This window comes from Delphinapterus leucas, chromosome 10 (genome assembly GCF_059928025.1).
Source record: "Delphinapterus leucas isolate spDelLeu-1000000601 "Yukka" chromosome 10, BTC_Dleu_Yukka2, whole genome shotgun sequence".
NCBI lineage: Eukaryota > Metazoa > Chordata > Mammalia > Artiodactyla > Monodontidae > Delphinapterus > Delphinapterus leucas.
The window spans coordinates 62,086,464-62,300,586 of NC_143138.1; the positions used below are offsets into that span (position 1 = coordinate 62,086,464).

The window sequence follows — 214,123 nt, forward strand, 5'->3', positions numbered from 1 at the left end:
TGGGCCGCTTTCTGTGGCGGGGCGCCCCCGGGTCAGCGCGGGGTTGTGCGCCCCAGCGGGTGCCCAGGGCTTCACCCTCAGAATGGGCGGAGCGCCACGTGCGGAGCCCCGGGCGCGTTGCTCTGGGGCGGAGCCAGCCCGGGGCCCCAAGCCCCAGGCCGAGCCCAGGCGGGGCCCGCCCCCGACCCCGCCCCCAGCACGAGCCCGCACCGCCCGCGGAGCCCAGGCGCCCGAGCCCAGCCGCGGAGCCGAGACGACGGCGGCGGCGCCCGTGGGATGCGGGGATCGCGCCCCCGGGGCCGCTGAGCCTGCGCCCAGTGCCCTGAGCCCCGCGCCGAGCCGAGTCCGCGCCGAGCCTCAGCCGCCCATTCCGGGGCCCCGGCCGGGGGACCAGCAGGTGAGCGAGTACACACGCGCTCGGCAGCCCCGGCCCGGCCGGAACCCCCTCTGCCTGCCGCCGCCCAACTTTCCTCCCCGAGGGTTAGAGCTTCCAACCGCTGCGCGCCCCCTCCCCTGCCCCGGGTCCGCAGGCAGGCTCCCTCCCCCATCTCTGCCCCCGAGGGTGGGAAGGGGAGAAGAAGGGGCGCAGAGCAGCCTGGCTGGAGGGGATCCCCGGGAGCGGGGGGCGTCTGCTAATCGGTGCACGCCCCCTCCCCTTCCCTTTCCTTCCGGGTTTCCCAATGCGCTGTCGAGGGCCGGGGGAGGGGAGCTGCGGCTCCGGCTTCCCGGCCGATCCTGGCGCAAGCTCGGGGAGGGTCTGGGATTGGCACCCGGCTTCCGGAGGCCAGAGACCCCAAGGTCAGAACAGCGACTAGGCGCGTAGAGAGTGGGGGAACTGACCGAGAAGGGCTGGGAATGGAGGAAGGGGCTATGCCCCCCCCTTTCTCTGGGCCCCGCGGAGCAGTCCGCTGGGGGTGTCCTCTCTGGGGTGAGATCTCTGCCGGTCCTGACCGGGGACAGATCTATGTGCACCCTGACGGGGGAGAGATCTATGTTGTGTGTTCTATCTCTGCGCGTTCCGACCGTAAAGAGATCTCTGTGCCCTCTTGACGCCCTAATGGGGACACATCTGGTCTCTGTGAGCCCTGAAGTGGAGAGATCTCCGTGTGCTCTCAACGGGGGAGATATCTGTGCTCTGGGATGGGGAGAGTTCTTTGCCCTCCTAGCTCTGACCCGGGAGGCCGGAGGCCAGGCCGTTTTCTACTTGTTTTTTGATCGTCTTTGTTGGTGCCCTGGAAGGAAGTAGAGGTGCCTAGCCTTGTGGGGGATGGAGGTGTGGAGAGTGCTGGTGGTGGGGGGGTGCTGGGCACAAGGCCCTGGCCTTAGGCCCGCCTTGCAAACACCTGTTGGAGGCCAGTGCACAGCCCCGAATCAGGAGGCCATGGCTGAGGTTGTGGCAGGAGTCGATCTTCTCTCCTTAGTGCTTTGAGACCAGTGTGGGTGACGGGATCAGTTTCCTCTTGGGGTTCTGGGCTGCCATTCCATTTCCCCACCACTCTCCTCCCATCCTGCTGGGAACGCAGGCACCTCCACTGGGAGGCTAGACTGCCCGGTAGAGACAGGCACTCCACATGACCCCACCGTGCTTGCCACAGCACATCTGCTCTCTCCCCTGTTCCCTTCAGGATCCAGAGGGGCCCTGAGCGGCAGAGGCCCAGGTCATCAGGAGGCCAGGCCCCTGCTGCTGCCCTCAGCCTCTCACAGTTAGAATTGGGCAGGTGCATGTGAGTGGGTGGTAATGGAGCTGGAAGGTGGAATGAGGCTGGCACGGGCTGATAGCTCAAGCCCTGCTGCAGTCACAGGAGCGAGGGGAGGAGAGGGTCAGGGAACAGCCAGAGTGCGGAACACAGATTTTACACTAGAGTGTTCAGCCCCATGCTGAAATGAGCCTCAGTAACCCTATCATCACCACCACATCGTGCGGGGGCAGGGGGGAAACTGAGGCTGAGAGTGGGTCAAGGACTAAACCAAGGTCACCTAGAGAGTCAGTGGATTGGGGGCCCCACTCAGGGTGAAGATGCCTTGAGATCTACTTTCTGAGAGCCAAATTGACCTAGGACTGATGACAGAGAATCTGAGCAGAAAGGGATGTGGTCCTGAGGTGCCAAGAACTAGCATTCAGCCCAGTGTGGCATGGGCAGCTGCTATGCCTTTGGGGTGCTTGGTCCCGACTCAGTGGTGATTGAAGCCCCTCTGGAAAATTTCCAGGATTGACTCACTCAACGTGAAGATGGAGTTCGGAGGAGTGGTAGGAAGTACCAGAGACAACTGGGAGTTGGGGAGAACAAGAGGCTGGTGCTCAGGGATTCCAAGGAGAAGGGAGTCCTGGGGGCAGCCTGGGACAGTGGTAAATGGCAGTCTCTGTTCTGTTCATAGGAGGCTGGTTCCTGCTGACCCTTCGGAAGCTTATTGGAAAAGTGTACAACGATAGAAGTGTGTGCCCACAAACCACTCAAAAGAGGAGTGATTGCCTTTGGCCAGGAGAGTCAAGGGTATCTATCTAACAAAAATAACTTTCCAGCTGGATTTTGAAGGATGAATAGGAGTTTTCTAGATAGAGAAGGTGCAGTCTAGCCATCAAGACTATCACGTACAAAAGCACAGAGATGTGAAACAGTACAATCGTTCAGTGACCCGTTGGGTCCTGCGGTGTGAGGAAGAGAAGAGCAAAAGCTAAAGCCAAGGTCACAGTCACGGGGACCCTTGGAGCTCCTCTCAGGAATTGGGAATTTATCCTCAGTAATGGTACTAAAAATAGCTAACATTCACTGAGTGCTTTCTGCCAGCCAGGCACGGCACTAAGCACTTTATAAGACTCATCTCGCTGAATCCTTGAATCAACCCTGGAGGCAGACACCATAATAATGACCAATTTGCAGGTGGTGAAACTGAAGACCCAGAAAGGTTAAGTAACTTGCTCACTGTCACACATCTACTAAGTAGCGGGACTTCAGTTTGAGCCCAGGTGTCAGTATATCTGCTTTGCGCTGTGCTACCTCTCCAGGGCAGACCATGGATGCCGTCCAAAGTTTTTCAGTTGAAGGAGAGGGACAGGCAGGTGACCACAGGTGATACAACCTGTGATATTCCAACTTCCTTCCCTGTTAAGGGATATGGCATTCTCCCATCCCCAACATCGGTTGCTCACTAAGTGAGATTCGCCGCTGCTGTATCACACAGTGGGGAGTGGGGTGGATGGGCAAGTGGAGTTTGGGTTGGCAAGGTTGATGTAGAACAGAGAAGGTGATGGATGTTTCAGGGCCCTGATCTGAACGTGTAGTGCTTCCAGGGAGATGCCGATATCTAGCAGTCAGTTGGAGGGAAGGGTCCAGGGTCCAGGAAGGAGATCTGGGCTGGAGGTAGGAACTTGGAATCATCCGCAGAGGCTGGTTGTTGGAGCCATGGCAGTGAATTAGATTTTCCAGTGAGAATGCAGACCAGTGGTTCTCAACCCTGGCGATATTAGCATCACTTGGAAAGCTTTTTTTTTTTTTAAATTAATTAATTAATTAACTTTATTTATTTTTGGCTGTGCTGGGTCCTTGTTGCTGCGTGCGGGCTTTCTCTAGTTGCGGAGAGCAGGGGCCACTCTTTGTTGCGGTGCTTGGGCTTCTCATTGCGGTGGCTTCTCTTGTTGCAGAGCACAGGCTGCAGGCGCACAGGGAAAGCTTTTTAAACAAAACCAACCTATGCCCAGACTCCACCCCCAGAAATTCTAATTCATTTGACTCTGAGGTGAGGCCCAGGCATCAGTAGTCTTGAAAGCACCCAGGTGATCCTAATGTGGAGAAGAGGGTGGGAGAGAAGAGAGTTCAGTCTGGAGCCCGGAGGCACTCCAACACTTGAGGCTGGAGAAGTCTGCAACGGAGGCTGGGAAGGAGCAGTCAGAGAGGTAGGAGGACAGCCAGCAGTGGGAGGTGTCACAGAAAGCACGGAGGGCGCGCGTCCCGAGAGTCTCCTGTTTGTGCTGGGAGAGTTAAGAAGATACGTTTTGAGAAGTTCATGGGAAGATGAAAAAGAATGCATAATTTAAAAATGAGTGTCCATTAGACTGAGCGACCATGAGGGTGCTGGTGACCTTAACAACAGAAATTTTCCTCTTGGCACCCACAGAATGTGGTGCTGGGTAGAGATGGATTTTGATGAATGAATGAATGAATGAATTGGTGAGAATGGAATCCAGTTTGGAGTGGGTTGAGGAGTGAGCAGAAGGTGAGGATGTGGAGAGAGCATGTGTAGACAGCTTTTCCAAAGAGTTTGATGGTTTAAGAGCGAAGAGAGAGATAGAGGGGAGCTGGGGGGAGGGTGGGGTCGAGGGAGGGCTGTAGGAAGAGCCTGGAGTGGACACTGCAGGCGTGTGCGTCCGTGCAGTGCGTCCATGAGCGTGAGATTGTGGGGAAGATGCTTTCCCTCACAGGGAGGGCCAGAGATCTGTGAGTTGAAAGTGTGCCCGTGGGGTCTCAGTTGCTCTGGTTTGTCCAGTGGGCTGGTCAGGAAGGCCTGGGGTGAAATGACTCTTCCTATGAAGCTCTGAGAGGGTGATTTTGATGGCAGGAGCTGTGACTCCTGCTGGGGGCAGGGAGTAGGAAGGAGAGGGAGATTTGCTCTGAGGAGAGAAAAGTGTTCCAGAAAGCCAGTGTCTGAGGATAAGATGAGGTCGTCTAGAGCAGGTTTCCAGGAGTAGAGGGCCTGGGCTAAAAGTCCTGTGGCTAAATCCACAAAGGAGACAGAGAAGAGAAGGTGAATCCAGGGGCAGCCTGTGGAGAGAGGCTGGACGATGCAGGGAGGGGTCACAGGGGTGGTGAGGCTTTGAAGTGAGCCCAGGATTTGATGCCCACTGCCCTCTGCCAGCCCAGATTAACCTGCAGCAGAGGTCTGAGGCTGAGTTCAGCCTCAGGTGGTCGGAGAGAGCCTGGACAGGGCATCCAGCACCTAATCTCTGTCATGGAACATTCTAGAAGCTGTACAATTCAGATACAATAACTGCTCTCATGAAGTTTACATACTGTTGGGAAAGACAGGCTGGGTACCACGAAACAATTAAATACAGAAGATAATTTTAGATTGTGACCGGTGCTATGAAGGAAATAAAACAGGATGATGTGATGGAGAGATGGGAGTGACGCTAGACTGGCTGGTCATGGAAGGCATCTTGAAGGAGGAGACTAAACTGAGACCTGAATAACAAGAAAGAAGCAATCCTGAGGAGATCTGGGGCAAGAATGTCTTGTAAAGAGGGGAATGCCAGTACAAAGGCCCTGAGGCAGGGCCAAGCTCCTGAACAGGGTTGGCTGCTGTGCTGGAGCAGAGGGAGTGGGGTGGAGATAGAGAGGTCCCTTGCCTCCATTCCACCTCCCCCCCTCAGTCGTTAGCCCCTTCAGACTGCCCCTTTGCTTATGCACAGCTCACACCACTCACCTCGGGCTGCCAGCGGTTCCTGAGGGTGACACTATATTTAGACACTTCTCTCTGTGGTCCTGGAACATCCTGTGTATTTTTAAGATGATCAATATGGGATGGGTGCTATTTATAGAGACCCCAAGTGAATTCCTGGGACCTGGGGCCCTCAGATAGTGGAGGAAATCCAGGACCGGGCTTTTCGGGGGCAGCCACTGCATCTGGCAGAGCATTGGAGACATCTGATTCACGGACTCCGAAACTCGTATCACCTCCCTTGCCAGGCCTGCTTCATCCTATCCCTGCAGAGTTACCACAGCCGTGGGCTGGGGAGCTTGGATGCCCATAGTCCACCCATCTCCAGCTCTGTTTCCTGGAGGGGTATCCAGTGTGCCCCAAGCCCAACAGAAAATTTCATTGTGATTGTTGAAACCAGAGTCTGATGGGACAGTTTGTCAATCTCTTGTTCATTCCTCGCTCTGTTTACTGGCAGAAGAGGACTCTCAGAGCCTCCCAGGTTTACCCCACTGGCCAGAAAGAGGTCTGCCCAGGAGTAAATGTGAGGTTGGCATTGGAAGCTTAGCCTTCCCGGTGGGAGGTCAGTGTGGCCCAGAGCAGCCAGGGAAGGCTGCCTGGAGGAGGTGGGATTGGAGCCCAGCCATGGAAGATGCACAGCATTTGGAGAGGTGAAAGGGATCAGATCAAGTTTTCAGGCCTGTTTTCGGAAGAATGTTTATGTTCCAAGGCTGGAGTTCTTTCTCTTTCTCTCCCCTTCAGTTTTTCTTCTGATTAAATCTCCCAGGGAGACAGTGGAAAGTCACGTCCCCACAGAGGTATTAGCTGAGTGGAAGGACGAAGCTGCTCTCACGGAGTCTGTGTGGGCCCGAGAAGATGCCTCACCCCCTTGGAGATCCCGCTGTTGTCATCTGCAAGGGCTTTCACTCCCCTCCTTACAGCCCTGAGAGGCCAAGGGCTGGTACTGGTCACCCCATAGGCTCAAGGTCACACAGGCATGCAAGTGGCACTAAGCCCAGAGCCAGTGACTCCCTGCCCCACCCAGGCCTTGCCCAGGTATTCCCAGTGCTTTCTGGGAATGGATCTTGAACAGTAGAAAGGCTCTTCGTGGCATCAGGAGGGTGGTAAACACCTTTCTGGCGGGTATTGATTCCTTGAAGGCCTGTGTGAAGGAAGGACCTGGCTCAAGAGGCAGTTCTCAGAGAGACAGCAGAGCAGGAAGGGTAATCTGGCTTGAAGTACCAACTCAGTTCTCAGGCTACCTTAGCATCCCTCCATCCGGGCTGGCCTGGGAGGTGCCCCGGGAGGATCTAAGATGAGGGGCAGGGGGAGATCAGACCATGGGAGGGACCAGCCCAGCCCAATCAATACCTCCTGCCTGGCCATCAAAGTCCCAGCCTCATCGACCTGGACCGATAGCCCGGAAGTGGTCCAAAGAGCCCCTCAGAGCCCAGGTGCCCTCCCTCTGCTGCCTGCCTCTGGGGCTTTTCCTCGGAAGAATACCAGCCCTGGGTCCATTCCCTGCTGGGCCCAGGGCCCCACCCAAGGGACACCCTACTGGTGTGTGGGTGCAGGGAGGCTGAGCGACAGAGGCCTGCCCACCACGGTGGAGCAGAAGACACAGGAGCTCAACCGGCCGTTTGCGGCGCCGACCCTGCCACCTTGCTGGGTCACAAGCAGCACAGACTGCCAGTGAAATAAAGCGACAGCTAGTTGATAACAAAACTGGAAACGTAGGGAAAGCCCCCACTCACTTGCTGGGCCTGGGTGCTTATTAGGTGTGTAATTGCTGGGCTTCCATTTCAGGAAATGTCTGAGGGAAGGAGAGAAAAAAACTCCCTAAGGATCCCCTGGGGCCGCCTGTCCCCGGAGACTGCTGGACTTCGGGTCCCTTCCAGCCCTCGAGTTTTATGATTGAATCAAGGACTTGTCCCCAGATGGTTCACTTGTCTTCCCAGTGTATTGCACAAGTAACTTAAATGGCACTCACCGACAAATAAAAAATAAAATTCTCAAAAGCATTATGTTAAGTAAGGACAGCTGACACACAAGAGCCCATACGGTGTGATTCCATGTATAAGAAGTTCCAGAACAGGCAAAACTAATCTATGGTGATAGAAGTCAGAAAAGTTGACTGGAAAGGGACAGTGGGGAACCGTCTTAATTGGCGTAGTAGTTACACAGGCGTATACATTTATTAAAACTCATCCAGCTGTACACCTAAAATCTGCATTTTCTTGTATATGTATTATACCTCAATTTAAAAGAGTATCAAGGCACAAGGGTTGCACATTTGGCTACACTGTGTCATGACACTTCTGCCGTGTGGACTTTGTGGATTAGTGGATTGGCTTATCCCTCTGGGGGTAAATGACCCCGTAGCATAGGGTTCCTAGGTTTCTCTGGGCGCATTTCTGTCTCCTTCAGTGCATGCAGTAGGTGGCCCCAAAAATGCCTAGATTGCCGTGGCGTCTCTGCAGTTCCACTGCGGAACCTTTTTTCAGCCCAGATGGAGAAAGTGAGTTGGAAGGAACTGGGCTGGAGAGAGACGGGATGCTGATTGCTGTCTCAGAGGCACCTCTGTTCTAGGAGGGTGTTTCCTGGGCCACAAGTGGACACCTTTCTGGCTCGATTGTATGTATTGTGTGGGTGTAGCTCTACAGGGTCTGGGGCAGAAGTGCCCCAGGCTGACTGAGCCAGCTCTTCAACTTCTGGGCTCTGTGGTCTCCGAATAGTAGATCATCCAGGTCTCCACCCAGGAGACCCAGGGCCCCAGCAGCTCTGACAGCTCAGAGCTGCTCAGCACATTATACCTCCCTTAGTCATGGAGCGGTACAGGGTGTTTGGAGGAAGACTTGGGCTTGGGGGAAGTGGGTGCTGTGTGCCCGGTGGAAGGGGCCCTACATGACCTGGGGAGTTGGTGTTTCCCCTGGCCTGGCACCAAAACACCACTGAACACTCAGATGAGATAATGGGATGAACTGGCACTTCCCAGCCCCCAGGTCCCCATCCTTAAATGGGGAAGGGGGATGAAAAGGCAGGAAGGAGGCTTGGGCTGAGTTCAGGGCTCAGGTCAAAAGTGCCCCTCCCTCCATACAGCTCTTCCATCAGCTCCCAGTCCAGAAGGGGGCCTGGTCTCAGGGACCCACTTTTCATCCCTGCCTGGAGAATCACTTCAGCAGAGCAAGAGGGGGAGGTTTTACTGTCAGCTGAATTAGCCTCGGCTTCAGCCTGACTGTTGGAATAAATGAGATGCAAATGCATGTAAATGAGGGCATCCCCGGCTTCTGGGGTGGGTGTGTTCACCTCTGGGAGGGATGGGGATGATTCTGCAGGACTTCCCGAGACTGCTGGGGGCTGGGATGGCAGCTAGAGAAGGAAAGCCCCTTCACGATGCCTCGCCCCCTTCCCGAGGACTGGGGTCCAGACTGGACAGGGTTAATGCCTGTGCAGCCTCAAAGGAGAGGAGCCTGCAGGGAGCCGGTTAGCTGAGGCCCTGCCCGCACAGGGATGTGCCAGTGTGCCTTTGATCTGGGAGCAGGGACCTGAATGCACAGGCCACGGGCACCAGCTGGTACCCCCGCTGAGCCTTTGTCCAAGCGGTTACCCCGGGAGAGCCAGGACTGTGCATATAATTGCCTGGGCAGGAGGGATGGCCTGAAACACACTGTCGACTCCTCCCCTTCCCCCCACCCCCTACCATCCCAACCTGTGGGATCCCCGCCCTCCAACCCTCCTTCCACCCATCCCCACCTTCCAGCCCTCCTCCCCTCCGTTTTCTGCTCCCTCCCCTCCCCCACCCCCAGGCTAGCCTGAGGCCCAGCCCCAAAGCAGGTGGAGTTCTGTAAGGGTTTAGGGCCCCGTGGCTGGAACTCTACGACAGTGCCATCCAATAGAGATATAATTTGAGTTACAAATGCAAGTCACATATGCAATTTAAAATTTTCTACTAGCCGCATTTTAAAAACTAAAAAGAAACAGGAGAAATTAATTTTAATATATTTTATTTCACCCAGTACATATATCCAAAATATGACCAGTTTAAATTTTAATCGATATTTAAAAGTTAATCATGAAATAGGTGACATTCTTGATCATGCTAAGCCTTCCAAACCAGTGTGGATGTAACAACAGCACATCTGGATGGGCACTAGCCGCCTGCCAGGTGCTCGCTAGCCACAGGTGCAGAGTGGCTTTCCTATGGGACTGGGCAGCTCTATCTGGTGTGGAGAGCTGGAGAGACAAGGGCAGAAACTGGCCAGGTCTCCCTGGGACCATCTGGCCACACAGGCTGCGAAGAGGGAGGACCAGCCTCAGAGGAGGCTGTTGGGCCGGCTCTTAGCTTTGGAGCGAAGATCACAGACATACTCAGCCCAGGTAGGCAGGCCACAGATAGCCCTGACCCTTCCTCCCTGCTCTCCATGTCCTCAGAGGTGGGAGGCAATGTCGTGCAGTGGTTAGGCTTAAGGCCTGGCTTCAGACAGACTGAAGCATCAGATTTCCCATGTGTACAATGGGGATAATAACGTCCCCTCTTCCTAGGATTGTGATAAGGATGGAATAAGCGCAGTCCCAGGCACATAACGAGCAAGTGATGCTGCTGGGATGACCCACCCCAGCTCATGGTTGAGGAAACTGAGGTCCAGAAAGGGGGGAGGGAGAGTGGTAAGTGTGACCTTGTCCCAAGGTCACAGTGTGGGTTAGTGGCTGGGCAGTAGGAAGGTTAATCTGGCACTCATTCATTCATGCGTTCATTCCTTCATTCACCAGGCCCTTATAGGCACCTCTTTGAGGCCAGACTGTGCTTTGGGAGCTCAGGACACAGCCAGAGGGAGAGGCAGATGTGGAAGCAAATTACTCTACCCTGTGATGAAGCCAGTATAGGAACGCAGTGTGCCAGGAACGCAGAGAAGGGAAGGGCCAGCCAGGCGGGGAGGACTGGTGTGGGCAGCGACAAGGTTTTTCAGAGAAGAGTCTTCTGAGCTGGATTTCTTAGGAGAAAAAGAATGGCAACAATAGCCACAATGATTATAGCAAGTGACACTCATTGAACACTTTCTGTGTGCTGAGCATGTGCAAGTATTAATACACGTATGCCTGAGAACAGCCCTGTGAAATAGGTACTGTTATTAACCCCATTTTACCTATGGGAAAACTGAGGTAGAGAACCATCAGTTAACTTGCCCAAGAACATACAAGTGGCCAGGACCCAGGTTCACACAGGCAGTCTTGCTTCCAAGCCATAGCCCTAACCATGCCCCTATCCCGCATAGGACTAGGAAGTCTTCCAGAGATAAGAGGGGTGAGCAGACCCGGTCACAGGGCTGGGTTCTCTGGCCCAGGGCATTTCCTCATTGCCAATCTCAACAAGACCGAGTAGAAATTTCCTTAAAAGCTACCATACTCTCCTTGCTGATGACTTTTCCCCCTTTCTTGTCATCACACCTGTTGATTTGGGACCCATCACTTAGGGAAGAAAAGTATTCTAAGAAGTCATTTGTAGGGCCATGCACACAGCGGGTGCTGATTAAAGTTCACTGAGTCATCAAAATGAGTCTATGGGTTGAGGTGTTGATTAGTTTCAACGGGTTCTCCTCAAGGGAGAAATGAAGTGGCTCCTGATACTCCTCACACCTGTGGGGAGTGAGCCCCTGCTTCAGGGCCACCCACGCCCTCTCCCTGAGCCCTCAGGACTGAGGGGCAGTGGAAGGGCACAGGTGGAACTAGTGCCCAGGGTGGTGGGTGCTCCAGCCCGAGGTCACCTGGACTGCAGGGCGGGAAGGAGGCGCCCAGAGCAGAGGAAGCCAGCAGAGATTTTCTAGGAAGCCAGGGAATCACTTCCACAGAGCTCTTTGAATAAATTTACATGGCAAAGAATATTCTTTGCCTGTTGTGTTCCAGAGGCTCCGATTCCAAGGCGAGCAGAAGTGACTCAGGAACTGCCTTCAGGAGCTGGGAGGGGAGTGAGCAGGAAGGGGCTCCGAGGAGGGGTTAGGCTGGAGTCTGGTCCCTCCTCACCCCAGGGACGGCCAACTGGCCTGGTTTGTCCAGGACTGAAGGGCATCTGGGATGCAGGAATTTTAGTGCTAAAACCAGGGAAGTCCTGCGCATCCCTCCTCCACCCCAGCACTGCACGGCTGCACTGCAGGCTGCCGGGCTGTCTTGTCCCTTGTCACGGCATTGTAACCACCATTGACTGAGCACCAGCTGTGTGCCCTGTGCATTCAGGAAGGAGACAAGAAGATGAGACAGTCTGGGGCGGTCCAGTTTCTGGTGTGAACAGTCCATATTCTCCCCCCACAGCATCTCCGCCCTGATGTGAATTCCCACACCTACAGGCCAGTGACTCAGAGGAGGGGAGACCCAGCCTTGCCCTAAGATGAGGTTTCCAAGATGTTTGGGGAGACCAGACCCACGCTAACAAGTGTCAGAGAGCAGCCGAGGCCAGGAAGAGATCCAGGGCTGGATGTGGGGCTCAGCCTCCTGACCCAAAGGAGAGAGGTCAGTGTGGGTGGGCAATCAGAGAGGGCATCCTGGAGGAGGTGGCGTAGTGAGGGGAGCATGAGGTGGCTCTGCCGTTGCACAGGGCATGGACAGTGTTTGGCAATGTCTGAACTAGGGAGTGGTGGGAGCTGCACATGGTGGGTGGAGGGAAAGAGGGAGGAGGCCGGTGGCAATGGGATCAGACTGGTCCCAGCTGGGGCCAGGAGGCGCATCCCACGGCCGTGGCCTTGGGGATGGAGGCCTGATGTTTGGTGGAGCTAGGGAATTGTGGCCAGTGTCAGAGGAAACGGTGTCAGGAGGAGCCAGTTTGAAAAGGAGGGTTCACAGTTTGCTCCCAGCGACTCTCAGGAGCCAGCAGAACTGAGGGAGAGATGCACCCAGTAACAGAAGCTGATGAACTTGAGACAAGATGGAGTAGGGGGTCCTTAGAGCTCAGGGGACACCGATAGGACAGGGGAAACTGGCCCAAGAAGAGGGATCATCTGGAAGAAGATGTCCCAGCCTGGGGAGCAGGTGTAGGGCTGGTACAGATGGAGAAACTGGTGAAGGTGAAGTTGGTGCCAGTGGAGAAGCTGCTACAGGTGGAGAGACTGTTGCAGGTGGAGAAGCTGGTGCAGGTGGAAAAGCTGGTACAGATGGAGATGCTGGTACAGATGGAAAGACTGTTGCTGGTGGAGAAGCTGGTACAGGTGGAGAGGCTGTCCTGCGTGAGGGTGAGAGTCATGGGGTGCCGGCATCTAGAAGAGTATGATCTTTGTGTGATCTTTGAATCAAATCTCGTCCAGGCTCCCCTACATGATGGAGCTGTGTGAGATAGAGGCACCTTGCACTTCCCCAGCCAGAAGTGGGTCCTCCCTGCAAAGCTGGGGGCCTGCCCTCCCAGGCCTGAGGGGTATGGCTGGGCCTGAGCCTGGAGTGTCCTCAGATCTACCCCGATCTCTCCTTACCCTGGCATCACCGGAAAGCTTGCAGCCAGGGCTCAGCCAGTCTCAGCCTCAACAGGGCGTGGGCCCTGAGCTGCTGAAGGAAGGGCAGGGCCAGAGCCAGGTGCAGGCAGTGGGAGAACAAGGGAGAAAACGGATCCCACCCACTCACAGTGAGCCACCTGTGGGGACCCAGAGACAAAGGACGCTCTTGGCAGGTTTACCTTGGAACCTGAAGCTGCCTGGCTGCTGGGGAGCAGGGAACTTCATCTGGAATCTGGTTTCACAAACTGCTGAGTCCCAGGGGTTCTGGTGCCCTGCTGGAGGCGAGCTGGGGCAAGACCCTTCCGAGGACCCAGGGCCCTGTCATTGGGGCTTCGTTATTACTATATTAAATAATAATATCTAATAAGTGTTGTAATTTTGAAGTAGCCATGGCATTAATGCTAAATGAGATACTGCAGCCCCTGTAATGGAACAGAGAAATAGCTGCATTTCTGTTGGTCACAGCACTTCCATCTTGCTGCCTACATTCATAATGGAAGGAAATGTTAAATTTCAGATAGAGGTTAATGAGAATGAGATGCAATTCCCCCCAGATTTTTTCCACATCACTCCAAGAGGTCTGTTAGGTTCCTCTGAGCTGCAGAGGCAAACAAAGCTAGTCTCCTGACTGTTAGCAGTCGGGAGAGTGGTTATCCAGTTGCTGACTAGAGGGGAACCCCAGTCAGAGGGACTGGAAATTATCCATTTCTTGACCTGAGCGCTAGTGACTGGGTGAGTTCAGTTTGTGGAAATTCATCCACCTGTGTGTACACTTAGGATTTGGGCACCAATCTTTATGAAGAGTTGACTTCAATACAAATTTTAAAAGCACCTTTACCAGAACAGATGTATATGCAGGTGCAAGCTTGCGTGCACACGCACACACACACGCACGCACGCACACCACGCACATACACACACCACCACCACACACACACACACACACACACACGCCGCTATGTACCAGGGGCCCTAGGTCCATGGGTGTCCACGTGTCTCCAGAACGCTCGCAGGCATGTGGACACAGATGGATACAGTGAGACAGAGAACACTATTTTTAGGAAATAAGTCCAAGTAAACGAGGAGACTTCCTGATTTACAGGACTAGTGATTGCTCGCAGTGGAGAGGATTGCCCTGCAAGGAAGGGGCTGCTGTCATCCAGGCTGCCTTGTTTTTTGTTTTTTAATAAAAAGAATAATGACTTTATTGTTTTTGAAAAAATAATACAAGATCATCATAAATAATTCAAAACTGAAGAAAAGCACGAAGAAGAAAGTTTAAAATTACCTAAACTTCCACCAGCCGAGGAAAAAACGTCACCATTCATGTTTGGTGGCGAGTATTACAGACGCCTCTCTTTGTTCACGCAAAGATGGAGTTAGACAGGGACAGCTTTTATTAAGTAGGGACCTACTCCTTCACCTGCTGTTTTCAACAAAGATGTTCCTTTAACTTTATTGGAGTGAACCAGAAGAACAAGAGGCTGAAGGATGGGGTGGTTCTGACAGTGTCTGTCCCGGGACCTCTCTCCTCTGGCTTCCCTTCACACATTCCGTGCTGCATCTCCCTGCGGACCAGAGGCGGCCTTTTGAGACCTGGCTGTGTTGTGTTTGCTCACTGTTTACCTGTTACCTGTCCAGGTGCCTACTTCACCGTGATTGGAGCCTGGGCCCTTGGCGGGGTGTGTGCAGGGGTCGGGGTGTCAGCCACTCATTGGGGTCATTGGTGACATGTGTCCCAGGAGTCAGATCAAGGCAGAGCTTGTCTTTGACGGAAAGGGATTCTGTCTTGGCAGAGAGCTCCAACAGGTGCCATGCCCTGCCCAGGTTTGATGTGGTAATTAGTGACACGGCCTCCCCCTCCTAGTGGCAGTGGCGTCCCAGTCAGGAGCTACGCCGACCACATCCTGTTTTGGTGGGGCAGTCGGGTACACATTCTCCGGCCTCCGTGTCAGAGTCAGAGCCTGTTCACACCAGGTCCTGGATCATCTGAGGCCACCGGGGGCCACATTCTCCCTGTTTGGCGTCACATGCAGCTGCTGGCTGGCCGTCCTAGCGGAAGTGCGGTCACCATGTTCTGGTTCTGCTATTACTCGAGATGGGCCCTGGTTTGTTCAGACTCAGGAGGAGGGGAGTGAGGAGTCTGGGATGCTCCGTCAGCGTTTTCCATCTCTGGAAGGATGCCTCACTCTGGGGATTTCTTTGAGATCCTCTCAGGGGGCTCTGTGGCAGCTGTGTACACAGCTCTGCGGTGCCAACATCTGGATGGCAGCTGCCAAGTTGTTACCCAGCTGTTTCCAAAAACCTGCAGGACTTGCCTGGGCCTCGGTGAGCAGATCCAGATACCCCCTCAGTGGCCACATGTTGGAACCTCCGTGCCCCAGGTGAAGTCTGGGCACCCTCCCCCACGCAGGTGCGTGGTGCTATGGGAAGACCAGACAGACTGTCCCCAACCCTCTGGTCCCACCACTCAGGCCGAGGATCTGCCTGAAAAAGAAGCCCAGGGTTGGGACGTTGGCCCAGGAGGGCTCTGATCACCCTCCTAGGGTCCCAGGGTTTCCTGTAGAGGAGACAAGCTGAGAGGAAGGGCAGCAGTGGGTACCTTCTAACACCCTTGCCCCTCATCTACGTATTCGTCATTCATTCCATCCTTCATTTGTTCAGGACCAGCCTGGCCAGAGATCTGAAATAAAAAGGTGACAGGCCCCCTCCCTGCCCCATGGAGTGTCCCCCTCAACCCAGGGTGTGTCGGGATCAGTTGGGAGAAGTGTCTCAGAGTGGGCTTGGTTAAGGAACCAACAGGTGTGAGTGTGCCCTTTTGTATTGAGTGGGGTAGAATGAAGGGTCCCCGATGACCCAGTCACTCGTGCCTACTTGCATTCAAACGTGCTCATTGGGATGGGAAAGGGAGGAGCGACCCTCCTGCAGGTCCGCATGCATTCCCTGGAGCCTGGAGGGCTCTGGGTTTGCCCAGGCCGGCATCCGCCAAGTGTGCCTGTGGAGAGGTGGGGAGCATCTTTGCCAAGATGCTGGTCCTTCCCTCCACCAGCCCAGCCACTCCCCCCAGGTCTGGCCACCCTGCCCCCTGGCCATGGGCGCAGCATCAGCCCCATGTCTGTGTCTTTCAGCTTCCCTGCAGGCAGCGTGAGGACAGCCTGTGCCCCAGAAGCAGGATGAGAAGATGGCAGACTTCCTGTTACCTCGGGTCACCAGCAGCTTCCGCAGGTTCACCCGGGAGTCTCTGGCGGCCATCGAGAAGCGCATGGCAGAGAAGCAGGCCCGAGGTTCGGCCGCCTCGCAGGAGAGCCGAGACGGACTGCCCGAGGAGGAGGCTCCCCAGCCCCAGCTGGACCTGCAGGCCTCCAAAAAGCTGCCGGATCTCTATGGCAACCCACCCCAAGAGCTCATTGGGGAGCCCCTGGAGGACCTGGACCCCTTCTATAGCACCCAAAAGGTGACTGCTGCCCACCCCACCCCACCTCCCTGCAGCATCCCTGTCAACACAGCAGACAGCGAGAGGGCCTCACCTTCATACGGGGGCTCTGTTTGGGGTTGGCTTCCCTGGGCCTTGGGAGAGTGAGTCATTAGTGATCTATATTCCCATCACCTTAATGTTAGAGTTCCGGAATAAAAGGCCAGAATTATGCAGCCTGAGATGGTTTGGTGCTATGAAAGAAAGAGCAGGCAGCCACACTTGAAATCTTGCCTCCCTGTGGAGTATCTACTTTGGGAATCATCTGTGGTTAGATTATTCTCACCCCTGGAGGACTCCTCCCGGTCCCGTGGTATGTGTGAATTGGAGTCGGGCCCTGAGTCCAATTTGGGCCCCAGAGCACAGCATGTGATCCCTCTCCTAACCAGAGACAGCATGTAGCCCCCATCCCCCACCCCACGGAATTTGCTAGGCACTGGCTGTGTAATGACAGCTCAGGCTGGGGGCCACGGCAGCAGCATCCTGGGCCTTGTGGGCTGGTGGTGGGACCATGATGGCCAGTGGGAAATCTGAGAGGGGTAGGGAGGGGTGGTTCTGCCATTGTCCCTCCTGAGTGTAGGGAGAGGAAGGGGCTTTTGTCCACTAGGGCAGGGTAACCCAGGCTTCCTCAGGCGTGGATTTCTATCCAGGAGGTCAATTCCCCCGTCTGGGTCCCCTGCCCTGGCCTCACCTCTCAGGACCGTGTGCTCAGCCCTGCACCCAGCCAGACCACGGGCATGCAGGGCTCCTGCAGAGGCCTGGTACCCACCCCAGCTGCCCACACTTCGGGCCTCACTGCCGGAAGAAGGTGGGTTTGAATTTGGGGGAGGCCTTTCCCCAGAAGGCTGGGTGCCGAGGGGGATGGTTCCTACCCACATCACTGCAGTTGGTCCAGGGCTGAGGAAGCGCTGAGGAAGTGAATGTGAGCACCTGGCGGGTATGAGTGTTGCGTGTCAGTGTCACCGGGCGTCTGAGTTGTGTGTCACTGTGCAATGAGACTGCATTCAGGAGACCAGGAGTCTGAGGGTGGGAGAGGTGCCAATTGTCTCCGTGTGTGCAGGCACACGTGAGTGGGTAGGTGGAAGGAAAGCCCACCCAGGCTATATGCACAGGCGGGAGAAGAGACCTTGAACCTGGCCTCGATTCCCCCCAGAGTTCGAGTGACTCAGGCTGGGTTAAGGTGGGGGCCTGGGGCCATGGTTGGGGTCAGAGTTAGACTAGATATTGGGATTAGTCAGGTTGGGTGGGCCTAGGTCCTGGTTGGTCAGAGCTGGAAGTGAGAATTAGGGTCAGGTTAAGGCCACAGCTGGGGACGAGTCAAGGTTTGAGTGGTGCATCAAAGTGGCGATGGGGTTGAAGTTAGCTGGGACAGGCAGGAGTCATGGCACAGGGACCCAGCTGAGAGTAGGCCAGGGCTGGGCTGGGCTTTGGGGGGCTGGTGGCAGTTGAGCCTGGGAGGAGTCAGGGATGCTCTCCTGTCCCTGTGATCGGGGACACTTGAGTGGTGGCCCCAGGTAGGATTCTGGTCTGTAACCTCCCGTCTCTCCTTGCTGACCCCCCGGTCATACTGCCTGCAGCCCCACCGGGTGATGCAGGCACCACAGCAGAACTTTCAGTCCTCATCTATCTGGTCAACTTGTCTCCCCTGCCCCGAGTAAAAAGAACCTTATCTCAACAGCTCAGCCCTTGGAGAAGCACAGCCCCAGGCTATGCCACCTCAGCTGTGCCCGCTGAGCCAGGGCAGGGGGAATGGACTGCTGTCCTCAAGGGCGGCATCTGGCTCAAATGCCCACTCGATGTGCTCGTGGCTCAGCCTCTAGCACCCATTGTCCACTCCCATGCCCCGTTGAGCTGTGTAGATAGAATCTTCTGGAAGCACAGGGAGTGGGTTTACCCTGGGCTGCACATGATCCCCCGAGGAAGACACTAGGTTGTGTCCTCTGGGGTCAGGTGGGGCTGCCATCTGTCTGGACTCCAGGAGACACGGTCCCCAGGAAAGCTTCGCTCTCCTGGGCTGGGCTCTGCATTTTCCTCATCCCTACTCTCACCCATTAGTCCTCCCTGCTGACCCAGCTCCCTTATCAGACCCTCACTCCTCAGTGGGCCTCGTGGGGAAGCACAGAGGGGTCAGAAGGGAGAGGGGAAGGGAGGGGGCATCAGCTGGGTCCTGGCCTCCGCTATGATAACAGCTCGGCTAGGATCATGAAAGGCCCCTTCTGGCTGGGACTGTAATTTTCAAACGAAGCTAAATCCACCCAACCTGACAATCCCTTAAACTTGATCTCATCCCACCCCAGCCGTGGGTGACCCAGCAAGGGTCCACTCACCTGCCAAATGTGCCGACTGCCCCTACCCCCCACCTCTCCCTCAGGCCCTCTCCTCTTCCTCTCACCCTACCCTTTCTCCAGAGTTCTAGGGCTCTGAGCCAACAGCTGCCCCCCAAAAGCCTCTCTCCTCCATAAGGGCCTAAGGGCTGCCACCCGACCTAAAGCAGCTCTCCGTCCACAGACCTTCATCGTCCTGAACAAAGGCAAGACCATCTTCCGGTTCAGTGCCACCAACGCCTTGTATGTCCTCAGCCCCTTCCACCCCATCCGGAGAGCGGCCGTGAAGATCCTCGTTCATTCATATCCTTGGCAGTCCGTCCCCGCTGTGTGGGCCCCAAACAGGGCGGGAGAGGGGGGCGGGTGGTGGATGGGGCATTTAGGGCTGAGGGTGGTGCTGATTCCCGGTCAGTCCTCAGACGAGCACACAGTTGTCACCTGGGAGCGGTTGGACATCAGTCTCTCGGACCCCACCCCAAATCTGCGTCTGCATTTTAACGAGATCCCAGGGGATCGTGGACACATGAAAGTTTGGGAGATTCGGCTCTGATCCTTCAGGAGAGAAATGTCCTAGAAGCTCAGCTACTGAGGATCCCAGAAGAAATGAGGCCGATCAGTGTCCCCTGGTTCTGGTCTTGGCTCCACATGTCCCCTCCCACTGCACCCCTGGGCCTGCACCTCCCCGCCTACCGGCTGGGACCTCAAGCAGGTCACCGGGGCTCAGCCAAGGAAAAAACGCTTCCCAGTAAAGAGGCCTCTGGTTTATTCACATGTGGGCCTCTTTCAAGGGAGGCATCGCTTGCTTTTTGATTAGGTGTTGACAAAATGTTTGCAGTTTCCGAGTATCTCAAAGAACTCTGGTTAGTGTTAAGTTACATAAACCACAACCTAAAAAATCTTCAGGCTGCGGAGGAGAGCTATGGGACGGCTGCAGTACGGTAAGGGTCGGGTACTGGTCTTTGGGCCCTAGGAGGACCCCATTCGGGCTGAGCATGGGACAGGGAAACGGCTGTTCTCTGGACTTCAGAAAAGGTGCCCTATACATGGAGCCTCTCGGGGCAGGGGGGCAGGTGTCTGGCTGTGGAGTCAGAGGCATCTGTGTTTCACTGTGAGGGCCTGGGCAGCTTTACTTTAGCTGCAGCTGACTTGCCTGTTAATTGAATCAATGATGCTGGGCTCAGTGGTGTGATTAGCTGTTAGGTTGGTGGCTTGGCCCGAGAGCTCCCCAAGGTCCCCCCTCAGTTCCCCCCTCCGGATGGACCTCTTCTGAGGCGAAGGCGAAGGTCTCACCCATTAACCTCTGGTCAGGGCAGGAGGCTTCAGGAAAACAGCTGCTCAGTGGGGGACTGAGTAACAGAGACAGATGCTGACTGCTCGGGGGACATTTCCTGTCCAGGCAGGGATGAGGGATGCTCCTTCCTGGCTCCACTGTCTGCCCACCTGTGCCCCGGTGCCGGATCCCAAACCCAGGGACCAGTCAGAGGGCCCCAGGGACCCGTTTGTTTTCTGCTTGCAGACGCTCTCCAGCCCCCTCCAACTGGCTCCTGCCTTTCTCATGGAGATGCTGAGACACATGTATGTCCAGGGACCACCCCCTGCTCCCAGCCCATGCAGGCCATGGCTGTGGCATCAGTAGGGTGGGCAGACACTGTGGGGAGAGACTATATTCAGGGGCAGCCTACCATTCACAGCTGCATCCTACTTTATTAGGCAAGGGTGGTCCTGGATTTAATTTTGAGCCATTCTGCAACTGTTCCTAAGCTCCCTGTAGGAGCCAGGCACTTTGCCCGGCACCCTGGGGGTGTCAAGCTGAATAAGACACTGTCCTTGCCCCCTTGGGAATTTTACAGTCCCCTCAGCGTGATTAGACAACCACATGAGGAGTTGTCATTTCTGCCGACACGTGGGCATAGCCTGGTGAGAGCAGTGCAGCAGGAGGAAAGGCCAGCCTTCTTCTTGCTCTGAGCCTGTCTCCGGCCTCACTCCAAGGGCGTGGCGTCCCTGAAAGCATGCTCCGGCTCCCACCTGGGGCTTCTCCTCCAGGTATCTAACCAACTTTTTAGGCAACTTCCCAAAAGTTTGGCAGCCACTGCAGCCCCTAGGGATGCAGCTGCAGCCCCAGGGCTCCTGCAAAGCTGGGCCATGGGGCAGCTGAGGCCAGGGAGGTGGTAGGGGCAATGCAGTCCCCAGCCTGGCCAGAGGGTCCACCGAGCGGTGGCACTGAGGCTGTGAGGGGCTGGTTCCGCCCGGCAGGACGGGCCCTGAGATCACTGAGATGGACCTTGTCTCCCAGGGCAGCTGCCCCAGGGAAGTGGCTCAGCATCTGGAAGGCCCTGTGCTGGGCTCTGAGCAGCTGCCTTGACGCTCCACTGGCTGGGGATGGGAGCGCACTGCTGGCCTCCAATAGCGCCCCTTAGCGGGCTTGGGGGGCACTGAGGGAGAAGAGGGGCCTGGATTGTGGGGTTTGGGAACAGCCCCTCTGTGTCCTTGAGTCTTGCCATCAAAGTGTGGTACAACAACCAGCAGCAGCAGTATCACAAGGATCTTAAAGGAATTGCTGGACTTGGGCCCAGAACCCGCATTTTAGGAAGGTCTCCATGATTTCTGCACACACTGCTCTAAGGCAGTCGTTTCCAAATGTCGGTCTGCCAGTGGCACCTGGGAAGTTTGTTAGAAATGCAGATTCCTAGCGCCTTCCAGACCAGAATCACCAGTGTGAGGCCTAGAAATCTATAAGCTCTTCATGCATTTCTCTTTTTTTTAATCAAGATACAGTTCGCACACCATAAAATTTACCATTTAAAGTGTACCATTCAGTGGACTTCAGTATATTCATAAGGTTGTGCAATCATCACCACTTTCTAATTCCAAAACATTTTTATCACCCCCAGAAGAAACCGCATGCCCACTGGCAGTCACCGTGCATTTCTAATGCCCACAGATTCCAGGTTTTGAATTAGGAGCTTTCTCTCCATTTACATTTTTTTTATTGTGGTAGAAAACATGTAACATAAAATTGACCGTCCTAACCATTTTTACGTGTCCAGTGTAGTCATATTAACTATAGGCACATTGTGCCATAGGCCTCTAGAATTTCTTCATGTTGCAAAACCGAAGCTGATTGTTGGCTTACATTTCTATAGCCATTCAAACATCTCAGTCCCCAGTGTGCAAAGTTCTGTGCCAGGCCCTTTGGACAGGGCAGTAGGGGCAAAGACTAACTTACGAGGGGGCAGGCATGCAGTCCCTGCTCTCCAGAAAGAAATCCTGCTCACTTGCGACAGTCCAGGCGTTCCCAGTGACATGCTGGTGATCGTGCGATACCTCAGTTCAGCTTTGCTCTGGGCTCCACGCTTGCAGCGTGTCCCTGGGAAGTTGCCTAAAAAGTAAATATGGGCATGTAGAATTTTTTTTTCTGAAGTATTTTTGTTATAATCCTGCAGAATGTGTTCCTGCCAGGATTAAATAAAAGAAACCAACAGAACACCAAATTCCACTGCAGTCACATTCAGAGAGGCCGCACATTCATGGCAAGCAGCATTTTGCTTGCCTTCCTGGGTGCATAGGATCTGTTCACAAAATCCTCCCACATTCCCCTGGAAGATTCAAATGGGCAATCAAACCACATGTTTGTGTGTGTGTGTGTGTGTGTGTGTGTGTGTGTGTGTGTGTTAATTTAATAGCACAAATATATGAAAATACCCTGACCATTAATTCCCTTCTCTTTGGGAGTTTTTTGATTCCTTAGGATCTGAAGACAGGCAGCCCCAGTTTCAGACTTTCCCCACAACCCAGGCTGGCCTTCCTTGCTGGCATTTTAATTATGAGGCTGGGAGTGGGTGTTTGGGGACAATGACATGGCAGGATTGAAGATGTTCAGCTGAACTCAGCCCCGAGAGCTGGCCTTTGCCTCTGCCCACACGTGAAACCAGCTCAATCATAGGCCTGAAACCACCAGGCAGTGCAAACAGGTGTGCCCTGGCCAGGAGTACACTTGACTTATCTCTCTGGTATTGGCTGTGTGCGTGGCTCCATGGGGGACCTAGGGATGCTTGGGCGGAGTCACATGGACTAAAGGCTCAGTCTAGGTAGGAAAAGATCACATACACAGGAAAGACTGAGAATAATGGAAGGGCTGTCCTCAAGGATAGGAGAGCCAGGCAGGGTTTTGAGCAGTCAAGTGGCAGAGACCAGAGTCTGTGCACCTCACCCTCCATTGCTGTGTCTGCAAAAGCCAAAATTCATTCAGGGAGCACTTGTCTTTTCCCACCGTGTGACCCAGGCCCTGGCTAGCAGGGCTCAGCAGGGCTGTCTACTCTGGTTCTTCCCTAAGTCTTGATGCTAGACCTTGATTCACCTCTGTCTGCGTCCTGCCAAGTCCTCTGGTCCAAGGCGGCCTGTCCGCACTGCTGCTGTCTGCCAAGTGACCTTTTCTCCACTCAAATGAGAGCTATGAGTGGTGTGTGCACTGAGAGAGGGCTTGGGAGAGGCTTGGCTCCCCAGACAGGGGTCTCCCCAGTTCTGAGCCTCACCAGGACTGACGGCTGGAGGAACCCTAACCAACCTTCAGTGCCTGTCTAAATGCCTCCTCCAGGAAGCCTTCCTGCCCAGCCCAGCCAGAGGCGGGTCTGGTTTCTCATAATACCCTATCTTGGAGCAGTTCAATGGCTAAGAGGCCTCCCTATCTCCCGCACAGAGCCACGCACATGTGCTCTCATGAGGTTTGTTCTTAAAAATGACAAATAATTCTGTTCCTCTTCCTGGGTGGCCGTCTGCTCACACTTTACAGAGCCCTTCACCCTGTGGTTTGTACCCACAGTCGTTCTCTGTGACTGCCGTAACAAACTACCACAAACTTTGCCACTTGAAACAACACAGACTTACCACCTTATAGTTCTGGGGGTCAGAAGCCCAAAAAAGTTCTCACTGGGCTAAAAGCAAGGTATCGGCAGGGCTGCAATCATTTCTGGAGGCTCTAGGGGAGAGTCTGTTTTCTAGGTTTTTCTGTTTTCTGGGGGCTACGGGAAATCCTCGGCTCTGGCCCTCTTCCATTTCCAAAGTCAACAGCAGCTGGTGGAGTCTTGCTCTTAGCATCATTACTTTCATATTTCAGGAATCATCTGATCCTCAGTTGGTTTAGCAATGGATCTGTGGGGATGAATAAAGTCTGGTTGAGGGGCTTGTTAACTGCCTGCCCAGTGAGGAACGCCTTGGCGGGGAGCCGGGGTGTGAGGAACGGGAATGTGTGTGCGCACACGCGCACGTGTGTAGGGGAGAAGGGCTGCCGAGTTGGGTATCTGATCCTACCCTTGAAAGCTGGAGAGGAACTAGGCCTGGCCATGGACACCCTCCCCCAGGCAGAGGGATGCACAGATACCAAGCTGAGGGAGGGACCTCAGTGTCTGGAGAGACACCCTCTGGCTGGGGAGGAATCAAGGTTCCCTGAGGCCCTGGGCGCTGAGCTGAGCAACTCTGGTTTGAGTATCCAAACCCTGGGGTGGGTGTCCCAGAACCTGACCCCTCTCATCTCAGATGAGAAATTGGAGAATTCGTTATATACTGGGGGCCAGGTCTGACATGCCATTGCCTGATACCCTGGATTCCCTAGAAGGAGTGCTGGAGGTGTGGAGGGCATTCACCTAGATTCCTTGTGATATCCCACCTCTCTCTCCAGCTGGGCCAGCCCCCCACCAAAGTCAGTACCCCAGCTCAGCCCCATCTCCAGTCTGACTGCATTGGGCTCCCCATCGGGCCCGAGGCTGGGCCAAGCCATGGGAAAGGGTGGAACTGTGATGGGGAGGGAAGAGGCAGGCCCCCGGAGCTTAATTACTGCGGCTCCCGGGCTTCCGGTGGGAATCGCCTGGCTGGCAGCTGCTGCCCGCAGGGCTGAGGCCGGGACAAGGTGGTGAGCCTGGGGGCAGCTGCAGGGAAGGGAGGCCCAGTTCCCTCTCTTGGGCTGGGGAGAGGATTTGTGGGGTAGCAGAGTGTCCCCGTTCTGGGCTGGGCCTCTCGGGGGTGCCCCTACCCACAAGAGGCCCAGGGTCTGGCCCTTGTTCCTCTGCAGGTCCAGTAGAGGTAAGGGAGGCCATGGCGGTCAGTCAGAGCTTTGTTCAGCCTGAAGCAGTGTCTGGGACTTGGAGTCAAAGAGTCAGGGATCATGGTGGCACAGTGGTTAAGAATCCGCCTGCCAATGCAGGGGACACGGGTTTGAGCCCTGGTCTGGGAAGATCCCATATGCGGCGGAGCAGCTAAGCCCGTGTGCCACAACTACTGAGCCTGCACTCTAGAGCCCACGAGCCACAACTCCTGAGCCCATGAGCCACAACTACCGAAGCCCGTGCACCTAGAGCCTGTGCTGCACAAGAAAAGCCACCGCAATGAGAAGCTCGCGCACTGCAACGAAGAGTAGCCCCCGCTCGCTGGAAATAGAGAAAGCCCACATGCAGCAACAAAGACCCAACACAGCCAAAAATAAATAAATATATTAAAAAAAAAAAAAAAAGACTCAGGGATCAGACAAGGCCTGGAGCAGTTCAGCGTGAGGCTAAGGGCCCAGAGGATGCCCGAGACGCAATCCCAGCATTTGAAGAGCTCCCCTTCTGGTGGGGACAGATGGGCACTGCCATTCAGGGAGCCAGACATGCTGAAAGAGGGATGCCTGGTGCCGTGGGGGTGCAGCAAGCAAGAAGTCAGGGCAGGTTGCTCGGAGGAGGCACTCGTTGAAGGAGGGAAGCAGTGTACTAGGCGGAGAAGAGGCCACGAGTGAAGAGCATGTGCAAAGGAGGAAGCAGCCAGAGATGTGGTCCCCTGCCTCCCCCCGGGTCACTGTGTCCGGACAAGGCATGAACGTTTTGGCAGAAGTCCTAGTTCAAAGGTCAGCCTGGGCTGCTCCCATAGAAGTGGAGGAGGGAACTCGGGGCCCTGCCACCGTGGCTTTCCTCTCCCTGAAACAGTGGCCCCTGAGAAGCTGTTTATAAACACCCATCTCCCTCTAATGTGGCCAAGGACAGGGCTCCCACTAGGCCATGGGTAAAAACCTCTGAGGTCTGGGGGCTGGCCCCTCCTCCCTTCTCTCCAGGATGGGCCCTACAAGGGACTCTGCTGTTTGCATTCAGGTGTCTGGTCCCTGTTGGGGGCTGTGGAACAGGGCAGGTGTCCAGCCTCAGTGGGGAGGGGTTGGCAAGGACTGGGCAGAGCCCCGGTGTGTCTCCTGGGAGCCCCTGTCTCGTTGATCTGGCAGCCCTGGCCTGGCGGTGCCGACACCTGGGGCGGGACCCCCTGGCGGTGGCAGCCCGTCCGGCCCCCTGCAGGCAGCTTTCCTTGACCCTGCGCCATGCTCTTCAGCATGCTCATCATGTGTACCATCCTGACCAACTGCGTGTTCATGGCCCAGCGCGACCCTCCACCCTGGACCAAGTATGTCGAGTGAGTATCTTCAGGGCCTCTCCAGCCAGCCCCTCCCGCCCTGCCTTTTCCGTTCCAGACTCTTGGCCTCAAAGTTACCCCAGCAGAGGCCCAGGCACTCACCCACCTGGTGGGGGGGGGCGGTGCTCCTTGCCCTAGCCCTTCCCTCTTTCGCTGCTTCCAGTCCTGCCAAATTCATGCTTTGAGTTATGTCCTCAGGAGAGGAAGCTCTCCAGGTTGGCAAAGTGAGGGTTTCCCCCTGACCCACCCTAAAGAGGACTGATGGTATTGGAGAAGGCTCTGAGACAATACTACTAATAATTGATTGAGCACTTAGTGCATGCCAGCCACTATCCTGGAGCAATAAGCATCATGTAACCCTCATGACAACCCCATAGGGCAGGTACAGACACTATGCCCATTTGACAGATGAGAGACAGAACTGGAGAAGTAACCACCCCAGACCTTGCAGCTAGGGGGCGTGGCGGCCGGGAAAAGGCCCAGGACTATTCCGACCTCAACACCACACTGCTGCCTCTTGTCCCTAAGTCCTGCTTCCTATAACCATTTGCACAGTTTTAGAAAACTGTGCCTGGTTCTTTCTTCCCACATGAACGTTCCTGACCCATAGGTTCTAAGTGGAACCCAACAGGCTCTGTTTTTAGGGGACCAACGAAATGTTGGGGACAGCCTCTCTTACCTAAGTGGCTTGCCTGGTGGTGCTCCTTGTTCACACAGGACCCAGCAGCACGGCCGGTGCTGGGGTCTGCATCCAGCTGCTAAGACCTGGAGACAAGCATGGCTGTGGCCCCGTGGGCCGCAGTCCCAGCATCCGAACATTTGGGATTGCTCAGCTGACCCCGGACACAGAGAACAGCAACCTCCCAGCCTCAAGTGTTAGAACATCAACCCCCTTTCCGAGCCCAAGGTAGACAGCTGTACCCACCTACCTGTAGATGGTTGAGGATGAGAATCCTCCCATCACTGGGGATCCACAAACAAGAGTGAGGGGCCAGGACTCTGAGTGTCCTAACTGTCCCACAGTGGCCACCGTATGCCTGTGTACCTGGACCCCCAGGGCTGGGGTGAGGAGATACGTGGAGGGTCTTCTTACATCAAGACAACCGAGAGACAGAAGATGGAGGGTTCACATGGGCATGCACAACGCTGAGTAAACGGGAAGATGCATAAGTTGACCAGGTGTTTGGAACGAAGCTCCGGCCCCCAACTCCAGCTCTGCCATGGGGGCTTTGCAGGGAGCCTGGTCTGAGAGCCCTCGAGAGGGAAGCTGCATAGGGCTCCTGCCAACCTGGCCTGCGGGCTTCACCCTCCCTGAGAAAGCCCACCGGTCTCTCCTCCCCAGGTACACCTTCACTGCCATCTACACCTTTGAGTGTCTGGTCAAAATTCTGGCTCGAGGCTTCTGCCTGCATGCGTTCACCTTCCTTCGGGACCCGTGGAACTGGCTGGACTTCAGTGTGATCGTCATGGCGTAAGTACCTCACCCCTGTGCTGTGCGGGGTGCGGCCACACTGACAGGCGTGGGTGCCACTCCTGGCCCCAGGCTGCCCAGCCCTCTCTGCCTCCCTGCAGAGGCAACATCAGCTCTGCAGGAGGAAGATGGCGTGGAGGCCCTCGGCTCACCCTGGTGGGGAGAGACGGGTTCAGAGTAGCTCACGCGGCCATGCTGGTTAGGCCCCCTGGCTCATCTGTGGCTCCGTGGCAGCCCTTTGCTCAAGGAACTTCATTAAGATTCTGGTTTAGTATCCTCTGCTGTTTCTGTCAAGGGAAACCAATGTTTCTGTCAAGGGAAAACAACCTGAAATCTCTGGACCACTATGAACAGTGACCTGGATTCCAAGGTGATTTAAACTGCAGGAAAGAGAGCAAAGGAGCTGGAGAAGTGGCTGGGCATCCCCAGGAGCTTATGCCAGGTGCGCCAGCATGGCTGCAGTCTCCACTCAGAGAGTCAATGTCTGGCACATTGTGAGACGCCTGGTCACTGACATGATCCAGTGGGTCCTCACACCAGCCAGAGAGGTCACCTGGATGGGGGTTCCTTACTCCCATTTTACAGATGAGAAAACTGATGCCAGGGACACAGTAAGCAAATGTGACCCCAGGCCTGCTGCCATGCCAGCCGAGGCCCCACTTCCTTGCCAGGGAAGGGACCCTTGCTTAGGGGTTGGGTTGAGGCATGCCACTCTGGATGTCTCAGGCAACGGATGCTGGTTTCTGGTGGGGATGAACGATTAGGGCAGGCCTCCCATGCAGGAGTCATGGTCAGGGGCTCAGCCGTCAAACCCTTTATGAAAGCCTGATGTGTGTGGAAAACCCAGTGTGTGCAGGGCTGGGTGCCGTACCTTGGCAAGAGCAGAGCTGATGAGGGTTATACTCCCTACCCTTATAGAGCCTCAGTTTCCCCACTGGTGAAAGGTCGGTGTTGAGCTGGGTGGTGTCAGAGGTTCAGTTCAACTGCCACTTTCTAGGATTCTCAGATTCACTGAACCCACCTGTTCATGACAAAGTCTTTATTTACCCTTGGATGTGAGCGGCTCTGAGCTCATCCATGCAGTGGAGAGAGGAGAAGAGGGAAACGACCCTGCTGATGGGGTGCTCTCTGCCCGCTGGTCAGAACATGCATCAGAACCCCTGTTTCTAGGCACACTGCTTGTGAGCTGACTCCAGCCTGCCGCTTTACAGGTGGGGAAACTGAGGCTCAGAGAGAGGCTACCGCTTGCCATGAAGCCAGTGTAGATTTAGGCCTGGGCAGAGCTAAGTGAACAAGGGAAAGAGTAGTATGGGGGACAGATTGTACAGCCTTACAGGCCATGATAAAAGCCAAGTGTGATGGGAGCCTGTGGGGGTTAAAAGCAGGGAGGGACGTGCTCTGATTTACATTCTAGGAAGATCACCCTGGCTGCTCTGTGGACAGGACTCTGTGGAGGGATAAGGGCGGAAGTGATGGAGCAGCTCAGAGGCTATTTTCGTAGCCAGGAGAGAGAGGATTGTGTCTGGGACCAGGGTCCCAGTGGAGAAGGTGAGAGACATGGTCAGATTCTAAGTATATTTGAAGGTAGGCCTGACAGGAGACCTCAGGGTGGCTATTGGCTTGAGCAGCTGGGTGGCTGGTGCGACCATTCGTTGGCCTGGAAAACAGAGGGAGGAGAAGAATCAAACATCCGATCTGGAATGTATTAGGTATGAAAGCATCCAGGGTAAGATATCGAGTCGGCAACTGGATCTTCCAACCTGGAGTTCAGGAAAGAGGTCCACTCAGAGGTATAAATTTAGAAGCTGTCGGGATACAGATGGTATTTAAAGCCAGGAGACCGGATGAGATCATCTGGGAGTGTCGCCAGGGAAGGGAAGCCGCCTGGGGACTGTACCCTGGGACGCTCTAACATCCTGAAGTCCCGAAAAAGGAGGATGGAGCGAAGAAACTGGAGGGAACCTCCAGGGAGGGCTGAGGAAAACCAGGAGAGAGCAGTATCCTGAAAACCAGCGGGGGAGTGTGACTCGATTTGAAAGAAACCACAAGGAGGCTGAGGAAGGTGAGAACCAAGATGGACCGTTGAAGTCAACAACATAAAAATGGTTGACGATTTTGACCTTGACGAGATGGCTTCCAGGGGAGTGGGGGACACGTGGCTGATGAGAGAAGGCTTGAGGGAGGGTGGGAAGAGGGCGGGGCGGGGGGGAGGCAAATGTACCCATCTGCTTTGTGGGGTTTGCTCTAAAATAGGACCCAAAGTAGGGTGGTGGCCAGAGGGGAGGATGGGTGAAGGGAGGACCTTTAAAGAAGGGAGGCATCGTTGCAAGTTGATGGGAACAATCCACGAGAGAGGGGAAGTTGGTGATGGAGGAAAGGGGGCAGTTGCAGGAGCAAAGCCCTTGAGCTGGCCCGAGGGGTAGGAATCCAGGGACTGGGTGGAGTGTTGGCCGTAAGAGCAGGGAAGGCAGAATTTCAAGTGGCAGTGGAGGTAGATTGATAGAGACGATAGTGAGAGAAGGAATTTCTCTTCTGATTGCTTGTTTTCTCAGTGGCAAGAAGCAGGATCATCATCTGAGAACAGAGTTGGGAGGCAGGTCTGATGGGTGAGGACGGGGGGGAGCATTCTCTGTCAGAGCCAGGGGCTTGCACTCATGGGAATGGAGTAGGATGGCTAAGGCGGGCCCAGGCTCCAAGGTGCCCTACGGCGGGGGTGGGGTGGGGGTGGGGTGGGCAGTGATCCATGGGCCCCTGAGGGCCCGAAGTCACAGGAAGGGGCTTCAAGAGGATAGAGCATCTGCCTGAGCCTTTTCTACCTTCCCATCCCGGAGCCTCAGCAGCACTGTGTCATGGCAGCAACGCTCCCAGAACCCGGGTCCCTTGTCTGATGGCAGGAGCCAGGCTTTGGCTTGTCATCAGCCCACGACTCTGGGAGATGCTCTGAGTCCTCCCCATCCAGCCCTTAGCCAGTCCTCCTGTCCTGTCTCATGCCGCTCAATCCCCGTGGAATCCCGCAGAAAACCTCTCCCTCCACTGGGAATCGCAGAGCAGGAGTCCCTTCCTCACCAAGCCCTCCTGCCTTCACTTTGGACCAGAACCAGGGGAGAAAAAGCAGAACGGGGCCTCAGAGGCCACGAGACTATTTCCAAGTTTCCGAGTGTCTCACAGAAATGGACCACTGACTTCCCCTGGGGCTGCCTGGGCCCATTGGCACGCCAGGTTTGTGCTCTGGGCTGGACTGGCCTGGCACTTTGATGGACAGTGCTCCTGCCTTATGAAAACAATGAATTACTGCCGTGGTAATGCTGTGAAAAGTGTTCTGCTATAGCCAAAATGATTCAATAATGAGGGGCTCTTAGAATCATCAGAGGAGCCTTAAGTGGCAACAAAGTTCTATTCAATGAAACTCCCCATCCCACCTTCCGTTTTACAGATGGAGAAACTGAGGCTCAAAGAGAGCCTACCACTTGCCTAAAATTGTAGAATGAATCAGCAGCAATGCTGGGGCTCAAACCAAGTCTCCTAACTCGTAACCTTGAGAGGCACCCCTATTCTGATGTTTCTGGCTAGGCCTCCACCTGATCCCCAACCCCACCCACTTTAGAATTGTGGAGGGTTGGAGGGGGTGCCAGGAAGCCTGCCAGGCTCCACTTGCAATCCCGCAGCCAGAGCTCTTCCTGTCGCCCCCTTTGAGCTGGGCATTACCTGCTAGTTAGCGCAGCCTCCCACCTTCTGGGGTTGTTATGGCAACCAAACATGGAGGGGAAGGGAGGGAGGGCAGAGAGGAGAGGGTGGCAATCACCGCAGTAGCTAACGTGCTGTGCTGTCTGTACCTCTGCCTGGCAGCCCAGGAGGGGCCGTCTGCATGGAATGGGAGGGCTGCACAGCAAGATAGGGGCAGAGCAGGAAGAAGGCCAGGGTGTCTGCCTTCCTCATGGTTCCTCAGCCTCCAAAAGGCCCCCTCCTGCGCTGGGGCTGGTGTGATGGGGTAGAACTCTCACCCACCACCGGCTGCTTTTTCTGTGTCAGGGCCCACGATCCACCCCCGCAGCTGTCTGCCCCTGCCCAGCCGCTTGGCCACAGCAGAAAGAGTAGAAGGACTTGGAGGAGCGTTTTGCCAGCTTGGCAGGAGCAGAGCTCCACCCTGACCTGGGCCACTGCTGAAGCTGGCCCTTTGCTAAATACAGGGTCTCTCCTGCCTTGCCATTCTCCGGGGCCCCAAGAGAGGCTTTGGTGGGGGTCTAGGGCCCCCAAACGGGAAGTAGCCAGGCACTAGGTTCTGGGTCAAGTAAAAGAGGCAGCAGCCCCCGTGTCACAGACACGGTCACAGACACACCTTGTCCTCACCCTGCTCTGTGCCCCGCCGTCAAGTCTTCTTCCTCCTCAGTATCGCTCTCCCACGTGTGACCTGACTTCACCCACACTCAACCACTGGCCCCACCCTGTTCTCAGCCACACAGCTGGCCTTGAAGGCTGCCGGAAGCACATACCCTGGGGTCTCAGCTTTCCTATGCCCAGCAGGTATTGAGCAAAGGGCAAGCACTGTCAGCGCTGGGGGCCCTGAGGGGGTGGGGAAGGCAGGGTCTACACTGGGACAGGCGAAGACAGGCTAAATCCAAGCAGGAGATGGGCAGGGCTTCACTGGAGACACGAGGGGACAGGCAGGGTCTGGAAGGGACAAGAGGCTGAAGCAGGGACGGTTGGTTCCCTCTCCATTTGGCACAGTGCTCTGCCCATTCCCTGTAACCAGAAGAGACAGCCTTGAAGCCAGTGTCCTGAACAAGAAAACTTTGTCCCAGGCCACACCCATTGGAGTAGCAGCAGAAAATGGATCCAGAGCCATCCACAGGCTGAAACTGTGGCTTCCATGTAACAGCGACATCGGCAGTGGTCCAGGTTCAGCCTGGCAGTCCCATGGCCACACCATGTCTGGACAGAGAGTCCGAGCCTGAGAGGAGAGTGTGGGACAGAGGTCTGAGGGTCAGAGCCCTCACAGAAAGTAGAATAGCCATCAAAAGTTGAGAGGGAGCTTCGACTAAATCAGTAGATGTATATGGGCCAGAACAAGGGAGGTGACTTCTACGCCCCCCCGGAACACAGGGCTGCATCTGACTGTCGCGCCCAAGAAAGATTTGCAAGCTGCAGTGAGCCCAGCAGAAGGAGTGGAGACCACACCATGGAAAGGATCTGGTGTAGACAGAAGGAAAGCTCTGGTGAGAATGAGCCTGCTGACTTCCCAGCGCTGAAGGCTGTGGAGAGTAAGGAGGGAGCAGGCCTCGTCCACGGGGCCCCGTAAAGACGGAATCGCCCCATGAGTGGATGGAGAGGAAGCTGGTGTCAGCCCAGAGTCAGAGCTGGACCCGGCTGACCCGAGGACGTTGAGTCCCTTGTCACAGCCTGCCAAGTCCCTCCCTGCAGACCCCAGAGCTTGAAGGCAGATTCAGAGACTGAGCCGAGTGGAAGGGCCTGGAGGTCCACCGTGATAGGCAGAGTGAGTCTGTCAGCACTGTCAGCCCACCGTCAACACTCACCCAGTGTCCCTGGACTGACGTCACTCAGACACCGGGTCGGACACAGTTGGTTAAACATCAGACATCCTGAGTCTGCTGTTCTTTGTCAAACATCAGACACCTTTGGTTAAATCTCAGACACCCTGGATATGAAACCTTTGGTTAAATATCACAAATCACTTGCCACTGTCCCAACAGCCCTGGTCACACACTATCCATCCATCTCTCAGACATCCTGGTCATGTGACCCATCCACGCGTGTCTTCACGCTCTGCTTGGGCGGGTCCCTGCCAGCCAGAGACCGACTCCTTCCTCCTGTGATTGTGGAAGCTATGGATGGACGATTGTCCAAGTTGCAGGTGGGAGCCCCACGGCCACTCAACCCTGCTGAGCACCACTCGGGCCCAAGCAGGACACACACCGAGGAGGGCTGCTTGCCTCCCGAGGTCACTACTCCTGTGGACACCCAGGGCCATCGTGAGGAGACACCAAGACTGGGGTGGACTCATGGGAGAGGGGCTGGCACATCCCTAGGACCCCTCAGCCTGCTTTTTTCTTTTCTTGTGTTGGCCGTTGCCCGTGAGTAGTTAAGAGCTAAGTATTTGGGCAACCTCCCATCTCATCTTCCAAAGCATCATTTTGGGAACTCTTCTCTCTTTGAGTACTCAAGTCACCTCCACCTCCTGACTTCAGGGACTCCTGAGCCACGCCTTGCACAGAGAATTGTGATTGGAAGGAGGGAGTGGGATGCCCTCAGACACCCAGCCTTGGCTCCACAGCGGTCTCAGCTAGACTTCAGGGTCCCACGGATCAGAGCTGCCCGGCACGAGCTGGTGACACTGCAGAAGACATAGAGCAAAACCAGGACCAGAAACCCGCTTGCTTCCTATATCACCTGGCCTGAGCCTCCTGGAAAATGGAGTTTCCCTCTTTGCTGTGTCCCCAGTCTCAGACGCTCCCCCATGTGGCTTCGTGTCATAGTCTGCAAGTGGCATGGAGAACGTGGCAGAGTCGTTGCCTCGTGGCGCTGGTTATTCACAGGACCATCACCGAGAGAGCCGCCTGGGAGCTTGCTCTGTGGACATCCTTAAGGCACCCTCACTGAGGTTCCCCGTGGCAGGAGGGATGAGATCAAGAAGGAAACCTAGGGGAGGCCCCGGGTCATGCACAGCCCTCCCCGTGGGAGGGGGAGAAGGGAGAGGGCTGGTCGGGGAGGGCGGGCTGAGGTGCCGCTTTGTAATTCCCAATAACTGTGATTTGATTCTACAGGTATGTATCAGAAAATATAAAACTAGGCAATTTGTCGGCTCTTCGAACTTTCAGAGTCCTGAGAGCTCTAAAAACTATTTCAGTTATCCCAGGTAAGATGCCCAGGTTTGCCTCCCAGATCTCAGCTACAAGTGACTCTCTCTCCGTCTCCCCCACCCCCCTCCTCTGACTGTGTGTCCTACTGGCGTGTTGTCACTGTCTTGTGTGTGAATTTCCCTTGTTACAGATACACCACTGAATTTGTGGACCTGGGCAATGTCTCAGCTTTACGTACCTTCCGAGTCCTCCGGGCCCTGAAAACTATATCAGTCATTTCAGGTGAAAATCAGGTTAACGCCAAGGCTGGAGGGACACGCTTGGGCCTTTCCAGCTACCTGGGAGCCAAGGCGACCCTCGGGAAGGCCCCTTCAAATGCGCCTGTCCCCAGAATACCTTTCCCAGAGCTTGGGTATGGGGGCTGTCTTCAGTGGACACGGCTGTCCCCTCCATGCCTCAGAATGGGCTTCGGACTGTCCACCCCAGCAAAGCCCACCACCATAGACCCCCGGGGGCACAGAGCACTCCATGGCAGGTCCTGGATTGAACCCAAATTCTTCCCAAGGTAGTGATTTATTTCCCAAACTGAACTCAACTATTGGAATAGCTGAAAGCTTGTATGTGAGTTGCTTCAGCCTGAAGCATCATGCTCCGATAAGGAAACTAAAAGTACTGTTTGTGAGGGAAACCACACCCAGAGTAAAAAAGGACAGCTCAGGCATGGCCTTTCATGGCTGAGTGCCCGTTCCCTGCCTTGAGCCCCCTTTGGTGATACACACACAGCCGACACCGCAACCCATTCTGTGAAACGGAGAGTACTCTGTGGACAGGTGTCACCGGGCCTTGGCGTCTAACAGCCCTTGCTGCATGTGCGGTAGAGGTTTAGCAAACCGTGCATGGTAGCCTCGGGAAGAAATTCTCCTTGACGCATGTTGGCAATTGTCCCGGGAAACCTTCTGAGGCCCAGACGGCCTCTCTAGAAAGCCAGTCTACCCCATCCATCTAGGAAAGCTCTCAAAGACTATAATGATTTCAGAGCCTAGAGGCCCCTTCCAGAAACTTTTCTGAGTGCATCCCCACTCAGAGCTGGAGAAGGCATTTCTTTTAAGAAGGCAGCTGGAAACAGGTTGCATGTCACCGATCTGGAGAGATGTCAGAGCTGGGGAGCCAGATGGTTGTATCCACTCCTGACTTGGAAAGCCCGGGCGTCCTGGGCCCTTGGCCTGCATTTGCTATTGCTGCCCCCAGGGAGGCAGGGGCCCTGCTGTGAGCTCCCAGAAGGAGTTCAGACTCCCCCGGTGGGGCTAATTATCGAATAAGAGGAGCCCCCACTTATGCTGATTTCACACTGAGCCTCAATACTCCTTCTGGCTCTGAACCCACCATGGGGTGAGCACAGGAGCCACTTGCCCGCACACTCCCCGCACGTGGCCCAGGCCTCTGCTAAGAGCCCGTAGCGAGTGGGGCACTCTGTTCCCATCCCCATGGAGCCCCCCCCAGTGTTGTGACAGGCATCATCGGCCAGGGTCTGTCCTCTAGGGGACTTCACAGCACACACCTGGCAAGGATAGGTAAGCACACTGACCACAACAATTAAGAAAAATCATCTTCCGGTTTGTTTTATTAAAAAAAAAATAAGGCTGACAAAGGAAAATATTTCTCAGTCCGGGGCTAAGGGAGGGAGCCAGCCAACCCCAACCGAGTCCCACTGGATCTCTTCAAAGCTGCCAGCAGCCCAGTGAGGCAGCACACAGCAGCTGCGGAAAGCGGCCGTTAGGAAAACGCTGTGGTCACAGCATTACCGACGTCTCCCTTGAGGAGGCGTTCCCTGAGCTGAGGCTTAAGAGCCGTGACCCTCTCCAGACCTCAGTCTCCTTTCCTTTAAAATGGGAACGAATCGGAATGGTTAGTTTCCAAGGGCTCTTCGCCCAGCCTGTTAGAACTTCAGTGGAGGGAGAATTTCCCACTTGATCCCCCAGCACCCATCTCTTCCTGGGTCTTCTCAGAAAGAATCCCTTTACTTGGTTGGAATCATTCTTGCCAGAAGTGGACTCTCATCAATGTGAGAAATGGTTAAAGGAATGGGTCACCAACTGATTGTCCCCAAGGACACTATCTCCACAGACCAGGAGGTGCTTTTCAGAGCCTTGGACTGAGTGATTCAGGCCACAGATACTTTGGAGGCAGAGTTTAATTTGGGTATGTGAGCTGCTGCCCACGGCCCCTCACTTTGCCCCCACCATGCCCCACACTAGGGGTGGGTCTCCAAGCGTGGTGAGGAGAACCAGATGCCCACCGAGGGTCCTAGAAGCTCTGCTAGAGATGAAGCGTAGTTCTGGACTACAGAGGGCTCATGAACCGCCACCACCATCACCACCTCCACCACTCTGGGCCCAGACCCCTGCAAGGTCCACCCAGTGCCCAGGCAGTTGCCAACATCTGCCAGGATGATTTCACAGAGAACGCTGAGTGCCTCCCAGCCCTGGGCAGGCAGCAGCATTGGCGGCACTGTGGGAAGGACTTCCTCTCCCCTCTCCCACGTTTGCCCATCGCTGCCTCCTTGTCTCTGAGTCATGGGCACAGCAGCTGCGGACACAGCCGCACAGGTGCTCCTAACACATTAACCGGCTGGATGATGGATGGATGGAGCTTAATCTGAGATCTGGCTGCTTTGATGGGGGGGAGGGGTGGGGAGGAGGGATGGGAGGTGAGTCCCTGCCGCTGGCAGAGAAGCCCCCTCGCTCCCAATGCTCTGCTCGAACTTGTGAACTTGCTGTAGGACCGCAGCCAAGTGTCAGACCAAAGGCGTCTACACGTGCTTTTCTGTGCGGCGCTGGCTTCTGCAGGGAGCTGGGCCGTGCAACTAACAGATCACGGCCTCTTAGCTTTGGGGGGTGGGATGGACGGGGGTGGGTCCCAGGGGGACAGGGCAGAGGAGGAAAATACAAAACAGGTACCCCTGTGCCTTTCCCGAAAGTGGGCCCTGAGCCAGAGCAGGCCCCTTAGGACATCACCCACCATGGCCTTAGCCAGACCCACCTACCCCCCCGCACCGCCCCGTCAACCTCCCCAGTGCACACACCACATTCCCCTACCGAGAATGGCTGTGTCTCTCCCCATCTCAGGATCAAGGCCAAGGCTGTCCATTGCCCTGGAGGGGGCCTGGCCCTCTGTCTCCTTTCCAGGAACTACATTTAAAGGGACAGGCCTGGCATAACTTGGGACTAACTGGGGGGGATAGGCTTTGAGTGTTTTCTCCTGCAAGGAAACAGCATTTTCCATACTTATTTCATTTATTTGGCTATGGAGAGCAAAGAGAACTAGGCCCCTCTGAAAATACACAGCCAGACTGGACTCCTGCCCCAGGGGGATCAGGACAGACTCTCAGCAGCAGAGGAAAGGGAGGTTTTGGTCTGAAAAGCCCAGGAGAGGCCTCCTTCCCCTGCCCCCCCCCATGATGGCTCCCCCAGCCCGGCACCCCTCAGGCCTGGCCCCTGTCCACTGGAGCGGGGAGCACGGGTGCCGTGGGTGACTCCGAGCTCCTCCTCGTCTCCCCCAGGCCTGAAGACCATCGTGGGGGCCCTGATCCAGTCTGTGAAGAAGCTGGCCGATGTGATGGTCCTCACGGTTTTCTGCCTCAGCGTCTTTGCCCTCATCGGCCTGCAGCTCTTCATGGGCAACCTGAGGCACAAGTGCGTTCGCAACTTCACAGTGCTCAGCGGCACCAACGGCTCCGTGGAAGCCGACGGCCTGGTCTGGGAATCGCTGGACCTCTACCTCAACAACCCAGGTGCTGACTGGCTCCGTGGCCCAGGCAGGGCTTTGTGGGGCCACCAGGGCCGAGCATCTCCCACACAGGCCTCCTTCTGAGGATATCCAAGCCCTACCTGCTCCCCCAGAGACCCAGCTGCGTGTCAGAGATCCCAGCCCCTGCCCTTTGGGGCTCTGGGAGAGAGGACAGGAGAGGAGCAGACTCAGCACCTATCCTCCTGAGTTCTCAGGCTAGATGGAGAGATAACACTTGAAGAATGGGAAGGATGGAGAGGTAGATAGGAGAACGGCAGCTACAACATTTGAAGGGTCAGGAATGGTGAGGAGACCAGCCTGCCAGCAGGGAGAGGGGTTTCGCTTGGGAAAGGGTGGGGGGACGGAGCTGGGGTAGTTTGTGAGGCTTCAGAGTAGAGGCCCCATTTGCTTGGCATGGGCTTTTTCACTTGACTTCAGTGATCCTTGTCAGGATGTTAAGTCCATACCCATGCACCCCAGGACAAGCTCGGTGATTGTACAAAGCCATGTGAGCCCCTCGAGTTGTTTCACTGCCCCATGGCTTACACTTCCATCCTCCGGGCTGATGACCAGCACCTCTCTTGACTAGAGCCATCAGTCTAGGCCAAAGGTAGATGCTGGTACAAGGCCAGATTCCAGGCCACAAGGACCCCGAGGGCCATTCTGAAGTTAAGGCCTCTAACATACACCAGCAGTCCACCGTAGAAAAAAGAAATAGATGGAAACTCAATGAGTAAATTTGCTTGTGATTCAGTGTGGCCACGTAGCAGCTGTTCTAAAACGTATGTGTACACCAAAGTCACCTGGAAGGCTCTGGAAAACACAGACTGCTGGGCCCCACCCCACGAGATTCTGAGTCAGTAGCTCTGGGAAGTTACCTTTCTAACCAGTTCCCAGTTGATGCTTGATGCTGCTGGTCTGGGGACCACACTTGGAGAACTGACACCTAAGACTAAGGCAGGTAGTGGGGAGTGATGGGGACTGATGGATGGTCACAGAGTGGAGGCGACAGGACTGATGTCCTACGTCTCATCTGGTCCAGCCCCAGCCATGTCTGAACAAACCCCTGCCTCTTGTTCAGGGCCTCTCTTGACCCCGGGTGGCCCCCTGAGTGATTGGGGCAGGGTCCGGAAGCTCCCCGTGGGGATTTCCTGAGTGCACCTGGGGACACTGGCAGCTGAACGTCGGAGGAGGAGCCAGAGGAAGCCCAGGGAATCAGCCAGAGTTGCCTCAGACCTGGTCAGGCAGAGGGCAGAGGTCAGGCAGAGGGCAGAGGAGTGGATGGAAGACCCCCAGCAGTGTCTACCTCCCCAAAGCCCAGGGTGCAGTCTGGAACCCCCAGGAGTCTGGGCCACACGTGCCTCTCACCATTGGATGCTTCTCTTCCAGAAAACTACTTGCTCAAGAATGGCACCTCTGATGTGTTACTGTGTGGGAATAGCTCTGACGCTGGGTACGTAGCACCCACCCCCCCAGGGCCACCTCACCCAGCTGGGGGAGTCTCCTTCCAGTGCTTTATCAGCTGACTATGCTTTCAGTTTATGCCCTTGACCCCAGGGACAGCAAGACCTTTCCCTGCCTCCCTTCCCTGCCAGGCCCGTGGCAGCTGCCCTCCCACCTCCACAGGGAGGCAGCTGGGAAGGGGTGAAGACAGAGATGGGGGTTTGGCTTTTCAGGGAAGGCAAACAGAGCCTTGAAGATGGGACTGGACTTGGGGGGCAGCCCAGGAAACCCTGCAGGGCCCCACAGTAGCCCAACCCTGGCTCCATTCCCTTCCCAAAGCCCCCCAGGGCGGCACCCACCCCCTCCTGTCTTCACTTCCTCCCTCCTCATCTGTCCATTAGGTCAAAAGTGAGTATGGCCTCCCCTGGCAGCCTAGACTCTCCTCCAGGGCAAGCAGGGCCTGGACCTGCAGCCTGGGTGTGGTACCCAGAGATGCCCAGTAGCCATGTGCAGCTTCCAGGGCCCTGTGCACACCGGCACCTGGGTCAGTGTGACTGTGTCATAGGTTGCTATGGGGAGGGTCACACAGGCTCACCTAAGGGAGGTGCTCTTCGGGGCTGTAGTCCCGCATATCTGAATATGTAGATCTTCCCTGCAGACCTCAGGGTCTGGGGGAGCAGGGCTGTGCCAGGGGTTCAAATGGCCGCAGAGCCCTTCCTATCTCTAAAGAAAAAGTCTTAATTTAGGACATTAGCAAGACACAGAGGCCCCTTGGCTGCATCCTCCTACTTGCCAAGTTTCCCTTGCCCCCATCCTCTCTCTCACACACTCACTCCACTCGTGACTCCAGACCAGCGCTCCCTCTTTGGGAGAGAGGCTGTGCCCTCCAGACATGGCCGGACCCCAGCCCATCCACCCTAGAATCATCCCACAGCCCCATGGCCGCCTGACCTTTGCCTTGGGCTCCATCCTGTTCACCTCAGCCTCATGCTCCCCCTGTGTGTCTGCACTGTGCCCAGCTCCCCTGGGGTAGGCAGGCAGGGAAGAAATCTGAGCCAGGCCCTTGGCACTTCCTCTGGGAGGGGAGAGGCAATGCAGACAGCAGCTGGGATGGTGTGTCACGTGGGCAGAGGGAGCTGGATTTAGGCCTAGCAGCATACAGATGGGTAGAGAAAAGAGGAAGACGGTGTCCCGGGTGGGAGGCACAGCATGAAAAGTCACGGCAGCAGGACCCCGCAGTGTGGCAGTAGGTTTGTGGAGCTAGCGTCTCAGGGGCAGAGGGCCCCTCACAGCATGGGATAAAGTCCGTGTGTCCGGCCGTAGGACATGTCCCGAGGGCTATAGGTGCCTGAAGGCAGGCGAGAACCCTGACCACGGCTACACCAGCTTCGACTCCTTTGCCTGGGCCTTTCTTGCACTCTTCCGACTGATGACACAGGACTACTGGGAGCGCCTCTACCAGCAGGTACGTGGGTGCATGGGGCCAGCAGAGAGCTCCAGGAATGGGCTCAGTGTCTAGCACCAGGGCCCAGGCTGCACAAATGACTAGTCACAAGCGCCCCAGCAGCTTCCCCACTAGTCAGAAGAGAGGAGGCACAGGGACGTTTGAGGGATGGGGACTCAGCAAGCAAAGAAACTTTCCTTTAGCTGGTGACCAAGTACCCAGCCCTCTATATAGGATACTCCATGCTCTGTCAGTGGAACACTGGTCCAACTGGTCCACCCTATGTGACACTTCCTGTGTCAACTGAAATGTTCTGCCTCCTTCCATGGGTGGGGTACTGCCCCCTGTGTGCAGGTCACTCTCTTCAGTAGGTTAGGACACTTCCCTCTATAGGTGGGACATGCTCTACCCGTTCTCCAGGCTGTGGCCATTTGAACCCCTGGCACAGCCAGGCTGGGCAACTTGGGATTTATGACCTTGACCCGGGAGGGGCCCCAGTGAAGATGACCTCCGCCCCCTTGCTCCCCCAGACCCTGAGGTCTGCAGGGAAGATCTACATGATCTTCTTCATGCTTGTCATCTTCCTGGGCTCCTTCTACCTGGTGAACTTGATCCTGGCTGTGGTTGCCATGGCCTACGAGGAGCAAAACCAAGCCACCATTGCTGAGACAGAGGAGAAGGAAAAGCGATTCCAGGAAGCCATGGAGATGCTCAAGAAAGAGCATGAGGTGGGTGAGCAGTGTGGCCAAGGAGCCTCCAGAACAAGCCTTCACCCGATTGTGGATGCCTATAAGTGTGGCGCCTGCTGGGTAAAAGCTGGTGGCTGTAAGTGATGCATGCTGGGTAAAGCTGGCACCTGCTGGGTAAAGCAAGTGTCTGGTGGGTGTAGGTATTTCGTGTGAATGTGGTGTCTGCTGGGTAAAAATTTGTTACCTACTGGGTAAAGACAAGAGCCTGTTCATGGGGAGGTGCCTGCTAGGTAAAAGTGGTGCCTGCTGAGTAAAGGTGGGTCCTGTGAGTATGGTGCCTGTTGAGGAATGCTCTTCCCTGTGACCGTGGTGTCTTCTGGGTGATGGTGGTGCCAGGTGGGTAAAGGCGGTAGCTCCTGGCTAAAGGTGGTCGCCGTGAGCCTAGTGCATGCTGGGTAGAAGAGAACCATGTGTCCATAGACATAGTTTATCCTAGTCAACGGATGCCTTCTGATGGGGTAGTGAGGAAGATCCAAGGTCGGAGGCCTGAACAGGCTCAGCAAATGAGCACTGGTGATGCTGCCATGGCTGTCCCCACAGTTCCACACGTGGTGGGTGCCGGAGGCTAACTGCAGAGCAAACTTTTTAGAAGCTAGGCCAAGGACATCCACTTCCTTCTCACTGCTCCATGCCACATCCTGCAGCAGCCATTTTGACCAGCTGAACCTTCTCGACCTGCCCTCTAGTTCTGTCACTACCTCGGCTCATCAACACCCCCTCTCCCACCTGCCCCAACACTCCACTCTTGCAAGACTGCCCACTTAAGCCACTACTCTCTTCATCCCTGGATCTGGATCTTTCTCAAAACATCCTGGGTCGTCTGAGCTCACCTATCCATGATGTTGTACTCGTTTGGGGGGGGTATGGGCAGGTCCACTTAACTGTTGGGGAAAACAGAGGTGCTGAGAGTTGCCTGGCCTACCTTGGCCTGAGGTTGCATCATGTCTCAATGACCAAGACATCCCTTCTTCCACCGTTTTTCAGGCCCTTACCATCAGGAGTGTGGACACCGTGTCCCGCAGCTCCTTGGAGATGTCCCCTTTGGCCGCAGTAATCTCCCACGAGGGAAGGAGCAAGCAGAGAAAACAAATGTCTTCAGGGTCGGAGGAGTGTGGGGATGACAGGTTCCCCAAGTCCGACTCGGAGGATGGTCCCCAAGCAGTGGTAATCTCCGGCCGTGGCTCTGGCCCTTTCAGGGTGGATCCGGCATCAAAAGGCCATCGTGCTAGTCCCCTGGTGCTGTCACAGCCCCCACGGTTGCTCCCCAAGGAGAATATTCCTTGAGCCCCCTCCCAGCCCCTCCAGTTTCCCATGGCCACTCTTAGAGTGGAGGAGCCCTGGGCAGAGGGATAGGGTAGGTTTGGGTGTTAGGATATCCCCAACCTCAGCTAAGTCACCAGCATTGGGGCTGGGACTGAGGGTCTCCCCATGGTGTGGATTGGTAGGAGCTCAAGGACGTGCCCAAATAAGTGAGGGACATGACTGATTGCCCCAGGCCCTGCTCGGGCCAGGCCTGTTTGCAGGGGCCTTCCTGCCCCCTTCTCCCCCAGATAAGCTTCAATCTCAAAGCCCCAGAGGCACAGGTTTCACGTGAGCAGAGATCCCAGAAGATGCAGGATTGCCTCTAACGCTGCACCCCTCCTCTGAGCACCCCCGGCTCAGCCCGTCCAGCTCCTATGTAGCCGACAAAAGCCCTCAGTGCTCCAAGTTGAGCTGGGGCCAAAGCCACAGGTGATAAGCTGGGAGCACGGGAAGAGCTGTCTTCGTCATGTCCCCTCTCTGTGTGCCCTCAGAATCATCTCAGCATCACCCACGGCCTCAGCAGGACCTCCTTGAAGCCACGCTCCAGCCACGGAAGCGTTGTCGCCTTCCGCCGACGGGACGTGGGTTCTGAGACAGACTTTGCAGATGATGAAAACAGCACAGCCGGGGACGGCGAGAGCCACCGCACATCACTGCTGGCGCCTTGGCCCCTGCGCCGGCCTAGTGCCCAGGGACAGCCCAGTCCCGGAACCTCAACTCCAAGCCACGTCCTCAATGGCAAAAGGAACAGCACTGTGGACTGCAACGGGGTGGTCTCCTTGCTGGGGGCAGGCGACCCTGAGGCCACTTCCCCAGGGAGCCGCCTCCTCCGCCCTATGATGCTGGAGCGCCCCCTGGACACGGTGAGTCCGCCCCGCCATGCAGTGCCAGGCGGGTCCCATCTCCCAGACTGGTCACCAGAGCCAGGTCTAAAAGTATTTACTTTTAGAGTAAAGTACTTTTAGAGTAAAGTCAAGTATTTACCAAGTATTTACTGAGCGCCTATTGTGTACTGAGCTCTGGGGGTGAATAAGCCTACCAAAAAATCTCTGCTTCCTAGAGCTTCCAGACAGACAAAACTTAAAGAAAGAAGAAAAATGTGTATGTATGCATATATGGTATGTAATGATGATAAACAGGGATGACAGTTAAATATTTAGCAGCTAGTAAGGCATGGGCACTGAGACACTGTGGTGACACAGGACCAGTGCCCTAGAGGTCTTGTGTGTGCCAGGTGTGAGCCCTGGAGAGTTGCGGATCATGAACAATCTGGAGAAGGGCCAGAGTGGCAAGGGAACACTTCTGAGCTTCTGGGCGACAGTTATTCATCAAATTCAAAATATTTTGGCACTTTACAAACTGATACATGTCAAGTAATATTAGCCCAAGCTCTAAGTACTGTGCGAGGACAAAAGTGGGAAAGAGGGAAAGGGAAACCCCCTTATTACAAGGCATTTAAACAATGACCTGAAGGAGGCAAGGAGCGGGGAACCAGGTGAGGGGTGGTATAGCAGAGGGGTTAGCACCCAGATTCTGGAGACAGATGGGGTTTGCTTACCAGCTGGATGGCTGTGAGCAAGTTATTTTATTTCTCTGTGCGTCAGGTCTCTTGTCTGTAAAATGGATTTAAAATACCCACCTCAGGGACTTCCCTGGTGGTCCTGTGGTTAAGACTCCACACCGCCACTGCAGGGGGCGCAGGTTTGATCCCTGCTAAGGGAACTAAGATCCCGCATGCCACGCGGTGTAGCCAAAAAATAAAATAAAATAGTAAAATAAAATACCCACCTCAGGATCGAAGCCAGGATGAACGCGTAAAGCAATCAGGACACGCACGAGTACGTTGATGTGGTGATAATGTTGTAGTAACATACTGTCATTGCATCATCTGTGGGAAACATGTTCCAGGCCTAAGGAACAGCAAGTGCAAAGGCCCTGAGACAGAAGCATATCTAGTGTATTGGAGGAAATGCCACGAGGGCAGTGTGGCTGGAAACCAGGGAGTAAACGGGAGGGGAGTTGGAGCAATTGTCAGAAAAGTGACAGGAAGGGAGGGCCAGATCATGAGAGGCCAGTCAGAGCTTTGATCACTCAGTCAGCCTATCCCATGACAGGCTGATGTCTGCCCAACCACTCACCGAGTGCCCTTGCTGACCCCTGCCCCCAGCACAGGGCTCAGAGCAGCCCACCCAGGAAAAGGGCAAATGTAGGTCTCAGACCCTGAGGCCTGCAGGAGGTGGAGGAGGGCAGACCTTATGAGGAAGCAGGACAAGACAGGGAAACCTGATCAGGAAGGTGGAGGCAGGTTGAAGAGGGTGCTCACAGCCAGATGGCCTGTTTTGCTCCAGCTCAGACACTTGCTCTAGCCGTGGGACTTTGCACAGGCAATTAATCTCTCTCTGCCTCAATTTCGTCATCTGTTAAGTGGAAATAAAAATAATATCCACATCAGAAGGTAGTGGTGAGGACTAAAAGTGTTAATACCAGTCTGGTGCTTAGACCAGTACTTGCCTCATGTTCAATAATAATTATCATTATCTATGATTGTTATTATTGAGCAGGACGGAAGGAGTGAAGACTTGGGGCCCTCGTGCTCCTCTGGAGCAGGGAGTCAAGGAGAGGGTCCTGGGAACGCACTGGGGGCAGACCATAGCTTCTGGGTGGGTCTGGGGACCCACCTGGCCATTACCTGGAGGGTGGGGGTCTGGCTTCCCAAGAACACAGATTCCCAGTTGCTGCAGGTCCAGCCCTGGAGCCTCAGCCTTGTGGAATCAGGTCAACAGCTGGAGCGCTAATAGAATTCCCTAATCTCATTAGGGAGAAAATCATCTCATTGTACTGCACATGTCCGGAGGAATCCAAGTTCAAACACTTCATTACCGGGAACTCTGACTTCACCCATTCTCACTTCTGTGGGGCCCATTTATAACCTTAAAGGGATTAGCAGGCCAAGGGGGTTATCTGCAAAGTTAAAGGAATTAGTGGACCAAGATGGAGATGTTGAAAAGTTAAAGAGGTTAGCAGGCTGTAGGCCTCCGAGGATGCCTTCCCTGCTTCAACTGGGTCCCTGGTGACACCTCTGCCCAGTTCTAGTCTGAAAACAAAGCACAGTGTCGGGCACATAGTGGTTTCTTCATCAACACAGGAGGCGGCAGGCCCAACAGACAGCTCACTTTAATTTGGGGCAGAGGGTGAAGGTTTACTTTGCCTGCTGTCTGTATGCGTGCCTGGCCCCAAAGGCAGAGGGAGTTGGGGAGGCGCCTTGAACAGATTCTTCTCCCTCCTCCCCACCCCCCTCCCCGCCCCCGTCATCTTAGGGACAGAACTAGAACTTAACCCAAGCCCCTGAGTGCCAAGTATTTATCCATTTAACCCATATCTATCCAGTGCCAGCCCTCTGCGTAGAGTGCCGGTGTTTAAGGCTCCAAGGATAGAACAGTGAACAGAACAGACAAGAGCTCTGACCTCATGGAGTTGGCATCGTAGGCGGGAAGACAGAGAGTAAACTGATCAATATTTCTAGGGACCAGTAAGGGTCATGTGATAGAAAGTTGCTAGGGGGAGGGCTGGGAATGGGGGCTATTAGTTAGAATATGCAGGGAAGTCCTTTATGTGGAGGTGACGTTAAAAATTGACCAACAGGTGATTTTAGGGAGCCAGCCACGAAGATGTGGAAAAATAGTGTATTAGGCAGAAGGGACAGAAAGTGTAAAGGCACTGAAGAGGAATAAGGTCAACATGTTTAAGGGATGAGAGGGCCAGGCAGGGCCGGGTGTGGTGGAAACAGAAGGGGATATAAAATGAGTTTGGGGAGTTAGGATTTAGGCTATGCAGGGCCTTGTAAACTATAGAAAAGTTTGGATTTACTCTGAGTAAGATGGGAGGAGTTGTTGATCAGAGGATTATCACGATCTGATTTACTTTCTAAGGAAATCCCTTTCAGCTGTGTAGAGAATAGAGGGGAGAGAAGAGGCCAGTTAGGAGGCTGTTGTAGTAGTTTTGGGAAAGAGGTGATGACAGCTTGCACTAGGACAGTGTATCAGTCAGCTATTTCCACAATACTGCTGTGTACCAAACTACCCCCAAAGTCAATGGTTAACAACAAGCCTTTATTCTCACGCTCACTTCTCTGCAAGTTGACCATGGTTTGGCTGGTCTAGGTTGACCTTGGTTGGCAGCTCTGCCTCAGACTGCACATGGCCTGGCTCCATACTATAGGTTAGGCTCAGGGCTGCTCCCCTTGTCTTTGTCCCGGGCTGAAAGTGTGGCAGCTACTTGGGGAAGCTCTTTTCCTGGGGGATTACTGGAGCACAAGAGCAAGGCAAATGGCACAAGCACATTCAAAGCTTCTGTTCACATCATGTCCACTAACATTCCCTTGGCCAAAGCAGGCGTGTCACCAATAATACAGGGAATTTTGCTTCAGTCACAGTGGGAGAGGAAAAGGTAAATATTTGCTGAATGATAACCCAAACTATCACAGATGGTAAAGGAGAGAAGTTGGGAGAATTTAAGACATGCTTGTGAGTTAAGCTGGCCAGATTTGTAGTTGCATTGGACCTAGGGTACTACTGTTCCACCAGCTATCTCAGCTTTCTCAGGTGCCTCTGCTTGAATACTTCAATGACTGGGAGCTCACTCCCTCCCTAGGCAACACTTCAGGGCAGTCCTACCAATCGCAAAAGCTGACCTGAACTTGAGCCCAGATCATTTTGGTACCCACCCCGGGCCCTGGCTCTGCCACCCTGCGTTGTCTAGGCCCATCTTCCCTCTGACAGATTATGGAGCCTCGCTCTGGCACGCTGAACAGCGCAGTGCCTTTAGCAGCCCCAGCTTGGGCTCACGGACTGTGGTCATGCATGGCCATGCTGACAAGTCTTTGCGGGCCCCTCTTGGTTCTGTGGGGGGCTCTGAAGTAAGCCTAGGGAATGTCTGCTGCCACCCCCTTCATTAGATCACACCCCATCTCCATTTGTAGGCCTGGTTCTTTTACTTACAAAAATGACACAAGCATGTTGAAAACAAATCCAACAGTGCAGAAGTGAAACTCCTTGCCTTCCCACACAATCCCATTCCCCGGATATAGCCACTTTAACAATTTAGTGTGTTATCTTCCAGATCTTTTTCTTGTTTTCTCATCAAACTCTTTGTCTTGGAAGTGCTCCCATGGGAACATATGTGTAACAGCCTCGTTCTCCTTATTGTCTGCGTCAGAGTCCAGAGTTGGACTGTATCCATAACTGATTTTAATATTCTTCCTATTGATCAGTTGTTTTGTTTTTATGGTATTTGAAACAACGCTGCAGTGAACATTGTTGCATACGTATTTTTGGTGCACGTGTATAATTATTTATGAAGTTTGATTACTAGACAAGGCAATGCAGAGCCAATGTAAAATTTTCTTGGTAGATACAGCCAACCTGCCTCCACAAAAGCTCCCACCAGCTGTGTCTGAGCATTGTGCTTTATGCTTCCATTAGTGTCACCTTAGAGCATGGTGGATTTTTTTTCAGCTTTTGTTGACTCTGGGGAGCTTGGGGTCAATTAAGACTCCCAGATTGTTTTTGCATGTACTAATGTATATGTCAGCATCTGGTTAAAAGAACCTGGTACATGTCATTTCCCGTCCACACTCAGGAATCACCACTAATGAGAGATGGTGAAAAAAAAAAGAGAATGAAGGAGATAATGATTGGCGAGAGGGGAGCTGTTAGCTGGGAGGGAGTTGGGAGCAAAGAAGCCCAGCACCCAGTGTCCCATCAAGACCCCCATGTGGCCCCCTGTGACCTCCCCAACCTGAGTCTGGGGCAGCTGCCCCAGATCCAGGCAGACCCCCGTCCCCAGGCTGATGCGTATCTCCCGGTTACACACAGACCACACCGTCGGAGGAGCCAGGCAGGCCTCAGATGCTGACCCCCCAGGCTCCGTGTGTGGATGGCTTCGAGGAGCCAGGAGAGCGGCGGCGAGCCCTCAGTGCAGTCAGCGTCCTCACCAGCGTACTGGAAGGTCAGCCCTGGTGTCATCCAAACACTCCCGACTTCTAGTCTGAGCACCCTCACAGTTAGCCAGGCCTGAGCCAAGTTCACCCCAGCTGCTTTGCCTGCCTTGGACATCTGCACAGCTGTCCCAGACTTTTCAGTCTCTGTGGCCCGTCCTGGGTGTCTTTTCGTCTGTTCCAGCTTGTTTTGTCCTGGGCATCCTCAGGAGCCATGTCTGTGTTTCTTCCAAGCATCCCCACAGCTGTCCTGGCCTGTCCTAGGTGTTCATTGGTCTCATCCTGTCCTCTCCCAAGCATTCCCATGTCTGCGGGGACCATCCCATCCCAAGCATGCCTGTTCTAGCTTATCCCAGCCACCCCCATATCTAACCCAGGTTATTCCAAGCCTCCCACATCTGTCCAAGCCTGTCCTACTTTAGGCAACCTCACATCCAATCCATCCTGAACTTGGCACCCCCTGATTTGTCCTCTCCTGTCCAACATGACTTCTGTCCCAGGCATCCCCCCCGCATCTGTCCTGACATGTCCCAGATATCCACATCTGTTCCGACCTGTTGGGTCCTGGGTGTCCTTATATCTGAACTTGCCTGTCTCAGATGTTGTCTCAGCCTATACCTCCCCCGAGTGTCCGCAGATCTATGTGGGAGTGTTGTCTCAAGAGAGCCCACATTTGTCCAAATCTATCTTGTCCCAGTTTTCCCCACATCCATCCTGGTTTTCTGTCCCTGTGGCCCTCTTCTCCCGTATTCCCAGAGTAAGGAGCCAGGACATAGGCCACTCTTTCCCTTAGTCATCCCTGCCCCTCTTTCTGTCCCCCTGTCATGTAGCAGCCCTGTCATCTCCTGGGTAGGTCATACATCTTTTCTGGAATACCACGAGTTATATAAGAGTTGGTCAACAAAAACAAACCAGCTCACTGGCTCTCTGCCCCGCCCCCTCCCACCCAGAGTTGGAGTCTCACCGCAAGTATCCGCCATGCTGGAATCGCTTCGCCCAGCGCTACCTGATCTGGGAGTGTTGTCCACTGTGGATGTCCATCAAGCAGAGAGTGAAGTTCATGGTCATGGACCCATTCGCCGACCTCACCATCACCATGTGCATCGTGATTAACACACTCTTCATGGCACTGGAGCATTACAACATGACAACTGAATTTGAGGAGATGCTGCAGGTCGGAAACCTGGTAAGGGCTGCTGGCAGCTGACTCTCAAATGGGCATCGTGTTGTGAAGGGCTCTTGGCCAGCTGGCACGGCCTTCGTGGGTAAGGGAGGAGTGACTCAGAACACGAAAGGATCTTCTGAAGATAGGAGTCATTGTGGAAGACCTTGTGGGAGGAGCCTCAGGATCAGCTTTCGTGACAGATGTAATTGGGAGTGAGAGGTTAGGGATAAAGATGCCCAAAAGCTAGAAAACAAAAGTGAGTTGAATGTGAGCCTGAAATGTGTGGGGACGTGAGGTGTGGCAGTTAGTAATGGAGGAGGAGAGTGTATGCAAAAAGAGGCAGTTCTCTTAGGGAAAGGATGGATGGATGGCTGGATGGAGAGAAGGAGGAAGGGAAGGATAGAGAGATATAGATGGATGGATGGATGGATGGATGGATGGAGTGAGTAAATCAGGCAGAGCCAGATTTGAATTCTGACTCAGCTCTTACTAACTATGTGACCTCTAGCAAATTACTTAGTTTCAGTAATTGGTACAGTAAGTATTTGTTGAATTTAATAAATGTAAAATTAGTATGACAATATCAACTTCATAGGAAGCTAATGAGGATTGAATAAGATAACGTGTATAATGTGCTTGGCTCAGAGTTTGGTAAACCATAAGCACTCAAAATAAATGATAGCTGTGGTTATTATCTTTGTTGTTGCTATTAAGGAGACTGTCCCTGGAGGTCAGAATGTCTGGGTTCTAATTCTGATTTTTTTCTTCTTGACACCAAATCAAGTCCTAGCTCTTCACTCTGAAGATGGAAAACTGAGGCCAGAGAGGTGACATAGTGATGGCATAGCTGGGCATGTAGCTGTTGTCTCCTGACTCTGGGGGACAGGGTCCTACTGGCTCTGTCCAGGTAAACAAAGGGTCGACCCTTCTGCAGAAGATCCTAGAGCAAGGCTGCAGAGAGCCCACTGGCCTCTGAAAGGAGCTCCTGGGATCATCACTGAGGTTGAGTGGGGGGAGGGGGTCATTCATTCCAAGCTCTCTCCTCTTGCAGACCCAGCCGTGTCTTGGTCCCAGCTGCACAGGTGGCCCCCACAGGTAGGCACGTCTCCTACACTGTGGAGTGTGAGGGTTTTCTTCCCTTATTACTTCCCATATCCAGAACTCTAGATAGTTCTCTACAGGGTCTATTCAAATTTTTTCACAAATGTGAGTCCGTTTTGCTGTGATTCTGCTTTTCTTTTCTTCTTCTGTATACAAACAGAAGGAGAAGCTAGATATCAGTCTGTAAGAGTCCTGTGGCACAATTGTACCTGCCTTGTGTTGGGTGGTCTTCAGAGGGTGGTTACGTAGAATTTCAGTTGAATGCAGTTTTAATGGAATGTGACCGTTGGGTTGGACTGAGCAGCAGTCGAGGTGATGAAGAGCACTGGTGGCTTCCCTGGAGCATTCAGTTGTGATTGAATTGCAGTTGTGTTAAATTTGTGGTTCAGTTATTAGTAATGGGTCATGTCATTGGATTACAGCTCTATTGTGTTCTGTTTGGATAGCTTTATTGCTAGTATGTAAGGTTTTGATTGTCTTGCAGTTAATATATTCTAGATGGTTTAAATATTAAATGTAAAGAAACAAAATCACAAAAATAAGCATGGGTAAATAATCTTGGTGTGAAAAACATCCTTTCTAAGCATGTCACTAAAGACAAATTCCATAAAGGAGAAGATTGATAGATTTCACTCATGTTTAGCCCATCATATAAACAAAGGTAAAAGGCAAATGAAACGTCTGTTCCTAGCAATACTGTGGACAAGGAAACCTGAGATGTTTCCAACTATGAAACAATTAAAAATACAGCAAACATTCTTTGACATGCATGGTAAAGTTCATGAGAAAGTAACAAAAACCCCCAAGTGCCAAAAACAAAGAGGGACTTAAAAACCATAGCAGTAAACGTGTGAAATCGTTCTGTAGTTGCCCTGGGGGGTGGGAGGGGTGCTGATTTGAGTAATCTTGGGGGCTTGGATTTCTGTGAACACGCAGGGACAGGACTTATGTTTGGGACAGTGCAGGTAGGGTTTGGAACTGAGTAGCCCCATAAGAATATGACCCTATGTTCAGTTAAATGGTAAACTAAAATAAATCCACACACTGACCCTGGGAAACAATAAGGAAGGAAGGTTGTCAGTCTCAGCCAGGGCTGGAGGGGGGTGAGGGGGTGGGGAAAGTAACCTCCAGAAGCTTGTGACTATGAATTTGACCTTATACAGATTTGGAGTTCAAATTTATACCTGGGTGTTCCTGGAACCTATGTCTGAAAAATTAACACACAAAGTGATCCTGGCAATCGTAGCTAATACTTGTTGAGCACCTAATTTTTATAACAACCAGTAAGGGGGATGGTATTATTATTACCCCTATTTTACTAATAAAGTAACAGAGGCACAGAGTGGTGAAATAATTTAACCAAGGTCACACAGCCAGGAAGTGAAAGACCCAAGATTCAAATCCAAGCCATTTGTATCTAGAGTTCATCCTCTTACCTAGTGCCTTACACTGCTGTGCTGCAGCTCTAGCTTTTTTCCCGTCTCCCTGCTTCGAGTCCAAATTATACTGGAGTCCTTGTCAGTGTGGTAAGAGAAGAAAAAGAAGAATTATCTATAGAAACAATCCAAGAAAATCTACAGAAAGACAATTAGAACCAGTAAGAGAGTTCAGCAATGTTGGTAGGTACAGACGCTACATACTAAAATTAATTCTGCTCCTAGCCACCATCAGTGATCATTTGGAGAGTAATTTCTAAAAGTTAACACTTACAATAGCAATAAAAACTGTGATGAATCTAGGAATAAATGTAGCAGAAGATTGTAAATTTTATATGAAAAAAATTACAAAACCATTGAAAAATATAAGAGAATAAATTAGTGAAGAGATATGCCATTTTCATGGATAAAATTCTGAATACTGTAGAGATATCAGTTCTTACCAAATTAACCTGGATGTTTAATGTAATTCTGATCAAAATCCCAACACATTTTTACCCATGGGATTTGAAAAGGCAATCCTAAAATTAATATGGAAAAATAATGTCTATGAAACAAATTAATGAATCAGCTGGGGAGCTTACCCTACCATGTATAAGATATATTATAAAGCTATAGTAATTGAAACATTATAGTATTGGTGCAATATAGAAAAACAGACCAGAGCTACAGAATCAAGAACTCAGAAATAAGAAATGCATATTTGGAGACTTGATAAATAACAGAGATGGCATTATAAATCAATAGGAAAATGACAGACTATTCAATAAATAAGATTGGGAAGAATAGTTATCTCCTTTTTTTTTTTTTTTTTTTTGGCTGCACTGCATGGCATGCAGAATCCTAGTTCCTGGACCAGAAATCCAACCCACGCCCCCTGCAGTGGAAGCACTGGAAGCATGGAGTCTTAACCACTGGACCATCAGGGAAGTCCCCAGAATGGTTATCTCTATGGAAGAAAATAAATTAGATCCCTACCCCATACCATATTCATTAATTAGTTGCAGCGAAATGGATTCAACACCTAAAAGCAATAAAATAAAATTTTAAAGCTTTTAGAATAAAAATGTGGAAGAATATTTAAAATTTGGAGGTTGGGAAGGCTTTCTCCAACATACAAAAAGTTCATGCCATGAAAGAAAAGATTGCTAAATTTACCTATGTTAAAAAATTTGTAATATGTGTACAATAAAGGATATGGTAAACAAAGTGAAATCACTACCCCAAACTGGAAATTGATGTTATGAAAAGTATTTAACTGGAAAGACGTGGAATCCAGAATATGCATTGAATGCTTACACATCAATAAAGAGAAGAGGGACAATCCACTGGCAAAAACACAACCACAACAATGGACAGAAGAAATGACAGAAGAGGAAATTCAGATAGTTATAAACAAATGAAAAGAAACACAGAGGAATGCAAATTAAATCAACGTTGAGATACTGTTTCTCACCCATTAGAGAATCAGAAGTAAACTTCTGTGTGTTGGCAATGATATGAAACAGCGGCAACTCAGACTTTGTAAGAGTGTCAATTTGGTACAACCATTTCAGGGAACAGTTGTACAGCATCTGATAAGTCACGGATATGCATACCCTATAACTTAATTTCAGATATACATGTTCTTGAGAAAGTCCCACATGTCTGTATAAGGAGACATGTACAAGAAAGCTCTTTGCTGCATTGTTAGTCACAAGGAAAATTGGAATCAATCTAAATGTCTGTCCCTCCACTTAAAAATGGATAAATAAATTGTGGTGTTTTCATAGTGTGCACGATTAGTACACAGTATGAAACACTGTGAAATACTGCGCACAATTAGAAGGAGTATGTATACATCTTTCAATATGGATAAATCTCACAAACATGATGTCAAGAATAAAAGGCACTTGCAAAAAAGAACACATATGGTTATAGAAACCTTAAAACAATGCAAAAATGCTATGCATTAAAACTGTAAAAACATGCATGGGAATGATAAACATCAAATTCAGCATGGTGATTACCTTGGAATGAATGTAGTTCTATGGGTTTTACCTGCGATGGCAGGTGGTGATCAAGGCTATGCAGAAGAAGCCAACTGTTTAGGTTCATGTCAGGTTCCATCATGTGGGCCAGTGACTTAACTTCTCTGTATCTCAGTTTCCCTATCTGTAAAATGGGGATAACAATAATATCTCATAGAGTTATTGTGAGGATTAAGTGATTCAATATATGTAAAGCACTAGTACAGTACCTGGCATATAGTAAATGCTATTTAAGTCTTTGCTATTATTTTGAGGGAAAAATGAAACAAGATTTGCAGCAAATATGGCAAAATGTTAATATTTGGTAGAGTTTAGTAGTGGGTACAAAGGACGCATCATATTATTCTATACTTGTTTATATGCTTAAAATATTTTATAATTTTTAGAAAGTACAACGACAAAGATAAATGACAAACCAAGAAAATTGCAATGCACACAGTAGATAAAGGGATAATACCCTTAATATATAGAGGACTTTTATAAACAACACCAAAAAAGGCAAACACCCTAATAGGAAAACAAGTAAAGGATATGAACAGGCAATTTCACAAAAGGAGAAATACAAAAATCAAAGAAATATCCAACAAGGCAACAGTAAAAGATGGCTTTTGTCCTATTGGATTGGAAAGGTTAGTGGGACAGGAATTAACATTTTTATGAGGGAAACAGTTATCCCATGTGGTTCATGGAATTGGTTAAAACCGATCTCTGAGGATCTTTTAGCAGTTATGTGTCAGAATCTCTAAAAATGCTTGTTGGCTATGCAATTGCATTTCCAGAAATTTATACTAAGAAAATAATTGGGCAAGTTGTTTTAAAATATGTATGTGAAAGGATATCTATTATGGCAATGGTTTTTAAAAATTTATTTATTTTATTTATTTGGCTTCATCAGATCTTAGTTGCGGCATGTGGGGTCTTAGTTGAGGCATGCAGGATCTTTCGTTTTGGCGCGAGGGCTCTTCGTTGCAGCACGCAGGCTCAGTAGTTGTGGTGCGCGGGCTTAGTTGCCCCGAGGCATGTGGGATCTTAGTACCCCAATCAGGGATCAAACCTGCGTCCCCTGAATTGGAAGGAGGATTCTTAACCACTGGACCACCAGGGAAGTCCTGGCAATGTTTGTAATAGGGACAAAAGAATGCCCATCACAAAGAAATGGTTAAACTACTTAACGGCACATCTGTACCGTGGAATATCCCACAACTATTTTTTTTTTAAGGAAAAAGAAAATGATGCTGTAGATGATGTTTAAATGGCATGGAAGGATGTTCACAAGGTGTTACGTTTCAAAAGCCAGTTTACAGTGTGTACAGGATGATCCCATTAAAGACATTAGCCAAGGTCAGGAGAGTTAGGGGTTTCTCAAAAGTCCTCCCACTTCCTGAGAAGCCACCATTAGCACTGATGGCTCCGTGTGCCACCTGCCAGGAGTCAGGCGAGGTGGGTGGCCACACTCACAGCCTGCCTGCTAGATCCCAGTGAGCCTATAAATCATGCAGAGCCATTCGTATCTGAAGCCCCTGCCTGGGCCTGGAGTTTTCAGCAGCTATAATAAATGAGGCCAATGAGAACAACAACTGCCCTCTCTTAGGCAGTATCCACTTGACATCCATTAGCTCTAACTCTTAGAAACCATCTATGGTGTTATTATTATCCCCATTTTACATATGGGGACACTCAAGGCTCAGAGAGATGGGGAAACTGGCCCAAGGTCCCACTGTGGCAGACCCTGCTTTGGAACTCGGGTCTGGCTGCCGTTCTCTGCACATCTTAAACCATCCAGCTTTGATCTCATGTCCTTACAATGCCAGTGGTGATCCTTTGGAAGGAGTCACACCAAAATTCATGTACTTCTAAAGCAGTGGTTCTCAAGCTTAGCTGCACATTAGAATCACCTGGGAAGTTGATAAAACTCTCGCTACTTGGGTACTCCAGTCCAACTTAACTCGAATCTGTGGAAGTGGGACCCAGGCATCAATATTTTTAAAATTCCTTAGGGGGTTCAAAGCGCACCAAGTTTAAGAACCATTGCTCAAAAATAGCACTTCTCAAACTTCAAATCACCTGTGAGTCTGGTCACAATGCAGATTCAGATCAGCAGGTCTGGGACGGTCAAGATTCTGCATTTCTGAAGACCTTCCAGGTGATGCTGTCGGCTCTTCTGCTCATCACCTCCCCAAAGGCAATCCCCAAGAGCCTCCCTGTGCTGTCTTTTTCTTGCTGGCTTCCAACACCACCTTGTATCTGCTCTTTTGCTGCCAGAACAGCTGCGAACCTGGGCAAAGTGAGGTGGGGGGTCTTTCCTGAGCTCCTTTACCAAGACATGCGTATTAGCACTCGTGGGTCTTAAGCACACAGTCACTCACCCTGGCATCCTCAGGCAGTGGCCGGGGAGACCAGAGGGCTGGGGCCAAGGAAGGGCAAATCCAGGCCCCACCCTTAGGGGCTCTCAGCAAAGCCCAACGCAGGGAATGCAGCTGGGTGAGGGCCGTTGCTGAGTAGGGAAGGCCTCAGGAAGACAGGGACATGGAGCTGGGCGCTGCAGGAGGTCTAAGGCCCAACCACTTGCATGCTTATTCAGCCAATATTGATGGCCCGCCTATAGGCTGAGCACTGTTCCAGGTACAGTAAGACAGGAAAGGTCCCTCCTACTGTGGAGTTTACAGTCTAGCCAGAGGAGACTCAACATACAAACACACAGCTACCGTACAGTATGTCAGGGTGGCATATGAGGGAACAAAAAATAAAGCAAGGAAGAGGATAAGCACAGTCGTGGGCAGGGCCCCGATTTTAAGTGTTAAGAAGTTTTGTTGAGTTGATTAGGTGGCTTTTAAGCAGAGACCTGAAGGGAGTGAGTCCTGTGGATTGGGGAGGGGAGGATCCAGGGAAAGGGAGCAGCAGGTACAGAGGCCCTGAGGAGGTGACGGCAAGGAGGCAAGCGTGGCTGGAAGAGTAGTGGGAGATGGGGTCAGAGAGATGGAAAAGTTATGGGGGCAGGGAAAGCGGTGGAACCCAAGGATGCCTCTTCACATGTGAGGGCAGCCTAGGAATTTGAGCAGAGGCTGGAGGATTTCGGGAGCTCTCCCTTCCCTAAGACCCCAGCTGGTGGAAGGACAGTTCTCTCTGGGCACAAGCACTAAAGGGACCACTGAAGTCACATGGGCTGGGCTGATGGGTGGTACCCTGTATGGTAGTGCAGAGGTGCCCACCCACCTGCCATCCTAGTGCCCTCCCTGGGCCAACAGCAATCCCCTGCCCCCCAGCCCACTGCCACAGGGCCTCATTTCCGGAGAAGGGAAAGGGCTGGTGCTGGGGCCACCAACAGGTGCAGATGCCTCTCCTTCTCTCCTTTCAGCACAGAGTCTCCTCAGGGCAGGTGCCAAGGACAAGGTAACCCCCACTCCTGAGTGCTGACCTCAGTGAGATGCCTCAGCCATGCCTCCCATGCTTCTGACCTCCACAGCTACTGAGGCCCTCTGACCTCAGGCCTCCCCTGCAGAAGACCGAAGAGCCTCCTCACCACCCACAGGATAACCCCACCCCCTACCCCACCTGGCTCCAGGAAGGCCTGATACACAGGCACCAACTTCCTGCTAGCCACACCCTCAGGGGATATCCCCTCCTCCCAGAGCCATGCGCCCTCCTGTCATAGCAGTTGACACAGCTCAGAGCCGTTGGGCCTGCCTGGCCCATCACACGATGGACTCCTTAACCTTGAGTCTCTGTCTTCTGAAGCTGGGCTGCTCAGGACTCATGAGTCAGTGAACCAGGTGAAGCCCAGCCCTTGCCCACCTCAGGAACGTTTCTAGAAGGGAGAGTGGTTGCTCTAAATCTTGAAGGACTGCACTGAGTTCATCTCCTGGTTCTCAAATTTATGAGCTACTTGACCCCAGGCATGTTACTTAACCTCTAAGTGCCTCAGTTTCTGTACCTGTAAAATGGGGTTAATGATACTTTTCTCGTCGGGTTGTTGGACAGATTAAAAGAAACAATGTATGCAAAGCATTCTAGCCCAGCTCTTGGTACATAGTCAAGCCTCAAGAGATCGTGGCTGGTTGTTACCACAGTGAGAAGAGTCAGCATGTGGACAGGGAGGAAGTGGGAACAGCATGGGCAAAAGCCATGAGCCATGAAAGCGTGTTTGTGGGAATGTGTGTATTTGGCATGTGTGAAACTTCCTGTGGCCACACGGGCTGGAAGGGGTCTGGAGCTGTGGTGTCAAGGCCCACCCCAGCTTCCCCTGATCCCAGGTGCCTCCCAGAGCTGTGAGTCCCTGCAGAGCCTGCAGTGGGTCCGGCTGTTTCTGAGGCCCAGGCTGGTGGGTCATGCCTGGGAAACAGCGGAGTTGGCTGGAGGCATCAGGCTGGAGGTGTCCCCAAGGGACCGGGCCGTGGCTGAGCAGGCACCCACTGGGATTCTGGGCGCAGTCAGAGCTGGCAGCCCAGAAGGGGGACCCTACAGGAGCAAGAGTCAGGAGGCAGGGAGCCCCTGCTGCCAGAGGCTTTTTCCAGCCTAAACGTCGGGAACCCCTGATTCCCGCTGCTTCCCAGGTCTTCACAGGGATCTTCACAGCAGAGATGACCTTCAAGATCATCGCCCTGGACCCCTACTACTACTTCCAGCAGGGCTGGAACATCTTCGACAGCATCATCGTCGTCCTCAGCCTCATGGAGCTGGGCCTGTCCCGCATGGGCAACTTGTCGGTGCTTCGCTCCTTCCGCCTGGTACACGGCTGGGCCCGGCAGGGGGCGAGTGGGTGGGGGCCTGGGGTACTGAGCCACACCCCCTCCGAGGTCATCACTTAATCACCGCTACTGTGATCTTTCATGCCTTACCCAACAGCTGTTTGCTAGGTACCCCAGGGCTGGTGATGTGGGGGACACAGAGGTGGGCAAGACAGAGGGAGATAGCCCTCCCTCCAGAGGGGCAATTGGGGTGCCCATCCATCCTGACGATTTGCAAAGCCCTTTATGATTCACCATGCCCCCTTTGGTCCTCATAGGATCCCAGGAGAGGAGCTAGTATTACTACATTCCCATTCCACACTCAGAGAGATGAAACAATTTCCCAAAGCCACATGGCAAGCAACAGGTGGAGCCAAGTCTGCTGAGGCTCTACCTTCTGGTTTTGGAATCTGCATTTTTGAAACTTTAATGTGCACACAAATTGCCTGGGGATCTTGCGAAAGTGCAGATGTGGATTCGATAGGTCTCGGATGATGTCAAAGCTATGCATCTGTGGACCATGCTTTGAGTTCAAAATGTCTAAGAGGTCCAGGCATGGGGCTAGAGGTAGGTCAGGGAAGGCTTTCTGGAGGAAGTGGCTTCACTTGGGGCTAGGCAGGCAGGCTGTTGGGGGCAAAATAGAAAGCCTAGGCTGTGGGTTTTAATTCCGACTCCACTGCCAAGAGCCAAGGGACCTAGACAACATACTCCACCTCTAAGGGTTGGCTTCTTCATCTGTCAAATGAGGTAATAATAGTGCCACCCTCATGTAGTTATTTGGAGTTCTGAATGAGCTGATGCATCCTAAACATAAGGCCTGGCACAGTGAATGTTCAGTAAATGCTAAACACCAGCTCCCTTTCTCTGTGATGACTGAGAGGAGGGAAAGATGGAGGTGACTGGGCAAGTCAGGGATGGTTTGAGCTCACCCAGAAGGATACCTGATGAGGAGGGTTCTGGAAGAGGGACATTCCATGATGGGGAATCTACTGGGTGGTTCCTGGAAGTGAGACCAAGGTGGATAGGAGGCTGGTGTGGGGACAGAGAGAAGGGGTGGGTTTGGGGGAGGAGTCTGGAGCTGTTGACCTGACTCCCAGAGCAGGGCCCGATGAAGCTGCCCTCAGGCTGTGGAGAGAAGCAATAGTGTGTGCTCTTGCACAAACGAGGAGAAAGAGGTGTCGGTGACCTTTAAGGGTGCCCTGGGTTCTCAGGCAGGAGCTGTCGGGGGTGAGGGTGTCTATGGGCAGTGGGAGCCAGAGCCCCTCACAAGGACCCCTCCCTCCCCAGCTTCGGGTCTTCAAGCTGGCGAAGTCCTGGCCCACCCTGAACACACTCATCAAGATCATCGGGAACTCAGTGGGGGCACTGGGCAACCTGACGCTGGTGCTGGCCATCATCGTGTTCATCTTCGCTGTGGTGGGCATGCAGCTCTTTGGCAAGAACTACGCAGAGCTGAGGCACCGCATCAGCGACCCAGGTGTGCTGCCCCGCTGGCACATGATGGACTTCTTCCACGCCTTCCTCATCATCTTCCGCATCCTCTGTGGCGAGTGGATCGAGACCATGTGGGACTGCATGGAGGTGTCTGGGCAGTCGCTGTGCCTGCTGGTCTTCTTGCTTGTTATGGTCATTGGCAACCTCGTGGTAAGTTGGCCGGTGGCCTCACACACACTCACTCACCTACCCATCCATTCATCTGCCCAGCTACCCACCGACCCAGGCATCCATCTGTCCATTCACTTACGCTTCCTTCCATCCGTCCACTCCCTCACTCAGCCATCTACCAAACAATCCATCCACCCATCAATCTCCCATCCATCTATCGATTTACCCATCCATGCATCTACTCATTTACCCATCATTCCATCTATTTACTCACCCGTTCATTCATTCACCCATCGGTGCACCCACTTACCTGTCCATCCATGTATCATCAATCCATCTATTACTTACCCATTCACTCTTTCATCTCTCTACTCATTCATACATCTGCCTATCCAGCCATCGATCCACTCATCAATAACCCACCCACCAACTCACCTATCCACCTGTCCACCTTTTCATCGATCTGCCTACTCAGTTACCAATCTCCCTACCCATTTATGCACTCACTCACCCAGCCATTCATCCATCAACCTCCATCTACTCATTCACTTACCCAACCATTCATCTATCCATCAACCATCCATCCACCAACCCCCGTTCACACACACGTGTGCACACCTGTTCATCCATCCATTTGCCCATCTATCTACCCATCCATTCATTCACCCACCTATCCATCCATTCATTCATCCATCACCCATCTTTCCACTCACTCATCTATTCCTCTATTCATTCATCCACCTCTACATCCATCTGTCAACCCACTCATCTATTCTCTCATTCATCAGTCCCATCCATCTACTCATTTATCCATCCAGCTATCTACTCACTCACTCATTTAGCTATCCATTCATGCACGTCACTCTTCATTTGCTCATTCTTCCATTTACCCATCTATTTACCTATTTATTCATTATGTATTCATTTTATATCCATTAATTAATTATTTTCTCATCTCCTCATTGTTTTATTAGTTATTCACTCTCAGTGATTTGTCGCCTGGTTCAATTCAGCTTAACAAACATTTGTTGAGCTCCCACTGCACGCAGAATATTGTGCCAGATGCTGTTGGGCACACAGAGATGAATGTGGCTCTGACATTGCTCACCACCTTGAGAGAGTGAGGAGGTGGAGAGTTCAAACAGGCCTGAGATAACTCTCAAGCTGGTCAGAATGGTCAGAGCCATTAAGAGGGAGCCCATGGGTGCTGAGCCCCTTCAGCTGGGGAAATCAAGGAAGGCTTCCTGGTGGAGGGGGTTTCCCGCTGACCTGATTGACAGGTGATGCTGGAGAGGGAAGAAGCAAGGTAAGCAAAGCACAGGCACAGGCAGGTAGTGGTGGTCCAGGTGAGGTGGGGCCCGAGAGAACCTTGTATGTCATCCTGAATAGCTGTGGTGAGAGTCCCTGCGGTCCTGTAATGAGAAGCCCAGGTCTTTGCTCCCATGGCCTCCTGTCTGTCCCAGGGAAAGTGCATCTTGCCTTGTGTCTTTACAATGTGGGCAATTCTGGAGTTGAGAGAGATCAAAATCTAAATGCCAGAGAAGGAGCCTTTGGAAGAGGCAAGTTTGAGAGGGGTCAGTTGTTCAGGGAGAGGTCAGTGTCCACTGTGGACATGCAGCCACCTTCCTGGGTACACAGGGGGACCACACACGCTCCACCGTCACACCTGCAGTGTCTGGCTCCCACTGCCCATGGTGTGGGCAGCTCAGGCTCACAGAGGCTCATAGAGGGATTTTAGGTGATGTGAGTACTGTGGGCTGCAGATTCCAGAGCCCTTCTCCAGACCTGCCTGCTTCCTCCTCCCATGTGACTTAACCAGGCCAAGTTGGGGTCGGTCTTCCTCAGCCTCCATAGGTGGAGCCCAGAGAGGAAGCAGAGTGCACAGTGCCAGTGGAACCCAGCTCTTTGGCGGGCCCTGCAACCCCCCTCCCATCCCCTCAAACCTGCCGCCCCTCAGGGTGCCCCTCGCTCAGCCCCTGGCACAGCTCTGGGGCTGCCAGACTCTGTGTGTTCCAAGGAGGATGCGAGTACACAGAGCTTTTAGCCCAGGGCCAGGCTGAGCTGCCCTCACGCACACACAGCCTGCGACTTCCGAGCAGATCTGCCTGGGGATGAGAATGTTAGAGGCTGCTGGAGGAGGGAAGCTAACGCAGCCCACGCGGCCCCCTCCCTGGCTGCCTCAGGAATTGGGCTGCTTCGGGGCGTGGGTGGAAGCAAGATTGTCATTGAAATGGGAAGTGATCATCAGGCAGGGGCTGGGGAGCAGCAGTGTGATTGACAGGGAAAGCACTGGAAGCAGCCGAACTTCTGAAGCCGGCGGCAGGGGAGGCCCTAGCGTCTTCTGTGGGTGGGCAAGGCTGCCCAGGCACCCCCTGCCCTGCCCCCAGCCTGGCCCCAGATGCCTGGAGGTCAGGGGATGTGAACCCAGGGTGGGCTACCAGGAGCTGAGGCAGGCCAGGCCTGGGCCAGTGTGGACAGAGGCCAGGAGCCTGGCCAGAGGTCAGTGTAGACAGCAGCTCTGCATCACATCACATGCGTCACCCCTCCAGTGACGACATAAAAGAGACTGCCAGGTGTCAAAAGTGATCATCTCTCTGTGGAGATAGAACAGGAGAGCCTACTCCTTAACCTTTCCATACTGTCCACATGAATGTTAATGTTTAAAGCAAAGGCACGTTTCTGAGGCCTGGCACTCCAACCTTGCCCACTGCTTTCGCCAGAATTCTCACTCCCAGCTCGCTGACAAGCATGTCTCAGGGGCTTGTAAGAAGCCAGAGCAGGGACTCAGATAGGGTGTCCACCTTCACACACCACCCTGCTATAGAGGCCCCCATTCAACTGGACTCCCTTCTGGGAGTGGCTGCGGAGGGGAGACCCGAGCCCAAGGTGGGGAGCTTGTGTCTCTGTCCTGTTGGCCTGGTGATGCTCATGAGCCAGCCTGAACCCTGTGTGGAACGAGCCCACCACCATCTTCAACTACCCTCCCCAAGCCCAGTCCCTTGTCACTCGGTAAAAGTTCTCTTTTTTAACAAAAGCTAAAACTTCACACTTGCAGGGTGGTTTAACAACAAGCAGTAGTCCAGAACCATCCAAAGACAGAGAGATTTTTCAAACCCCCCTTAGGGATGGACATCAAGTCCATAACCCCTAATAAATAACTTAAGTAAAGACTGTGTGTTCCGGCACCTCTGAAGCCTCAGCCCCAGGTCCCTCCACTCTATCCAAGTGTCTAATCCTGCACGCAGCACCCATCCAAGCACCCCTCACTGCCTGGACACAACTCTGTCTCAGTAGCTTGACCCTACAGTTAGTCCCAGGCGCCCAAGGGCTGCTACCTGGCCTCTTTTCCTGGCATCACCCTCTTCTCTGCTCATTCTCCCATGTCCTTCACCTGGAAAGCATGGTCGGATCTGGGGAGAGTGGAGAGTGCTCCACAGCTGGAGCCCCAGATCTTTGAGTGGTGATCCAGCTTCAGTGGGGAACTCAGAGACATATCACTGCCCCTCCTTCACCAACAGATGCAGAGGCCTCTTCGCAGGAAAGCCCCAAGAGCAGATGGGTGATGGATGAATGAATGAATGGATGGGTGGGCCCTGCTGATCCCAGATTGGATCTCACTTCCCAGGGAGCAGCCCTGTGCTCACCCTGACCTCACTGCCCCCCATTACTCCCAAGACAGCAAGGCCCCATCTGCAGGCTTTGACATCAGATGAACCCATGTTTCTCCCATTGAACCTGGGCCAACACCCAAGAAACCTGGGTTTGAACGCCCTCAATTCAGACTGTATCTGAGTCCTTGGGAGGAGGGATTGATTCTGGCAGTGAAACGCTGGAAGAAGGACCTCAGTTCTTCTTTGAAGAAAGAATTCAGCAGAGACCAAGATTGTGAAAAAGATAAAAGCATTTATTAGGAGCAAAGTACATGTGGAAAAAACAAAATATCTGTGGAAGAAACAAAGTAAGTGCGGAAAAAACAAAATATCTGTGGAAGAAACAAAGTAAGTGCGGAAAAAACAAAGTATGTGTGGAAGAGCACACAGGCAAGCTCAGAGGGAGGGGCTTAGGTTGTTTAAATAGGGCCAGTTTTCCGGATTTTTTTTCTGGCCCATCCTCTTCAGATCTGGTCCTGGTGTGGGCATGCATCTCTCAGCCAAGATGGATTCCAGCTGGCATCTTCTCCCTCCTTTTGTCCTTCCCCTAGACTGAGGACCTTCTCTGAGCATGTGTCAGGCCAGGAAATCCATGAGAACGCACCCAATCAGGGCCCAATGCTCCCGCTGGTATCCCAACTGAAACATCAGCAGGAGACCAGCTGCAGCTGCTCAGCCTGGGCCTATCGCCTACCTCAGGATGAGAATTTGTCTTTCCTTTTATAGCCAAACTGTCTATATTCAGGAGTATGGGGGGTTAGGATGAGAGCCTAGGGCCCAGGGTTTAAGCCTCGAGCTGTCTGCCTCTGGCAGTGCTCATCATAGCCCCGAGGCTGAGCACGCAGGGCACGGCATTATCTCCACAGGTCCTGAACCTCTTCCTGGCTTTGCTGCTCAGCTCCTTCAGTGCAGACAACCTCACAGCCCCTGACGAGGACGGGGAGATGAACAACCTCCAGCTGGCCCTGGCCCGCATCCAGCGGGGCCTGCGCTTCATCAAGCGGACCACCTGGGACTTCTGCTGTGGGCTTCTGCAGCGGCGGGCTCAGAAGCCTGTAGCCCTCGCCACCCAGGGCCAGCTGCCCGGCTGCACCACCACCTCCAGCCCCCCACCACCCTCAGAGACAGAGAAGGCGCTGCCAGCCCGCAAGGAGACACGGTTTGAGGAAGGCCAACGGCCAGGCCAGGGCACACCCGGGGATCCGGAGCCCGTGTGTGTGCCCATCGCCGTGGCCGAGTCAGACACGGATGACCAAGAGGAGCATGAGAACAGCCTGAGCACAGAGGAGGAGTCCAGCAAGCAGGTGAGCCCCATCCCCCATCCCAGCCCCGCACCGTGTGTGCAGCACCTACTGTCCAGGGGACCCAGCCTCACTCAGAGCATCTGCCCCAGCAGGTGTGGCCTGGAGGGAGAAGACAGGCCATCCCCCAAAAACCAGCCTCATGGAGGCGTGCTGAAACCAGCTCTCAACCCTCTCTCCCCAGCCCAGCCCAGCCCAGGAGGGCATCTTGGGAGGGACTGCTGTCCATCATTCATCCCCTGGCTGGTCACGGGCAGCTAATTGTACAGAAAGGGAAACTGAAGCGCAGCAAGAGAGAGAAGAGAGAGACTTGCTAGGAGTTCCTCATGCATCTAGGACAGAGCTAGGACACCTGGCCCCCAGACCCTGCCCTGACCTTGTCACCTCCAGGACTAACAAGGTGGAATGTCTTGGTGAGGGAGGAATGTAGCCTCCAGACCTCCCCACTGCCCCTTCCCCTCCTCCCAGGCCCAGAGCTAATTCTGAGATTTAAAAATAAGCATCCCTAAGATGGCAGGTGTCAGAGACAGCACTATCTTATCTCCCAACCTGTTATTTTTAACACTTAGGACTAGAGTCTGGACAAACGGAATGGTACCCCTCACCGCCACCCCAGCTCCCTCAGTTTTCTCATGGCCTGAGCTAGGCTTAGATGGCTTCTCCCTATAGGTCTCAGGTCAAACAGAGAGGACTGGTTCTCTCTGTTTCGTTGGGCCCATCCTGGCCGCTTCCTCAGGGCCTGCACTGGGTGGGTCTGGCTGAGAAGAGCAGCTGTTCCCTTGCATGGAATTTGATCTGAGGCTCCAGGCTTGATTCCACATCCTCCTGCCTCCCTGTGGTCCCAGAGGCCAGCTTCTGCCCTTTCAGTCGGGCTGCAGGACAGCCACAGTGTCGGTTGGGGGAGGGGGAGCGTTGGCGTTGCCAGGACCACAGCTTCCAATTAGCTCCAGGACGTTCCCAGCACAGGAGTGGAATTCTGCCTGCCCCTCCTTTTCCTCCTCCTTTTCTCTTGAGCCTTTTGGCCCTGGCTCCCTGGGGCCAGTGTGTGTGTGTGTGTGTGTGTGTGTGTGTGTCTGTGTGTTTGTATGCGTGCGCACACGTGCTCACACGTGCGGGCACGCAAGCAAGCTGGGGTGCCATGGGAACTCCTGGGAAAAGTCAGCATGTCCTTCCTAAGTAGAGTTGCCAGCATCTGGGAGCTGGGCATCATAGCCCAGCTGTACCCTTCAAGGAGTGGGAGGAGAGGGAGATTTGTCTAGCCTTAGGCCCTTTGCCCGAACCTATCAGGAGCCTCCTTCAGCCTCAGGATGCCCGAGGGAGGGGTCTTCAGTGAGATGAGACCTCATGAAGAGGGCAGGAGGCAGTGCCCCGCTGCATGGGCAGGGCCTGAAGCAGAGCCAGGGTCCTAGAAATACTCCGACCTGGTAGCTCATGGGCTGGGGGGGGTCTCTTCAGCAGGAATCCCAGCCTATGTCTGGCAGCCCAGGGGCCCTCCCGGAGCCCAGGTCCTGGAGCCAGGTGTCAGAGGCCACCTCCTCTGGGGCCGAGGCCAGTGCAGCTCAGGCAGACTTGCGGCAGCAGCGGAGAACAGAGGCCCCAGCCCCAGGGTGCAGTGAGGTAATGCACACCTTTGTCCCTGAAGCCGGTGGGGCACTGCTGCTGGGACTAGAGGCCGTGAGAGGCCCTGGGCACAGGCCTGCATTTGCTGCTGGGAACCACAGCCACCGTCACAGCCAGTGTGGGAGACCCGTCTGCGGAGCGGGGCATGGGCAGCCCTGTCCTGTTAGGGGAGACACGGCTTGGGGCCCAGAGCCATGGGGAAATTCTGGAAGCAGCCCCTCAGGACCACGATGCAGAACTAACCCCAAACTTCTGCTTGTTCACCCCCTCCTCACTCGGTTCCTGTGCTTTGCTCCTGTCGGCACGTTTGTCCTGTGAATCAGCCCATCCCAGGGGGCTGTGGGAGCTCTGAGAACAAGTTCTTGGCACACAAACCACCAGCTGCTTCTCACCTGGAGAAAAGCAGAGGCAGCAAATACAAGGCCTGCCGGAGGGCTTTGGAGCACAAAAGGGTTTTAATTTGAATTTGCTACCAACATTTAAAACCCAGAAGCTTTTGTGTAAAAAAATCTGCATTTCTGGCTTCTCTTGAAAAAAAAAAGTTGCAAGAAGAGCCGCCCTGCTGGAGACGAGTGGTAACCGCCGCCTCCTTGACACCGGCTGGAGCGCTCCGGTTTGCCAGTTCCCACCTGCCTGCCCTCATTCCATCACCTACCTGGCCCTGTAAACATTTGAGTTTGCAACCCCTGAGCTAACTGGACTGTGGCACAGCTGACTACACCCCACCCCGGCTCTGCCAAGCACCAAGGAAGATGGAGGTCATATGTTCAGAGGCAGCACTCAGGGGCCCTTGAACTGCTACCTGACCTCGGTCCTCATCCCGGCAGCTGTGACTTGCTCCAACAGGATATTTCTCCTTTGCCTTGTTCCTTACGTGAGATGGGCCCATTGGAGGCTTTGTGATCATGGCCAGTTTGTAAGCACGAGGGCCTGGTGGAATCATCATCCTGACTGCACAGGTCACACTTCTCCCCCTGGAGAGTCTGACACACCAAGGCTTGTGGGAACAGGAAGACATAGGAGGAGCAGAAGGTCACGGACAGAAGAGGCTCCTGTACTAGAACGTTGACCTTTGAACGAGTTTTGTAACTTCATCACCTCTTCAAATCAGGTCACGGTGGGAACGAGGGAGAACGAGGTGGGCTGGGGCTTTCCTGGGAGAAGGACACCTCATCCCATCTGCAGCGGGATTCTGAGAACTTGTCCTCCCACGTGACAGCTCCAGTGTCTGAAAAGAAAAGCTGCATGAAGACCTCTGACTGTGCCTCTCCCAGCTCAGTGCGGCTCAACGAAGCTGGGAGAAGGACATGACCCTCAAAGCCACGGGAGACCACCCTGCACCCAGGAGCACTGTCTGCATTCTCACCAGGATCCAGCCCTTCCTTATCGCAAACCTCAAGGTTAAAGAGGACTTTGAGACAGCGGTGGAGTGAGTAGTGGAAGGAAGGGAAAAGAAGGCAACTTTGAGAGCAGAGGCTGCCCAAGAACTCAAACCAGCTCGCCCCTAAGTGGAGTGGAGCTTGAGTGGCATGAGGCTGGCCAGTTGTGCCGGGGAATGTAGATGTGATCTGAAGCAAATGAAGGCTGCCCTTCCTTTATAGAACCCCCTTCCCCACCATACTTATCATTAAGGTGGGCTCTTAGAAGCAGAGCTGGAGCCTGGCTTCCTGTGCTAATGTTTCGTTGAGGGAGTACCCTCAGGAGAGACCCATAAGGAAGTGAGAGAAGCAGGATGAGGCAAAAGAAGCAGCTCCAGATGGCATGCGGGCTGGATTCCAGCCTCAGCTTGGTGTCCTCCATATCAGTCAGTCACTAGGCGTCAGCCACCCCTGGCTTCGATGTAACCACCAAGCCATTTCCAGGGATTGCAGGTCCCTGGCTAAAGACACTTTTCTGGAGAAGGGGCTGGCTAAACAGTATTCATGGCAGCTGGAGATGGGTGCACTGGCCCAAAGAGGGGAAGTGGGCAGAACTACAACACCCCTATACACTGGCACCCCACGTGTGACACACACAGACACTCATAAGGGCACCTGCACACACCTCTCTATAATCAAGTTATGCGGGATCAGGGCAGCAGAACCCTGCACAGCTGGGCAGGAAAGCTTCCAGCACCTTCTCACTCTTGTTCCAGGCTCTGTGCATCACACCAGCACCCACATGAATTGAGTGAGAAATGTGGGCTGGGTTGCTGGCCTGTTCTTTGCATGTCTGACCTGGTACCTGTGCGTGCCCATGATCCTGGCTCTGACTCTGTTCTGGGTGTGGCATGCCTGTTTCCTCTGTGTGTGCCGAGCTGCCACTATGTGTCCGTGTCCCAGTGTGTGTCCCTGTTGCACCCCATGTCTGTTTTACTTCCACCTGGATGCCTTCCCCATTCCCAGGGTTTTCCCAGAACCCTTCCCCGACCCTCTGTACCCTGCCCTAGACACCAGTAGACCAGAATCACAAACTCAGGAGCCCTAAGGTCCAGGCTGGGTGACCTTCATGGCGGTTCCCATCCACCCAGGCTCAGATTCCCCAGGTGTGCAATGGAGGATAGTCTGGGCACCTCCACTCTGGGAGCCCCAGACTCCCCCAGACTCTGGGCCTGAGGCTGGAGGCTGCTACACAGCCTACACTCATGCCCTCATCCACCCTACCCCACGGTCCTGCCCACAGACACATGAGAACAGTTACTCTGAGGGGAGCACAGCAGACATGACCAACACTGTTGACCTCCTGGAGCAGATCCCCGACCTCGGAGAGGACGTCAAGGATCCAGAGGACTGCTTCACTAAAGGTACTGCCCTGGGTGGACCTCTGGCCCAGCCTCAGCCCTGCCCACTGGGGCAGGAGGACCTGCAGCTCCTGGGGGTAGTGGGCCATGTCGCACCCCACTCTGATCTGGGTGCCTGCCATTTTTCCCCCATTCTTCGAGACCCTGGGGGCCCCTCCACCTGCCTGTGACATGAGTCATGGCAAGTGTGCCGGTGACGTGCTGGGCTGGGCCTCTGTGGGTCGGCTGCGTGTGTGGGACGGTAGCATGACCAGGTGTCCCCACAGCGGCAAGGACTGGATCTAATTCCCCCTGTTCCCTCAGGCCCTGGCACGGCACCTGGCATATAGTAGGCCCTCTGTAAATATTCAAGGTGGGTGTGGCATGTGGCTGTGCTGGTGATTGGCATCTAGAGCTTTTATGAATCCATGGTATATTCGGAGGGCCGCTGGGGATAAAATGAGGGTTTGCCCTCCATGTGGCACATCATTTGGGGCTATCAGTGAGGAGTCTGCCCTTCCTAAGGCTCAGAAACTGCAAACATGGAGAAAGACCAGGGACACAGCACCCCAGGGGGTTCTGGTACATTCCCCCAGGGGGAGAGTTTCCTAGATGAGCACAGGGCAAGCTGGAGCTCATCCCAACCCCAGCCTTGCCCCTGCCCAGAACTGCCAGGCCCTTCCTCTACTTACTGGTTGCCTAGTCCATCCAGCTTATCCACAGGGTACCTGCTGAGTGTGGGCTCCTGAGGGCGGCACTCAAAGTCACCCCTCCCTGCCACCCACCCATGCCATGGCCCCACCCACCATGTTACCCAGTTCATTACCCATCATTGTAACCTCTTTCAGTCATTCTTTCAACCATTCAACTTTCTGCCATCAGATGTGGGCATTTGCAGGCCCTGGACTGGGTCTGACTCCTCTCCCTCCCCCAAAGGCTGTGTCCAGCGCTGTCCCTGCTGCACCGTGGACACCACGCAGGCCCCAGGGAAGGTCTGGTGGAGGCTGCGCAAGACCTGCTACCGCATTGTGGAGCACAGCTGGTTCGAGACGTTCATCATCTTCATGATCCTGCTCAGCAGTGGAGCGCTGGTACCCTCCTGGGGATTGGGCAGGGAGGTATGGAGGAGGAGGGGAGGTAGAGAAAGGAGATCTCCAGCTGGAAAACCAGGTCAGAAACTGGGGCGGAGCCTCTGTTGAAAATGCATTCCCCCAGGGCCCCAGATCAGGACCAACTCATAAACTGTCAACACCCACAGCACATATGGAGGTCAGAGCAGAAAGGGCTCACAGAGGTCATCTCTCCAGGCCTCCTTGTTCCACAAAGGGAAGTGATTTGCCCAGATCACAGTGCACAGCTGGCATAGGTCGCAGGTCACCAGTCACCTACACCCAAGCCCTGGTGATACACCCACCTGCACACAGCGTCAGACACTCCGTCAGACTGGTTCATTGCAATTAACAATGCAGGCTGATATTACACTGGTAGCTCCACTCATTCCATGTCTTCTAGGGCTAGAGGCCAAGCTATGTAGTTCACGCATTATCACATTTAATCCCCATAGAAACCCTTTGTAGAAACATTAAGTAACTCACCCGAAGCCCCACCACTTACAAGCAGCAGATGTGGCATTTGAGCCAAGAGAGTCAGATTCCGAGTCCTTTGTCTTGACTTTCCATTTGTTCAATAGGTCTTTACTAAGCTCTCCTTGTATCTACTGGTCCTGTGAGCCGTGGAGGAGCAATAGGAGGAAGAGACTCTGGCTCTGGCCTCAGGGGCTCCCAGTCTAGTTGGAGAAATCAGATTCAGCAGGTTTGAGATAGTCAGATATCAGCTCGAGAGAGAGTTGAGTAAGAATGGAGTAGATGACTCAGGGTGATGGGAGGTCAGGGGGAACTGGAGCAATCAGGAAGACTCCCTGGAGGAAGCAGATGGAACTGGACTATGGAAAATAGGGAGGTTTGGTGAGGCCGGGAGGAGCAGTGAGGCACTCCAGGGATGCCCTATCTGGTTCCCAAGTACCTTACTCATCTCTCAGAGCCCTTCTAGGAGATGGAACAGCCCTGGAGAGGGTTGTGAAAGGTGCTGGTGGGCAGAGAGAAGGGTGATCAGAACAAACAGAAACTTTCCTAGCCCAGAGGGAGCAAGCACCTGATATTGTTGAGGAGTTTAGAACCCCATGGGTGAGCAACTAACAAGGAATGCTTTGGACTATAGAGAGGGAGAGGGCCACTCTGATCCCAGGCTGTTTGCCTCCAGCACATGCTGCCTTCTGTCAGGGCAGGCCATGGGGAGACATTGCAGCTATCACTTCTAAACCTCTGGGCCTCCCATCCCACCCTGTACTGCCCTGCCCCTGTTCCAGAGTGGGCCTGGAGCCATGGCTTGCAGGCTACATGCTGTTTTACCGTCAGCAGCTAGAGCCAAATCTCTGTAGGCTTCAGAGAAGGAGGATTTGACAATATGTTAACGAGTTTTGTTTTTAAACAGCCACAAACAAGGGCAGCCAGAGCCATTTAGTCTGGGCTGTGGAGGAAAAGCTCAGCCTAGCATAAGTGAGGAGGAGTTTTGGCAAGCGAATGGTGAATCTCATCAGGGTAGAGAGCCAAGCACTGTAAAAAAAAAAAAAACACACACACATCAATGATATACAGAGAAAAAGAAGTCAGAGTGTGTTATTTAAAGTTATAAACTTGTTTAACAGAAAGCAGAGTATGTATCACTTTGAAATTGCTGAAGGGAAAAATTTTTTAAGAACACAGAGAATTTATAGCAAAAGATAGGGGGAAAAACGGTACAAGGAAGCATTAAATCAGGAAACAATATGGCAAAGGCAAGATCAAGCATGTGTTTTAATAATAAATGTAACTGGATAAAATTCATCTTTTAAAAGAAAAGGACTCTAAATGGACTGAAGAAAAAAAATCTTCAGCTATGTGTTCTCAAATGACAAATCTGAAACACTGTGACTCAGAAATAGTAAAAGGAAATAAGATATAGCAGACAAATGCAAACAATGACAACAAAAATCAGAGTGGTTTTGTTTGTTAATGTTAAACAAGGTTGAATTCAAGGTAAAAATTGAGATAAAACAAAGAGGGTCCAACCTATAATAAAAATACAACTATTATGAATATATTTGCTTGGGATTTCATAGCACTTATACAAAGCAAAATCAGAAAAAAAGTGGCAACAGTGCAGTAGTACAGTGAGATTTTACCACACTTCTATTAGTGCTTGACAAATCAAGTAGAAAGAACAAGACAATGAGATATGTAAAAAATATGTATAGTTAATAAATTTGATCTAACATAATAAAAATAATAGCTAACACTTAAATAGTACTGACTATGTGCCAGGCCCTATTGTAACATTTTACAAACATTAATACATTTAATTCTCATAATAACCCTGTGAAATAGGCACTGTTTTACAGATAAGAAGACTGCTAAGTGTAGCAGAAATAGAAAGATTAAAAACAAACCCTTAAAAATGTAAAAGTTATTCTTAAACTTCGGATCAAACAGAAAATAGTTTCATGGTGGGTTCATGGGTGTTCATTATATTAATAAGTAAGCAAATAAATAGAGACTATTCATGGACTGAAGATGACAGTGTGTCATAAATCAAAGATTACAGTTCAACCAGTTTTGTCCACATGAAATCTAGAAAAATAAGAATGGAAAAATAGAGGTATAGAAAAAACTTCGACTTGGGAGAGGGGGAAAGAAACTAGAAAATAACAATATCAGTAATACTGCATGTGGGATGCAGCCAAAGCTGTAATGAGTAAAATTAATAGACTTAACCATTTTCATTATTAAATAGAAAGAATAAATTCATTAACTCAAGAAATTAGAAATACAACAACAAATTAATCTTAAAGAAAGCAAAGGAGGGACTTCCCTGGTGGTGCAGTGGTTAAGAAACTGCCTGCCAATGCAAGGGACACGGGTTCAAGCCCTGGTCCAGGAAGATCCCACATGCCATGGAGCAACGAAGCCCGTGCACCACAACTACTGAGCCTGTGCTCTAGAACCCCCGAGCCACAACTACTGAGCCCATGTGCCACAACTACTGAAGCCCACGTGCCTAGAGCCTGTGCTCAGCAACAGAGAAGCCACCACAGTGAGAGGCCTGCGCACCACAAGAGTAGCCCCCAGCTCACCGCAACTAGAGAAAACCCCTCGTGCAGCAGTGAAGACCCAACACAGCCAAAAATAAATAAACAAATGTAAAAAAATTTTTTTTAATAAAGCAAGGGAATAATTAATAAAATAAAAACACAAATTAATGAATTAGAAAATAAATAGTAAATCTGATAAAATTTCCAAAGCTGATTCCTTCAAAAATTAAAACAATCAAATAAACCACTAGGTCTAATCTCTTACATCTCCAAGAGTGGATTCTTTCATATTTTCAAGGAAGAAAATAATTTCAATCCTATTTAAAATCTTCTAGGGTATGAAGAAAGATGGAAAATCTACAAATTCTTTTTATGAAAGCTAAATAGTGCTGATTTTTAAAACCTTAAGTATACCAGAAGTAAAACCACAGACCAGTTTTCATACTCTATACTAGTGAATAGTGATGCAAAATTCTTAAAATACATGCAAATAGGATCCAGTAAAATATTTGAAAGACTAAATGAGTCATAGCTAGGTATATCCTAAAAAGTCAGAACGATGCCCTACTAGGAAATCTATTTGTATGAGTCAGACAAAGAAAAACCATATAATTGTCTCAATGAATGCCTGATTTTTAAAACTTTGGTAAGAATAGAAATAAAATATATTAACTTAATGAAAAACTTACTTTCAAATTAACTTCTTCCATCATCATTAGTAGTAAAGCACTAGAAACATTTTTATTAAAGTCAGGAATAAGAAAAGGATGATTTAACTACCTTTTAGCTGTTTTTCATGATTTAATAATAATCTTGAAGTACTAGCCAGTGCAATTAATCAAGAAAATTAAACATACAGTATAAAAACCAGAAAAACAGAAGAATTTAAGTTAATATATTCAAGTATAAAATGAGTTTAAAATAATAGAAATATATCATTACTTGTAGATAGTGATTGCTTAGAAAAATTTTAAAACCTATTAAAAATATTATATGACCAGTTATAAAACAAATATACAAATAATTGTTGCTGTTGTTTTATACTAACAGAAACCACTTAGTCACAAGTAACATTTCTCCAGTAGTCCTTACATGCCAGGCATTGTAGCCATAAAATAAATGGGAATGAATATAACATGGAATGTGTAAGAGGTACATGAAGAAAACTATTAAACTTGCCTAAGGAGAGTGTAAAAGAAGACAAACAGATAAACATACTATAAATATACTCTGGTCTTGGGCAGAAAGACTGTATTAGTTCCTAAAGCTAATGAGTTATTAAACTCAAGGCAGTAATAAATTTCTAACATTTTAAAGGGAATTTGACAAAACATTGCTTAAGTTTGTCTTAAATATTATGAAAAATGGCCAGGAAAATTCATATGACACTAATTCAGAAATAGACCAAGACAGCAGTAGAACCACACCGAGGTTGGAAATACATTTAAGCAAATATAGAAATGTGGTAGATGATAGTGTTGACTTCTACTCTGTGGATTCTTTAATAAAGTGTTAGGACACTTGACTAGTCACTCTGAAAAAAAAATTAAAATATATATTTGTTCCAACCAAAATATATTAGATTTTAAAAATTGTAATATAAAACAATGAAATGAGAAAGGAAGGAAGGAAGGGAGGGAGGGAGGAAGGAAGGAAAGAAGGAAGGAAGGAAGGAGAAAAGGAAAAGGAAGGTCATTTTTTTTCTAGCCTTGGAATAGGCAAGGGCTTTCTTTTTGCTTTTTTCTTTTCATTTTTTTTCATATGTACCTCATTTAAAACTTTTTTGTAGTATTTTTTTATACATTAAAAATTTTTATTTATTTATTTATTCATTCATTCATTCTTTATTTTTTTCTGCACTGGATCTTAGGTGTGGCACGCAGGATCTTTGTTGTGGCATGCGGGATCTTTAGTTGCGGCATGCAGACTTCTCAGATGCGGCACATGGTCTCTTAGTTGCAACATGCAGACTCTTAGTTATGGTATGCATTCAGGATCTAGTTCCTGGACCAGGGATCCAACCCAGGCCCCCTGCATTGGGAGCACAGAGTCTTACCCACTGGACCACCAGGGAAGTCCCTATAGTCTTTTTTTAATTAAATTTTTATGCTATATTGGAGTATAGTTGATTTACAATGTTGTGTTCATTTCAGATGTACAGCAAAGTGATTCAGTTATAAATATACATATATCTATTCTTCTTCAGATTCTTTTCCCATATAGGTTATTACAGAATATTGAGTAGAGTTCCCTGTGCTATACAATAGGCCCTTGTTGATTATCTATTTTATATATAGTAGTGTGTATATATCAATCCCAAACTCCTAATTTATCCCTCCCCCCCACAACCTTTCCCCTTTGGCAACCATAAGTTTGTTTTTTCATGTCTGTGAGTCTGTTTCTATTTTGTAAATATGTTCATTTATATCATTTTTTTTAGATTCCACATATAAGTGATATCATATGATATTTATGTTTCTCTGTCTGATTTCACTCACTATGATAATCTCCAGGTCCATCCATGTTGCTGCAATGGCATTATTTCATTCTTTTTTATGGCTGAGTAATATTCCATTATATATATGTATCACATCTTCTTTATTCATTCCTCTGTCGATGGACATTTAGATTGCTTCCATGTGTTGGCTGTTGTAAATAGTGCTGCAATGAACACTGGGGTGTATGCATCCTTTTGAATTATGGTTTTCTCCAGATATATGCCCAGGAGTGGGATTGCTGGATCATATGGTAGTTCTATTTTTACTTTTTAAGGAACCTCCATACTGTTCTCCATAGTGGTTGTACCAATTTACATTCCCACCAACAATGTAGGGGGGTTCCCTTTTCTCCACACCCTGTCCAGTACTTACAGTTCGTAGACATTTTGATGATGGCCATTCTGACTGGTGTGAGGTGATACCTCATTGTAGTTTTGATTTGCATTTCCTAATATTTAGTAATGTTGAGCATCCTTTCATGTGCATTTTGCCATCTGTATGTCTTCTTTGGAAAAGTGTCTGTTTAGATCTTCTGCCCATTTTTGATTGGGGAGTTTATTTTTTTGATACTGAGCTGCATGAGCTGTTTGTGTGTTTTAGAGATTAATCCATTATTGGTCACTTTGTTTGCAAATATTTTCTCCCATTTTGTGGGTTACCTTTTTTGTTTTGTTTATGGGTTCCTTTGCTGTGCAAAAGCTTTTGAGTATAATTAGGTCCCATTTGTTTGTTTTTATTTTCATTACTCTAGAAGGTGGATCCAGAAAGATATTGTTGCAATTTATGTCAAAGAGTGTTCTGCCTATGTTTTCTTCTAAGAGTTTATAGTATCTGGTCTAACATTTAGGTCTTTAATCCACTTTGAGTTTACTTTTGTGTATGGTGTTTGTTAGAGAATGTTATAATTTCATTCTTTTACATGTAGCTGTCCAGTTTTCCCATCACCACTTATTGAAGAGACTGTCTTTTCTCCATTGTATAGTATTGCCTCCTTTGTCTTAGATTAATTGACTGCAGGTGGGCTTATTTCTGGGCTTTGTATCCTGTTCCATTGATCTATATTTTTTTGTGTGTGCCAGTACCATACTTTTTTGATTACTGTAGCTTTGTAGTATAGTCTGAAGTCAGGGGGTCTGATTCCTCCAGCTCCGTTTTTATTTCTCAAGATTGCTTTGGCTATTCAGCATCTTTTGTGTGTCTATACAAATTTTTTTTAAATTTTCTAGTTCTTCAATAAATAACATTGGTAATTTCATAAGGATTACATTAAATCTGTAGATTACCTTGGGTGGTATGGTCATTTTGACAATATTGATTTCTTCCAATCCAAGGACATGGTATATCTTTCCATCTGTTTGTGTCATCTTCGATTTCTTTCATCGGTGTCTTATAGTTTTTGGAGTACAGGTCTTTTGCCTCCTTAGGTAGGTTTATTCTTAGGTATTTTATTCTTTTTGAGACGATAGTAAAGGGGATTGTTTCCTTAATTTCTCTTTCTGATCTTTCATTGTTGGTGTATAGAAATGCAACCGATTTCTGCATATTAATTTTATATCCTGCAACTTTACCAAATTCACTGGTGAGCTCTAGTACTTTTCTGGTAGCATTTTTAGGATTTTCTATGTATAGTATCATGGCATCTGCAAACAGTAACAGTTTTACTTCTCCTTTTCCGCTTTGATTTCCTTTTATTTCTTTTTCTTTGATTGCTGTATCTAGGACTTCCAAAACTGTGTTGAATAAAAGTGGCAAGAGTGGACATCCTTGCCTTGTTCCTGATCTTAGAGGGAATGTTTCAGCTTTTCAGCACTGAGTATGATGTTAGCCGTGGGCTTGTCATATATGTACTTTATTATGTTGAGTAGGTTCCCTCTATGCCCATGTTCTGGAGAGTTTTTATCATAAATCGGTGTTGAATTTTGTCAAAAGTGTTTTCTGCATCTGTTGAGATGATCATATGGTTTTTATTCTTCAATTTGTTGATGTGGTGTATCACACTGATTGATTTGTGGATATTGAAAAACCCTTGCATCCCTGGGATAAATCCCACTTGATCATGGGGTATGATCCTTTTAATATATTGTTGAATTTGCTTTGCTAGTATTTTGTTGAGGATTTCTGTATCTATGTTCATCAGTGATACTGGCCTGTAATCTTTTTTTGTGGTATCTTTATATGTTTTTGGTATCAGGGTAATGGTGGCCTCATAGAATGAGTTGGGGAGTGTTTTATCCTCTGCAATTGTTTGAAGTAGTCTCAGCAGGATAGGTGTTAATTCTTCTCTAGATGTTTGATAGAATTCACCTGTGAAGCCATCTGGTCCTGGACTTTTGTTTGTTGGAAGTTTTTTTTTTTTTTTTGCAGTACGTGGGCCCCTCACTGCTGTGGCCTCTCCTGCTGCAGAGCACAGGCTCCGGACACGCAGGCTCAGCGGCCATGGCTCACGGGCCCAGCCGCTCCGCGGCATGTGGGATCCTCCTGGACTGGGGCACAAACCCGTGTCCCCTGCATCGGCAGGCGGACTCTCAACCACTGCACCACCAGGGAAGCCCCAATTTCATTACTTGTGATTGGTCTGTTCACATTTTCTGTTTCTTCCTGGTTCAGTCTTGGAAGATGGTACCTTTCCAAGAGTTTGTCCACTTTTTCCAGGTTGTCCATTTTATTGCCATATGGTTGCTTGTAGTAGTCTCTTATGATCCTTTGTATTTCTGTGGTGTCCACTGTAACTTCTCTCTTTTTTTCATTCCCAATTTTATTGATTTGAGTCCTCTCCCTTTTTTTCCCTTGATGAAACCTGACTAAAGGTTTATCAATTTTGTTTATCTTTTCAAAGAACCAGGTTTTAGTTTCATTGATCTTTTCTACTGTTTTCTTTGTTTCTATTTTATTTCTGTTCTGATCTTTATGATTTCTTTCCTTCCACTAACTTTGGGTTTTGTTTGTTCTTCTGTAGTTGCTTTAGGTGTAAGATTAGGTTGTTTATTTGTGATTTTTCTTGTTTCCTGAGGTAAGACTGTATTGCTATAAACTTCCCTCTTAGAACTGATTTTGCCATGTCCCATAGGTTTTGGGTTATTGTACTTTCATTTTCATTTGTCTCTAGGTATTTTTTCATGTCCTCCTTGATTTCTCCAGTGATCCTTTGCTTGTTTAATAGCATATTGTTTAGCCTCCACATGTTTGTGTTTTTTACAGTTTTTTTCTTGTAGTTGATTTCTAATCTCATAGCGTTTTGTTTGGAAAAGATGCTTGATATGATTCCAATTTTCTTAAATTTACGGAGGCTCACTTTGTAGCCCAGCATATGGTCAATCCTGGAGAATATTCCATGTACACTTGAGAAGAATGTGTATTCTGCTGCTTCTGGATGGAATGCTCTATAAATATCAGTTAAGTCTATCTGGTCTAATGTGTCATTTAAGGCCTGTGTTTCCTTATTGATCTTCTGTCTGGATGATCCGTCCATTGATGAAAGTAGGGTGTTAAAGTCCCCCACTATTGTTGTGTTACTGTTGATTTTTCCTTTTATGGCTGTTAGTATTTGCCTTATATATTGGGGTGCTCCTATTTTTTGTAAGTATATATTTTGGGTGCATATATACTTACAATTGTTATATCTTTTTCTTGGATTGATCCCTTGATCATTTTTGTGTGTCCTTCTTTGTCTCTTTTAACAGTCTTTATTTTAAAGTCTATTTTGTCTGATATGAGTATTGCTACTCCAGCTTTCTTTTGATTTCCCTTTGCATGGAATACCTTTTTCCATCCCCTCACTTTCAGTCTGTATGTGTCCCTAGATCTGAAATGGGTCTCTTGTAGGCAGCATATATACGGGTCTTGTTTTTGTATTCATTCAGGCAGTCTGTGTCTTTTAGTTGGAGTGCTTAATCTTCTTACATTTAAGGTAATTATTAATATGTATGTTCTTATTGCCATTTTGTTCATTATTTTTGTTTTGTTTTTTTTAGGTCTTTTTTCTTCCCTTCCTCTTTTATTCTCTCCTCTTATGATTTGATGACTATCTTTAGTGTTGTGTTTGGATTCCTTTTTCTTTTTCGTGTGTGTATCCCTTGTAGATTTTTGGTTTGTCGTTACCGTGAGGTTTTGCTATATCAGTCTGTATATATACAAGGTTGTTTTAAATTGCTGGTCTCTTAATTTCAAATGCATTTCCAATATCCTGCATTTGTACTCTCCTCTTCTCACAATTGCTTGTTTTGATGTCATATTTGTGTGTAGATTATTTCTTACCTTTACTGCATGTTTGCTTTTACCAGTGAGCTTTCCCATTTTAAATTTTCTTGTTTCTAGTTGTGGCCTTTTCTTTTCCACCTAGAAAAGTTCCTTTAACATTTGTTGTAAAGGTGATTTGGTGGTGCTGAATTCTCTTAGCTTTTGCTTGTCTGTGAAGCTTTTGATTTTTCCATTGAATCTGAATGAGAGCCTTGCTAGGTAGAGTATTCTTGGTTGTAGGTTTTTCCCTTTCATCACTTTAAACATATCATGCCACTCCCTTTTGGCCTGCATAGTTTCTCTTGAAAAATAAGCTGATAACCTTATGGGGATTCCCTTGTATGTTATTTGTTGCTTTTCCCTTGTTGCTCTTATATTTTTTCTTTGTCTTTAATTTTTGTCCGTTTGATTAATATGTGTCTTGCAGTGTTCCTCCTTGGGTTTATCCTGTATGGGACTCTCTGTGCTTCCTGGACATGGGTGGCTGTTTCCTTCCCCATGTTAGGGAAGTTTTCAGCTGTTATCACTCCAAATATTTTCTCAGGCCCTTTCTCTCTCTCTTCTCCTTCTGAGATCCTTGTAATGTTGGTATGTTTAATGTTGTCCCAGAGGTCTCTTAAACTGTCTTCATTTCTTTTCATTCTTTTTTCTTTATTCTGTTCCACAGCAGTGATTTCCACCATTCTGTCTTCCAGCTCACTTATTTGTTCTTCTGCCTTATTTATTCTTCAGTTGATTCCTTCTTGTGTATTTTTCATTTCCGTTATTGCATTGTTCATCTCTTTGTTCTTTAAATTTTCTAGCTCCTTGTTGAACATTTCTTGTATCTTCTCAGTCTGTGCCTCCATTCTTTTTCCAAGATCTTGGATCATCTTTACTTTCATCACTCTGAGTTCTTTTTCAGGTATATTTCCTATATCCACTTCACTTATTTGTTCTTCTGGGATTTTATCTTGTTCCTTCATCTGGAAGATATTTCTCTGCCATCTCATTTTGTCTGACTTTCTGTCTTTGTGGTCTCCATTGCTCAGGCTGCAGGATTGTAGCTCCTCTCACTTGCAGTGTTTGCCCCCTGGTGGGTGCAGTTGGTCCGGGGGCTTGTGCAGGCTTCCTGGTGGCAGGGATTGGTGCCTGCCCACTGGTGGGTGGAGCTGAGTCTTGTCCCTCTGGTGAGCAGGGGTGTGTCAAGCAGCTGTTAGCTCAGGACATCTTTAGCCAGCCTGTCTGCTGATGGGTGGGGCTCTGTTACCACCCCGTTGGTTGTTTGGCCTGAGGCATCCCAGCACTGGAGCCTGCAGGATGCTGTGTTGGGCCAGGTCTCAGTGCCAAAATGTTGACCTTTGGGAGAGCTCGTGCCAATGAACATTCCCTGGGGCCTCTGCCACCAGTGTCCTTGCCCCCACAGTGAACCACAGGCAACACTTGCCTCTTCAGGATACCTTCCAAGACCCACAGGTAGGTCTGGCCCAGGCTCCTATGGTGTCACTGCTTGGCCCTGGGTCCCAGTGCACATGAAACCTTGTGTGCACCCTCCAAGAGTGGAGTCTGTGTTTCCTCCAGTCCCGTGGAGCTTCTGTACTCAAGCCCCACTGGCCTTCAAAGCCAAATGCTCTGGGGGCTCCTCCTCCCAATGCTAGACCCCCAGGCTGGGGGAACCTGATGTGGGATTCAGAACTCTTACTCCTGTGGGAGAGCCTCTGCGATATAATTATTTTCCAGTTTGTATGTCATCCACCTGGCATGCATGGGATTTGACTGTATCGCAAAAGTGCCCCTCTTACCATCTTGTTGTGGCTTCTTCTTTGTCTTTGGATGTAGAGTGTCTTTTTTGGTAGTTTCCTATCATTTTTTGTCGATGGTTGTTCAGCAGTTAGTTGTAATTTTGGTGTTTTCATGAGAGGTGATGAGCTCAAGTCCTTCTACTCTGCCATCTTGTTCAGGGAGTCTCTGGCAAGGACTTTCTTAGCATGATGCCAAAGGTTTTACTAAATGAAAATCATAACAAATGATATAAATATATTAAATTATATAATTGAAAGTAAAGTATAGAACTTCAGTACGGTAAACAAAAGTAAACAAGATTTAAAGGCACAGAACTAGGATAAAGTATATAAAACAAAGAGTTAATGTCCCCAAATAAACCAGACCATCAAGTGAAAAAATAGGTAAAGGACATGAACAGGCAATTTATAAAGAGAACACTGCAAATATCCAAGGAAATGCTGTCAGTATCACTAGTAATAAGATAAATTAAAGTGTAACAAATACAAATTTCATTCATTAGTCTGGGAAACGTGACAAAGGAGAAACTGCACCAGTATGGGTGGTGGGGAAAGAGCCACATTCATGCACTGTGGAAAGAGTCTCAAATTGGTGTCTCTTTTTGGAGGTCCTTTTCCTAATCTGTACCAAAAGTATAACTTTGACCTGGCACCTCAATTCTAGAAATTTATCCTCAAGATAATCAGACACTGTGCTCATTGCAATGTTGTTTCTACTAGGGATAAATTGGAAACAATGGCTAAATTAACAGTAGTATATGCAAATAATGAAATATTATACAGCCTTTAAAAAGAATGATAGATCTTGTATGTATTCACATTACTTAGTAGGTAAATGTTCACAAAAGATTGTTTCATGGAAAAAGAAATTTCAAAGCAAAATATTTTAGCCTATTTATAAAATCGTGCACTCAAATATATACACACAAATAGTGAGGGCTGAAAGAATGTTAACCTAAATGTTAGCAGAGGTTACTTTAGTGTCATAAAATTGGAGATGACTTTTATTCTCTTTTTTTTAATCAATTTTTTTAATTGAAGTATAGTGATTTACAATGTTTGTTAATTTCTGCTGTGCAGCAAAGTGATTCAGTTATACATATATATACATTCTTTTTTTTATATTCTTTTCCATCATGGTTTATCATAGGATATTGAATATAATTCTCTATGCTGTACAGTAGGACCTTGTTGTTTATCCATTCTGTATATAAAAGCCTACGTCTGCTAACCCCAACCTTTTACTCCCTCCCTCTCCCAACCCATCCCCCCACCTTGGCAACCACCAGTCTGTTCTCTATGTCTGTGATTCTGTTTCTGTTTCATAGATAGGTTCATTTGTGTCATATTTCAGTTTCCACATAGAAGTGATATCATATATTTGTCTTTCTCTTTCTGACTTACTTCACTTGGTATGATAATCTCTAGCTGCATCTGTGTTGTTGCAAATGGCATGATTTCATTATTTTTTATGGCTGAGTAGTATTCCATTGTACATATGTACCACATCTTCTTTATCCATTCCTCTGTTGATGGACATTTAGGTTGTTTCCATGTCTTAGCTATTGTGAATAGTGCTGCTATGAACACAGGGGGTGCATGTGTCTTTTTGAATTATAGTTTTGTCTGGATATACACCCAGGAGTGGGATTGTTGAATCATATGGTAATTCTATTTTTAGTTTTCTGAGGAACCTCTGTATTATTTTCCACAGTGGCTGCGCCAACTTACGTTCCCACAAACAGTGTATGAGCGTTCCCTTTTCTCCACACCCTCTCCAGCATTTGTTATTTGTGGACTTTTTAACGACGGCCACTCTGACCAGTGTGAGGTGGTACCTCATTGTAGTTTTGATTTGCATTTCTCTAATAATTAGCACTGTGCATCTTTTCATGTGCCTATTGGCCATCTGTATGTATTCTTTAGAGAAATGTCTGTTTAGGTCTTCTGTCCATTTTTTGATTGGGTTGTTTGGTTTTTTTGTTGTTGTTTATTCTCTTTTTTTATAATTTCTGTATTATTTCATTTTTTATAGGACGCATACATTTTTATACTCAGAAAAAAACAGGCCTACTTTCTGTCTTGAACAACTCCCAAAGTCCATTTTGGGGCCTGAATTATCCTGTTGTCATATCTACATGGACCAGATTAGCTATGTGGTCTGCTAATCTGACTGCTGACAGCACCGGCCCCCTGGATCACTGTAGCTCACAGGGGCCCTGCAGTCAGACAGGGAGGCCCAGAGCGACAGGTGGAGGCAGCTCCCTGGGGCCCTCAGTGACGCATTCAGTTGCCTAGACTGGGAGCCTCAGAGCACATTCTGGATAGGGGAAGGTAACTCAGGAGGGGCAGGTACAGATCAGAAGCCTGGAGTTAGAAGAGGGCAGCGGGGCCATCTGAGTCTCTCTATTGGCTCGGGGATTTGGCTTGAGGCAGCAGTGAGGAGGTGGGGAAAGACCGACAACTTCTAGCATTTTAGGAATGTTGACTCCCAGATGCTGAGAATTGCAGGAGGTTTGACTTCATCTAGTCCTGTGTTTCCTAATCTTCATATCTACAAACCGCCTTTATTATCATTTCTTTAAAATTTTGCCTTAGATGAACATTCACTGTTTTTTTGTTTGTTTAAATAAGTTTATTTTAAAGGGCAACTTTGAATGATCGTTGTCATTGGAAACAAATATTGTTTCGTATGAAAAGTAGGTAATTGCCAAAGTAAATTGAGTAAAAACACAGTGGAGTAGAGGGGGTGGGGAAAGTGTATGCTGTTTCTAGCAGCAGGCCTTGAGCTGTTTTAGAGAGGTCTTAACAATGCACTAGCACTGAACTGAGACTTGCTCTTTAAAGTGAAGGAAGAAGCATTCTCACTACACATTCTGCCTTGTTGTCCACACACCACATAACATCATTTCCTAAGCCAGCAATGGTGCACACGCGGCTCAGAGGGCACACTCAGGAATCCCCTCCACGACATGGCTCCCCTCTGCCCCGCCCTCCTGGGCAGCAGATACTGTCAGAGATGAAGGCTTGTGCGGGGTGGGACTGGCTGGGTCAGGATATCATGTCTACCTTGTCTACCCTGGTCTGGAGGCCTTCGAGGACATCTACCTGGAGGAGCGGAAGACCATCAAGGTCCTGCTGGAGTATGCCGACAAGATGTTCACCTACATCTTCGTGCTGGAGATGCTGCTCAAGTGGGTGGCCTATGGCTTCAAGAAGTACTTCACCAATGCCTGGTGCTGGCTCGATTTCCTCATTGTGGATGTAAGTGAGGACCCTGAAGGGAAGAGAGGAGGGGGGCGCCCGTTGCCAGTGTGAGAAGGAGCTGAGGCCGAGGGACAGAAGGACAGAAGGATAGGGCAGCAGGAGACAGCAGGACGAAGTGGAGCATCTTGGCTGTGCCACGGGGTGGGCAAAGGGGCAGGAAGCCTGAGTCTGGGGTCACAGAGCGGATACCTGGGCTCTGCCATCAAAACCCCCGACTGGGGACACAGGGAAACCTAGGCTTCTGGGAGAAACTATACTCACCACGGGGGACAGTGAAGTGCAGTTCCCGCAGCGGTGTGAGCCAGGGCAGGAGTGGGGTCCCACCCTCTCAGGACGTCCAGAAGGGGGAGCGATGAGCCCGTATTGCAGCCCTCACCACGGCACCTTGTGAAGTGTCTGTCAGGCCCACTACACAGATGACCGGTTAAGAGCCTACATGTCCACACACAGAGGAGGTGTTGTATAGGAGATGGAATGAGCCAAAGGCCAGAGGGCACGGGATTGGGAAAAGGTGCTGGGCAGGCAGGAGATCCTCCTGGCTCAGGTAGAAGGTACCACTTGGGGAGGATGAGAGGGGTTGGAGTCACCTGTGAGGAGGAAAGCATGAATACTGGCTGAGGGGTTCCAGGTGGCTGCCCTGGGTGATCAGGCAGCTGGCAGGGCTTGCCTGACCTCCGGTGTGCCCAGGGGACCTGGGGCAGGAGGTTGGCATATCCCCTGAGCACCCAGTTGGCAGATGGAATGGGAGGCCCCTGCCCCACAGTTCCCCAGGCCCCGGGACACTTCTGGGTACCAAGCAGGGTGAGTGCAGGGTCTTGTGGGGCTCCTGAGCACAGTCAGGTGGGAGGGTAGCCATGGCGGGGTGAGAATTGAGACTCAGAATGCAGGGCAGCCTTGGATCTGTGCTCCCTAAGGGCGGAGGGAACATGGCGGAGGGCTCAGGCGAGGACTCATCATCTGGTTGTGGTGGGTCTCGCACAGCAAGATGTGGGTCAGGATCTGCAGCTGGGAAGAGCTTTCCAGAAGACACTCGTAGCTCTGCCCACCAGCAGGGGCTGTCCTTCCTATAGTTATAGATGAGCTTAGGCCTGTGCTTGGTCCCCACTTTGGGCCCACAAGCTAAAGGGAGGGGCTCAGCTGCCAGTGGGCCTGGCCAGGGTCCAGGCCTGGGTGGGAGGACAAACTTGAATGGCTCCGTGGGCTAGAGTATATGTGGAGACAGAGATCCACGTTGCTGGGCCTCCAGCCCAGGCCTCTTTCATCACCCCAAGTGGCCGATGCTAATGCTGGGGTGAGAGGTGCTGGGTTGGCAGAGACGGGGGGAGCTCAGGATGCTCTTACAGCCTGGAGCCCTCAGAGCCTCCCTGAGATGAGGGAAAGGACCCCTGAAGCCTCCTTGCCGAAGGGCCGGGGGAAGGCCTGGGATCCTGGCAGCTCTGCCCTGAGGCCCCCTCACCCAGCTGTCCCTGCAGCTTTTTGGGACTCCCCCAGGGCAGGCCAGATAGAGTTTGCAAAGACTTCTGGGGAAGCCCACCCACCTCCCACCACCCAACACCTTGGGGAACTCCACTGAGGCCAGGCCTAAGGGCCTGAAATTCTCAAGATTGGAGAATTAGCCTGTGGAGAAGGAAACTGAGGCTCACAGCAGAGAAGGGCCTGGCCCAAGGTCAAGGAGAAGGAAGTGGGTGCTGGAATCCAGCTTTCCAGACACTGGCCATGCCCCCCTATCCCCACACTTCATGGGAATGGTGGACTTCAGGCCTCAAGGTCTGGAAAAGGATGTTTCCGTGTTCAATTCATGCATTTTTTTCGATAGTATTGAGCATCTACTGTATGTGGGTGCTATTGTAGATGCTGAGGATCTTGGGGAACAAAACAGACAAAACCCCTGCCTACACGCAGGAAGGTGACTGTGAACCGGAAACATAATACATGAGCCAGCTTTACATTACGCTGGTGATGTATACACATGGAGAAAAGGAAGTAGAGAGGGAAGGGGGTTAGGAGGGCCAGGACTCAGGGAAAGGAAGACAGAGATTAGAACTTTAAACAGGCTGGCCAGAGTGGGCTCACTGTGGTGACATTTGAAGGAGGTTGGGGTTAGCCAGGCAGATGTCTGCAGAACATTCCAAACAGAGGTTGGAACAGCAGTGCAAAGGTCCTATGGTAGGAGGGTGCCTGGGATACTTGAGGAACTGCAGGGAGGCCAGAGTGGCTGGAGCAGAGGAGTGGGGAAGGGAAGTGCAGGAGATGAGGCCAGACTGCATGGGGTAGAACGGATGCAGCCTTTGAAAACCATGGGCCTTTATTTAGAATGAAATGGGGAGGCGTTGAAGGGCTTTGGACAGAAGAGCGACATCATCTGACTCATGTTATGAAAGAATCACCCTATCAGGGTGGTGGGGGAGGGGAGTGGAGGCAGGGAGAAGGTTGGGAGGTTGTGGAAGTGATCCAGGGGAGAGATGATGGCGGCCTGGCCAGGATGGTGGCAGTGGAAGCAGTGAGAAATATTTGGACTTCTGACATATTTTGAAGGCAGAGCCAACAGGAAATCCTGATGGGTTGGATGTAGGGTGTGAGAGACAGAGAGAAGGCAGGGATGATGCCAAGGCTTGTGGCCTGAGCAGCTGGAAGGATGGAGTTGCCATCAACTGACATTGGGTGGAGCAGGCAGGGTGAACTTTGGAAGCAACAGACAAGGCTGGCCTGCTGGGAGCTAGGCGGGGAGACTGGCCGGAGCTGGCTGCCCTCAGCAGCAAGTCCCTGAGAGATGCCCCTCATCCTCTCCCGGGTGGGGGCAGCACAGAAGTCCATCCTGGGAGTCTTCCTCTTCCAAACCCCTCTGCCCAGACTTCTCCCAACCTGCTGCTTCCAAGCCTGGGAGGAGGGTCCGGGAGTCAGGGCCCCGCCTGCGGCCCCTCGCCACCGTCAGGCTGCCCTCAGAGCTAGGGTGGTGGTAATGGTGATTGCCGGCGAGGTCAGGCAGGAGGCCACTTCTAACCTGTGATCACCAGCCAGCAGTGACATAAGAAGGGTTTGGATGCCCCTGGAACTTCAGAAGGATAAAATCCGCTGGGTGGAAATGCCCTGGTGAGGGCGGGGCAGAGGAAGCAGACAGCAGAGAACGGCCCTCAGGGGCTCCATCTGCGCTTCCCTTCTTTGAAGACCGCAGAATGTTGTGAGGTCCAGCTTTGGGGAAATGCCCCAGGATTGTCTTGTCTGCTCATACTCAACTCAGGACAGTCCTTCTTCCCCAGAGAGTCTACTTTGGGGCAGGGAACGGACAGGCCCAAGAATCTGACTTGAAGGAAAGCACATGGGACCTAAAGCGCAGGCTTTGTGGCCCTGCTCCTCCACACTAGCGGGTGGCTTTGGAACTCAGTTTTCTCATCTGTAGCACTGAGAGGTGCATTCCAAATCCTGGGGTGATTGCGGCTATTACAGACGTGTGAGTGTGTGTGTATGTGTGTGTGTGAAGTGCACACAGCAGGCCCTCGGTGGAGGTCTGAAAGCTGGGACATGCTTGGGCTTGCCCCCAGCCTCTTGGGCTGCGGAAAGTCTGGCCCAATGCAGGACAGCCTGTGAAGACGATCCAGCCGGGAATCAGAAAGACTGGACACAGGAAGACCTGCTGGCTCTCTCACACCCAGCCTGTTTTCGGTGGGCCAGGAGCCCTGCCACTGTCTCGAGCTGTCCCCATGGCTCCACTCCCACCCTGCCTCCCACAGGTCTCGCTGATCAGCCTGGTGGCCAATGCGCTGGGCTTTGCTGAGATGGGCCCCATCAAGTCACTGCGGACCTTGCGTGCGCTCCGACCCCTGCGAGCCCTGTCACGATTTGAGGGCATGAGGGTAAGAGGGGTGGCTCTTCCCACAGGGGCAGTGGGAGGTGGCTCCATGGAGGGGACCTGCAGGCCCACTTGCTGTCCAGGCGGCCCTGACCCGGTGGGAGCATGTGCAGGATCTCCAGGAAGCACGGCTGGGCTTGGTGGCACTCGGAGATGGAGAGCTGTGAGAACCTCCCCCCAGGCCTGCCACCCCCAGCCCTGTGGGCTCCACGAGGGCCAGAGAGCCCTGGATAATGGAGAGGAAGTGAGGCCTGGGGCACAGCCGTCTCAGCTGCAGCCAGCCCCACCGGCCCAGGGCCCCTTCGGCTTCTGCTCTCCAGCGGGGCCTCGTGTCTGTGTGTGCCCCGGCTCCATGTGTCCATCCCTGTCCCCCCTGCCTCCTGGCCATCCCAGGCTGCCTTCCCTCTGTCTGTGATAGGCAGTAGGGCAGTGCTAGGGAGGATGAAGGAAGCAAGGAAGGAGCCAGCTGTATTCTCACCATGAGAGAGCAGCTTGTATTTGCTTAGTAAACTCTTTGGCACTATTTTCTAAGTGCAGAGCCCTCTGCGCTTGTTTCAAGTCACCAAATTTTACCAAAGAATGTGCACATATAAGGCAAATTGAAAAGCCCACCAAGAAAAAACATTATCCATTTTATATAGCAAGAAAACGAACCCATGTGTTTGTGTGTGGGGTTTTTTTTGTTTCTTGTTTTTACAAAATGTTCACAGTTCTGTTGTGACTTTAGCAGACACATCTGTGTGTCTCTCACTGACCCCGCAGGCACCATTACACAGCCCCAGTTTGGTTGATGGTTTTGAACTTTGCTCACACCCCCAATCCATGGAGAAGCAAGCTGTTTATTTCTGGTGGGAAGCCATTCACAAGTGAATAATCCGACCTAAGTTAAATGTCTCTTTGGGAGCAAGGACATTTTGTTCTGGGACAAGGGGACATGGGGGAGACACTAGTTGCCAGGAATGCCTCTGCTGTGGCTGCTGTGGCCACAGAGCCAGAGAAGGGCAAACGGGAGAGTTGGTTTCCCACCCTGTTCCCAGGTTCATCATGCCTGCTGGGGGGCCACGGACCGACCCCCTTCTTTGCGTGTGTCAGCATTACCACATCCACCGCCCAGCCCCACACCAGCTCCGCTCCTAGTCTGTGTGGCAAACATGTTCCTGGCTCACAGACAGCTGAGAACTAGCTCCCTCACTGGAGTGGAATCCCCAGTTATTTTTGCCAAGGATACTTCTCCTGGGTGCTGTGAGTTTAAATGAAGAGCATGGGGCCATGGCCCCATGGGGTCAGAGAGCCTCTCCCTGGGGAGGGCAGAGGCACAGGGAGCGTGCACACCACCCACCCTGCCAGCCCTGCTCCCACCGCAGCATGGGAGGGCTGTCAGAGCACCCTCCAGACGTACCACCCGGAGGTCCCCTGGGCACACTTTACAGGAGAACACCCATCCATCCCAGTAGCAGCAACCCCAAAGGAAACCAGAAGCTTAGCTCAGAGAGTGTATCTCCAGAGGCCCTTTCTCATCAGACTTGTGGCATACTCATCCAGCACAGACCCTGCTGAAAATTAAGTCTGAAGGTCATGGATTCCGGGCAGAGCCAAGAAGGGAAAGGCAGATGTTCTGAGCTGTGTCAGACTTTAGGGTGCAAAGCAAAAGGCGTGTGTGTTCTCTCTCACTCCCCTCGCTGCCCACCAGAGCTTCCAGCCATGGGTTCCCCTTCACTGGGGACAGGAATTGTTCCCCACCCCCAAAGGGACCTATACCCATGAGGTTCAGTAGGTTGGGGCTCTTGAAAAGGGTGTGTGTTCTGGGCACCCCCAGGAACTGAGCCTCTTCTCTGCCCACTTGAGGTTGTGGTCAATGCCCTGGTGGGTGCCATCCCCTCCATCATGAACGTCCTCCTCGTCTGCCTCATCTTCTGGCTCATCTTCAGTATCATGGGCGTGAACCTCTTCGCGGGGAAGTTTGGGAGATGCATCAACCAGACTGAGGGAGACCTGCCCTTGAACTACACCATCGTGAACAACAAGAGCGACTGTGCGTCTTTCAACGTGACTGGCGAATTGTACTGGACCAAGGTGAAAGTCAACTTTGACAACGTGGGGGCCGGGTACCTGGCCCTTCTGCAGGTGGTAAGTCCTGTGGGGGTGGGGAAGGGCCTTCCTTCCTCCTACCAGCTGACCAGCAACAGGCACCTTCCCCTGTGCTGTGGGCAGGAGAGGGAGAGCAAGGCCACTCTGGATCCTCACGATAGGATCATGTTGCCCAAAAGAGACTTAGGATTCTCCAGGGAATTCTTGGCTGCTTGGGAAGGCCCCAGATTTTCCATTCTAAGGAAGATGCTACATTCTCCAAGTATGGCATGGGGCTTCAGCACTACGGCAGAACCAGCTCCCCAGACAGCAGTCAGTTTGGCAGTACGATGGCACAGATTGCAAGTGAACGACCATAGACACCCAGGGACTGAACTGTTATCAAAATTGTGACTCTGGCCACCCCTCTGTTATAAAAGGTAGTGATACCTCCTGCATTGTTAAAAGAATATATTTCCTTTCATCTCTAATGTGCAAGATGTGTGATGTTTAAACACGCATGGCCTTCCCCAGTCTTTCCGAAGTTTCCATTGATTTGTGAGGACAGTGGCTTCAGTGATTATAATGCACAGCATACAAATAACCTTGACAACAGAAATCAATCTGAACCATAACATGCAAAGCTGCAGCTTGTTCTTCTTGCTGTCCCAACCAAAAGCCCAGACACCTGTCTCTAGTCCCCAGAACAGAGGGAAGCTTGGCACATCCCCTCGCACCTCCACCCACCTCTTAAATCACAGGGATAGCTTTCTCCAGCGACTCCCCTGAAATGCCTCGTGGGGAACATGATTAGAGCCAAACTCAGAGCGCCTTCCATCCCTGTGACTTTCCCTTCTGAATGTCAGAACTTGGAAGGAAAGCCCCCTTTCTGTTGCAGACAGAACCGCACAGTGGCTGGGAAGAATTCGGCCACGGGCATCTCGTAACCTTGGGTGGTCCCCAGCAGGTCCCACAGCATCTCCAGGCCTCTCTGTACAGGTGAGGGCCCCGTGGCACAGGGAGCTGAAGCAGTTGCCTTCTCTGCGGCTGCCTTGGTTTCCCTCTGCCCTGCCTGACTCATGAAAACTCTTAGACATGGAAAGTCTGTGCAGACCAGCTTATACCCTGAAAGTAGGCTCAGGACACGATCGGATTTTGCCAAGGACACAGGTGAGGTCCGCTAGGCAATTGATCTCACCACCAAGCATGTCCCCTAGGCTCTTTCTGAATCATCATAGCATCCCAGACTTGGGCAGTCCATGCAGCCAGTGCCAGGACCTTGTCCTATTCGGCCTCCTCTTTCCTGCCTTGTGTGCCATGCCAGCGCTGGCATGTATGGACTCACAAGAGCCAATTGCTACATTTTCCAATATTTGGCAAGCCATTATTAAAAATTAGATTTTTTAAACTTGTAATTAACTCAATGATATTGAAACGAAATCAGAACTCACCATTACCACTTATTATCATCTATGCTCCTGAGGTTATTCACACCTATTATATCCATACAGTGGAAATATTACAACGCTGTGCTCCTGTGCATCTCTTCCCAACTCTGTGTTCGGTAATGACACGTTGGCAACTTAAGGATGACAATGATGGGAGTATTTACACAGAGAAGTTGGCAAACGCAACAATCAGGGCTTTTCTTTTTCTTCTGGAAAGCCATTTGTTAGCCATTTGCCAACACACCACTAGCAAAAGGACCCCCTTAAGTATGAGGGAAGGTTGGGATTCTTCAGGGACTTCCTTTGAAAAGCTATGAAGCAGAAGCAATAAGGCTCATGACAGAGGGGACCAGGTCAGCCCTGGAGTCCACCTTAAGTAAGAACTGAGAGCCCAAGAGCCACCTCTCTCTCCCTGATACCTGCTGTGCGCTTCTGTGTCATTTTAGAATCTGAAATGAATGTGGATCTGAAGGGAAGTCTCTTGACCAACATCAAGAAGTTTATTCCCCCACTGTATGACCTTCTTGGGGTGTCTGCTTGGCTGGCTTCCCCTCCTCCTCAGCCCTGAACAAGAAGGCCTTTCCCTGACCACCCAGCCATTTGGATACTGCTGAAAGGGTGGGATGGACTGCTTGCTTCTTGTAGCAGGTTATTTCCTGGCCTCATCTGCCCAGACAGGAGCCCTAAGTAGCTCCATAGATGCAGGATTAAATGATTTCCTTACTTTTGTTTTTTCCTTCCAGGCAACATTTAAAGGCTGGATGGACATCATGTATGCAGCTGTGGACTCCAGGGGGGTAGGTTGTCACACTGGCCTCTCTGCCTGAGTCAGGCATCCGAGGTTCCCAGCTTCTTGGCCACCAGGGAATCAGGGTCTACATCCCATAAGGGCCAGGTCTCTTGTGTCAACCCAGAGTTGAGCCTCTCTGGAATGCCTAGGCCTGGCCCTGGGGCAAGGTTGTGTGGTCTCCCAAGGAGTCCCCAAATTTACAAATATCTTTCAAATTAAATTCACTGTAATTTAGTTGAATCAAAGTCTTACCCCAGGAGGATGGGGTGGAACCAACAGAGACATAAATCAAGTTTCTCCTTTGTCCTTGTGCTCCACCCCCATCACACTGACAGTTGCAGGCTGAGAGATGCCCCTATATACTCAAACCTCCCAGTGGCCCAGGGGAAGGAGCCATGCAGGGACGCTGTGCCAGCCCTGAGCCCAGCATGCCTGCCCTTATCACCTGCCACCACCCACTCTTCTCAACTCCATCCCCACCCACCCATCACACACACTCAGACATACACCCTGTGTGGTGACCTTCCTCTGACACACCCAGCCAGCCCACCCCCATTCCCGCCTGTCTGACCTCCCGTCTGGTTTCTCCCCTCTAGTATGAAGAGCAGCCCCAGTGGGAATACAACCTCTACATGTACATCTACTTTGTTATTTTCATCATCTTCGGGTCTTTCTTCACCCTGAACCTTTTCATCGGTGTCATCATTGACAACTTCAACCAACAGAAGAAAAAGATACGTAGAGCGCAGGTTCCCCAGGCTGCAGGGCAAGGCTGGATGCCAGGGACTTGGGAGCCTTTTCCAGCTCCTGGCCCCATTTTTCCTTCCTGTTGGGGATGGTCCTCTTCTTGCTCCTGTTGGGATAGGGTGGGAGAGGGGTGTGTCTATGATGTGACCTGCTTAGGGCTGTAAGCCTGTAACAAGGGGCCCCACGCCTGCCGTAGTCTGAGAGATGAGGCTCCTAAGAGAACCTGGGGTGAGGGTTGTGTCTATTTACCTGGTCCGTGATCAGGGACAATGGTGGGGGCGGTGCTGCACAGAGGCCAGGGTCTTCCAGGAGCTCCATCAGAGGGGCCATGATTGGGTGGCAGGCAAACCAAGTGGGCAGAGAGAACTTCCAAGGTGGCTGAGCTGGGCAGGGGAGAGGATGGGAGTAGGGACTGGATTTGCAAGTCACAAAGTCAGAGAGAGCTCAAGGAGAATGGGGACAGGGACTCAGGAGAAGCAGGTCCGGGGGTGGGGGGAATCTCTGGTGCAGGATAGAGGCACACTTTTCTCCCCCGGGAGAGGAAGTGCGGAGGAGCGCAACCCTGGCATCCTCATCAAGGAGGCGAGATCCCTGTGCCCTCCATGCTGGGGGCTCTGAGAACTCCAAAATGAAGCTGGTGCCTGTCTCTCTGCACTTAGGGGGCCAGGACATCTTCATGACAGAGGAGCAGAAGAAGTACTACAATGCCATGAAAAAGCTGGGCTCCAAGAAGCCCCAGAAGCCCATCCCACGGCCCCTGGTGAGTCAGGCTCTCGATTTGGTGGGAGTGGGGAGGACCAGCTGAGGGGACCCTGGGAAGGCCCCATGCCACAAGACCAGCTATCAGGGCCTCTTCATAGTCTTTTGGCCCAGCCTAGGGCCCTCAGCCTGTCCAGGAAAGGAGGGACCTATAACCACACACAGGGGCCTCAGTCTCACGGAGATAGAGGGGAAGGCATGAGACAGCTATGGCAGCCCAGGGGACACTCCCCTCCCACAGGAACCTCTCAGTGAGCCCCCTTCTCCCCTGCAGGGCTGCAGGCTTTCCCCAGGGAGTGCAGGGCAGCCTGCCCCCACCGCCGTGCATAACCTCATCCTTGCAACTCCCTGAGCAGTAGAGTTCCCTGGTAGGTGGGGCCCAGAGGGGTGCTGGGTTCTCTGCTAGGCTGACTCCCTTGGCCCAGAAAAGTGTGTGTGTGTGTGTGTGTGTGTGTATTGGAGCAGGATGGGGGCAGTACTGAGGTTAATTAGGTGAATGGTACCTAAATCACTAGCTTGTAAGTGGCAGCCCCAGTTTTTGCATCTAATTCATCCATTTCATCTTATACTTTCCTGTTCTCCATGCTCGGTTCTAGGTTACTTGTGTGTGTATGTGTGTGTGTGTGTGTGTGTGTGTGTGTGTGTGTGTGTGTGCATGCGCACACATGTGTTTTCACTTATTTATAATTGTCTCTCTTCCCCAAAATAATCTTACAATTAAAGACACATATAAATACAGTCAGTAGAATCCATTGGACCACCGGGGGAGTCCCAAGTAGAATAAATAAAATAAATTCCATAAAAAGAGTGGAGAAAATTTGTTAACCTGAGGACTGAGACAATTACTAGGACTGAAATTTAAATCTGACCTTGAGCCTTCAGACAGTGGGAACAAAAAGGGAAGCATGATGAACGATGTGCTGAGGAAACTCGGGGTAAGAGAGGTCCCTTTCTGAAGAGCCATCAGAGATGGTCTCAGGGAAGAGAGAGCCTAGGACTGGGCCTGGAAGCCCAGGGAGCTTTCAGCAGGAGAGCCAGGCTGGCCAGCATCCTGACTTCTTCTTCTTCCTGTGACTGTCTGGGGGCATTGGCCCCCCCCCAGAGGATGAAGTAGGAGGGTAGGCGGCCTGGGCTGAGAGGCAGCAATGGGGGCGTGCTAGCCTGTCTGAGACCCCTGCTGAGCCCGTCCTCTGCCCCTCCTTTCAGAACAAGTACCAGGGCTTCATATTCGACATTGTGACCAAGCAGGCCTTCGATGTCACCATCATGTTTCTCATCTGCTTGAACATGGTGACCATGATGGTGGAGACAGATGACCAGAGCCCTGAGAAGGTCAACATCTTGGCCAAGATCAACCTGCTCTTCGTAGCCATCTTCACAGGCGAATGTATCATCAAGATGGCTGCCCTGCGCTACTATTACTTCACCAATAGCTGGAACATCTTTGACTTCGTGGTTGTCATCCTCTCCATCGTGGGTGGGTATGCAAGTTGGCTGGGCAGAAAAGCCCTCCCCAGGCCAGGACTTTCCCTCTACTCCAGCCCTGGATCTGTACTTCACCATAACAAGTACACCAGGCTCCTACATTCTTTTCTCTCTACATTCCTTGCCTCTACCCCCATCTCATACCTACACACACACACACACTCACACACACATCTGGGAGGGCCCAATCAGGCCAAGGGGCCAACCTGGTAGAGGACCCAGCACCCCCTCCTGGCCCCACCCTCCCTGGAACCCTGGAACACAGCTCTCTGATTGGAGAGCTTCAAGGATGAGTCTGGGAAAGGGAATGGGACCTGTGGGGGCTTTCCTGCCTTCCCAAGGGAAGCCTGCCCCTTAGGCTGAAGGAGGAAGAGGTTCCAGAGTCGGGAGGCAGGTGGCCCTCTAAAGTAGAAGTTATCCCTGGAGATGGAAAATTCTGGAGTCTAGCCACCCAGGTATGTGCCAGCTTCCTTCAGACATCACCTGCCTCATGCAGTTTACCTTATAAAGTCAGCACTGAGGCAGGGAAATCATACAACTAGGGAGAAGCAGAGACAGGATTCATACACAGTCTACTCAGGCTGCTATAACAAAATACCAGACTGGGTAACTTATAAACAACAGAAATTTACTTCTCACAGTTCTGGATGCTGGAAGTCCAAGATTAAGGCACCAGCATAATAATGTTTTCTGGTGAGGGTCCTTTTCCTGGTTCATAACCTGCACCTTCTTGCCATGTCCTCACAAAGTGGAAGGGGCTAGGGAGCTCCATGAGCCTCTTTTATAAGGGCACTAATCCCATTTATGTGGGCTCCACCCTCATGACTTAAGCACCTACCAAGGTCCCACCTTCTAATACCATCATCTTTGAGAGTTGGGATTTCAACATATGAATTTAGGGGGAGACAGAAACATTCAGACCATAGCACATGCCCATATCTGTTTAACTTCAGAGCCCAAGTTCTTTTTTTAACAACAGTTTTATTGAGATATAATTTACATAACATAAATCCACCCTTTCAAGTGTACTTCAGTACTTTTTAGTATATTCACATAGCTGTGCAACTATTATCACACTCTAATTTTAGAATATTTTCCTCATCCCCAAAAGAGACTCTGTACCCATTTAGCGATAAGTCCCCATTTTCCCTCTCCCCAGCCCCTTGGCAACCAGTAACCTAAAATTTTGAGGGGCCGCCAAACTGTTTTCCAAAGTGGCTGCACCATTTTACATTCCCATCCTCAATGTATGAGGGTTCCAATTACTCCACATCCTTACCAACACTTGTTATTTTCTGTATTTTTTAATTATAGCCACTCTAGTGGGTATGAAGTGATATCTTATTGCAGTTTTGGTTTGCATTTCCCTGATGACTAATGATGATGAACATCTTTTTATGTGTTTATTGGTCATTTTCCTTGGTATATCTCGGTATATAATAAGAGAAATGTCTTGGAGGAATGTCTTCAAATCCTTTGCTCAGTTTTTTAATTGACTTATTTATGTTTTTATTGAGTTGTAAGAATTCTTTATATATTCTGGAGGCCAGTCCCTTATCAGATATATGATTTGCAAATATTTTCTCCCATTCTGTAGGTTGTCTTTTCACTTTCTTGGTTGTTATCTCGAAGCACAAAGCTTTTATTTTTAAGTCCAATTTATCAATATTTTTTTTCTTTTGTCACTTGTGTTCAGGGCCCAGTCTTGACCCTGCCTCCACAGACCTCTGCCTTGGGGTGACTGGCTTTCATCTTTCTGCCGTGTTCAAACCCTGCCTTCAGTGACTCAGAGGCAAAAGCAGGGGCTGCTATGGCTGCAGTAATGGACAGATGGTTAGAAGCTGGAAGTTAGGTCAGGAAATGCTCCAAGAGGTCCCAGGCAGGGGTGAGGGCGAGATTGTGCCTGGTGGGACTGGAGAGAAGCTTTAGAGAATGCGGGTATCAGGAACAGGAACAGAGCCCTTGAGGCATAGTCTCAGAGATTCCAGGAGGTGCAGTCTGTCCTCAGGAACACCTAGTGATCCCAGAGCTTGTGTACCAGAGAGGCATAGTTAACATGTCGACTTGGAGCCAGAGGGTCTGAGTCAAATCGCAGCTTCTCACTGACTAGGTGGTAACTTGGGTAAGTTTCTTCTTCCAGAAAATGAGGATGATGGTATCAGCTTTCCTCCTAGGGTAAGCCCTTTCTTCTGTTGGAAGGGCTAAATGGATGGGTATGAATTGCTCAGCCCAGTGCCCTATTGACAGTGAACACTGGACATATGTCAGCCAGTGACATTATTATCATATGAGGAGTCGGGAAAGGTCACTTGGGCCAATATGAGGCAAGTGTATTCCACTCTTTCTCCTATAACTTATATCCCTGCTCCTTGAAACTCCAAATCCAGAGTAGTCAGTAGAGATGGGTGGGCAGGCCTGGCAGCTAGCAGAGTTGAGAGGGTCATAGGAGGCACCTCAGAGAGGCTGAGATGCGACAGGTGAGGTGCGGGGAGTGGGCCGACTGCCTGGCCAGTGCCTCTTGTATTTCAGTGTGCACACAAACGACCTGGGCTTGTTAAAACACAGTGGGTCTGGGGCGGAGCTGAGATTCTGCATTCCTGATAAGTGCCCAGGAGATCAGGCTTCTGGCCCTTGGACCACACTTTGAGTAGCAAGGAGCTAAAAGTTCCCGAGTTCTCGTCCAAGGTGGGCCACCAAGATGCTGAGAAAGTCCCCTGAGGCCTCAGAACCCAAGATCTGGAAGATGGGCCTGGTACGGCTCTGCATGTGTTCTCAGGAGACTCAGGAACGGAGAGCTAAGAAGGCACTTTGCAAAAGATGCAGGTACTGTAGGTCCTCCTTTTCTGGACCACAGATGCAGCAACGGAGCCTCAAAGAGGTGGGTGGAGGCAGGGTCCTTGCAGGCCCCAGGTGACCCAGGCCTCCTCTTCCTGGCTCCTCGCTGTACAGAGACCCCTCCCAGTGATGCTGGGCTGGAGGGAGGACAGCAATGCCATCAGTGGCCACAGTCTGCATTGTTTCCCACAGGCACTGTGCTCTCAGACATCATCCAGAAGTACTTCTTCTCCCCAACGCTCTTCCGAGTCATCCGCCTGGCCCGGATCGGCCGCATCCTCAGGCTGATCCGCGGGGCCAAGGGCATCCGCACGCTGCTCTTCGCGCTCATGATGTCCCTGCCCGCCCTCTTCAACATTGGGCTGCTGCTCTTCCTGGTCATGTTCATCTACTCCATCTTCGGCATGGCCAACTTCGCCTACGTCAAGTGGGAGGCTGGCATTGATGACATGTTCAACTTCCAGACCTTCGCCAACAGCATGCTGTGCCTCTTCCAGATCACCACGTCGGCAGGCTGGGACGGGCTTCTCAGCCCCATCCTCAACACGGGGCCTCCCTACTGCGACCCCACCCTGCCCAACAGCAACGGCTCCCGGGGGAACTGCGGGAGCCCCGCCGTGGGCATCCTCTTCTTCACCACCTACATCATCATCTCCTTCCTCATCGTGGTCAACATGTACATCGCCATCATCCTGGAGAACTTCAGTGTGGCCACGGAGGAGAGCACAGAGCCCCTGAGCGAGGATGACTTCGACATGTTCTATGAGATCTGGGAGAAGTTTGACCCGGAGGCCACCCAGTTCATTGAGTATTCGGCCCTGTCCGACTTTGCTGACGCCCTGTCTGAGCCACTCCGAATCGCCAAGCCCAACCAGATAAGCCTCATCAATATGGACCTGCCCATGGTGAGCGGGGACCGTATCCACTGCATGGACATCCTCTTTGCCTTCACCAAGAGGGTCCTGGGCGAGTCTGGGGAGATGGACGCCCTGAAGATCCAAATGGAGGAGAAGTTCATGGCGGCCAACCCGTCCAAGATCTCGTACGAGCCCATCACCACCACACTCCGGCGCAAGCACGAGGAGGTGTCGGCCTCGATCATCCAACGGGCCTTCCGCAGGCACCTGCTGCGGCGCTCCATGAAGCACGCCTCCTTCCTCTTCCGCCAGCAGGCGGGCGGCAGCGGCCTCTCCGAGGAGGATGCCCCCGAGCAGGAGGGCCTCATCGCCTACATGATGAACGAGAACTTCTCCCAGCGCCTTGTCCCGCTCTCCAGCTCCTCCATCTCCTCCACGTCCTTCCCACCCTCCTACGACAGCGTCACCAGGGCCACCAGCGATAACCCCCAGGCACGGGCATCTGACTACAGCCCCAGCGAGGATCTCGCGGACATCCCCCCGTCCCCAGACAGGGACCGTGAATCTGTCGTGTGAGCGTGCCCCGGTGGGCCAGCGCACAGCGTCATGGCAAACCCGAATGCAGCCCCAGACCAGCAGCCATTGGGCCATCTGTCCTTGCTTTGGGCTTCAGGAGTGAGAGATGAGCCTCAGCCCCATGGACCGACAAGGCAGAGTCCTGTGCACCATGCTGACGGCTGGAAGCATTTGGCTAAGCCAGCCATTCGGGGTGGCCTGTCCCTAGAGGCCCCAAGTGTACCAGTCCTGGTGGAAGGGTCTGGTCAGGCAACACCCCAGGGCTCTGACAAGCAACTCCATCCCAGCTGCTGAGACAAAATACAAAACTGAGACTGTATGTGTTGTGAACGGGCTTTCATAAATTTATTATATTTGATATTTTTTTACTTGAGCAAAGAACTAACTTTTTTCATGGACGGATCGGCAGCAATTCCCGCTGCCTCTTCTTAACTCTGCACAAGAGCGTCTATGGAGCTGCTGGGACTCTGTTGTCAAAGCAAAAGTGAAATCCAGTGTGGGTCCCACAGGCCTTCACTGCCCAGGGGTTGGGCTAAGGTGCCAAGAGGGCTGAACCCCTTCCCCTTCATGCGTGTGCACACTCTCATACACACAGAGGCCAGACACAGGCCACGTGTGGCCTGGGCTCCCCGAGGTGAGCACCAGGCAGCCTCTTCTGCCCTAGCCTAAGGGAGACAGGCCTTTCCTCCCGGCCCCCATGGGTGGGATTCTTGTCAGCCGGGGCTCATCCTGGCCTTCCATTGTCCCCAAGGTCCATTTTCCCCTTGTATTTTTATGCAGGCCACCCTGGGGTCAGCTCTACAGATACAACAAGCTTCCAGAAGAGAGTGTCCCGGGTCCCAGGGCTGGTCCTCGGCACTGATGTTGCCTTTCTTCCCTGGAGAGCGTGGCCTCTGTTAGTGTATTAACGTTAAACGAAGGGCCTGAGGGAGGAGCCCCACTCACTTCCTGCCACCCAGCTTGTCCTTGCTGCCCAGCCTGGCCGGCCCTGCCCCACAGGCGAGGAAGAGAAGGCTGAGCCCATGGGGTTAGGGCTGAGAAACACAACAGCCCTCAGAGCAGGGGCCCCTGGCCCATGTGGAGAAGGGAGTCTGTTGTCATCACCCAGGCTCTCTCTCCGGACCTTTCTGCCTCTGCCCAGCTGTGAGGGGATGCCCGTGTGGCCTCCAGCTCCTCTCCAGATGCAGTGGCATGGGAGTGGGGAGGGCTGTTTGGGCCCTGTGCAGAGAAGAGGCCTCAGGAGGCTCAGGCCCAGTCCCTGTGCCCTGGGAGGAGAATGGACCCCAGGCCCCCTGGGAAAGGGAGTAGTGTGACCCTGGACCAGCCCCTCCCGCTCAGCCCAGGGTCCTGGTGGCACCCGCATGCAAGGACCTTCTGGGGCAGCGGCCAGGCTGCCCATAGGTCTTGTGAGCAGGCTTTTTCAGGGAAAAATACTTTTTCTAGTCCAATTACCACCCCCAGGGCCTCTTCAGCTGCTGACAATCCTACTTAGCATATGCAAATCTTTTAATGTAGAGAACTGTCACCCTGAGAGTGACAGTGGTGGCTGGTGGAGCCTGTGCAGGCAGGGGCTCGGCTGCCCAAATCCGCTCTCCAGCAAAGCCGCCCTCCACCCGGCGGCAGCCACCTCTCAGGGCAGCCCGGGAAGCCAGAAGCTGCCTGTCCTAACCTACCTCGCCGAGCCGTCAGGGAGCTGGCCGTGGGGAGCTAAGGGGACACTGCCGGCGAGACAAGTATTATGTTTCTTCTTGTCACCTGGGTTCCCTTGGTGGCAGCCCCAGCCTCCACCCCCTTCCACCCCAGTGATTTCTCTTCTCCCATGTTCCCTTTGAGTCCAGTGCGGGATGTGGTTTTTAACTGTCCCAGCGACACTTCTCTGAGTGGAAATCTTATTTTTGTAGCTCTCTGTGCTGTGCTCTTAAGGCTTGGAGAGGTGTGTGCCCTTCCTGGCACCTGGCACCCAGAGCCTGCTGCATGGACGAGGATGAGGCTGGGAGGCCGGCCGGCCTGCAGGCCCAGCTGACCAGAAGGCAACTGGGGCTTTATGTGTGGGGACAGCCTGGGAGCCTGAGGCAGGTGCCCAGGGCCAGCCGCTGACAGACGACGCTGGCTGCACCAAGTGCCAGCCGTTGTCTGAACTACCCAAGCACTTCTCACCAAACTTCGTGCGTAAATGAGATACATATTTTTAAAACAAACCAATAAATGGCTTACATGACCTGGCCTGGACTCTGTTCTTTTTTTTTTAATTGAAGCATAGTTGATTTACAAATTTACAATATTGTGTTAGTTTCTGGTATACAGCAAAGTGATTCAGTTATATATATATATATATATATATATATATATATATTTACACATACTTTTTTTTTTTTGCAGATACCCGCAAAGCCAGTATGTAAACAAAGGTGACCCCCAGTGTCATCAAATCCAGCCTTTATTTTTGCCTCTTCCTGTCCCTTTCAGCTTCATTCAGTGGAGACAATCTTCCCTGGCCCCAGGTAAAAACCAGGCCAATGCTGGGGCTTTTCCACTCAGTCTTGGGTGAAACAGCAGCCTTCAGCCACCCTGTTGTAAATACCATCTTAGCCTCATCCTGAGAGTGTCCAGTCCTACGACAGTCGGAGATAGGGTGGCTGGACGGCTAGAGGGGACTCTCATACGGGCATCTTCTGGCTTTCTGGAGACTCCCTACTGGGCCTTCTCCCGGTAGTCTCCTCAGCCCTAGGAATGCACTCTTCCGGGTGCCCCGCGACCCTTCCTTTGCCTGTGGGCACCTGTGGGTCTACTCCCAGCCTCTTCCTGCCAAGCCCCTGGACCTTCCCGGTAGCCCTGTTGTGGAGGCTCACACAGGTCCTCTCTGCCTGCTGCCTCTGGTCCTCAGGAAGCACTAAGCACACTTGCCCCACCCACACTGGCCCGCGGCCAGGCCCCAGCAGCAATGTGCTCCAAGGCCACCACCAGAGCAACCCTCCCTCCAGGTCCCAGGGCTGGTCCACTTGAGCCCCAGCGAGGCCCAGTCCTCTGTGTCAAAGCTCTCCAAGAAGGCCCAGGAAGTCCCCCTCAGCAGGCCAGGGTTAGAAGGTGGCACCCTCCACACACAGGCCATCCCCCAGAAGAAAGCCACAGGGTCCTGGAAACAACTCATGACAGTTCTCTGCAAGAAACCCACTCGCAACAGGTTCCCTTGGACCCCTTTTTCTATCCTTGATGTGACTATGGGGTCCCCATGTCCGGCTCCATTTCCCTTGTAAGCCATCTGCATACAAGAGACACATGGTTTGGCATCCTGAAACCCTTGGTATTGGTCCCTTGGTCAAAACAGGGGCAGAGACAGTCCACTTTAACCTCCTGTGACACTTGTTTAATCGTCTCCCCAGCCAGACCAGGGCATTTCAAAGGGCAGGCCATGTCCCAGTGTAGTGGGCCATGACCAGCTTTTTTAAAAATGATATCAGAATTTAAAATAGCAGTGGATGCTATGTGCTTAGGATAAGTGTTGTTTTGTGAAGCTATTGTTTCAGATATACATAGAAAACTTGGGTGAGTGCCTGTGTGTACACTGGGTGGTGAAAGAAAATATATTTTGTATTAGAAATTGCAGCAAAAAGAGTGAAAACAACATGAGGAGAGGGGTGTGAGACAAGACAACGGAGTAGAAGGACTTCAGCTCACCATCTCGCACAAAAGCACCAAAATCACAATTAGCTGCTGAACAACCATTGACAAAAAAGACTGGAACTATCAAAAAGATACGCTACATCCAAAGACAAAGAAGAAGCCACAACGAGATGGTAGAAGAGGCGCATTCACAATACAATGAAATCCATACCCACAGGGTGGGTGGCCCACACACTGGAAAATAATTATATCTCAGTGGTTCTCACACAGGAGTGAGAGTTCTAAGCCCCATGTCAGGCCCCCAGAGCATTTGGCTTAGAAGGCCAACAGGGCTTGATTGCAGGAACTCCACAGAACCAGAGGAAACAGACACTCCACTCTTGGAGAATGTACACAAGTTCTCATGCACACTGGGACCCAAGGAAAAAAGCAGTGACTTCATAGAAGCCTGGGCCAGACCTACCTGAGGGACTTGGAGGGTCTCCTGGGGAGGCGGGAGTAGCTGTGGCTCACTCTGGGGACAAGGACACTGGTGGAGGAAGTATTGGGAGTATTCATTGGTATGAGCTCTCCCAGAGGCTGCCATTTTGTCACCAAGACCTGGCCCCACCCAACAGCCTGCAGGCTCCAGTGCTGAGACCAAACAACCAACAGGGTGGGAATACAGCCTCACCCATCAGCAGACAGGCTGCTTACAGTCTTCCTGAGCCCACAGCTGCTTGCAAAAATCCTTAACAAAACACTAGCAAACCAATCCAACAATACATTAAAAAGATCATACACCATGATCAAGTGGGATTTATCCCAGGAATGTGAGGATTTTTCAATATCCACAAATCAATCAGTGTGATACACCACATCAACAAATTGAAGAACAAAAACCATATGATCATCTCAATAGATACAGAAAATGCTTTTGACAAAATTCAACTCCCATTTATGATAAGAACTCTCCAGAAAGTGGGCCTAGAGGGAACTTACCTCAACATAATAAACACCATATGTGACAAGCCCACAGCTAACATCATACTCAACAGTGAAAAGCTGAAAGCATTTCCTCCAAGATAAGGAACAAGACAAGGATGTCCACTCTTGCCACTTTTATTCAATGTAGTTTTGGAAGTCCTAGACACAGCAATCAGAGAAGAAAAAGAAAAGGAATTCAAGTTGCAAAAGGAGAAGTAAAACTTACTGTTTGCAGATGACATGATACTGTACATAGAAAATCCTAAAGATGCTACCAGAACACTACTAGAGCTCATCAATGAATTCAGTAAAGTTGCAGGATACAAAATTAATACACAGAAATCTATTGCATTTCTATACACTACGAATGAAAGATCAGAAAGAGAAATTAGGAAACAATTCCATTTACCATCACATCAAGAAGAATAAAATACCTAGGAATAAACCTACATAAGGAGGAGAAGACCCATACTCCAAAAACTGTAAGACACTGATGAAAGAAATCGAAGATGACACAAACAGATGGAAAGATATACCATGTCCTTGGATTGGAAAACTAAATATTGTCAAAATGACTACACTACCCAAGGCAATCTACAGACTCAATGCAATTCCTAGCAAATTACCAATGGCATTTTTTTGCAGATCTAGAACAAAATATCTTAAAACTTGTATGGAAACACAAAAGGTTGCCAAAGCAATCTTGAAAAAGAAAAAACAGAGTTGGAGGGATCAGGCTCCCTGATTTCAAACTATACTACAAAGCTACAGTAATCAAAACAGGATGATACTGGCACAAAAATAGAAATATAGATCAATGGGACAGGACAGAAAGCCCAGAAATAAGCCCACACACCTGTGGTTAATTAATCTTTGACAAAGGAGGAGGAATATACAATGGAGTAAAAACAGTCTCTTCAATAAGTGCTGGGAAAACTGGACAGCTACATGTAAAAGAATAAAATTAGAACATTCTCTAACATCATACACAAAAATAAACTCAAAATGGATTAAGTACCTAAATGTAAGACTGGATATCATAAAACTCTTAGAAGAAAACATAGGCAGAACACTCACTGACATAACTTGCAGCAGTATCTTTTTGGATCCACCGCCAAGAGTAACAAAAATAAAACCAAAAATAAGCAAATGGGACCCAATTAAACTCAAAAGCTTTTGCACAGCAAAGGAAACCATAAATAAAACAAAAAGACAACCCAGAGAATGAGAGAAAATATTTGCGAATGATGCAACCAACAAGGGATTAATCTCCAAAATATACAAACAGTTTATGCAGCTCAATATCAAAAAAACAAAAAGCCAATCAAAAAACGGGCAGAAGGGCTTCCCTGGTGGTGCAGTGGTTGAGGGTCCGCCTGCCGATGCAGGGGACACGGGTTCGTGCCCCAGTCTGGGAAGCTTCCGCATGCCGCGGAGTGGCTAGGCCCATGAGCCATGGCCACTGAGCGTGCGCGTCTGGAGCCTGTGCTCCACAACAGGAGAGGCCACAACAGTGAGAGGCCCACGTACCAAAAAAAAAAAAAAAAAAAAAAAATGGGCAGAACATCTAAATAGACATTTCTCCAAAGAAGACATTCAGATAGCCAAAATGCACATGAAAAGGTGCTCAACACTGGTAATTATTAGAGAAATGCAAATCAAAACTACAATGAGGTATCACCTCACACCAGTCAGAATGGCCATCATTAAAAAGTCTAAAAAGAATAAATGCTGGAGAGGGTGTGGAGAAAAGGGAACCCCTATATACTGTTGGTGGGAATGTAAATTGGTAACAGCCACTATGGAGAACAGTATGAAGGTTCCTTAAAAAATTAAAAATAGAATTACCATATGATCCAGCAATCCTGCTCATGGGCATATATCCAGAGAAAACCATATTTCAAAAAGATACATGCACCCCAGTGTTCACAGCAGCACTGTTTACAATAGTTAACACATGGAAGCAACCTAAATGTCCATCGACAGAGGAATGGATAAAGAAGATGTGGTGTATATATACAATGGAATATTCCTCAGCCATAAAAAAGAATGAAATAAGGCCTTTTGCAGCAACATGGATGGACCTAGAGATGATCGTACTAAGTGAAGTAAGTCAGACAGAGAAAGACAAATATTATATCACTTATATGTGGAACCTGAAAATTGATACAAATGAACTTATTTACAAAACAGAAACAGATTCAGTCATAAAAAAAACAAACTTATGTTTGCCAAATGGGAAAGGTAGTGGGGGTAATAAATTAGGAGGTTGGGATTGACATATACACACTAGTATATATAAAATAGATAATCAACTAGGACTACTTTATAGCACAGGGAACTCTACTCAATACTCTGTAATAACCTATATGGGAAAAGAATCTGAAAAAGAATGGATATATGTATATGTATAACTGAATCACTTTGCTGTACACCTGAAAATGACAATAAACTAACACAACATTGTAAATCAACTATACTCCCAATATAAAATATTGGCCTGGGAGGTGTCAGGTGCATCTGGAGGGAGGCAAGAGTGGGCCTTGCGGTCACCACACCACCACAGCTGTCACCCGTCCACTCTGGGGTGAGGCTGAGGTCCAGGTTCCGTGAGGGACGGATGCCGGCTCCTGTGTCAGAAGGAAGGCATGCAGCCCAGGATCTCAGCCCTTGGCAGGGAGAGAGCTGCTCCCGGACAGACGTCAGCTCTCACCCTGGGGCCAGGGCCCTGGCTGCTCCCTGCCCCGTGCCAGCCGCTCTTCCGCCTCAGCCTTGACGGCCACGAGACTCAGTGCCGGGCGGCTGGGAGGGGCAGGGAGACAGCACAGGCACTCACTCCTACAGGCGGAAACAGAGCGGGCAGCAGCCGAGAGCTAGGAGGTGCCAAAGGCCACCGCGGATGGGCTGGGGAAGCCACAGGACTGTGTCTCCTGCACACCCCTCCAGCTCACCGTCCTGTGCGCTGCCTGAGGGCTGGGGAAGGCCAGGCTGGCCCGCTCGCACCACACTCTCTGGCCCCCGCCCCGTGCCTGGCACAGAGAGCAGCCCCAGAATGCTGGCACAAGAGACACCCCCTCAACCCAGCCGTTCACCGTCCACTGGGTTCACCTGGATCCTCTCCTCCATTTGAGTCCTTCCTGCCCTTCTGTTCTCTTAGGTCCCTGGCTCCTATTCTCACCCACAGCCCCACCTTCCACTCTTTGTTCTTCTGGAAGGACGCCACCTACATGAGATGCTCGCCTACATGGAGAGGCAGGTGCGGATTCACACACATGCACACTCAAGGCACAGCAACCAGGATCCGTGTTGGGGAGCGAGCAGGGCGTGACCATAGGGAGATGCCTAAAATCCTAAGAAGGAACCTTAGACTTCCTGTTCCAACCACCCTTGACCAGGGGCCTCAGGACATTCCCAGAGACAGAGGCAGGCAGACAGGCCTGAGGTGGGGGCCGAGGGATTTGGTTCAGAAATGACACTCAAAGCCCGGCAGCTGCCAAGCTCTGTCTCAGGGGATCCTGGGGGGATCCCAGAGGGACCCGGGGGGCCCCCACACAAGGTGCCGCTCTCCTGTGGGCGTCCCAAGTCAGCCTGAAGGGCAGGGGACGGGGACGGGCCAAGCCCAAGCCCAAGCCCAGCACGTACAATCACCACTCCGACAGGCACTTCCTCCCAGGCCAGTTCACAGGGCTGGCATCCACGGGCAGCTGCCAGGCACCTGCTGCCGGAGAGAAAAGCCCCATCACCCCAGCGTTCGTGGAGGGAGGCGCCAGCTCAGATTCCAGAAAGGCGTGCAAGTCGAAGCAGAGCCCCCCTCCCCGGATGTGGGCTGACCGGCGGTGGTAAATCCTGCCCTCCCACCCCGCTGTCCTCCGGCCCAGCCTCTGTGGGGCTGAGCTTGCCTCCTGTATTTGCTCTTGGAGCCGTGTCTCCTGGGGACCGTCTGTCTGCCACTCACCCTCTTGGGCTGCACTCCCTCTTCCTGGACAGCCAGGGACCAGGCTGCTTCTGCCTTCAAGGCAATGGGAGATGCTGCAAAGACGGAGAACGGGGAGGGCTTGACCAAGAGGAGAGGCCGGCTCGACAGAGATAATTGGGCCTCCTGTATCCTGTATCAATCCATCACATTTATGGTCTTCTCTCCAGACAGATGACAACGAGGAAATGACAAAAGCCAATAAGGCCAATAAATAAAGGGTAATGGAATAACCAGTACAGGCAGCCCATCCCCTGAGCCCCAGAGCCAGGAGCAGGGCTGAGCCCTCCCCTGTGTCTGTCTTGACTTCAGCCACACGCCCCAGGGGACAGGTAACACCGGTCAGCAGCCCCCATGGGGTTTTCAGCTGGAGCTCCAGCTGCTCAGGCCAAAAACCCTGGAATCATCCCTACCTCCTCTCTCTCACACACCCCACATCCAATCCAGCAGGAAATCCTGCCAGCTCTGCCTTCAAAATATATCCCAAGTCAGACCACTCCTCAACACCACCATCGCCACGCTGGTCTGAGCCACCAACGCCTCTTGCCTGGATTCTTACAAAGTTCTCCTGGTTGGTCCTTGGCCCAGACTGTTCTCAACATAGCAGCCAGTGGCGTCTATTAAAAGGCAAGTTGGGGCTTCCCTGGTGGCGCAGTGGTAGAGAGTCTGCCTGCCGATTCAGGGGACACGGGTTCGTGCCCTGGTCCGGGAGGACCCCACATGCCGCGGAGCAGCTGGGCCCGTGAGCCATGGCCACTGAACCTGCGCATCCGGAGCCTGTGCTCCGCAACAGGAGAGGCCACAACAGTGAGAGGCCCGCATACTGCACAAAAAAAAAAAAAGGCAAGTTGCACAGAACCCCCGAGTGGCCCGCATCACACTCAGAGAACAGCCTGAGCCCTCTGCAGCCCCCCAATGCACCCCGCTCCCCAGGGCCTGTCTGAGCCCGTCTACAACCCCGGCTCTTACTCCACGTCAGCCACACCAGGTCCTTGCTGGCTCCTGCCTAGGCCGTGCACGCCTCACCTGAGGGCTTCATCAGTGGCTGTTCCCTCTCTGTCACAGTCTTCTCCCAGAGAGTGCATGGCTCCCCTCTTTCCTCTGATGTCACTTTTGCAATGAGGCAACAATGACCATCGTACTTTCTATCCTCTCCAGCCCACTGTTTCTATACTTAAATCAGGGGGATGTGAACTCGTCTTAGTTGCAGCATGTGGGATCTAGTTCCCTGACCAGGGATCAAACCTGGGCCCCTTGCATTGAGAGCATGGAGTCTTAGCCACTGGACCATGAGGGAAGTCCCAAAATTCACCCTTTTAAAATGCACAGTGTGGTTAGTTTTGACAAATGTATAAGCAGTATAATCACCACCAAAATCAAGATATCAGATATTTCCATCACGTCCTCATGCTCCTTTATAGTCAACCCCTTCCTCCACCCCAGCCCCTGGCAACCACTGAGCTGTTTTCTGTTCCTATAGATCTACTTTTTCTGGAGAATTCATATAATGGAATAATATTGCACGTAACCTTTGTGTCTGGCTGCTGTCATTCAGCATAATGCATTTGAGCCTCATCCATGTTGCTGCCTGTGTTGGTTTGTTCCTTTTCATTGCTGAGAGAGGTATTCCATTATATGGATGTACCATGGGTGGTTTTGCATTCAGTAGTTGATAGACATTTGGGTTGTTTACAATTTTTCACCATCAGGTATGAGGCTGCTGCTATCAACATTGGGTACTGGTGTTTGTATGGCCATATGTTTTTATCTCTTGGGTAAATGCCTAGAAATTGAGTTTCAGGGGACAACTAATCCGTTTCATCTGATTAGTGTATGTTTAACTCTATAAGAAGTTGTCAAATGTTTTCCAAAATGGTTGTTCATCATCCATTCCTACCAGCAATGAGAGTTCCAGTTGCTCCATATCCATGCCAACATTTGGAATTGTCAGTCTTTTTTTTTCCTTTAATTTTAGCCAGTTGGGTGGGTATATCCTATAATTTTAATTTGCATTTCCCTGATGACTAATGATGACTAATGATGTTGAGCATCTGTTCATGTGCTTACTGGCCATTCCTATATCCTCTTTGGTGAAACGTCTGCTATTGTTTTTAAGGAGCTCTAAAGACAGACTTTATATATATATATATATATATATATATATATATATGTCACTTATATATATATATGTGACATATATATATGTCACCATTTGAAGGAGCAAAACTCCCCGTGCAGTGTGACAACATTCCACCACTCTGCATGGGCTTGCTGCACCATGTGGAGAAACTGACCTCACTGTTCTAGTCTCCATTTTCTCATCTGTAAAATGGGCATGACAATACTTACCTCCTAAGGTAGTGTGAGGATTGTGTAAACTAAGACACATAAAGAATTTACAATAATCCCTAGTACACAGTAGCACTTAATAAATATCCAGCATGATAATGATGAGCATGATTACCAGCCCCTATGTGACTTGTTCATGCCAATCCAATTTCCCTCTTCCAGAGCCCTGTGTTTTCATCTGTAAATGGTTAGGGACAATCTCTAAGCCCCTTCCACAGTAACATTCACTGATTTCCTGAACTGCTCTCTGTTTACTGACACACCCCTCACAGGTCCCTTCCTCCACCCAGGGGCACCCCCGATAGCCACCCACCTCCCGGGACACTAGTTACACACACAATGCAGCAGAAAGCTCCCTGCAGCCCGTCCTTCCTGACACGCAGAATGGCCTAGGCCCCAGCTCCTCAGTCACCAATGAGAGGGACCATGAGAAGCTGGAAGGACCAGGGGGGGACAGTGGAGACTGAGGAAGAGCTGGGAAGGGCAGATGGCGCCAGCAAGACCAAGGAAGCTGGGAAGGTAGTGTGGTCCTTCTGGGACCCCATCCCCTGCCCCGCAGTGCCCCACATGCCCTTCCCTCTCCCCACACCACCCTCTCCCTAGCTCAGCTCCACAGCTCAGGGTGGGGGGGGGACCAGGCCCTCCGTCAGCCACACCCTCCCCCCACCTGACCTCTGGGGGAAGCTGGATCCCCAAGAGAGCCCCTCCCTGGGGGTGTGGGGCAGGGAGGACAGGAGTGTTGGGAAATCAGTCCACACAGACCTGGGGCTGGTGCCAGGGCACCACAGGGAGTGGAAGGAGGTGAGAGAAGGGGGCTGGCCAGCAGGGCCCAGGCCACTGGCAGGACAGGTCAGAGGTGGCGACTGGGGAGCTGAGGGACAGGGAGGCTGGGAGAGCGGAGGGCGTCACAGGGGCTGGGGGCCTGGGGGTTCTAGAAGCCCAGAGCAGGGAGACTAGGAGGCAGTGAGGGGCTGGAGTACAGGAGGCGTGAGGAAGACCAGAGGCCAGGGGCACGGCTGGGTCGGGGTGCTGAAGCTCTGGACTTCCTACCCCCAGTCCTCCATTTCGCTTACACTAAGTGGGCTCTTTACGCCCACTGTCACCTCCTCGATTATGGGCAGCCCGCCCAGCCCTCCTAGCCATCAGCCCAGACTCTCTTGGCACCTTGGCCACAGTGCCCTTCTCTCCCCAAGGCAAGTCACCAACTCAGTGCCGCCCTCGCCACCCACCTGCTGCCAGGCCCCAGCTGCAGAGCCCCCCGTGCCAATTTCTCTGCTCCTATGCCCCGGCTGAAGACCACCTGGCCCCATGTGTCTGCTTCCTGCCAGCCCCAGCTGCTGAGTGACCACCCTCCTCCTCCTGTAGAGACTCTGGTGTTTGTTTGCAGGATAAATAAAAATGGAGCAGTGGGGCCACAGCCTGGCCTGCGGGCCTGACGGCAGCGAAACTCCCAGGTGCGAGGGACAGGAGGCCCCGGAGCCAAAGGAGTCCCCTTCCTCACTCACTCACTCCTGCTAAGTGATGTCAGCCTACACACGGGACCAGCTGGGGAAACCGAGGCATCTGTCCATTCTTCCTTTAGCAAACATGTGCTGAACATCTCCCAGATTCTGGAGAGCACAATAATGAGCACAAACAGACAAGACCCCCGCCCTCATGGAACTCAGTCATGCTGGGGAGACAGACATTAACCTCAAAATCCACAAACCAGAGCTCTTTATAATTACAAAACAGTGAGGGGGTGGGGTGGGACAAAGTACAATGAGTACAAACATCAGGGAAGACCTCCGATGAAGACATGGCATTTTTGTTGACTGAGGTGGGTGTTTCCAGGCAGAGACCAGGAAGGGCAGGTGTGAAAGTCCTGAGGTGGAAGAGTCGTGGCCTGGTCCAGAAGGGAAAGATGGCCCACGTGTCTGGCTTGGGAGTGAGGACGAGCCAGGAGCAGAGTGTGGATGTGACCCAGCGGCACACAAAGAGGTGCCTTGTTGTACATGCTTTCTATTATTTGCAGGGAGGGGCACGGTTGCCAGCTGGGTTTGTACTTTAGAAAGATCCTACCTCTTGCTCTGAGGGAAAGATCTGTGGGGCATAAGAATGGATGAGGGGAAACAGGTCAGGTGGTCTCTGTAGGGAGAGATGATGGTGGAGGGTGAGAAATTTGGGAGAAATTTGGGATGCAAAATTGGAGAACAGAGCGCCCCAAAATGGGTGAGGAGGTGCCTCTGGTCCCTGGCTAGGACAACAGGGAAGGTGCCACAAGAGGCTATCAGCCTCCTCAGGCCACCTCCTGGGCTGGCCCTCAGGCCTCTGACATCTGCCCCAAAGAGTACTTGGCAAGCAGCGTGGATGATTCACCGGGGGCCTATTCTATTTAAGAATTAATTCTCCACTATGGAGAACAGTATGGAGGTTCCTTTAAAAATTAAAAATAGAGCTACTATATGATCCAGCAATCCCATTCCTGGGCATATATCCAGAGAGAACCATATTTCAAAAAGATACATGCACCCCAAAGTTCACTGTAGCACTATTTACAATAGCCAAGACATGGAAGCAACCTAAGTGTCCATTGACAGAGGAATGGATAAAGAAGATGAGGTACACAGAGACAATGGAATACTACTCAGCCATAAAAAAGAATGAAATAAGGCCTTTTGCAGCAACATGGATGGACCTAGAGATGATCACACTAAGTGAAGTAAGTCAGAAAGAGAAAGACAAATATATGATGTCACTTATACGTGGCATCTAAAAAATGACACAAATGAACTTACTTACAAAACAGAGACAGACTCACAGACATAAAAAAAAGCAAACTTACTGTTACCAAAGGGGAAGGGGAGGAGATAAATTAGGTGTCTGGGATTAACAGATACACACTACTATATATAAAATAGATAAACAACAAGGACTTACTGTACAGCACAGGGAACTATGTTCAATATCTGGTAATAACCCATAATGGAAAAGAACCTCCTATGTCTACCACAGACAGCAGAAGCTCTACAGGATAGCAAGTTCCTGTACCCGCCTGAAGCATTGCACTATGTCGCTGCTGATAGGAAAACACTGCTTCTCTGGTTGTTGTGAATGTAGCTATATGAACTGCCCCCTGAGCACAGAGCACAAAGGCGGCCTCAGTTAGCTTTTTTTTCTTGGCTGTGTGGCTTGGGGGATCTTAGTTCCCCAACCAGGAATCAAACCTGGGCCCTCATCAGTGAGAGCTTCAGAGTCCTAACCACTGGACTGGCAGGGAATACTCTCAATCAGCTTTTAATGTTTTCTATCAACCTATCAAGAATTTACATGACACATCCAGTCCCTCTCTTGAGGGAACTTCACCTTCTGCTTGAATTGTTTACAAAACAAAACTGGGGTTGAGGTCTGACGGCACTGCCATGTCACTGTTGAGGACACTTGGACACGTCACAGGATCCAGCCCAGGCTACCAGAAGGCGGTACCATTCCTCAAAGTCACGGGGAGCCCAGGGAGGGAACCCCACTTTGATTCATCTCTAGGTGACACTCCTGTGGATAAATAACCACAGTCTCCAGTCGAGAGCACAAGTGCAGCTTAGCACCTCCCAGCAGTAGCCTGACTCCACACTGAAGCCAGCGTTCCCCCATGAAACACAAGGGAGCCCTTGCTGGGATCCTGTCACTACCCCTGACCTCTGCTTCCCCAAGATGATTTCATTTCAGGAGCCCCCGGTCCAAGGCCTTTATTGTGGTCACGCCACTCCCACACAATACACCTCCTTCCCTTCTCACCTTAGGATGTAGCAGCTGGATACTGTTTCCTCCATCCCAGAGGCTCTGGGTCCTTCTGTAAATTGATGCACTTCCTCCAGAGGCCAGCTTTCCATACCCCAGATCTCAGAGAGAGGGAGCCTTGAATATAGTCTCAAAACAGTTAACTAACTCCCAAGTGGGGGACCAGGGATATGTACTCACCCTACATTTGAATAACTAACAAAGCCAGCCAAGTGGCCTTCCCCGGACTCCAGGCAGTTTCTTTTTAAGCCGCACCTGTACCTGCTACCTGTGGACATGGCAAGTGGGCTGCACTGGGCATGTAACCATTCCTGTGTGTCCCCTGAGCTTTGCAGAGGCTTATTTGGAGAGCAGACCTCCAACGGCACCCCAGCCTTAACCTCAGCACAGGTTTGGGTCTGTGTGTTTTTCATGCCGGAAAAAGGAACATTTCCAGGTGGAAATCTTCCAAATGTGTCTTCCCCAATCACCCTGTCACCAGATTGCTCCAAGCAAAAACTTTCTTGTAAATTATCTTTGCCTTTGACTGTTCACACACAAAGGTTACATAGTTGTCTGTCTCTGATATCACACACGTAGCTGGGGAAATGGTTTCAGAGGTTCCCACAGCTGGAATCTCCAGAGGAATTCTGACCAAGAAGGGGGACATGAGGTCATGATGAAGAGGGAAAGAAGGAAAGAGAAGGAGGGGAGGACTCAGAGAGCCAGAGAGGAGAGGGGACTCTATGCAGGTCACCCTTGCTCCTTTGCCCCTCCCATCTCCAAGCTGCAGTTTCATTGGTGCTGCCCCAACCTTCGCATACAAGTGAACAGATGATAAAATGGTCAAGGAGGAACAATAATACACCAGTATCAATGAGCACATGCAGCCCCAAGTCTTGGTTTCTAAATACCATTCTCCATTCAAAGGAAATCGGACTCCTTGGTGAAATGGCTGATTCATTGCTAGAGCAGAGAAAAAATACAAGATGAGCCCCCGGGCCATCCTAGAAAGTAAGAGAATGCTTAGACTGGTATATACATGTCAAAAGACATGGGAGCCAGTTTGAATGGTCCAGTTAGTAAGTTTAGAAGGAGGGAGGGAGTAGCAAACCATCAGTGGATGAAAATTAGGATAAAAGTTTGATGAGGAACCTAGTCTCAAAGTATCTTCCCACAGCTGCTCCTTAATTTTCTTAATTTAACTGCGGGGGAATTTGACACACACCTCCTAAACCAGGTGATCGGGGACAACATCACTACCAGATGGGAAAATGGACATCGCGTGCCTCCCCAACTGATACTCCGAGAGAGATACAACATCCCCTTTGCGGTAATCTTACCAAAAATGCATAACCTGAAACAAATCATGAGGAAACAGCAACAGAACTTGAGCAACATCATTCTACAAAATAAATGGCCTAAACTCTTCAAAAATGTCAAGTTCAAGAGACACAAGGAAAGGCCAAGGAATTCTTCCAGATTAAAGGAGACTAAACGGACATGACAACTAAATGCAACAGGTGGCCCTGGACCAGGAAAAAAAAATAAATAGAAAGAAGATGTGATTGAGACAACGGATGAAATTTGAATATGGCCTGTGGATTAGATAACAAATTTTCTGATTTTGTTAACTGCATTGTGATTTTGTAAAAGAATATCCTTGTCCTCACCAATACACTCTCAAGTATTTAGGCGTAAAAAGGCATGATGTCTTCAACTTACTCTCAAGTGATTCAGAGAAAAAAATCTGTATGTGTATATACTATGTATAGTATATATACAATATAGAATATACAGTATATTATACATACATATATGTAGAGAGAGAATTATAAAATTAATGAGCAAAATATAAATAATTGGTGACTCTGCATAAAGGATATATGTGAAATTACATTAAAGTAAAATTTACACAAATAATAATAATGGCCAACAACTCCATGGTGCTTACCCTGTGGCAGGTGCTGTTCAAATACTTTATGTGTAGTAACTCATTTGATACTTGCAAGAGTCCTACAAGGAATGTGGTGCTATCGTCCACGTTGTCATCTTCCTTTTGCAGGTGGGGGAACTGAGGCACAGAGCAGTTCAGATGGCAGAGCTGAGACCTGACCCCAGGTCAATCTGCCTGGCTCCAGAGTCTGTGCTCTTAGCCAGTGGGCCTTGATGCCTCATAAGCTGTGCAGAGGCTGAGATCGGAACCCAGGGATGGGAACACACACAGAGGACACGCACATCTTTCCACCCCAATGCACATGGATGGGCTGCCCGATGCACAATGGTGGCAGACTGAAAATCAAAGCAATCTTCGGCTCTGAACACATTAGTGAGCCTCTGAGAAAGCAGAAGGAAGCTCCGAGTTGAGTGCCTTAGGCCTGGGGGCAAAGACCCTCCTTCCCCGGGGGTGTCCTGCAGCCTCTAGCCCAGCCTGTTTGCCTTTCCCTTCCCCTTCCTGAGAGCTCCAAGCTCAGTTTCTCTTCTTCTCAGACCCCTAGGCCCACAAACCCAGAAATTAGGGGTTTCTGGCCTTGGCCTGCTGGTGGTGAACACTGGCTGGGGCCTTGGAGGAAAGAATGTGGGCCCCGATGAAACAGTGGCCCCAAAGTCAGAGTTGAGGGGGGATGACTGAAAGCTGATGGCCACAGAGACTGGAGGAGACTGGGTGAGGTCAGGAGATGAGAGGACCAGCCAGGCCCCAGCCCCACGGTCACTGCAGGAGCAGCTTGGCAGGGGTGGCTGTCCTCCTCGGCTCTTTGCCAGAAAGGACTGAGGGAGTTCTGCTCCCTGCATCCCTGAGGAGGCTGAACCTCGCTGGCCGAGTGTCAGGGAGGATGGGGCTGCTTGGGCCTGTCCAGCCCAGCAGGGAAAAGGGGGTGGGGGAGGAAGGCGCTGACGTCCGGATTCAGCAGAGGCCTGGACCCCCGCCATCCCCTCCCCACTGAAGGACCTGTCACAAGGCGGCCGTGGCTCACACCCGCTTATCGGGGCTGGGGTGTGGAGAGGGTGTCGCGGATGGGAGATAGGACTGGGACAGGGCTGTCCACACTGGCCTGCTCTGCCTCTCCCTCATTCACGCCTCCTCTGAGGCCCCTCAGCCCACTATCCCCCGCACCTCCAGGCTGCCCCTGCATGTCTCCCTGCAAAGCACCCCTGCAGGCTGCATTCTGAGAAGGATTGCTCTGCCCTGGACAGTCAGAACACCGAACACAGAGGGACCCTGGAGAGTGTCCAGTCTAAAATCACGTTGCACACAGGGGACTAGGCATAAGGGGGTGCCACTTACCTGAAATCATATTGCAAGTATGCAGAGGAGCAGAGCTAGGTTCTGACCCTAGACCAGAGCTTGTAAGGCTCTGAGCCTCAGCCAGGGACCCCAGAGGAAGGGTCCCAGGGCCACAGTGAAGGAGGCGTCACAGCACACTTACCCCTGAGGAATCCCAGTCTATTCAAGTTTCAGCCTCATATGGGGAAAGAGGACACAGACACGTCACACTGTCCTGGACTCCACTGACCTTGGAGAAGATCCAAGGTCTCTGCCCGTGTCTGAATGGCAATGACAGCGAGAGGTTGAAGGCTCCCTCTGCAGTGTGGGGCAGTGCAGGGCAGAGAGGCGAGAGGGGGCACACGGCACAGAAATCAGGATGCCGGGGGAGAAGTCAGGGGCCCATCATGGGAGGTGGTGGGAACTAAAATATGTGTCCTGCCTAGTGGGCTAAGAAAGCCAGCTGGGCCCCAGATGTGCCAAGGCCTCGGAGCTGCTGGGGAGGCCTGGAAAATTCAAGGCCACTGTCTGCCACTGTCCCCAGCCTTAGAAGACATTTGGGCAGAAACGAGCCCTGGCATCACCAGGGGCATGACGGTTCATCCTGTGCCTGTCGAGGAACTGGGGCTGGGGGAGGCAGAGGAGAGAAATAATTCCAAGACCCTGGCTGGGGGCAGGAGAGAGGGTAGGGTTCCACACCTGCACACAGCTGGAAGACCTAAGTTTAACTCCGCTTCTCTCTGGGCCAAACACACAAAAGCCCTGCTCAACACACTCTGACGGGCACCTCCGTGCTCCCATCTTCCCACTGGGACGGGCGGCCTCAGGACCAGACCCTGTGGATCCTGATGAAAAGTGAGTGGGGAAAGCGCCCGGGGAACTCCAGCCGGCTGGAAGCAGTGCTCAGCACGCCGCTGGGAGTCATCCCAGGCACAGGGCCCTGATCCACGCAGCGCCTGCCCACAAGCTCACAGCCAGAATAATGCACATGGCTTCCTCCTTCCTCTGAGAAGCCATCGTCTCAGAGGCCAGTCTCTCTGTTCCCTGCAGGGGGACTGGCCCCCCAGCCAGGCCCTAGTCCTCAGCCTTCCTGGGTTCCCTCACAGGGACCATGAGCGCAGTGACACTCAAGCAGGATAAGCTCAACAGTTCCGACTTGCTGGTAACTCCATAACACGTCTTGGGCACGTGCTGTTTACAGAACCCTCTGGAGGCCCCAGAAAGGAGTCAACTCTGCAATCTGCCTGCCTGCAGGAAGTTAGCAGGCCTTGGAGGGCAAAGACAAGTAAATGATGAATGACTGAACTACAAAGCAAAGTAAAATAACGGCAACAGCCTTGTGGGTGGAGGGCAAACATTACATGTATAAGTGGGAAGATGGGCTGGGCAGTCTCCCTGCATAGCACAGGTGTCCAAAGCGCTGGCCCAGCCGTGCTGTGTGCAACCAGAGGTACAGTGGGCAATCTCCCTGTCCCAGAGTGACTCACAGGCAAATTTTCATGGAGACCTATTTCTGCATTGTACAATCAATTTAGTGGTTTTTTTTTAAAGACATAGAAGAGAATTGAATGTAAGTTCTGAAAATATCAGAGCCCATTATTATCACATGAAACTTGCTGCATGGGTAGGTGAAGCAGGTTGCCATGTAAAATGAATGTTTTACCAAAGGGACCTTCCTTGGCTCTTGTCTCCTTCAATGTTTTTAACGGACACATTGAAGGCTTGTTTTTCCAATCTGCAATCTCAAAGCTAGGAGGCATAGCTAACATGTCAGATGGCCAAATCAGGATCATCGAGAATGTGAACTCGCCTGAAGATGGGTAGGAATTATAATCAAGTGGAATCTTAATAGTTGGGCATACATAAAATGCCATATTTGTGTTCCAGAAATTGACTACTTGAGCACATGATGAGAAAGTGATTTGACAGTAGATCATGTGGAAAAGACCCGAAGCCGTTAGTTGGAGCGAGTCCCACGTGAACCAGTGGTATAGTGAGAAAAGTGGGGTGTCAATCCCCCACCTCGATTCAGCACTGCTATCACCTCACCCTGAATGCTTTGTCCAGACGTGGCCGCCACACCAGGAAGACACGTGAAATCATGGTGAAGGGTCTGAAATCCATGAATGCCTGGGCATGAAATGAGATGCCCTGATGTCATTAGGAGCACCTTATCTCTAAAGGGCTATCAGGTGAAAGTAGGTGCCAGCCAGTTCTGTGTAGCCTGGAAAGGCGGTTAGGGCCTGTCATTGATGAGCAGAAGTTACAGGGGAAGGTTTCAGCTAAATGTTCTGCAGCTCTTCTATAAAGAAAATTGGGCACCTGGGGGCCTAATGGGATAGGAGAAAGTTTTCCCTTGATAGTCACAAGGTCAAACTCAAAGACCACCTGCTTGCCAGAAGACTTCTGTCTAAGGAATGTGTGCCTTGGGGGAGGGTGGGAGCAAAGAAGGGCAAATGGTCCGGTTCCAAATCCTGGTTGCTCTTCAGGATTGCCAGTGTTGCTTGTTTAGAAAATATAGATTCCAGCTTCACATCGGATCTACTGAATCAAAATCTTCAAATGTGGGGTTGGAGAATCTACTATTCTTTTGAAGCTCACCAGACAGACTATTCTAGATTGAGAGACTAGACATAATTAACAAAATATAATATAGGAACCTTGATTGAAGCCTGGATGTTTCAAAAATGTATAAAAAACATTTGGGGAACATGCAGGCAAATTCTAATTGAGATTGTTTATTAGACGATATAGAATTCTTGATAATTTTCTTAGATGTGATAATAGTTACTTTGGAAATAGGGGAATGTCTTTTTTCTTAGGTAATTCAGGCTGAAGTATGAAAAAGTGAAGTGCTGTGCACTATTCACAATAGCCAAGACATGGAAACAACCTAAATGTCCATCGACAGATGAATGGATAAAGAAGATGTGGTAGATATAGACAATGAAATATTACTCAGCCATAAAAAAGAACGAAATAATGCCATTTGCAGCAACACGGATGGACGTAGAGATGCTCACAGTAAGTGAAGTAAGACAGACAAAGACAAACATCACATGATATCACTTATATGTGGAATCTAAAATATGATACAAATGAACTTACCTACGAAACAGACTCACAGACATAGAGAACAGACTTGTGGTTGCCAAGGGGGAGGGGGCTGGGGGAGGGATGGAGTGGGAGGTTGGGGTTAGCAGGTGTAAGCTATTATATATAGGATGGATAAATAACAAGGTCCTACTGTATAGCACAGAGAGCTGTATTCAATATCCTACGGTAAACCATAATGGAAAAGAATAATTTAAAAAAGAATGTATATATGTGTAACTGAATCACTTTGCTTACAGCAGAAATTAACTTTGTAAGTGAACTATACTTCAATTTAAAAAAATAAAGTAAAAAAACAGCAAAGGACTTCCCTGGTGGCGCAGTGGTTAAGAATCCGCCTGCCAATGCAGGGGACACAGGTTCGAGCCCTGGTCCGGGAAGGTCCCACACGCCGTGGAGCAGCTAAGCCCGTGCGCCACAACTACTGAGCCTGAGCTCTAGAGCCCGTGCTCCGCCACAAGAGAAGTCACCGCAGTGAGAAGCCTGCGCACCACAATGAATAGTAGCCCCCACTTACCACAACTAGAGAAAGCCCACATGCAGCAACAAAGACCCAATGCAGCCAAAAAGAAAAAATGGAAAAAGAAAAAAAACAAACAGAAAAAAAAAAAGAGTGAAGTGCTGTGTCTACAACTTACATTTTTTTAGACAATAAGTTACTTTTAAATGGTTCAAGACAAGAACGCAAATGAAACACAGTATGGAGGGAGAGGGCATTCGTTGCACTTTCAACTTTTCTGAAAGCTTGAAATTATTCAAAATAAAATTGGGGGGCAAAATTAAACTCTCTAGGCTTCTCTGACGTGAGCCAAACATGAGACGCACTGGAAGAGATGACCCCTCCTGTCCCATCCAGCCTGAGAGCTTGGAGCCTGCCTACTGAGGCTCTGTGTTGGGGCGAGGTCCCAGCGGTGTGGCATTAGGCCACAGTGACCCCTAGAGGTGCTGTGCACTCAGGGTGAACCAGCCCTTGGCCGAACTGTCAAGTTCAGGAACGTGGAAGAGAAGCCCATCCAAGCACCCCATCTCCCCTGCCCCAAATTATACAGAGTGCAGTGCATCCCACTCGGCCCTCTGATGACCTGAGGGTTGGTCCCTGAAGGTGAGGCTGGACTGCAAAAGCAGCACTGGATCCCCTGATAGACCATCTCCATGACGACACCCAGAAAAGCAGGCCGGGTGGAGAGGCTGGGCATGGATGTGGGCAAGAGCAGGGGTTCCATGGTCGATGTGAGGCTACCCCTGACCAGCTCCACCAGAATGAATTAGAGGCTCAAGGAGGAGAGTGAGGGCCCAGAAAGGGGAAGGGCACATAGGGTGGACGTGGTAGGGAGTTAGCAGGGAACAGAACAGCGGACCCTGGGGTCGGGGACAGGCCGCTGACGGGAAATTGGAGATTCTTCATGTTAACGCCAATGACATTTATGGACTCACGATCAAGGCAGGGAACACGGGTGACATGGTAATACTCACAGTCACTCCAAGAGCAGGGCTGCAGGCTGAGCCCAGCTCTGCAAGAAGCCATTCCCTCAAGATCAGACTCTGTATCTCCTGCTGGGCTCTATTTTAAGTTCTGAAGGAGGGACGGAGGTTTTCAGTCGTTTGAAGATGGAGGCACAAGTGCAGAAACACTAGCAGGTATTTAAGGGGCTAGCACACCCATCCTACCTTTGCCACTTGTGTAAGGTTCCCCTTTGCTGCATACGATATAGGCGAAATAGTCTCAATCCATAGACCAAAGAGCCTGAAGTCTCGAAATAAAGATGTTACTGCAGGTGGAGAGAGATTAGGGAGTGAGTCCCTCGCCCCCAGAGGGGGGTCCCAGCAGCAGAGCCTGGGTCCTTCTCTCTCGGCAGCCTCCCTCAGACCAGGGGCTCCCTGAGCATAAACAGAGTGGAAGGCAGAGTCCCAGGTGCAGCCCGAGACCGCGGCAGGACCCGGAGAGTGCCCGGCTGGATGGTGATTGGCTCAGGTCAGTAATGAGGTGCTTCTTTGACCAGAGGGACACACCTGATGCTGGGGGAGGCCTAGGGCTCTGCTGCGTCTGAATCCAAGTACTCAACAGTCCCACGGGGGAGGCGGAAGTGATCTGATCCAGAGGAAAGTCCTGAGCTCTACCCAGTGTTTACATTTCAAAGTTTGTTTTGGAGGGACTCTTAGTGGAAGTGTTGAGACAATTCAAGCATCACTTGTCGTATATCAACAAAACTTTTACGTATAAAAATGAGGACTGGGAGACTGCTTTTTTAATTGTAAGTAGTTATCTCTTCTTTTTCACAATGACCAGGTAGCATTTTTCATAGGAACTAAAAACATGTTAAGACACTTTAATTTACTGATCTAAAAATCAAGATTCTCTACCATTGAGGTGGTGACACAGGAGTGAGAACAGCATGGGAATAACCCCAAGGCTGCTGGAAATTCAGGTCAGAGGAGAACGTAGTGACAGGCTCGGGGGACAGTGGATGGGGGCTTGCCTCTTGAGATGGGCGGTAGGACCTCTCCCACAGAGCCGCCCTCGGGCTCCTGGAAAAACACCCAGACCCCACTGTCACCTCTCCAACAAGGAGAGAAAGTAACAGATTTTTTGGTCACAGTGACATTTGGGCTCTTTCTCCCTGAGAAGAAAAAGACTGGCACAAGCTAATGGGGAACAGTGTGATAAAACAGGCCGGTATTAATTGGGCTGCAGTGTTCTGACCCCCCAACTTCTTTCTTTTTTACCCAAATAAAGCAGAATAATGTCAATCATTATCATCTTACCTTTATCTTAAAGCCTTGGCATGTCTGTTAGAGACAAACACAAAGCACCATGAAAACTGTTCTAGTAACAGCACTTGGAAAGACAGCAGTGACAGGACACAGTCAGACAAGTTCCTGTGCCCTATTTTAAGACATTTTACTGCCTACACTTATGACAGCCCATGAAAGGATTCCACGTAAACCCAAATCTAGAGATCTGGCTCGGAAAACAGCCACTGTTTCCCCCAGAGGTAACAGTTTTTGGGTCTTTGGGCCAACCACCAGCCCTTTGTATGCCATCCAGGTAGGCACGCTGGCACAAAGGTGAGTGAGCCACAAGCTGGTGAATCTGTGGGCACAGACCCTTCCAAGGTTCCTCAATCTCTAGAACAAAAAGCCCATCTGGAAAGCAGGGAACACATCGATTTGGCACCAACCAGGCTCTAGAAGAATTGCATTTCTGAAGGCAAATAGGGACCCTGATAAACCCCAAAAAGCACTGACCTTTAACCTTCAAATACCTGTGACTGTTTCTTCCCAAAGAACTAAGGAGGGTTCAAGTCAGAGGACATTAAAGTCCCTCTGGCTTGATGGCAGACAAGGAACCAGACCCCTCTTACCAAGCAGGCCCCAGGATCACAGACACCCCTTCCATCACTCAGGACATATGTCTTTCTGAGTCAAAAGCCTCTGTGTCAGGGAAGATTTTAATGTACCCCATGTTGTGTGCCCATTCCTTGTGGATTACTTCTTTGGGAAGACGAACCTTGGGCAAAATACTTCAGCTCTCTAAGCCTCAATTTCCTCTTGGGTAAAATGAGGATAATGGTATTTCCCTCAGGGGGTAGTTGTAGGATAATACACGTAAAGCACTGAGCTTAGTATATAGAACATATTAAGTGAGCAGAAAATGTAGTTGACAGAAGAGGAGGAACAGCAGGCCCATGAGGGGAGGAACAAGAAACAAATATATGATACACATGGTCAGGACAACGCATAGGGGATATCCAAAAGCCATCTCTAAGACCAGCTCAAGTCCCAGGGAAAGAACACGTACAATATTGGGTTCCACGAAGGCTGAGCACATACATCAAAGACACTGTATGATGTGGAGGCAGAAAATAGAACGCCTTCACATACAATACATCCAGAGAGACACACACACAGCGTCATCCCGCAGACACAGCCCTCCTGTTAACTTGACACAAGACCAACGCGTGATCTGCAGGCGTTAACAGTTTCCTTAGTTTCCCACGTCAAATAAAATACCAACCAAAACATTTGACATCTTTGATCTCTTGGGGAGAAATTTAGTCTGAAATTTAGGAGTCCATCATTTTAAAGCAGAGCCACTAAAACATAGTATCCCAAAGAGGCTGCACCTGCTTCATTACAGACAACGTCACATTTCTGAGAGGTGAACTACGAGGACTTTCTTTCCAGGACTCCTGACTGCTCTGAGCTTTGAGTTCTTCCAGCTTCTTCTTACAGTGAGTCATGAAGTCCTCACTGGGTTCAATGCCTGCGTTCCGCAAATTTTCCATGAAAGGATTTTCCAGTCTGAGTACCGATCGGGCTCCCTGAATCTTTCTTGTGCTCAGAGTGAACTTCCTGAAATCCAGGAGCTTACAGGTGTCCACCAAGCAGATGTTCCTGATGTCACTATTTCCATCCAGATGAGGGAAAAACACCAGTCCTGACAACTTCTCCAGGTCCTGCAGGCTCACCTGGAGCTCACTTAATTGGGGCTGGAAGCCAGTGTCCTCGCTGGGCACCACGAAGCCCCTAGTGCCAGGGGCTCAGTAGACCCCGGGCTTTTGCACACCAGGATCACCTTGCAGAGGTGGGAGGGCACTGCCACATTGTCCTCGCCAATCACCTAAAAACAAAGCAGCTGTATTAGCGATGCTAATTTGCACTAGCAAGTCCCAAATTTTTCCTGAAAAGACTTTTAGATGCATTTCTGAAAATGTACTTACAAACTACCCCACCCCACCCCCAATGGATTTAAATTCAACTGCCAAAGGTAATAAAAACCAAGACACAGATTCACAGAGAAGATGAGCATTTAACAGGTAGATTCTGATTGTCTTTAAAGTAACACCACCCCAAAGAGCAGGGGTCCCATTCTCTGCTCTTTGTAGGACAATGGAATGCCAGGAGTGGGTCCTGGGTTTTTTAATGGACAAGAAAAGCTGTTGCCTTTTCCTTGTCTCATAATCAGAACTTTTGGGGCTCCTACCATTCAAAGGTCAGAACGGCCAGCTTGGGGAACTCCCAGCTCTAGAAATAAAAATATGGCCTTGGTTTATCAAATTCACTAGGGAGCTAAACAAACAACTTTCAAGAAACACCCAGACACCCCACATCAGTATTACTATCTCCAGTATCACCTAGACTGTGGCTCATTTTTTAAATTACATTAGGTAAATGTAAATGCTGTTTGCTCAGAGTTCTGCACACTCTTGGGTCTGCTATCAAACACAGAACCCCTGAATGTGTCATCAAATCAGACACTTTGGAAAGGTATCCACACAACGAAAAAGCCAGAGCCAGGGTCAGGCCTGAAAACAACTTGGCTGCCTGTGGAGGCTGGCTGTAATAATGAAATAACACTGTTATGAAACCTTTTCAAATTTCCTTCCAATTGGCTTAGAAGCCATTATCTGCTTTCTGGAAAAGAAAAAAATGAACGTCCATTTCCTTAATGGTCTCCAATAAAATGACACAATCCAGCTACAATATGCTTGTGGTACTACTGCTCCTCCTGGGCCAGCCCTTCTTTGGCAAGAGGCCTCCCTTCCAGGCCAAACCCGCTCGCTGTGGGAGGCCCCGCTGGGAGCCCAGATAAGGCAGAGGGATGAGAGCTACAGAAGATTCTTTTCTGCTTTTCCCAAGCTCCTACCCATACGGCGCACAGCCTAACAACTCCGAGGCCATCTGCTGCCTAACATGCAGGGAAGTCCCACCGCCAAGGCCAACTGCGGGGCTGCAGGGAAGACCCATCATTCCACAGGAATGATCTCTGTAACTGTCTTGGAAGTTAGTGAAAGTGGTTGGTCAGGGTGCAGTTTAGAGTAAGGTTTATGAAACTACACAGTCCCCTCCAGCAAGTCATTTATGCAGCTGGGAAAATAAACATGCCGTTCAAGACAAAAAACATACTGAACATGAATGCAATGGAGGGTCACAACTAGCCCACGGATCACCAAGAGATGTTAACTCAACACTGCAACTCAGAGGTCCTGTGCCCGGCACTGCTGGAAATACCGAAAGGAATAAGCTTTAAAGTAAATTCATTTGGCGCTGCTCTCAAGAAGCTTCCCATCCAGGGGAAGAGTCAACACCCACAGTGTGGTGAGACGCCGCCGATACAGAGCAGCAGCAGCAGCGCTGAGTGGGTGGGTGCAGGGGAAGTCAGGGACCAGAGCTGAAGGTGTGGCTGCAGCTGAGCCTTAGTTTACAAGGTTGGGGAGAAGTTTAAATGGGCTTCAGGTGGTCCAGTCACTAGCTGGGGAGCCAACAGTTAAGCAAATCCTTGGTGCCACCTGGTGGACATTTTCCATCACTGCAGCACAGATCTCAGACTCCCAACTATCTGGAGCCTTAGGAGACCAGTCACTTGATTTTATTCTCTCCTCACCGACTCCTTGTCTACAAACAAATGACAGCTCTCAAAAAACTTAATCAGCCATGCCCATGTGCTGCCAAACAGGGCTTCTAATCAGGTGCATTAAATTCCAGCCAAAAGTAAAGAAGCTTGACATTTTAAGATCCATGGATTTACCACATGGAAATCTACCATTTCTATTAGATTTTCAAAAACTCTCACATAGCTAGAGGACCTCGAATACTACCTTTGAGAAAACCTCATGAACACAGAAATTCCTACTAAGAACCACAAAGTGTGACTCTTCCACCCATGACTTACTCACAATATTTCAACAAAGAGGAGATAAAATACTAGTCCCAGAAATAAAGAGAAAAATGAAAACTTAGCCAACTCACTATCTTCTCTGATTCAGTCCACTTTGTTCTCAGGAAGGAAACATAACCTATCTAATATAGGAACCAGTCCTATTTGGAAATTCAGAAGACTCGTTTCTTCCCTGATTTTAAAACTTAAAAAATAACAAACCTGAAATATCTTAAAGCTATCTTCTCTGTAGACAACTCAACCTACATAATAAATTCTTCCCACTTTTGGGAAAACTGGAAATGTTTCTAGAAACTAGGGCACTGAAGCAGAATGGTTCAGCAGATTGAAACCCCAGAGACCTGGGGCTTTGGCATGAAGTTGCAAGTCACGACCATTGGTATCTTCTTTTTTCATTCATAAAATGAGTAATAACAATCCCCAAGCTGTCTATCTCATAGAATAGTTCCTAAGATATAAAGACAGGTTAGTTTAAAAAAAAAAGATTTTGAAATCTGCAAGGCCTATGTAAAAAGCTATTTTTGTAGCATATGTCATTCAAAAGACAGGAATGCAATTGCATTTGGTACAAAAGGTGGTTCTGCAGAGGGATAGTGGAGAAACATGGGATCAAGCAAGATTAGACCAGTTCAAGGTAGACAATAGGGTTTCAGGAGAAGAAAACAGCTTGGACACAAATGACACCCTAAACAAAGGACTCGAGGGCTTAACGTGAACCAAGTCTTTAGTATCAGTAAATCAGCAATAATCCTTTTCCTATGACATTTAGGTATAAAAATCCTTTACAAAAGGAAATCTTTGCTGCTGTTAAATTACCAGAAAGCACTGAACTCTTGTCAAGGCTGTAACAAAAGCTGGAAATCAACTGGGAATCACTAGAAAATACAACATATATAACAATCATAAAGCTGGCACTCGTGACCTGAAATTAGTTTCCGTACTTGCTGGCCTGCACTCGTTCCCTCCTATCCAAGAGACAGAGATGACAATTTGCTCCCCCTTCCCACCCCCAACTCCACACACAGAGAGCTGAGCCTTCATGCTGACTCAGTGCCAGCAGAGACTGGCCGCAAACGACACCCAGGCTAAGCCTGCCCTCTGTCATGTCATATCTGCAGCAACTGTGCCTTAAGTGAAATAGCAAGCAGCATCGTGAGGAAAAAGTATGTACCTGCAAGACTCAGATAGATAGACAGATATTTGGTTACATTCCCCTGGTAAGACAAAAAAAAGAAATTCTAAAAATAAAACTGTTGGACACCTCAAGAGATAAAGCCCTTAAAATAAAGTCATGCCAATCAAGAGAAAGAAAGAGACCATGACAGTGTGATAAATAGGGAGGAACCAGAAGTGAGGGAGTCACAGGGGTGGGGAGTCAACAGGGGTGTGGCAGCCCCGTGTGCTACCTGTAAAGCCTCTGCGGGAGCTCAAACCCTGGGAGACGGTGCTTCTCACACGGGGCACCCACCCAGCACAGAGGCGGGAGATGCCAGGCCAGTGAAATAAGCACATTTTCCCAAACTGTCAATTCCACTGGGTGATTTAGGATGGGGGTAAAGAAATATTTAACCAGTAAAAGAAGCAATTTCAATTAAAACAAATAGATATGAAAATGAAGATTGCCTAAAGATAAAAGAGGAGATTTCAAAAAAAATTCCCGATCACTTCAGCTGATGCCTCAAGATCCCTGGAGACATATTTTCGATTTCCTCCCCCTCCAGGAATTGTGGAAGTTTGGAAAATAATGCTGTAGAAGGAAAACACCGACTGTTAAGTACTTCTAACATCACCACCACCACCACTACTGAGCTGTCAAATCTGAAGCTCACTTTCTTGCCAGGTCAATTATAATGTTCAGGCCAGGATCTTCAGGTATGTTTCACTTGTCTTGATTCAGTCTTTTCTAGAAATAGGCACATGGATGACCTAAGCTATAATAAAGGGGGTGATTCTGATTAGAGCTGTCAGATGACTCACTCTGATAAAATCACTGCTACCAATCTTCCCTCAGGCTCACATTCACTCAAGTCCTATGATGCTGTGATTCCTTCCTACATATTCTAGCAGACGTTTCTGCCTGGCTATAAGGAATCTTCCTCTTGGCCCATTTTCTGTTCTTATTTTTGCAGGCTAGCAAATATCACTTGTAACTGCTCTCCATCCACATCATTTTTAACCTCCTGGCCTTAAGCTTCTATATATGAAGAGCACAGCAATCCCTTCACTGTAGACTTATGAGATCTTAAAAAACAATACTATGAATGATTGGCAATTCTCATACAAGTAGAGAGACGCACATTTGGATTTCCCCCTTGACAATTACTAGCAATGTCACTTGGATGTGACCCCTCAAAACCTCAATTTCCTTACCTATAAAAGAAGATAACCACTGCTTGTTTGTAAGAGATGTTTGTGAGGACTGACTGGGATGGCGTGAACAAAGCTACCTACATACTTGGTGGTATATATGGCCCTCGATAAATACCAGCTCATCTGCTTCACTTCCTCCGAAGTATACACATATATGCTTCATTACCTAGATAGAAAAGTAAATTAATACCTCGCTTTTATTAGGTACATTCTCCTAAAATTAGGTTCAAAGTACAGTCATAAACAAGAAGTAAATACTAAATGGCTGGATTTAAGAAAACAAAACATGAACACTTCTCATGCATTCTGAATTGCCGCACATAATTGTAAGACATTCCCTGGGAAACAGGAATTCATGATTCAAATACGTATTTATTCCTTGAGAGGAACAGACCCACCTTGAGGGCTGGGCAATGCTGTGTCCCCTTTCTCAGCATCACTAAAGGACATGGTTTTATCCACAATAATTTTATCATGAATTGCTAGAAAATAACCTGAATTTTTAGCTGGGCATTAAATGTTTCTACCACCTGGTGCAAACCTTCCCTTTTTTTTTTTTCAAAACAACTTTTTATTGAAATATAGTTGATTTATAATGTATTCGTTTCAGGTACGGCAAAGTTATTCAGTTTTATACACACACGCACATATATATTCTTTTTCAGATTCTTTTGCATTATAGCTATTACAGGATATTTAATATAGTTCCCTGTGCCATACAGTAGGTCCATGTTGTTTATCCTTTCCTTTTATGTTTGTCTCCTTCCCTATACAAGTGCTCTAATCCAACTGTCTGAGGGACTTAACTGTTTCTCGGCACACATCCTACCGTTTCCTACCCCTTCCCCTTGCCTAGCTTTGTCTCCCATGTCTATTTTCCTTAACCAAATTTGCCCAAGTTTTTATGTGTATATATTTGTATGCATACATATAATATTTTTGGCCCAACTCAATTCTTAAAATGGCAAGCTCTGAGACAATTTTTCCAATTTAATTTATTAAAGGGTCATATTTTGCTTTCATGCTAATAGACATACTAAAGATTTTTAAATTTAAAATTCCACCTGAAATCAAGTTTCATCTGAAAAATGATGCCAAATCTAACAAAAGGTATAATAGAAATTGTTAGTGAAAACCATAAATACGTATATAAAAGTAGATGTCACTTTGATATGCTCCCCAGAAAGATGAAAAACTACATACCCATCCAGAGATATAGATTCCTATCAATATCCAACTTTACATACACATACATAACACACAGGGTAATCTGCTTCCTTTATGACCGGGGTCTATAAATCTCCTTCTCAAAAAGCATAGGAATATTGAAGATGGAGAAAAAAGGCCTTCCCAACAGTACGTCACTAAAGGCAAAAGAATTCACATACTATGTTCTTTGGAACTCTCTCCACCCACTAAAAAAGTCTAAAAATAAATGTAGTAAACACACATGACAAGCCAAACAGCAGACCGAGTACTCGAGAATCAACTTGCCCAGATCTTGGTTTCTAAATACCAATCCCCATTAAAACGAACCAAGAGAAATGGCTGATTCCAGAGTTTGCCCAAGTTGACTCTGGAACATCCCGTTATACCAGAAAGTAGGAAGTGCAGAGAAACTTAGTGGAAGCCACAACAATATTGCAGGTGTTCAGAGCTTCAGCAAAATCTGAGTACAAGTTATGAAGTAAAAGAACTGATAAAAGTTGCTGACACCAAAGAAATTAAGAGAGAGAGATGACTCCCAGGATGTGAAATAGAGGAAGAAGGGAGAAAGTAATCAAGAATGTAGTTTGAAGCATGTCATTTATAATTCCATACACAATCCTCCCGCATGAGAGGTACTTAAAGATTTGCCGAATTAAAGATTTGCCAGTGTGAGCATGAATAGGTCCTATCAATTAATACAGACACGGAAAACTAATGATATAGGTTCAGAGGCCCAGAATCTGAAAGAAAAGACCAAAGGCCAATAATGCTTTAAAATAAAAACAAGACCATTACTCAAGGTATACTCTTCAGGAAGCTGATCTTGACGGCCCTCACACATTCATCATTATGACACTAGTTAGGGTAAGAAGAGTTGACAGGTCTCTTTTGAAACTCTCTTCAAGGTTACTTGAGCATGCCTGAATATCATTCACTGATAAACTATTTAGGAGAAGCAAGGTTAAGTCTTTTTAGTGGTTAGTTTTATATATTCCAGTGTAATAAGAATTCTGGTATAGAAAAGACATACTAAAAGGTATATATGTATATATTTGTTTCATTCTGAATTAATTGCAAATTTAAAATGTGTAAGGATGGCATATGGAACACCTGCACACCCTTCATCCAAGTTCATCAACTCAACATTTTGCCCAATTTATCACTCTTTTCCTCTCTCTCTCTCTATATTTTTCCCTAAACCTTTTGAAAATAAGTCATAGACACATCCTTCAGGATGTATTTCCTAAGCACAGAGACATTCACTTACATAATCACAGTCCAATGATCAAAATCAGGAAATTTAACATTGATAAAATATAATTATCTAATCTACAGACCTCAAATGTTACCAATTGTCCTAATAAAGTCTTATTTAGCAACTTTTGTTTTTCTGATCTAAGATCTGATCTAAGACAACACAATGCAATTTGTTTTCACGCATTTTAATCTTTAGTTTTTAGTCTCCATTAATCTGGAACAGTTTATTTCTCAGCCTTTATCTTTGACACTAACATTTTTGAAGAATATAAGTCAGCTATTTCATGTAATGTCCCTCAGTTGGGGTTTGCCTGATACTCCTGCATGATGAGACTCAACATTATGCATTTTGTGCAGAAATATCACAGAAGTGATACTGTATCCTTCTTAGTGCAGCACACCGGGAAGTAGAGTTTATCAGCAAGTCCCATACACACAATATTAACGTGATCACTCAGCTAAGGGGGAGTTTCTTTACTGTGAAGTTATCATTTCTTGCTTTGTTATCAATAAGTAATTTGCAGAGGGATTCTTTTAGACTATATACATGTCCTATTCCTCATAAAACTTCCACTCTCTAGTTTTAACATCCACTGATGATTGTATGAAACACTTACTACCATGATGGCTGCGAAATGATTTTTCTCTTTCATTCTTACAAACTTATTAGTTGACAGTCCATGGTACACAGAAGCTTCTCCTTACACCCATGTGTTTACTTATGTATTAAAATACGGATTCCTATTTAATAGGTCTATAATCCATTTTATTTTGATATCAAATAGTTCCAGACACGATAAGTTAGATCTCCATAAAGCTGACTCCTGTGTCCTTTTGACATGACCTCACCATTTGTTTGAGCACTTTCTTGCTTTCTGGCACAAAATGTTCCAGTTTGTACTTTCCCTTTACCAGCCCTGGAATCAGCTATTTCTGCAAGTGCTGGGTTCTTTCAGCAGGAGATGTTTTTTCTAGAAACGAAGATCTGGTCTCAAGGTACATTGCTAATAGCATATCACTGCTTCTAGGCCCTTTCAGCAGATAGATAATACAAATTATATCCAATTTAAGAAAAACAACTTTCCATGACAGCATTTGGCCAAAACACATTTAAGAGAAATATTCACACACACACACAAAAAGCTGTTTCATGAAATGTCCTTAATTACTGGTTAATTTTGCCTTCTAAACTTTGTATACATTTTTCTTTTACTACACGGTAAGCTAGTCATACAAATCTTTCAATTTTATGAAAACAGAGCACTCACAAAACTGTAATTTGATTACTTAAGGTGTAGAAGTAAAAGCTGGGAGAACCTATTTTCCAAAGGTAAGAGTAAAGGGGATTTACCAGAGCTCAAGAATAATTAGTATTTGAAAAATAAGAGAATATGGAGAGCTTTAAGCCATTTTTTCTTCTAATATTACAAAAAATACAAAAATTAGTAAGTTGATGAGAGGAGAGAGATTACTCTGCTTGGAATACTAACTCTGTTGCCACTCCTTCACTCCCACAAGAACCCCTGGAATACTCTGAGGGCGTGAGCACCTGTGTGAACACTTGGAGACTTACACGTCACTGCTCATCAGAGCCAGACGGGCTGATAATAAGCCAGTCCAGTGGGACAGAATATACCCTAAAATTGTTTTCGTTTTCCTAACTCTGTTTCTGGGATCATTCAATTTTATCACAGACCCCCTTAAGTAATCATGTAACCTAAGCAGCATTTACTAAACATCTACTTGGTGTTCCCCCCAAACACACCTCCTCTTTGACTTTCCAGGAAGTCCTTCAAGCCCTCTCTTTTTACTGACTGTGTCACCTTTCTTCCTCCTCACCCCACTTCATTCCCGACCCTCTGTAGGTCTCACAGTACATCAATTCAGCCACCCTCTTGGCAGAATCTTTCATCTTAGACATCAACAGGAGCTGTCTATAGCCCTCACAGCATTAATTACAGTCTCTTATATCTTCAATCTCCCTTTCCTTCAGTCCATAAAGTTCTCAAATATCTTGCACATAAAAAACTTCAGCTTAAAAAAAAAATCCAAGCGTCTAAAAGAAAAGTTTTCCCTCCCATTTATTCAGTTAACTGCAATCTGGACGTCTTTCTGAATTTTTCCCTCTTCCTCACCCAAAAAGTGAATTCATGGTTACTTTCTCTATCCCTCCACATGGCCTTCTGCAGTCACGTCTCAGTTCACCTCTTTGCCTCAGACCTCTCCTGCAAACACCAGCTTCCTCACCTACCACTCTACACAGTGCTACAAGAATACTCTTGACAAAACCCACGACAAATCACGTCACCCGTGCTTTAAAAACCTATGATTTCTCAGTGTCTCAAAAGTAAAATCAAAGTCTTCACAGAGTACAAAGCCCTCTATTATCCAGCCCCTGTCCTACCTATTGTGGTAGAAATCTTCAACCCCCTTCTGAGCCACCCATACATTTTTGTACCATAAGCTCCATTCTTTTTCTTCTTCTTCTTTTTTTTTTTTTTAAAATCTTTTCTCTCTCTGTCTCTCTAACCTGCTTTATGGGGAAGTGCTTCACATCTAACTTTCAGTTTACTACTTCTTTTATCCCCTATGTCTGATTTTAGGTGTACTCATCCATTGGGGATTTTATTCCAATGGAAATGTTCTGTTTCCAGAAGTTGTATTTGAATCTTTACCAAGTTGGCTTGGTTATTTGTGAGGATAAATTGTGCCTTGCTCATATATCCTATTTTCTCTTTTACAGCTTCAAATATTTAATCCTACTTCTTTTTTTTTTTTTTAACATCTTTATTGGAGTATAATTGCTTTACAATAAGCTCCATTCTTGATGAACGATACCTAAATCCCAGGACTCTGCTGTCAACCGTAAGCCCGGGCACCTGGCGTTAGGCTGGGGCACCTGACCTGAGGCCAGGCACTTGACTGTGGGCCAAGCAGCCCCGCCCCCGCTCCCGCCCCGCCCCGCCGCCCAGAACTGCGCGAGGGTCCGCAAGGACCCGGAACTCCTCGCTCCGCTTCTCTTGCCTCCACGGTCGCTGATTGTCCCAAAGCCTGAGAGGAGGGCGGCGCGACCCCCGCCCCCGCCCCAAGGGTCACTGCCACCGCGCTCAGGACAGACCCCGGCGGCCGAAACCCCGTCTGCCCTCCGGGCGGCGAGCCAGGTAAGTCGGTCCCGACCCTTCACCGCGTCCCCGGGCTGCTGCGCCAGGCGCACTGGGTTCGCTCAAAGTGGCTGCTAGTGCAGCTTTTTAGGAAGAGCTGCACACAGCGTCTTAGTCCAGGGGAACTTTGGTCCCTCCTCTCGCCGGTGCCCTCCGCCCGGCTTGCTCGGGCCTCCCGGCGTGGGGAGGGGCCCGCCTTGCGCGTCCCGATGGGAATTGGGGAGGGGAGGTGCAGAGTCCGGGCTGTAGTCGCAGCGCCCCTCCTCCTGAAGGCAGGGAAGCGAGGTGGGGGGAGGCCTGTGCGGGGTCCCAAGGCTGGACCCGCTGCGGTCGGACTCAGCCTCAGCCTCCTAACATCCCCTCCCGCTCTTACACTAGGTTCCAATAATATTTAATTGCATCTTGCGGCGTTCTGACTTAAAACTCATCTGTAAGCTAGCAGGTCCCTTAATTCAGCCAAGCCCCTCTGCGCTCCTTCCTCTCTGAGATAAAGCACCAGGCAGGAGGGGACGGGGGATTGGCTCCCCCGTCTCCCTTATCTCCCTTGTCTCCCTTATGGCAGAATCGAGGGCGACAGTTAGGAGGTGGTCCCTGCTGCCTCAAGTGAGTATTGATCACCGCTGACCCCTGAGAAGTACGGTTAAAATGATGCGTCCCTCCTTCCCCTTGAAGGACGTGGGTGGGCTTTAAGGCTCCAGTTCCCCACCCCTTCCCCTTCTTCCAGGTACGACGCTGCAACCGGTGATCTTGCAAGCCTGGCTTCCAGTCCCAGAAATTTCCAGACTCCGGGAAGAACCCAGGCTGCAGAGATGGTCGCAGGGGGCTGGAGCTTAAGAAGTGCTGCCCCATGGGTTCCGGAGGTGGAGGGAGGAAGGGTGAACGGAGTAGTGGGGTGGAGTAGGGAGGGCTGAGTGCCCTGAGATACTTTGAGAGATAAATACGCCCCTCTGTAGAGCAGTTGATTGCACTTAGAGGGAGAGGAAGAACGAAATCAGGCTGGAAGGTGCCCAAGGCTAAGCAAGCCCCTGGGCTGGGCGGTCAGGAGGAAGGGACGAGAGCTGTTGTTAGAGGGGATGGACACAAGAGGGCTCAGGAGCACCGGTGGAGCCCAACTGCTTCTCCCAGGTCAGACTTCCAGGCTCTGAGATGGGGCGGGAGGTGGGGTTGGTGGAACCCCAAGGTGGTACCCAGAGTGAAGGTGTTGGTTACTGGAAAAGTGGGTGTTGGCATCTGGAAAAGGGGGTTGGCGATCATGTCTCGGGAGCGTGTAAGAGTGCTGGTATTTTGGTGGGCGGGCTGTGGTCATTCCTGTGCCCTTTCTTTCTCTCAAGACTTCTTTCGAAACTTCCTTATTCCTTTTCCATCTGAGCATCTTCCTCCTGTCGCCACACCCCTCTAGGGCAGTGCTGACCTAAAGCCAGTTCACCTGAATTAAGGTGGAGATGATTGATTTACAGCAAGGCCTCACTAGACTTCAAGCCACCTGAATTAAAGCAGACTCAGGTGATTTCAGAGGCTGCATGATTTAAAGTAGTGGGGTGAAATATCAAGGGGTGAGTGCCCTGGGAGACTTTGAGATATATATATGCTCCTGTATAAGGCACTTCATTGAGCTTAGAGGGAGATGAGGTAGGAAATCAGGCTGGCTGGTGCCCAAGGCCAGCAGAGGCAGGAATGCGTAGCCAGTGATACCTAGCTTGACTCCTGGGCTTGCAGTTTTCCAGCTCTAGGCCTGGATGGGTGTTGGCATGTTGAAAACGAGGCTGTTGGTAGTGAATGCAGAGCTTGTAAAAGCGCTGGTATTTTGTGGGTCGGGCTCTGCTCATCCCTGTGCCCTTTCTTTCTCTTGCTAGATCTCCCGAAACTTCCTTCTCTTACCATCTGAGCCTCTTCCTCGTGTCCCCACACCCCTGTTTGTGGACCTGACTTAAAGCCAGGGCACCTGAATTGAGGGGGAGCTAATTGATTGAAAGCCAGGTCACATCAAGTCACTTTAAGGCCTAACTGGAATAAAGTAATGGGGTGTTGTAGGGAGGGATGAGTGCCCTGGGAAACTTTGCGAGACAGTAGGACCCTAAGTGGGGCACTTCACTGTCCTTAGAGGGAGGGGAGATAGGAAATCAGGAGGGCTGGTGCCCGAGGCCAGTGTAGCCCCCAGGGCAGAGGAGGGAGGCTGTTTGAAGGGCTGCGAGTTGTTGTTCCAGCGGACATCCGCCAGGCGGCGCCAGAGGACTGGTGCAACCCAGCTAAGGCTCCCTGGCTGGGCCTCAGGGCCAGGAGACGGCTTTGGAGCAACTTCAAGGTCGCGGGCAGACATGAGGGCTTGGTTACCCAGTGGCTTTGACCCTCTGGCTCAAGTTGCCTCGCCTCAAATAGGGGACAGAGGTCTACTTTCGGCATTTGATGGGGGCCCTTCCAGCCTGATCTGGTGGCCTAGTGACTGGACAGTGTGAAGGCTGTCTGTGGGCTGACTTCCCTTTATTTCTCCAGACGCAGGACTCTGGACCCTGGAATACCTGGCTTGACTCCTGGGCTTGCAGTTTTCCGGCTCTAGGCCTGGGTGGCTGTAGGTATGTTGAAAACGTAGCTGATGGCCATGAATGCAGGGCTTGTAAAAGCGCTGGTATTTTTGTGGATCAGGCTCTGCTCATCTCTGTGGCCTTTTTTTCTCTTGCAAGTTCTCCTGAAACTTCCTTCTTTGCTTTTCATCTAGTCTCTTCCTCCCGTTTCCACACCTCTGTTTGGAGACCTTACCTAAAGACAGGTTACCCGAATTAAGGCGGAGCTGAATTAAGAGGAAGCCACCTATAGGTAACTTCTATTGTATGCAAACAATTTTTTTTTTTTTTTTGGCTGTGTTGGTTCTTCGTTGCTGCACACAGGCTTTCTCTAGTTGAAGCGAGCGGGGGCTACTCTTCCTTACAGTGCATGGGCTTCATTGTGGTGGCTTCTCTTGTTGCAGAGCATGGGCTCTAGGCTTGCGGGCTTCAGTAGTTGTGGCACGCTGTCTCAGTAGTTGTGGCTCTAGAGTGAAGGCTCAGTAGTTGTGGCACACAGGCTTAGTTGTTCCGCAGCATGCGGGATCTTCCCGGACCAGGGATTGAACCCATGACCCCTGCATTGGCAGGCGGATTCTTAACCACTGCGCCACCAGGGAAGTCCTGCAAACACTTTTTTAAAAAATCAATGATAGGGAAACAGAAGAAGAGAGAGAAAGGTGAGTCCTAGTATCTATGTCCTCATGGTTATTATGAGACTCCTAGTGCCCAAATCCCAGGGTATTATGAAGATTAACTCCAATAATATCCATGAGGTTTCCAAAACCTTGTAAACACATAGTAGATGCTCAATAATCGTTGCACTAATGACTATATGCATGTTGTTTAACAAGTAGAGACTTACTCAGATGTTACAGCCTTTATTGCCTTCTGTAAACTTTAAAGTGCCAGCCAAACATGTGATCCTTCAAGATGTTGATGGTGGTCTTTCTTGGAACTGAGAAAAGGAGTATTTCCTGCCATATCAGTAAACAAAGGATGTCACAGTCATCAGCACTTGCAGCCCTCCCATGAGACCTGGTGAGCCCTGAGGGAACTCAGGAAGGAAAGAATACCTGCCATCAGCAGCCACTCCCTACCGTGAGCCCTGAGGAAACTCAGAATGTGAAAATACAGGATACTGGCCTCAGATAGCTGAGGTGCACATCAAAGGAATGATTTCAGTGAGCCCAGACTCTTGCATCCTCCCATACATAGAAAAGCGCTAAATTCCTTAACTTGGGATATCTGGTTTTCTTGAATTAACAATAATCCTTTTATGTTCCTGACTACCTGCCCTTCGTTGCAAAATGTCTATATAACCTGGCTCCCCACCTCGCCTCCTCGGAGCAATGTTCTCAGGGTTACTTGAGATGCTGCTTCCCGGGCTTGAAGCCCTAAAACTTCCCGCTGAATAAAACATAACTCTCAACTTTTAGGTTGTGAATAATTTTTTAAGTACACAGAACCAATAATAGTCACTTTGAGATAAGGTATTTGGTGGAAGGGGCTGAGGTGTGGTGTGCCTGCTTTCTCTAGTGCTACTGAAAACAGGTCTGGGGGAGCATCCTCGGTACAAGGAAGAAATTTGTTAAAGCTGCCAATTCATGGGCCCCACTCCAAACCTGCAGAATCCGTTTTTTCCATGGGTGCTTGAATGCTTTGTATGCATATTGAAGTTTGAGAGGCAAGATTTACATAAGTGCTTTGCACTCTAGGCTTACAATAAAGATGACTTGGAGAGTTTTAATTACTACTATTACCTGTGACCTCCCTCACAGATTCTGTCTACTGGCTTGGGTGAGTGTGCATTTTAAAAAAATGAAGTATAATTGACATACAATATTGTATTTGATTCAGGGTTTCAACATAGTTTCAGGTGAACATGATTTATATAGATTACAAATAAATTCGCTTTAATTACATTCCCAGGCAATTCCAGGGTGAAACCAGGGTTATGCAAGAGGGTTCTCATATTTCTGTGGTGTGAGACTTGAGTCCAGTCTTTGGTTTAAGGAAAGGTAGTAGAGTCTGGGTGGGTAGGTCAGGGCCGTGCACCCCACATACCCCACTGCTGTAGCAGCATTCCTGGCTGACTGTGAGACAGAAGGGCATATGAAAACAGGGAAGTAGAATATCCTTGGTCTCCATGTAGGAGCACATTTCTTCCTGAATCTGTCACGTGACAAAGGAGAGGGGAGCGTGGTCTTTCTGCATTTCAGGGGCCTCCTGCCTCTGAGAGTGGGGGTAGCAGGTGAAGGCGCTGTGCTGATGCCCTCAAAGATGTACAGGTGCCATGTATCTACATAATATTGCCTGAAAAAGGAACCTAGAAGTGGAGGAGGAAGAGGAAGAAATGGCAGGTTCTCAGGTAAAATTTGTGACCCAGATCAGCGGCTGTGTCCCCTTTTCTTGCTGAAATCCCATGTATTTAGAACTTGCAAATATTTACTTCTCTACCTCTGGTGGTCCTGCCTAACAAATTTGCTTTCAATGCTGTTGCCAACAAATTTTGGCTCCCTGTGCACTGATGCCGAATAGAAATACGCAGATGGAAATTTGGAGGATAAGAAATAGGCTTTCTGTTTTCTTTGCCAGGCAAAGGGAAGACACAGCAGGCTAGCACCTCAAGAACTGTGCCCCCCTCCTTGGGGAATCGGAGAAGATTTTATACGTGGGGCTCGCAGTCCAGGGCATGTGATAAGGATCAAAGTAGTGAATGTCTTGCATTCTTTTTCCTTTGCATTATTTCAAAACAGTCAAAGCTGGCTTCGCCCGGTAATTGGGGACTAGCACTCTGGTAATTGGGTCCATTTGTCTCTGGTTTATGGGCCAGCGACCTTCTTTCTGAAATGCAAAAGCTACAGAGGGTGACTTGTTACAAGGGGGCATAGGAAATGTAAGTACAGGGATGGAATAGTGTCAGGGAGTGAGGTTAGCTTTGTGAAGAACAAATCTAGTTACAGCCACTACAGATTAGTAGCAGTTAAAATAAAACTAGGAGTGATAACTGTTTCAGGCCAGGTTATGTTTCGTCTCTAGCCTGCGTGTTCACTGTTCCCTTTGTTTTCCTTGCTCTCAGGAGAAGGAAAACTTAATTTCTATTTTTACTGCAACAATACTTTTTTTCCTAATGATAGCCAAGGTTAGATCTTTAGGATATTCCTTTCTTACATCCCATTTCCTTCTCTCCATCCAGGCTCCCTTTACAGCATAAAGAATTCCTACCATAAATTACTGATGTGCAAATGTTGAAAATGATCCCTTTTTGTCCTATCAACTCAGGGATGTGTTGATACACAAGATTCCCACTGAATATGCAGTTGGGTTCTGGGATATCAGTGAAGGAGAATATGTAATATTTAGGTCCTGTGTGGATGCAGCATCAGTCTATGTAGACAAGGATAATGAAAATGCACCAGTAAAGCTGATTTGCTATATGGCCCAGAGTAACCCAAAGTTCTGATAAAGAAACAGAGCTACCAGTTGCCTCAAGGAAAGACTTACTATTTAAAATACACAAGAGTACAGGATGGGAGAGTTATATGTGACTTTAAACTTGCTTAACACTTTTCTCATGATTAGATTTTTTTTTTTCAAAACGGTATCACAGCAATGATGAGTCTTGTGTGGATAGGGCAGCTGAAACCAATTTGTCCCATTACAGCTGATGTTAATTTTGTTCACTTGATTCAGGGGCTATGAGCCAGATTCCTTGGCAGAGAAGTTAATAATTCTTCAATTACCATTAATAGGGTCTCAGAGGGATTTACTGAGAGCTGTGCATAAACCATCGCATTTCATGTGAATACTCCCCCTTTCTGCTTCATTTCCCTTTACTTGTAGATTGCTTTGGAAAATGAAGACTCTCACCTTTGTTCAGACTTTTGTTAGTAAATATTCTATAAATTTCCTTTTTTATTACACTGCCATTTCACAGTTATTCTCTTCTTTATTACTTTTGTATCTTCAGGAAAAGTAAACAAGGGTCCTATAGTATGTGTTCAAGTATCTTAAAATGCTGTAATATAATCAGCACAAATGAGAAATGAAATCATTTCATATTTCAAGGAAATAAGGGTTTGTTGATGCAAAGAAAATCTTCATGAGGTTTCATCTTGTCCTTCTCATTTCTTGAGTTGATCTACATCTTTCGCTGTAGATCAGTGATCATTCTAGATATTTAAAATGAAAGATATTGTTGCTCACATCTTAAAATCGGCTATCCATTCCTTATTTTTGATTGAGTACTACTTGGAAGTAGAGTTAAGGATCTTCAAATTAGAAATGCTTCCTAAGTATTTTAAAGGGGCTGTCAGGAAATACCATTTGGTGAAGTAATTTTCTATAAATTACAGTGTCCTCTCTTCTCTGCTGAACACAGTACTGGATTAGAAATTGTAGAATCTCCAGAATGAGTAATATGTTCCATTGTTTAATAAACAGGTGTTGCTGTCTCTAAGCTGAACCTGGTCACCTCTTTTGAGCAAAGAGCCCTGGGATGTGAAGAAAAGGAGACAACAGTCATATACCCAGGTAGGTGGGAATGAATAAAGCAGATAACACAGGAGTGATGTACAAAGGTGAAGGAGGAAGCGAGGCTTTAAAATGTTGTTTGGGAGGCTCTGCTTCAATGGAAATTATTTTGAGAAGCCCAGGTGTATGTCTCTTGCTGTCACAGAGGTACTTATCCTGCTCCACTCGTATCCTGCTCCTAAACCCTCTAAGGGTTTTCCTTTTGCTCCAATGACCTTCCACGGCAATCAGAGCGAGAGCCGAAGGCTTCCCCATGGCCTCTGAGGGTCTGCATGTTCTGGCTGCTATTCCATTGATTTTGGGGGCCTGGGAAAATCTGTGCACGTACAAAGTTCTTTTATGGAGTTTATGTGAGTTTCTCCTCCCTTGTCTTCGGAGGTACTTGTCTCCTAGAGACATGTACACATTCCACTACAGCCCTGGGAATGTGAGATACACTGAGTGTCCCCCATTCAAGTCTATGTAGACCAGGCTTCCCCATGGACCAGACCCTGTAATAGGTCATCAGAAATGAAGCTGGGAGCCTCACAGTGTTTACCCGGCCTCATGATGGAATAACCTGGGCCACTTCATTAAGATATCATTGATCGTGGGCCCTGCCAAAGACTAATGGACAGAATCTATGAGGGTGGGACACAAGGGGTGGTAGTTCTAAAATATACATAAATGATTCCAATGGGGAGTCAAGGCTGAAAATGACTTTGGGGAACATTGCTCACCAGAATTTCGTGTCTATACAAATCACTTATGCGTCCCCTTAAAAACAGATACTGGGGCCCCACACTCAGACTTTATGAGTCTCCAAGTTGGGATGAAGGTCATTAATCTGCACTTTGAGCAACCACTGAAGTCGCTTACCCGAGACCTCATTTCCAGCAGCATTAATCTAGAGAAATCAAGAACAGTGCCTGAGTGCCTATCCGAACACAAATACTGCTTGTTCCCAGTGAAGACCACTAACAACTTCTGAAAAGATGACATTCTCTGCTCACCACTTTCAAATTGAGCAGGGACTAGAGAAAGCAGTGGGGTCTGAGGAAGACTGTTATGGGGAAACATTTGTTCATTCATGAAAGGAATGTTTCATGAGGACCTACTGTATGCTCACAGGTATGTGAGGATGCACCGTGTTCAAGACACTGTGCTAACATCCTCACATTGTGAGAGTTGATTGTCGTAATCTGCTGGGAACTGGGTATTCTATGTTCATCTTTCCCAGGAGGATTTAGTTGTTGGGCTTGCCTTCCTGGGAGTAGAGATTATCTTTGTCTCTTCTCTTTCATTATCACAGGAGATAGTCCTTTGCGCTCCTTTGAGTCTAAGCATCAAAAATTATGAATGCCAGATCCATTCACAAAGGTGGAAGAGTTTTCAGAAACTCTGGTGTCTCAGCTGCTCTGAAAAGAATGACCAAGGAATGGGGGCGGAGCCATGGCAGGACTTTTTTTTTTTTGCTTGTTTAAGTGGTCCTTTTAAAAGGAATCTGAATTGACCTTTCCTATTAGGCTCTGCAAGTCTGATTTTGGAAGAGGGACTATATTCTGGTTGGAAATTCTGAGGCAGCAGAGCTGTGCCTGCAATGTAAAGGCCCGAAGTATGAAACAGGAATCTGTGGCATCAGATGGGCTGCTCTAGAGGTGGGACTGACCAGTGCCTTATGAGTTTATATTACTCAGGGTGATTCTGGGTGGCCAGTCCCTGATTCCAGTCTGCTCTTGGGTCATATGCATTGTTAGAGGTACTAGATTCAAGTCTTTATGTGTTTCACCTGCATTCCCTGTGTGTGCCTGTGTGAAGGTTTGGGCTAAAGAAGAGGCCAAAAAAGGGAAGGCTGTCAAAACCCAAGGGGTAACAACACGGGTCAGAGGGAGAACTGGCCTGTGCTACAGATTGTGGTACCAGCTTGCCTGAACTGCGAACTCAGGTGTGTGGGCTCCATTAAAATGGAGTTCAAGGCTGGCGATCTTGAGCCCCGGGCTGGTGAAGGATGTTTTGGCCCTGGGAGGGGCGGGTGTGTGCCAGAAGTCCTCTGTGCACTGCTCAGCACGTGGTAGGAGACTCTGCCGGTGCAGGCAGTGTGGTGTTACTATCAAGGGTGCAGTCTGGTCAAGTGAGGGCACAGCTGTGCTGGTGTGTTGTTGGCGTGAGTGAGTGGGGGCAGGGAGAAGCGGGGAGAGACTTCACCCTGAGTCCTCAGGCCACGCTGCACCTGAGCAAGGTGTTTAGAGACCAGACGAGGTGCTAGTGCTCAAAAAGAAATGCGGCCCTGTGTGGTAAAATGTTAATTTATGAGCATTCCAGTTTTCAAGTGTTCATTTGAGCCGACCTTTGTTCAGTTCCAGCCGACTCAAATCAAAGGTGGTTAGGAGCACTTTATCTGCAGGGACTCGGAGAGGGGTTTTTCTAAAGAAGACACCACATCAAAGCAAGGATAATAATTGATTGTATCTTAACCAGTCACCTTGGTTTGGGAAAGCCTTGCTGGTAGTGTGTGACTGGTTGTTCTTAATTTATTTTTTCAGATTAACGAGCCTTGACTCTGAATTAAGTTTTGTTTGCTTAAATAGGCTACCAAAGTATGAGAGTCACCTCAGCCTAATGGCCTCCTTGTTTAATTACTTTAACACTGGAAACGCAGTAGGTGGGATATTATACTTTTCATCCATTTGCAAGGTAATTTAGCAATTGTCCACCTAACGTAGAAATGCACAGTCATGTTGGTGCAACAATTTCATGTCCCAGAACCACCCAGACAAGCCACATGTGTAGAAATCGGAGATCCACATTCTGTGATAGCAGGACAAAAACAGATGGATCTATGTAAATGCATAACTAAGGAGGGTTTCAGTAAAGTCTTTCTATTCATAATTACCATGGAATATGATGTCGTGTGTTTGGGAATGCAGGAGATACATTTCTACTGGTGTGAAAATATTACCTTCATATATCAGGAAAGCAATTTTATTTACAGAGTTTGATTTGACATTATATATATCAATATTGAACCATGTACATAACATTTTAGTGTTTGTATATGTGTGGATATATATTATACAAATTCAAATATAGTTTGTTACACATGGAAATTGCATAGCAATGAGGATATACTTGGAACTGATGATGTTCCATCTGGAGATAAAATTTTATTACTGCTTCTGGGGAATTCTCTGGCTGTCCAGTGGTTAAGACTTGGGCTTTCACTGCCTTGGGCCCGGGTTTGATCCCTGGTCAGGGGACTAAGATCCCACATGCCGTGATGTATAGCCAAAGAAAAAAATTTATTGCTTCTGGAGGGTGGTTAATTAATGGGCATTTTTACTTGATTTTATTGTTTAAATATATTATAATTTCATATTTTATAAGTAAATTTGTTCCTATGCGCATAGTTTTCTATCACTGCTATAATGTATGACCACACATTTAGCAGTTTAGAAAACATTCTACAGTTCATAAGTTAGAAATCCAGTGGTCTTGGCTGGGCTTTCTGTTTACGGTCTTACAAGGTCAAAAATTAGGGTCTCGTGAGGCATAGGTTCTTATCTGCAGCTTCCATGGGGGAATCTACTTCCAGGGCCATTCAGGTGCTAGGCAGAATCCATTTTATTCTGGTGGCTTCCATGTGAGCCCTCCATGGTCACACCTTGCATCCGGTGTCCCTAAAGGAGAGGAGAAACACTGTGTCATTGTTCACTCATTTTTTCTCTAATCCTTTACTGTGTATTCAGTTGAAGGGATCATCACAAGTATTTTATGTAAGTAAGGTTATTACCTCAAGGTCTCAAACTAGAAACTGTTCATGATTAGGTTATGATTTGAATGAAAATCATGGAATTAGTGAATAGGAGAAAAAATTAGTAACCCTTAATCCACCTGCTGCAACTACCATCACCCTCCTCCACCCCTCAACTCCACCATCCTCTATTCCTCATTGTGACCTCAGTCTCTCTGCCCCTGTCACCTTTAGATATCTCTAGAATGAATTCTTCCCCTTCTAGGCTTCTTTATTGCTCTCCCATGTCCATCCTGTGCATTTTAGACCTCCATCCCCATGAAACCTCTATCCCCCGGACTCCAGAGCTCTCAACCCAACCTCCTCCCTTTCTACTGCTCCCAAGCCTTTTATCCTTCGTACCCTCCTTCTCTCTTGCTCTTTATCCTCCTCTCCTTCCAGTGACTTCAGCCCATTTCTTGTGTCCTGTATGTAATGCCACCAAATGTTCCAGTCATCAGTTAACCAAGTGTCCTTAGTTTCCTCATGACCCTGCACCCATTTCCCCCAACCCTATAATTCCTGACTCTGCAAGTTCCTCTGCCAATTTTTGGAATAGTTGGAAAAGAATAGGTGTTAACTCTTCTCTAAATGTTGGGTAGAATTCACTTGTGAAGCCATCTGCTCCTGGACTTATGTTTGTTGGAAGTTTTTTGTTTTTTTTTTTTGTTGTTGTTGGAAGTTTTTTAAAATAACTGATTCATTTTCATTACTGGTAATTCATCAAATTGATTATATTTTCTATTTCTTCCTCATTCAGTTTTGGGAGATTGTACATTTCTAGGAATTTTTCCATTCCTTCTAGGCTGTCCATTATATTAGCATATACTCGTTCATGGTAGTCTCATGCTCGTTGGTGTTTCTGTGGTGTCAGTGGTACCTTCCCCTTTTTCATATCTGATTTTACTGATTGGGGCCCTCTCTTTTCTTTTTTTTCTTCTTGATGAGTCTGGCTAAATTTTGTTTATCTTTTCAAAGAACCAGCTCTTAGTTTCACTGTTCTTTTCTATTGATTTTTCATCTCTATTTTATTTATTTTTGCTCTAATCTTTATGATTTTTTAAAATTTTACTAACTTTGAGCTTTCTTCTCCTTTGGGTGTAAGGTTAGATTGTAATTTGAGATTTTTCTTGTTTCCTGTAAACAAGCTTGTATCACTGTAAACTTCCCTTTTAGAACTGCTTTTGCTGTGTTTTGAAGATTTGGATTGTTGTGTTTTCATTTTCTTTTGTCTCTAGGTATTTTTAATTTCCCCTTTGTTTTCTTCAATGATCCATTGGTTGTTTAGTAGCATATTGTTTAGCCTCCACGTGTTTGTGTTTTTTGCAGTTATTTTCTTAAAGTCGATTTGTAGTCTCATAGCATTGTGTTTGGAAAATATACTTGACGTTATTTCAGTTTCCTTAAATTTACTGAGGGTTGTTTTGAGGCGTAGCATGTGGTCTATCCTGGAGAAAGTTCCATGTGCACTTGAAAATGAAGTGTATTCTGATGCTTTTGGATGGAATGTGTCATATATACATCCATCCATCTGTTCTAATGTGTCCTTTAATGTCAGTATTTCCTTATTGATTTTCTGTCTGGATGACCTGTCCATTGTTATAAGTGGGGTTTTAAAGTTCCCTACTTGTATTGTGTTACTATCAATTTTTCTGTTTACGTCAGGTAATATTTGCTTTATGTATGTAGGTCCTCCTGTGTTGGGTGCATAAATTCTTAAAATTGTTATATCTTCTTGGATTGATCCCTTAATCATTATGTAGTGTCCTTCTTTGTCTCTTTTATTTTATTTATTTTTTATTTTTTGGTTGCACTGCGTGGCATGTGGGATCTTAGTTCCCCAACCATGGATTGAACCCTCGCCCCCTGCAGTGGAAGCATGGAGTCTTAACCACTGGACCACCAGGGAAGTCCCCTTCTTGGTCTCCTAACAGTCCTTATTTTAAAGTCTCATTTGTCTGGGAGTTCCCTGGTGGTCCAGTGGTTAGGACTCAGCACTTTCACTGTGGTGACCCAGGTTCAATCCCTGGTCTGGGGTTCAATCCCTGGTTGGGGAACTAAGATCTTACAACCCATGTGGCCAAAAAAAAAAGGCTATTTTAAAAATCACTTAAAATTTAAATACGCTGGTATGTGGAGCATGAAACACTTATTGGGATATACTATTATAAAAGATTCAAAGCGCTAAACATAGAACTACCCTATGACCCAGTGATTCCACTCCTGGATTTACATCCAAGAAAAACCCAAAACACTATTTGAAAAGATACATGCACCCCAATGTTCATAGCAGCACTATTTACAATTGCCAAGATACAGAAGCAACCTAAGTGTCCTTCAACAGATGAATGGATAAAGAAGACGTGATATATGTATACCACGCAATACTACTCAACCATGAAAAAATGAAATTTTGCCACTTGCAGCAACATGGATGGACTTGGAGGGCATTATGCTAAGTGAAATAAGTCAGACAGCAAAAGGCAAATACTGTATGATATCACTTATATGTGGAATCTAAAAATACAACAAATGAGTGAATACAACAAAAAAGAAAACAAACGCACAGATACAGAGAACAAACTAGTGGTGACCAGTGGGGAGGTGGGAGGGGCACTATAGGGGTGAGGGAGTGGGAGGTACAAACTATTGGGTATAAGATAGGCTCAGAGATGTATTGTACAACATGGTGAAAATAGCTAATATTTTATAATAACTGTATATGGAAAGTAAACTTTAAAAACTGTATAGAAGTGATTCCCTGGTGGCACAGTGGTGGGGAATCTGCCTGCCAGTGCAGGGGACATGGGTTCGAGCCCTGGTCTGGGAAGATCCCACATGCCACGGAGCAACTAAACCCGTGAGCCACAACTACTGAGCCTGTGCGTCTGGAGCCTGTGCTCCGCAACGGGGAGAGGCCACGACAGTGAGAGGCCTGCACACTGCGATGAAGAGTGGCCCCTGCTCGCCGCAACTGGAGAAAGCCCTCGCACAGAAACGAAGACCCAACACAGCCAAAAATAAATAAATAAATTTATTTTTAAAAACTGTATAAAAATATTTTAAGTTTTTTAAATAAAATAAATTAAAAATTTTAAAGGTACGATATTCTCAAATAATATTTGAAAAAGTGGATGTGCTTTTCTCTAATTTTTACCTTAATCAATGCACTTTAAATATTTGAGAAAGTATAAATACATAAGGGGGGGTGGAGAGAACAAACTCTGGAACCACAATTTATAACACATACACATAGACACACAATAAACAAAAAAATTCTGATCTGTTGATTCAGATTATGTGCTTTATTAACATAGGTCACGACTTCCTTTGTGAATCATCAAATATGCATTCATGGCATCATTTTCAAAGGCTTCTGTCCATTCCCAACAGAAAACGTTAATCCACCCTCCGTTGCTGCCTTTGGTTTATTTTCAAACAAATCTGTGATGCAAACAACTTCATGCTCTGGATCTTTGGGGGTAGGGAGTCTCGGCTCACCTGAGGACAGGTGGTCATGCCCTGCTCCGGTAGTCCTGTGGGTCAAATGGGCCCCGAGAGGAGAGGGGGCTAAAGGACCTGAGGACTAAGGGTACCTTTGGGTAGATTTCTACGGGCCACCCCTCACACAACCCTAAACCCACCATGTGATTTCCACCAACCTAGCAGCATCTCCCTTAGACAACACCAAGGCCACACCTATTCCAGGAGGGGCTCAGCCCCTAGGAATCAGGCCCAGGGAACCTGCACTTCTGGAAGTTCTTACCTGAAACCTTCATGCTACTCAGGGGTCTCAGGTGCGCTCTGCCTGATAGCTCTGGTAACTCAGTGCTACTGGATACGGGTCTGAGGAGTAACATCTGCACCAACAAAAAACTTGTTAAAGATGCCATTTCATGAGCCCCACAGGAGAATCATAATCTAGAGTGGGGCCCTGATTCCCCCCAAATTTGTAAGCACCTTAAAGCTTTGGAAGAAATGTTTGCTGTGTGGTTCCCATGCACTTTCCCACTAGTATTACATGGTGAGTATTTAGAAATAACATCACCTGTACCCTCCCCACTGAGTCTATCTATTGATCTGGGTGGGAGCGTTTGCATTGTTTTAACTCCAGGTGATTCTAAATTTAGGCCCTGTTTAAGCACGAGGGCTGCTGGGTTCATTGGTGAGCACTGCTTCCACTCTTTGGTCCTTTTGCCATTGGAGAGGCCTCGGTGTCTGCTCTACGTGGGATTGGAAGAGGTAGGGCCGTGTAGCCCACTTACGCTATGCTGTAGCAGAGTTTTTGGGCCTCTGTGTGAGGGGAGAGCACATGTAGACAGGAAAGAAAAACCTCACTGTTTGGTCTCCATGCAGGAGCTCATTGTTCCTGAATCTCTCTTCTTCAAAAGGCTGGCATTTCACGGTCCTTTTGCCTGTGGGTGTGGTGGGAACAGGTGAAGGAGCTGCGCTGATGCCATTAAAGACATATTCTCAAGATACTGATGTGATTCCTCAACATAATATCGATGAGAAAACAACGCAGAGCAGGAGGAAGAAGAGGAGAAAATGGCAGCTTCTCAGGTAAATGTCCTGTCCTGGGTCAGAGGCTATGTCTGCTTTTCTCCTGAAATGTCATGGATTGAGAACCTGCAAACGTTTCATTTTCTACTTCTGATGTTCCTGCCTAGCAACGTTGTTTTCAACTACTTGTGTTTTTCCTTCTTATGATAGTCAGTCAGCTCTTTACAATACTTCTCTGTGTTCCAGAGCCTCTTCCCCATTGTCTGCATCCAGGCTCCCTACAGAGCATGGAGAATTCTCACCATGAATTAACGACCTTCAACTATTGAAATTATTCCTTTTGTGAAAGATCAACATGGGAAGGCATTAATATCCAAAATTCCCTATGGGGTAATTTCAGATGTCGAGATATTAGTGAAGAAGGGGAAAGTGGAATGATTAATGTACATCTGAATGCAACATCAACTTAGCATAACAGGATGAATGCACTTTTAAGTGGGATGGCGTTAGTGGTCCAGATAACTCAAAGTTCCGGGAAAAAAAAGTAACTAGGAGAGATTTGCTCTGTATATTGATAAGAAAGACCATTTAAATACAGCATTAGAGTCAGAGAACCTGGGAGGTATATGTGGACTGAAATTTGCATAAAACTGACATTTTTTCATGATAGTCTCAGATTATGATTTTCTTAGTATTTTCACCCAGAATACCGTGGCAGGGATAATGTGTCATGTGTGCTTCAGTGACCTGATAATTGTTTGTCCTTACACCTGATTTTCCCTGGTTCAGGTGTTCTCTGCAAGATTTCTCTGCTTTGAAGTTCATATACTTCTTTTATGTTTAGTAAGGGTTTGGTGTGATTCACTGAGAAATGTGCATAAACCATCATGGTGTATCTGGAAACTCCAATTTCTTCTTAGTTTTCCTTTACTTGTAGTTTGCTTTGGAAAATGAAAGTTGTCGCCTTTGTTTATTAAAGATACTGGCTTTTCAAGTGGAGGTTGTAATCAGTCAAGGCTTGTTCTTGTAAGTTTCCATTATACTCTATGCTCATGTAACAGACATTCTCTTCTTTATCACCTCTTTGTATTTTCAAAAGTTTACAAGAATAATATTATTAATGTATGTTCAATTATGTTAAATTTTAGAAATATAGCTCAACTGAAGTGATAAGTATTTTCAAAGACATCAAAGATTCAGAAACAATAGCTCTAACTGGTTTTATATCTTTGTGTGTATATCTCCCCAAGTGTATTTATAAAATACAAAGTGTATCATCCACAAATAGATTCATAAGATTTATCCAGTTAAAAATAATTAGTATTAATTCTTCTTTAAAAGTTTTGTAGAATTCACCAGTGAAGCCTTGTAGTTCTGGTAGTTTTTTGTTGAGAGGTTTTTGAGAATCGATTTAGTCTCCTTAATAGTAATTTGGTCTGTTCAGATTGTTTTATTTCTTCATGATTCAGTCTTTTTAATTTTTTCTTTGGCCCATTGATTCCTTAGGATTGTGTTGTTTAATTTCTACACATTTGTAAATTTTCCAGACTCTGTCCTATTGTTCATTTCTGGTTTCTTACCATTGTGGTTGAAAAAAATACTGGGTTGGACAAAAGGTTCATTCCATTTTTTCCGTAAGATGGCTTTAGTAGCACTTAGTTGTCTTTAACTTCATTCGAAACAATTTTGTTAGATTGTATGTGACAGCTGTCATATCAGTGTGCATTTAAAAAAGACTTATAAAAATTGGTGAATTTTTGTGTAGCCATTTTAATATTGAAGATGGAAGAAAAAAGCAACATTTTCAGAATATAATGCTTTATTATTTCAAGAAAGGCAAAAATGCACCTGACACGCAAAAAAAGATTTGTGCAGTGTATGGAGAAGGTGCTGTGACTGATCGAACACGTCAAAAGTGGTTGGCGAAATTTCATGCTGGAGATTTCTCACTGGATGATGCTCCACAGTCGTGTAGACCAGTTGAAGTTGATAACGATCAAACCGAGACATTCATTGAGGACAATCAACATTATACCACACAGGAGATAGCTGACATACTCAAAATACCCAAATCAAGTGATGAAAATCATTTGCACCAGCTTGGTTACGTTAATCGCCTTGATGTTTGGGTTCCACGTAAGTTAAGAGAAAAAAACCTTCCTGACCATATTTCTGCATGTGATTCTCTAAATGTAATGCAAACTTTCTGTTTTTAAAACAAATTGTGATGGGCAACGAAAAGTGGATGCTGTACAATGTGGAATGGAAGAGATCTTGGGGCAAGTGATATGAACCACCACCAACCACAACAAAGGCTGGTTTTCATCCAAAGAAGGTGATGTTGTCTATATGGTGGGATTGGAAAGGAGTCCTCTATTATGAGCTTCTTCCAGAAAACCAAACAATTAATTCCAACAAGTACTGCTCCCAGTTAGACCAACTGAAAGCAGCACTCAATGAAAAGCGTCCAGAATTAGTCAATAGAAAATGCATAATCTTCCATCAGGATAATGCAAGACCACATGTTTCTTTGATGACCAGGCAAAAACTGTTACAGCTAGGCTGGGATTCATCCACCGTATCCTGATTCATCCACCATATTCACCAGACATTGTACCTTTTGATTTCCATTTATTTTGGTCTTTACAAAAATTCTCTTGAGGGAAAAAATTTCAATTCCCTGGAAGACTATAAAAGGCACCTGGAACAGTTCTTTGCTCAAAACAGTAAAAAGCTTTGGGAAGATGGAATTATGAAGTTGCCTGAAAAATGGCAGAAGGTAGTGGAACAAAAGGGTGAATACGTTGTTCAATAAAGTTCTTGGCGAAAATGAAAAGTGTGTCTTTTATTTTTACTTAAAAACCAAAGGCACTCTTTGACCAACCCAATGTATAGTATGTAAGTGAAGTAAATCAGAAAGAGAAAGACAAATACCATATGTTATCACTTACATGTGGAATCTAAAATATCAATATGACAAAAATGAACCTATGTATGAAACAGAAACAGAATCACGGACATAGAGAACTGACTGGTGGTTGCCAACGGGGAGGGGTTAGGGGAAGGCATGGAGTGGGAGGTTGGGGTGAGCAGGTATAAGATTTTGTATATAGAATGGATAAACAACAAGGTTCTACGCACAGAGAACTATATTCAATATCCTATAATAAACCATAATGGAAAAGAATATTTTAAAAAGAATGTATATATGTGTATAACTGAATCACTAAAAATTATACTTAGTATAATATCAGTCTTCTTAAATTTACTAAGACTTGTTCAGTGATCCATCGCATGATCTGTCCTGGAGAATGTTCAATGTGCCGTTGAGAAGAATATGTCTTCTGCTGCTGGTGGATGGGCTGTTCTCTTTTTGTCTAAGTCCATTTGGTCTAATGTATAATTCAAGTTCAGTACTCCCTTATTGGTTTTCTTTCTGGATGATCTATTCAGTGTTGAACGTTGGGTATTAAAGATCTGGACAGGGGCTTCCCTGGTGGCACAGTGGTTGGGAGTCCGCCTGCTGATTCAGGGGACACGGGTTCACGCCCCGGTCCGGGAGGATCCCACATGCTGCAGAGCGGCTGGGCCCGTGAGCCATGGCCGCTGGGCCTGTGCGTCCGGACCCTGTGCTCCGCGACGGGAGAGGCCACAACAGTGAGAGGCCCTTATACAGCAAAAAAAAAAAAAAAAAAAAAAAAAGATCTGGACACTTTTTTTCTATTGTCTATTTCTCTCTTCAAATCTGTTAGTATTTGCTTAACACATTAAGGTCCTCCACTGTTGAGTGCATATTTATTTATGATTGTTGTCTTCTTGATGAATTGAAAACATTATCATTATGTAATGACCTTATTTTTTTTCTTGTTGCAGCTTTTGGCTTAAAGTCTGTTTTGTCTGGTGTAACTCTAGCTACCACTGCTTTCTTTTGGTTTCCACATGTATGGAATATCTTGTTCTAAAGCTTCACTTGGAGGCTGTTTGTGTTTTTGACACTGAAGGGATCCTCTGATAGGCAGCATATAGTTTGATCTTGTGTTTTTATCTAGCCACTCTATGACTTTTGACTAGAGAATTTAATATATCTGTGTTTACAGTAATTATTGATAGGTGAAGACTTATCAATGCCATCTTATTGTTTCCTGGATTTTTTTTGTTTCTTGTTCCTTTTTTCCTCTTCTGCCTTTCTTTGTGAATTACTGATATCCTGTAGGGTATTCCCTTCCCTTTGTATTTTCTGAATCTAGTACAGGTTTTTGCTTTGTGGTTCCATGAGGCTCACAAAAAACATCTTATAGATATAACACTCTATTTTATGTTGATAACAATGTAACTTCCATCACATACAAAAAAAAATCTACTCTTTTACTCCCCTCAATGAATTTTTGTGTATGGTGTTACAATTTACCTCTTTGTATATTGTTTATACATTAAAATTATTATAGCTGCTGTTATTTTAATAATCTCATCCTTTAACTTTTATATACTAAAGTTAACTGGTTAACACACCACCATATCACACTATTAAGGTATTCTTACCTTAACTATATACTAACATTTACAAGTCTATTGTGTAGTCTCATATGTTTTCATGGTACTATTTAGCGTCCTTTTATTTTAGCTTGAGGAACTCTTTTAGAATTTGTCCTAAGACAGATCTAGTGATGATGAACTCCCTCAGCTTTTGTGTTTTTTGTTTTGTTTTTTTACATAAGAGTATTTTAATTCTTGTCCTTAAAAACTATAAAGACTATCATGATTTGGAAATGAGACTGTACCAAACAATGGCCAAAGAAGAATCGTACATTCTATGCCTTCTCTTTCCTTTGTTCACTCAGAAATATAATGTTATCAGCTATAATTGTTGTTGCTTGTTGTCTCACATTATTTTTATCCATATATTCACCATAGTCTACTTTCCCTTCCAGGTAAATTCAAGACGCCTTTTTCACATACTGATATGCCACATTTCCGAGGCCTGGTCAGAATACTGAAATTCTGTGCCACGTTGTCTTTTGACTGACATCACCCATTTGGTAATGCTTCATTTTCCCCTGATCGCCACATCTCATTTGCTGCTACAGAAAATATCGTGACTGGGTTTTTTCCTTCTACCTGTCTCATGATAGGGTCCTAACCTACTCAACCAAGTAGCTGCACATGATTCAGAGATCTGTTGAGAACCAAACTGCTAGCTATTTCAGACTCATGTCTTACAAACTGATGAAATACCTGTACTACAGGTCTTCGAAACATGGCTTCTATTTTCTTTTCTTACAATCTAATCTTTAGTCTTTTCCTGACACTCTGGCCAGCTTTTGTTTTTTGAAAAGAGTTTTTAATCTCTTCATTCAAGAAGGACAATTATGATGAATAGGATATTATTGGTTGGCAAGGTTTTTTGTTTTTGGGGTTTTTTTTTTTGAGCAATTTGAATATATCATCCCACTCTCTCCTGACCTGTGAGGTTTCTGCTCAGAAATCAACTTTTAACCTTATGAGGCTCTAGGGACTTCCCTGGTGGTGCAGTGGATAAGACCCCATGCTACCAGTGCAGGAGGCCCGGCTTCCATCCATGATCAGGGAACTAGATCCCACATGCATGCTGCAACTAAGAGTTTGCATGCCACAACTAAGGAGCCCATGTGCCACAACTAAGACCCAGTGCAAACAAATAAATAAATATTAAAAAAAAATAATAATCTTGGGCTTCCCTGGTGGTCCAGTGGTTGGGAGTCCGCCTGCCGATGCAGGGGACATGGATTCGTGCCCCCGTCCGGGAAGATCCCACATGCCCTGGAGCGGCTGGGCCCGTGAGCCATGGCCGCTGGGCCTGCGCGTCCGGAGCCTGTGCTATGCAACAGGAGAGGCCGAGGCCACAGCACTGAGAGGCCCGAGTACCACACACAAAAAAATAATAATCCTATGAGGTTCTCTTGTAAGTTATAAGCTTCTCTACTCTTGCTGATTTTAAGATTCTTTCTTTTTGATAGTTTGTCATTTGCTTGGATTGGCTATGGTAAAGAGTACCACAACGACCGTTGGGGTGCAAGTGTTTTTTTTTAATGATGGTATTCTCTGGTTGTATGAACCGGAGTGGGGTTGCCGAATCTCGTGTTAGCTCTAGTTTTTAATTTAGTAAGGAACTTGCCTACTGATCTGCATACTGGCTGTTACCAATTTACATTCAAACCAGCAGTCTAGTAGGCTTCCTTCTTCTGCCTGCCCTGTTGAGCACTTCCACCTTTTAGGCTTTTTGAGGACTGGAGCCAGGGAACACCTTGTCTACATTTATTTGCACTCTCTAATCATGACATTCTGAGCATCTTTTCATTTGATGTGCTGTTTTTTAAAAAGCATGTGAGTACCACTGAGCTCTTGAAACGTTTCTGCGCGCATCGGGCCTGATTTGAATTCATTTCAGATGACTAGCCCAGGACCTTTCTCAAGCGCTCAGATCATTTGCAGCCCCGCAGGCCTTGTGAATAATACTAAGTGCCCTTGAGCACAGTTTTTAAAGTTGTTGTTATGGGAAAGCGCCACAAGGCGGCAGCACTGCTTCGTGGCCTCTCTGGTAACTTGGGCAAACAGAGCCTTAGAGGGAGTCCTGGTGTTGGGTTGGGAATTGGAGTGGAACGTGGCTGAACACACACCACAGGGCTTGTGTATCTTTAGCTCTTCCCGCTTACCCTGCACCGCCCGAGGCCAGGCAGATCCCAAAGAATTGCCAGTGTGCTATTCGGAGGGTGCTGCGCTTCGTAGGTGGGGTGAGTCAAAGGAAATAGGCTGGAGGTGGGAACCTCACCAGTAGGATCGGGGAGATCCGCTGTCTTTTCACAGCACTTCCCTCCCAGCGGGTCCACCATTCTTTGGGTACACTAGGCTTTGCTTACCTGTAAGAGAGCCGGCTTGGGTCGGGAGATTGTGGTCCCATGCAGAGGAGAATGGGCACGAGAGGCCCGAGGGGCCGCTGATCTGGTGGCACGTTCTCCCCGCTGGCTCCCTCAGCACCAGCCTACTCCAGACCTGGGGCCCAGGCCTGCTGAGGCTCCAGGGCTGTGAGAGAAGCCCACGTCACCCAGGCCTGAGGGTAATAGAGTTGGCCTTTCCTGCCTTTTTCCTCTTTTATAGTTTAATATTTGTTTTCTATTTCAGCATAGTTTATATACAACGTGCTGTTTGTTTGAGATCTGCAGCAACATGATGCAATTATAAATGTAGCTGTACCTGTTGTATTTCAGATTCTTTTCCCTGTTAGGTTATGGAGAATGTAGAGGACTGTTCCCTGTGATATCAGGAGGGTCGTCGTTGATAAACTCTTTTTGATACATGAGTGTCTTTCTGTTAATCCCAACCTCCTACTTCATCCTTCCCCGATCCCCAATTTCGCCCTATGGTAATTCTTCACTTCTTTTTTCCATCTGTGAGTCTGTGTTTCCTTTGTACATCACTTCCTGTGTATCCATTTTTCGACTGCACATGTAAGTGATATCCTGGACTATATGTCTTTCTGTCTCTTATTTACCGGAATCAGTGAGATCATCTACTGCTCCGTCCCTGTTGCTACAAATAGCATGAGTTCACTTTATTGTCTGAATGAGTGACAGTCAAGGGAGTATAGGTAGCACAACTTCTTTATCCATTCATCTCTCGCTGGACATTTCGGTCATTTGCATGGCTTGGCTATGGTAAAGAGTACCACAGCGACCATTGGGGTGCAAGTGTCTTTTTCCAATGATGCTGTTCTCTGGTTGTACGAGCTGGAGTGGGGTTGCCGAATCTCGTGGTAGCTCTAGTGTTTAGTTAGCTAAGAAACTGGTCTGCTAATCTCCATACTGACTGTTACTAATTTACTTTCCAACCAGCAGCCTAGTAGGCTTCCCTATTCTGCCTGCCCTCTTGAGCACTTACTGTTTTTAGGCTTCTCCAGGACTGGAGCCAGGAAATACCTCAACTACTTTTATTTGCATTCTCTAATCATGACAGATCCTGAGCATCTTTTCATTTGAATGTGTTGTTTTCTAAAACGCGGGTGAGTACCACTGAGTTCTTGAAAGGTTTCTGCCTGAGAGTCGGCCCTGCTTTGAATTCACTTCAGATTACCTAGCCCACGATCTTTCTTGAGGGCAGGGCTGCGTTTACAAAGCAGCAGGCCGCAGGCATTGTGAATGATAGGTGCCCTTCCGCACGGTTTGTAAGGTTGTTACGGCAGTGTGCCACAAGGCGGCAGCACTACTCCGTGTCCTCTCTGGTAACTTGGGGAAACAGAGCCTTAGCGGGGGTCCCGGTGTTGGACGGGACATGGGGAGTCGAACGTGGCTAAACACACACCCCAGGGCTTGTGTATCCTCGCCTCCTGCCCCTTAACCTGCACTGCCCCACCCCAGGCATATCGCAAGACTTCTAAGTGGGCTACTCGGTGGGTGCCGTGCTTCGCAGGTGGGGCGACTCTAACGAAGTGGGCTGGAGGTGGGAACCTGCCAAACAGGAGCCGTGGACACCCGGTCTCCTTACAGCTCTTCCCTCTCAGCTGCTCCACCGTCACTTGGGTACACCAGGCTTTGCTTACCCGTAGGAGGGCCACGTTGGACCGGGAGACTGTGGTACCACGCAGGGGAGAATGGGCACTAGAGGTCCGAGGGGCCGCTGGTCAGGTGGCACGTCCTCCTCCCTTGCTCCCTCAGCAGCAGCATACTCCAGCCTTGGGACCCAGGCCCGCCGAGGCTCCAGGGGTGTGACTCCAGCCGATGACGTCGCAGAGGCCTGAGGTAACAGAGGAAAGGCATTTCTTAACCCCTTCCTTGCCTTGTCTTTGAATACTCCTTTTCCCTTTCAGCATAGTTAATAAACAACGTTGCGTCTGTTTGAGTTCTACAGCCCCTTGATGCAATTATAATCGGAGCTGTCCCTGGAGCGTTTCGGGTTCTTTGCCCTGTCAGTTTATTGAGGAAAGTTTTGTAGCGCTCCCTATGCTTTCGGTTGGGTCGCCCTTGATGAGCACTTTTTGATACGTTAAGCGTGTGTCTGAGAATCCCAGCTTCCTACTTCCCCCTTCCCGGGTCTCCAATATCCCCCTCTGAGAACTCCACGCTTCTCTCTTCCCTTTGTAAACCTGTGTTTCCTTTGTATGCTGCTTCCTTTGTATCCCTATTTAGACTGCACATATAAGAGATAGCCTGGGATTTGTGCCTTGCTGCCTCTAATTTACCAGAATTAGTGAGATCATCGACTGCTCCATCCATGCTGCTGCAAATAGTATGAGATCATTTTGTTCTGTGGATGAGTGGTAGTCGAGGGAATGTAGGTAGCAGAACAGCTTTCTGCATTCACCCCGCGCTCGACATGTCGTTCCTTTGTATGTCTTGGCTGTGGTAAAGGGTACCACAACGACCGCTGGGGTGCAAGTGCTTCCTTCCAATGATGCTGGTCTCTGGTTGTACGACCTGCAGCGTGTGTGCCGAATCTCGGGGTCCCTCCAGTGTTTAGTTTGGTAAGGAACTTACCTACTGACCTTCATACCGGCTGTTACCAATTTACGATCCCGGCAACAGCAATGGTAGGCTTCCCTTTTGGGCATGCCCTCTTGAGCACTTAACGCTTTTAGCGTTTGTGAGGACTGCAGCCAGGGAAACCCTCGCCTAGCTTCCTTTGCACTCTCTAATCATGACAGATCCTGAGCATCTTTTCATTTGAATGTGCTGTTTTCTAAAACGCGGGTGAGTACCACTGAGGTCTTGAAAGGTTTCTGCCTGAGAGTCGGCCCTGCTTTGAATTCACTTCAGATTACCTAGCCCAGGATATTTCTTGAGGGCAGGGCTGCGTTTGCAAAGCGGCAGGCCGCAGGCATTGTGAATGATAGGTGCCCTTCGGCACGGTTTGTAAGGTTGTTACGGCAGTGTGCCACAAGGCGGCAGCACTACTCCGTGTCCTCTCTGGTAACTTGGGGAAACAAAGCCTTAGCGGGCGTCCCGGTGTTGGAAGGGACATGGGGAGTCGAACGTGGCTAAACACACACCCCAGGGCTTGTGTATCCTGGCCTCCTGCCCCTTAACCTGCACTGCCCCACCCCAGGCGTATCGCAAGACTTGTAAGTGGGCTACTTGGTGGGTGCCGTGCTTCGCAGGTGGGGCGGCTCTAACGAAGTGGGCTGGAGGTGGGAACCTGCCTAGCAGGAGCCGTGGAGAGCCGGTTTCCTCACAGCTCTTCCCTCTCAGCTGCTCCACCGTCACTTGGGTACACCAGGCTTTGCTTACCCGTAGGAGGGCCACGTTGGACCGGGAGACTGTGGTACCACGCAGGGGAGAATGGGCACTAGAGGTCCGAGGGGCCGCTGGTCAGGTGGCACGTCCTCCTCCCTTGCTCCCTCAGCAGCAGCATACTCCAGCCTTGGGACCCAGGCCCGCCGAGGCTCCAGGGGTGTGACTCCAGCCGATGACGTCGCAGAGGCCTGAGGTAACAGAGGAAAGGCATTTCTTAACCCCTTCCTTGCCTTGTCTTTGAATACTCCTTTTCCCTTTCAGCATAGTTAATAAACAACGTTGCGTCTGTTTGAGTTCTACAGCGCCTTGATGCAATTATAATCGGAGCTGTCCCTGGAGCGTTTCGGGTTCTTTGCCCTGTCAGTTTATTGAGGAAAGTTTTGTAGCGCTCCCTATGCTTTCGGTTGGGTCGCCCTTGATGAGCACTTTTTGATACGTTAAGCGTGTGTCTGAGAATCCCAGCTTCCTACTTCCCCCTTCCCGGGTATCCAATATCCCCCTCTGAGAACTCCACGCTTCTCTCTTCCCTTTGTAAACCTGTGTTTCCTTTGTATGCTGCTTCCTTTGTATCCCTATTTAGACTGCACATATAAGAGATAGCCTGGGATTTGTGCCTTGCTGCCTCTAATTTACCAGAATTAGTGAGATCATCGACTGCTCCATCTATGCTGCTGCAAATAGTATGAGATCATTTTGTTCTGTGGATGAGTGGTAGTCGAGGGAATGTAGGTAGCAGAACAGCTTTCTGCATTCACCCCGCGCTCGACATGTCGTTCCTTTGTATGTCTTGGCTGTGGTAAAGGGTACCACAACGACCGCTGGGGTGCAAGTGCTTCCTTCCAATGATGCTGGTCTCTGGTTATACGACCTGCAGCGTGTGTGCCGAATCTCGGGGTCCCTCCAGTGTTTAGTTTGGTAAGGAACTTGCCTACTGACCTTCATACCGGCTGTTACCAATTTACGATCCCGGCAACAGCAATGGTAGGCTTCCCTTTTGGGCATGCCCTCTTGAGCACTTAACGCTTTTAGCGTTTGTGAGGACTGCAGCCAGGGAAACCCTCGCCTAGCTTCCTTTGCACTCTCTAATCATGACAGATCCTGAGCATCTTTTCATTTGAATGTGCTGTTTTCTAAAACGCGGGTGAGTACCACTGAGGTCTTGAAAGGTTTCTGCCTGAGAGTCGGCCCTGCTTTGAATTCACTTCAGATTACCTAGCCCAGGATATTTCTTGAGGGCAGGGCTGCATTTGCAAAGCGGCAGGCCGCAGGCATTGTGAATGATAGGTGCCCTTCGGCACGGTTTGTAAGGTTGTTACGGCAGTGTGCCACAAGGCGGCAGCACTACTCCGTGTCCTCTCTGGTAACTTGGGGAAACAAAGCCTTAGCGGGGGTCCCGGTGTTGGACGGGACATGGGGAGTCGAACGTGGCTAAACACACACCCCAGGGCTTGTGTATCCTCGCCTCCTGCCCCTTAACCTGCACTGCCGCACCCCAGGCGTATCGCAAGACTTGTAAGTGGGCTACTCGGTGGGTGCCGTGCTTCGCAGGTGGGGCGACTCTAACGAAGTGGGCTGGAGGTGGGGACCTGCCTAGCAGGAGCCGTGGAGAGCCGGTTTCCTCACAGCTCTTCCCTCTCAGCTGCTCCACCGTCACTTGGGTACACCAGGCTTTGCTTACCTGTAGGAGGGCCACGTTGGACCGGGAGACTGTGAGACCACGCAGGGGAGAATGGGCACTAGAGGTCCGAGGGGTCGCTGGTCAGGTGGCACGTCCTCCTCCCTTGCTCCCTCAGCAGCAGCATACTCCAGCCTTGGGACTTAGGCCCGCCAAGGCTCCAGGGGTGTGACTCCAGCCGATGACATCGCAGAGGCCTGAGGTAACAGAGGAAAGGCATTTCTTAACCCCTTCCTTGCCTTGTCTTTGAATACTCCTTTTCCCTTTAAGCATAGTTAATAAACAACGTTGCGTCTGTTTGAGTTCTACAGCCCCTTGATGCAATTATAATCGGAGCTGTCCCTGGAGCGTTTCGGGTTCTTTGCCCTGTCAGTTTATTGAGGAAAGTTTTGTAGCGCTCCCTATGCTTTCGGTTGGGTCGCCCTTGATGAGCACTTTTTGATACGTTAAGCGTGTGTCTGAGAACCCCAGCTTCCTACTTCCCCCTTCCGGGGTCTCCAATATCCCCCTCTGAGAACTCCACGCTTCTCTCTTCCCTTTGTAAACCTGTGTTTCCTTTGTATGCTGCTTCCTTTGTATCCCTATTTAGACTGCACATATAAGAGATAGCCTGGGATTTGTGCCTTGCTGCCTCTAATTTACCAGAATTAGTGAGATCATCGACTGCTCCATCCATGCTGCTGCAAATAGTATGAGATCATTTTGTTCTGTGGATGAGTGGTAGTCGAGGGAATGTAGGTAGCAGAACAGCTTTCTGCATTCACCCCGCGCTCGACATGTCGTTCCTTTGTATGTCTTGGCTGTGGTAAAGGGTACCACAACGACCGCTGGGGTGCAAGTGCTTCCTTCCAATGATGCTAGTCTCTGGTTATAAGACCTGCAGCGTGTGTGCCGAATCTCGGGGTCCCTCCAGTGTTTATTTTGGTGAGGAACTTGCCTACTGACCTTCATACCGGCTGTTACCAATTTACGATCCCGGCAACAGCAATGGTAGGCTTCCCTTTTGGGCATGCCCTCTTGAGCACTTAACGCTTTTAGCGTTGGTGAGGACTGCAGCCAGGGAAACCCTCGCCTAGCTTCCTTTGCACTCTCTAATCATGACAGATCCTGAGCATCTTTTCATTTGAATGTGCTGTTTTCTAAAACGCGGGTGAGCACCACTGAGGTCTTGAAAGGTTTCTGCCTGAGAGTCGGCCCTGCTTTGAATTCACTTCAGATTACCTAGCCCAGGATATTTCTTGAGGGCAGGACTGCGTTTGCAAAGCGGCAGGCCGCAGGCATTGTGAATGATAGGTGCCCTTCGGCACGGTTTGTAAGGTTGTTACGGCAGTGTGCCACAAGGCGGCAGCACTACTCCGTGTCCTCTCTGGTAACTTGGGGAAACAAAGCCTTAGCGGGGGTCCCGGTGTTGGACCGGACATGGGGAGTCGAACGTGGCTAAACACACACCCCAGTGCTTGTGTATCCTCGCTTCCTGCCCCTTAACCTGCACTGCCGCACCCCAGGCGTATCGCAAGACTTGTAAGTGGGCTACTCGGTGGGTGCCGTGCTTCGCAGGTGGGGCGACTCTAACGAAGTGGGCTGGAGGTGGGAACCTGCCTAGCAGGAGCCGTGGAGACCCGGTTTCCTCACAGCTCTTCCCTCTCAGCTGCTCCACCGTCACTTGGGTACACCAGGCTTTGCTTACCCGTAGGAGGGCCACGTTGGACCGGGAGACTGTGAGACCACGCAGGGGAGAATGGGCACTAGAGGTCCGAGGGGTCGCTGGTCAGGTGGCACGTCCTCCTCCCTTGCTCCCTCAGCAGCAGCATACTCCAGCCTTGGGACCCAGGCCCGCGGAGGCTCCAGGAGTGTGACTCCAGCCGATGACGTCGCAGAGGCCTGAGGTAACAGAGGAAAGGCATTTCTTAACCCCTTCCTTGCCTTGTCTTTGAATACTCCTTTTCCCTTTCAGCATAGTTAATAAACAACCTTGCGTCTGTTTGAGTTCTACAGCCCCTTGATGCAATTATAATCGGAGCTGTCCCTGGAGCGTTTCGGGTTCTTTGCCCTGTCAGTTTATTGAAGAAAGTTTTGTAGCGCTCCCTATGCTTTCGGTTGGGTCGCCCTTGATGAGCACTTTTTGATACGTTAAGCGTGTGTCTGAGAATCCCAGCTTCCTACTTCCCCCTTCCCGGGTCTCCAATATCCCCCTCTGAGAACTCCACGCTTCTCTGTTCCCTTTGTAAACCTGTGTTTCCTTTGTATGCTGCTTCCTTTGTATCCCTATTTAGACTGCACATATAAGAGATAGCCTGGGATTTGTGCCTTGCTGCCTCTAATTTACCAGAATGAGTGAGATCATCGACTGCTCCATCCATGCTGCTGCAAATAGTATGAGATCATTTTGTTCTGTGGATGAGTGGTAGTCGAGGGAATGTAGGTAGCAGAACAGCTTTCTGCATTCACCCCGCGCTCGGCATGTCGTTCCTTTGTATGTCTTGGCTGTGGTAAAGGGTACCAGAACGACCGCTGGGGTGCAAGTGCTTCCTTCCAATGATGCTAGTCTCTGGTTATACGACCTGCAGCGTGTGTGCCGAATCTCGGGGTCCCTCCAGTGTTTAGTTTGGTAAGGAACTTGCCTACTGACCTTCATACCGGCTGTTACCATTTTCCGATCCCGGCAACAGCAATGGTAGGCTTCCCTTTTGGGCATGCCCTCTTGAGCACTTAACGCTTTTAGCGTTTGTGAGGACTGCAGCCAGGGAAACCCTCGCCTAGCTTCCTTTGCACTCTCTAATCATGACAGATCCTGAGCATCTTTTCATTTGAATGTGCTGTTTTCTAAAACGCGGGTGAGCACCACTGAGGTCTTGAAAGGTTTCTGCCTGAGAGTCGGCCCTGTTTTGAATTCACTTCAGATTACCTAGCCCAGGATATTTCTTGAGGGCAGGGCTGCGTTTGCAAAGCGGCAGGCCGCAGGCATTGTGAATGATAGGTGCCCTTCGGCACGGTTTGTAAGGTTGTTACGGCAGTGTGCCACAAGGCGGCAGCACTACTCCGTGTCCTCTCTGGTAACTTGGGGAAACAAAGCCTTAGCGAGCGTCCCGGTGTTGGAAGAAACATGGGGAGTCGAACGTGGCTAAACACACACCCCAGGGCTTGTGTATCCTCGCCTCCTGCCCCTTAACCTGCACTGCCGCACCCCAGGCGTATCGCAAGACTTGTAAGTGGGCTACTCGGTGGGTGCCGTGCTTCGCAGGTGGGGCGACTCTAACGAAGTGGGCTGGAGGTGGGGACCTGCCTAGCAGGAGCCGTGGAGAGCCGGTTTCCTCACAGCTCTTCCCTCTCAGCTGCTCCACCGTCACTTGGGTACACCAGGCTTTGCTTACCCGTAGGAGGGCCACGTTGGACCGGGAGACTGTGGTACCACGCAGGGGAGAATGGACACTAGAGGTCCGAGGGGTCGCTGGTCAGGTGGCACGTCCTCCTCCCTTGCTCCCTCAGCAGCAGCATACTCCAGCCTTGGGACCCAGGCCCGCCGAGGCTCCAGGGGTGTGACTCCAGCCGATGACGTCGCAGAGGCCTGAGGTAACAGAGGAAAGGCATTTCTTAACCCCTTCCTTGCCTTGTCTTTCAATACTCCTTTTCCCTTTCAGCATAGTTAATAAACAACGTTGCGTCTGTTTGAGTTCTACAGCCCCTTGATGCAATTATAATCGGAGCTGTCCCTGGAGCGTTTCGGGTTCTTTGCCCTGTCAGTTTATTGAGGAAAGTTTTGTAGCGCTCCCTATGCTTTCGGTTGGGTCGCCCTTGATGAGCACTTTTTGATACGTTAAGCGTGTGTCTGAGAATCCCAGCTTCCTACTTCCCCCTTCCCGGGTCTCCAATATCCCCCTCTGAGAATTCCACGCTTCTCTCTTCCCTTTGTAAACCTGTGTTTCCTTTGTATGCTGCTTCCTTTGTATCCCTATTTAGACTGCACATATAAGAGATAGCCTGGGATTTGTGCCTTGCTGCCTCTAATTTACCAGAATCAGTGAGATCATCGACTGCTCCATCCATGCTGCTGCAAATAGTATGAGATCATTTTGTTCTGTGGATGAGTGGTAGTCGAGGGAATGTAGGTAGCAGAACAGCTTTCTGCATTCACCCCGCGCTCGACATGTCGTTCCTTTGTATGTCTTGGCTGTGGTAAAGGGTACCACAACGACCGCTGGGGTGCAAGTGCTTCCTTCCAATGATGCTGGTCTCTGGTTATACGACCTGCAGCGTGTGTGCCGAATCTCGGGGTCCCTCCAGTGTTTAGTTTGGTAAGGAACTTGCCTACTGACCTTCATACCGGCTGTTACCAATTTACGATCCCGGCAACAGCAATGGTAGGCTTCCCTTTTGGGCATGCCCTCTTGAGCACTTAACGCTTTTAGCGTTTGTGAGGAGTGCAGCCAGGGAAACCCTCGCCTAGCTTCCTTTGCACTCTCTAATCATGACAGATCCTGAGCATCTTTTCATTTGAATGTGCTGTTTTCTAAAACGCGGGTGAGTACCACTGAAGTCTTGAAAGGTTTCTGCCTGAGAGTCGGCCGTGCTTTGAATTCACTTCAGATTACCTAGCCCAGGATAATTCTTGAGGGCAGGGCTGCGTTTGCAAAGAGGTAGGCCGCAGGCATTGTGAATGATAGGTGCCCTTCGGCACGGTTTGTAAGGTTGTTACGGCAGTGTGCCACAAGGCAGCAGCACTACTCCGTGTCCTCTCTGGTAACTTGGGGAAACAAAGCCTTAGCGGGGGTCCCGGTGTTGGACGGGACATGGGGAGTCGAACGTGGCTAAACACACACCCCAGGGCTTGTGTATCCTCGCCTCCTGCCCCTTAACCTGCACTGCCCCACCCCAGGCATATCGCAAGACTTGTAAGTGGGCTACTCGGTGGGTGCCGTGCTTCGCAGGTGGGGCGGCTGTAACGAAGTGGGCTGGAGGTGGGGACCTGCCTAGCAGGAGCCGTGGAGAGCCGGTTTCCTCACAGCTCTTCCCTCTCAGCTGCTCCACCGTCACTTGGGTACACCAGGCTTTGCTTACCCGTAGGAGGGCCACGTTGGACCGGGAGACTGTGGTACCACGCAGGGGAGAATGGGCACTAGAGGTCCGAGGGGTCGCTGGTCAGGTGGCACGTCCTCCTCCCTTGCTCCCTCAGCAGCAGCATACTCCAGCCTTGGGACCCAGGCCCGCCGAGGCTCCAGGGGTGTGACTCCAGCCGATGACGTCGTAGAGGCCTGAGGTAACAGAGGAAAGGCATTTCTTAACCCCTTCCTTGCCTTGTCTTTGAATACTCCTTTTCCCTTTCAGCATAGTTAATAAACAACGTTGCGTCTGTTTGAGTTCTACAGCCCCTTGATGCAATTATAATCGGAGCTGTCCCTGGAGCGTTTCGGGTTCTTTGCCCTGTCAGTTTATTGAGGAATGTTTTGTAGCGCTCCCTATGCTTTCGGTTGGGTCTCCCTTGATGAGCACTTTTTGATACGTTAAGCGTGTGTCTGAGAATTCCAGCTTCCTACTTCCCCCTTCCCGGGTCTCCAATATCCCCCTCTGAGAACTCCACGCTTCTCTCTTCCCTTTGTGAACCTGTGTTTCCTTTGTATGCTGCTTCCTTTGTATCCCTATTTAGACTGCACATATAAGAGATAGCCTGGGATTTGTGCCTTGCTGCCTCTAATTTACCAGAATTAGTGAGATCATCGACTGCTCCATCCATGCTGCTGCAAATAGTATGAGATCATTTTGTTCTGTGGATGAGTGGTAGTCGAGGGAATGTAGGTAGCAGAACAGCTTTCTGCATTCACCCCGCGCTCGACATGTCGTTCCTTTGTGTGTCTTGGCTGTGGTAAAGGGTACCACAACGACCGCTGGGGTGCAAGTGCTTCCTTCCAAAGATGCTGGTCTCTGGTTATACGACCTGCAGCGGGTTTGCCGAATCTCGGGGTCCCTCCAGTGTTTAGTTTGGTAAGGAACTTGCCTACTGACCTTCATACCGGCTGTTACCAATTTACGATCCCGGCAACAGCAATGGTAGGCTTCCCTTTTGGGCATGCCCTCTTGAGCACTTAACGCTTTTAGCGTTTGTGAGGACTGCAGCCAGGGAAACCCTCGCCTAGCTTCCTTTGCACTGTCTAATCATGACAGATCCTGAGCATCTTTTCATTTGAATGTGCTGTTTTCTAAAACGCGGGTGAGCACCACTGAGGTCTTGAAAGGTTTCTGCCTGAGAGTCGGCCCTGCTTTGAATTCACTTCAGATTACCTAGCCCAGGATAATTCTTGAGGGCAGGGCTGCGTTTGCAAAGCGGCAGGCCGCAGGCATTGTGAATGATAGGTGCCCTTCGGCACGGTTTGTAAGGTTGTTACGGCAGTGTGCCACAAGGCGGCAGCACTACTCCGTGTCCTCTTTGGTAACTTGGGGAAACAAAGCCTTAGCGGGCGTTCCGGTGTTGGACGGGACATGGGGAGTCGAACGTGGCTAAACACACACCCCAGGGCTTGTGTATCCTCGCCTCCTGCCCCTTAACCTGCACTGCCGCACCCCAGGCGTATCGCAAGACTTGTAAGTGGGCTACTCGGTGGGTGCCGTGCTTCGCAGGTGGGGCGACTCTAACGAAGTGGGCTGGAGGTGGGAACCTGCCTAGCAGGAGCCGTGGAGAGCCGGTTTCCTCACAGGTCTTCCCTCTCAGCTGCTCCACCGTCACTTGGGTACACCAGGCTTTGCTTACCCGTAGGAGGGCCACGTTGGACCGGGAGACTGTGGTACCACGCAGGGGAGAATGGGCACTAGAGGTCCGAGGGGTCGCTGGTCAGTTGGCACGTCCTCCTCCCTTGCTCCCTCAGCAGCAGCATACTCCAGCCTTGGGACCCAGGCCCGCCGAGGCTCCTGACTCCAGCCGTTGACGTCGCAGAGGCCTGAGGTAACAGAGGAAAGGCATTTCTTAACCCCTTCCTTGCCTTGTCTTTGAATACTCCTTTTCCCTTTCAGCATAGTTAATAAACAACGTTGCGTCTGTTTGAGTTCTACAGCCCCTTGATGCAATTATAATCGGAGCTGTCCCTGGAGCGTTTCGGGTTCTTTGCCCTGTCAGTTTATTGAGGAAAGTTTTGTAGCGCTCCCTATGCTTTCGGTTCGGTCGCCCTTGATGCGCACTTTTTGATACGTTAAGCGTGTGTCTGAGAATCCCAGCTTCCTACTTCCCCTTTCCCGGGTCTCCAATATCCCCCCTCTGAGAACTCCACGCTTCTCTCTTCCCTTTGTAAACCTGTGTTTCCTTTGTATGCTGCTTCCTTTGTATCCCTATTTAGACTGCACATATAAGAGATAGCCTGGGATTTGTGCCTTGCTGCCTCTAATTTACCAGAATTAGTGAGATCATCGACTGCTCCATCTATGCTGCTGCAAATAGTATGAGATCATTTTGTTCTGTGGATGAGTGGTAGTCGAGGGAATGTAGGTAGCAGAACAGCTTTCTGCATTCACCCCGCGCTCGACATGTCGTTCCTTTGTATGTCTTGGCTGTGGTAAAGGGTACCACAACGACCGCTGGGGTGCAAGTGATTCCTTCCAATGATGCTGGTCTCTGGTTATACGACCTGCAGCGTGTGTGCCGAATCTCGGGGTCCCTCCAGTGTGTAGTTTGGTAAGGAACTTGCCTACTGACCTTCATACCGGCTGTTACCAATTTACGATCCCGGCAACAGCAATGGTAGGCTTCCCTTTTGGGCATGCCGTCTTGAGCACTTAAGGCTTTTAGCGTTTGTGAGGACTGCAGCCAGGGAAACCCTCGCCTAGCTTCCTTTGCACTCTCTAATCATGACAGATCCTGAGCATCTTTTCATTTGAATGCGCGGTTTTCTAAAACGCGGGTGAGTACCACTGAGGTCTTGAAAGGTTTCTGCCTGAGAGTCGGCCCTGCTTTGAATTCACTTCAGATTACCTAGCCCAGGATATTTCTTGAGGGCAGGGCTGCGTTTGCAAAGCGGCAGGCCGCAGGCATTGTGAATGATAGGTGCCCTTCGGCACGGTTTGTAAGGTTGTTACGGCAGTGTGCCACAAGGCGGCAGCACTACTCCGTGTCCTCTCTGGTAACTTGGGGAAACAAAGCCTTAGCGGGGGTCCCGGTGTTGGACGTGACATGGGGAGTCGAACGTGGCTAAACACACACCCCAGGGCGTGTGTATCCTCGCCTCCTGCCCCTTAACCTGCACTGCCGCACCCCAGGCGTATCGCAAGACTTGTAAGTGGGCTACTCGGTGGGTGCCGTGCTTCGCAGGTGGGGCGACTCTAACGAAGTGGGCTGGAGGTGGGGACCTGCCTAGCAGGAGCCGTGGAGAGCCGGTTTCCTCACAGCTCTTCCCTCTCAGCTGCTCCACCGTCACTTGGGTACACCAGGCTTTGCTTACCCGTAGGAGGGCCACGTTGGACCGGGAGACTGTGGTACCACGCAGGGGAGAATGGGCACTAGAGGTCCGAGGGGTCGCTGGTCAGGTGGCACGTACTTCTCCCTTGCTCCCTCAGCAGCAGCATACTCCAGCCTTGGGACTTAGGCCCGCCAAGGCTCCAGGGGTGTGACTCCAGCCGATGACGTCGCAGAGGCCTGAGGTAACAGAGGAAAGGCATTTCTTAACCCCTTCCTTGCCTTGTCTTTGAATACTCCTTTTCCCTTTCAGCATAGTTAATAAACAACGTTGCGTCTGTTTGAGTTCTACAGCCCCTTGATGCAATTATAATCGGAGCTGTCCCTGGAGCGTTTCGGGTTCTTTGCCCTGTCAGTTTATTGAGGAAAGTTTTGTGGCGCTCCCTATGCTTTCGGTTGGGTCGCCCTTGATGAGCACTTTTTGATACGTTAAGCGTGTGTCTGAGAATCCCAGCTTCCTACTTCCCCCTTCCCGGGTCTCCAATATCCCCCTCTGAGAACTCCACGCTTCTCTCTTCCCTTTGTAAACCTGTGTTTCCTTTGTATGCTGCTTCCTTTGTATCCCTATTTAGACTGCACATATAAGAGATAGCCTGGGATTTGTGCCTTGCTGCCTCTAATTTACCAGAATCAGTGAGATCATCGACTGCTCCATCCGTGCTGCTGCAAATAGTATGAGATCATTTTGTTCTGTGGATGAGTGGTAGTCGAGGGAATGTAGGTAGCAGAACAGCTTTCTGCATTCACCCCGCGCTCGACATGTCGTTCCTTTGTATGTCTTGGCTGTGGTAAAGGGTACCACAACGACCGCTGGGGTGCAAGTGCTTCCTTCCAATGATGCTAGTCTCTGGTTATACGACCTGCAGCGGGTTTGCGGAATCTCGGGGTCCCTCCAGTGTTTAGTTTGGTAAGGAACTTGCCTACTGACCTTCATACCGGCTGTTACCAATTTACGATCCCGGCAACAGCAATGGTAGGCTTCCCTTTTGGGCATGCCCTCTTGAGCACTTAACGCTTTTAGCGTTGGTGAGGACTGCAGCCAGGGAAACCCTCGCCTAGCTTCCTTTGCACTGTCTAATCCTGACAGATCCTGAGCACCTTTTCATTTGAATGTGCTGTTTTCTAAAACGCGGGTGAGCACCACTGAGGTCTTGAAAGGTTTCTGCCTGAGAGTCGGCCCTGCTTTGAATTCACTTCAGATTACCTAGCCCAGGATATTTCTTGAGGGCAGGGCTGCGTTTGCAAAGCGGCAGGCCGCAGGCATTGTGAATGATAGGTGCCCTTCGGCACGGTTTGTAAGGTTGTTACGGCAGTGTGCCACAAGGCGGCAGCACTACTCCGTGTCCTCTCTGGTAACTTGGGGAAACAAAGCCTTAGCGGGGGTCCCGGTGTTGGACGGGACATGGGGAGTCGAACGTGGCTAAACACACACACCAGGGCTTGTGTATCCTCGCCTCCTGCCCCTTAACCTGCACTGCCCCACCCCAGGCATATCGCAAGACTTGTAAGTGGGCTACTCGGTGGGTGCCGTGCTTCGCAGGTGGGGCGGCTGTAACGAAGTGGGCTGGAGGTGGGGACCTGCCTAGCAGGAGCCGTGGAGAGCCGGTTTCCTCACAGCTCTTCCCTCTCAGCTGCTCCACCGTCACTTGGGTACACCAGGCTTTGCTTACCCGTAGGAGGGCCACGTTGGACCGGGAGACTGTGGTACCACGCAGGGGAGAATGGGCACTAGAGGTCCGAGGGGTCGCTGGTCAGGTGGCACGTCCTCCTCCCTTGCTCCCTCAGCAGCAGCATACTCCAGCCTTGGGACCCAGGCCCGCCGAGGCTCCAGGGGTGTGACTCCAGCCGATGACGTCCTGAGGTAACAGAGGAAAGGCATTTCTTAACCCCTTCCTTGCCTTGTCTTTAAATACTCCTTTTCCCTTTCAGCATAGTTAATAAACAACGTTGCGTCTGTTTGAGTTCTACAGCCCCTTGATGCAATTATAATCGGAGCTGTCCCTGGAGCGTTTCGGGTTCTTTGCCCTGTCAGTTTATTGAGGAATGTTTTGTAGCGCTCCCTATGCTTTCGGTTGGGTCGCCCTTGATGAGCACTTTTTGATACGTTAAGCGTGTGTCTGAGAATCCCAGCTTCCTACTTCCCCCTTCCCGGGTCTCCAATATCCCCCTCTGAGAACTCCACGCTTCTCTCTTCCCTTTGTAAACCTGTGTTTCCTTTGTATGCTGCTTCCTTTGTATCCCTATTTAGACTGCACATATAAGAGATAGCCTGGGATTTGTGCCTTGCTGCCTCTAATTTACCAGAATTAGTGAGATCATCGACTGCTCCATCCATGCTGCTGCAAATAGTATGAGATCATTTTGTTCTGTGGATGAGTGGTAGTCGAGGGAATGTAGGTAGCAGAACAGCTTTCTGCATTCACCCCGCGCTCGACATGTCGTTCCTTTGTGTGTCTTGGCTGTGGTAAAGGGTACCACAACGACCGCTGGGGTGCAAGTGCTTCCTTCCGATGATGCTGGTCTCTGGTTATACGACCTGCAGCGTGTGTGCCGAATCTCGGGGTCCCTCCAGTGTTTAGTTTGGTAAGGAACTTGCCTACTGACCTTCATACCGGCTGTTACCAATTTACGATCCCGGCAACAGCAATGGTAGGCTTCCCTTTTGGGCATGCCCTCTTGAGCACTTAACGCTTTTAGCGTTTGTGAGGACTGCAGCCAGGGAAACCCTCGCCTAGCTTCCTTTGCACTGTCTAATCATGACAGATCCTGAGCATCTTTTCATTTGAATGTGCTGTTTTCCAAAACGCGGGTGACCACCACTGAGGTCTTGAAAGGTTTCTGCCTGAGAGTCAGCCCTGCTTTGAATTCACTTCAGATTACCTAGCCCAGGATATTTCTTGAGGGCAGGGCTGCGTTTGCAAAGCGGCAGGCCGCAGGCATTGTGAATGATAGGTGCCCTTCGGCACGGTTTGTAAGGTTGTTACGGCAGTGTGCCACAAGGCGGCAGCACTACTCCGTGTCCTCTCTGGTAAGTTGGGGAAACAAAGCCTTAGCGGGGGTCCCGGTGTTGGACGGGACATGGGGAGTCGAACGTGGCTAAACACACACCCCAGGGCTTGTGTATCCTCGCCTCCTCCCCCTTAACCTGCACTGCCGCACCCCAGGCGTATCGCAAGACTTGTAAGTGGGCTACTCGGTGGGTGCCGTGCTTCGCAGGTGGGGCGACTCTAACGAAGTGGGCTGGAGGTGGGGACCTGCCTAGCAGGAGCCGTGGAGAGCCGGTTTCCTCACAGCTCTTCCCTCTCAGCTGCTCCACCGTCACTTGGGTACACCAGGCTTTGCTTACCCGTAGGAGGGCCACGTTGGACCGGGAGACTGTGGTGTCACGCAGGGGAGAATGGGCACTAGAGGTCCGAGGGGTCGCTGGTCAGGTGGCACGTCCTCCTCCCTTGCTCCCTCAGCAGCAGCATACTCCAGCCTTGGGACTTAGGCCCGCCGAGGCTCCAGGGTTGTGACTCCAGGCGACGACATCACAGAGGCCTGAGGTAACAGACGAAAGGCATTTCTTAACCCCTTCCTTGCCTTGTCATTGAATAGTCCTTTGCCCTTTCAGCATAGTTGATATACAACGATGCTTCTGTTTGAGTTCTACAGCCCCTTGATGCAATTATAATCGGAGCTGTCCCTGTAGCGTTTCGGGTTCTTTGCCCTGTCAGTTTATTGAGGAATGTTTTGTAGCGCTCCCTATGCTTTCGGTTGGGTCTCCCTTGATGAGCACTTTTTGATACGTTAAGCGTGTGTCTGAGAATCCCAGCTTCCTACTTCCCCTTTCCCGGGTCTCCAATATCCCCCCTCTGAGAACTCCACGCTTCTCTCTTCCCTTTGTAAACCTGTGTTTCCTTTGTATGCTGCTTCCTTTGTATCCCTATTTAGACTGCACATATAAGAGATAGCCTGGGATTTGTGCCTTGCTGCCTCTAATTTACCAGAATTAGTGAGATCATCGACTGCTCCATCTATGCTGCTGCAAATAGTATGAGATCATTTTGTTCTGTGGATGAGTGGTAGTCGAGGGAATGTAGGTAGCAGAACAGCTTTCTGCATTCACCCCGCGCTCGACATGTCGTTCCTTTGTATGTCTTGGCTGTGGTAAAGGGTACCACAACGACCGCTGGGGTGCAAGTGCTTCCTTCCAATGATGCTGGTCTCTGGTTATACGACCTGCAGCGTGTGTGCCGAATCTCGGGGTCCCTCCAGTGTTTAGTTTGGTAAGGAACTTGCCTACTGACCTTCATACCGGCTGTTACCAATTTACGATCCCGGCAACAGCAATGGTAGGCTTCCCTTTTGGGCATGCCGTCTTGAGCACTTAAGGCTTTTAGCGTTTGTGAGGACTGCAGCCAGGGAAACCCTCGCCTAGCTTCCTTTGCACTCTCTAATCATGACAGATCCTGAGCATCTTTTCATTTGAACGCGCGGGTTTCTAAAACGCGGGTGAGTACCACTGAGGTCTTGAAAGGTTTCTGCCTGAGAGTCGGCCGTGCTTTGAATTCACTTCAGATTACCTAGCCCAGGATATTTCTTGAGGGCAGGGCTGCGTTTGCAAAGCGGCAGGCCGCAGGCATTGTGAATGATAGGTGCCCTTCGGCACGGTTTGTAAGGTTGTTACGGCAGTGTGCCACAAGGCGGCAGCACTACTCCGTGTCCTCTCTGGTAACTTGGGGAAACAAAGCCTTAGCGGGGGTCCCGGTGTTGGACGGGACATGGGGAGTCGAACGTGGCTAAACACACACCCCAGGGCGTGTGTATCCTCGCCTCCTGCCCCTTAACCTGCACTGCCGCACCCCAGGCGTATCGCAAGACTTGTAAGTGGGCTACTCGGTGGGTGCCGTGCTTCGCAGGTGGGGCGACTCTAACGAAGTGGGCTGGAGGTGGGGACCTGCCTAGCAGGAGCCGTGGAGAGCCGGTTTCCTCACAGCTCTTCCCTCTCAGCTGCTCCACCGTCACTTGGGTACACCAGGCTTTGCTTACCCGTAGGAGGGCCACGTTGGACCGGGAGACTGTGGTACCACGCAGGGGAGAATGGGCACTAGAGGTCCGAGGGGTCGCTGGTCAGGTGGCACGTACTTCTCCCTTGCTCCCTCAGCAGCAGCATACTCCAGCCTTGGGACTTAGGCCCGCCAAGGCTCCAGGGGTGTGACTCCAGCCGATGACGTCGCAGAGGCCTGAGGTAACAGAGGAAAGGCATTTCTTAACCCCTTCCTTGCCTTGTCTTTGAATACTCCTTTTCCCTTTCAGCATAGTTAATAAACAACGTTGCGTCTGTTTGAGTTCTACAGCCCCTTGATGCAATTATAATCGGAGCTGTCCCTGGAGCGTTTCGGGTTCTTTGCCCTGTCAGTTTATTGAGGAAAGTTTTGTGGCGCTCCCTATGCTTTCGGTTGGGTCGCCCTTGATGAGCACTTTTTGATACGTTAAGCGTGTGTCTGAGAATCCCAGCTTCCTACTTCCCCCTTCCCGGGTCTCCAATATCCCCCTCTGAGAACTCCACGCTTCTCTCTTCCCTTTGTAAACCTGTGTTTCCTTTGTATGCTGCTTCCTTTGTATCCCTATTTAGACTGCACATATAAGAGATAGCCTGGGATTTGTGCCTTGCTGCCTCGAATTTACCAGAATGAGTGAGATCATCGACTGCTCCATCCATGCTGCTGCAAATAGTATGAGATCATTTTGTTCTGTGGATGAGTGGTAGTCGAGGGAATGTAGGTAGCAGAACAGCTTTCTGCATTCACCCCGCGCTCGACATGTCGTTCCTTTGTATGTCTTGGCTGTGGTAAAGGGTACCACAACGACCGGTGGGGTGCAAGTGCTTCCTTCCTATGATGCTAGTCTCTGGTTATACGACCTGCAGCGGGTTTGCGGAATCTCGGGGTCCCTCCAGTGTTTAGTTTGGTAAGGAACTTGCCTACTGACCTTCATACCGGCTGTTACCAATTTACGATCCCGGCAACAGCAATGGTAGGCTTCCCTTTTGGGCATGCCCTCTTGAGCACTTAACGCTTTTAGCGTTGGTGAGGACTGCAGCCAGGGAAACCGTCGCCTAGCTTCCTTTGCACTCTCTAATCAGGACAGATCCTGAGCATCTTTTCATTTGAATGTGCTGTTTTCTAAAACGCGGGTGAGTACCACTGAAGTCTTGAAAGGTTTCTGCCTGAGAGTCGGCCGTGCTTTGAATTCACTTCAGATTACCTAGCCCAGGATATTTCTTGAGGGCAGGGCTGCGTTTGCAAAGAGGCAGGCCGCAGGCATTGTGAATGATAGGTGCCCTTCGGCACGGTTTGTAAGGTTGTTACGGCAGTGTGCCACAAGGCGGCAGCACTACTCCGTGTCCTCTCTGGTAACTTGGGGAAACAAAGCCTTAGCGGGGGTCCCGGTGTTGGACGGGACATGGGGAGTCGAACGTGGCTAAACACACACCCCAGGGCTTGTGTATCCTCGCCTCCTGCCCCTTAACCTGCACTGCCCCACCCCAGGCATATCGCAAGACTTGTAAGTGGGCTACTCGGTGGGTGCCGTGCTTCGCAGGTGGGGCGGCTGTAACGAAGTGGGCTGGAGGTGGGGACCTGCCTAGCAGGAGCCGTGGAGAGCCGGTTTCCTCACAGCTCTTCCCTCTCAGCTGCTCCACCGTCACTTGGGTACACCAGGCTTTGCTTACCCGTAGGAGGGCCACGTTGGACCGGGAGACTGTGGTACCACGCAGGGGAGAATGGGCACTAGAGGTCCGAGGGCTCGCTGGTCAGGTGGCACGTCCTCCTCCCTTGCTCCCTCAGCAGCAGCATACTCCAGCCTTGGGACCCAGGCCCGCCGAGGCTCCAGGGGTGTGACTCCAGCCGATGACGTCGCAGAGGCCTGAGGTAACAGAGGAAAGGCATTTCTTAACCCCTTCCTTGCCTTGTCTTTGAATACTCCTTTTCCCTTTCAGCATAGTTAATAAACAACGTTGCGTCTGTTTGAGTTCTACAGCCCCTTGATGCAATTATAATCGGAGCTGTCCCTGGAGCGTTTCGGGTTCTTTGCCCTGTCAGTTTATTGAGGAAAGTTTTGTAGCGCTCCCTATGCTTTCGGTTGGGTCGCCCTTGATGAGCACTTTTTGATACGTTAAGCGTGTGTCTGAGAATCCCAGCTTCCTACTTCCCCCTTCCCGGGTCTCCAATATCCCCCTCTGAGAACTCCACGCTTCTCTCTTCCCTTTGTAAACCTGTGTTTCCTTTGTATGCTGCTTCCTTTGTATCCCTATTTAGACTGCACATATAAGAGATAGCCTGGGATTTGTGCCTTGCTGCCTCTAATTTACCAGAATGAGTGAGATCATCGACTGCTCCATCCATGCTGCTGCAAATAGTATGAGATCATTTTGTTCTGTGGATGAGTGGTAGTCGAGGGAATGTAGGTAGCAGAACAGCTTTCTGCATTCACCCCGCGCTCGACATGTCGTTCCTTTGTATGTCTTGGCTGTGGTAAAGGGTACCACAACGACCGCTGGGGTGCAAGTGCTTCCTTCCAATGATGCTGGTCTCTGGTTATACGACCTGCAGCGTGTGTGCCGAATCTCGGGGTCCCTCCAGTGTTTAGTTTGGTAAGGAACTTGCCTACTGACCTTCATACCGGCTGTTACCAATTTACGATCCCGGCAACAGCAATGGTAGGCTTCCCTTTTGGGCATGCCCTCTTGAGCACTTAACGCTTTTAGCGTTGGTGAGGACTGCAGCCAGGGAAACCCTCGCCTAGCTTCCTTTGCACTGTCTAATCATGACAGATCCTGAGCATCTTTTCATTTGAATGTGCTGTTTTCTAAAACGCGGGTGAGTACCACTGAGGTCTTGAAAGGTTTCTGCCTGAGAGTCGGCCCTGCTTTGAATTCACTTCAGATTACCTAGCCCAGGATATTTCTTGAGGGCAGGGCTGCGTTCGCAAAGCGGCAGGCCGCAGGCATTGTGAATGATAGGTGCCCTTCGGCACGGTTTGTAAGGTTGTTACGGCAGTGTGCCACAAGGCGGCAGCACTACTCCGTGTCCTCTCTGGTAACTTGGGGAAACAAAGCCTTAGCGGGGGTCCCGGTGTTGGACGGGACATGGGGAGTCGAACGTGGCTAAACACACACCCCAGGGCTTGTGTATCCTCGCCTCCTGCCCCTTAACCTGCACTGCCGCACCCCAGGCGTATCGCAACACTTGTAAGTGGGCTACTCGGTGGGTGCCGTGCTTCGCAGGTGGGGCGACTCTAACGAAGTGGGCTGGAGGTGGACACCTGCCTAGCAGGAGCCGTGGAGAGCCGGTTTCCTCACAGCTCTTCCCTCTCAGCTGCTCCACCGTCACTTGGGTACACCAGGATTTGCTTACCCGTAGGAGGACCACGTTGGACCGGGAGACTGTGGTACCACGCAGAGGAGAATGGGCACTAGAGGTCCGAGGGGTCGCTGGTCAGGTGGCACGTCCTCCTCCCTTGCTCCCTCAGCAGCAGCATACTCCAGCCTTGGGACCCAGGCCCGCCGAGGCTCCAGGGGTGTGACTCCAGCCGATGACGTCGCAGAGGCCTGAGGTAACAGAGGAAAGGCATTTCTTAACCCCTTCCTTGCCTTGTCTTTGAATACTCCTTTTCCCTTTCAGCATAGTTAATAAACAACGTTGCGTCTGTTTGAGTTCTACAGCCCCTTGATGCAATTATAATCGGAGCTGTCCCTGGAGCGTTTCGGGTTCTTTGCCCTGTCAGTTTATTGAGGAAAGTTTTGTAGCGCTCCCTATGCTTTCGGTTCGGTCGCCCTTGATGAGCACTTTTTGATACGTTAAGCGTGTGTCTGAGAATCCCAGCTTCCTACTTCCCCCATCCCGGGTCTCCAATATCCCCCCTCTGAGAACTCCACGCTTCTCTCTTCCCTTTGTAAACCTGTGTTTCCTTTGTATGCTGCTTCCTTTGTATCCCTATTTAGACTGCACATATAAGAGATAGCCTGGGATTTGTGCCTTGCTGCCTCGAATTTACCAGAATGAGTGAGATCATCGACTGCTCCATCCATGCTGCTGCAAATAGTATGAGATCATTTTGTTCTGTGGATGAGTGGTAGTCGAGGGAATGTAGGTAGCAGAACAGCTTTCTGCATTCACCCCGCGCTCGACATGTCGTTCCTTTGTATGTCTTGGCTGTGGTAAAGGGTACCACAACGACCGCTGGGGTGCAAGTGCTTCCTTCCAATGATGCTGGTCTCTGGTTATACGACCTGCAGCGTGTGTGCCGAATCTCGGGGTCCCTCCAGTGTTTAGTTTGGTAAGGAACTTGCCTACTGACCTTCATACCGGCTGTTACCAATTTACGATCCCGGCAACAGCAATGGTAGGCTTCCCTTTTGGGCATGCCCTCTTGAGCACTTAACGCTTTTAGCGTTTGTGAGGACTGCCGCCAGGGAAACCCTCGCCTAGCTTCCTTTGCACTCTCTAATCATGACAGATCCTGAGCATCTTTTCATTTGAATGTGCTGTTTTCTAAAACGCGGGTGAGTACCACTGAGGTCTTGAAAGGTTTCTGCCTGAGAGTCGGCCCTGCTTTGAATTCACTTCAGATTACCTAGCCCAGGATATTTCTTGAGGGCAGGGCTGCGTTTGCAAAGCGGCAGGCCGCAGGCATTGTGAATGATAGGTGCCCTTCGGCACGGTTTGTAAGGTTGTTACGGCAGTGTGCCACAAGGCGGCAGCACTACTCCGTGTCCTCTCTGGTAACTTGGGGAAACAAAGCCTTAGCGGGGGTCCCGGTGTTGGACGGGACATGGGGAGTCGAACGTGGCTAAACACACACCCCAGGGCTTGTGTATCCTCGCCTCCTGCCCCTTAACCTGCACTGCCCCACCCCAGGCATATCGCAAGACTTGTAAGTGGGCTACTCGGTGGGTACCGTGCTTCGCAAGTGGGGCGGCTGTAACGAAGTGGGCTGGAGGTGGGGACCTGCCTAGCAGGAGCCGTGGAGAGCCGGTTTCCTCACAGCTCTTCCCTCTCAGCTGCTCCACCGTCACTTGGGTACACCAGGATTTGCTTACCCGTAGGAGGGCCACGTTGGACCGGGAGACTGTGGTACCACGCAGGGGAGAATGGGCACTAGAGGTCCGAGGGGTCGCTGGTCAGGTGGCACGTCCTCCTCCCTTGCTCCCTCAGCAGCAGCATACTCCAGCCTTGGGACCCAGGCCCGCCGAGGCTCCAGGGGTGTGACTCCAGCCGATGACGTCGCAGAGGCCTGAGGTAACAGAGGAAAGGCATTTCTTAACCCCTTCCTTGCCTTGTCTTTGAATACTCCTTTTCCCTTTCAGCATAGTTAATAAACAACGTTGCGTCTGTTTGAGTTCTACAGCCCCTTGATGCAATTATAATCGGAGCTGTCCCTGGAGCGTTTCGGGTTCTTTGCCCTGTCAGTTTATTGAGGAAAGTTTTGTAGCGCTCCCTATGCTTTCGGTTGGGTCGCCCTTGATGAGCACTTTTTGATACGTTAAGCGTGTGTCTGAGAATCCCAGCTTCCTACTTCCCCCTTCCCGGGTCTCCAATATCCCCCTCTGAGAACTCCACGCTTCTCTCTTCCCTTTGTAAACCTGTGTTTCCTTTGTATGCTGCTTCCTTTGTATCCCTATTTAGACTGCACATATAAGAGATAGCCTGGGATTTGTGCCTTGCTGCCTCTAATTTACCAGAATTAGTGAGATCATCGACTGCTCCATCCATGCTGCTGCAAATAGTATGAGATCATTTTGTTCTGTGGATGAGTGGTAGTCGAGGGAATGTAGGTAGCAGAACAGCTTTCTGCATTCACCCCGCGCTCGACATGTCGTTCCTTTGTATGTCTTGGCTGTGGTAAAGGGTACCACAACGACCGCTGGGGTGCAAGTGCTTCCTTCCAATGATGCTGGTCTCTGGTTATACGACCTGCAGCGTGTGTGCCGAATCTCGGGGTCCCTCCAGTGTTTAGTTTGGTAAGGAACTTGCCTACTGACCTTCATACCGGCTGTTACCAATTTACGATCCCGGCAACAGCAATGGTAGGCTTCCCTTTTGGGCATGCCCTCTTGAGCACTTAACGCTTTTAGCGTTGGTGAGGACTGCAGCCAGGGAAACCCTCGCCTAGCTTCCTTTGCACTGTCTAATCATGACAGATCCTGAGCATCTTTTCATTTGAATGTGCTGTTTTCTAAAACGCGGGTGAGTACCACTGAGGTCTTGAAAGGTTTCTGCCTGAGAGTCGGCCCTGCTTTGAATTTAGTTCAGATTACCTAGCCCAGGATATTTCTTGAGGGCAGGGCTGCGTTTGCAAAGCGGCAGGCCGCAGGCATTGTGAATGATAGGTGCCCTTCGGCACGGTTTGTAAGGTTGTTACGGCAGTGTGCCACAAGGCGGCAGCACTACTCCGTGTCCTCTCTGGTAACTTGGGGAAACAAAGCCTTAGCGGGGGTCCCGGTGTTGGACGGGACATGGGGAGTCGAACGTGGCTAAACACACACACCAGGGCTTGTGTATCCTCGCCTCCTGCCCCTTAACCTGCACTGCCCCACCCCAGGCATATCGCAAGACTTGTATGTGGGCTACTCGGTGGGTGCCGTGCTTCGCAGGTGGGGCGGCTGTAACGAAGTGGGCTGGAGGTGGGAATCTGCCTAGCAGGAGCCGTGGAGAGCCGGTTTCCTCACAGCTCTTCCCTCTCAGCTGCTCCACCGTCACTTGGGTACACCAGGCTTTGCTTACCCGAAGGAGGGCCACGTTGGACCGGGAGACTGTGGTACCACGCAGGGGAGAATGGGCACTAGAGGTCCGAGGGGTCGCTGGTCAGGTGGCACGTCCTCCTCCCTTGCTCCCTCAGCAGCAGCATACTCCAGCCTTGGGACCCAGGCCCGCCGAGGCTCCAGGGTTGTGACTCCAGCCGATGACGTCGCAGAGGCCTGAGGTAACAGAGGAAAGGCATTTCTTAACCCCTTCCTTGCCTTGTCTTTGAATACTCCTTTTCCCTTTCAGCATAGTTAATAAACAACGTTGCGTCTGTTTGAGTTCTACAGCCCCTTGATGCAATTATAATCGGAGCTGTCCCTGGAGCGTTTCGGGTTCTTTGCCCTGTCAGTTTATTGAAGAAAGTTTTGTAGCGCTCCCTATGCTTTCGGTTGGGTCGCCCTTGATGAGCACTTTTTGATACGTTAAGCGTGTGTCTGAGAATCCCAGCTTCCTACTTCCCCCTTCCCGGGTCTCCAATATCCCCCTCTGAGAACTCCACGCTTCTCTGTTCCCTTTGTAAACCTGTGTTTCCTTTGTATGCTGCTTCCTTTGTATCCCTATTTAGACTGCACATATAAGAGATAGCCTGGGATTTGTGCCTTGCTGCCTCTAATTTACCAGAATGAGTGAGATCATCGACTGCTCCATCCATGCTGCTGCAAATAGTATGAGATCATTTTGTTCTGTGGATGAGTGGTAGTCGAGGGAATGTAGGTAGCAGAACAGCTTTCTGCATTCACCCCGCGCTCGGCATGTCGTTCCTTTGTATGTCTTGGCTGTGGTAAAGGGTACCAGAACGACCGCTGGGGTGCAAGTGCTTCCTTCCAATGATGCTAGTCTCTGGTTATACGACCTGCAGCGTGTGTGCCTAATCTCGGGGTCCCTCCAGTGTTTAGTTTGGTAAGGAACTTGCCTACTGACCTTCATACCGGCTGTTACCATTTTCCGATCCCGGCAACAGCAATGGTAGGCTTCCCTTTTGGGCATGCCCTCTTGAGCACTTAACGCTTTTAGCGTTTGTGAGGACTGCAGCCAGGGAAACCCTCGCCTAGCTTCCTTTGCACTCTCTAATCATGACAGATCCTGAGCATCTTTTCATTTGAATGTGCTGTTTTCTAAAACGCGGGTGAGCACCACTGAGGTCTTGAAAGGTTTCTGCCTGAGAGTCGGCCCTGTTTTGAATTCACTTCAGATTACCTAGCCCAGGATATTTCTTGAGGGCAGGGCTGCGTTTGCAAAGCGGCAGGCCGCAGGCATTGTGAATGATAGGTGCCCTTCGGCACGGTTTGTAAGGTTGTTACGGCAGTGTGCCACAAGGCGGCAGCACTACTCCGTGTCCTCTCTGGTAACTTGGGGAAACAAAGCCTTAGCGAGCGTCCCGGTGTTGGAAGAAACATGGGGAGTCGAACGTGGCTAAACACACACCCCAGGGCTTGTGTATCCTCGCCTCCTGCCCCTTAACCTGCACTGCCGCACCCCAGGCGTATCGCAAGACTTGTAAGTGGGCTACTCGGTGGGTGCCGTGCTTCGCAGGTGGGGCGACTCTAACGAAGTGGGCTGGAGGTGGGGACCTGCCTAGCAGGAGCCGTGGAGAGCCGGTTTCCTCACAGCTCTTCCCTCTCAGCTGCTCCACCGTCACTTGGGTACACCAGGCTTTGCTTACCCGTAGGAGGGCCACGTTGGACCGGGAGACTGTGGTACCACGCAGGGGAGAATGGACACTAGAGGTCCGAGGGGTCGCTGGTCAGGTGGCACGTCCTCCTCCCTTGCTCCCTCAGCAGCAGCATACTCCAGCCTTGGGACCCAGGCCCGCCGAGGCTCCAGGGGTGTGACTCCAGCCGATGACGTCGCAGAGGCCTGAGGTAACAGAGGAAAGGCATTTCTTAACCCCTTCCTTGCCTTGTCTTTCAATACTCCTTTTCCCTTTCAGCATAGTTAATAAACAACGTTGCGTCTGTTTGAGTTCTACAGCCCCTTGATGCAATTATAATCGGAGCTGTCCCTGGAGCGTTTCGGGTTCTTTGCCCTGTCAGTTTATTGAGGAAAGTTTTGTAGCGCTCCCTATGCTTTCGGTTGGGTCGCCCTTGATGAGCACTTTTTGATACGTTAAGCGTGTGTCTGAGAATCCCAGCTTCCTACTTCCCCCTTCCCGGGTCTCCAATATCCCCCTCTGAGAATTCCACGCTTCTCTCTTCCCTTTGTAAACCTGTGTTTCCTTTGTATGCTGCTTCCTTTGTATCCCTATTTAGACTGCACATATAAGAGATAGCCTGGGATTTGTGCCTTGCTGCCTCTAATTTACCAGAATCAGTGAGATCATCGACTGCTCCATCCATGCTGCTGCAAATAGTATGAGATCATTTTGTTCTGTGGATGAGTGGTAGTCGAGGGAATGTAGGTAGCAGAACAGCTTTCTGCATTCACCCCGCGCTCGACATGTCGTTCCTTTGTATGTCTTGGCTGTGGTAAAGGGTACCACAACGACCGCTGGGGTGCAAGTGCTTCCTTCCAATGATGCTGGTCTCTGGTTATACGACCTGCAGCGTGTGTGCCGAATCTCGGGGTCCCTCCAGTGTTTAGTTTGGTAAGGAACTTGCCTACTGACCTTCATACCGGCTGTTACCAATTTACGATCCCGGCAACAGCAATGGTAGGCTTCCCTTTTGGGCATGCCCTCTTGAGCACTTAACGCTTTTAGCGTTTGTGAGGAGTGCAGCCAGGGAAACCCTCGCCTAGCTTCCTTTGCACTCTCTAATCATGACAGATCCTGAGCATCTTTTCATTTGAATGTGCTGTTTTCTAAAACGCGGGTGAGTACCACTGAAGTCTTGAAAGGTTTCTGCCTGAGAGTCGGCCGTGCTTTGAATTCACTTCAGATTACCTAGCCCAGGATAATTCTTGAGGGCAGGGCTGCGTTTGCAAAGAGGTAGGCCGCAGGCATTGTGAATGATAGGTGCCCTTCGGCACGGTTTGTAAGGTTGTTACGGCAGTGTGCCACAAGGCAGCAGCACTACTCCGTGTCCTCTCTGGTAACTTGGGGAAACAAAGCCTTAGCGGGGGTCCCGGTGTTGGACGGGACATGGGGAGTCGAATGTGGCTAAACACACACCCCAGGGCTTGTGTATCCTCGCCTCCTGCCCCTTAACCTGCACTGCCCCACCCCAGGCATATCGCAAGACTTGTAAGTGGGCTACTCGGTGGGTGCCGTGCTTCGCAGGTGGGGCGGCTGTAACGAAGTGGGCTGGAGGTGGGGACCTGCCTAGCAGGAGCCGTGGAGAGCCGGTTTCCTCACAGCTCTTCCCTCTCAGCTGCTCCACCGTCACTTGGGTACACCAGGCTTTGCTTACCCGTAGGAGGGCCACGTTGGACCGGGAGACTGTGGTACCACGCAGGGGAGAATGGGCACTAGAGGTCCGAGGGGTCGCTGGTCAGGTGGCACGTCCTCCTCCCTTGCTCCCTCAGCAGCAGCATACTCCAGCCTTGGGACCCAGGCCCGCCGAGGCTCCAGGGGTGTGACTCCAGCCGATGACGTCGTAGAGGCCTGAGGTAACAGAGGAAAGGCATTTCTTAACCCCTTCCTTGCCTTGTCTTTGAATACTCCTTTTCCCTTTCAGCATAGTTAATAAACAACGTTGCGTCTGTTTGAGTTCTACAGCCCCTTGATGCAATTATAATCGGAGCTGTCCCTGGAGCGTTTCGGGTTCTTTGCCCTGTCAGTTTATTGAGGAATGTTTTGTAGCGCTCCCTATGCTTTCGGTTGGGTCTCCCTTGATGAGCACTTTTTGATACGTTAAGCGTGTGTCTGAGAATTCCAGCTTCCTACTTCCCCCTTCCCGGGTCTCCAATATCCCCCTCTGAGAACTCCACGCTTCTCTCTTCCCTTTGTGAACCTGTGTTTCCTTTGTATGCTGCTTCCTTTGTATCCCTATTTAGACTGCACATATAAGAGATAGCCTGGGATTTGTGCCTTGCTGCCTCTAATTTACCAGAATTAGTGAGATCATCGACTGCTCCATCCATGCTGCTGCAAATAGTATGAGATCATTTTGTTCTGTGGATGAGTGGTAGTCGAGGGAATGTAGGTAGCAGAACAGCTTTCTGCATTCACCCCGCGCTCGACATGTCGTTCCTTTGTGTGTCTTGGCTGTGGTAAAGGGTACCACAACGACCGCTGGGGTGCAAGTGCTTCCTTCCAAAGATGCTGGTCTCTGGTTATACGACCTGCAGCGGGTTTGCCGAATCTCGGGGTCCCTCCAGTGTTTAGTTTGGTAAGGAACTTGCCTACTGACCTTCATACCGGCTGTTACCAATTTACGATCCCGGCAACAGCAATGGTAGGCTTCCCTTTTGGGCATGCCCTCTTGAGCACTTAACGCTTTTAGCGTTTGTGAGGACTGCAGCCAGGGAAACCCTCGCCTAGCTTCCTTTGCACTGTCTAATCATGACAGATCCTGAGCATCTTTTCATTTGAATGTGCTGTTTTCTAAAACGCGGGTGAGCACCACTGAGGTCTTGAAAGGTTTCTGCCTGAGAGTCGGCCCTGCTTTGAATTCACTTCAGATTACCTAGCCCAGGATAATTCTTGAGGGCAGGGCTGCGTTTGCAAAGCGGCAGGCCGCAGGCATTGTGAATGATAGGTGCCCTTCGGCACGGTTTGTAAGGTTGTTACGGCAGTGTGCCACAAGGCGGCAGCACTACTCCGTGTCCTCTCTGGTAACTTGGGGAAACAAAGCCTTAGCGGGCGTTCCGGTGTTGGACGGGACATGGGGAGTCGAACGTGGCTAAACACACACCCCAGGGCTTGTGTATCCTCGCCTCCTGCCCCTTAACCTGCACTGCCGCACCCCAGGCGTATCGCAAGACTTGTAAGTGGGCTACTCGGTGGGTGCCGTGCTTCGCAGGTGGGGCGACTCTAACGAAGTGGGCTGGAGGTGGGAACCTGCCTAGCAGGAGCCGTGGAGAGCCGGTTTCCTCACAGGTCTTCCCTCTCAGCTGCTCCACCGTCACTTGGGTACACCAGGCTTTGCTTACCCGTAGGAGGGCCACGTTGGACCGGGAGACTGTGGTACCACGCAGGGGAGAATGGGCACTAGAGGTCCGAGGGGTCGCTGGTCAGTTGGCACGTCCTCCTCCCTTGCTCCCTCAGCAGCAGCATACTCCAGCCTTGGGACCCAGGCCCGCCGAGGCTCCTGACTCCAGCCGTTGACGTCGCAGAGGCCTGAGGTAACAGAGGAAAGGCATTTCTTAACCCCTTCCTTGCCTTGTCTTTGAATACTCCTTTTCCCTTTCAGCATAGTTAATAAACAACGTTGCGTCTGTTTGAGTTCTACAGCCCCTTGATGCAATTATAATCGGAGCTGTCCCTGGAGCGTTTCGGGTTCTTTGCCCTGTCAGTTTATTGAGGAAAGTTTTGTAGCGCTCCCTATGCTTTCGGTTCGGTCGCCCTTGATGCGCACTTTTTGATACGTTAAGCGTGTGTCTGAGAATCCCAGCTTCCTACTTCCCCTTTCCCGGGTCTCCAATATCCCCCCTCTGAGAACTCCACGCTTCTCTCTTCCCTTTGTAAACCTGTGTTTCCTTTGTATGCTGCTTCCTTTGTATCCCTATTTAGACTGCACATATAAGAGATAGCCTGGGATTTGTGCCTTGCTGCCTCTAATTTACCAGAATTAGTGAGATCATCGACTGCTCCATCTATGCTGCTGCAAATAGTATGAGATCATTTTGTTCTGTGGATGAGTGGTAGTCGAGGGAATGTAGGTAGCAGAACAGCTTTCTGCATTCACCCCGCGCTCGACATGTCGTTCCTTTGTATGTCTTGGCTGTGGTAAAGGGTACCACAACGACCGCTGGGGTGCAAGTGATTCCTTCCAATGATGCTGGTCTCTGGTTATACGACCTGCAGCGTGTGTGCCGAATCTCGGGGTCCCTCCAGTGTGTAGTTTGGTAAGGAACTTGCCTACTGACCTTCATACCGGCTGTTACCAATTTACGATCCCGGCAACAGCAATGGTAGGCTTCCCTTTTGGGCATGCCGTCTTGAGCACTTAAGGCTTTTAGCGTTTGTGAGGACTGCAGCCAGGGAAACCCTCGCCTAGCTTCCTTTGCACTCTCTAATCATGACAGATCCTGAGCATCTTTTCATTTGAATGCGCGGTTTTCTAAAACGCGGGTGAGTACCACTGAGGTCTTGAAAGGTTTCTGCCTGAGAGTCGGCCCTGCTTTGAATTCACTTCAGATTACCTAGCCCAGGATATTTCTTGAGGGCAGGGCTGCGTTTGCAAAGCGGCAGGCCGCAGGCATTGTGAATGATAGGTGCCCTTCGGCACGGTTTGTAAGGTTGTTACGGCAGTGTGCCACAAGGCGGCAGCACTACTCCGTGTCCTCTCTGGTAACTTGGGGAAACAAAGCCTTAGCGGGGGTCCCGGTGTTGGACGTGACATGGGGAGTCGAACGTGGCTAAACACACACCCCAGGGCGTGTGTATCCTCGCCTCCTGCCCCTTAACCTGCACTGCCGCACCCCAGGCGTATCGCAAGACTTGTAAGTGGGCTACTCGGTGGGTGCCGTGCTTCGCAGGTGGGGCGACTCTAACGAAGTGGGCTGGAGGTGGGGACCTGCCTAGCAGGAGCCGTGGAGAGCCGGTTTCCTCACAGCTCTTCCCTCTCAGCTGCTCCACCGTCACTTGGGTACACCAGGCTTTGCTTACCCGTAGGAGGGCCACGTTGGACCGGGAGACTGTGGTACCACGCAGGGGAGAATGGGCACTAGAGGTCCGAGGGGTCGCTGGTCAGGTGGCACGTACTTCTCCCTTGCTCCCTCAGCAGCAGCATACTCCAGCCTTGGGACTTAGGCCCGCCAAGGCTCCAGGGGTGTGACTCCAGCCGATGACGTCGCAGAGGCCTGAGGTAACAGAGGAAAGGCATTTCTTAACCCCTTCCTTGCCTTGTCTTTGAATACTCCTTTTCCCTTTCAGCATAGTTAATAAACAACGTTGCGTCTGTTTGAGTTCTACAGCCCCTTGATGCAATTATAATCGGAGCTGTCCCTGGAGCGTTTCGGGTTCTTTGCCCTGTCAGTTTATTGAGGAAAGTTTTGTGGCGCTCCCTATGCTTTCGGTTGGGTCGCCCTTGATGAGCACTTTTTGATACGTTAAGCGTGTGTCTGAGAATCCCAGCTTCCTACTTCCCCCTTCCCGGGTCTCCAATATCCCCCTCTGAGAACTCCACGCTTCTCTCTTCCCTTTGTAAACCTGTGTTTCCTTTGTATGCTGCTTCCTTTGTATCCCTATTTAGACTGCACATATAAGAGATAGCCTGGGATTTGTGCCTTGCTGCCTCTAATTTACCAGAATCAGTGAGATCATCGACTGCTCCATCCGTGCTGCTGCAAATAGTATGAGATCATTTTGTTCTGTGGATGAGTGGTAGTCGAGGGAATGTAGGTAGCAGAACAGCTTTCTGCATTCACCCCGCGCTCGACATGTCGTTCCTTTGTATGTCTTGGCTGTGGTAAAGGGTACCACAACGACCGCTGGGGTGCAAGTGCTTCCTTCCAATGATGCTAGTCTCTGGTTATACGACCTGCAGCGGGTTTGCGGAATCTCGGGGTCCCTCCAGTGTTTAGTTTGGTAAGGAACTTGCCTACTGACCTTCATACCGGCTGTTACCAATTTACGATCCCGGCAACAGCAATGGTAGGCTTCCCTTTTGGGCATGCCCTCTTGAGCACTTAACGCTTTTAGCGTTGGTGAGGACTGCAGCCAGGGAAACCCTCGCCTAGCTTCCTTTGCACTGTCTAATCCTGACAGATCCTGAGCACCTTTTCATTTGAATGTGCTGTTTTCTAAAACGCGGGTGAGCACCACTGAGGTCTTGAAAGGTTTCTGCCTGAGAGTCGGCCCTGCTTTGAATTCACTTCAGATTACCTAGCCCAGGATATTTCTTGAGGGCAGGGCTGCGTTTGCAAAGCGGCAGGCCGCAGGCATTGTGAATGATAGGTGCCCTTCGGCACGGTTTGTAAGGTTGTTACGGCAGTGTGCCACAAGGCGGCAGCACTACTCCGTGTCCTCTCTGGTAACTTGGGGAAACAAAGCCTTAGCGGGGGTCCCGGTGTTGGACGGGACATGGGGAGTCGAACGTGGCTAAACACACACACCAGGGCTTGTGTATCCTCGCCTCCTGCCCCTTAACCTGCACTGCCCCACCCCAGGCATATCGCAAGACTTGTAAGTGGGCTACTCGGTGGGTGCCGTGCTTCGCAGGTGGGGCGGCTGTAACGAAGTGGGCTGGAGGTGGGGACCTGCCTAGCAGGAGCCGTGGAGAGCCGGTTTCCTCACAGCTCTTCCCTCTCAGCTGCTCCACCGTCACTTGGGTACACCAGGCTTTGCTTACCCGTAGGAGGGCCACGTTGGACCGGGAGACTGTGGTACCACGCAGGGGAGAATGGGCACTAGAGGTCCGAGGGGTCGCTGGTCAGGTGGCACGTCCTCCTCCCTTGCTCCCTCAGCAGCAGCATACTCCAGCCTTGGGACCCAGGCCCGCCGAGGCTCCAGGGGTGTGACTCCAGCCGATGACGTCCTGAGGTAACAGAGGAAAGGCATTTCTTAACCCCTTCCTTGCCTTGTCTTTAAATACTCCTTTTCCCTTTCAGCATAGTTAATAAACAACGTTGCGTCTGTTTGAGTTCTACAGCCCCTTGATGCAATTATAATCGGAGCTGTCCCTGGAGCGTTTCGGGTTCTTTGCCCTGTCAGTTTATTGAGGAATGTTTTGTAGCGCTCCCTATGCTTTCGGTTGGGTCGCCCTTGATGAGCACTTTTTGATACGTTAAGCGTGTGTCTGAGAATCCCAGCTTCCTACTTCCCCCTTCCCGGGTCTCCAATATCCCCCTCTGAGAACTCCACGCTTCTCTCTTCCCTTTGTAAACCTGTGTTTCCTTTGTATGCTGCTTCCTTTGTATCCCTATTTAGACTGCACATATAAGAGATAGCCTGGGATTTGTGCCTTGCTGCCTCTAATTTACCAGAATTAGTGAGATCATCGACTGCTCCATCCATGCTGCTGCAAATAGTATGAGATCATTTTGTTCTGTGGATGAGTGGTAGTCGAGGGAATGTAGGTAGCAGAACAGCTTTCTGCATTCACCCCGCGCTCGACATGTCGTTCCTTTGTGTGTCTTGGCTGTGGTAAAGGGTACCACAACGACCGCTGGGGTGCAAGTGCTTCCTTCCGATGATGCTGGTCTCTGGTTATACGACCTGCAGCGTGTGTGCCGAATCTCGGGGTCCCTCCAGTGTTTAGTTTGGTAAGGAACTTGCCTACTGACCTTCATACCGGCTGTTACCAATTTACGATCCCGGCAACAGCAATGGTAGGCTTCCCTTTTGGGCATGCCCTCTTGAGCACTTAACGCTTTTAGCGTTTGTGAGGACTGCAGCCAGGGAAACCCTCGCCTAGCTTCCTTTGCACTGTCTAATCATGACAGATCCTGAGCATCTTTTCATTTGAATGTGCTGTTTTCCAAAACGCGGGTGACCACCACTGAGGTCTTGAAAGGTTTCTGCCTGAGAGTCAGCCCTGCTTTGAATTCACTTCAGATTACCTAGCCCAGGATATTTCTTGAGGGCAGGGCTGCGTTTGCAAAGCGGCAGGCCGCAGGCATTGTGAATGATAGGTGCCCTTCGGCACGGTTTGTAAGGTTGTTACGGCAGTGTGCCACAAGGCGGCAGCACTACTCCGTGTCCTCTCTGGTAAGTTGGGGAAACAAAGCCTTAGCGGGGGTCCCGGTGTTGGACGGGACATGGGGAGTCGAACGTGGCTAAACACACACCCCAGGGCTTGTGTATCCTCGCCTCCTCCCCCTTAACCTGCACTGCCGCACCCCAGGCGTATCGCAAGACTTGTAAGTGGGCTACTCGGTGGGTGCCGTGCTTCGCAGGTGGGGCGACTCTAACGAAGTGGGCTGGAGGTGGGGACCTGCCTAGCAGGAGCCGTGGAGAGCCGGTTTCCTCACAGCTCTTCCCTCTCAGCTGCTCCACCGTCACTTGGGTACACCAGGCTTTGCTTACCCGTAGGAGGGCCACGTTGGACCGGGAGACTGTGGTATCACGCAGGGGAGAATGGGCACTAGAGGTCCGAGGGGTCGCTGGTCAGGTGGCACGTCCTCCTCCCTTGCTCCCTCAGCAGCAGCATACTCCAGCCTTGGGACTTAGGCCCGCCGAGGCTCCAGGGTTGTGACTCCAGGCGACGACATCACAGAGGCCTGAGGTAACAGACGAAAGGCATTTCTTAACCCCTTCCTTGCCTTGTCATTTAATAGTCCTTTGCCCTTTCAGCATAGTTGATATACAACGATGCTTCTGTTTGAGTTCTACAGCCCCTTGATGCAATTATAATCGGAGCTGTCCCTGTAGCGTTTCGGGTTCTTTGCCCTGTCAGTTTATTGAGGAATGTTTTGTAGCGCTCCCTATGCTTTCGGTTGGGTCTCCCTTGATGAGCACTTTTTGATACGTTAAGCGTGTGTCTGAGAATCCCAGCTTCCTACTTCCCCTTTCCCGGGTCTCCAATATCCCCCCTCTGAGAACTCCACGCTTCTCTCTTCCCTTTGTAAACCTGTGTTTCCTTTGTATGCTGCTTCCTTTGTATCCCTATTTAGACTGCACATATAAGAGATAGCCTGGGATTTGTGCCTTGCTGCCTCTAATTTACCAGAATTAGTGAGATCATCGACTGCTCCATCTATGCTGCTGCAAATAGTATGAGATCATTTTGTTCTGTGGATGAGTGGTAGTCGAGGGAATGTAGGTAGCAGAACAGCTTTCTGCATTCACCCCGCGCTCGACATGTCGTTCCTTTGTATGTCTTGGCTGTGGTAAAGGGTACCACAACGACCGCTGGGGTGCAAGTGCTTCCTTCCAATGATGCTGGTCTCTGGTTATACGACCTGCAGCGTGTGTGCCGAATCTCGGGGTCCCTCCAGTGTTTAGTTTGGTAAGGAACTTGCCTACTGACCTTCATACCGGCTGTTACCAATTTACGATCCCGGCAACAGCAATGGTAGGCTTCCCTTTTGGGCATGCCGTCTTGAGCACTTAAGGCTTTTAGCGTTTGTGAGGACTGCAGCCAGGGAAACCCTCGCCTAGCTTCCTTTGCACTCTCTAATCATGACAGATCCTGAGCATCTTTTCATTTGAACGCGCGGGTTTCTAAAACGCGGGTGAGTACCACTGAGGTCTTGAAAGGTTTCTGCCTGAGAGTCGGCCGTGCTTTGAATTCACTTCAGATTACCTAGCCCAGGATATTTCTTGAGGGCAGGGCTGCGTTTGCAAAGCGGCAGGCCGCAGGCATTGTGAATGATAGGTGCCCTTCGGCACGGTTTGTAAGGTTGTTACGGCAGTGTGCCACAAGGCGGCAGCACTACTCCGTGTCCTCTCTGGTAACTTGGGGAAACAAAGCCTTAGCGGGGGTCCCGGTGTTGGACGGGACATGGGGAGTCGAACGTGGCTAAACACACACCCCAGGGCGTGTGTATCCTCGCCTCCTGCCCCTTAACCTGCACTGCCCCACCCCAGGCGTATCGCAAGACTTGTAAGTGGGCTACTCGGTGGGTGCCGTGCTTCGCAGGTGGGGCGACTCTAACGAAGTGGGCTGGAGGTGGGGACCTGCCTAGCAGGAGCCGTGGAGAGCCGGTTTCCTCACAGCTCTTCCCTCTCAGCTGCTCCACCGTCACTTGGGTACACCAGGCTTTGCTTACCCGTAGGAGGGCCACGTTGGACCGGGAGACTGTGGTACCACGCAGGGGAGAATGGGCACTAGAGGTCCGAGGGGTCGCTGGTCAGGTGGCACGTACTTCTCCCTTGCTCCCTCAGCAGCAGCATACTCCAGCCTTGGGACTTAGGCCCGCCAAGGCTCCAGGGGTGTGACTCCAGCCGATGACGTCGCAGAGGCCTGAGGTAACAGAGGAAAGGCATTTCTTAACCCCTTCCTTGCCTTGTCTTTGAATACTCCTTTTCCCTTTCAGCATAGTTAATAAACAACGTTGCGTCTGTTTGAGTTCTACAGCCCCTTGATGCAATTATAATCGGAGCTGTCCCTGGAGCGTTTCGGGTTCTTTGCCCTGTCAGTTTATTGAGGAAAGTTTTGTGGCGCTCCCTATGCTTTCGGTTGGGTCGCCCTTGATGAGCACTTTTTGATACGTTAAGCGTGTGTCTGAGAATCCCAGCTTCCTACTTCCCCCTTCCCGGGTCTCCAATATCCCCCTCTGAGAACTCCACGCTTCTCTCTTCCCTTTGTAAACCTGTGTTTCCTTTGTATGCTGCTTCCTTTGTATCCCTATTTAGACTGCACATATAAGAGATAGCCTGGGATTTGTGCCTTGCTGCCTCTAATTTACCAGAATCAGTGAGATCATCGACTGCTCCATCCATGCTGCTGCAAATAGTATGAGATCATTTTGTTCTGTGGATGAGTGGTAGTCGAGGGAATGTAGGTAGCAGAACAGCTTTCTGCATTCACCCCGCGCTCGACATGTCGTTCCTTTGTATGTCTTGGCTGTGGTAAAGGGTACCACAACGACCGGTGGGGTGCAAGTGCTTCCTTCCTATGATGCTAGTCTCTGGTTATACGACCTGCAGCGGGTTTGCGGAATCTCGGGGTCCCTCCAGTGTTTAGTTTGGTAAGGAACTTGCCTACTGACCTTCATACCGGCTGTTACCAATTTACGATCCCGGCAACAGCAATGGTAGGCTTCCCTTTTGGGCATGCCCTCTTGAGCACTTAACGCTTTTAGCGTTGGTGAGGACTGCAGCCAGGGAAACCCTCGCCTAGCTTCCTTTGCACTCTCTAATCAGGACAGATCCTGAGCATCTTTTCATTTGAATGTGCTGTTTTCTAAAACGCGGGTGAGTACCACTGAAGTCTTGAAAGGTTTCTGCCTGAGAGTCGGCCGTGCTTTGAATTCACTTCAGATTACCTAGCCCAGGATATTTCTTGAGGGCAGGGCTGCGTTTGCAAAGAGGCAGGCCGCAGGCATTGTGAATGATAGGTGCCCTTCGGCACGGTTTGTAAGGTTGTTACGGCAGTGTGCCACAAGGCGGCAGCACTACTCCGTGTCCTCTCTGGTAACTTGGGGAAACAAAGCCTTAGCGGGGGTCCCGGTGTTGGACGGGACATGGGGAGTCGAACGTGGCTAAACACACACCCCAGGGCTTGTGTATCCTCGCCTCCTGCCCCTTAACCTGCACTGCCCCACCCCAGGCATATCGCAAGACTTGTAAGTGGGCTACTCGGTGGGTGCCGTGCTTCGCAGGTGGGGCGGCTGTAACGAAGTGGGCTGGAGGTGGGGACCTGCCTAGCAGGAGCCGTGGAGAGCCGGTTTCCTCACAGCTCTTCCCTCTCAGCTGCTCCACCGTCACTTGGGTACACCAGGCTTTGCTTACCCGTAGGAGGGCCACGTTGGACCGGGAGACTGTGGTACCACGCAGGGGAGAATGGGCACTAGAGGTCCGAGGGCTCGCTGGTCAGGTGGCACGTCCTCCTCCCTTGCTCCCTCAGCAGCAGCATACTCCAGCCTTGGGACCCAGGCCCGCCGAAGCTCCAGGGGTGTGACTCCAGCCGATGACGTCGCAGAGGCCTGAGGTAACAGAGGAAAGGCATTTCTTAACCCCTTCCTTGCCTTGTCTTTGAATACTCCTTTTCCCTTTCAGCATAGTTAATAAACAACGTTGCGTCTGTTTGAGTTCTACAGCCCCTTGATGCAATTATAATCGGAGCTGTCCCTGGAGCGTTTCGGGTTCTTTGCCCTGTCAGTTTATTGAGGAAAGTTTTGTAGCGCTCCCTATGCTTTCGGTTCGGTCGCCCTTGATGAGCACTTTTTGATACGTTAAGCGTGTGTCTGAGAATCCCAGCTTCCTACTTCCCCCTTCCCGGGTCTCCAATATCCCCCTCTGAGAACTCCACGCTTCTCTCTTCCCTTTGTAAACCTGTGTTTCCTTTGTATGCTGCTTCCTTTGTATCCCTATTTAGACTGCACATATAAGAGATAGCCTGGGATTTGTGCCTTGCTGCCTCTAATTTACCAGAATGAGTGAGATCATCGACTGCTCCATCCATGCTGCTGCAAATAGTATGAGATCATTTTGTTCTGTGGATGAGTGGTAGTCGAGGGAATGTAGGTAGCAGAACAGCTTTCTGCATTCACCCCGCGCTCGACATGTCGTTCCTTTGTATGTCTTGGCTGTGGTAAAGGGTACCACAACGACCGCTGGGGTGCAAGTGCTTCCTTCCAATGATGCTGGTCTCTGGTTATACGACCTGCAGCGTGTGTGCCGAATCTCGGGGTCCCTCCAGTGTTTAGTTTGGTAAGGAACTTGCCTACTGACCTTCATACCGGCTGTTACCAATTTACGATCCCGGCAACAGCAATGGTAGGCTTCCCTTTTGGGCATGCCCTCTTGAGCACTTAACGCTTTTAGCGTTGGTGAGGACTGCAGCCAGGGAAACCCTCGCCTAGCTTCCTTTGCACTGTCTAATCATGACAGATCCTGAGCATCTTTTCATTTGAATGTGCTGTTTTCTAAAACGCGGGTGAGTACCACTGAGGTCTTGAAAGGTTTCTGCCTGAGAGTCGGCCCTGCTTTGAATTCACTTCAGATTACCTAGCCCAGGATATTTCTTGAGGGCAGGGCTGCGTTCGCAAAGCGGCAGGCCGCAGGCATTGTGAATGATAGGTGCCCTTCGGCACGGTTTGTAAGGTTGTTACGGCAGTGTGCCACAAGGCGGCAGCACTACTCCGTGTCCTCTCTGGTAACTTGGGGAAACAAAGCCTTAGCGGGGGTCCCGGTGTTGGACGGGACATGGGGAGTCGAACGTGGCTAAACACACACCCCAGGGCTTGTGTATCCTCGCCTCCTGCCCCTTAACCTGCACTGCCGCACCCCAGGCGTATCGCAACACTTGTAAGTGGGCTACTCGGTGGGTGCCGTGCTTCGCAGGTGGGGCGACTCTAACGAAGTGGGCTGGAGGTGGGGACCTGCCTAGCAGGAGCCGTGGAGAGCCGGTTTCCTCACAGCTCTTCCCTCTCAGCTGCTCCACCGTCACTTGGGTACACCAGGATTTGCTTACCCGTAGGAGGACCACGTTGGACCGGGAGACTGTGGTACCACGCAGAGGAGAATGGGCACTAGAGGTCCGAGGGGTCGCTGGTCAGGTGGCACGTCCTCCTCCCTTGCTCCCTCAGCAGCAGCATACTCCAGCCTTGGGACCCAGGCCCGCCGAGGCTCCAGGGGTGTGACTCCAGCCGATGACGTCGCAGAGGCCTGAGGTAACAGAGGAAAGGCATTTCTTAACCCCTTCCTTGCCTTGTCTTTGAATACTCCTTTTCCCTTTCAGCATAGTTAATAAACAACGTTGCGTCTGTTTGAGTTCTACAGCCCCTTGATGCAATTATAATCGGAGCTGTCCCTGGAGCGTTTCGGGTTCTTTGCCCTGTCAGTTTATTGAGGAAAGTTTTGTAGCGCTCCCTATGCTTTCGGTTCGGTCGCCCTTGATGCGCACTTTTTGATACGTTAAGCGTGTGTCTGAGAATCCCAGCTTCCTACTTCCCCCTTCCCGGGTCTCCAATATCCCCCTCTGAGAACTCCACGCTTCTCTCTTCCCTTTGTAAACCTGTGTTTCCTTTGTATGCTGCTTCCTTTGTATCCCTATTTAGACTGCACATATAAGAGATAGCCTGGGATTTGTGCCTTGCTGCCTCGAATTTACCAGAATGAGTGAGATCATCGACTGCTCCATCCATGCTGCTGCAAATAGTATGAGATCATTTTGTTCTGTGGATGAGTGGTAGTCGAGGGAATGTAGGTAGCAGAACAGCTTTCTGCATTCACCCCGCGCTCGACATGTCGTTCCTTTGTATGTCTTGGCTGTGGTAAAGGGTACCACAACGACCGCTGGGGTGCAAGTGCTTCCTTCCAATGATGCTATTCTCTGGTTATACGACCTGCAGCGTGTGTACCGAATCTCGGGGTCCCTCCAGTGTTTAGTTTGGTAAGGAACTTGCCTACTGACCTTCATACCGGCTGTTACCAATTTACGATCCCGGCAACAGCAATGGTAGGCTTCTCTTTTGGGCATGCCCTCTTGAGCACTTAACGCTTTTAGCGTTTGTGAGGACTGCCGCCAGGGAAACCCTCGCCTAGCTTCCTTTGCACTCTCTAATCATGACAGATTCTGAGCATCTTTTCATTTGAATGTGCTGTTTTCTAAAACGCGGGTGAGCACCACTGAGGTCTTGAAAGGTTTCTGCCTGAGAGTCGGCCCTGCTTTGAATTCACTTCAGATTACCTAGCCCAGGATATTTCTTGAGGGCAGGGCTGCGTTTGCAAAGCGGCAGGCCGCAGGCATTGTGAATGATAGGTGCCCTTCGGCACGGTTTGTAAGGTTGTTACGGCAGTGTGCCACAAGGCGGCAGCACTACTCCGTGTCCTCTCTGGTAACTTGGGGAAACAAAGCCTTAGCGGGGGTCCCGGTGTTGGACGGGACATGGGGAGTCGAACGTGGCTAAACACACACCCCAGGGCTTGTGTATCCTCGCCTCCTGCCCCTTAACCTGCACTGCCGCACCCCAGGCGTATCGCAAGACTTGTAAGTGGGCTACTCGGTGGGTGCCGTGCTTCGCAGGTGGGGCGACTCTAACGAAGTGGGCTGGAGGTGGGGACCTGCCTAGCAGGAGCCGTGGAGAGCCGGTTTCCTCACAGCTCTTCCCTCTCAGCTGCTCCACCGTCACTTGGGTACACCAGGATTTGCTTACCCGTAGGAGGGCCACGTTGGACCGGGAGACTGTGGTACCACGCAGGGGAGAATGGGCACTAGAGGTCCGAGGGGTCGCTGGTCAGGTGGCACGTCCTCCTCCCTTGCTCCCTCAGCAGCAGCATACTCCAGCCTTGGGACCCAGGCCCGCTGAGGCTCCAGGGGTGTGACTCCAGCGGATGACGTCGCAGAGGCCTGAGGTAACAGAGGAAAGGCATTTCTTAACCCCTTCCTTGCCTTGTCTTTGAATACTCCTTTTCCCTTTCAGCATAGTTAATAAACAACGTTGCGTCTGTTTGAGTTCTACAGCCCCTTGATGCAATTATAATCGGAGCTGTCCCTGGAGCGTTTCGGGTTCTTTGCCCTGTCAGTTTATTGAGGAAAGTTTTGTAGCGCTCCCTATGCTTTCGGTTCGGTCGCCCTTGATGCGCACTTTTTGATACGTTAAGCGTGTGTCTGAGAATCCCAGCTTCCTACTTCCCCTTTCCCGGGTCTCCAATATCCCCCCTCTGAGAACTCCACGCTTCTCTCTTCCCTTTGTAAACCTGTGTTTCCTTTGTATGCTGCTTCCTTTGTATCCCTATTTAGACTGCACATATAAGAGATAGCCTGGGATTTGTGCCTTGCTGCCTCTAATTTACCAGAATGAGTGAGATCATCGACTGCTCCATCCATGCTGCTGCAAATAGTATGAGATCATTTTGTTCTGTGGATGAGTGGTAGTCGAGGGAATGTAGGTAGCAGAACAGCTTTCTGCATTCACCCCGCGCTCGACATGTCGTTCCTTTGTATGTCTTGGCTGTGGTAAAGGGTACCACAACGACCGCTGGGGTGCAAGTGCTTCCTTCCAATGATGCTGGTCTCTGGTTATACGACCTGCAGCGGGTTTGCGGAATCTCGGGGTCCCTCCAGTGTTTAGTTTGGTAAGGAACTTGCCTAGTGACCTTCATACCGGCTGTTACCAATTTACGATCCCGGCAACAGCAATGGTAGGCTTCCCTTTTGGGCATGCCCTCTTGAGCACTTAACGCTTTTAGCGTTTGTGAGGACTGCAGCCAGGGAAACCCTCGCCTAGCTTCCTTTGCACTGTCTAATCATGAGAGATCCTGAGCATCTTTTCATTTGAATGTGCTGTTTTCTAAAACGCGGGTGAGTACCACTGAGGTCTTGAAAGGTTTCTGCCTGAGAGTCGGCCGTGCTTTGAATTCACTTCAGATTACCTAGCCCAGGATAATTCTTGAGGGCAGGGCTGCGTTTGCAAAGAGGCAGGCCGCAGGCATTGTGAATGATAGGTGCCCTTCGGCACGGTTTGTAAGGTTGTTACGGCAGTGTGCCACAAGGCGGCAGCACTACTCCGTGTCCTCTCTGGTAACTTGGGGAAACAAAGCCTTAGCGGGGGTCCCGGTGTTGGACGGGACATGGGGAGTCGAACGTGGCTAAACACACACCCCAGGGCTTGTGTATCCTCGCCTCCTGCCCCTTAACCTGCACTGCCGCACCCCAGGCGTATCGCAACACTTGTAAGTGGGCTACTCGGTGGGTGCCGTGCTTCGCAGGTGGGGCGACTCTAACGAAGTGGGCTGGAGGTGGGGACCTGCCTAGCAGGAGCCGTGGAGAGCCGGTTTCCTCACAGCTCTTCCCACTCAGCTGCTCCACCGTCACTTGGGTACACCAGGATTTGCTTACCCGTAGGAGGGCCACGTTGGACCGGGAGACTGTGGTACCACGCAGGGGAGAATGGACACTAGAGGTCCGAGGGGTCGCTGGTCAGGTGGCACGTCCTCCTCCCTTGCTCCCTCAGCAGCAGCATACTCCAGCCTTGGGACCCAGGCCCGCCGAGGCTCCAGGGGTGTGACTCCAACCGATAACGTCGCAGAGGCCTGAGGTAACAGAGGAAAAGCATTTCTTAACCCCTTCCTTGCCTTGTCTTTGAATACTCCTTTTCCCTTTCAGCATAGTTAATAAACAACGTTGCGTCTGTTTGAGTTCTACAGCCCCTTGATGCAATTATAATCGGAGCTGTCCCTGGAGCGTTTCGGGTTCTTTGCCCTGTCAGTTTATTGAGGAAAGTTTTGTGGCGCTCCCTATGCTTTCGGTTGGGTCGCCCTTGATGAGCACTTTTTGATACGTTAAGCGTGTGTCTGAGAATCCCAGCTTCCTACTTCCCCCTTCCCGGGTCTCCAATATCCCCCTCTGAGAACTCCACGCTTCTCTCTTCCCTTTGTAAACCTGTGTTTCCTTTGTATGCTGCTTCCTTTGTATCCCTATTTAGACTGCACATATAAGAGATAGCCTGGGATTTGTGCCTTGCTGCCTCTAATTTACCAGAATGAGTGAGATCATCGACTGCTCCATCCATGCTGCTGCAAATAGTATGAGATCATTTTGTTCTGTGGATGAGTGGTAGTCGAGGGAATGTAGGTAGCAGAACAGCTTTCTGCATTCACCCCGCGCTCGACATGTCGTTCCTTTGTATGTCTTGGCTGTGGTAAAGGGTACCACAACGACCGCTGGGGTGCAAGTGCTTCCTTCCAATGATGCTGGTCTCTGGTTATACGACCTGCAGCGTGTGTGCCGAATCTCGGGGTCCCTCCAGTGTTTAGTTTGGTAAGGAACTTGCCTACTGACCTTCATACCGGCTGTTACCAATTTACGATCCCGGCAACAGCAATGGTAGGCTTCCCTTTTGGGCATGCCCTCTTGAGCACTTAACGCTTTTAGCGTTGGTGAGGACTGCAGCCAGGGAAACCCTCGCCTAGCTTCCTTTGCACTGTCTAATCATGACAGATCCTGAGCATCTTTTCATTTGAATGTGCTGTTTTCTAAAACGCGGGTGAGTACCACTGAGGTCTTGAAAGGTTTCTGCCTGAGAGTCGGCCCTGCTTTGAATTCACTTCAGATTACCTAGCCCAGGATATTTCTTGAGGGCAGGGCTGCGTTTGCAAAGCGGCAGGCCGCAGGCATTGTGAATGATAGGTGCCCTTCGGCACGGTTTGTAAGGTTGTTACGGCAGTGTGCCACAAGGCGGCAGCACTACTCCGTGTCCTCTCTGGTAACTTGGGGAAACAAAGCCTTAGCGGGGGTCCCGGTGTTGGACGGGACATGGGGAGTCGAACGTGGCTAAACACACACCCCAGGGCTTGTGTATCCTCGCCTCCTGCCCCTTAACCTGCACTGCCCCACCCCAGGCATATCGCAAGACTTGTATGTGGGCTACTCGGTGGGTGCCGTGCTTCGCAGGTGGGGCGGCTGTAACGAAGTGGGCTGGAGGTGGGGACCTGCCTAGCAGGAGCCGTGGAGAGCCGGTTTCCTCACAGCTCTTCCCTCTCAGCTGCTCCACCGTCACTTGGGTACACCAGGCTTTGCTTACCCGTAGGAGGGCCACGTTGGACCGGGAGACTGTGGTACCACGCAGGGGAGAATGGGCACTAGAGGTCCGAGGGGTCGCTGGTCAGGTGGCACGTCCTCCTCCCTTGCTCCCTCAGCAGCAGCATACTCCAGCCTTGGGACCCAGGCCCGCTGAGGCTCCAGGGGTGTGACTCCAGCGGATGACGTCGCAGAGGCCTGAGGTAACAGAGGAAAGGCATTTCTTAACCCCTTCCTTGCCTTGTCTTTGAATACTCCTTTTCCCTTTCAGCATAGTTAATAAACAACGTTGCGTCTGTTTGAGTTCTACAGCCCCTTGATGCAATTATAATCGGAGCTGTCCCTGGAGCGTTTCGGGTTCTTTGCCCTGTCAGTTTATTGAGGAAAGTTTTGTAGCGCTCCCTATGCTTTCGGTTCGGTCGCCCTTGATGCGCACTTTTTGATACGTTAAGCGTGTGTCTGAGAATCCCAGCTTCCTACTTCCCCTTTCCCGGGTCTCCAATATCCCCCCTCTGAGAACTCCACGCTTCTCTCTTCCCTTTGTAAACCTGTGTTTCCTTTGTATGCTGCTTCCTTTGTATCCCTATTTAGACTGCACATATAAGAGATAGCCTGGGATTTGTGCCTTGCTGCCTCTAATTTACCAGAATGAGTGAGATCATCGACTGCTCCATCCATGCTGCTGCAAATAGTATGAGATCATTTTGTTCTGTGGATGAGTGGTAGTCGAGGGAATGTAGGTAGCAGAACAGCTTTCTGCATTCACCCCGCGCTCGACATGTCGTTCCTTTGTATGTCTTGGCTGTGGTAAAGGGTACCACAACGACCGCTGGGGTGCAAGTGCTTCCTTCCAATGATGCCGGTCTCTGGTTATACGACCTGCAGCGGGTTTGCGGAATCTCGGGGTCCCTCCAGTGTTTAGTTTGGTAAGGAACTTGCCTAGTGACCTTCATACCGGCTGTTACCAATTTACGATCCCGGCAACAGCAATGGTAGGCTTCCCTTTTGGGCATGCCCTCTTGAGCACTTAACGCTTTTAGCGTTTGTGAGGACTGCAGCCAGGGAAACCCTCGCCTAGCTTCCTTTGCACTGTCTAATCATGAGAGATCCTGAGCATCTTTTCATTTGAATGTGCTGTTTTCTAAAACGCGGGTGAGTACCACTGAGGTCTTGAAAGGTTTCTGCCTGAGAGTCGGCCGTGCTTTGAATTCACTTCAGATTACCTAGCCCAGGATAATTCTTGAGGGCAGGGCTGCGTTTGCAAAGAGGCAGGCCGCAGGCATTGTGAATGATAGGTGCCCTTCGGCACGGTTTGTAAGGTTGTTACGGCAGTGTGCCACAAGGCGGCAGCACTACTCCGTGTCCTCTCTGGTAACTTGGGGAAACAAAGCCTTAGCGGGGGTCCCGGTGTTGGACGGGACATGGGGAGTCGAACGTGGCTAAACACACACCCCAGGGCTTGTGTATCCTCGCCTCCTGCCCCTTAACCTGCACTGCCGCACCCCAGGCGGATCGCAAGACTTGTAAGTGGGCTACTCGGTGGGTGCCGTGCTTCGCAGGTGGGGCGACTCTAACGAAGTGGGCTGGAGGTGGGGACCTGCCTAGCAGGAGCCGTGGAGAGCCGGTTTCCTCACAGCTCTTCCCACTCAGCTGCTCCACCGTCACTTGGGTACACCAGGATTTGCTTACCCGTAGGAGGGCCACGTTGGACCGGGAGACTGTGGTACCACGCAGGGGAGAATGGACACTAGAGGTCCGAGGGGTCGCTGGTCAGGTGGCACGTCCTCCTCCCTTGCTCCCTCAGCAGCAGCATACTCCAGCCTTGGGACCCAGGCCCGCCGAGGCTCAAGGGGTGTGACTCCAACCGATAACGTCGCAGAGGCCTGAGGTAACAGAGGAAAAGCATTTCTTAACCCCTTCCTTGCCTTGTCTTTGAATACTCCTTTTCCCTTTCAGCATAGTTAATAAACAACGTTGCGTCTGTTTGAGTTCTACAGCCCCTTGATGCAATTATAATCGGAGCTGTCCCTGGAGCGTTTCGGGTTCTTTGCCCTGTCAGTTTATTGAGGAAAGTTTTGTGGCGCTCCCTATGCTTTCGGTTGGGTCGCCCTTGATGAGCACTTTTTGATACGTTAAGCGTGTGTCTGAGAATCCCAGCTTCCTACTTCCCCCTTCCCGGGTCTCCAATATCCCCCTCTGAGAACTCCACGCTTCTCTCTTCCCTTTGTAAACCTGTGTTTCCTTTGTATGCTGCTTCCTTTGTATCCCTATTTAGACTGCACATATAAGAGATAGCCTGGGATTTGTGCCTTGCTGCCTCTAATTTACCAGAATGAGTGAGATCATCGACTGCTCCATCCATGCTGCTGCAAATAGTATGAGATCATTTTGTTCTGTGGATGAGTGGTAGTCGAGGGAATGTAGGTAGCAGAACAGCTTTCTGCATTCACCCCGCGCTCGACATGTCGTTCCTTTGTATGTCTTGGCTGTGGTAAAGGGTACCACAACGACCGCTGGGGTGCAAGTGCTTCCTTCCAATGATGCTGGTCTCTGGTTATACGACCTGCAGCGTGTGTGCCGAATCTCGGGGTCCCTCCAGTGTTTAGTTTGGTAAGGAACTTGCCTACTGACCTTCATACCGGCTGTTACCAATTTACGATCCCGGCAACAGCAATGGTAGGCTTCCCTTTTGGGCATGCCCTCTTGAGCACTTAACGCTTTTAGCGTTGGTGAGGACTGCAGCCAGGGAAACCCTCGCCTAGCTTCCTTTGCACTGTCTAATCATGACAGATCCTGAGCATCTTTTCATTTGAATGTGCTGTTTTCTAAAACGCGGGTGAGTACCACTGAGGTCTTGAAAGGTTTCTGCCTGAGAGTCGGCCCTGCTTTGAATTCACTTCAGATTACCTAGCCCAGGATATTTCTTGAGGGCAGGGCTGCGTTTGCAAAGCGGCAGGCCGCAGGCATTGTGAATGATAGGTGCCCTTCGGCACGGTTTGTAAGGTTGTTACGGCAGTGTGCCACAAGGCGGCAGCACTACTCCGTGTCCTCTCTGGTAACTTGGGGAAACAAAGCCTTAGCGGGGGTCCCGGTGTTGGACGGGACATGGGGAGTCGAACGTGGCTAAACACACACCCCAGGGCTTGTGTATCCTCGCCTCCTGCCCCTTAACCTGCACTGCCCCACCCCAGGCGTATCGCAAGACTTGTATGTGGGCTACTCGGTGGGTGCCGTGCTTCGCAGGTGGGGCGGCTGTAACGAAGTGGGCTGGAGGTGGGGACCTGCCTAGCAGGAGCCGTGGAGAGCCGGTTTCCTCACAGCTCTTCCCTCTCAGCTGCTCCACCGTCACTTGGGTACACCAGGCTTTGCTTACCCGTAGGAGGGCCACGTTGGACCGGGAGACTGTGGTACCACGCAGGGGAGAATGGGCACTAGAGGTCCGAGGGGTCGCTGGTCAGGTGGCACGTCCTCCTCCCTTGCTCCCTCAGCAGCAGCATACTCCAGCCTTGGGACCCAGGCCCGCTGAGGCTCCAGGGGTGTGACTCCAGCGGATGACGTCGCAGAGGCCTGAGGTAACAGAGGAAAGGCATTTCTTAACCCCTTCCTTGCCTTGTCTTTGAATACTCCTTTTCCCTTTCAGCATAGTTAATAAACAACGTTGCGTCTGTTTGAGTTCTACAGCCCCTTGATGCAATTATAATCGGAGCTGTCCCTGGAGCGTTTCGGGTTCTTTGCCCTGTCAGTTTATTGAGGAAAGTTTTGTAGCGCTCCCTATGCTTTCGGTTCGGTCGCCCTTGATGCGCACTTTTTGATACGTTAAGCGTGTGTCTGAGAATCCCAGCTTCCTACTTCCCCTTTCCCGGGTCTCCAATATCCCCCCTCTGAGAACTCCACGCTTCTCTCTTCCCTTTGTAAACCTGTGTTTCCTTTGTATGCTGCTTCCTTTGTATCCCTATTTAGACTGCACATATAAGAGATAGCCTGGGATTTGTGCCTTGCTGCCTCTAATTTACCAGAATGAGTGAGATCATCGACTGCTCCATCCATGCTGCTGCAAATAGTATGAGATCATTTTGTTCTGTGGATGAGTGGTAGTCGAGGGAATGTAGGTAGCAGAACAGCTTTCTGCATTCACCCCGCGCTCGACATGTCGTTCCTTTGTATGTCTTGGCTGTGGTAAAGGGTACCACAACGACCGCTGGGGTGCAAGTGCTTCCTTCCAATGATGCTGGTCTCTGGTTATACGACCTGCAGCGGGTTTGCGGAATCTCGGGGTCCCTCCAGTGTTTAGTTTGGTAAGGAACTTGCCTAGTGACCTTCATACCGGCTGTTACCAATTTACGATCCCGGCAACAGCAATGGTAGGCTTCCCTTTTGGGCATGCCCTCTTGAGCACTTAACGCTTTTAGCGTTTGTGAGGACTGCAGCCAGGGAAACCCTCGCCTAGCTTCCTTTGCACTGTCTAATCATGAGAGATCCTGAGCATCTTTTCATTTGAATGTGCTGTTTTCTAAAACGCGGGTGAGTACCACTGAGGTCTTGAAAGGTTTCTGCCTGAGAGTCGGCCGTGCTTTGAATTCACTTCAGATTACCTAGCCCAGGATAATTCTTGAGGGCAGGGCTGCGTTTGCAAAGAGGCAGGCCGCAGGCATTGTGAATGATAGGTGCCCTTCGGCACGGTTTGTAAGGTTGTTACGGCAGTGTGCCACAAGGCGGCAGCACTACTCCGTGTCCTCTCTGGTAACTTGGGGAAACAAAGCCTTAGCGGGGGTCCCGGTGTTGGACGGGACATGGGGAGTCGAACGTGGCTAAACACACACCCCAGGGCTTGTGTATCCTCGCCTCCTGCCCCTTAACCTGCACTGCCGCACCCCAGGCGGATCGCAAGACTTGTAAGTGGGCTACTCGGTGGGTGCCGTGCTTCGCAGGTGGGGCGACTCTAACGAAGTGGGCTGGAGGTGGGGACCTGCCTAGCAGGAGCCGTGGAGAGCCGGTTTCCTCACAGCTCTTCCCACTCAGCTGCTCCACCGTCACTTGGGTACACCAGGATTTGCTTACCCGTAGGAGGGCCACGTTGGACCGGGAGACTGTGGTACCACGCAGGGGAGAATGGACACTAGAGGTCCGAGGGGTCGCTGGTCAGGTGGCACGTCCTCCTCCCTTGCTCCCTCAGCAGCAGCATACTCCAGCCTTGGGACCCAGGCCCGCCGAGGCTCCAGGGGTGTGACTCCAACCGATAACGTCGCAGAGGCCTGAGGTAACAGAGGAAAAGCATTTCTTAACCCCTTCCTTGCCTTGTCTTTGAATACTCCTTTTCCCTTTCAGCATAGTTAATAAACAACGTTGCGTCTGTTTGAGTTCTACAGCCCCTTGATGCAATTATAATCGGAGCTGTCCCTGGAGCGTTTCGGGTTCTTTGCCCTGTCAGTTTATTGAGGAAAGTTTTGTAGCGCTCCCTATGCTTTCGGTTCGGTCGCCCTTGATGAGCACTTTTTGATACGTTAAGCGTGTGTCTGAGAATCCCAGCTTCCTACTTCCCCCATCCCGGGTCTCCAATATCCCCCCTCTGAGAACTCCACGCTTCTCTCTTCCCTTTGTAAACCTGTGTTTCCTTTGTATGCTGCTTCCTTTGTATCCCTATTTAGACTGCACATATAAGAGATAGCCTGGGATTTGTGCCTTGCTGCCTCGAATTTACCAGAATGAGTGAGATCATCGACTGCTCCATCCATGCTGCTGCAAATAGTATGAGATCATTTTGTTCTGTGGATGAGTGGTAGTCGAGGGAATGTAGGTAGCAGAACAGCTTTCTGCATTCACCCCGCGCTCGACATGTCGTTCCTTTGTATGTCTTGGCTGTGGTAAAGGGTACCACAACGACCGCTGGGGTGCAAGTGCTTCCTTCCAATGATGCTGGTCTCTGGTTATACGACCTGCAGCGTGTGTGCCGAATCTCGGGGTCCCTCCAGTGTTTAGTTTGGTAAGGAACTTGCCTACTGACCTTCATACCGGCTGTTACCAATTTACGATCCCGGCAACAGCAATGGTAGGCTTCCCTTTTGGGCATGCCCTCTTGAGCACTTAACGCTTTTAGCGTTTGTGAGGACTGCCGCCAGGGAAACCCTCGCCTAGCTTCCTTTGCACTCTCTAATCATGACAGATCCTGAGCATCTTTTCATTTGAATGTGCTGTTTTCTAAAACGCGGGTGAGTAAAACTGAGGTCTTGAAAGGTTTCTGCCTGAGAGTCGGCCCTGCTTTGAATTCACTTCAGATTACCTAGCCCAGGATATTTCTTGAGGGCAGGGCTGCGTTTGCAAAGCGGCAGGCCGCAGGCATTGTGAATGATAGGTGCCCTTCGGCACGGTTTGTAAGGTTGTTACGGCAGTGTGCCACAAGGCGGCAGCACTACTCCGTGTCCTCTCTGGTAACTTGGGGAAACAAAGCCTTAGCGGGGGTCCCGGTGTTGGACGGGACATGGGGAGTCGAACGTGGCTAAACACACACCCCAGGGCTTGTGTATCCTCGCCTCCTGCCCCTTAACCTGCACTGCCCCACCCCAGGCATATCGCAAGACTTGTAAGTGGGCTACTCGGTGGGTACCGTGCTTCGCAAGTGGGGCGGCTGTAACGAAGTGGGCTGGAGGTGGGGACCTGCCTAGCAGGAGCCGTGGAGAGCCGGTTTCCTCACAGCTCTTCCCTCTCAGCTGCTCCACCGTCACTTGGGTACACCAGGATTTGCTTACCCGTAGGAGGGCCACGTTGGACCGGGAGACTGTGGTACCACGCAGGGGAGAATGGGCACTAGAGGTCCGAGGGGTCGCTGGTCAGGTGGCACGTCCTCCTCCCTTGCTCCCTCAGCAGCAGCATACTCCAGCCTTGGGACCCAGGCCCGCCGAGGCTCCAGGGGTGTGACTCCAGCCGATGACGTCGCAGAGGCCTGAGGTAACAGAGGAAAGGCATTTCTTAACCCCTTCCTTGCCTTGTCTTTGAATACTCCTTTTCCCTTTCAGCATAGTTAATAAACAACGTTGCGTCTGTTTGAGTTCTACAGCCCCTTGATGCAATTATAATCGGAGCTGTCCCTGGAGCGTTTCGGGTTCTTTGCCCTGTCAGTTTATTGAGGAAAGTTTTGTAGCGCTCCCTATGCTTTCGGTTCGGTCGCCCTTGATGCGCACTTTTTGATACGTTAAGCGTGTGTCTGAGAATCCCAGCTTCCTACTTCCCCCTTCCCGGGTCTACAATATCCCCCTCTGAGAACTCCACGCTTCTCTCTTCCCTTTGTAAACCTGTGTTTCCTTTGTATGCTGCTTCCTTTGTATCCCTATTTAGACTGCACATATAAGAGATAGCCTGGGATTTGTGCCTTGCTGCCTCGAATTTACCAGAATGAGTGAGATCATCGACTGCTCCATCCATGCTGCTGCAAATAGTATGAGATCATTTTGTTCTGTGGATGAGTGGTAGTCGAGGGAATGTAGGTAGCAGAACAGCTTTCTGCATTCACCCCGCGCTCGACATGTCGTTCCTTTGTATGTCTTGGCTGTGGTAAAGGGTACCACAACGACCGCTGGGGTGCAAGTGCTTCCTTCCAATGATGCTATTCTCTGGTTATACGACCTGCAGCGTGTGTACCGAATCTCGGGGTCCCTCCAGTGTTTAGTTTGGTAAGGAACTTGCCTACTGACCTTCATACCGGCTGTTACCAATTTACGATCCCGGCAACAGCAATGGTAGGCTTCTCTTTTGGGCATGCCCTCTTGAGCACTTAACGCTTTTAGCGTTTGTGAGGACTGCCGCCAGGGAAACCCTCGCCTAGCTTCCTTTGCACTCTCTAATCATGACAGATTCTGAGCATCTTTTCATTTGAATGTGCTGTTTTCTAAAACGCGGGTGAGCACCACTGAGGTCTTGAAAGGTTTCTGCCTGAGAGTCGGCCCTGCTTTGAATTCACTTCAGATTACCTAGCCCAGGATATTTCTTGAGGGCAGGGCTGCGTTTGCAAAGCGGCAGGCCGCAGGCATTGTGAATGATAGGTGCCCTTCGGCACGGTTTGTAAGGTTGTTACGGCAGTGTGCCACAAGGCGGCAGCACTACTCCGTGTCCTCTCTGGTAACTTGGGGAAACAAAGCCTTAGCGGGGGTCCCGGTGTTGGACGGGACATGGGGAGTCGAACGTGGCTAAACACACACCCCAGGGCTTGTGTATCCTCGCCTCCTGCCCCTTAACCTGCACTGCCGCACCCCAGGCGTATCGCAAGACTTGTAAGTGGGCTACTCGGTGGGTGCCGTGCTTCGCAGGTGGGGCGACTCTAACGAAGTGGGCTGGAGGTGGGGACCTGCCTAGCAGGAGCCGTGGAGAGCCGGTTTCCTCACAGCTCTTCCCTCTCAGCTGCTCCACCGTCACTTGGGTACACCAGGATTTGCTTACCCGTAGGAGGGCCACGTTGGACCGGGAGACTGTGGTACCACGCAGGGGAGAATGGGCACTAGAGGTCCGAGGGGTCGCTGGTCAGGTGGCACGTCCTCCTCCCTTGCTCCCTCAGCAGCAGCATACTCCAGCCTTGGGACCCAGGCCCGCTGAGGCTCCAGGGGTGTGACTCCAGCGGATGACGTCGCAGAGGCCTGAGGTAACAGAGGAAAGGCATTTCTTAACCCCTTCCTTGCCTTGTCTTTGAATACTCCTTTTCCCTTTCAGCATAGTTAATAAACAACGTTGCGTCTGTTTGAGTTCTACAGCCCCTTGATGCAATTATAATCGGAGCTGTCCCTGGAGCGTTTCGGGTTCTTTGCCCTGTCAGTTTATTGAGGAAAGTTTTGTAGCGCTCCCTATGCTTTCGGTTCGGTCGCCCTTGATGCGCACTTTTTGATACGTTAAGCGTGTGTCTGAGAATCCCAGCTTCCTACTTCCCCTTTCC

The 214,123-nt window shown here is 50.2% G+C and overlaps 1 protein-coding gene, 2 long non-coding RNA genes and 1 pseudogene across 3 annotated transcripts; 1 reads left to right on the top strand and 3 right to left on the bottom strand.

Annotated features, from left to right (window-relative positions):
- Positions 1-225: 225 nt before the first annotated feature.
- SCN5A (sodium voltage-gated channel alpha subunit 5) lies at positions 226-104,130 on the top strand. Its single transcript, XM_089919169.1, has 28 exons — positions 226-397; positions 16,013-16,338; positions 18,865-18,995; positions 26,025-26,105; positions 27,448-27,576; positions 34,582-34,673; positions 37,951-38,181; positions 39,567-39,630; positions 40,944-41,085; positions 41,595-41,792; positions 42,798-42,977; positions 43,607-43,978; positions 48,989-49,121; positions 50,061-50,296; positions 59,393-59,566; positions 60,854-61,210; positions 65,688-66,125; positions 67,578-67,739; positions 70,404-70,524; positions 71,437-71,591; positions 86,232-86,405; positions 90,137-90,259; positions 92,101-92,382; positions 94,514-94,567; positions 95,157-95,298; positions 95,967-96,067; positions 97,273-97,543; positions 100,579-104,130. Exons 2-28 carry the CDS (start codon positions 16,066-16,068, stop codon positions 101,817-101,819), a joined length of 6,057 nt encoding a protein of 2,018 aa, XP_089775295.1. The 5' UTR covers positions 226-397; positions 16,013-16,065; the 3' UTR covers positions 101,820-104,130.
- Positions 104,131-155,590: 51,460 nt separating this feature from the next.
- Positions 155,591-159,419, bottom strand: LOC149748260 (single-stranded DNA-binding protein, mitochondrial pseudogene; annotated as a pseudogene).
- Positions 159,420-160,800: 1,381 nt separating this feature from the next.
- Positions 160,801-168,810, bottom strand: LOC149748261 (uncharacterized). Its single transcript, XR_016394717.1, has 3 exons — positions 166,506-168,810; positions 164,822-165,015; positions 160,801-163,331 (listed from the first exon to the last, which is right to left on the bottom strand). It is a non-coding gene; the product is annotated as an uncharacterized LOC149748261 (long non-coding RNA).
- A 20,099-nt stretch (positions 168,811-188,909) lies between these two features.
- Positions 188,910-206,071, bottom strand: LOC149748262 (uncharacterized). The gene is made up of 3 exons (XR_016394718.1): positions 203,530-206,071; positions 196,793-202,038; positions 188,910-195,301 (listed from the first exon to the last, which is right to left on the bottom strand). It is a non-coding gene; the product is annotated as an uncharacterized LOC149748262 (long non-coding RNA).
- Between the last annotated feature and the right edge of the window lie 8,052 nt (positions 206,072-214,123).

Excerpts from the sequence above, each read along its gene's own strand:
- SCN5A (XM_089919169.1), top strand. The coding sequence starts at position 16,066 with ATGGCAGACTTCCTGTTACCTCGGGTCACCAGCAGCTTCCGCAGGTTC. Across the intron at positions 42,978-43,606 it reads AGGATGGTCCCCAAGCAGTG|AATCATCTCAGCATCACCCA; the intron begins GTAATCTCCGGC and ends GTGTGCCCTCAG. Across the intron at positions 92,383-94,513 it reads ACCTGGCCCTTCTGCAGGTG|GCAACATTTAAAGGCTGGAT; the intron begins GTAAGTCCTGTG and ends TTTTCCTTCCAG.